We start from the raw sequence: 288358 nt of genomic DNA on the forward strand, positions 1-288358 counted from the left end.
AAGTGAAATGATCAGATTCTCAGAGCCTTAACCTAATCACATTAATTCACTTGAGTGGATTAATTAGCTGGTAACTCTAAGACAGAAGGGTGTGGTTGGAGTAAGCAGATCACTGGGGACATGCCATTGGGATTCATATTTTGTGGGTGTCGAAGTGAATTCTCCTTCTGCTTTCTTGTTGCTATATGCTGAGCTGCTTTTTTTGCCACACGATTTCACCATATATTCTATCTCGCCTTGGGTCCAGTGCTATGGAGTTGGCCATTGATGCACTGGGTCCTGTGAAATCATGACTCCACATAAACTTTACCTTCACTAAAATTGTTCATTTTTGATCTTTTGATCCAAGTGGCAAGAAAGCTGACTATAAAGACATGTTATATTTTTGTTGTTGTGCCAAAAAAATAATAATACCTGGCAAGAATAACTTAGAGGAGGAAAAGTTTATTTTGGCATCATGATTTTAGAGGTTCAGTTCCTAGTTGGTCACCTCCATAAAATATCCCAAGCTGAGGAAGGACATCATGGAGGAAGGGTGTGGTAGAAGAGGGTCGCTTGCTCATGCCAGCCAGGAAGCAAAGAGAGAGTTCAGGATGCTACAGACAGAATAGAAAAAGCAAAGGAGAGCCAGGGGGACAAGATATTCCCCAAAGTACAACTCCAGTGATCAACTTTCTCCAGCAACTCCCCAACTTCCTGAAGTTACCACAAAGTTAGTTCATTCAAGTTATTAATCCATCAATTCTTTAACCTCTGAACATTCCTGCAATAACAGAGGATCTCTCTGTGGATACCTCATACCCAAACCATAGCAGTTTATAAAGATTATTCTCCTCCCTTGGAATCCAGTCTTGTCTGAAATACAAACTTGCTTTTTTGCTAACTGTAAGCATGATAGAATTTGTAAGTCCAGGAACGAATACACATGGCTTGCCCAATATGTTGCTTGAATTGTTTTCTTCGTGGTTCTGTTTGCTACATTTGCTCTACATTGTTAGTCACTTTATTCAGTGAAATGAGACAGTCTTTCTTTGATGATGAAGAATAATTTTAAGCTTGATGAAGAAAATGAAAATCAATTCCTATATGAGGCTATTTTAGCCTTTACATAACATATCCCTGGCTGGGGCAGCTAGTTGTTTTCTTAAATAGAATAAAATGAGGTGACTTATCTTTATATGAAGAAACCAGAGATGTGACAAGACACAGAGGATAACAATTGGTTTTTCCCTTCACATGCATCTCTGGGAATTCCATTCCCACCATTCCCATGTGTGTACATGCACTTTATGATGCCTTTGGAACTTGCATAATTTTGTGATTCTGTGTTCCACTCATTGTTCATTAATCCAGAGGCATGACTTTGACCTTAAGTAGCCAGTATGAATATCTAGCTGAAAGTTTTGAAAATGGGTTCTGAACAACTCAAGTGTCTCCTTCAGTCACTGGTTTATAGGATGAGAATTAAGGGAGCTGTCATATGTCAGTGTCACTGGATAAAGAAATGAATTAAAGGTGTTTGTGATGAAAAGGAAAAACGAAGCACAACAAGTTAAAGTCATTGAAATTGTGTCTGGAATATTTCAAACATCAAACCCATTCTTCTCTCTAAATTTGGAGACACTCCAATGCTCTCTTTCTTTCCTTTGCTTTTTTTCCTCTACTGTGAGTTGATCTAATATTACTAGCACACAAAAGAGTGCCAAGTAAAACACTAGAATATACCTCAATAGATTTAAAAGGGTAGATGTCTGGCTTTGGCGCCAATACTTTCCCCAGGCAAAGTATTGGACTCTGATGACCCTAGAACTCCTTCTTTGTAACTGGGATATGCAGTTGATTTCTAATGAGCAGAGAAATGGATATACTATAGCATCTGGACAGATGTCATCACTTAGGGCAGAATTATTCTGCCCACCCAACAGGTCATGCAGATGTTTAATTGTCCCATGAAATTATATTGACAGTGCTTAAAATATTTTACAGTTCTGATAAAGGTAGCCCAAGCCAAGCATTTATGTACAGTCTCAAAATAATTCTCATGTATTCAGAGGAAGGCTGATAGGAAATGTTCTAATCAATTTCATAAAGAGGTATAATATGGAAAGCAGTGAACATGCAAACACTGAAGAATGCTTTCTAATTTCTTAATATCAAATATTGTATTGATAACACATGGATTTGTTAAAAGTCTCTCTTTTTGTTGTTGTTTTCTTACTAGATACTAGGTTGTCTTCAGTGCTATTCTATAAATTGTTCTACTCTGAGTAGTTTAAGATGAATTGTTTTATAGGCAGACCCACAACAAAATCCACTCATCCTATGACACAGGCAAATGAAAATCAATTCAGTGTGAACTTAGGACACATGCCCTAAGGGGCAGCATTGGCTTGCACATCCCAAAAAATGCATAAATGATTTGGTTTTAGGTTGTGAAAACAATCCTGATATCTTCCCCAAATATCTTCCTCATCTGTTGATTTATGTAGAAATCCCTTCGTTTTCTTAAAGTATTAATCCATTACACACGAAAATTACCAAGAACTTATTATAGAGTATTTTCTATAGTATATGCATTTATTTCCTTAAGGGAAAAATAAATGATCTGATCAAGTTTATTGAGAAACAAAGGCAAGGAATAGGGGAGGAGCATTTTGCCAGATACCAGGCCTGGCTGGGAAGGAGAAAAACAGTACTGAACAGGGAGAGAGATTTAAAGCAAATTAACTTGATGATTTTTTACTTTTTTTGCCTTGCTATGAGGACTTACATGACATTTGTGATTGTTTTTAAAGACACAATGTAGATTATAAATAAGATTATTTTTATAATAAATATTATGTCAGAAGTTCAAGTAAAATAATATCAAGATATCTTGATATTACTTGTCATGACTTGTCACCATTGTTACCGATGTGACAATTTTTATGTAGATATGACTAAATGAGCAATTATTCTCATAAATGTTATAAATTATACTTTTATTGATAATTTTAATAATATAAAAACACAACTATCTGATGTGTGAGGGGTAAGAATTTGCTCCCAGGATGTAGGCTTCCTGTTCACCTCACAGATTATTTTTTTTTTTGCTGAGAAAAAAAAAAAACTTTTTTTTAATCCATCCCATTTGTTGATTCTTGATTTTAAATCTTGTGCCAAAGGAGTTTTATCAAGGAAGTTGGGGCCTAATCCCCCATGATGGGGATTAGGGCCTACTTTTTCTTCTATTAGGCGCAGGGTCTCTGGTTTAATTCCTAGGTGCTTGATCCATTTTGAGTTAACTTTTGTGCAAGGTGAGAGATAGGGGTTCAATTTCATTTTGTTGCATATGGATTTCCAGTTTTCCCAGCACCATTAGTTGAAGGTGCTATCTTTTCTCCAGAGCATGTTTTTGGCACCTTGTCTAATATAAGATAATTTTAATTTTGTGGGTTAGTCTCTGTATGAAGATTTGAATTTGGGACCAACATACCTTATATACAAAGATATGAAAAATTTGGTATACATGTGTATTATTATACTGTGTATTAATTGTAATGCAACAAAAAGAGTACATAGGTAATGTTATAAGTTGGCATGAACATACTTTGTATACAAAGATATGAAAAATTGTGCTTTATATGTGTAATAAGATTGTAATGCATTGCACTGTTGTGTATTTAAAAAATAAAAAAAAAACACACTAACTTACTAAAGTATACTAATACTTTCAGGGAAGAAAGTAAACAACAGTTCATTTGTGTATTTCCTACAATGCCTAAAATAGAATCTGGGAAACAGAAACACTAAACAATTCAATTACTCAATATTATTTAAAACAAGATAGGAAGAAACCAAAAAGTCTAGGTTCAAGTATTTATATTTATTTAGTTGTAGTTCTTTTTCAATAATTATATTAAATTTTCTTTTTCACAAGTCTTTTATTTTTTAACCTTTTAAACTGGTAAAATATGAATAGCACAAAATTTACCACTTTAACCATTTTAAGTGTACAGTGTATTTGTCTTAAATGAATTCATAATGTGCAAACATCACCACCATCCATCACAGAACTTGTTCCAACTTGCAAAACCAAACTCTATACCCATTCTAGTATAATGCCCATGTTCCCTCTCCTCTAGTAGCTGACAACTACCAGTCCTACTTTCTATCTCTGTTTCTGACCTCTTTAATTCTCACAGAGTGGAATTATACAGTATCTGTCTCTTAGGGACGATTCTTTTCACTTTCCATAATGTCCTCAAGCTTCATTTCTATAATAGCATATGTCAGAATTTTGTTTCTTTTTAAGGTGGAATAAAATTCCATTCATTATACTATCCTTCCTATTCCCATACCCCTCCTCTCCTTTCACTCACCTCTGTCTACTCCAAAGTACTTCTATTGTTCCCCAGGCACCCCCTGCCATTGTGAATTAAAATCCACCTAGCAGAAAAAACATGTGGACTTTGTTTCTTTGGGATTGACTTATTTCACTTTGTATTATATTCCCAGCTCCATCCATTTACCCACACATAGCATAATTTCATTCTTCCTTAAAACTGAGTAATATTTCATTGTGTATATATACTACAGTTTCTTTATCTATTCATCTGTTGAAGTACATCTAGGTTGGTTTCACAATCTGGCTACTATGAAATGAGGTTCTATAAACATTGATGTGGTTGCATCACTGTAGTATGTTGATTTTAACTCCTATGGGTATAATTCAAGGAGTGGGATAGCTGAGTCAAATAGTGGTCCCATTCCAAGTTTTCTGGAAAATCTCCATACTGTTTCCTATAATGGTTGCACCAGTTTGCAGTCCTACCAGCAATGTATGAGTGTACCTTTCCCCTATATCCTCACCAACATTTATTGGTGCTTGTATTCTTGATAACTGCCATATTGACTAGAGCAAGATGAAATGTTAGAGTAATTTTGATTTGCATTTCTCTAATTGCTGGAGATATTAAACTTTTTTACATATATTTGTTGATAGATTATATTTTTTCTTCTATAAGGTATCCAGTTCCTTAGCCTATTTATTAATTGGGTTATTTGTTTGTTTGTTTGTTTTGATGTTGAGTTTTTGAGTTCTTTATATATCCTAGAGATTAATGCTCTCTCTGAGGTACATTGTGATAAAGATTTTCTCCTATTTTTAGGCTCTCTCTTCACATTTTGCTTTTTAGTTTGACTTTTTAATTGGGTTTTGTTTAGTTTGAATTGTTATTGCTGTTTTTGTTTCTTAATATACAAGCTTTCTATATAATATAGATATTACTCTCTTACCATATATGATTTGCAAATATTTTCTCACATCATGTGGCTTATCTTTTCATTCTGTCAATCTTGTTTTTTTTTTTTTTTATTTACGTTTATTTCTTAATTACTCTGGATAAAACTTTTCAGACTGTGTTGAACAGAGGTGGTGAAAGTGCCTTGTTCTTGATCTGGGAGGAAAGATTTCAATCTTTCACCATAAACTATAATGCTTTCTGTGAGTTTCCATGTATGGCTTTTATTATGTTGAGGTACTTTCTATTTATTCCTACTTGATTAAATATTTTTATCATGAAAGTATGTTGAATTTTGTCAAATGTTTTTTTCCCACATCTATTGAGACTATCATATGTGTTTTTTTTTTTCCTTTCGTTTTGTTAATATGATGATATTGATGTTTTGTTTGACAAAATCCACAGCTCGGGTCACTGCAAGAGTGATGGCAGGGAATTTCCAAGAAGAGATTGTCACTACAAGCAGGATGTTTACTCAGTTTCCCAAACCAGACTCATCAGGGGATTAGAAAAGACAACAAACACAAAAGTAGAGAATAGCAGGACCCAGTGGTTCAGGTGACCTCTGATGGAGGACTAACAATGAGCAGGCTCTGCACTTTTATTATAGAGGGTTTTACATTAAAACAGAACTGAGGTCAAAAGTTTGAACAGCCCAATTACACACTCATTAGCTTGTCCCCACAGTTCTCCACCACAGCGTGCTGGTGCCTGAACCGATAAACTCCCTGAACTGATAAACTTCATGGGAACCGGGGAATTTCTCTTTGAACAGGTGTGTCACTGTACACGGTTTTCTTGATGCCTTTGTATGAAGAGATTCCCAAGGGAGTTTTCAGCCTCTGTCTCTGGGCAGTTCAAAGACCCATAATTCATTCGCCACTCCCAACAACAGACTGTCCCAAAACTTAGATGAGATAGGGCCAATAAAGACTAAAAATAAGGAGCCACTAAATGCCACAGTACTCAGTCCAAAGCATTTCTTAAGGCAACTTTCACACAGAAGTGTCACAGTGATCTTCATGATGAGCAGTGAGAAAAGAGATGGTCTATCTAGCTATGTCCACAATAAAAGGTGTCAAGTTATGGAATTGATATGAGAATTGAACATATTGAGCAACATAGTGAATCTTCCAGTGTTTTTGTGGCAAAAACCTAAGCAGTGTCATTAGTGCTTGGGGATGTTCAAGTTTCCAAATTGTATCTAAAATTTCAGGGGAAAACATGAGGCTGTTTGAGTCACAGATAGTCATGGTACTTCAGGTTTCTTGGTTTGGACAAATAAAAAAAAGCAGAGGCAGAAGAACAACCCTAAAATTACACTGGCTAATTTTTATAAATTGAACCGTCCTTGCCTTCCAGAAATAAGTCATAGATGGTCATGGTGTATCATTATTTTAATATGCTACTAAATTTAGTTGGCCAGTGTTTAATGGAGAAGTTTTGCATCATTATGCCTAAGGGACATGAGTCTATAGTTTTCCTTCCTCACAGTGTCTGTCTGGTGTGCATATCAGTGTAATTGAAGACTCATAGAATTAACTAGAAAGTGGCTCCTTCTCTTGAATTTCTTGGAAAAGTTTGAGGATCAGCATTAGTTACTATTTAAATATTTCATAGGATCCAGTAATGAAGTCATCAGTTGTGGGGTTTTTCTTTGTTGGGAAACTTTTAATTGATTTTTTAACTACTTAACCAAGTATAGATCTATTTGGATTTTCTATTTAGTGTTGTAATTTAATATTGGTAATTTTATATTTTTACTAACTTATCCATTTTATCCAATTTGTTGGTGTATATTTTTATAATGTTCTCTCATAAAACTTATTTTTAATTGTGTTGTAACTTGTTTAAGAAATTTTAATACATTAAATTTATCATTGAGAAAAGTTAGTATTCTGAATACTGTTCACTCAATATGTATAAAAAATTAAGCTCAGTTGTGTTTCTTTTCCCTATAGAAAAGTCCTTTGAGTGTTAAAATGTCTATGAGTGGTTAAAATGCCTTAATACACCTTCATATTTAAAGCTTTCTTCCTTAGTACTACATTCCAGCCACTAAAGTGATAAGGCATTCTCGTGGATGCTTCAGCATTTTCAAATATTTTATCTCACTTTATCTGCCAAAGGACCTGATGATTTTTTGCTCACTTATATATTTTATGTGTATATATACACATAAAAAGTAGCAATATATATTCGAATCGAAATTCTTCATGGGATATATATATATATATATATATCATATATATATCATCCACAGATCCAAAAATATTCATTTTATTGAACATGGTTTTATGTATAATGTTGTTCAACTAGGAAGCTCACCCATAGGTTGAATTTTCAGTTCCATCAGCGTTTAGGGGGAGGGATCCCTTCTCACAATTTGTATCTGCCAAAGACAGCGACCTCACAAGAATGTCTGTGTGATACCAGGTAGGATTCTATATATGCATATAAAAATACAAGTGCTGAATATTTCAGTATAGGGATGATGTATTATTAGCACACAAAGATAAAAACACATTGCTAGAATGTATGCCACACTTACAAACATATTAAAAATTATAATCTAGAGATAACAATAGATAAAGTACAATTAAATTTTCCAATTAATTACCTAGGAGTTCTATTATCCTCGACCATGGTCGGTCCACCAAAAATTCAAATATGAGTAAATCAACTCAAATCACTTAATGACTTTCAAAAGTTATTAGGAGACATAAATTGGATAAGGCCTTATCTAGGCATACCAAAAAGAGAGTTAGGTTACCTTTATTTCATATCCTAAAAGTTCCATCAGATCCAAATTCACCCCGAATGTTAACGCCTGAAGCAAGAAAGGCATTAAAAATCATTGAAACACATATGGAAAATATGCATTTGGATAGAATTGATATAAGCTTACCTTTATTATTTATTGCACAGCCAACAAAAAATATTCCTACACGAGTATTTTGGCATGAAGGTCTATTATTGTGGATACATTTATCTTATTCTCCTAACACTATTCTTACTAGGTATGCTGAGGCTATAGGGCAATTAATACTAAAAGGGATAAAAGCAGCATAGGGAGTGCTTGGAATTTCTCCCAATAAAATTATTACTCCATATACAATGGATCAAATAGATGAGTCAGCTAATGAGTTAAATACTTGGGCAATAATCATGTGTAAATATAATGTTTCATTTGAAACCACTTACCATCTAGTCCTTTATTGTCATTTTGGTCTTTGCATCCTGTAGTTTTTCCAAAAATGACAAGAAAAACACCTATCATGAATGCTCCAAATACATTCACTGATGGGACAAATAATGGTATAGCAGCAGAAGTTACCCCTGATCCAAGTTTTATATTTTTAGTACCCAAACAATCAGCTCAAAAGGTAGAGCTTAATGCAGTATTACAAGCTTTTGTGATGTTTAAAAATTCTGTATTTAATTTATTTTCTGATAGTTAGTATATAGTTAATGCTATAGTATCCTTTGAAGATGCTGTTAGGATTTCTCCTTCCTCTACTGTTTTCTCTTTGTTTTGTACTATACAAAGTCTAATCTGGGACAGAAAATATCCATTCTTTATAGGACATATCATGGCACATATAGGATTGCCTGGAGCCCTTAGTTTGGGAAATGATTTAGCAGATAAAACTACACATGATATACATATTTTCTCTACACTAGAAGAAGCTACAAATTTTCATAAAAAGGTTCCATGTCAATGCTAATACTTTACAAAAGTATTTTAAAATAACTAAGGAACAAGCTAGACAAATAATTAAACAATGTCAAAATTGTGTGACCTTTCTACCACAAGTTAATCTGGAGTGAATCCTAGAGGACTGATACCTAACTATATTTGGCAGATGGACATCACACACTTATCAGAATTTGGAAAATTAAAATATTTGCATGTTAGAGTTGATACTTCTTCCAGATTTTTGATAGGCTCCCTTCATGCCAAAGAAAAAACTAAAAATATTATAGCTCATTGCTTACAAAATTTGCCACTGTGGGCATTCCAAAACAGTTAAAACAAGTAATGCTCCCAGTTATACTTCTACCTCTTTTAAAAAATTTTGCTCATCATTTGGCATTACTCATATAACAGGAATCCCACACAATCCACAGGGACAAGGCATAGTTGAAAGAGCTCCTCAAACTATTAAAATGTACTTATTAAAGCAAAAAGAGGGAATTGGAAAGGGGAATACATCCCCCAAAGATAAACTTAAAATAACCCTTTTTACTCTAAACTTTTAAAATTTGGATTCATCAGGAATTACTGCTGTGGAAAGGCACATGTGTCCAAAAATGTACATAAGCCCAAGGTACTTTGGAAGGATATTCTAACAGGACAATGGAAAGGTCCTGACCCAGTGATTGCCTGGAGTCAGGGTTCAGTTTGTGTGTTTCCACAGGGAGAACAGCAGCCAATTTGGAATCCAGATAGATTAACTAAATCGATTTCTACAGACCAAAAAGAAGATGATTTGGCTCAAATCCATAACAGCTGTTATTCAGAACTCCAGTTTGGCTATTCTTACATCTGTGACTGTGAATCTCCCACACCTGGAGGCTAATGAATAATGAACACCATTAAGGCCTATTTCAAATGTAAGAAACCTTGGGGCTTACTTGTGGGAATACCTTCAGACCCATATGCAAGTTGCAGGAAGAAGGATGAGATATCAATAAAAGAGTCAAACCCAGGTGGTAACCAGGATGCTTTTTTCAATATCTATTTTATTATTGCCTTTTCCCACATCATGAAGTTTTATTTTATTTTTTGAGCTCATACAGACCTAGGTTAATGATTTTCTGATCAGTTCTATTTTTTGACAGTGGAGTTTTTAAACATTGCAATGGAGATTTCACCTGTGTAAAGCTACAAGACCTTTACTATTGTCTTATGTGTGTATGTTATGTGTGCACACTAGTGTTTTGTGTTGTATGTCTGTATGTGCATAAGTGCATATATATGAGGAGCACTCATGAAAAAATAGATCCAAATATTTTTTTTTATTCACGTGATTTAAATTGTGTAATTTAAATTGGGTAAAGAGCTGTTGAGGATTGTTTTAATATGTGAACAAAAAAGGAGGTTAACAGATCTGTTTGTTTACGTTTACCTTTCCTTTTCATTATATTTAATAATTCCGTTCAGGATAATGTAAATTTTTTTAGAAAATTGCTTTTTTTTAGTGCCTGCTGGAATGTTACATAATTTTTTTTTAGCCATCATTGCCAGAATTTTTATCTTCATCCCAGTGCCCGTGAAGACAAAGATTGGGGGAAGCTGGTAGTGGCAGTTGCGCTCTGAGGGTTTTTCCTGAGGAGCTGTTTTGTTTGGCGTGTGTGGTTCTAAAAATAAAGTTCGTTTCTTTTGACAAGTGGCTCCTGAATTGTGCCCAGCCAGAGTGCGGCATTTGGTGGCTCGCACGGGGAGCGACTGAGGGTAGGGCGAGAGGATGGGTAGCCATTTTAAGATTCCTCTTTTGTTTTTCTTCCCTTTTGTTTTAAGTTGCCTGTCCCTGGAGATGAGTGAGACAGAAGAAAAACTGCTCACATCTGAGGAAAAACTATTTATGTCTGAGGAACAGATAGGGAGAAAGGACGGATGCACATTTCAGGAGGATAGAAAGGCTATAATGATTTTTTATTGTTCCATTTTTATTTCATTCTGTCTTGGTTTTGTTTGGCGTCATCTTGTTGGGTTGTATTATAGTAGAAATATGGGATCAGAAATTAGTAAAAAAAAAAAAAAAACGAAAGAGTGTTAAGTAAATTGTTAGAGGAAGGAGGCATTTCAGTAAAATCAATAACAGTCAGGGCATATGTTGATACAATACAAAAATGTAGCCCATGGCTTTTTAAGGAGGAGTTGTTAAATATATCACAATGGAACCATCATGGTGAAGATTTAAAAAGAAAAGCCCAGGAACTCTGCCAGTTGGAACATTGACATTGTGGGCATTGGTATCTGGTTTGCTTAGTCCAAAGCCTTCAGTTCAGACAAAGATAGAGGAAGAAAGCTTAGAGCAGAAAAAGCCATCAGGGGGAAAGTTACAAAAGGAGACTGCTACTAACAACTTTCTATCACCAGAGGGCGTAAGTGTCCAACCAACAGCGCCACCTCTACAGGAGACTGCTACTAACACCTTTCTATCACCAGAGGACATAAATGTCCAACTAACAAGGCCACCTCCATATGCTGGGGCCCCCAACCCCCGCAGTTGATAGTTGGGACCCTGAGACAGGATCTCAAGTGTTAACATGCACTGTATTTGAGGTAGGAGGGCAGCGAATTCACCATGCTTTAAATTTCAAAATAGTGAAGCAGCTAAAAGAGGCTGTAACAACTTATGGTCCTCAAGCACCCTTCACTGTAAGCTTGGTCGAATCCATTAACAACTTAAACATGACGCCAGCAGATTGGGCTAATATGTGTAAAGCTGTGCTAAATGGTGGTCAATACCTGTTATGGAAGGTTGCCAATGAGGAATTTTACAAGGAGACAGCTAGGCGAAATGCAGCAGCTGGTTATCCTCAGAGAAATCTAGATATGTTGTTAGGAAAGGGACCTTATGAGGATCAGCAGCAACAAATTGGATATGATCCTGGCGTATACACACAAATTGCTGTAGAGGTGGTTAGGGCATGGAAGACTTTACAAGGACATGGAGGTTTACAAGGTCAATTATCTAAGATAATACAAGGAGCTAATGAATCTTACCCTGAATTTGTAGATAGTCTTATTCAAACAGCTACTAGAGTTTTTGGGAATACAGAACAAGCAATGCCATTAATAAAACAACTGGCTTATGACCAAGTGAATCGTTGGTGCAGAGAAATCATTAGACCATGGACACATGAAGATTTAAACACATATATTAAATTATGTAGAGACATTAATGAACAAGAGCAAGTCGTGGCAGCTGCAGGAAAACAGGCTTTAGATGCCAGAGACATTAATGAACAAGGGCAAATTGTGGCAGCTGCAGTAAAACAGGGTTTAGATGCCAGGCAAAGAACATGCTACAATTGTGAACAAACAGGACATTTTAAAAGGAATTGCCCCATAGTAGGCGGGTTTAACAAAACTAGGTATCAAAGGAGTAGAATACTGGGTATTTGCCCACGATGCTGTAGAGGGAGACATTGGACTAATGAATGCCATTCTCAAACCACCATAGAGGGTACTCCATTATCAAAAAACGAACAAGGACCAGGTGTTTACCCATGATATCATTGAGAAAGGCATCGGGCTCCATTGCCAAAAAATGGACAGGGGGACCCAATGCTCTGGGGCCCAAAACCACAAATATACAGAGCACTGGAGGAACCCAGCAACCCCACCAGGGTAGTGCCCAGGACACATTGTCCATCAGATCCCTCATCAGACAAATGAGAGGGAGTGCAGGGTTGGACATCTGTGCCTCCACCAGATCAGTGCTAACTCCAGAGATGGGAGTTCAAATCATTCCCACACGGGTAAAAACCTCTTCCAAAAGGAACAGTAGGCTGATTGTTAGATCACAGTTCTTCTACTCAAAAAGGACTTATGATAAGTCCTGGGGTAATTGATCCCGATTATGAAGGTGAAATAAAAATTATAGCCAGTTCTCCAAAGGGTATATCAGTAATTTCAACAGGAGATAGAATAGCACAATTACTAATAATACCCAGCCTACATGATAAATTTTCCAGTCATACTGTAGAAAGAGGTTCCAGGGGATTAGGCTCCACAGGTGTAGATTGGACTATTCTTTCTTTAAATTTAGATTCTCGCCCCATGCTAAAACTAAATATTCAAGGACATGAATTGAATGAGCTACTGGACAGAGGTGCAGACCTTAGCATCATCTCTTATCAAGAATGGCCAAAACATTGGCCATTACAACAAGCCACTCAAACTCTTCAAGGCCTATGAGTGGCAACTAATCCCCATTGAAGTGTGATATTATTAGATTGGAAGGATCCTGAAGGATGTGAAGGAACTATACAGCCATATGCATTGGATCATCTTCCTGTAAATTTATGGGGACGAGATGTCCTAGATCAATTAGTTTTGACTTTAACAAATAACATCAATCAAAATGCACCCACTATTATGGCTAGACAAGGTTTTAAGAAAGGAAAAAGATTAGAAAAACAAGAACAAGATATAGCAGCACCAATACAAATAGATCAAGGAATGGACAGACATGGGTTGGATTTTCAGAAGGGCCACTGAGACAATCAAAATTACTTGGAAATCAGAAAGACCAGTATGGGTTCCTCAGTGGCCACTGACTAAAGAAAAGATACAAGCAGCCCATGATCTGGTCAAACAACAATTAGCAGAAGGACATATACAACCTTCTGTATCTCCCCATAATACTCTCATTTTTGGCATCAAAAAGAAATCTGGTAAATGGAGATTATTGCAAGATTTAAGAGCCATTAATAATGAGATGGTTATTATGGGACCTGCTCAATCGGGGATTCCTCAATTGTCTGCTTTGCCAAAAACTTGGTATGTTTTAGTTATAGATATTAAAGATTGTTTTTTTTTTTTAATTCCAATTCATCCTGAGGATAGTCCACGTTTTGCATTTACTATCCCTGCTCTGAATCATGAAGGTCCTGATCAGAGATATGAATGGAAAGTACTCCCTCAAGGGATGGCTAATCAACTATATGTCAAATTTATGTTAACAAAGTAATCCAGCCACTTAGAAATCCAAATCCTGAACTACAAATATTTCACTATATGGATGATGTATTATTAGCACACAAAGATAAAAACACATTGCTAGAATGTTATGCCACACTTACAAACTTATTAAAAAATTATAATCTAAAAATAGCAATAGATAAAGTACAATTAAATTTTCCAATTAATTATTTAGGAGTTCTATTATCCTCAACCATGGTCCGTCCACCAAAAATTCAAATACGAGTAGATCAACTCAAATCACTTAATGACTTTCAAAAGTTATTAGGAGACATAAATTGGATAAGGCCTTATCTATGTATACCAACAGGAGAGTTGGGACCTTTATTTGATATCCTAAAAGGTCCATCAGACCCAAATTCACCCCCAATGTTAACGCCTGAAGCACGTAAGACATTAAAAATCATTGAAACATATATGGAAAATATGCATTTGGATAAAATTGATATAAGTTTGCCTTTATTATTTATTGTACTACCAACAAAAAATATTCCTACTGGAGTATTTTGGCAAGAAGGTCCATTATTATGGATACATTTATCTTATTCTCCTAACACTGTTCTTACTAGGTATCCTGAGGCTGTAGGACAATTAATACTCAAAGGAATAAAAGCAGCATAGGGAGTGTTTGGAATTTCTCCCAATAAAATTATTACTCCATATACTATGAATCAAATTGATGAATTAGCTAATGAGTTAAATACTTGGGCAATAATCATGTGCAAATCTAATGTTTCATTTGATAACCACTTACCATCTAATCCTTTATTGTTTTTTTGGTCATCGCATCCTGTAATTTTTCCAAAAATGACAAGAAAAGCACCTATCATGAATGCTCCAAATATATTCACTGATGGGTCAAATAATGGTACAGCAGCAATAGTTACACCTGATCAAACTTTTACATTTTTAGTACCCAAACAATCAGCTCAAAAGGTAGAGTTTAATGCAGTATTACAAGCTTTTGTGATGTTTAAAGATTCTGTATTTAATTTATTTTCCAATAGTCAGTATATAGTTAGTGCTATAATATCCCTTGAAGCTGCTGGTAGGATTTTCCCTTCCTCTACTGTTTTCTCTTTGCTTTCCACTATACAAAGTCTAATCTGGGACAGGAAAGATCCATTCTTTATAGGACATATCAGGGCACATACAGGATTGCCTGGAGCCCTTAGTTTGGGCAATGATTTAGCAGATAAAACTACACATGACATACATATTTTCTCTACACTAGAAGAAGCTATAAATTTTCATAAAAAGTTCCATGTCAATGCTAATACTTTACAAAAGCATTTTAAAATAACTAAGGAACAAGCTAGACAAATAATAAAACAATGTCAACATTGTGTGACCTTTTTACCACAAGTTAATCTTGGAGTCAATCCTAGAGTATTGATACCTAACCATATTTGGCAGATGGACGTCACAAACTTGCCAGAATTTGGAAAATTAAAATATTTGCATGTTACAGTTGATACTTCTTCTGCATTTTTGATGGGCTCCCTTTCATGCTGGAGAAAAAACTAAAGATGTTATAGCTCATTGCTTATAAAATTTTGCCACTGTGGGCATTCCAAAACAGTTAAAAATAGATAATGCCCCTGGTTATACTTCTACCTCTTTTAAACAATTTTGCTCATCATTTGGCATTACTCATATGACAGGAATCCCATACAATCCACAGGGACAAGGCACAGTTGAAAGAGCTCATCAAACTATTAAAATGTACTTATTAAAGCAAAAAGACAGACTTGGGAAGGGGTATATATTCCCCAAAGATAAACTTAAAATAACCCTTTTTCTCTAAACTTTTTAAATTTGGATTCATCAGGACTTAGTGCTGCGGAAAGGCATATATGTCCAAAAAATGTACATAAGCCCAAGGTACGTTGGAAAGATATTCTAACAGGACAATGGAAAGGTCCTGACCCAGTAATTGTCTGGAGTCAGGGGTCTGTTTGTGTGTTTCCACAGGAAGAACATCAGCCGATTTGGATTCCGGAGAGATTAACTAAAGTCCTGACCCAGTGATTGTCTGGAGTCGTGGGTCTGTTTGTGTGTTTCCACAGGGAGAACAGCAGCCGATTTGGATTCCAGAAAGATTAAGTAAAGTGATTTCTACAGACCAAAAAGAAGATGATTTGGCTCAAATCCATAACAGCTGATATCCAGAACTCCAGTTTGGCTACCCTTACATCTGCGACAGAACCAGGATGCTTTTTTCAATATCTATTTTATTATTGCCCTTTCCCACATCATGAAGTTCTATTTTGTTTTTTGAGCTCATACAGACCTAGGTTAATGTTTTGCTGATCAGTTCTATTTTTGACTATAGAGTTTTTAAACATTGCAATGGAGATTTCACCTGTAAAATGTTATAAGGCCTTTACTATTATGTTATGTGTTGTATGTATTATATTATGTGTGCACACTTGTGTTTTGTGTTATATGTTTGAATGTATATATGTCCATATATCATATATGATGAGTGCTCTTGAAAAAATGGATCCAAATATTTTTTTTTATTCACGTGATTTAAATGGTTTAATTTAAATTGGGTAAACATGTGTTGAGGATTGTTTTAATATGTGAACAAAAAAGGAGTTTAACTGATCTGTTTGTTTACTTTCACCTTTCCTTTTCATTATATTTAATAATTCTCTTCAAGATAATGTAAATTGTTAAGAAAATTGTTTTCTTTTAGTGCCTTCTGGAATGTTACATAATTTTTTCTTTAGCCATTATTGCCAGAATTCCTATCTTCATCCCAGTGCCAGTGAAGACAAAGATAAAACCAATCTACAGCTTCTGCAATAGCCATCACTGAACTGCTTGCAGAACTTGCCTGGACTATGTATCACTTATATGCATTGTGAACTATCTGTTGGTACAGCGACTTGTGGTAGTGTTGGGGTATTTTTGCTGATGATGTCATCAATATGAACTGCCTGTACTTCTTTTCTGTTACGTTTATTTTTCTCCATCATGTTAAGATTAGTAGTCAGAGTCTAGTAGGGTATGGGTTAGTGTCAGGGATTCAGTATTTCAAATGGAAAATAGGAAAATGAATCCAATGTGTTTGTAAACATGTGGTACACAAAAATCTTCCCACTCTCATCCAGAACAATGCCTTGACATTACCATCACCCCAAGTAAGACACAATTAGAGAAGAGGAAGAAAATCTGAGAATAAATATATCTGGAATGGAAAATTCTCAGGAGTTCACAACCTTGGAGGTGGTATAGGAGATTCCAAAAGTAAGGGACAGGGTAAACACTCCACAAATGTTGAGCTCTGCTGGCTGAATGACTGCTTGAGAGACTGCCTCTGAGGTTGGGCACCTGAAATATATGATGTTGTCAGGAGCTTTAGCTTCCTTTGTAGTGAGACCATCAATGCTGTGTATGGATCTATGTGACCTGGAGGACATGGTTTCTTATTTTCCAATGAACGTGAGGCAGCAGTGCTGAATCCTCTCTTTGTGGTAAACTGTGGCCACTGGGTGCTTAGTGTCTCCCATGTGGACTCTGAAGGCATTTGGTTGTCCTCCACTTTTCATGGTGTTTCTTCAGCTGCACTGAAAGTTTGGTATTTATTGAAAGAATTCCCCACTCAAAGACACTTCGCCGGGAGAATTCCAATTTTATTGCAAAAAGCAGTGTGCTTATATAGAACTAAGGGGGAGATGGTAGGGTTTAGATAAATGGCAGGCAACCCGTTTATTGGCAAGTTCTTTCAGATATCAGCTCCGGAGCCCAGGAATTAGTTCTCATTGGGGCTAAGGTTCCCCGCCAGCGAGATTTGAAATTGGCGCCGGCGGGAGAGTTCACACGGGCGGGAACTTTTCACGCCACTGCAGAAAAGAAGGTAGGAAGAAGAGGTGCTTAGGCGCCATGTTGGGTTTTTTTTCTCTGGGGTATGGCTGCCGTTTATACTTTTCCCAACATTTATTTCATGAAATACAAGGAGTTCAACTGGAACACAGTGCTGGAGGGAGTTCTGTCACATGTGGTGGATCAGGGTCTGCAGGAGAATACACCAACTGGGCTGCGATTCCATACAGCTTGCCCCTTGACCATAGAAACCTGATTCTGAACATTGCCTTGAAACCTCTCCATATAACAAGATGCCTTTACATATAAGGGTCTGCTGGCTGCACCATATCACTCATGACTCATTTGGAAGCCAATGCCAGATCCACATGGCTCCACCACAGATGTTATATCACACACCTGCACTCCACTGCTCAAGGCCCACTTCTCAGCAGGCTCCAACTTACTGGCATCTCTGTTCTACACCATTTTCATGAAATACAGTCAATAAAGGCACTGTCTGGTACAGTCATGATCAGCAACAGGACATCCAAAGGTTCTCCAGTGCCACAAGGTCATGGTAATTTCAAAAATTTCATGGTATTTATCTAGCCATACTTCAAGGATGAAGTAGGAGGCACTGTGGGTTTCAATTCATTCAGGAACCATTAAATGGTGAGGAAACTCCTTTCAATGAAAGCTCTGGAGAACTCTCACAGGCAAGGCTTCCCAAAGACTGGCCAAAAGGTCAAATGAAGCCAGGCCCATTGAGGTCTACCATGTAAGGGCCATGTGTGTTTTGACTCCCAACTATGGCTGCCAAATCTTTAAGAATAAAATCATGTGATATCCTGGCCGAGATTCCCAGTACTGTGTGGAAAGCCACCCTGGGCCTAGATCTCAGTTTCCAAGGGTGACTCTCATGTGTGGCCTCCTAAAATCCCAACACAATTCATGGCAATAGTTCTCTGAGGTCAGTTCCAAAACTCAGTCTCTAAGGGGAATCACACCAGAGTTCAAGCTGATGTTGACCCAGTCATCTCTTCCAACTGCCACACAAATGACCATAATTCAAACCAAAACACTCCCACATGGCCCTCATATTCCTCCATATAGACACTTATCATCACCTCTGGCTGGAGGTTTCCATGAGGGGTGCAGCCCAAGACAGTGTCCAAAATAAGCTCTCATGCCCCTCATTTGCCTAAAGTCAGGGTGGCCTGGACACCCTTCCTGAGAACCAGGAGAGATCAAATAGGCCTGCCATTAATACTGCTCTGCTTCTCAAATTTGAGGCCTACTGACTGTCGGTTATAGATTCTTTATGTGAATTGGAGGCATGAGAAAACCCAAGCACCTATGGGCTAACCTCTGCAAGGCTTTGAAGAACTCATTTGTCCCAAAAGATCCCTATTCTCACTTCACGAAGGTCAGGAACCTTAGAGAGGAAGGCGAGAGACTGCATCCTCAATGATTGCTCTTTTTGCCTTTTTTGTTTTGGATACACACATGGGATCTTTATTTCATTTCATCAGGTGCTGAGAATCTAAGCCACAGCCTCACACAGGGCCAAGAGGCTGATTCAGACACATCCCTTTACAAAGCAATTAACCAAAGAGCCACAGGTGATGGCCCTTCATTTCCATTTGGAAACTGATTTATTCAGGCTTCACAAACGGGTAGCCTGAGGCAAAGACCTTCCTGACATTCAGTGCAACAGAACAATAGGTAAGAAAAAGGGCAAAGCAGGGTTTCTCCACTGAGACTTTACTGGTCACACTGATATCTGAGTTTTCTTAGATGCTTAGCATTCCCTTCAGTTATCCAGTACATGGGCATGCCACAGAGTTTGGAGGTGGTACATATCTTGGACACAAAACCATGAGCCTGTCCTGGAGAGTGGCCAGAATTCAGTAAGAATACAGGAACTTAGGAAGATACTAGGTGTTGCCCACTGATAAGGCAAGCTGCAGTCCATTCATAAATTGGGCAGGATGAATGCTGGGAAGCTTTCCACTGGCCAGGACACATCCATTGATACATTCTGTTTTCTAATGTCTGCAACCACAGACACAGTGAGATACATAGACATAGAAACACTCGCCTTGTGCAAACGACTCACTAGAAACAGTCCACTCCAAACCAAACCAATTGCCTTTCCTACATATTCTCAGAACATGAGACAAAACCTCAAATTCAAATACACACCCACAAAGGCACCTCCTTTCCCCAAGTAGGTCTGCGACTATCCGGAGTGTCCTCTGACTGGTGGGCCATACTATGTTCCCCAGCAATGGCGTGTCCTTTCTCAGATCTGGTCTCCTTGGCCAACTCTGTGAGGTTGTCAGGAGCCAGCTATGAGCCACTACCATCTTTCTCAGGAAAGGCCCCTCTTCAGAGCTTTCCTGGCATTTGGCTATCCTCACATCAGTAGGTACCAAGAAAGACTGACTCTGTCCTTTGTAAATCCAAACAAGCGAGCCCACTGGGCCTGGGACTGGGACTGGCTCTGGGTGCTCGCTACCTGGTTCCCAAGTTCAGAGAGTTCCATCACCAAGGAAGTGATGTGAGGTCACTTCCTTCAAGAAAATGAATGAGGTCACTGCCTTGGCAACCCCAATGTCCTAACAGTTGCTTCCAAGGGTCCCATGAGATGTAGGTTTCCCGATCTTCCTGAGACACTTTCACAAGTTAGAATGTTATATAAACGATAGGCACCCAGGAACAGCTATCCACACAGGCCTGGTTTGGTCCTTCTTCCCTGCATTGAGAAGAGAGAGGCTGATTCAGACACATCCTTTCATCCTGACAGGGTTGTTTGCCATGGAACATGACTTTTGCTGTCTCAGGTCCTACGTAGCTGCCTACATCTTCTCCAGGGATCATTTCTGCATCTACCTTTGAGGTTCTCAGCAGGTGTAGGATCCCCTACATTCCTGTATTTTAAGATCAACTCTGTACCTCCTCTTCTTTAAAGTTAGATTGAGAGAACACTGTATTGTTAGGGTTAATAACATGTTCTTAGAATTCTTTTAACTTCAGTGCAATAGAGGGATGTGTGTTCAAGAGTTTTTTTGTTGTTGTTGTTGTTGTTGTTGTTGTTTGGGGGGAGGTTTAGGTACCAGGGATTGAACTCTGGGACCCTTGACCACTGAGCCCCATCCCCAGCCCTATTTTGCATTTTATTTAGAGACAGGGTCTCCCTGAGTTGCTTAGGGCCTCACTTTGGATGAAGCTGGCTTTGAACTTGAGATCCTCCTGCATCAGCCTCCTGAGCTGCTGGGATTGTCGACATGTACCATTATGCCTGGCTCTTTTTCTTTCTTTCCTTCTTTTTCTTTTTCATTCATATGAGTGCAGAAATGAAAGGGTGATTATTTCTGCCATATGCAGATTCTCAGAATGTGACCACCCTCGCCCTATCAAGTTTTTAAAAGAATCATGCTTTTAACTCATTTGTGCTTAAATGTGAGCCTGAGTTTCCTCAATTCACCTTTTGCAATAACGGGAAGAGTCTGGCCTCTCCCGCCTCCTGAATACCTCCACATGGAGCTAAAAGCTCCTGATGACACTTGTGGTCACTACAGATGGAGCCCCCTGAAGTATAAATGAGAACACTCTCCTTTGCTCTTTAACAGGCGGAACTGAGAGAAGCCACTCGCTGCCATTCAGTTCCTTATTGTGCCCAAGGGGTCACAAGCTTGGAGCTTGTTATTGCAGAAATCAACGAGGAAGGGAAGGAGGGTGATTGATGTTTTATTGAGCACTACATCAATTGGAGTCAGCTTTGATTAAAAGTGTGAAATGATCATTTGCACTGGTAGATTGCAGAAATCCTAATTGGTCCTATGTCCCTGGGACACTCCTCATATGTACTAGAAATACTAAATCAATGGCAATCGTATCAGAGAAGATTGTGAATTATTGAGTAGTGTTGGCAGTTTTTGCAAAGATATTTGCATATTTGTGGTTTTCTCGTGGGTTTCCGTGAAATGCAATTGAAGATATGGATATCGGAACACAGGAGATCATCAAGAAAACATTCTAATGCTGTTTGAGATCTGAAAGAGTCTGTCACCGTGTTTTACAACATGGAAATTCAGAATTTGCACCTGCTGATCTTCAAATGTTGCCCATTTGGGGTGATCACAATGCACTCAATATTCAGGGGCGATCTCAAATAATTTATTTGTCAGAAACCCAATCTGCAGGGTAGATTTCAACACATCAAATATCTTGCAAAATGTTGTATTAATAATACCAATAAAGTTTACCATTTTGTATTTTTATTTATTTAGTTTTGGGTACTGGGGATGAACTGACGGGTGTCCTACCACTGAGCAGCACATTCTTTTTATTTTATTTTTACATTTTAACGCAGGGTCTTGTTAAGTGTCCGAGGCTGGCTCTAACATGCGATCCTCCTGCCTCAGCCTCCACGTCCCTAGGATTACAGCGGTGTACCTCCAGTTCTGGCCTCCAATTTTTAAAAGCCACTAGAAATACAGACATAAATGTAGAAATGCAAGTATGAAAATACAAAGTGTTACAACAAAATGAGACATACTATCTCCCAATTTACAAGTCTTGGGGGAAAAATTTTTGTTCTTCTCAGGAGAGAGCTCTACTGAAAAATTTCCTACTTCTTTTTTTGTAAGAATCAAACCAGCCATCCCAATTCTGAGAGCATGTGAGTTCAGTTAAAATTAGAGCAAATCCTCTGCTCACATCTTGGTTTTATCATTATTCTCTCGACCCCATTTTAAAATTCATTCTATCAGAATGAGTGTTCATTCTTGTAATTACTCTAAATTGCCTGTTGGTGATGACCATGTGACATCCCTAAAAGCTACGTCCATGTTCCTGTATAATTAATACAAACATAATTCCATCTGGGTCCTGTACAGTTCGGCAGAATCTAGTTAAATGTCAAACTTTTAACATTTCTGTGGAGAAGGGTGTATTTCTACTAAATCATAAACTTAAGAGAGCCTCTAAGATTGGGGTAAGAAGACAGTGGGCACCATCTTGTATTTCTCTGCACAAGGAAAAGGGAATAGTTTTGAACTTATTTCTAAGAGATTGTCACTGGGTTAATAATCGGCTCCAAATGGTCCAGTTCATTGGGATTTTTATATTATTTCGATCATTGGCCCCTTCAGGATAAACTTCTCTGATGGTGTACAATCTCAATCCTACATGGCCACCACCCATGTGGAAGGAGAGGGCAGTAGGAGAAATGGGAACTTTCTTTCTAATATCCTGAGTAAGGACAGAAATGGACACTTCCTGTTCATGGTGGTCACCAAAGAGTGTCAGTTGACATGAATGCTTCTATGGACCAGCCTCACAGCATCATGGGTGAAAGTAGAACCCTCCAAATCCTTGAATTCTTTCACATGCCAAAAAAACTGTGTCACATGATGCTAAATATTTGTCTTTCGATTCCACATATCCATCACAGTATGTTGTGAAATCAAAATGAGGTCATTATTGCAGTTTTATTTCAATAATAAGAAAAGTTTTTAATAAGTTCCTATTATGTGCCTGAAAGTTTACTACCACATCATCCATGTATATGGGCATGATGGAGCTGTCCGTAGATCTCAGATGAGACATTCAGAGAGAAGATATTTGATCTGAAGGTCTAGAGCTCATCAATAGCTATCATAAGATCAAAATCCACCTCTGATTGACTGATTGATTGATTTTTAAATTTATTTATGGTCTTGGGAAATCAACCCTCTGCCTTCCAAGCAAGCCATCTACCTACAAGCTACACCTTTAACCCAGTGTTCACCTCTACAGTGACCCAAGGTCCTTCATATTGACTATGGTAATCTGTTCCCTAATGACCAAGGCACCATCTTGTATTTCACGCCAAGGTGTAAAGAAGAGGAAGGAGCTTAATCAATATATCTTGAGCCACATCGTAGCTATGACAACCAAGTCCACCATGAATACTAACTCAGATACCAAAAATGTAGAACCTTCATTTCTCCCAATCATCCAATTCAGCCCTAGCAATTTGTATGCATGGACAGAGGCCGACCTGAAATTTAGAAGCGAGAACTCTTCATTGGCTTTAATGTTGTCTTCTGTGCCTTAAGAGCCAGATTGAAGGTATGGCTAATTTGAAAAATTCTAGAATTATATTTATAAATCCAATAGAAGCAAAAAACATACCTATCCCAATACCCTTCAAAGGAAGTGATGAATTATGCCAAATTCAGTTCAGGCAGGATGAGTCTCTGAGTTTCACCCAAACCTATTCCCAGATGTGTGGCTCCATATCAAGCCTCTGTGGCAAATGTGCTCAATGATTCTTATTTCTCAAGTCCACTTCCCAGTGGCAAATCCAACGCTAAAGGGATAAGATTATCTCCCAAACTCTGCATGTATTAGAAATGGTGGAACTAGCTAATTTCTCCAAGTTCTCTGGGATTTTTTTTACGAGAGACATCAGGTGAGATTCCCTACTTCAGATGAAGAGTTTGCACTGAAAACCATGTAAATATGCTCAGCACAGAGGTCTTGGGATTTGCATGCGGCCTTTCAAAAGCCGCCACCTTGGGAATATAAGCAACACCAGAAAAATAAAAGAATAAAGAAGCCCAAAACTAGAAGAAGAGACACACTAACCAGCCAGTCAATGTCACCACTGGCTGGTCTACTGTCCTCTTGGTGGCAATACCAAAGATTGTGAGATCCATTCTGTTTTATTCTATTCTTTTTTTCTCCCCCAAATTCTTGCTATTCCTTTTATCTCTGCTTCTAATTTATATTGGGAAATCATTCTCATCCCATCATCAGTACGGTCAACATCACCCATGTCATCATCACCAACATCACCACCACCATCTTCCTTCTCTCATCTCCCACATTGTGGAGGTCCTCACTGTTATCATCACTATCATCAGCATGGTCCACACCATTCACTAGCAACATGATTATCACCATTGACATTGCCTTCTGAGAGCTGCAGCTGAAGGGGCCCCAGCAACCAGCTGATTGGCTCCTCTGCAGTGATGCTCATTGGGCTGTTTCCCCGCCCTTTCAGACCATGGAGCTGTTCATTGGGGGACTCTTTTGCCTTCACCCACGTGACCCAGCCAATCAGCCTGAAGCGCAGGAGGAGTGGGGGTTGAGAGGCTCGCCAGAAGCCGGTGGTGGCAGTTGGGCTCTGAGGGAATTTCTGAAGAGCTCCTGTGGTGCAGCGTGTGTGTTCTAAAAATAAAGTTCGTTCCTGCTTGATAAGTGGCTGGTGAATTGTGCCCAGCCAGACTGCAGCATTTGGTGGCCCACAAGGGGAAAAACTGAGGGTAAGTGATAAGGTAAACTGCTCACCCATGAGGGAAGGGCGAGAGAATGGGTAGCCATTTTAAGATTCTTCTTTTGTTTTGTTTCGCTTTTGTTTCAAGCTGCCTGTCCCTAGAACTTTCTCAGGCAAACTGGGGAAAATGGTTGGCTCAAGGTTTGAAGTTGTTCGGCCCTGAGGAGGAGATAGAGATAGACCATGAAAATACATTTCAAGAAAATAGGTAAATTGATACAATGATTTTTTGTTCCGTTTTTGTTTCATTCTGTTACGGTTTTGTTTTGTGTTATCTTGTTGGGTTGCATTATCTTTATAGTGATTAGAAATTAGTAAAAAACAAAGTGAAAGAGTGTTAAGTAAATTGTTAGAGGTTCAGACTATGGTAGAAAAGTCAGAGGAAGAAAATTGAAAGGAGGAAGGACTATCAGGAAAAAGTCACAACAGGAGGCTGCTACTAACACCTTTCTATCACCAGAGGGCGAAAGTGTCCAACCAACAGCTCCATCTATAGAGACAACATATGCTGGGGGGACTCCAACCCCCGTAGTTGATAAATGGGACCCTTAGACAGGACCTCAAAGATTTGCATGCCCTTTACTTGAGCAGGCAGGAGAGCAGCGAATTCACCGTGCTTTAGAATTCAAAACAGTGAAGCAGTTAAAAGAGGCTGTAACAACATGTGGTCCCCAAGCACCCTTCATTGTAGGCATAGTGGAATCCATTACAAACTTGGACATGACGCCAGCAGATTGGGCTAGTATGTGTAAAGCTGTGTTAAATGGAGGGCAATATTTGTTATGGAAGGTTGCCAATAAGGAATTTTGCATGGAGATGGCTAGGTGAAATGCAGCAGCCAGTTATCCTCAGAGAAATCTAGATATGTTGTTAGGACCTTATGAGGGTCAGCAGCAACAAATTGCATATGATTCTGCCATATACTCACAAATTGCTGCAGATGTGGTTAGGGCATGGAAGACTTTACAAGGACATGGAGATTTACAAGGTCAATTATCTAAAGTAATACAAGGAGCTAATGAACCTTACGCTGAATTTGTAGATAGGCTTATTCAAACAGCTAACAGAGTTTTTGGGAATACAGAACAAGCAATTCCATTAATAAAACAACTGGCTTATGAGCAAGCAAATCATTGGTGCAGAGAGGTCATTAGACCATGGAAACATGAAGATTTCAACACATATATTAAATTATGTAGAGACATTAATGAACAAGGGCAAGTCTTGGCAGCTGCAGTACAACAGGCTTTAGATGCCAGGCCAAAAATATGCTACAATTGTAAACAAACAGGACATTTTAAAATAAATTGTCCCATAGGAGGAGGGTTTAACAAATCTAGGTATCAAAGGAGTAGAATACCAGGTATTTGTCCACAATGCCATAGAGGGAGACATTGGGCTAATGAATGCCATTCTCAAACTACCATAGAGGGTACTCCATTATCAAAAAATGGACAAGAACCAGGTGTTTAACCACAATATTGTGGAGAAAGGCATCAGGCTCCATTGCCAAAAAATGGACAGGGGGGCCCAATACTTTGGGGCCCACAACCACAAATATACGGGGCAATGGAGGAACCAAGCAACACCATGGAGGAACCCAGCAACACCATCAGGGTAGTGCCCAGGACACATTATCCATCAGATATCTCATCAGACAAACCAGAGGGAGTGCAGGGTTGGACATCTGCACCTCTGCCAGAGCAGTACTAACTGAGATGGGAGTTCAAATCATTCCCACAGGAGTAAAAGAACCTCTTACCCAAGGAACAGTAAGCTTATTGTTAGGACACAGTTCTTCTACTCAAAAAGGACTTATGATAAGTCCTGGGGTAATTGATCCCAATTATGAAGGTGAAATAAAAATTATAGCCAGTTCTCCAAAGGGTATATCAGTAATTTCAACAGGAGATAGAATAGCACAATTACTAATAATACCCAGCCTACATGATAAATTTTCCAGTCATACTGTAGAAAGAGGTTCCAGGGGATTAGTCTCCACAGGTGTAGATTGGACTATTCTTTCTTTAAATTTAGATTCTTGGCCCATGCTAAAACTAAATATTCGAGGATGTGAATTGAATGGGCTACTGGATACAGGTGCAGACCTTAGCATCATCTCTTATCAAGAATGGCCAAAACATTGGCCATTACAACAAGCCACTCAAACTCTTCAAGGCCTACGAGTGGCAACTAATCCCCATAGAAGTGTGATATTATTAGATTGGAAGAATCCTGAAGGATGTAAAGGAACTATACAGCCATATGTATTGGATCATCTTCCCGTAAATTTATGGGGACGAGATGTCCTAGATCAATTAGGTTTGACATTAACAAATAACATCAATTCAAATGCATCCACTATTATGGCTAGACAAGGTTTTAGGAAAGGAAAAAGATTAGGAGAACAAGAACAAGGTATAGCAGCACCAATACAAATAGATCAAGGAACAGACAGACATGGATTGGATTTTCAGGAAGGGTCACTGAGACAACAAAAATTACTTGGAAATCAGAAAGACCAGTATGGGTTCCTCAGTGGCCCCTAACTAAAGAAAGGATACAAGCAGCCCTTGACCTGGTCAAACAACAATTAGCAGAGGGACATATGCAACCTTCCATATCTCCCTATAATACTCCCATTTTTGTCATCAAAAAGAAATCTGGTAAATGGAGATTATTGCAAGATTTAAGAGCCATTAATAATGAGATGGTTATTATGGGACCTGCTCAATCGGGGATTCCTCAATTGTCTGCTTTGCCAAAAACCTGGTATGTTTTAGCTATAGATATTAAAGATTGTTTTTTTTTTTCAATTCCAATTCATCCTGAGGATAGTTCAGGTTTTGAATTCACTATCCCTGCACTGAAAATGAAGGTCCTGATCAGAGATATGAATGGAAATTACTCCCTCAAGGGATGGCTAATCAACTATATGTCAAATTTATGTTAACAAAGTAATCCAGCCACTTAGAAATCCAAATCCTGAACTACAAATATTTCACTATATGAATGATGTATTGTTAGCACACAAAGATAAAAACACATTTCTAGAATATTATGCCACACTTACAAACTTATTAAAAAATTATAATCTAAAAATAGCAATAGATAAAGTACAATTAAATTTTCCAATTAACTATTTAGGAGTTCTATTTTCCTCAACCATGGTCCATCCACCAAAAATTCAAATACGAGTAGATCAACTCAAATCACTTAACGACTTTCAAAAGTTATTAGGAGACATAAATTGGATAAGGCCTTATCTAGGTATACCAACGGGAGAATTGGGACCTTTGTTTGATATCCTAAAAAGTCCATCAGATCCAAATTCACTCCAAATGTTAATGCCTGAAGCACATAAGTCATTAAAAATCATTGAAACATATAGGGAAAATATGCATTTGGATAGAATTGATATAAGTTTGCCTTTATTATTTATTGTACTACCAACAAAAAATATTTCTACAGGAATATTTTGGCAAGAAGGCCCATTGTTATTGATACATTTATCTTATTCTCCTAACGCTATTCTTACTAGGTATGCTGAAGCTGTAGGACACTTAATACTCAAAGGAATAGTAGCAGCAAAGGGAGTGTTTGGAATTTCTCCCAATAAAATTATTACTCCATATACTATGGATCAAATTGATGAGTTAGTTAATGAGTTAAATACTTGGGCAATAATCATGTGCAAATCTAATGTTTCATTTGATAACCACTTACCATCTAACCCTTTGTTGTCTTTTTGGTCTTCGCATCCTGTAGTTTTTCCAAAAATGACAAGAAAAACACCTATCATGAATGCTCCAAATATATTCACTGATGGGTCAAATAGTGGTATAGAAGCTGTAGTTATGCCTGATCAAACTTTTACATTTTTAGTACCCAAACAATCAGCTCAAAAGGTAGAGCTTAATGCAGTATTACAAGCTTTTGTGATGTGTTTAATCTATTTTCTGATAGTCAGTATATTGTTCATGCTATATTATCACTTGAAGATGCTGGTAGGATTTCCCCTTCCTCTACTGTTTTCTGTTTGTTTTCCACTATACAAAGTCTAACCTGGGACAGAAATATCCATTCTTTAAAGGACATATCATGGCACATACAGCATTGCCTGGAGCCCTTAGTTTGGGCAATGATTTAGCAGATAAAACTACACATGACACACATATTTTCTTTACACTAGACGAAGCTACAAATTTTCATAAATCCTTCCATGTCAATGCAAATACTTTTAAAAAGCATTTAAAATAAATAAAGAACAAGCTAGACAAATAATAAAACAATGTCAAAATTGTGTGACCTTTTTACCACAAATTAATCTTGGAGTCAACCCTAGAGGACTGATACCTAACCATATTTGGCAGATGGACATCACACACTTGCCAGAATTTGAACAATTAAAATATTTGCATGTTACAGTTGATACTTCTTCCGGATTTTTTATTTGCTCCCTTCATGCCAGAGAAAAAATTAAAGATATTATAGCTCATTGCTTACAAAATTTTGCCACTGTGGGCATTCCAAAACAGTTAAAAACAGATATTGCCCCTGGTTATACTTCTACCTCTTTTAAACAATTTTGCTCATCATTTGGCATTACTCATATAACAGGAATCCCACACAATCCACAGGGACAAGGCATAGTTGAAAGAGCTCATCAAACTATTAAAATGTACTTATTAAAGGAAAAAGAGGGAATTGGGAAGTGGTATATATCCCCCAAAGATAAACTTAAAATAACCCTTTTTACTCTAAACTTTTTAATTTTGGATTCATCAGGGCTTAGTGCTGCAGAAAGGCACATATGTCCAAAAAATGTACATAAGCCCAAGGTACTTTGGAAGGATATTCTAACAGGACAATGGAAAGGTCCTGACCCAGTGATTGTCTGGATTCGGGGGTCTGTTTGTGTGTTTCTACAGGGAGAACAGCAGCCAATTTGGATTCCAGAGAGATTAACTAAAGTGATTTCTACAGACCAAAAAGAAGATGATTTGGCTCAAATCCATAACAGCTGATATCCAGAACTCCAGTTTGGCTATCATTACATCTGTGACAGTGATTCTCCCACACCTGGAGACTAATGAAACCAGGATGCTTTTTTCAATATCTATTTTATTATTGCTCTTTCCCACATCATAAAGTTCTATTTTGTTTTTTTGAGCTCATACAGACCTGGGTTAATGTTTTACTGATCAGTTCTATTTTTTGTTTTTGACTATGGAGTTTTTAAACATTGCAATGGACATTTCACCTGTAAAAATTTACAAGACCTTTACTATTATGTTATGTGTTGTATGTATTATATTATGTGTGCACACTTGTGTTTTGTGTTGTATGCTTGTATGTGTGTATGTCCATATATCATATATGACGAGCGCTCATGAAAAAATGGATATAAATTTTTTTCTTATTCACATGATTTGAATGGTTTAATTTAAATTGGGTAAATAGCTGTTGAGGATTGTTTTAATATGTGAACAAAAAAGGAGTTTAACAGATCTGTTTATTTACTTTAAGCTTTCCTTTTCATTATATTTAATAATTCTCTTCAGGATAATGTAAATTGTTCAGAAAATTGCTTTCTTTTAGTGCCTGCTGTAATGTTACATAATTTTTTCTTTAGCCATCATTGCCAGAATTCCTATCATCATCCCAGTGCCGATGAAGACAAAGATAAAACCAAACTACAGCTTCTACAATAGCCATCACTGAATTTCTTGCAGAACTTGCCTGGACTAGTATCACAACTGCTTGCAGAACTTGCCTGGACTATGTATCACTTGTACACATTGTGAACTATCTGTTGGTGCAGCGACTTGTGGTAGTGCCGGGGTATTTTTGCTGATGGTGTCATAGGTGGTGCAATTTTCCCAAAAGGAGCCATCAATTGGCTTGTTGTATCCTCCTCCCTTCTGCTTGTGATGGTTGTTTAGCTAAAATTTAAGGGCCAAAAGAAGTGAAGCAAAGAACCTCACCCCCCACTGGTACAAAGGTCTATCCACAGGTATGGCTGTATGCTGGCCAGGTAGTCAATGACAGGTAAGATCCAATTGCAATGGTACCAACCTAAGACAGGAGGCTGACGCATTGAGGTTAGCTCATCTGATGATGGGTAATAACCATATGCATATTGGACAATCTAAGACAGGCACAGTCCCTAAGCCACATGCTTGTTGTTTAACTAAACAGAGAGGGGGAGATGTTGAGAGGCGCAGCTGAAGCAGCCCCAGCAACCAGCTGATTGGCTCACCACGGCCCTAGCACCTGCTGATTGTCTCCTCTTCGGTGATGCTCATTGGGCTGTTTTCCTGCCCTTTCAGACCACGGAGCTGCTCACTGGGGGACTCTTTTGGCTCTGCCCACATGACCCAGCCAATTGGCCTCAAGAGTGGTTGAGAGACTGGCTGGGAGAGAGCCGGTGGTGGCAGTTGGGCTATGAGGGAATTCCTGAAGAGCTCGCGTGGTGCGTGTGCATCCAAAAAATAAAGTTCATTCCTGCTTAATAAGTGGCTCATGAATTGTGCCTAGACAGACTGTGGCAATTGCCAACGCCTTCAGTGACTATCTCACTGTCGACATCCTTATCATCACCGTCACCACCTCCATCACCACCACCATCATCACTGTGACCACATTCACCACCATCACCATCACCATCACTACCTCACCACCATCATCATCACCACCACCACCATCAAAATCATCATCCTCATATCTCCATAATCAATACCTGTATCATCATCTTCTTCTCCACCACCATCATCATCATCACCACCTTCACCACCATCAGTACCACCATCACCACCATCATCACCATCATCATTCTCATATCTCCATAATTGTTGCCAGCTTCATCATCATTTTCTTCACCATCACCATCTTCATCACCCCCATCATCTTCACCAGGCCTTTTCATTTCCTATTTTAAAACAAGGTGTCACCAAGTTGCCCAGGCTGGCCTCAAACTTGTGATCCTCTTATCTCAGCTTCCTGAACATCTGGGATTACAGGTATACAGAAAAAAAGTACACTCCTTGTGTTATGATTGTCAGTTATCTACTCTCTATGTTCTTTCTTAGGAATAACTTACCTGTTAATCCATCATTGTAAACATCAGCTATAATCATAATTTTCTCCTCCTCCTCAACGTCCTCACAGGGATCATCACGGTCCATGTTAACACTGACATCCTAATTATCATCATCAACATGGCTGATGCCTTCAGTAATGATTTCATGCTCAATATCTTTACTCTCACCATCATCACCATTATTATCATCATCATGATCACCATCATCACCATCACCATCACCATCACCACCATTATCACCATCACCATCACCACTATCACTACCATCAGCACCATCATCAACTGCTTTTCAATGGTTTTATTGTTTCATCTCAGTAATTCTCAGCTTAGGTGGGATTTGTCAAATTTCTTTCCACAGTTGAATGAATTTTTAAACTATATAACATGAGTGAAGTTCATTTGTAGACTAATAAAGATATTAACTTCCCAAACATCAAACTGAAATTATTATTCACTAATAATTTATACTGTTTATTTTCCCCTATACAACTTAAGTGGAAATTCTAATGTACTTGAATCATTCCAAATTAAGGTATAATTTCTTCAACAATCCTAGTGATTCTCAAAATTTAGAATACATAAAGGCTCCATTCCAGTTTTTTTTAAAATAAAGATTTCTGGGCTCAACCAATAATACAGATTCTTGTATTAGAGTATAAATTCAAAGTTGAAATTCAAAATCCTACATTTTTAAACAATACCAAGGCAATACAGATGCAGGTGAGTTGTAAGAAAGACTTTTAGAATCATCAATATATACGAATATATTGATTAGATTTGAAAAATAATTTAGTTGCCATAACATAATAGTTTGCTTTTCCAACTTACTGTTTATTGATCCTAATTGTAATATACTAGAAAAATAAATTAAAGACTTTAAAACTTGTTCAACTTTTTAATACTGAGAAATTAGGAACAATGTAAAGGGCGATATTTTGGTTGCTGAGTCACTAATTCAAATATTTGCACATATTCCATTTTTCTGCACTAAAACATTTAAAAAAATAAACAAAAAAGTTGATTCTGTTCAGTAGGCCTTTACAATCTAAAAAGGGAGGGGAGATACAACCATACAGAAGTTAAGTCATGTTACTTAGAGTAAATGATTAAATGGTAAGTAATGAGAAATCAGAGGGGGTACTAGGAATATGGGGGCAGAGAGGGGGAGGTAAGGCAGACCTTAAGACCAGGTTACAAAAAAGCTGGAGGAGTCATTATGTATTTGAGTGATTATACTTTTGGACTGCCAGAAAGACATGACATCTCAGCAATGCATATTTTGTCTCAGAATCCAGAGATGCCAACTATAATCAAACCCAGACATATATACAGTCACTGATTAGTATAAAGGGGACAAAGCTCTATCTCTAGTTTTAGATCTGAAACTGTACAACTTTTTAAATTCAAAAATTTAAACAAATCTCATCTGTTCTCAGTATTTATCAGAAAATTACCACTTCTAAGGAGGAAAAAAAACAAATCTATTGTAGAGTTAAAATAAAGTTATTGTAAATTTAAGTAAAAACTTTTATTAAGTTTTATACTGAACAAAATTGCAGGAATTGAAGGGAAACAGTTATGCCCATTCCCATTATGTAGGTGTGTTTGTCAGCTTTTCATCCCCAAGATCAAAATACCTGACAAGAACAACTTGGAGGAGGAAAGATTGATTTGGGCTCATGGTTTCTGGGGTTCAGTCCATGGTCCACAGCTCCAAGGCAGAAACATCAGGTGGAAGAGTAAAGGTGGAGAAAAACTGCTTGGCTCAAGGAGATGGCAGGAGTGGAGAAGTGGGGGAGGAGGAAGGGGCCAGGGCCAGATACAGTTTTTTAATCTTTTTTTTTTTTTTTTTTGCTTATAAAACCCTTCCCCTGAACCTTGTTGCATGGGGGATCATGCTTTTACCACAAAAGCTTTTGTGGTACATTTCAGATCCAAACCATAACAGCATATCAGATAATGTAAATTCACAAGCTTATAGGGGCAGGATGATAAAGTAATTATCACTGCCTGGATGGGAGGCAACAGGCAGTGTTAAGAACTGTGTGTCTGTGTTTGTGTTGGGGGCTAGGGATGGAACCTCTGGCCTTGTGCACTTTAGGCCAGCACTCTACCAATGAACTATGTCACCAGCCCTGTGTTTTTAAAATAGAAGATACCATGACATAAAAAATAGGCTGTTTTTTCCCCCACTGACACCATGAAATTACAATTTCTTTTCATGTATTTAATGTGAAATCATGCATTGTTCTCTGTGAATAATATTCTATTGGAAATATTTCAGACACTAGTTCTGTTTGGCAAAAGCATTATGCTGGATGAAACATAGTCACCCATGCACATTCATAACCTGTGTTAGCCTTGATAAATTATTCAGTTTGGTTTTAGTTCTATTTAAGACCTAAAAATAAAGTTCTTTCTTTAAATAAATTCCATTTATATCTATGTTTAAATAGTCTTCTACCAAATGACAACTTATCATATTAAAGTAGAAGAATACCAAAATATCCAGTATTTACTAGAATCAACAAAGCCTAACTTTTAAATTTATAGATTTTGAGGCAGCACTTTTTAACTTTTTATATGAAAATAAATTTGGTCTTACAACAGTTGAGCACATACTATTATTGAGTGTTTCCCTGCACCTTTCACCCATATTCCTCTTATTTATAACCATGGTGCATTAACACATAACCATGTATAAACATTTATATAACCAAGGCACATTTATCAAAACTAAGAAACTAACATGGCACAACACTATTAACTCAACTTTACAAACTTCATTTGAATTTCTGCAGTCTTTCCATCGATGGCCTATATTATCCTGGGCTACTATACTGCCTTTATCTTCCTCCTAAGTCTCCTTTGATCTGTGATGGTTTCTTAGTCTTTCCTTCTGGATCCTTTGTACTATCTAGATGAAACATTGTTTCCCAAAGTTATTTAGGTTAAGTCTTTTCTTCCATGTCCCTTCCAGAAAGGTTATTTTTGAAATACAGTTAGAACTATTTGTTAGTCTGCTTTCCATCCTGGTTAATTTTTAAAATTTGCATCCAAGAAAAATTACTTTTGGGGTATACAGTTCTATGTGTTTTGAAAAATGCAGAGTCATGTAATTCAACAGCATGGCACCAGACTAGCCCATCACCCCCAAACCCCCTTATAAAATGGGGCAGGGTTTTTATGCAAACAATTTATCTCTTTAAAAATCAAATATAAAATTGAGTATAATAATTATTTCTAGACTAATATTCTTTCACATTTACTATATTTAGTTTTTTTCACAAAATATCATATTCTACTTAAAGGAATCTCCATTTATCAAATTCTAAAATTCTCTCTTGAAGAGATATCAAGACTTAATCACTAATGACACATATAGATCAAATAAACACACTTAGAATCCCAAAACAATTTCCCAACACATCTGATTTCACTCTTGAAACAGTTATTGCAAAAATATTTTTGTACTAATTCAGAGAAAATAAAGTCAGAAAATACATACAAAAACAACTTCATAATATAAATCACAGTCAAAGATAATATTTTTTATTGTCCAGTTCTCTGAATTTCCCACATCACTGTTCTTTCCTTGAGCTAAGATTGACAAAAGTTGATTATGACTCAGTTCCCCTTTCCTTTAAAAATTTAAACAATTATTTTTCTATTTCTGGAAGCCAGAATGTTTTCATTGCTTTCCTAAATTCTTTAATTCAAAAAGGGAATAAATGAAGGTGAGTCATTTAAAAGAAGGGGTGTCAAAAGACAGACATGCATGAGGTAAATTGTTTGCTGGTTAAAATTCTAAAGGAGACCTCTTAGGAAGCCAAGGTTTGCAGAACCACAGTAGCTAGAAGCCTAAGTTAGTGATTTGGTTAGTCAATAGGTAGAAATCCAGAAAATGCTCAATTGGCAGGCTGGAAAGACTAGCAGGCACCAAGGGATACTTCTTCTCTGTCCATTGCTCCTTAGAATGGTAAGGCAAAAGAGGATTTCTCCTAAGGCCTCCATGAGTTTAAACTTACTAAAGGTTGAACAGAGATAATAATTCTTAATCCTCAATCATATGACCTGTCCTCAGAACCCAAGCATTGTTTGTCATCTGATGGTGTAACCATACTTGTAATGTGGAAGTCCATTTAAAAGCTTGAGTGGGGATGGTTTAGGGGTAGTGGTAGAGTGAACCATGGGAAATTATAAGTGAAATTGCATATGTATGTGTACCCAAGTGTATTTTCCTAAGGATAGATAGTCATTAGATTTCATGAGATTTTTCAAAAAGTTGTGTGTGTCTCAAAAATGCCAAGAACTACTTGGGTTTAGATTATGGCTAAAGGGATTGGAGCCTCCATAAATTTATCCAGTTTGATTCCTGGAGATTGTGGTTCCTGCTCTGTGGATGCTGCTTCCCAGTGTAGGTGTCACCAGAGAGAAACTTCACAAGACCCCTTGCCACCTGGAATACTAGTTCCATCACATCTCTGCTTCTCAAAACACTCCTTTTTCTGGTTTTTATACATTATGCTGACTCTCCTTCTACAAATCTTTTGTCTACTTAATTCCTTAATCTCTGCTTTTTAAAGGCATATGTTGCCCTAATGATTTTTGGTCTTCAGTCCTTTGTTCTTCCTATACATACTTTATTTTTGGAGTTTCACCTACCTTTTTTATTAAGTTCTCCAGCATGTAGTGTAATTTCATATTTTTAAAACATGTTGCAATGTTTCCATTTGGATATATGGCACCCTCTTCAAATTCAGCAAGTATAAAACACACTTTTGTGATTGAACAAAATGAATTACTTTTGTTTTACGTCTGTCCAACCTAAAACAGCTAGTCTCATAGAAATTGATAGTAGGATGGTGGTTACCAGAGGCCAGGGAGAGTAGGGGAGAGAAAAGGATGGGGAAAGTTTCAGATATTAAGTGCCATTTGATAAGAGAAAGACATTCTCATGTGCTATTGTATAGTAGTGTGACTATACAATAATGTACTATACATTTTAAAAAGATAGAAGATTTAAAAATTTTCACCATAAAGGAATAGTAAATGTTTGAAGAAATAGATATGTTTACCTCCATTTGAACATGACTCAAAGTGTGTGTGTGTGTGTGAGTGTGTGTGTGTGTGTATGAAATCATCACATGGTACACCATAAATATATATATCATTTTATGTAGCAGTTATAATTTCTTTAAAAATATATAAAATTATTTTCAATATTGATGTATTTTGATGTTAGCTTCTGTTAAGAATAATTCTCTGAATTTCTTGAAGTCAAAAGACTAAATTAAATCAAAGTATTATAAAATTTTCAAATCTAGAGGACATAGGTAACAATTATAGACATATTAAAACAATTAATTATAGTATAACACAGCAAGCTTAGTAAGAAAAATACATAGAAACCTTGATAATAAAAGAAGAGTCCCAACCCAGCACAGTAAGGAGTCAGAGAAATCTCCAAAGAGAATTGCTTATAGCTTTCAAAACTTCAAGGTTTTTGTTTGTTTGTTTGTTTGTTTGTTTTGTTTTGTTTTTTTTAGAGCACTGGAGTGGGCTGGGTTGTGGCTCAGTGGTAGAGCACTAGCCTAGCATGTGTGAGAACTTGGGTTCAATTCTCAGCACCACATATAAATAAAATAAAAGGTCCATTTACAACAAAGAGAGAGAGAGAGAGAGAGAGAGAGAGAGAGAGAGAGAGAGAGAGAGAACGAGCACTGGAGAAGCTAAAATGGTGAGGCATTCTAAAAAGACAGGAGAGAACTAAGCATAGGCACACAATATAGGAATAATTGGTCTCTTCTGGAAATTTTCAGAAGTTTGGAGTATGAGAAGTTAAAGTAACAAAATAGAGCTTGGTGAAAGTTGAGATTAGAGAAACAGGGCTACTTCATAAAGTGGCTTTGTATTCCATATTAAGGGTCAAGCCCTTTGGTAGAAGAATATGTCTCAGAATGGAGGAAAGGGGACAGGGCAAAAAAGAAATGGTGGAGAGAACAAAGAGTTTCTTTCCCAAGATTCTAAACACTGTACCAAAGGGTATATATCCAAGTAGGCTGAAAATCACCATGTACAATACTCATGGAAAACCTGCCTATGTTATACTGGTAAATGTTGTGGAGCCAGGAGGTAAAAAAGGATTTAAGATGTTGGAAAAGATAAAGGCAGAAGCATTTGACATGGTCATATTTGTATTGCTGGGAGATCACCAGGTTGCTGTGGGGAGGATAACTATGAGGGGTGATTAGAAGCACAATGACTGAACAGGAAGTAATTCAAGTGACCTGTGACTAGTGTCATAGTAGTGGGTATGGAGAGAAGTCATATTTGAAAAATTTTAAGACAGTAGTTTCTAAACTTGTCTGCACATACTACTCAAACTGGCATTCAAAAATCTTAACTTTCTGATTCCAACTTACTTTTCTAGTCCTACTTTCTATTCATGCCCAGTATGACACCAATTTTTTTGATGATTTCCCAAATATATTTTATACTTCCTTATCCTCTGAGCCCTGAATACTCTACCTATACCCTGCAAGCCTACCATGTGACTTTTTCTGCCAAGCCAAAATCTACCATCTTTCAAAATCTAGGCCTGGCGCCTGAGGGCTTCCTTGGCCACTCTTTAAGAAAGTCTTGGGGTTGTGGTTGTGGCTCAGCGATAAAAGCCCTCACCTACCTGGGTTTGATTCTCAGCACCACATAAAAATAAACAAACAAACAAACAAATAAATAATTAAAGGTATTGTGTCTAACTACAACAATAAATAAATAAATAAATAAATAAATAAATAAAATAATGTCTTCACTTTTTGAAACCATATAGTAATACAACATTAAAGCCCTTCAGTATCTAGCATTCCCAAAGATGCTCTTAAGTACATTCCTCTCAGGAATCTGGAGAGAAAAACTGTACAACTTTTTTTGGCACACTTTCATGGCTGGAAAGAAAAAGAAGAGAAAAATGAAGCCTGGCAGTGATATTAAAGGTTGAAGGTGTGATGGCTGGAGTTGTCTGTCCTGATGGGGTGAAGTATTTATCAGTGACATCACTTAGAATTGCCAGCACATGGTGATAATAAAAAGACCAGAATATTTTAGTCAGATTTATTATTTTCAAATGTTTTACACAGAAATTGCCCCTTTATTTCCTGATCCCAGAGTGGACCCAGCCTCAGTTTGCAATCACAAGTGCTTTTGAAATACTGTCAAGTATCTCAATAATTTTGTGAACCAATAGCTAAGAAAATATTCATTACATGGAACATAAGACTGTATCATAGGCTATGGCCAGAAGGTGCCATGAGAAATGAAGCAGGATGCTCCACACTCTCATATAAGGTTCCTGGAGCCCTCCAGTTGAGGGATACCTGAGTTTGGGCAATGTTTTGAATATGAGAAGACTCTGTTGGTCTCTGTTTTTGCTCACGTTGTATGAAGGTGAACAGCTTAGGCACAAATAGTTTTCCAGAGTAAGCAGACAGCACCAGAGGGTTATCCTGAGAGATGGGTGCAATCACACTTGCACCAGGAACAGCTCCCAGAACAGCTGGTTGTTTGCAAAGGGGTAGATAAAGAAAGGGAGACATAGGGGCACCAGGATTGAAATTCTTGCCTGGTCTCTTTAATGCCAATGTTGTGGAGGCAAAGCAAAAAGGAGAATGCAGAAGAGGGAAAATGGCAGCAAGAAGGAGGCTCCCCAGTTCCTTGGTCATGGGAAATCTGATGGAGAACAATAGATAAGGGGCCTGTGGGCAGAAAAATTGTACAGTTTGCAAATATCTCTGAGTAAACTTCATGGTATGCTCATCTAGACAAAAGTTATACACAGAGAAGAGTCATTCCTAGTATACAAAAATTCCCTGAACACTATCTGTTGACTGTGACACCTCAGCTTTACTTGACTCTGAGTGACTGCTTATTCATTCTTTTCAGAAATTTTATTGGCCTCCTGGGTGACTCTCTAGAAATGGATCAATTTGACTCTGCTTAGTAGTACCATCCCTCTCCTCAGGTTTAACAATAGGAAAGGAAGGTTCTCCAGAGCACTTCCACATACTTCAAGATCTCTTGTGAAGGTGACAGTTCCCAGAGAATATTGCCCCATCACCTCCTCAGTTTCCTTTTGCTGATGTTATTTATAAATCTTTCTGTTTCTTTCCTAGGCTTGCACAACTAAACTTGAATGAAATCTCTCCCTGGCTGGAGCCAGACAAACCCGGAAAGTCAATCAGGAACACATCCTGCCTAGCATGTGGGTACTTCTCCCAGCATTTCTGACCACAAAAACAGTGGGGGCACTGATTCGGGCCAGCCCTGTCCCCAGTGTTCAGTGGTCCCTACTTGACACAGCAAGCTCTGTTCCCAAGGAAGAGGTCTGTATGACAGATTTCAGTTCCCTGAGATCTTCTCCTTGAATGAACAACAAAGGCCACTAAGGTATATGAAAGGTGATGGGATGATGAGTGTGGCTTTCCAGACATTTTCACAGCCATTGGTCTTGCTATTGAGCCTGGGAATTGAGCCATTCTGAGGTTCTTTTCCATTGAGCTCTCAATAATGGGAAGGAAAGTGTCATAGAGAACCAGGCCTATGCCAGATGCCAAATATAGCAAGGTTGTCTAGAGCACATCCCTGTTCACCAGGACATCTGGCAGAATGTAGTCAAAAAATGCAAGGTCCACCACCTTCAACACTTGCACATATTAATTGGGACCCCTGCCTAACTTCAAGTGACAATATGAGTAGGGCCCCTTCATAGTTGTGGGCTATTCTCCTTCCTCTCAAAAAGAACCCAATTGTCTTTAAACCTGATCCTAGAAAACAGTACTTCCCCGCACCCCATGTATGCAGTTACAATGGAATACCAAGGAAGAAAAATGAGCAAAATCTTCCTGCCAACATAAAATGAAGGGGCATGGCTACACCACAAAAAGCTGTCAACACCAAAAAGGTCTAAAAGATTTTTTTCCAAGAAAGCACTAAACATTCAGAAGACCTCACAGAGACTCAAATCTATGTTGGTTGAGGTTTCCTAAGTTCCTTGCCCTTCAGGAATTGAGAATACTTCCTGCCTGGACTGAAGAAAAAGTTTTCCAGGGCAGTGGGTCAGTGAGGAGCTCTGGACTGTGGTAGTTAGAGCACCTGCAGCTTTCCTCACAGAGAGGATAGTGCACTGAAGATGTGGTTATTGAGAAACCGACCAGGGCAATTTTCTAACTAAAACAATTTTTTTTTCCACTGCCCACTTATGATATGAGACCCTCCTGTCAGTCCCCTCAGAATGATATCACAGTCAGCTTCTAGATGTCTGAAGAATGGAAACAGTTTTCAGGCTCTCCGCTCCAGCAATCAATCCCTCCCCACACTATGGTACCTTCTCCCACTGCCTAAATCCCTGTGTTCTTTCTATAAGGAATCAAACCTTTGCCCTCTCTTCTTTCTGCTCACCCAGTGTACTTTCCCTGAGATTTCTAGACCTGTAACCTAGGAGCCCTCTTCTTCATGAGCAGTTTCAGTTTTCCCTGGACTTCCTGACCCATGTCAAGCGCATTGTATAAGGCTCTTTCCTTCCTCTACTTCTGCTAAATTGATCACAGGGGAAGTATTCCATTTAACTTCCCCAGGTATTACGGGGCAACTGGCAGTATGATGACAAGCTCCTGACCCTCTGGACTCACCTCATTCAAAAGATCAGGACACTAGACAAAGAGTCTTCCAGTTTCCAGAGTGGAAAACATCAATAGAGGACCCAGAACATGAACTGGCTGTAGCAGTTCCTTCAGGTCCTACTACAGCTATGCAAAGTTTGAATGTAAACACCAGTTAAATGAGGGATCAAAACATTCTGCGGTGAGTGGGGACAAGTGCAGCAGGCCTGGGTGGGGCTGAGAAGACATTCCATGAAGAGCTCTGGCAGGTATGGGAGAACTTAAAGTTCCCTTCACAGAATATAGTGGGGTCACAAGTGGTGTGTGCCTCTGGGCCATTTTGAAATACTTTCTCAGATTCACAGGACAGTGGTTTGACAGATGCAATGCTGTTTCAACACCTCATTAATTATCTTTGTTTGCTTCCCCTCCTGGTCATGATCATTTATCCATGGATCTCATCAGACACAAAATCATGGGTATAAACAGCTAATAAACTGTACAGTATGGCTTTTATTTTATGGATATAGTGTTTCTTTCATCTAGTCAAATCTGCAAAACACACACTGTGGTGTTCATGAGATATTCAACACCAGCCTTTTTAAAGGAATAGGGCAAAACAGAATAGCCAGACACTGAAAACAGGCTTCTTTGGCTCATATTTTACTTGTTAATATGCTCATTATTTTCCATAGTTTTCATGCATGTCACTGATATTAGATCTAGTGTGTTTCTTTGTTCTGTTTTTTTTTAATACTCATATAAAGGACAGTGTGGTAAAACTGTCTTTTTCTCTTAATTCTACAATTTTTTTTAAAAAAATAATGGTTTACTATAATGAATGATGGAGATGAGATTTTCAAAGCAAGTTTTATTTGCTAGATCAAAATGAATTCAGGGCCCTTGTATACTCTTAGGCAGTACTTTTCCACTGAACTTCAGCCCTAACCCTATGCAATCTGTTTTCCACTACTTCAAAATGCTAGACTCTAGATGGACATATAATCCAACTAGCTCAAATTCAATTTGTGCAGACTGGCATGGAAAGGAGCAGTCAAATGTCCTTCTGCCCTACCATCTGACATTATTATTGTAAATCCCCAGGCTAACAATGATTGCTGAGCAAAGAAAACACACAAAAAAAACATGTCTGAATTTGTGTGACGAGCTTCAGAAAACAGAAGTTTTCCACCCAATCAGGAAACTTTGGAGTAATGGCAAAGACCTAGTCTGCTTCCTTTAGAACTTTTCTGTCTTCAACCAGGGTGGCCCTTGGCAGTGTCACACCTAACCGGTCTGCCACATTGTTTTTTGGAGGGAAGTGATACTAATTGCCGGAATTTCCAGAAAGAGCATCAAGTAAATGGATTTTTTTTCTCAATGTTACAAGGCTAAGTTTATCCATGGTACACATTTTTAAAGTGTACCAACTGAAAGTATGCTGTATATTACAAACAGGGAAAGGGTAAAATTGTTCTGTCTGATGAAATTGATGGACAATGTCAAGCCTTGATTAAGGTTATAACAAACACACTCAAAGAAAACATCTGTTCTTTCACTCATATATATTGGGAGAGCTCTCCATATCTAAAAATATGGCTCAGTACAGTAAATTCTGTAGGACAAAGTCAAGGAATATAGTGGCCATGAAAGGCAGCAGTGAAATATTCTTCCATCCTACCATCTGACCATTGCTGTCTTAAAGTCCTGAACTAACATCTGTTGCTGAAGGGAAAAAAAAAATATTCTGAACATGGATGTACACCTAATCAGGAAACTTGGAGGTATGACAAAGGCCCTGCCTGCCTTGTGCAGAGATTTTAGGTCTGTGAACCAGGAGACACTTGGCAGTGCCACATTTGACATGTCTTCCCCATTATCCTCTGGAGGGAAGTGATATTAATTACCCAAATTCCCAGAAAGAGCATCAAGGGAGTGAATTATTTTTCAATGTATTACCAGATCTGCTGAGGGCCATTGTCAAGTAGGTATGACGCATGGCATAACCCAGGTCATTTGCAGTCACATTGCATGTAAGGTGACCTTGCTCAAGGACCAGGGCGGATCCAGGTTTAGGGTGTATCCTGCTGGGATTAGGGAGTATCCCGCTCCTTGGGTTTAGGGCAGTTCCAGGTTTAAGGTGTACCCTGTTGGGAATAGGGAGTATCCTGCTGCCTCAGGCACACTCCTTGAGTTCCCTTTGAGTTCTTGTGGGATTCAGAGAGTATTTGGGATTTTGCCCAGAACGTGGATTCCCCCAGAACGTGTGTGTAAAGTGCTGGTGACAGTTCAAGAATAAAGAGTTGCTGTTTGAATCTACAAGGTGTGTGGTGGCTCATGATTTTGTGCCCAGCCAGACTGCGGCACAGATCAAGTGACTCCGTGGTAAAAATTTGAAAAAGTTCCAGCTAAAAGGATGTGGAGGATTAAATTTCTGTCTACTGAAATTGGTTAATATTGTCAAGTCTTCATTAAGCATATAAGAAAAATATTCAAAGAAAAGAATTAAGCATCCATATATATTGGGAGAGCTCTCCGTATGCTATAATATGCCGAGTTCAGTAAATGTAGAAGTAGGCAAAATAAAGGAATGGGGGTTTCAGAGTGTTACCCAGACCTATAATTCTTTTCCAGACCTGTTCTTTAATGGAACCTACAGATGGACTAGGAAGAAAGCATACACTGATGTTTGGACTAGTGAACACGAATTAAACGTATATAGTGTAAAAGTGGTAAAAACACTGGGCCCAAATGATGACACTATGCTTCAGAGTAGACTGCTTCCAAGTGCTGCAGCAGTGGTCTCTAATATAGGCATGGCCGGTTAGTAATAGTGAAAATCACTAGCGGTGATTCAGATGCACTCTCTGAAAGAAGAGCCAGCCCAGAGGCTCTGCAACAAGAAGCCGCCTTGACAGAGACATCTCGCAGACATCCCGACCCTCTTAAGCGCGCTGGGCTTCCCTCTGGCACCCCTCGCGCATGCGCATGCTCTTAGCTAGAGGCGCTCTGGCGCTCTCGGGCTGCCATTCTACAGCTGGCTCTAGCGTCCCTTGCAGCTCCAGTGTGGGAAGGAATAGGCAGGAGCACTGACAGCGGGTTCCCAATGTCTGGCTGTGGCTCCCACGGTGCGTCCAGAGTCAGTCCCATAGGTCTCGAGTGTGTCTGTCCAGTCTTCCGTCCGTGGGGCCGTCGGCCTCCGTGTGCTTGTGAGTAGTCACCTGCTTCGCTGCACAGGCCCCTTTGCCTCGCCAGGTAGCCCGGGGTGCTGGCCTTTCCTCACCTTGGATATGGGCCGTGCCCCGACTAGTCCAGCTATGCCAGGGCCCACCTGGTCTGGAAGTGAGGGGCACGTTGGCCAGGGCGGTACGAACGTCGAGGCCTTGTCCATGTCCCTTGCAGCCTGAGTGACGCCCATGCTCCAGGGAACCTCTGCAGTTCTTGAGAAGTATGGTACCGGTCAGCAGGTCAGCGCTCCTGTCAGTGTAAGACGAAGTTGTGACTGTCATTTTCTTGTTCCCCGTCCAAAGCTGTGAATGTTAGAGACACTGTCAGCCGGTATCCGGGTTGTTAGGCAGAAGGACGCTCATTTTTCATGATGTTAGTGACTTTGTAAAACGGAATACTGAGTCACTTTTGCTGAGGCTGATGTGGTCACATCACGATTGACATGCCCTCATAGATTGACTGTTGGTGGAAGAGTCTGGACAAAGCAACATGATTACAGGAGAAACATTTGACCACAAGTCGTTTTGCAATGAAGAGATTCTTAATTTATTATTAAATTTTATGGTATTCATCTATTGTACATGTTAAATTGATTTTGCGCTCTCTTGTGTGTGTTGATGGGTTACTTGGGAGTCCAGGTGTGTATTTGTAGACACAAGGTAATTTTCGTTTGGATAATAGGGACATAAAAATTATGCGGGGTAATTTATATGAGAAAATTAGATGTTGAGCTTGTCATTTTAGTGATGGTAGAAATTCAGAGAGCATGAGTGGTTTTCATTCTTCCTTTTGTCGGGTGGTAGTGTCCCTAATGTATTGATATGCATTCAGAGTGTTGGGGTTGTTTTGTTTCAACTGACTCATGAGAATCTGCTACATATTCAGAAGTCTGGGTGGTGGTGTATGGGTGTAATTTAAGATGAAAGGAACATTGTGAGTTTTTCTGTGAGACTGTGTAGGGATGAGTGGATTTGGAGGGTGTGAGAAGTGATGGGCATAAACTCAGGGAGTTGAGGTTAGGTGTTTATAATTTGAGTTTCATAATATTTAACCTTTTTTTGTGTCCATGAATACTGGGATGTGTGCATGCACGGTGGTAATTTTGGAAATAAATATATGTTTGTGCATATGGGCAATGTAAAGGATTGCATTTGGGTGTATTTCTCTGGGTTTGCAAAGTGATTGACATAATATGGAAATATAGGAATATTTTTATATTCAGGACATGCTATTTAGTTATGTGGGTTTGTTTTTATTTTTGGTATTCATATTTATGTTTATGTATTTGAGTGTCTGATGGCCAGTCTGTGAGTACTTTTTGGAATAGTAGGATGGAAATATATATTGATTGTGGTGTGGTGTTAGTAGGACTCTGCATTTTGGATGTGGAGTTATTTCTTTTTATTGGCAGTTTTTGATTTTATATATGATGGCAGCATTAGATATCATGTATGTTTGGGAATATTTCCATATTTGTATGTGCTGGGTAATTGTGTAAGAATGTGATGCTTTTAGATAGGTACATGTATATACAGATTGTATTAACTAGCACACCCTATAGGTACTCATTTGTGTGTGTCAGTGTTTGTTGCATGAATGAGCAATGGTTGTGAAAAGGAAAAATATTTAGGCATATGTGTATTTAAGGGATATGGAAGTTTTGATGCAATTTCTGGGGCTATGTGTGTATTGAGTAGAAACTTATATTTATACATCTGGGAAATAGGGATTTATTTATGTTATGGAGAGGCAACATTGCACATTTACACAGGGGAGTGTGGAAATTGTGTTTATATGTATTAGAGATGATTGATAGCTATTTCTTAGTATTCAGGTTGAGAGGAAATTCATTCTTCTAGCCAGTGATAATATGGGATTTGTAAGTGGTTTTATGTGTTTTTCTTTATGATATGATGGAGATTTTCCTGTGCATTGGGCATACAAATTGGTTTTTTGGACTCATCAGTGGTTGGTTGTATTCTGTAACTTTCTTCATTAAGAATGAGGTTTGTAGGAATATTCAAAGTGTATTTCTTTGATGAATGCTGTGATGTTTGTAGGCGTATATAGACATGTTTGTCTAACACAGGTTGCTTTCTGGAGATGTAGAATACTATATAAGTGTTTTAAGGAATCTATATGAGATGTTTTGGAAATATTTGTGTGTCTGTCTCCCCATTTTTGTGTGGGAGCTGAGTATTATTTGATCAGTGAATAAAGATTAGTGAATGTTTGATTTTGTGTGTTTGTTGGTATTGACGTCTACCTGATGCATGCCAGATTAATGTTTTTGTGTTTTGTGTCTATGCACCTGAGTGTTTAGGTCTCTGTTCATAGATGTGTGGATGTGTGTATTTAGAGTCTGCATATAAAGATGCTCAGTTGTGTTTGTGTGTATGGTGAAATGTAATCCTTGAAGATTTGTGTGATGTTTCCTGAATGAATGGTCCTGGTGTTTGTGTTTAGTCCCATGTGTTTGAGGTGTATAGATTTTGGGTGGCTGAGTGTTTCTTTGAATTTTTGGGTCTCTTGAGGTGTGTGTTCTTGCAGACGTGGAGGTTTATTATGTGCTTGAAAATAGGCTGTGTACATTGTGCATTTAGGTGTTGTGGAGAAATGTATTATAGAAATGTGGGATTATATGTATGTCTATTTGGTAGTGCGTGAGACAAGTGTTTGTGTATTTGTTGGTTTTCTAGAGTCTGTGCCATGTAGGGTATTAATTAATTGTGTGTATAGTGGCAGTGTGATGGTTTAACGGGATGTCTCCAGCTCATGTTGTATTTATATGTGTAATTGTAGGAATGACACATTTGAACATTTAGAATGAATAGGGTGGTTTCCTGTAAAAGTTCACATAGTAACAGACATTTTATCTGTTTAGGGTGCAGATAGCAGGTATACATATGTTCAGAAGCTATAAGGTGTATTGATTGCTAGAGATATTTATATAGTTTTTTGTGTGCATTTGGGGTTGAAGTTGAAGTTCATATTTCAGGGAGAAATGAATTGCTTGCACAAATTCCTTTGTATGCCAGAGCTGGCTGGAACTAGTTGTGGTAACAGAAGGGGCTCATGGCTTTTGAAGTTTGTATTTAGTTCTACTTGATTGAAATTAGTTTGGGTTGGATAGATATAACTTGTAAACTAAGTGACAAGACTTTCTTACATCCCCCTGGATAACTTCTTATTAAGCATTTACTAGCACACCTCTGGTGTGTGTGTGTGTGTGTTTTCAGGATGTATGACCATTCATCTATGTTAATTAAACACATACTCAAGCAACTGTGAGTTCAAATATTGGCAATTCTACATGTATTGTAAGTGGGGCATCAGGAATCTTTGTATATATGCATTGTCCTGTCATTCTGATCCATATATTACTCCTAACTGGGTTAGTTCATTCTTCAGGGACAAAGAACACTCATGTTTGTTGATTCCTTGCTCTTCCTCATGTGAATGGATTCAGCAATGTTTGTTTCTTAGGCAGGTAAATTCCTTCTCAGAATTTATGTAGTCAAGGCATCTCAGTTGAAAGATGGCTGGACTTGGTGGACAAAACAGAAACTTCTTATTAGATTTCTTGTTTGTTATGGGCAGCAGGCATAAAACTGTGGGGTTTTCTGGACAGGAGGTGAGATGGAAGAAGACCTCTCTCATGCCAATGCCCCGATAATTAGCTGGGCAGCCAAAGATGCAGTTGGCTTCTCTGAGACTAAGGTAGTGGATGTAGACTCCAGCCTCCAGGGTATGAGGCTGCCAACAGCATACAGAACCTCTACCCTAGTACCACCTGTACCCTGGGTGGTGTTTGCTGATACATGTCAGGCACTCCTTCCCTGTGGAATCCTAAAGCTTCAGAGCTGGTCAGAACATCCAAAAGTCCCCAATGCTCACTGAGATTTTGATTTCTGTTTGGTAGACATATTCTATTGGGTCAAGTTTTGAAATGTTCTTCATCCTTTCCTCAAGGATCAAGATTGTCTTTTTGTGGGAAGTACCTCCTTCTTTGTGCTTGTCTGATAGGGTGTTGCAGCCTTCTTCATTTCTTCAATTTGCATTGAGTAGCTGATGTATCATCAAGTTGTATGATCCAGGTGGCCAGCAGGAGACACACATATGCCTTCTTCCTTCCTGGAACCCAACTTTGACTTTTTGTGCCTGCCTCCTTGGCTGAGTTTCCACTGGGCTGTGACACAGGGAAAGAAACTGAGAAGATTTGCCTTTTTTGTGAGTAGTAGAAGAAGTAATTAAGGGGATCTGAGTTCCATCTTGGGGGTTTTGTCTTTGCCATACAGGAAAGGATCATGAGGTCAGAGCTTGATCTCCAGTGGATGGTGCTATTGAGAGAAAGTAGAATCTTATAGGAGGTGGGATGTGACGGAAGTTAATCATATCAATGGAAACAGGATATTAGGACATTTGCCTTTCTTTCCCCCTCCCTCTCCTTCTCATTCTCTTTTGCTTCCTGACCACCTTGAGGTGAGCACTATTCCTCCACCAAAATATTCTACCTAGCCACAGGCCCAAAGGCAACAGGGCCAAACAATTATGAACTATAACCTCTAAACAATGATTCCAAATTAATTTTTCCTTATTTCAAAATATTGACCTCAGAGATATTTGTACTGTTACAGATATCAGACTATCCCAGAAAATTAGTGCCAAGAGTGTGGACATTATGTGACTGTACCTGATCATGTGGTTCAGAAGGCTTTTGCAGGAGTGGTTTGGAAGAGCTTGGAGAAGCAGGATAGAGAAAACCAAGAATGCTAAAAGAGAGCTTTCTGGATGCTGATGTGAGGTCAGACCAGAATGTGGGGAGGCATTAATGCAGACAGTAGAGGCTGTGTCCATGAGAGTTTGAGATTGAAATAAGGACCTTAGTGGGAATTGGATTAGAGTCCACTCATATTACTTCTGGCCTGTATTGGTCTACATTTTGCCTGAATTCTACATACCCAGATAATTTATGGAATGCTTATTTAAAGGTGACAGATAGTTATGCTTTAGATGCAAGATGTCTCCCAAATTCTCATGTATAAGACAGTGCAAAAACCTTTAGAGGTCAAATGATTGGGTTTTGACAGCTTTAACCTAATAAGTGCATTCAACCATTGATATGGATTCACTGGATTATAAGTGTAGGCATCCATGTGTGCTTGGAAGAAGTCAGTCATATTTTGTACCTGATGATCCTTTGCACTGGGTACCATCCCTTCCTAGGTTACAAAAAAATCCAAATTAAACGGTATTAGCAAAGGTGTAGAGTATAAAGTGACTTGGATGGAAATCAGAAGCCCATACCTTCAAAATGCAAGCTTCTAAACAATCATGTTATCTTAGATTTACATTCCCAGATGATTCAGTGACCAGTGGACTCAGATTAGACCCTCAAAATTCACATTCCATAAAAGGACATTTGTCCAGACTAGTGAACTACCCTGGTGCCCATGTGCCCAAGACTGAGGGAATAATCCCACATAATATGCTGTATAACTTTTCACTCAGCAGTGCTAGGCAAGAAGAAACCTTCCCCCTCCACTTCCATACCCTCTTTATTTCTCTATTCTTCCTGAATACTGTGTTCTGAGATGCTTTTCTGCACTACATTGTTGTTCCACTCTAATGTTCTGCCTCACTTTGGGCCCAGAGCCTTGGAGTTTGTGTCAGTGGACACTGAGATCTCTCAGAAAATGAACCAAATACAGCTTTTCTACTCTGTTATTTTCAGATCTATGTCAACATAGGGAAAATGGTAAATAAAACACAGACTAATTAATCTGATCAAGGAAATTTCAAGGCAGCATATCATTTAGGATGTGGCCTGGCTATTTCTACCTTTTCAGCCAGATTTATATTTGACTCAGGAGCAAAAGACTGGGTGGAAAGATTTGAAATACTTGGAGACTTTCCAGAAAAGGGGGCTAGTAAAGTTGGAGCCAAGGAAGGTGTGATTAGTAAAGAGATTAGCTCCATTAAAAGGAAGCTAAGTCTTTGCACTAATACACTAGAAATGTACCTTAGGGATAAGACTTGTTTGAGAGGAGAATGTCAGGGTACCCTGCTTTCCCAGGGAAACTTAGGAAGATCCATTTCCTGTTTAACTAACACCATTCAGGCATGAAGAGTCCATGGTATGGAATGTCCTGGCTACTGATTCTATTGATAGCACACTATTGCTTTGTCCATGTGATTCTGGTTATCAGGCATGCTGAATGCAAGTGTTGTGGGGTCTGGAGGCTTGTACTGATATTTGAGAGGAAAGCTTGGTGTAGCAATGAAGTATGTGTAACAGTCAGAGTCCCATCCAGCAGGCCCCCAAAAGGGTGATTTGTCAAACTATGAGAGTGAAGCCAGTGTTGTATTGAAAACTCAAGGTAGTTAGCAAAGTCAGCAACATAAAACATTTGCCATGGGAAGTCACAGGGAGTGAGCTCACCTTGCTCCATAGAGTGGCCCTGCAATAGACAAAGTGTGGAGGGCTGAGGATGTCCAAGTCCTCTGGTACATATATTGCACAATCATGTGCCCCAGTTCCATACATGGAACACAAAACTTAATGTTTATCCTAGTATGCTTTGTTCAGATTCCAACTTGCAAGTTTTCATTCTTCCTTTTTGGGATGGTTGTGTTTCTCCTTCATCATTGTATCTTTCAAGTATTTTAAGTTCTTTATCATTTTACAGAGGATTATAGCTAATATAAATATGAAAGTTTTGATTCTGCTGCTTTTCTTTCCTTTGAAAGAGCCAATGACTTGAAGCATCAGTGTGTTGGGAAAAGAAAAGACATTATTTTGCAACATGCCCACAGGTAAGAAAATGAATGGCTAGCTCCTTGTTTTATCTTGCTTAGTGCTGCCAAGGGAATGTTTATATAGCATGTTATATGGGATTCTTTCCTCAATCTTGGGCAGGTGGGCAACAGGGTAGTTCACTAATCTGGATAAATTTCCTTTTCTGGAATGTGGGTTGTGAGGGTCTTATCTGGGTCTAGTGGTCACTGAGTCATCTGGGACCTGTGAATCTAAGAAGACATGATTGTTGAGAAGCTTGAATTTTGAAGGTATGGGCTTCTGGTTTTCATCTCAGTCAATCTCTATGCTCTAGAACTTTGCTAATGCCTTTTAATTTGTACTTTTCCTATAACCTAGGTTGTTGCCCTGTGCAAAGGTTAGTGATTTTTAACTAACTCTAAAACTAGTAAATAAAATAAGGATTAGGGTATGGGAGGAAAATAAAACTATGCTCATTAATTAAAAGAAAATGTGTGGAGTATAAATCTTTTACCTCACAGTACCACTTCACTGAGTTACCTTGAGTCTCAGAGGAGACTTTGGATAAGGACTTTTGAGCAATACAGGAACTATTGAGACCATTTGGACCTTTGGAGATGTACTGAATGCTGTGAGATGGATTGAGTTTATTGGGACAAGGGATAGAACCTGATGAGGATCTTTAATGTCTCTCATAGGTTCATATATTAAACATTTCTTTCCCACCTGATAACCCATTGGGAGGTAGTGGCACATTTTAGGAGGTGGGACCCAGTTGGTGGAAATGAGGTCATTGGGGATGTGCCCCTGAAAAGGTACTCAGACACATGTTCCTTCTCTCTTTGCTTCCCAGCCACTATAAAGTGAACAGTTTTCCTCTTCTATCCACCCTCCATCAGACATACTGCCTTACTACAGGTCCAAATGCAAGAGGGCCAAGTGTGCATGGACTGTAAACCATTCACAATTTGGGGCAGATGTGACTGCAGGGAGCCAAGGTAGACAAGCTCAAGCCCAGCATGGGAATATACGTTGCACAACAATGTGTCTTCCCAGCTAGGAGACATCTGTATAGGCTGAGATGGATACTCAAATGGGTTTATTTGGTGTGATCCTCCCCTTGAATTACCTCAGTGTCTCCAGAAGGGGTATCTGAAAGAGGTATCTTCCTATTTTAAGTTTTTTCTCTGTATTAAATATTTATTGAGTGACTGGCAAGTACTTCTCAGTTTTATAAGAGGGAGTATAGCCTCTGCTTTTCACTTTTATATTCTCTTATTAAATTTTCAACATTAATGTGTGTGCCTGAAATATGCATTTGTACCCTTCCACTTCTATCTGCAGAGCCCACAAAACTAATAGACTAAAACAAATTGCTGGCTGTAGGTGTCAAATATTAGACTATGTATGTGGTGTACTGCTTGTGTGATCTTGTGCCTTAGTACCAGGACTTGGTGATCCTTTGTATTTCATGTGAAGAGTCAGGAAAAGAACATGAACCAAAATACCATGAATCATCATTTGAGTGCATGTTTGATTGTCATGTATGCAAGGATTGTGTCTGAGTGATTTCTTTCGCCTGTGTTGTGTGAGTACCTTTGTAGTAGTGCATGTGTTTGAGCTACTGGTGCTGGTTCCATGATTTTTATTTTTGGTACTATGGACTGTTGTGAACATGTGTCCATGCCTTTCAGAAGATCTAGGACTGTGTGTCATCTTTTTTATGGATCTGTGTATTTCTTTTTTTAAGCTTTAAAAGGCTATTTATTAATCTTAAATATTTACAACTCATACAATAAAATATGTACCAGTTTACTCCTGATGGGTTATGTTGTTTGGTAGAGGCTTCACCTCTTATCTTTATCACTTTTATTTCTGATGGTTTATAATTGTGGGTTATCTTTTAACTGCTTACATTATTCTTTGTAGATATTTTAAATGACAGTCATCTGGCTTTCCTAGGAAACTTCTCTGACAGCCCAATTACAGGCTTTCTTTAAAGTTTCCCATCTCTGGCTGAGGGAGGTGATGCCTGTAATCTCAGTTGCTCAGGAAGCTGAGACAACAGGATCACAAATGTTGAGGCCAGCCTGGGCAACTCAGCAAGACCCTGTCTCAAAACAAAAAAGAAAATGGGTTGGGGATGTAGGTCAGTGGTAAAGTACATTTGCACTCAATCCCCAGTACCAAAAACAAACAAACAACAACAACAAAAATACAAAACAAAACAAAACAGCCTTCAAATCTCTGAAAAGAATGTCCCCTTGACTTTCTTAGCCACAGTGACATAATAATTCCCAAATCATCATGGTGAAAAGCACATTCCAACACAAATGATGATGATGTAAGGGTCAGGCGAAGCGTCAGAGAAAGAGACCACCAAGTGACCACTCATGCAATTAGCAGAAGGGGATTTATTGAACCAGCATGCTGGGGCTCCGTGCCCACTCAAGAAGGGAAAACAGCCCAGAGCCCCGAGCAGGGGCTGAGCACTGCTTAAATACACTTTTTGGGGAGGGCGGAGGGCTTTGTATACATCAGAACAAATCATCATGAGGCACGGGAAAATTGAACAGCAACTCCTAAACATGATTAGTTCATTCATTGGCGGGAACAGGTCAGGCTGGAGTGATAGGTGATTTCTAAATGGGGTACACATTTAAACTGATTGGTTTTAGGGCCTAGAGGACTACATGACCAGTTACACATAGCCTTTCAGTTATTAAATAACCAAATAGTCAGGGGAAATGTTTACTGGGCAATTCCAGTATTGTCCTAACAGCTACAGGGATTTCAGGTTTTGCAGGTAACATAGAAACCTAACAATACCTCCTTTACATTTTAACTCAGACCTTGCAGCTTAGAAACTTTACAACACCCGGTCTTTTACCCTTTAACTTTTACGCTTTAACTTCAATTTCTTTTACCCTTACAATGATACTAACTTTCAAATGTATATCACTATTATCCCAATGGAAAAAGGACAATACATAGCAGTGATTAAATAATGGCAAACTAACTGGAATGTCTTCAAGAAACACAATGGGAAACATGGAGGCAGAGAGAACAGTATTGGTGAAAAGAGCTTCAGTTCCTATACTCAGACTTAAATAACATCCCCTCCAGGCTGTACAGCTGCTCTGTACACATTGTAGGCCACCAGAAGGAAACATTTTAAAGCTTGAAGAAAATTACTCTAAGTAACTTTATAACTTGTGTCTTGCACGGTTCTAAAAGGTTCATGATGCCATAATTTAGTTTTACCTGAAGATATAAAAATAATAATAATTATTGCCATGCATATCCTGTTGACATTTGAAAAACTCACAAATAAATAACTTGAAATACAGTCTAGTGAAATTTTCCTACATACTGAATGTTAGCGATGGAATAGGGAAGCAAGCCAGCAAGTTTTCAAAGCATCTACAAACTGAAAGAGCTGCAAAGGGAGCCCAGCTGAATGCTTTTAAATGACAGAGCAAAAGGGAATGCTCAGAGAGAGAGAATACAAAAAGCCGGAAACTGGAGTGCAAACAAACAGCTTTTCTGCTACAATTTGCATTGAAAAGTTCCTGAACTAACAGGATCTTTCCCAAGGGCATGCTAGAAAGGCAGGAAAGGATGCAGAAACTGTGGACCCTCCTCAGGCAATTTCCTATCCTTTTTCAGTTTCCTGAATATCCCTGTTTTAAGTTTCCTGTGATTAAAATGGCCAGATCAGCTTTTATAGAAGTCTGTTGGGTTCCTCATTAAAGCTGAAGTCACAAACTAGAGAGAGGTGGTCAGAGGGGTAGTTGAAGGAGGGAAACCCCATCTGCTTCTGTGTAAGCAGGTCAAGCACCAAGCCACTGCTCAGTGGCCTGTCTGGAGTACCTGATATAATCCAGGGTGTGTCTGCATGTCCCCGAGGTCTGGATCTTCCTGGTCATGTACAAGGGCTCCAATTGCCTGTTGTTGCTCAGCAGCTTGTAGGCTCTATTCAGGTTGAGGCCAGAGGAAGCGAAGAGCTTATAGACCTCTTCAGTGGGCTCTGCCTTGAAGTCCCTGCAATGATCAGGGGGATCTTGGCCACTTGGGTGATGTTCTGCAGGTTCTGGAGAAGGTCACATCCCTGGGCCAACTGAAACTGCTCCCAGGCAGTGCGAACTTTCAAGTGGGTGACCGTGATGCAGAACTGTAGTGTTGATTCTTTGCACAACAGGGTCTGAGCAATGGCCACCTGGTTGGTTTTCAGCATTATGGACATTAGCCTGATATTGGCACTGTTGACCAGCTTGAATCGGTTCTGGAGAAAACAATAAGGCACAACCATCTGGTCCATTGTTGTGTTCAATATCTAGACAAGGTGACCGGGGCTTTGGGAAGAAGGTGCCTTGATAGTCCAGTCTACTGAGGAGAAGATGGAAGGTGTCAAAATAGTGGTCCACCTCTTGCAGGCACAGTATGCCCTGCTAGTGGGCGAGGATTTCCTCCAGAATGAGACACTTCCTCTCTTCCCACTTGAGAGCTTCAACAGGGCATTGTACATAGCTGTCCTTGCCCTCTCCAAGAGCTTGGGCGAAGGTGTTCCAGTGCATGGCCCTAATGGGTGGGTGGGTACTGGGGCAATCTGTCCTCAGATCCACAAAGTCCCTTTGGAACTGGGGAGGTTGAGTATGCAGGACAGCCCTCTACTCCTCCAGAAGCTCTTTAGGATCAATGAGCTCCAGATGTTCTGGATCAGGTGACACCAAATACTCTGGGTGCGGAGAGGCAGCGCTGCTCTTCAGAGTTTTGGGGAGAGAACTATAAAGTCTTCTTGTGCCCTTTCCCACGGGACAGGCTGTCCGGGAACACAACCTCATGGTGCCTGAATTCTCTGAGACCGCCGCCAGGAGCCTGGGGACGAAGTCCGGTGGATCGCGGGGGGGGGGGGGGGGGGGGGGGGGCGGACGAGTGGCAGTGCATCCTGAGCACTGGCAGGCGGTGCAGGTGGGGGCGTCCTTCTGCAGCAGGGCGAAGCAGAGCAGCTCTGATACATGTGGGATGCCCCCACCACAAGCACCAAGGCAGCTTAGCGAGTTGATCAGACCGCCAGGCCTCTTAGGGCAGATGCTATGAGCTGCTTCTCACTTAGCTGGGGCCCGCTGGAAGATGTGACAGCAACAGTGGGGTGGTGGTGGCTCAGTCTGCCGCAGGCTGGCGAGAGCTCGGTTCTGTGTATTTCCAGATCTTAGAGTTTATATGTATAAACATGGTTTCAAGGTAAGAATTTAGGACTGAGAGTTTTTCCTGTACTTATGTTCAAATTCTGAGACATTGAATGTATGTGCATGTTTGTGACATACATGTGGTCATATAAGATACATTTGGGAATGGAGACTGATGTCATATGTTAAGATGTATTTGAATATGTTCTGAATATATTCAGTTATTGATAGAACATTTGTGTAATTGCATTTTGCATTATATTGGCTGGTCAATATTTTTCTGTGATATGGGGATATGTGTATCTATTTAACTGTTTCTCTGAAGGTAACCAGAATTATGAGGTTTTATATGATAGGGTACAGATTGTGTACTCTTAATTGGTTTTTGTGGTGTATGTGTTTTATATTTGGGTATGAGGAACTCTGGGTGTATGATCAGGCATCTGACAGGAAGTTTATATAATTGAGAATTTTCAGATTTTCATGCGGTTGTGTGCTTGTGACTGTGTACATCAGGAGGTATGAGGAGTCCTGTATATACCTGTTTATAATGACAGACTGGCACCATGTGCTTCTCAGTCTGTGTCTGTTCTATGGAATGTGTATATTCAGACAGACACCTGTGTTCTCAATCACATGTAATCTAGGGCTCTGAATGTATTCAGGTAATGTGTTGACTGTATATTCTTTTTCAAGCTGTAAATGGATGGTGTGTGCTTTCTGAGGGAATGCAAGTGGTATATGTATATGGGAATACATGTTAGGTGTTTGGTTAGTGACAGTGTATATGCACTGTTCATGGTATGGTGAGGTTTATGGGTATTTATTAAGAGAAGTGCTTGAAGGGAGAGTTTTTGAGAATGTGTATGTATACTTTTGGGCTTAGTTAGGGTATGAGCATAGAGAATGCAGTGGTAGGTATATTTTGTACTGGGGCTACGAGTGGATTATGTATCTGGAAAATAATGACAAATGAATTGTAGTTGATGTCATTATTATGTACATTTAGAGGGGATTGGGAGTCTTTATGTGTATTTGGGAGTTTTTTTGCATATCAAATATTTCTGAGAATAGAGTCATGTTTATGTGTGTATGTTTTGGGTTGTGCCCATATCCTTCATTGTCATGCATGTTACATTTTTATAACCATGGTGTATCTGGTTGCTAAATCTTTAGGAAGTTCTAAGAGTTTTTGTTTGTTGAGGATGAGGTAATATTACTAATGTTTATGAAGTATTATTTCTTTTGAGAGTATCAGATCTGCGTGATTTTCTAGAGAGTTTAGGATTCTGTTTTTATGCATTCTGGAAAAAAGTAGGGTTGTATGCATATATGTTTGTGTGTGTGTGTATGTGTGTGTGTATTTTCAATGTTTGGTGGTATAATGTGCACTTGCTTTCAGGGAGTGTATTTTATGTATGAATGTATAAGCATGTAATTTGGAAAGTATAGTTCACTGATGCATGTATTGGCATGTGCATTTTGGAGTAGGGGTTGAATATGTGGTTTTGAAGGGAAGATGTTTTGTATGTATTCAGGGAATGCAAGAATGGTGTCAATTTGTGCATCTGTGTGTTTGGTGGATGGCAGTGACCTGATGGTTGTACATCTGTTTTCAAATGTGAGCTTTTTTTATGGTATATTTAACAGAAGGGGTTGTCACGTTTGTACATACATGAGAAAGGGAAATGTGCACATGTCTATGTGGCTGGGTGGTGTGTGTGTGTGTGTGTGTGTGTGTGTGTGTTGGGTGTTGAATGTGGTCCCAGGAGCACATTAATGATGGCAAGCCCTTCCCATATGCCCTTGTTTCTGTTGATCTGATGTGTTGCTCACACTCTGCCTGTGCACAGTGGAGGCCAGTGATTGTGGCAGAAGTGAGATTCTAGTTTCTGGTTCTTATCCAGTGGGTCTGAGTACATTAGTTGTGCTGGTAGGTGGTTGTGCCTCTTGTGCTTGAGTGTTGCTAGCCTCTAGGATTCTGTGCTGGTGGATGTACGTAGATCAGTGATGACTCCTCAGGGGGACAGAGTTTCTCCAAGATGGCCATTTTTCTCCTGAATGGTTCATAGAGATTCACTCAGAAAGGAAACTGCTGGAAGATTCACAGATTCAGGAACAATTCCTGAGACAGATATTTATGTTTTTCCACCTGTTGTTTCCTCCCTTGGATTTTTTTCACTGCCAAGACAAAGGCCAAGACCCTAAGTGTGTTCCCCACAGGACCCTCCCAACCTGGCTGTGGTAGTGGCCCATGGGTTCACATACCTGAGCTCACAGTGTGCATGCTCTAGAAATACTACTAACTCTACAATTATCATATAATTGTGTCTTCAGTCACATTGGAAGAGGAATTGCAAGCTGAAAATCCAATGATGTTGGCTTTTAATTTTTTTCCTGAGAGCTATGCTCATTATTGTTCTTTATTTTTTGGCATGGGAATTAGTGATCCTTCCTTTCAGCCAACATGGTCCTTCAACATTTCTTATTCAAATGATATCCCAGTGGAGAATTCACATATGTACTAGGATGGTTTGGTCAAATTCATTCTACTATTCCTGCTTTTCCTGTCTCAAGTAGAAATGTTTTAAATGTGGCATACACATATAATAGGGTATTATGTGTTCTGAATAAAGAAGGAAGTTCTTTTTAGTTTTTATTTATTTGGAAATAAACAAAATGTGATTAACTTATCTATAAGTGATCAAATACAAATAAAGTTTTACCATCTTAACAAAGTTTTACCATCTTAACCATTTAGGAATGCAGGACAGTGGTTTTCAGTATATTTGTATTGCCACACTTCTGACACCATCATGCAGCCACAGAACTTTTTCATTTTGCAAATTTGAAACTTGCTCATTTCTTGAGACTTATTCTTTGAGTCTCAATTTTCTTGCCTCCTAAGGGCTTAGAAACCACTATTCTCTTTTTTTCTATTATTTTGACTACTCTGTGTACCTCATATAAGTAGTCATAAAAAATGTATCCCTTTACTTAGAATAATGTTCAAAAGGTCTGTTCATGTTCTAGTATTGGACAGAACTTCCTTCTTTATTCAGAACACATAATATCCTATTATATATGCATGCCACATTTACAACATTTCTCCTTGAGAAATAAAAAGCAGGAGTATTGGAATGAATTTGACCAAACTATTATAGTACATATTTGAATAGAACACAGGGTATTTCACCCTTAATTATTCCTAAAGAAGTGTTTTAAGCACTACTTTAGAAAGATATAAATATGTAGAAGGAAGAATGGTACAGTAAAGGGAACAGGGCCAGGGAAGATGGAAGAAGAAGGGCAAGTATTGAGGACTGAATTGGAACAAATTATTTTCCCTGCTTGTAAGGTTATGTTAAAATGAACCCCACTGTTATGTATAATTGCAGTACACTAATGAAAAATGAAAAAAAAATCCCTCCTCAATTGACCTTTGAGTATAATGAATAATCCTGGTGTGATTCTGTGGGTAAAAATATCTGTTCAAGTCCTTTTCTGTAATGTTTAGAGGTGTATGGTGAGAACTGGAATTACACCTCACCTGGGGTGGTAAATTGAGTGAGGGGATATGAATATTACTTCATGAGAATAGAGAATGTTGACAGAAATTCATTTGATAATTTGAGGAACCAGCATACATTTTTCTATAAAGTTTGTACCACTTTGCATTTTAACACACAGTACACTAGGGTTCCAGTTTCTACACATTCTTAGCAGTACTGGTGTTTTCTGTTTCTTTTAAAGTAGCCATCACCATGAGTGTAAAGATATATCTTATTGTGGCTTTTATTTTCATTTCTCCACAGATTATTAATGTTGACCATCTTCCCGTGTGCTTCTCAGACATTTGTGTCTCTTTTCTGGAGAAATCTCTATGCAAATCCTTTGCCCATTTTACTATTTGGTTGTTGTTGTCATATTGTTGAGATAAAAAAACTCTTTACATCATGGATATTATCTCCTTATCAGATACATGATTTTCAAATGTTTTATTGCATTCAGTGGGTTGCCTTTACACTGTAAAGATTGTGTCCCTGTATGAATAAAGTTTTCAATCTTTATGTAGTCTAGTTTCTTGCCGCAGTCTGGCTGGGCACAAAATCACGAGCCACTCAAGCAGGAACAAACTTTAGTTTTTGAAACTGCCGCCAATGTCCGGTACAGGCCCGGGAAGATTTTTGATCCACACATACGGCCTCCTCCCAGAACCGCCAGAGAGAGCTCCTCCCCCGGAACTCCCTCCTACTGTACTTCCCCAACCAATGGGAACTCTCCAGGAGTCCCATAGCAGGCTGAGGTGAACAGCAGGAGTCCAATATCCATATGAATGCAAATCTTAACATAATCATATCATCTCAATGGCTAGCTGGCGTCACCTTTCAACCAAAAATGCCATGCATCATATACTTGGCTCTTAGCATCTCCCCCCTTCTGTTTAAGTAACAAGCAATCTGGCTAGGGACCATGCCTGTTAGGTTTGTCCAATTCAACATATGGTTCTTACCGTCATCGGAAAACTGACTTTTAGGCGTCAGCCTCCTGTCTTAGGTTGATACCACTGCAATTGGATCATACCCATCACTGACTACCGGTCCAGCATATAGACATACTTGTGGATAGGCCTATGCATCCGTGGGGGGCTGAGGTTCTTTGCCTCACCTCTGTTGGCCCCCAAATTTGGCCTTGGTGCCGGTGGGGGGGTGAGGTTCTTTGCCTCACCTCTGTTGGCCCCCAAAATTAGACCATCACTAGTAGAAGGGAGGAGGATACAGAAATGTCAGGACACCAAGTCAATTGATAGCTCCTAGGAAAAATCGCATCACTGGTGACACATCAGCAAAGATACGCTAGCACTACCATAATTTGCTGCATCAACAGATAGATCACAAAGCATACAACTGATACATAGTCCAGGCAAGTTCTGTAAGCAGTTCAAAGCAGAGGAATCTATCAATATGTCCATATCCTCCCAAAATAAAGCATACAAGTGATACATAGTCCAGGCAAGTTCTGTAAGCAGTTCAAAGCAGAGGAATCTATCAATATGTCCATATCCTTCCAAAATAAATCAACTCATTGATTGAGCATTACTTGTTGAGTTATAAATCATTGATGTATCAGTTTATACGGTTTATTGTGATAACTCTCAAAGAAGTTGTAGTTTGGTTTTATCTTTGTCTTCACTGGCACTGGGATGAAAATAGGAATTTTGACAATGATGCTAAAAAAAATATGTAACATTTCAACAGGTACTAAGAAAACAATTTTTAGAACAATTTACATTATCCTGAACAGAATTATTAAATATAATGAAAAGGAAAGGTGAAAGTAAACAAACAGATCTGTTAACCTTCTATTTGTTCATATATTAAAACAATCCTCAACAGCTGTTTACCCAAATTAAATTAAACTATTAAAATCACGTGAATAAAAAAAAAATTTTGGATCCATGTGCATGAGTGCTCCTCATATATGATATATGGACATACGCACATACAGACATACAACACAAAACAGAAGTGTGCTCACGTAACATACAACACATAAGACAATAGTAAAGGCCTTGTAGCTTTACCTAGGTGAAATCTCCATTGCAATGTTCAAAAACTCCACAGTCAAAAAATAAAACTGATCAGAAAAAACATTAACCTAGGTCTGTATGAGCTCAAAAATAAAATAGAACTTTATGATGTGGGAAAAAGCAATAATAAAATAGATATTGAAAAAAGCATCCTGGTTAATCACTGTCGCAGATGTAAGAATAGCCAAGCTGGAGTTCTGGATATCAGCTGTTATGGATTTGAGTCAAATCATCTTCCTTTTGGTCTGTAGAAATTGTTTTAGTTAGTCTCTCTGGAATCCAAATCGGCTGCTGTTCTTCCTGTAGAAAAACACAAACAGAGCCCCAACTCCAGACTATCACTGGGTCAGGACCTTTCCATTGTCCTGTTAGAATATCTTTCCAAAGTACCTTAGGCTTATGTACATTTTTTGGATACAAATGTCTTTCCGCAGCACTAAGCCCTGATGAATCCAAATTTAAAAAGTTTAGAGTAAAAAGGGTTATTTTAAGTTTATCTTTGGGGGATATATACCCCTTTCCAATTCCCTCCTTTTGTTTTAATAAGTACATTTTAATAGTTTGATGAGCTCTTTCAACTATGCCTTGTCCTTGTGGATTGTATGGAATTCCTGTTATGTGAGTAATGCCAAATGATGAGCAAAATTGTTTAAAAGAGGTGGACGCATAACCAGGACCATTATCAGTTTTTAACTGTTTTGGAACGCCCACAGTGGCAAAATTTTGTAAGCAATGAGCTATAACATCTTTAGTTTTTTCTCCGGCATGAAGGGAGCCCATTAGAAATCCGGAAGAAGTATCAACTGTAACATGTAAATATTTTAATTTTCCAAATTCTGGCAAGTGTGTGACGTCCATCTGCCAAATATGGTTAGGTATCAGTCCTCTAGGATTGACTCCAAGATTAACTTGTGGTAAAAATGTCACACAATTTTGACATTGTTTTATTATATGTCGGGCTTGTTCTTTAGTTATTTTAAAACGCTTTTGTAAAGTATTAGCATTGACATGGAACCTTTTATGAAAATTTATAGCTTCTTCTATTGTGGAGAAAATATGTATGTCATGTGTAGATTTATCTGCTAATTCATTGCCCAAACTAAGGGCTCCAGGCAATCATGTATGTGCCCTGATATGTCCTATAAAGAATAGATCTTTTCTGTCCCAGATTAGACTTTGTATAGTGGAAAGCAAAGAGAAAACAGTAGAAGAAGGGGAAATCCTACCAGCATCTTCAAGGGATACTATAGCATTAACTACATACTGACTATCAGAAAATAAATTAAATACAGAATCTTTAAACATCATAAAAGCTTGTAATACTGCATTAAGCTCTACATTTTGAGCTGATTGTTTGGGTACTAAAAATGTAAAAGTTTGATCAGGGGTAACTACTGCTGCTGTACCATTATTTGACCCATCAGTGAATATATTTGGAGCATTCATGATAGGGGTTTTTCTTGTCATCTTTGGAAAAACTACAGGATGCTTACACCAAAAAGACAACAAAGGATTAGATGGTAAGTGATTATCAAATGAAACATTAGATTTACACATGATTATTGCACAAGTATTAAACTCATTAGCTAACTCATCAATTTGATCCATAGTATATGGAGTAATAATTTTATTGGGAGAAATCCCAAACACTCCCTTTGCTGCTTTTATTCCTTTGAGTATTAATTGTCCTACAGCCTCAGGATATCTAGTAAGAATAGTGTTAGGAGAATAAGATAAATGTATCCACAATAATGGACCTTCTTGCCAGAATATTCCTGTAGGAATATTTTTTGTTGGCAGTACAATAAATAATAAAGGCAAACTTATATCAATTCTATCCAAATGCATATTTTCCATATATGTTTCAATGATTTTTAATGCCTTTCTTGCTTCAGGCGTCAACATGCGGGGTGAATTTGGATCTGATGGACCTTTAAGAATATCAAATAAAGGTCCTAACTCTCCTGTTGGTATGCCTAGATAAGGCCTTATCCAATTTATGTCTCCTAATAACTTTTGAAAGTCGTTAAGTGATTTGAGTTGATCTACTCGTATTTGAATTTTGGGTGGACGGACCATGGTTGAGGATAATAAAACCCCTAAATAATTAATTGGAAGATTTAATTGTACTTTATCTATTGCTATCTCTAGATTATAATTTTTTAATAAATTTGTAAGTGTGGCATAACATTCTAGCAATGTGTTTTTATCTTTATGTGCCAATAACACATCATCCATATAGTGAAATATTTGTAGTTCAGGATTTTGATTTCTAAGTGGCTGGATTGCTTTGTTAACATAAATTTGACACATAGTTGGACTATTAGCCATCCCTTGAGGGAGTACTTTCCATTCATATCTCTGATCAGGACCTTCATGATTTAGTGCAGGGATAGTAAATGCAAAATGTGGACTATCCTCAGGATGAATTGGAATTGAAAAAAAAAAATCTTTAATATCTATAGCTAAAACATACCAGGTTTTTGGTAAAGCAGACAATTTGGGAATCCCTGATTGAGCAGGTCCCATAATAACCATCTCATTATTAATGGCTCTTAAATCTTGCAATAATCTCCATTTACCAGATTTCTTTTTAATGACAAAAATGGGAGTATTATGGGGAGATACGGAAGGTTGTATATGTCCCTCTGCTAATTGTTGTTTGACCAGGTCATGGGCTATTTGTATCTTTTTTTTAGTCAGGGGCCACTGAGGAACCCACACTGGTCTTTCTGATTTCCAAGTAATTTTGATTGTCTCAGTGGCCCTTTCTGAAAACCCAATCCATGTCTATTTGTTTCTTGATCTATTTGAATTGGTGCTGTCATACCTTGTTCTTGTTCTCTTAATCTTTCTTCTTTTCTAAAGCCTTGTCTAGCCCTAGTAGTGGGTGCATTAGTATTGATGTTATTTGTTAATGTCAAACCTAATTGATCTAGGACATCTCGTCCCCATAAATTTATAGGAAGATGATCCAATACATAGGGCTGTATAGTTCCTTCACATCCTTCAGGATCCTTCCAATCTAATACCATTGCACTTCTATGGGGATTAGTTGCCACTCCTAGGCCTCGAAGCGTTTGAGTGGCTTGTTGTAATGGCCAGTGTTTTGGCCATTCTTGACGAGATATGATGCTAAGGTCAGCCCCTGTGTCTAGTAGCCCATTAAAGTCATGTCCTTGAATATTTAGTTTTAGCATGGGCGAGAATCTAGATTTAAAGACAGCATAGCCCAATCTACACCTCTGGAGCCTAATCCCTTGGAACCTCTTTCTACAGTACGACTGGAAAATTTATCATGCAGGCTGGGTATTATTAATAACTGTGCTATTCTATCTCCTGGTGAAATTACTGATATACCTCTTGGAGAACTAGCTATAATTTTTATTTCACCCTCATAATCGGGATCAATTACCCCAGGACTTATCATAAGTCCTTTTAGTGTTGAAGAACTGCATCCCAATAATAAGCCTACTGTTCCTTGGGGAAGAGGTCCTTTTACTCCTGTGGGAATGATTTGAACTCCCATCTCTGGAGTTAGTACTGCTCTGGCAGATGCGCAGATGTCCAACCCTACGCTCCCTCTAGTTTGTCTGATGAGGGATTCAATGGATAATGCGTCCTGGGCACTACCTTGATGGTGCTGCTGGGTTCCTCCATTGCCCCGTATATTTGTGGTTTTGGGCCCCGGAGCATTGGGCCCTCCAGTCCGTTTTTTGGCAATGGAGCCTGATGTCTTTCTCCACGATATCGTGGGTAAACACTTGGTCCTTGTCTGTTTTTTGATAATGGAATACCCTCTATGGTGGTTTGAGAACGGCATTCATTAGCCCAATGTTTCCCTCTACGGCATCGTGGGCAAATACCCGGTATTCTATTCCTTTGATACCTAGCCTTGTTAAACCCTCCTCCTATGGGGCAACTCCTTTTAAAATGTCCTGTTTGATCACAATTATAGCATGTTTTTGGCCTGGCATCTAAAGCCTGTTGTACTGCTGCTAAGACTTGTCCTTGTTCATTAATGTCTCTACATAATTTAATATATGTGTTTAAATCTTCATGTTTCCATGGTCTGATGACCTCTCTGCAGCAACAATTTGCTTGGTCATAAGCCAGTTGCTTTATAAATGGCATTGCCTGTTCTGTATCTCCAAATACTCTAGAGGCTGTCTGAATAAGCCTATCTACAAATTCAGCATAAGGTTCATTAGTTCCTTGTATTACCTTAGATAAGTGTCCTTGTAAATTTCCATGCCCCTGTAAAGTTTTTCCATGCCCTAACTGCATCTACAGCAATTTGTGCATATACGCCAGGATCATATTCAATTTGTTGCCGTTGACCCTCATAAGGTCCTTTTCCTAATAACATATCTAGATTTCTTTGAGGGTAACCAGCTGCTGCATTTAGCCTAGCTGTCTCCATGCAAAATTCCTCATTGGCAACCTTCCATAACAAATATTGTCCTCCATTTAGCACAGATCGACACATGTTAGCCCAATCTGCTGGCGTCATGTCTAAGTTGGTAATGGATTCGACCATGCTCACAGTGAAGGGTGCTTGTGGCCCGTAGGTTGTTACAGCCTCCTTTAATTGCTTCACTGTTTTGAAATCTAAAGCATGGTGAATTTGTTGCCCTCCTGCCTGCTCAAGTACAGGGCATGCTAATCTTTGGGGTCCTGCCTCAGGATTCCATCCATCAACTATGGGAGTTGAGGGCCGCTCAGCTGTAGATGGAGCTGTTGGTTGAATTATGTCCTCTGGTGATAGAACGGGGTTAGTAGCAGCCTCCTGTTGTAATTCCCCGCCTGATGGTTGTTTTTCCTCTAAGCTTTCTTTCTTCAAATCTTCCTCTGTCTGACTAGCTCGAGAGACCTTCTCTTTTGCTTGACCTAACATGTTTTCTACCATAGTCTGGACCTCTAACAATTTACTTAACAGTCTTTCAGTTTGTTTGTTACTAGTTTCTAATCTACTATAAAGGTAACGCAACCCAATAAGATAGCATAAAACAAAACCAAAACAGAATGAAACAAAAACCGAACAAAGAATAGTTGTATCAATTTTCTCTTTCTCAGGGCGGAACAACTTCAAACCTTGAGCCAACCATTTTTCCCAGTTTGCCTGAGAAAATTCTAGGGATAGGCAGCTTGAAACAAAAACAAGATTAATCAAAATGAGAACACATTGTTTTTTAAAATGGTCACCCATTTTGTTGCCTTCCCTCAGGAGCGAGCAATTTTACTCACCTCCAAGCTTCAGGCGTTCCCCGTATGGGCCACCAGTTGCCGCAGTCTGGCTGGGCACAAAATCACGAGCCACTCAAGCAGGAACAAACTTTATTTTTTGAAACTGCCGCCAATGTCCGTGCCCGGGAAGATTTTTGATCCACCCACGCAGCCTCCTCCCAGAACTGCCAGAGAGAGCTCCTCCCCCGGAACTCCCTCCTACTGTACTTCCCCAACCAATGGGAACTCTTCAGGAGTCCCGTAGCAGGCCGAGGTGAACAGCAGGAGTCCAATATCCATATGAATGCAAATCTTAACATAATCATATCATCTCAATGGCTAGCTGGCATCACCTTTCAACCAAAAATGCCATGCATCATATACTTGGCTCTTAGCAGTTTCTGTCTTTTTTTTGGTATCTGTGTTTTTGGTGTCCTATCCAAGAAATAACTTACAAATCCAATGTCATGAAATTGTTCCTTTGTGTTTTTAGAGCCTTATAGTTGTAGGTCTGACATTTGGTCATCCATCTATGTTAATTTTTGCATCTGGTGTCAGACAAGTATCCAAATTCATTGTTTTTTTTGTGGCTATCTAGTTTTTTTTCAACAGCATTTGTTGAAATGTTTATTCATTTCCATTGAATGGTGTTGTCAGATGTCATTTGAAGACATATCTAAGTGTTTTTTTTTTTTTCTGGATTTTCTATTCTGTTTTATTAATCTGTATTTCTCTCTTTCATTTTTACACTGTTTTGATGACTAGATTTTTAGTAGGACATCTTGAAATCAAGGTGTGTCAGACCTCCAACTTTGTTCTTTTTCAGCATTGCTTTGGTAGTTGGTAGCTTTAAGATTTCATATTAATTTTACAATGATATTTTAAATTTTTGCAATGACAAATTAGTCTTTTGTTAGGGATTGCATTGAATCTGTGGATTGCTTTGGGCAGAATTGATAAGTTAACAAATTTAAGCCCATGATCATTTGCTGTCTTTCACTTTTTTGTGTCTTTGTAAATTTCCTTCATAGTTTTATAGCTTTCAGTTTACAAGTCATTTATATTCTTGATTAAATATTAAAAATGGTACAGTAAAGGGAACAGACCCAGGGAGGAGGGGAGTGGAAGGGCAAATACTGAGGCCTGAATTGGAACAAATTACTTTCCCTGCTTATAAGGTTATGTTAAAATCAATCCCACTGTTATGTATAATTGTAATATAATAATGAAAAATGAAAAAAACAAATCCTCCCTGATTTACCATTGAGTATAATGAAAATTTTGGTGTAATTCTGTGGGTAAAACTATCTGTTCAAGTCCTTTCCTGTAATGTTTTGGAGGTGTCATTTGAGAACATTTCTAAGTGTTCCTTTTTTTTCTGGATTTTCTATTCTATTTTATTAATCTATATTTCTCTCTTTCATTTTCACACTGTTTTGATGACTAGCTTTTATTCTCTTTGAGATGATAGATGAAATTGTTGTTGTTTTTTTTTTTTTTTTTTTTTTGCTTTTCTTGCCATATTTTTATTGTTAATTTTTGTGTGTGTGTGTGTTGTGTATTAGCACCTTTGCTGAATTTATTCATTCTGGATTTTCATGCTGAATTTATTTATTTATTTACCAAATATGTAAAATAAATTTATTTATACTGAATATTCATGCTGAATTTATTCATTTTCATGGAAATTTAAGATTATATACACATGAAAGTATGTCTTCTATGGACAGATATAGTCATACTTTTTCCTTCCAATAACTATGCCCTTTGTGTCTATTTTTTGCCAAATAGATCTGGCAAGGACTTCTGGTATGTTACAAAGAACTAGGGAAATCATGCATTCTTAAAATCTCATTTTGGGGAAAATATTTTATTTTCTGATTACTTAATTTAGTAGCTTTGTTTTTTCCAGTGTGTTGCTATTCATTTTGTTGTTGTATTATTCTGTGTCTTTTTCTTATCTCAGTAGTAAGGATTGCACTTAGGGCCTCACACGTACTAAACATACACTCCACCAACCATGAAACTATATCCTAGCCTTTTTAAAAAATTTTTTGAGGCAGAGCCTGGTTAAGGTGTGTAGGGTGACCTTGACCTTCTAATTTTCCTGCCTCAGCTCAAAGGCTGTGTTTACAGGTATGCATCAACATATTCAGCTGTATTTCTCCCTTCTATTTCTAGTTCTTTTTTTCTTTTAGTCATAATAGATGTTGATGTGGGATTGGTGCATTCTCTGTATTTCCAGGTTCTTGTCAATAACAAAGAGTAGGAGGATAAACCCACTAGACAGAGCAAGATGATTTATTTAAGTGAGAGTATACTTCTGTAGAAAGAGGCAGCAGGCTCCCCAAAGGAGAATGGAAGGCCTATAAATATATCTAGAGACCAAGAGGATCCAAGAATCTCTCTTTGAGAAATTACAAAGACCTGACCTGGGGTGGTAAATTGAGTGAAGGGTTATGGATATTGCTTCATGAGAATAGAGAATGTTGAGAGAAATTCATTTGGAATCTTGGCTAACTTAAGGTGGGGAAGTGTAAGAGCTTGTTTTCATATTGGTATCTACAGAGGTGGTAAAACTACACCTGTACAGATCAAGTCCCTTTGTGAAAAATGAAGAACCCTATTTTATGAGCAGCACAAAACTAGCCACATTGAAACTGGTAGCAAAACCCATGAAACCCTAACAACATAAGTCCTTCCCAGCACAGTGTCAGAGTATCACTAGGAAATTGCAGCACCAGCTTCTTACTGAGGAGGGAAGGGTGGGTCTGAACTGTACATCCAAATCCAATTTTCTGACTTCCCTGAGGGCTACCTAAGGGTAACCCTTGGGTACTTTACTTCTTGCATGAATCTGAGTCCTAACAGGAAGGGACCCTGGGTGAGAGTCCCTGAGAACAAAAAGAACAATGTGGAGGATATCTATTAAGCAAGTATGGTCTGTAGCCCTTCCCAAGGCTCATCTCAGAGTTCACTGCTGAAACCCCCAAATCCCAGGTTCCTAATGGGAGGGAAAGAGATGGACTGCGTGTCCAACATTCTAAATTTTCCAGGGACTGAATTCTACCCAAGGGTCTGGTTCCTTCTCACCTATCTGGAAGCAAGTGAGAAGCTGGCATGCTGTGGACATCTAGGAGACACTGAGAACAAAGATGGTAGTTTAGACTAGCAAGTATGCACCTGCCACAGCCCTTCAACTTCATAGAACTGAAAAGTAAGCAGATGGAAACCACCAAATTCCAGTTCCTGAGGAGGAAAAGGATTAGACTGTAAGTATAAGTTTCCAACTTTTTCAGGAGCTGCCAGAGAGACTGGCTTCTGTCTTGTTTGCCTTAAAGCACTGATGGTATCCCCCAGGTACCTGAGACACTGGGAGAAAAGGTGGCAGTTTGGACTATCAAGTAAGTACTTATCATACATATCCTGTCTTTGTTGTTCAATAAAGCGGGTAAAGAAGTCACTAAATCTCAGTTTTTCCCTGCAAGGGAATAGCTGAATCAAGCATGCAATGTTCCAGAATTTTCAGAGGTTGTCTGAGGGACTGACTTTATCTCATCTATCTAAGAGCACTGATGGGACCAGGCATATTCTAGATACACAAGGGTAACTGAGAATAAAGGCAAAGTTTGAACTACTATGCAGTCATCTTCTACCCTCTCCTGGCTCAGCACGAAATAATCAATGAGAATCTCAGAGCCTGGCTAATCTCTGCAATGAAGAGAGAAGAAAAAAAAGTATACTAAACATTCAGAATTGGCTTCAGTCTCACTGTTTTCAGAGCATGAATGAGACCTGGTATAATCTAGATGTCTGTGTGCCTCTGAGACCTCAAAAGAGTCCAGGTGTGCTGCTGCACCAGAAAACTAGTGATACCACAGTCAGAAACCAGAAGCAGCAGAAGATTGTGAATTCATGAAGGAAAGAAATAAAGAAATGCAAACAAAGATAAAAAGAACTTCCCTAACTGGGAATTTACACAAATAAATCCAGCAAAGACACATACACAGAGAGTTTGAAAGTTCCCTGGCAGGGCTTCCTACTGAGTCTCTTGTTCTATAACACTCCTATTTATGAAGACTGGAAAAGATGGTTGCTTTTTCTAATGTGCAGGTATTAACACTAAGAGACAAGGAAAATGAACAAATAAGAAGACATGCCTCCCCAAAAGGAACAAGATGAAACTTCAAGACCCCAATTATACTGACACATAATATATGAATTACCTGGCAAAGTATTCAAAATTAACTTGGAAAAAAATGAATAAAGAAAATGAAAATTTTAGCAAAGGTATATGTGAGCTAAAAGAAGTCAAGCCCTTAAAGAAAACAGTAACTACATTGAAAAATTCACCAAAGAAATTCAGTCTGCATCAAAACATCATACTAGATGAAGCTGAAGAATCACTGAATTTGAAGACAGGTCATTTGAAATTACCCAGTTAATTGGATAAAAAGAAAAAAAAAACATGAAAAAGAATGAAGGAAGCTTGGTGAATACACCATTGAGTAGACCAATATATACAATGAATGTCCAAGAAGGAAAAGACAGACCCAAAAACTTACTCAAAGAAATAATGGGGAAAATTTTTTTGATTTTTTTTAAAAAGGAACAACTAGACTTATGAAATCCAAAGAAATGTAAATAAGATGAACCCAAAGAATTCTACATTGAGAGAAATTATAATTGAAATCTGAAAAGTCAGACACAAAGAGAATTGTGAAAGCAGCCAGTGAAAAGTGACATATCACATACAGGGAAATTTCCCCGAGACAGTCAATGGCTGTCTCAGCAGAAACATTGCAGACAAAAGGCAGTGGAACATTTTCAAAATGCAGAAAGGTAAAAAGCAACAACCAAGAATATAAAATCTGACAAAATTGTCCTTTAAAGTTGAAGAAGACATAAAGATATTCCCAAACAAAGCTGAAGAAGTCTATCATTACAAGACCAGTCTTACAAGAAATGTTAAAGAGATTTCTTCAAGTTGAAACAAACCAAAGCTAAGTAGCACCATCAATGCATAGGTAGGTATAAAACTTTCTATTGAAGGTAAATGCATAGATAAATGCAGAATAATATATCATTGCAACAGTACTGTGGCAATTGCTGTTCAATCCTAGTATAAAAGTTAAAGACATAAGTCTTAAAAACAATAGTATAAAATATGTTCATGGCTACACAAAACAAAATGATATTAATTGTGTTGTTAATAATATAAAGTCCATGGAAAGGATTAATAATGTGGTTTTTATATGCAATTTAGTTTTTATTAGTTTGAAGAAGACTGTTATAACTATACAATATTTTAAGTAAGTCTGAGTGTAATCACATTAAATATATGGAAAAGAAAGAGAAATCAAAGCATATCACTATAAAAAATCAATAAAATATAAAGGAAGACAGTATAAAAGGAAAACAGGGACAAAAGATGTATGGTAGGCAGCAAACCTTTAAAAAATGCTAGCAATGTCTTTTTGTGGTACAATAAAAATTAAACATTTGGTATTTCTACATGGTTCTTGACATATTGGTCCTACAATCTTTGAAATCTCCAGTGGTCTAAATGCCTTCTATATGCTCATAAGGACTGGTGACTGAGTGCTACCTCTACATGCCTACAAGATGGAAGCTGGTTGCCAGAAAGATCAAGAAATCATTAAAGGCATGGAAATTTCCTCTGCATTACTTGAAGTCTGAGAAGGCAAGAAAGGATAAAGGTTGAACTTAATTTCCAAAGGCTCATGTCTTACTCTATCTACCTATGTCACAAAACATCCATAATGTAGGTTGAAGAATAGTTTGTAGAATTATGAAATTTCTTAATTCCTGTAAAGAACATAAGATACTAAGAAATTATATTTGTACATTAACTATGTTAGCATATTCAAATAATAGTCATTTAAGGTTGTTGTTTGAGGAAAATTCCAAGCATCACCTGGCAATCCGTGCCTAGTCCGATATAAATAATGTTTGAACTTAATAACTAAATCTGATGTAATCACTCTAGCAAAGCAGCTCTTTCCTCTTTTATATATGTGTGTGTGAGTGTGTGTGTGTGTGTGTGTGTGTGTTTGCATATATATACATGTATATGTGTGTGACAGGTATTCAATTTGCTACAAGAACATGTACCTGCTTACTAAAAAGACACTGCAAATGAGGATCAACATTGCAGCATTAACAACCACAAAACTTAATAAACTCACCTAAGTTGTGTGTTGCAAATACCAAATAATTACAGCCATTAGGGACTGATATCAGAAGCATATACACAGGCTCTGTGTTGCCTGAGCTAAATAACTACAGTGTATTTTAGTGTAGTATGTATTATGTGAAATCCAAACAAAGAGATCTGATTATAAGAGACTGATTTGGGGTGAGGGAGGATGATATGATATTCATCTCTGTACAGCCTCTTAAAACTGATTTACTGCAATGGCTTGTAGAAGTAACAGATGTTTATTTGAATGAATATTCATTTGTTCACATCAAGTCCCAGTAGACAACTCTTTCCTTTAAAGAGGTCAATTTTTCCTCTTATGAAGTGTTTACTATTGTGGTTTCCAATTGTCTATTTAGAGGATATATCATTAAGAAGATATGTAAAGTGGAGTCTTGAAGGATAATGATGTAGAATCTGAAGCAGAGATAAATATGCTAATTAGAAACAACAAAAATTACAGATATAAACATCATAGTGACTTACCTTATATTTTCTGACAGCATGGTGATTATTTCTCATCAACCAATCATGAATTCTCTCTAAAATTACCTTATTATCACACTGTTTGAGCTATAAAAAATTATTTAAGAAAGAGTATTAGGCTTGTGATGTGCATCAGTGGTACAGCACTTACCTAGCATGCCTGAGGCCCTGGAATTGAGTCCTCAGCATTGAAAAAAAAAAGAAAAAGAAAAAGAAAAAAAAGAAATAACACTACCAAAAAGTGAAATGACTTCTTTAAATAACCATAGAAACCAAATAAAAAATTTTCTTGTGAAGAATCTTTAGAAGAAGAGGAGCAGCGGCCTGCTGAGAGGCAGAGCCACCCCCTCCCCCTGTGCCGGCAAGGTAGAGGGAACTGTGACCACCCACAGAGCAGGCACAGCGGCCTGCTGAGGGGAAGAGCCACCCCCCAACCCCCGCACCTGCCAGGTAGGCAGAACTGTGACCACCGACAGAAAAGGCCCAGTGGCCCGCGGAGGGGCAGAGCGTCCAATCACTCCTGCAAGGTAAGCGGGCCTGCGACCCACCAGCAGAAGAGGAGCAACGGGCTGCTGAGAGGCAGAGCCGCCCCCTCCCCCCGCGCCTGCAATGTAGACGGAACTGTGACCACCATCAGAACAGGCCAGACCTGCAACCGACAGACAGAACAGGCCCAGTGGGCTGAGGAAGGGTAGAGCCTCCCCCCCACCGTGCCTGCAAGGTAGGCGGACCTGCGACCCAATGGCAGAACAGCCCGAGAGGCCTGCAGAGGGGCAGTGCCGCTGCCTGCACCTGCAAAGTAGGCAGAACTGCGACCACAGACAGAACAAGCCTAGCGGCCCGCAGAGGGACAGAGCCGCCGCCCGCACCTGCAAGGTAGGCGGACCTGCTACCGACCGGCAGAGCAGGCCCAGCGGCCTGCTGGCATGGTAGGCACATTGCCCCAATTGGAGGAGGGGCAGAGCTGCCGCCTGCGCATGCGAGGGAGACTTTGCAACTATACAAGACCAATATAAATATATAGGGGGAAAATTAAATAGCACAACAGTTTCACCAAGTAGAAAGGAACGCGAACAGTATGAAGAGACAAGGAAAGAAAGGACCACAAGCAATGCAGGTCAACGCAACTTTAGAAGAGGTAATAGCTGCAGCAGATGGAATGTCAGATAAAGAATTCAGGATATACATGCTTCAGATGATCTGGAGTCTCAAGGAAGACATCAGACAGCAAAATCAGACAATGAAAGATCACTTCAACAATGAATTACATAAACAAATCCAAGAAGGAAAAGATCAACTATACAGGGAGATAGAGGCTATAAAAAACAAACAGAAATCCTAGAAATGCAGGAAGCAATAAACCAACTTAAAAACTCAAATGAGAATACTACCAGCAGAGTAGAACACTTAGAAGATAGAACATCAGACAATGAAGATAAAGTATTTCAACTTGAAAAGAACATAGACAGCTCAGCAAGACTGTTAAGAAACCATGAGCAGAACATCCAAGAAATATGGGATAACATCAAGAGACCAAATTTAAGAGTCATTGGGATACAGGAAGGGACAGAGTTTCAAACCAAAGGAATGAGCAATCTATTCAATGAAATAATACGAGAAAACTTCCCAGACTTGAAGAATGAGACAGAATCCCAAATCCTAGAAGCCTACAGGACGCCGAATGTGCAAAATAATAAGAGACCCACACCTAGACACATTATAATGAAGATGCCCAACATACAGAATAAGGAGAGAATTTTAAAAGCTACAAGAGAAAGGAAGCAGATCACATTTAGGGGTAAGCCAATCAGGATAACAGCTGATCTTTCAACACAGACTCTGAAAGCTAGAAGATCCTGGAACAACATATTTCAAACACTGAAAGAAAATGGGTTCCAACCAAGAATTGTGTTTCCAGCGAAATTAAGCTTCAGGATGGAAGATGAAATTAAAACCTTCCACGATAAACAAAAGTTTAAAGAATTCGCAGCTAGAAAACCATCTCTTCAAAACATCCTTGGCAAAACATTACAGGAAGAGGAAATGGAAAATAACAATGAAAACCAACAGTGAGAGGTAGGACAGTAAAGGGGGGGGGGAATAATCAAAGAGGAAAACAAACCATGTTTAGTAACATAAATAAACAAATATGGCTGGAAGAACAACCCATATCTCAATAATAACCCTAAATGTTAATGGCTTAAACTCACCAATCAAGAGACACAGGCTAGTAGAATGGATCACAAAACAAGACCCAACAATATGCTGCCTACAGGAGACGCATTTGATAGCAAAAACATACATAGGCTGAAGGTGAAAGGTTGGGAAAAACCATATCACTCATATGGACTTTGGAAACAAGCAGGAGGGTCCATATTCATATCAAATAAAATAGATTTCAAGCCAAAGTTAATCAAAAGGGATAAAGAGGGACACTACATACTGCTCAAGGGAACCATACACCAACAAGACATAACAATCATAAATATATATGCCCCAAACAATGGTGCAGCTATGTTCATCAAACAAACTCTTCTCAAGTTCAAGAGTCTAATAGACCACCATACAATAATCATGGGAGACTTCAACACACCTCTCTCACCACTGGACAGATCTTCCAAACAAAAGTTGAATAAGGAAACTATAGAACTCAATAACACAATTAATAACCTAGACTTAATTGACATATATAGAATATACCACCCAACATCAAGCAGTTACACTTTTTTCTCAGCAGCACATGGATCCTTCTCAAAAATAGATCATATATTATGTCACAGGGCAACTCTTAGACAATATAAAGGAGTAGAGATAATACCATGCATCTTATCTGATCATAATGGAATGGAACTGAAAATCAACGATAAAAGAAGGAAGGAAAAAGAATACATCACTTGGAGAATGAACAATAGGTTACTGAATGATCAATGGGTTATAGAAGACATCAAGGAGGAAATTAAAAAATTCTTAGAGATAAATGAAAACACAGACACAACATATCGGAATCTATGGGACACATTGAAAGCAGTTCTAAGAGGAAAATTCATTGCTTGGAGTTCATTCCTTAAAAAAAGAAAAAACCAACAAATAAATGATCTCATACTTCATCTCAAAATCCTAGAAAAAGAAGAGCAAAACAACAGCAAAAGAAGTAGAAGGCAAGAAATAATTAAAATCAGAGCTGAAATTAATGAAATCGAAACAAAAGAAACAATTGAAAAAATTGACAAATCTAAAAGTTGGTTCTTTGAAAAAATAAACAAAATCGACAGACCCTTAGCCATGCTAGCGAAGAGAAGAAGAGAGAGAACTCAAATTACTAGCATACGGGATGAAAAAGGCAATATCACAACAGACACTTCAGATATACAGAAGATAATCAAAAATTATTTTGAATCCTTATACTCCAATAAATTAGAAGATAGTGAAGGCATCAATAAATTTCTTAAGTCATATGATCTGCCCAGATTGAGTCAGGAGGATATAGACAACCTAAACAGACCAATATCAATTGAGGAAATAGAAGAAACCATCAAAAGACTACCAACTAAGAAAAGCCCAGGACCAGATGGGTATACAGCAGAGTTTTACAAAACCTTTAAAGAGGAACTAATACCAATACTTTTCAAGCTACTTCAGGAAATAGAAAAAGAGGGAGAACTTCCAAAATCATTCTACGAGGCCAACATCACCCTGATACCTAAACCAGACAAAGACACTTCAAAGAAAGAAAACTACAGACCAATATCTCTAATGAACCTAGATGCAAAAATCCTCAATAAAATTCTGGCGAATCGGATACAAAAACATATCAAAAAAAATTGTGCACCATGATCAAGTAGGATTCATCCCTGGGATGCAAGCCTGGTTCAATATACGGAAATCAATAAATGTTATTCACCACATCAATAGACTTAAAAATAAGAACCATATGATCATCTCGATAGATGCGGAAAAAGCATTCGACAAAGTACAGCATCCCTTTATGTTCAAAACTCTAGAAAAACTAGGGATAACAGGAACATACCTCAATATTGTAAAATCAATCTATGCTAAGCCTCAGGCTAGCATCATTCTGAATGGAGAAAAATTGAAGGCATTCCCTCTAAAATCTGGGACAAGACAGGGATGCCCTCTCTCACCACTTCTGTTCAGCATAGTTCTCGAAACACTGGCCAGAGCAATTAGACAGACGAAAGAAATTAAAGGCATAAAAATAGGAAAAGAAGAACTTAAATTATCACTATGTGCAGATGACATGATTCTATACCTAGCAGACCCAAAAGGGTCTACAAAGAAACTATTAGAGCTAATAAATTAATTCAGCAAAGTGGCAGGATATAAAATCAACATGCATAAATCAAAGGCATTCCTGTATATCAGCGACAAATCCTCTGAAATGGAAATGAGGACAACCACTCCATTCACAATATCTTCAAAAAAAAATAAAATACTTGGGAATCAACCTAACAAAAGAGGTGAAAGACTTATACAATGAAAACTACAGAACCCTAAAGAGAGAAATAGAAGAAGATCTTAGAAGATGGAAAAATATACCCTGTTCATGGATAGGCAGAACTAACATCATCAAAATGGCGATATTACCAAAAGTTCTCTATAGGTTTAATGCAATGCCAATCAAAATCCCAACGGCATTTCTTGTAGAAATAGAAAAAGCAATCATGAAATTCATATGGAAAAATAAAAGACCCAGAATAGCAAAAACAATGCTAAGCAGGAAGTGTGAATCAGGTGGTATAGCGATACCAGACTTCAAACTATACTACAGAGCAATAGTAACAAAAACAGCATGGTACTGGTACCAAAACAGGCGGGTGGACCAATGGTACAGAATAGAGGACACAGAAACCAATCCACAAAACTACAACTATCTTATATTTGATAAAGGGGCTAAAAGCATGCAATGGAGGAAGGATAGCATCTTCAACAAATGGTGCTGGGAAAACTGGAAATCCATATGCAACAAAATGAAACTGAATCCCTTTCTCTCGCCATGCACAAAAGTTAATTCAAAATGGATCAAGGAGCTTGATATCAAATCAGAGACACGCCGACTGATAGAAGAAAAAGTTGGCTACGATCTACATACTGTGGGGTCGGGCTCCAAATTCCTCAATAGGACACCCATAGCACAAAAGTTAATAACTAGAATCAACAAATGGGACTTACTCAAACTAAAAAGTTTTTTCTCAGCAAAAGAAACAATAAGAGAGGTAAATAGAGAGCCTACATCCTGGGAACAAATCTTTACTCCTCACACTTCAGATAGAGCCCTAATATCCAGAGTATACAAAGAACTCAAAAAATTAGACAATAAGAGAACAAACAACCCAATCATCAAATGGGCCAAGGACCTGAACAGACACTTCTCAGAGGAGGACATACAATCAATCAACAAGTACATGAAAAAATGCTCACCATCTCTAGCAGTCAGAGAAATGCAAATCAAAACCACCCTAAGATACCATCTCACTCCAGTTAGATTGGCAGCCATTATGAAGTCAAACAACAACAAGTGCTGGTGAGGATGTGGGGAAAAGGGTACACTTGTACATTGCTGGTGGGACTGCAAATTGGTGCAGCCAATTTGGAAAGCAGTATGGAGATTTCTTGGAAAGCTGGGAATGGAACCACCATTTGACCCAGCTATTCCCCTTCTCGGTCTATTCCCTAAAGACCTAAAAAGAGCATGCTACAGGGACACTGCTACATCGATGTTCATAGCAGCACAATTCACAATAGCAAGACTGTGGAACCAACCTAGATGCCCTTCAATAGATGAATGGATAAAAAAAAATGTGGCATTTATACACAATGGAGTATTACTCTGCATTAAAAAATGACAAAATCATAGAATTTACAGGGAAATGGATGGCATTAGAGCAGATTATGCTAAGTGAAGCTAGCCAATCCCTAAAAAACAAATGCCAAATGTCTTCTTTGATATAAAGAGAGTAACTAAGAACAGAGTAGGGACGAAGAGCATGAGAAGAAGATTAACATTAAACAGGGATGAGAGGTGGGAGGGAAAGGGAGAGAGAAGGGAAATTGCATGGAAATGGAAGGAGACCCTCAGAGTTATACAAAAGTACATACAAGAGGAAGTGAGGGGAAAGGGAAAAATAATAAAAGGGGGACAAATGAATGTCAATAGAGGGGGCAGAGAGAGAAGAGGGGAGGGGCGGGGAGGGGAGGGGGGATAGTAGAGGATAGGAAAGGCAGCAGAACACAACAGACACTAGTATGGCAATATGTAAATCAATGGATGTGTAACTGATGTGATTCTGCAATCTGTATATGGGGTAAAAATGGGAGCTCATAACCCACTTGAATCAAAGTGTGAAATATGATATATCAAGAACTATGTAATGTTTTGAACAGCCAACAATAAAAAATTTTAAAAAAAGAATCTTTAGAAATTATACAATTCTATATGAATAGAAATTATTATCATTTGGAAGCCTGTCTGCATTTCTGCCACTTGCTATACAAAATATTGCTTTCTCCCATGTATACTTTTCAAGCAAACAGCAATATCAGAACTACAGATAGCCTGTTTGTTTCATAAGTTCATGTATTAGGGCCAGTTTATCATACCTAAAGTTATTTTGGCTCTGCAACAGATTATTTTGGCAGAAGTTTTATTATTGTCTCAAATTGACTTTTAAGAAACTTGGCTAGGTTTATTGCCTAACATGGCAAGTTATAAATTTCACACCTTATTACTGCATACTCCCAATCCCCTTCCCCAAGTCACTAGTACTATGAGATTTTCAGGTGCAATGAGTCAACATAAATTTGTTACAGAATTCCATAAACTAATAGTATAATTTTAGGAGCAGAGTTATAATGAGATAATGGTTTGGCTTTATTTTTTAGTGCATGAAATGCCTAATATATTTGGCAGCATAACTTAATCTCCATTATCTATGGAATTATTAGAAGAACAGATATAACATGTACACTAAAATATGAAGCTAGTTCAAAAGCTATTTGAGTCAGCCTTCTTTCTCAAACTCTCAGACATCTATGTATTCATGGGAAAAGGTACATAATTCTATGTACTACTACATTAACAAACCTAGCCTTAATAGCAACAGGGACAAAGTGCCTTAATTTTTATTATTTCCTTAGGATGAGGGGGTTTTTGTTGTAGCTCAGTGGTAAAGCCTAGCATGTGTGAGACACTAGGTTCGATTCTCAGCACTACATATAGTTTCTAGGATGAATTATGAGCATTGGAATTGCAGAGCCAACATGTTTGCTTACTGTACAGGTTTGAAACATATTGTTAAATTTACAAAAACCATACAGTATATTCATTGAGTGTCTACTCAAATTTTGCTTCTTTTAGCCTTCCTTTCTCCCTGAGGCAAAAATGAAAACAATTCAGTGCTATGCACTAGGTCAGCAGCTGATCATACAACAATGAGCCAACAAAGTCCCTGCCTCTTGATGAGCTTATAGACTTATTAATAAGACAGACATTTATTAGATAAGGATACACAAATATGTTGTGACAAACAAACTTACATTATCCTTCTCCTGCACATCTCTTGAACTTTGTATCTAACTCCATTATGACATTACCCTTAAACTTAATTGGTATATTTTTTCTTCTGTTAGACTTAGTTGCTTAAGGGCAGGGACAAACATTTGTGACTATAGTGTGTAAGTGGATCAGAGTTTCTGCAGTCAATCTTAATGTACATCCTGTTCTCCACACTTATTATGTATCTTTGGATAATTATTTGGCCTCTTGTGCCTCGGTTTCTTAATATATAAAATGAATGAGGATAGTTATAATATTAACCCTATAGTGCTGCAAAAGGATTAAGTCCTAGGACATGTACATAACTGAGAATAGTGCTTGACATATGGTAAGTGCTTAAGAACTATTAGCTATAATCATCTTTCCAGATCTAGTATAAACATTGTAATGTCTACTGCCTAGCTTAATAGATAAATGCATTTAACTATATCAATAATTCTGAGTTCTTTAACATAGTCAACAATTTGATAAATGACTAGTCTTAAAAATTAGTATGTGCTTTTGCCATGACATGAAATTGAAAGTTTGATTATAAAATAATCATTATTTTGCCTCTAAAAAAATTGTTGTCAGCTAAACAATGGCATAAATTATAATATCAAGTTAGAGTTAATTCAAAGATGCAACATTTTATGTGCCATTATAAAAGAAAAATCATTACCAATTAAACTGTAATAATATTTTTTGTTACTTAGAATTTTTATTTTATGTTTATTGAAATAATTTTTTTAAACTTATTTGGTCTTGGATTTTTATCGTACATCACAATATAAAGAGCAATGGACAAATTCATGCAGTCCCAAGCAATGATAATTGCATCACAATTGCTGCCTGTCTAAGAGTGATTGAAAACATCATTTATTGGATGGTACATTTTGATTTTAGAGATGATAAAAGGCACATGTTAGAATTAATGATATCACATATATATTTATATGTTACATATGATAGGGAGACCCTTAGAATATAAAGATTCCTGATTCCCTCACTTTCTCAGAAGTTGGGGTAGTCTGTGATGGGTGATGGTTTTAGCTTTGCTAAGATACATATTGCACATATTTTCTGTCAGGTGCACAGGACATGGTTCTGCAGTCAGTGAATGAATGTGGTGGGTTAAGCACTCAATTCACATAGGTATGAGTGCACCCATGCAGAAACTCACACTTTCCTTGTCATTGTATTCCTAAATATAGGAACAGGCAAAGATTTCCTGTAGCCCTCTTAAATGACAAAAGTCTATTGTGGGGTAGTTATACACAAACAAGCAAAACTACTCATGCAGCGAGGTAAGGAAGCAGGCTGGGTTACGCTTAGAGAGCAGCTGGAGAGGCTATGGCAAAGGTGGCAGCAGCTGCGTAGTTCACGTGGCAAGGTAAGGCGGAAGGCTGAGGTCCGCCTGAGTGGCAGCCTGGGCAGCGGTGGCAGCCTCCTTCAAGTGGAGAGGTAAGGTAGCGAGGCTGGGGTCCCCATGGGGGGCAGCAGGCGCAGGGGGGGCCGGCGGCGCCGCCGCGGCTGTGGCAGTTTCCTTCTGCTGCGAGGTAAGGGGCGGGGGGAGAGAGGAGAAGCCTGGGGTCCGATTGGTGGTCAGCCAGGGCAGCGGCAGCGGAACCTTCGTTCCCACAGCGAAGTAAGGCCTCGGGCTGGGGTCCGCGTGGGGGGCGTGGCGGAGGCAGCTTCCTTCCCACCGCAATGTAAGGCAGCGAGGCTGGAGTCCCCGTGGGGGCAGTGGAGGGGGGCGGCGGTGGCTCCCTTCAGGTAAGGCATGAGGCTGAGGTCTGCATGGGCGACAGCCGGGCAGCTGCAGCAGCAGCTTCCTTCCTGCCTGGAGGTAAGGCAGAGGGTCTGGGCTCCTGTGGGTGTCAGCCTGGGTGGCGGCGGCTGCTTCCTTCTTGCCCTGAGGTAAGGCAGGGTGTGTGTGGGGGGGGGGTCGGCATGGGGGGGGGGCAGCCAGGGTGGCAGCGGCGGCGACTGTGGCGGCCTCCTTCCTGCCGCGAGGTAAGGTAGCAGGGCTGAGGTCGGCTTTGGGAGCAGCTGGGGCTGCGGTAGCCGTGGCGGCAGCTTTGTTCCCGCCAGGAAGTAGGGCAGCTGGGATGGTGTCCGCGTGGGCGGCAGCTTCATTCCCGCCACAGAGTAAGGCAGCGGGGCTGGGGTCCCTGTGGGGGGCAGTAGGGGCGGCGGCAGCTTCCTTCAGGCGGCAAGGTAAGGCAGCGGGCCGGGGGTCCTGGGGGGTGGGCAGTTTGGGCGGCGGCAGTGGCAGCGGCAGCTACATTCAGGCTGGGCGTCCCACGCCACCAGTGTCTGCGAGCTGCGGGGCCTTTTGGCTGCTCCCATTACTTGGTGGCTAGGGCGGCGAGCTGTCTGTGGGCGGCCATCCCCACAAAGGGCTGCAGAGCTGCGTGGACCCCGCCAGCAGCCGCGACAGTAACAGCGGCTCGCCTATGTGGGCACAGAATTTTTTTGCAGTTCTTGGGGCATTGTTGTTTTCTTGGGCTTTTACCCCTCTTTACGTTAATTTTGGATAAAATGTCCCCCGTGATGTAAAGATTGAGCAAGGAACCTTGGTGATGTGGGGAGCTTTGCAGAAAGTGCAGTTTGGATTCTGCTTTTCCTATGGTGGCAGCTGGGTCTTGGCTGGATGAATCTTCACTGCTGGCCTTCGAAAAGGCTAGGGCAGCTTGTTAGTTGAGTTTTAAATTGCCCAGTGTTGTGTTTAAAGGTTTTACGTGCATAGAAGAGGAATGTTCACCTTAAATAAGCATATGAGCGATTAACAGGGTATGTTTTCCTCTGGGAAAGGGAATTTGGTAGCTGTGACCCATGTTAGTCTGGGAATATTTAGACGTGTAGTGAATTTTAACATTTTTCATAAAAATCTGTTATTTACAGTGTGTCATATGTTGTTAATACTCCTTGCCTTAAATTCCCCAGCAAATATTTTTCATGCCTTCTGAGAAAGTAGACAATTGATAGATTATCCAAGGAATGGAAAAAAATGTGAGTGGGTGATTTCGGACAATCCCTGAGAGCTGGCATTGTAAGACTCATCCTATCCCCAGTAACATTTTCATACAATAAATGTGAACACTTTTGAAGCCTTTTTATAAAGATACAATTTGGGAATGATATTAAGATAAGGAAAAGCTGTTGATTGATTTCTTATATTAACATTTCTTCCCTCTTCTCTTTTCTCTTTAAAAAATTTTTCCAAGTGATAACTTCATCAAGATGGCCAGTGATAAGCAAATGTCCTATGATGAAAGCCCCAGCACCAGTAGTGGCAGTTCAGATGCGGACCAGCAAGACCCTGCTGCTCCAGAGCCTGAAGATCAAGAAGAAAGAACCTTCTGCCACCCAGCGGAAGAAGAGCACCAAACTCTCTAGCAAAACCACTGCTAAGTTATCCACTAGTGCTAAAAGGTAACATTGTCAGGTTGTCTTCCAAGCAATTGGATGGTTTTATTTTTACATCAAGAACAATACTCCAGAAATACTTCATGACCAATTTTATTTGTACTTGAATGAATTGTCATCCTTTAGGGAGCATGAAAACGTCCTCACTAAAATTATGCTTCTAAGCAAACTTATTCTGTACTTTGGTAATTTCAGGAAGAGTCCTAGAGACTGAATTCTCATCCTGACAGTTTAAGGAGTTGGCAAGGAAAATATGTGAAACTGAATTAGATGGTACATTGGGGATGTGTCCTTTTGTGAGTTATACTCTTGAGTGAAATTAGCACGTGTTCACGTGGGTGTCAGTCCAGGCATCTGTGGTGGCAGCTTCATGAAAGGAAATGTGTCACTTTTCATGAAAGGAAATGATCAAAAAAGTTTATATTTGCTAAAAAATGTTGAATGTCAGGCCTTGGCTTTTTTTGAAAGCAGATTTTAAATTTCCTAATTTTTCAAACAAGTCTTTAAATCCTGCATAATAGGCATAAATTTTGTAGTTATAGTTATCCCTCCTTGTTCTTGTGAGACCAAGTAAAACAGAAAAATAGCCATTAACAATCTCAGGTGTCACTTGGCTGTTAAAACTTTGCACATCTTTAAAACTCGTGGATGTTCTTGACATAGTAGTGAAAATCAACAGCAGGAAAAAAACATTTTGTTGGTTGTAAGTGAAAGATTATTTGTTTCCTGCTGACTTTTATTTTCTATGATGGCAAAAAAAAAAAAATCCATCAATGGGACTCCATCAGTGATAGTTGATGTATTGAGTAGAACTCTTGTATCAAACATAAAATGTACCTATAGCATTACCTAATGTTGATGTTTTGTTGTTTTTCATTGATCACAACTAAAAGAAAAAGAAAATATAAAAACTGATCAATTATTGCCTTTTATAGTGATTCATGTTCTTATTTTTCTATACATTTTACTGTCATTGCGCAATTAATCAAACACTAATGAACTTGAGAATATTATATTGAATAGCAGCAGTCCTTGAAATAATTTAAAATTCTTCTCAGTGTGTTGTAATCTTGTGGAGAGAACATTAAAAAACTTTTGAAAACATTTTAAATTTCAAGAAAATCAGAGAAATGCTCTTTTTCCCCTTACCTCAAGGCCCTCTTTCCTCCAAGAGTATGAAATTTAAATTTACATGCTGTATCTAAGATCAGAGAAAAGAAATGGTTAAATAAGATTGCTAAAGTAGTCTTTGGAAGTTTTTCATTGGTAAAGGTATTTGTAAATTTTAAACTTTTTTTAAAAACAGATAAAATATTGACAAAACTATTAATGTGCTCTTGCAATAGCTTTCTAATTTTTACCACAGTAAAAGTGGATTGAAGTCATTGTCAAAAATATTCTAGTCTTTTCCTCCTTCCGTTTTGTCTCATTTGCATATAAGCTTGAGAAGAGAATTTCTTTGGTAAAAAGAGTTTTAAAATAGACTTTATATCCTTTTGTTGAGTAGTAGTGGAGGACTTTCTCAAATCAGGTGTAAATGACTTACCTATTTACAGTAGCAAGTGAGAAAAAAGCTGCAATTTTCTGTTAAGGAGTTTGGGTTATGCCTCTGAGAACAAAGAGGAAGCAGCCATGTTAGCATTACTGAAGGCAAAACCAGCCTTGAATTTACCTGCATGATGGTAGAGGGCAGTCTGATTTTTTGGTTATTCTGTAGACTGTCTCAAATCCTTTTTGTCTGTTCCTATTTCACTAACAGAATTCAGAAGGAGCTAGCTGAAATAACCCTTAATCCTCCTCCTAACTGCAGGTAAGAAACAAATTTTGTTGTTTTGATTTCTAAATTGTGGAACGATATCATGAGATTAATGTATTATCTTTGTATGTATGTGCAGCACAGAAGAGGCTAGATAGCTATATTTGCTTCCTTAAAGCTTTGCAAGTGCTTTAAACAAAAATTGCTTAGGTGAATTAAATTAAATTAGGAGAAAAATACTCTTTAGCATGTATCATATATTCTGTACTTATGAATATACTGATCTTGTGCTTCTTGCTGAGATTTGTTTGAGTGGTGTTGATTTTTATGTTATTTTTCTGTGGAATATATTTAGTCACAAGTATTTTGTAGAAACCTGTAAGGTTTTAAGTTTTAAAGTTATTGCTTGTGTGCAATCTGAACTGATTTTCCAAATTTAGAAATTGTTGAATATGGTGTTACAAAATGTAAAAGCATTAAACAGGAGTATAGTTGTTTCTGTTTGATTTATTCAGTAACTTGCCTAAAGGACAAATTTTATGTGCTAAGCTATGGTTGTACTTGTTATTTTCTAGAAAACACATAGTTGGAATTATTTACATTTTAAGCAAATATCCTAATGACTTGGGAAAATTCTTAGCAGTAAATTAATTGGAATTGTGAGAAGAATCAAATTCAGTGGAACTCAGAATTTAAGATTGGTTGACAAATTGTATTAAAAGTAGCTGGTTGATTTTTTTTTTTCATTTGTGTCTTATATAGTATTCTGTTTATTTTTGAATGGTGACTGTATGGTTGACAAAATTTATCAACTTTAGAGAGCAATATTATAAATAAATTGCATAGAAGTATGTGCTCAAGAATGAGAGGGGAAGGGATGCTAGAATTAAGGCAGTGTTATGATGTGATATAAAAATTTTTTGGTGTTTAACCTGTGTTTTTGCTACAAATTGTGTTTGCTCATGTTGATCAGCACCATCTCTGAAGTCTACTTGAGACATAATAAGGAATAATCCATTTGCTACTTATTGTGTGTGTTAACCAGATCCCCAGAGAAGGGGGATCTGATCCTGATTTATCCAGTGAATTAACAGTTTTGCTTATATTTGTAGTTGCAGCCATTTCAGTTCAAAAAGGAGACATGAATGTGAACTAATTATAAACAGAGTGGTATGTCAGATCTCAAAATATTACTTAAAAAGTATACTGCTCAATAGTATAGCCACTAGCCACATTCTGACTATGGACCAGGTTGTTGTGGTTAGTTGAAAGTGTGATATGCTGTAAGTGTGAAATGCATACTGGATTTTGAAAACTTAGTACAAGTTGTAAAAGAATAAATATTTTAAAGATATTTATTACATGTTGAAATAATATTTGGCATGTTTAATAAGTGTTTTAAAAATTGTATTTTTTATCATTTTAGCATAGTTATTAGAAAATTCAAAATTACGTGTGTAACTTGCATTATAATTCTGTTGAACAGTATTGCTTTAGAGAAGAAGTAAATCAGTATTTCTTTTAGCCTTCTAAATGGTGTGTCAAATCTGTACCATTTAGGAGGTCAAGTTAAATTTGCTCTGTGGAAGAATCACTTAACTTTCAGAGTATATTCTGATAATTTCCATTACGAAAGATGTAAAGATCTGTCAATTTAAAACTCACATGTCTTAAAGTTGCATGTCAGGTCAAACGTTTTTAAGGGTCTCTGTTGATTTTCTGCAAATGGCTTAAACCAGTGTATGAATATACATCTAGAGAACATAGTAGACATATTGAATGCTTTCAGAGCAGTAATGTACTGGTGCATTTGGTAAAGGAATGTGCTTTAAGTGTTTAACCAAGGACTGGTTCCACAAGGTCACAGGATTATTTTAGATGGAGTAAAATCTTTCTGTGAAATAGAAAGTAAGTTTCACTTATAACATATTTTTTTCTCTTTATATACCAGATTTCATTTAAGTTCATGAAATAATACTTAACATTTAGTGATTTAACTAGTGAAGCAGTAAAACTTTGGCTTGCTTGTGTACAGTAACATGGAATACTTATATCTATTTTCTTTTGTCACAGTCTTTGGTGACTGTTGGCTATTGAAAAGGACATCTTTTAACTTCTCTACTTCTTTAATATCTGAGTTTCTTTGTGGCTGTGTAAGTGATTCAGAAAAAAAAAACAAATGTAAAATACAAGTTTCTTAGGAAATTAGAAGATGTTTCTTACTACTTTGGGGAGAGTCTTTTTTCCATATACCTCATATGTAAAATAATGCAGATGCTTTTGTGTGTCTTTGGATTCTTCTGGGTAGAAGGTTAGTTCTTGTAATTTTGATAGAAAAGCCTAAATTTGTATTGTGTTTTTGCTTTCATGCCAGAAACTGCAATAGATTGTGGTATTATATTTCTTTTAACTCATAGCTGCATAAATGAGAATTTTAGCTTTATGGTAGTTGTATTATTTAGATTTGTTAATTTATGTTGTAATTAAAAATGGGATTCCACAATCATAAGTACATTTAGAATTTGTGGGTTAATATTGCATGAGACCTTTGAAAACTTATGCTTGCTACTTCCAGGTGCAAGTGCAATTATTTAATTATGGCTTTTGGTATGGTGTGTGTGTGTGTGTGTGTGTGTGTGTGTGTATAAACTTGTCAAAGTATGTGACATTGTTAATTATCCCTCAGGGAAGAAATGTTAAATATATCTGGGTACATTCAGGAAAATGTTGAATGAGATATAGGAAAACCAGAATTATTTGTACTAGGGAGATTTGTCTTAAATCCCATCTTTTGATTTAATTAATAAGTTATTCTTTAGTTACATAATTAGGTCTAATATACACATCCAGGATGGACTTTGGGTAGATATCATTGTCAAATTAAATGCATGACTTTGAAAGTGTTTGATTATATGTCAATAGGAATACTTCTTTTTCTTTTAGTAAAAAAAAAGGTTGATAAAGATGTAATTTCTAATGATTTGATGGTATTTTAGGTTTTAAGTATTGAAGGCCTGTGGGCCAATGCATTTTAAACACAGAGAAATAATATATGTTTTTTGGTTTACGTTTATACTTTTTACATTCTACATTTTAGATTAGGGTATAAAAATCAATTCACCAGTGAGTGTGAAGGGAAATTATTATGAACATCCCTTTGTTTTACAGAAAGTTATGGACAAGAGTTGTTTAGTAATATGTTGACATTTATGTTCTATTTATCAAAGGATATGCTTCCTTTTCCACTTACAGTCAGCACTTGTGTAAACAGCAAAAGTTTAGAAAGGTGCTGGATTTCTAAGTTAACCTTGAATTTCTTTTCCTGTATAGAGGGTACAAACATGTACTCCTAAATATTAATGGGTTTGGACTGAATCTATGTTAAAGAAGATATTCAGGAGTAATTGTAAATCATTTTTCGATCCAATAAGGATCCAATTTAACCACATAAATTGGATCCTTATTGGGGGGTAGATATTACAGTTTCAAGTTTATATTAATCATATGTTGACTAGCAAAACCTGAAATCAGCTACTATAATACTTGTAAATACTATAATACTTGCAAATTTTGTTAACTTCCCTTCTTAAAAGAAAGAAAAAGAAGTAGCATAAGTTCTAAATCAGAAGTTGGCAATTTGCACATAAGAGTAATTTTCTGAGGATAAACTGTGTTTCTGATGGTTGCCATATCTCTCACTATTGTCCAATGTAGATTAGAACTTTGCTAATTAAAGGGTGATCTTCAGACTAGCAACATCTCTATCACAGGTGTGATTGTTAAAACTCAGAATGTTGTTTTCCCCTAACCAGAAGTACTGAGTCGGAATCTGAATTTAATAAGATTGCTAACTGAATTGTGTGTCTATTGAGGTTGGAAAAATCCTGCTACTGAAGCAAGACTGTTCAGATCCATGTTGTGCCACTATTGGCATGCACTTTATATAAGTTATAGGATTTTTTTTCTTCAGTTTTCCAAGTTGTAAAATGAAGATTAAGTTGATCTCCCCATTGTAGAATTGTTGTGAGGATGAAATGAATTTGTTGAAAGTTTTGTTAATCACATAAATTGGATCCCTAAAGTGGATACAGCATGATAAAAGTAGGTGAGACAGTTTAGCAGCATGCCCTCACTCTTGCTGGTGTTTGCTCCAGTGCATCCACATCCTACTTATAGGAATAATTACATCTTAATTCATCATCTAATTATTGAGTACATATCAAGCAGTTTGTTTTTAAAGTGAATAAAAGCAGGTTTTTTAAAACTTGAGTTAAAACAGAAAATTAACCTAAAAGTGTTGATCACAGATGAACAAATACTCAATCCCTTCCAAAAAAAAATGTGTAAACTTAATAATACTTAAAAAGAATGCCTTGGGGCTGGGGCTGTAGCTTAGTGGCAGAATGCTTGCCTAGCATGTGTGAGGCACTGGGTTTGATCCTGAGCACCACATAAAAAAATAAAATAAAATATATGCATTCTGTCCTTCTACAACTACAAAAATGTTTTAAAAAGTATTTATAAGAATACTATGACTATGACTGCCCAGTAAAGTATAATAAATTTTTTTAGATAGTTGTATTAGTTAATGTTTTCCCCTCTTTAAATATCCCATTTTAAGAGTTTGTGATTTTATTCAGAATGCAGTAATTTCAATATTTGTAAAATTTACATTCATAATAGTATAGTTTACCAATTACTTCAATATAATGTAGTGTAATTCCAGGCAAAACAGTGAGTTGGAATTCAAAAAAAATATTAAATAATTCATATTCTTTACTTTTTTCATAATTGTGATATTTAATATTATTCACTTAAAGATTATTTAGCTATCATTTCTATTTGCTTATAGGAAGTAGTTGATAATTACAGTAATCCTAATTGTGTCTCCCATATATGCCAATGGAGCAGAAGGACTCAGTTACCATTGAATGACTCAAAACATTTATCCAAAGGAGTGATTGATTGAAAATAATATCTCCCCCACATAGGGTCACATTTTTATTAGCTGTCTATTATGTTCAATGAAGATAATGTAAGGAGAAAGTGGGTGAAAACCTTGGGTACTTTTTAAAAACCTAAATGGTTATTTCAAAGCAACATGCAGCAAATTGTTAATTTTCTTTTTGCAAGTAAATGATTGGTACCTTATTCTCTCCTTGAATGTGTTGCTGTAACAGAATGTAAATTATGTTTAATTATGAGGAAAATCAACATGTCTTGCTTAGAGTACAAGAGCATTCAGATTGAGAAAACTGAATGGGAAAACTTTATCTTCCATTCTACTCTTTTCTACAAATATGATATAACAAAACCACTTGTGGATCTATTAGATCTACAGGCATATAAAGTGATGATTTTTTCTTTCCATATTTATTTAGACAATAATTGTATTTGGGGGTGCTGGGCATGTGGCTCAGTGATACAGTGTTTGCATAGCATGTGCAACACCCTGCGTTCAATCCTAAGCACCACATAAAAATAAATAAATAAAATAAAGGTATGTGTCCAACTACGACTAAAAATTAAATTTAAAAAAGAATTGTGTTTATGCATTTCAATAGAATTTAAAAGATGAAATATCTTTAAACATTTAATGTTTCTTTTGCATCTGGATCACAGAAGTTTTTGCCTCTTCCCCCATATTCATAGTCAAGAGATAGTTGACAATACCTGGAGACATTTTGCTTTTCGAAACTTGGGGAAAAACGCTCTAGTATACAACAAAGAATTGTCTCCCTTCAGTAGATCTTAATGAAATAAAACATATATATGTTTCTGTTATGTTTTACTAGGAATATTGAAGTAACTTGTGACTACAGAATGCAAGTCACCTTTGTATTGTCTTAGTGATGAAAATAAAAACCAAATGAAGAGCATGGCTTTCTCACCAGTGTGTAATTTAGTGTCAAAATCTAATATAATGTAATCATCACTTTCTGCAATCATAGAAAATAATGTAATTGCCTCTTCAGAAAAAGGTGAGAAGAGAGTATCAATATCAAATTTGGAGAAATGGTAAGAGTAAGGGAAGCATCTGGAAGAGATGGGAAGGATCAGTCTCTAACCACAAATTCTGCACCACCTCCTACCACATATCAGGCTTTCTAAAACTTTACTTTTTATTTCTTGCCTTAGATAACTTAGCTAAAATTATTCCAAAATTATGGAAAATAAATGTAATTTTCCATAATTAAACTTTTGTTTTCCATAACACATTAAAAGGAAAATTAATAAAAACATACATAATAAATTCTTGTTTGATATAATCATTTAAATACCTTTTTTAGACAGCAGTAATTCAAACAAAAAATACTTCCCTTACTTAAAATGTAACATTTTATATTAATGAATCAGGAGGCTAAAACACTGAAATTGTCAGACTCAGTAAATCCTTCCAATATTTCATCTATAGAGGCACAGCAAACACTTAGTGTAAATTATAAAAGGTTTTTTTTAATATATAAATTCCAGGTCAAAATATATCAAATCAAACATATATCAACTTTACTTCTCAATTTACTTTTCAATTTACTTCTCAATGTAATCATATTTTGTTGACTCTAAATAACATCATCTGGTAACTGATAATGACATTAAAATTTGTATCATCTTTCTGCTAAAATATAGTAAGCTCTACTCTGAGCCCCTCATTCATGGGTCTTACATCATGTTATCCCATCGTCAGCAATAAAGCCAATGAGATTATTCTAAAATGTAAATGTCCCCATGTTATTCCTGTCTTTGCTTAAGAATAAAATCTGAGTTTATTAAAGGACCAAGCAATGTACTCTCTAATTTCTCTTTTGCCTGTTTTCCCTTTGTTATAGAAATATATTGTGCATTTCAATCAAATTAAAGTCTTTCAGTTCCCTTAACTGTCTAATATATTTCTAGTTAGGCAGATGATGATGCACCTCCTGAAATCCTATTTTCTTTTCACAGACCTCTCAGTCTCACTCTGCTCCATCTGGAAATAACCAACTCCTCTTTTGTGATCCTTATAAAATCTCCCTTTTGTGAACATACACTTTATACAGTCAACTTGATGACTTGCTACTTCCCGTCAGTTCTATTTTGGAAATATTTGCAAAACTGCATTTATTACCTCATATCACAGTTATTCATTCACATCACTATTTCCATTTGCTGACTATGAAAGACAATCTTTCTGGTTTTGGCATCTGCCTTGGCAGCAGCAGTCCAAGCAGACAGCCTGGAAGACCTCCTATTGGGCTTCTTCTTAGCCTCACATTCTTCAGAGCTGACCTTCCTCTGGAGCTTCCTGGCTGAGAGCACAAGGCTCACGCAGGTGCTGCAGGCAGTGGCTCTCAGGAACCTTCTGAAACTGTGCTGCCTGACCACTGCTGCTGTTCCCACCACATGAGTTGCTGCGACACACCAAGTATTCAATTATTTTAATGCAGTTTTTACCATAATTGAGACATAACTATAGGCAATTTTAAATCTCTAAATTTTGTGATTTTAGCTACAACACACCTTATAAAAATCAAATCCTTACTATAATGTTTTGTTTATTCTGCTTTCTAAGTAAGTTCTCATTTTGTCATTATTGCCAGTGCTTACAACCCTCCTTTCTCTTATCTCTAGCCTAGAGAACAGTGACCTGCCCCTAGTTGCTCTTCCTGTCATGAGCCTCTCTCAAGTGTGCCATTCTCCCCTCTCACAAGCATTAGTTTCTAAAATAAACATTTAACCATGCCATACCCACAAAAGTAAGAAAGTATTCTATTATTTATGCAATAAACTCAATATTTATTCATACGTCCCCCAGCTCTTCCAAGCATGATCACAAATAATCTTCCAAATTCCCTGTAGGAAGAAACTCAGGCCCACTAATACTTGTACACATAATTCCTTTGCTTCACACAATTCCTACCTCTTCTGATTTTTATTGCTTCTCTGTCTCTATTTATGCTCAACATTTGCCAACATAGCCTCCATTGCCTCTAGCTCTTTAAGCTCCACCTTGAATTCTCTTTTTTTCATGCCCCAAAGAATTTCTGTGGTACCATCATTACTTTCCCATCCTAATAGAAGTGAGAGCTTATTAATCTAATTTCCATATACCTTTTCAAAAGCTTTAATCACAACATTAAGTGTGCTTTGTCTCAGTTTTTACAAATAGATATCTTCTCCATTATGATGTAAATTCTTTCAAGATTGGTATCATATTGTATCATTCTTTATATCATCAACATCTAGTATATAAAAGGAAGAATGAAAGAATAATCTAAATATAAAATATATCTAAAGTTTCTAGTTGCTATGTATTATATCTAATATTCAGAGCTATAATATTAATTCTATATTTTGTGATGAGGAACTTTTCTTACAATAATTCTACAGTGCAAGTGGACACAAACTTTAAAGCCCAAATGAAAGCCCCACACCACTTACTTTCCCCAGTAATAAATGCTAATTTTGGATTAGGCTAATAAAATCTAACCCTCCATTAGATAGATGATTTCTGAATATTCTTGAATAAATTACCTCTTAAACAGAATAAAATTAGAATGGCATTCACTTTTTTAATTAGCAATTTTTAAGACAGGCAGAGATACAATTTACATACTTAAATACACCCGTCTATTATACATATATATTATATATTATACATATCATACATATATTTTTGTCAGACCTACTATTTCTCTATCCTCTAATAGATAATGAAACAAAGGTACTTGAGTTTCTCAAGTGGAAAATAATGCTTCTATGGATGTGGGGCATAGTTTTTAATTGCCTGCTATTACCTATGGAATAAATTTAAAAGAAGAGTTAAGTCTGATCACTTAGAAATGCTTGGTTTTAATGCTTATAAAAATTGAACTTACACATATTCTGAAAAACACATTTTTTAAATCAAACTTAAGCTCATTTCACTTTCTCTCTTTAATATGTCATCAACACAAAAGCTTTTATCTCTTCCACTCTAAAAAAGAATATGTTATTGTGGATAAGTGAAGGAAACAGCAAAATTATAAAAATTAAATATTCTGTGTCACAAGTCTTTTATGAGGAATAACATTTGTTTGATTTTTATTTTTTGAAAACTAAACATGTAAATACTAATACTTTAAAAATTGGGATGGAACTTTTTGATGTCTGTTACCAGTATCCTTATTTTAACTGTGTCACAAAGGGCAAATTGTGCCCATCAGGCCAAGAAACTACTCCTACATATTACACAAGAGAACTTAAAAATAATCTAAGAGAAATTGGACAGTGGCATTTGCAAAATCAAGCAGCATGATACAAAAATTTGAGATCTATCTGTGTAAGTCAGTAGGATGATTTTATTCAAAGAGAAAAAAATCTCCACTATCTCTCAGATTGGCAAAATCAGTTTCCTTTGTCATAAAATTGCTTAAAATTCCAAAAGGTAACATTGATACATCAGTGACTTGTTCAGATGGCTATCCCCTACCTTACCTAAGCCAATTAACATCACTAGAAATTTTGTTCATATTGATTTGCCTTTCTTAAAGTATAAGCAGGAAGAATTCCTCACTGTCTCAAAACCTGCTATTTTTTTCCTCAATTATTTTTTGACTTCCTGGCTTTTAAGTAGATGGAATAATATTTAATGCTCACACAACTGGGGCATCTGAAAATGAAGGGAAGTCCATCTTCCTTAGCCACTCTGTCCTGGTGGATGACTCCAGGTTCCAGTGCCAAAACACATCAGGAGAAAAACTTTGTCTCAGAAGTATCTTATTGTGTGTTAAAATGGCAAAAATATCAAACTGAGGTGGGTATTTGTTTTTTAGAATGCAACATAATTACAAAATGTACTAAATTAATTTCCCAAAATAGTCTAATAAGCGCTCTCAGAAATTCCAGTGATGCAGTGGTTATTTGCATTTTCCTGATTTTATTCTATTTTTTCCTCAGAGGGAGACCTATGTCCAAAGGGAACAAGCCCTATCAATTGAGTGTCATAGCAATCAGGCAGAAGCTTCAACATATCAAAATGCCAGAAATCAGACAACAGAGAGAGAAGATGAACGTTTAAATAATAGAAAACTCTTCAGTAGCACTGAAGTTTAGTATAGAAAGAAAAAGGGAGGTGAGAAGAAACTAAATAGTTAATCAGGAAATAATTTATGAAGAATTTTATAATGCCTTCCATCCCTTGTACTAAGTAATTAAAGTTTTAAGTATAAAATACAGGCTATTTTTACATTTTGGACAGACTGGCTCTGCTGCAGTGTGGAAATTTGTCTTGGATGGGAGCCAGAGCAACAGACAGAGATCATTCATTCATCCTGTTGTTTCAGGTATCTACTTACCAGTTAATGGTGTCTTGATCTCAGGCAGTTTCTGGACCTCAGCATTATGACAGTTCTATATTGCAGAATTCTGTGCTGTTGGGGGTTTTGCTGTAAAATGTAGTAGTTTATCAGTAACCATGGCTTCTACTCACTAGATGTCAGTAATATTTCCCTCACCTCCAGTATAACAACATCTCAATATCTTTAGGCATTTTCAGATGTTCCCAGGGGAGTCTCCCACCCCAGAACACTGATTTGTGGTAATAACAAAGAGGATAGGAGAAGAAGGAGAATTGGTTTAACTTGTAAACAATAAAATGATGATGTATTGAAAGTAATATTTGAGGGAAAGGGGTAAATTGTAGATGCAAAATTTTAAGTGTGTCTGCTTTTACTTTCTACTGGGAACAGTTATGGTGCTTTAATATAGGCAGTTGCTGATATCAGACATATGAGCTTGAAAAGTAAATTGAAAAATACACACACACACACACACACACACACACGAGAGTCAGGATATTATTATAGAAATTCCAACATAAAATAAAGGGGAACTCAACTAAAAAATGATAATTAAAGTAGAAGAAATGAAGGCGAACAATTTTCAACCCCCTAGTGTCAAGCTGTACTCAATCTCTCCAGTTTGAACACCTATGCCCACCATATTAGCTATTTTAGAATATAAGAATATAAAGAAGTGCCAGTAGCTATTTTAGAATATGAGAATATGAAGAAGTACCAGATTTTAACATTCAGAGTTCAGAAAGTATTTATCTTAGCTACTTGCTATTTGGAATATTCATAAAACACAATGTAATGTCTTTTTGAAGTGTCTGTGATTTTAGGGTTATAATATGGAAAATCAAAGACAACAATGTTCTATTACAAAAATGTGTTTCATATTTGATGTTAGAACACAACACATTTGTTTTCTAAGTTAGATTCAATAAAGATAAGGAGCTTAAAGTTATCTGGACAGAAGAAGAGAAAGGACTCAATCATCAGTTAGAATCAAAGAAAGCACATAATTGCACTTGAAAGGGTGTTAGCAGAAGCTGTCCAATAAATTCACAGAAAATGCCTCTGCTTTAATAAATTGTTATTCTATCAGCCAGGCATGGTGGTACACAACTGTAATCCCAGTGGCTTAGAGGCTCAGGAGTTCAAAGCCAGCCTCAGCAACAGCAAGGTGCTAAGCAACTCAGTGAGACCATCTCTAAATAAGAATACAAAATATGAGGGCTGGGGTTGTGGCTCGTAATATAGTGTTTGCCTAGCATGTGTGAGGCACTGTGTTTTATTCTCAGCACCACATATAAATAAATAATAAATAAAGGTCCATCAACAACTAAAAAATATCTAAAAAATACAAAATAGGGCTGGGATGTGGCTCAGTAGTCCAGAGACTCTGAGTTCAATCACTGGTACCAAAACAAACAAACAAACAAACTGTTGTATTATCAAATCCTTTTGCAGCACTTGAGTTTCACTTTCTCTACTTGTACTGACAGATCAAGATTTTGTTTGTCCCAAATCTATAATTTGGTGCCAATTGTCTGTTTATCTTCTGAGCATGAAAGGGAAATCTCAGCCTTGAAATTTTTTTTTATTATTATTAGTCTTATTATTCTTGGCCTGGTAAGAACCACAATGGTGCTTTTATGAAGCATAAGAAAATTTGGGGTTCTAAGACTTTATTCTAAAAAAAAGTAATTTTATAAGTATTATTTCATGTTCAAAGTATATTCATATACAGCCTTACATTTTCAAATGACCAAACAATGATGAAAACTTAAAAATAATGTGTTTCATTATTCACATAGGTGGTAATAAAGTTGTAGCTTAAATTTTAGCATTAGTACTCATTCTCTAATTTTGTGTTATTTCTACCTATTATCAAACATCTAACAATATTTTAGGAATAGGATGTCAATATTTTATGTTCATAAAGTTCAATGTAAAATAAAAAAAGAATTATACTCTTGATTATGGCTAATATTTTCTGTATAATCTTATGAATCATTACTACTGGATTAGCATTTTTCAAAACCAGGACCAAACATGTTTTTATTCAACTTTATTACCTTTTTATACCTATTATTAGAGTAAATAAATTGGCATCATAATTTTAAGTTAATATTTTTTTTCACATAATGGATATGCTAAAATTAAATCCATTCCTTTGTATAGACTTGTAGAAGCTACACCCAATTTTCAGATGCTATAAACAATGTCACAGTAATCTTCATATATAAATAGTGTTTGGTTTTCAAACATGTTATATTTTGGAAGAATATTCATGAGCTAAAAGGTGTTCATATTTTTAAGTATTTTTTAAAATCAGAAAATACATGAATTTGCTCTTTGATTAGTCCAAATGCAGCTTAAACTTTTCCCATTGTCCTCCATTTTTTACAACACAGTTGTTTTCAGTTATTAAATTGTGGAAACAATAAAGACATTACTCTGAAACAATTCTTAGTAGGAATAAAAATTAAAAAAAAAAATGTTATCACAAAGAGATAATCTATAAATCTTTGTGACACGTGGTTTAATTCTCATCTCTAAACTCAATAAAATTCCAGGCATTTGCATAAGTTGTTAATTATCTAATAAAGTAACACTATTCTTCATTTTTTTCTAGTCTAAGCTAACATTATATTACATTTGTATTATATGGTGGTAATAAATTTATCTTTTTTCACCATAAGTAGTGGACTTTAAATCTAGTAAATTTGATCATTCTGTTGTGCATTGGTGTTTTTTTTGTTTTGTTTTTTGTTTTTGTTTTTCATTACATTGACTGATTTGAGTGATTTTCATATTGATTACACTTCCTTTTTCTATTTTTTCTCTCTTCCTTCCAACATATTTAAAACCTGGAATTCTCTTTTCTTTCTTTCAAAGCAATTTTTTCTTTTACAAATATTTTTAGATTTTTTTCATAAATATTGCCCATCTCTAAATTCTAAAATGATTGATTTTTTCACCTAAAAATTTTTACCTATTAGTTAGTATGTATTTCTGCATTCTTATATGTTAATGCTGCCTCTGTATTTCTTATTTAGTAAGGTATGTGCCCTGTCTCTTCCTAATTGTACAAACATTATTTTTTTTTCAATTGATAATATCACTTTTTCATGTAAATTTTTACTATTTGATAGATATAATACTAATTTTATCTGCAATTTATGGATTCTTTTTTGTGAAGTCATTTAAAATAATTTTGCAGTCAAATCTCTCATTACCTTTTCTTACATTAGCCTTTTCTACATAAAGCCAGTTCAATGTAAAATTAAAAATTGGCTCATTAAATTTTTCACACAGTTATGATTTTGTATTTAATATTTTAAACAATAATTCATATGATTTTCAGCCTGAGAAGAACTGAGTTAAAATGCCCATTTTATCCATTAATATTTCAAAACTTGGAAAAGTCAGTGATCTTTGAGCATCTTTAAATGGAGCCTATTAGGAACCATAGGAGTTAAATTAGATAATGTGTGTAAACTGTTAACAGATGTCTTACTGGTAGTAAATAATAAATAATGCATAAAGTTATTTATGGCTTTATATATGATGAGGTGTTTTAATTTATTATTTACCAAAGACATATTTATCATAGAAGGTTATGCTAAATATGTCTTTGGTAAATAATAAATTATTTTTATTAGTTTTGACTTATCTCTTGAAGTTGGGACATTCAAGAGATAAGTCAAAACTTACATGAATATAGACCTGAAAGTAATATGAGAGTTTTTCCAATTATAGTTGAAATATAATGAAAAATTAAAAAGTAGTCATGGATACAGGACACATAGAGAAACTTCCTGTTCAGGGACATCACTTTGGTCTTTGGAGATTTATGTCTTCATTCCTTGATTCTTTAAATGGAATAGTACAATAAATAATTAATGTCTTAAGAGTGATTGCAGATCAACAAGCAAAGATAAATACAAAAATGGAACACGACACAGTGTTCCTATTCAATATCCTTGAAGTAGTTTCAGATTTAGATTGCTTCTAGGCACCCAGGCCTCTTAGACATCATCAGGAACATCTAAATTGCTTTCTCACAACTTCTACAATGTTTCGGACCACAAATCAAGTCAAGATGGCACCTGGCAGTTTGCCAGAAGGAGTGGTTTGTGAGGCAAGGCCACGGAGCCATTAAGATGGTAAGGACTCCTTATTGGCTGACTGCTGTATCTAGATAATGCTAATTGAGTCAAGCTGTGTGTAATCAGTTAGGTATATATACCTCTGCTGTTCCGCAATAAAGTGGTGCCTGCTACCTTGGGTGCCCGCTGCCTTGAGTTCCTGCTCAGTTCCCACTGAGTTCCTCCTCAATAAAGCAGTTCCTGCTTCAACCTTCAAGTTGCTTATCACCTCCTGGTTATTTTGCTCAGCCAGACTGCGACACTACAAAGCCTTCTCTTTTCTCATATCACCTCAATTTAGAAGGTACCTCATTAAATTGCTTTTAGCCAATTCACTTTCTAAAAAGCTCACATTTCACACACAACAAATAAATTTCTTTAGCTCTACTCTTTTAACTTGCACTTGATAGCATAAAGGCATTCAGTAAGTTTCACTGTCAGCAGAACAGCACAAATTTAACAGTTTTGTGATCCATTTTTACTAAATAACAGAAGAGAAAGTGTTATGTCAAGGGCAGTGTGAGTTTAATTTTCTGTATCACTTAAAATTACTTGAGTGCATCCCTAAAGAAAACTAATATATTGATCAGATATAATTAGCTTCAATGTAAATAAAACCTTAGCATTAATTGTTTGCATATACTAGCAAAAGAGATATAAGTGAAAATAATCTACGAAAGTTCATAATGCTTATCTAGCACACAAGAAATCTATGGGATAAAAATAACAAGAGATAAAATTTGATGTGTTTCAGAAGAAATATATTTTATTAAAAAGTTTGAAATTTAATTGTGGCTTTAAAATACTCTTCTGTATTAGATTATGTAAATACACATATTTAATTTTATTGTAGTTAGCAAAAGAGAAATATTGCATCCTGGTCACTCTCCAGAAATCTGCCCATGTCACAGACAGGTGGACGGACAGCACTCTGACTCACCCTGTGCAGGCAAGCAAGGAGCTTACTGTCCCAGCCGCATCAGAGGAAGATAGAAGACAAGCACCAGTTCACCTGCCATGGTATGAGGGAGGATCTAGGGACCAATGCCCAGAGACATTATTTTTAACAAATGCAACACTCACTTCCTCAGCCACTGGAAGTGGAGCATGGGTCTACTGGGGGAGTGGCAAATCTGACCTATGGCCTCTCACCCACCTACCAGCACCACTCACCAGGGTTGCTAGGAGGTGCAGTCATTGGCTGACTGCACCAGGCATGCTGGGTCACAGTGACTACTGCATCCTTCTGTCAGCACTCAGGGACCCCTCAGTTCCACTGGACCTGGGAGGGACTGGAGGGGGATGGGAGGATTTGAGGATATACTTTAATATGTGTATATATAAGTATTTACTTATTATATCTTTATATGTGTGTATATATGTATATATTTTACATATATATCATGTCTTTATATGTGTGTATATATTTTATGTGTGTATATACATACATGCTTATGAACTTTATACTTCCATGTGTATATTGATACTTAATTGAGAGTAGAGCTTCTATTTATCATCTTTATTTTTTGAATACTGTTTCTTCCATATTGATAACTCTGGTTTGGAAGCATAGAGGGAATAATTTAATTTTCATGTCTCATAAATGCTCATTTCTTTTGTCCCATAATATATATCAGTCAAAGAATAAAATTGCAATACTTCCACAATATGATTACTGGAAGCATTCTGGGGTTTTATTGTTAGTTTTGGTTTTGGTTTTTAGCATATACTCTCTCATTTCTTTCTTTCTTTCTTTCTTTTTTATTTTTTGCATTTTCTTTTTATTTTTTGCCAGTGTTTTTTTTAAATTGATTTAAAAAAATAAATGACAGAAGAATGCATTATAATTCTTATGACACATATACAGCACATTTTTTCATATCTCTGGTTGTATATAAAGTATGTTGACACCAATTGGTGTCTTCATATATTTACTTTGTATAATGATGTCTATCATATTCCAACATCCTTGCTAGTCCCCTGAGCCTTCTTTTCCCTCCCACCCCTCTGCCCTATCTAGATTTCATCTATTCCTCCCATGTTTCCCATCCCAACCCCTCTATCAGTTAGCCTCCTTATATCAGAGAGAACATTCAGCATTTGTTGTTTTGGGGTTTGCTAACTTCACTTAGCATTATGTTCTCCAGTGCCATCCATTTACCTGCAATCGCCATGATTTTATTCTCTTTTATTGATGAGTAAAATTCCATTGTGTATACATGACACATTTCTTTTATCCACTCATCCACTGAAGAGCATCTAGATTGGCTCTGTAGTTCAGATATTGTGAATTGTGCTGCTATAAACACTGTTGTGCCTGTGTCCCTGTAGGATGCTGTTTTTAAGTCCTTTGAGTATAGACCGAGAAGAGGAATAGCTGGGTCAAATGGTGGTTCCATTTCCAGATTTCCAAGGAATCTCCATACTGCTTTCCATATTGGCTGCACCAATTTGCAGTCCCTCCAGTAATGTATGAGTGTGCCTTTTTCCCCTACATCCTCGCCAACACTGTTGTTGTTTTTCTTCATAATAGCTACCATTCGGAATGGAGTGAGATGATATCTTAGACAAGTTTTGATTTACATTTCTCTAATTGCTAGAGATGATGAGAATTTTTCAAATATTTGTTGAGTGATTCTATATCCTCTTCTAGAAGTGTCTTTTCAGGTCCTTGGCCCATTTGTTGATTTTTTTTTTTTTTGAGGCTTTTTGAGTTCTTTATATACCCCAGAGATTAGTGCTCTATCTTATGTGTGAGGGGATAAAAATTTGATCTCAGTATGTAGGTTCTCTGATCACCTCACAGATTGTTTCTTTTGCTGAGAAGAAACTTTTTAGTTTGATTCCATCCGATTTATTGATTCTTTATTTTAATTCTTGTGCTATAGGTGTCTTATTAAGGAAGTTGGGGCTTAATACCACATGATGAAGATTAGGGCCTTCTTTTTCTTCTATTAGACACTGAGTCTCTGGTTTAATTTCTAGGTCCTTCATCCACTTTGAGTTGACTTTTGTGTAAGGTGAGAGATAGGGATTTAATTTCATTTTGTTGCATATGGATTTCCAGTTTTCCTAGCACCATTTGCTGCTGTCTTTTCTCCAGTGCATGTTTTTGGCACCTTTGTCTAATATAAGATAATTGTAATTTGGGGGGTTAGTCTCTGTGTCCTCTATTCTGTATCATTGGTCTACCAGTCTGTTTTGGTGCTGATACCATGCTGTTTTTGTTACTAGTGCTCTGTAGTATAGTTTAATGTCTGGTATAGTGATGTTTCACTTTTCTTGCTAAGGATTGCTTTAGCTTTTTTGGGGTCCCTTATTTTTCCAGATTAATTTCACGATTACTTTTTCTGTTTCTATGAGGAATGCCATTGGGATTTTGATTGGAATTGCATTGAATCTGTATAGTGCTTTTGGTAGTATAGTCATTTGATAATATTAATTCTTCCTATACAAGAGCAAGGTAGGGTCTTTCCATCTTCTAAGGTCTTCTTTTATTTCTTTCTTTAGGGATCTGTAGTTTTCATTGTATAGATCTTTCACCTCTTTTGTTGTTAAGTTGATTCCGAAGTATCTTATTTTTTGAAGTTATTGTAAATGGGGTAGTTTCCTCATTTCTTTCTCAGAGGATTTTTCACTGTTATACAGAAATCCCTTTGATTTATGAGTGTTGATTTTGAATTCTGCTACTTAGCTGAATTCATTTAGTATTTCTAGAAGTTTTCTGGTGGAGATTTTTGGATCTTCTAGGTATAGAATTATATCATGAACAAATAGTGCCAGTTTGAGTTGTTCCTTTCCTGTGTGTATCCTTTTAATTCTTTCATCTGTGTAATTGCTCTGGCCAGTGTTTCAAGAACTATGTTGAATAGAAGTATTGAAAGAGGGCATCCCTGTCTTGTTCCAGTTTTTAGAGAAAATGCCTTTAATTTTTCTCTATTTAAAATGATGTTGGCCTGAGGCTTAGCATAGATAGCTTTTACGATGTCGAGATATGTTCCTGTTATTCCTAGTTTTCCTAGTGTTTTGAACATGTAAAGGTGCTGTATTTTGTCAGATGCTTTTTCTGCATCTATTGAGGTGATCATATGATTCTTTTCTTTGAGTCTATTGATGTGATGAATTACATTTATTGATTTTTGTATGTTTAATCAACCTTTCATCCATGGGCTGCATCCCATTTGATCATGGTGCACAATCTTTTTGATATGTTTTTGTATTTGATTTGCCAGAATTTTATTGAGAATTTTTGCATCTATGTTCATTAGAGATATTGGTCTGAAATTTTCTTTCTTTAATGTGTCTTTGCCTGGTTTTGGGATCAGGGTCATATTGGCTTCATAGAATGAGTTTGGAAGTTGCTGCCTCATTTTCTATTTCCTGAAATAAATTGCAGACCTTCTTTAAAGGTCTTGTAGAACTTGGCTGAGTATACATCTGATCCTAGGCTTTTCTTGACTGGTAAGCTTCTGATGGTGTGTTCTTTTTTATCACTTTATATTGGTCTGTTTAAGTTGTGTATGTCTTCCTGATTAAATCTGGGTAAATTGTATGAGTGAAGAAATTTGCCCATGCCTTCAATGTCTTCTATTTTATTGGAGTATAAGTTTTCAAAATAATTTCTAATTATCCTCTGTATTTCTGTAGTGTCTGTTGTGATATTATCTTTTTCATCATGTGTGCTAGTAATTTGAGTTTTCTCTCTTCTTCTCTTTATTAGCATAGCTAAGGGTATTTCAATTTTATTTATTTTTTAAAAAAAACTAACTTTTTGTCAATTTTTCAATTGCTTCTTTTGTTTTGATTTCATTGATTTCAGCTCTAATTTTAATTATTTCTTGCCTTCTACTGCTTTTGCTGCTGATTTGTTTTTCTTTTTCTAGGGATTTAGATGTAGTGTGAGGTCATTTATTTGTTGACTTTTTTTAAGGAATTAACTTCATGCAATTAATTTTCCTCTTAGTATTGATTTCATAGTGTCCAAGTGATTTCAATATGTTTTGTCTATGTTCTCATTTATCCCCAAGAATTTTTTAATCTCTTTCTTGATGTCTTCTGTAACCCATTGTTCTTTCAGTAGCATATTGTTTAGTCTCCAAGTGATGGTGAAAATTTTATTTTTTATTTTGTAGTTCATTTCCAATTTCACTCCATTATAATCTGATAAAATGCATGGTAGTATCTCTACTTTTTTGTATTTGCTAAGAGTTGCTTTGTGGAATATTATATGGTCTATTTTAGAGAAGGATCTATGTGCTGCTGAGAAAAAAGGTGTATCCGCTTGATGCAGGTTGAAATATTCTATATATGTCAGTTAAGTCTAAGTTATTGATTTTATTATTGAGTTCTATAGTTTTTTTTATTCAAATTTTGCTTTGAAGATCTGTCCAGTGGTGAGAGAGGTCTGTTAAAATCACCCAAGATTATTGTGCTGTGGTCAATTTGACTCTTGAACTTGAGAAGAATTTGTTTGATAAACATAGCTGCACCGTTGTTTGGGGCATATAATATACATTTATGATTGTTATGTCTTATTGGTATATGGTTCCCTTGAGCAGTATGTAATGTCCATATTTATTCCTTTTGATTAACTTTTGTTTGAAGTCTACTTTATTTGATACAAGGATGGAAACCCCTGCTTGCTTCCACAGTCGATGTGCATATTACGATTTTTTCTATCCTTTCACCTTCAGTCTGTGTATGTCTTTTCTTATGAGATGAGTCTCCTATAGGGAGAATATTGTTGGATCTTTGTTTTTTAATCCAGTCTGCTAGCCTATGTCTTTTAATTGGTGAGTTTAAGCCATTAACATTTAAGATCATTATTGAGACATGGTTTGTATTTCCAGCCATATTTATTTATTTTTATTTAACATATTTGGAGTTTCAGGTAAACAGAAATTCAAACTTGATTTGCCTTAATTGAATAGATAGTGTATTAGCTTATAATTCATTACCAGAGACATTTTGGGATCTTAGGAAAGGCAATAAGCTGTGAAAGCACAATTTCCCAAATTTGCCTTCCTTGTTTCCTTACTACCATACAGTAGGTATGGAGTGTGCTCCCAAGGTTGATATGTGGGTTTCTTTATGGAATCAGGCAGCAATTTGATAACATCAATGACCCAGATTTTTAAAATTCCTTCAATCCTGCAGTTGTTTTGTCCTCAATTTTATGTGTATAACAGATTGGCTTCTCTTATAGAAAAAAAATTACATACATATTTAAGATTATTTATTGGTTCAATAAAATAGAATATCCAGTGATAGGCAAAGTCTATAAAAGTTTGGTAGATTCTGTTGCTTAATAAGGTCACTAGTGACACAGTTTCTCTGTACACAAACATGAAGGGAGCCAGCTTTACACTAAAATGAGCTTTCTGGATGGAATTGGATGGCTTCCAGCACAATGAGCACTAAGGGCTGCCTCATTTACATTCAGCTCAAGAGAGATTGCTGGAACAACATGGACAAGTTGTCATGAGCTTTATTCTTAGAGAACTAGCTGAACAAAAAGTTTCACAAATGCACAGAAAGGTTCTATGAACTCTCTGCTTTCCTTCTTTTGCAACTGGGTTTCAATAGTCTATTTCTTACAACACTTGGCATTCATTGCAAATTTCCAGTACAAGGATTTCAGTTTTCGCTAACAGTGAAAAAGCATTCCATTTCTCATTTGACAGATGGAATTTGCATTACATTTCCTTAAGTCATAAAGGAAAAGAGGTGAATGATAACTCTAACTCCTAACAATAAGTGCCCACCAATGCTGCATTAATTTAGTGTGCATGATAATGCCAGAGGTAATTCATTATATCTGAAAATTCATACTATTTATCATTACCAATCTACTAAAATTTGCTTAAAATTTGTGAAAGATGATTGATAAAGCTAACATTATTTTAACCACTTGTGGAGAAAAATAGTTTTAAAGGAGAACATTATTGAGAACTGAAATAACCATATTTTATGACTGATAGTACTTGTTTGATCCCACTAGTTATAGCACAAATGCATGCTTCAAACTTATATTTTAATATTTTTAGTTAATTATACTGAGCATTATCATCTAAGGGCAAAGCACTTTTAACATGTGGAATAAATTTGGTATGTTAATACAGCATCAGTTTCTATTCTAGAAGGTATTGAAATTCAAGAAAAGCTATGTCAATGTATTGAAAATAAATAAGCTGAAGGAATTTTTCCTCAATCTTAAAATTCATATTTTTTTGATAAATGTAAATCCACATATATTATCACAGCCTTCCCCTAAACTATTTCACTGCAAATATTTATGTAGTGTTTTGTTGTTGTTGTTGTTGTTGTTGTTGTTCAGCTAATGATGAACATTTTGAAATGCTACATTAAATAGTTTGTAGGGTTAAATGAAATAAAAAATTTCATTCTGATTAGTGTAAATAAATAATTATAAATTAGATTTGAAACAATTGAAAATAATCACATATAACTTCTAAAAACAGAGGAAAGATTATTTTACAGATGTTTTGACTCAGAAGAACATTCTTTTGAATATTTTTCTATTTAATGCCACTGAGATGTATCTTCTCATGTAAGTCACTAATCTTTCCTAAACTTAAAATAAACTCAATAACATCATTTTTAAAGTTTAATTATGTGTTTGGAGACTTACATACAATTTCTTGCAGAATAACCAAGTATTAGTTACTTCTTCAAGCTAAAAATTTACATTAGTAATACTTACTTATCGGAACCATAAAATGTAGTGATTCATATATAACTACATTTACTACTTGATGGGTAACTATTACTTTTGTGAAGCTCTTTGATTAAATGTGATTAGAGCAATTGATTTTTTTCCAACAAATTTATCTCTTGTTTTATAGTTTGACTAATACTTAGTATTATATTAATTCTAAAGCAAAACAAAACTAGTTATTATTGTTAAATAAATAACATCAAAGGTTTTAGAATCAAACATAGTGGTCCAGATACCAGGAAAATTTAGTCATGGTAGGTTCATAATTACAGGAAGAAACTCAAACCAGACCTGGAAATGGAAAAAAAAATGTTTTGATACCGTTTAAGATAAAATAACTTTTCTAATGTATTGCAAAATAGGATTGATGGAGAGAGATCATGTTCAAGAATGAAGTGTTTTGGGTAAAATTAAGTTTCATTTACCCCAGTGTATTGTAAGAAGAGAAAGGAGATCTAAAACCTCCAAGTCCCAAGTGTTCAGTTTGCCTTGTATCATGTATGAGACAAGAAATGAACAAGTCTTGTAAAAGGCTAGGTAAATAATTTACCTTGTATAGTAAAAGAAATTTTACTAAAATTAATATTATCAGGTCTGTTTTGAAGTCTTGAATCTTCTGCTGTCTTAAGAATCATCTTAAGTCTTCTCATTCTGATTTATTTTCTTAGCAATGAATGAGGAATTATATACTTTTCTGAGGATTCATGGAATGATCATTCTAAACATTTGATATGTTTGGTAAACTATGAAGCCCCACTCAAATTTCAGATATGACAATTTTAATTGATAGTAATGCAATATTGAAATGTAGTAGAGACATAAAAAAGACCCCCTAAAAAGTATGGAAAAATTTACCGAGGTGCTGAGGCATACAGACAATTTTGAGTTATTAGATGTAGAAAGTGTCACAACTATTACTTTTGAAGCAATATTAACAAATGTATTAATAAGGGCTAGGACTGTAGTTATTTGGTAGAGTGCGTCACACATGTGACGTGCTGGGTTTAATACTCAGCAACACATAAAATAAATAAAATATGGTTGTGTCAATCTATAATTAAAAATATTTATAAAAATATGTTATCAACAACAGAAACTCCACACGTGGAAACTTTTTAAAATATATATTACATTATTTCTTCTAAAAGCCCCAACATAGGCAAAGTAATTAATCTTTTCTAAAGATTTTAATCTCAAATGCTTTTTATTATATATCCCTTTGAGAGAAATAGTTGAAACAAATGGAATTAACCCAACATATCTCTTCTCATGTCTTATTTGATTTTACTAGGTTGAGTATTCTAAATATTTACTTGCCAAAGAATTTTGAACATTATTATTTCCAGGAATGATAATAGTAAGTAACTTGAGTATAGCAGGATAAATCATTATTGTTATAGAATTAATTCAGATAATCAAACATATTTAGAACTACATACATTATTACAACTAGGAGTTAATTATAATTTCAAACACTAATGTCTATTTTGTGATATATGAATAATGACATAGTTGTGTCATATTAAACTAAATTAGTAATGTCTTACTGTTTCAGTAATTCACGTAATTGCTCTGTAATTTTGAAAATGTTTGTAATAAGTATATGCAAATGAATTAAAGCTCAGTTGTTTTATGTAAACAGAATGATTAATAATCTCAAAGTTACTTCACTATCAAAATGAATATGCTTAAGGAAAAATCCAGGCTTACTTCATTGAACAACTTAGAAAATATTAGGTAACTGGCTTTGAGCACAATAAATACATTCATAAGATTCAAGAAGGCATTATATAAGAAATGTTGGAGGATATGATACTGAGTTTCTCTTTTTTTCTCTGTGATAATGAAGAAGACAAATTATGATAATGTTCATTTGAATAGAAATAAAGGCAATTGATCTTAGTTCAAGAGAATAAAAAATTATGTGGTTGGTCACAATTCCAATCTATTCTTCCTTTGTCTTTGGGGGAAGTGTCATTCTTATATATGCTCATTAAAATTTAATTGGAATAAAAGTGTATTTTCTATACTCTTTCCTGAGAATATTGAAAATATGATGTGTATCTCTAAACAACAAGCTGTAGTCAATTACAAGTCATACTTTTGATCTGTGAACATTTTACTTTGGATATACCCAAGTATCAATATTACTATATTTAGAAAGTAGATTTAAGTCCCAAAGAGAGATTGCCAATGAAAATTTATCTTTGGCTTTATTCTGTTTTCAACCTTTGAGTGGGTCATTTAGTGATCTTTTCCACCATGAAAATTCACATTCTCTTGGCACATTTTATTTATGTCTGTTTTTTGTTAATGTTTTATTTCTGTACATTTTCTCTATTTTCCACTATTTTTTCCTGCCATATTTTTTTTTTTAGGATTGCTATTTTACTTTTGCCTTTTCTGTTACATGGGATGTATACATGAGGTGTTAAAAGGTACAACACATTCTACACGTGAGCCCCACTTTCTGCATCTGAATAGGGAATGAAATTAAACTGAACATCAGAATCTGTTAGTAATTTTTTGAGAAAAAAGTAACTAAGATGAGTTTAAACTTATTAACACTATTAAATCATATCTAATATTTAATACTATATGATTCAATACAGCTATAAAATACAATCATACAAAATGTGTTAACATAAAGAATACAACTAAAATTAAGATAGCAGATAAAAGCTATATAATTTTGTTGGGAGGGATACAGGATAATTCTTTTGAAATAGGCACATAATTGCCCATTCTTTTACAGAGAATCTACTGCAAGCAAAGATATCAACCTCCAGAAAAATCACACATAGCATTACTAAGCATATTTCCAAAATGTGTACAATATGCACAGTTGGAAAGTACAAAATTTTTAAAAATGTTGTCAGCAACAGGTGTGCTAAATATTTACTTATTTTATTTAAAAATTTTTATACTAGAGGGATACAATATCTTTTTTATTTTTTAAGTATGGTAGGCAAGAGCTCTACCAACTGAGCTACAAACCCAAGCTTCATATTTAAAAGAATGTGAAAAATGTGTGTGCATGTGTGTGTGTGTGTGTGTGTGTGTTTATCTCCATTAGATTTCTTGATTTTCTTCTTAACTCCATGCTCTCTTCCTGGTCTAGACTGAAGTCTGAAGCTTTATTGTTTGGAGATGATCCTTCAGATCCTGTGAATTATAGAAAACCAGGTAGATTTGAGGATAACAGTCCAAAATGTAAGCAAGGAAAAATAATAAAAATTTTCACACCAACTATAGACCATTCAAATTTCATTACATAGCCCAAACCAAGAGTGATTATAGACAGTAGAAGAGTATGCATAAACTGAGTTTTCTATTATAATTTGGACCAATCCTTACTCAGAAAGAAATAAAGAAATGGAAAACTGACATAACCATCAACATCTGAATACAAAGACAATAAATAATGGGAAATAATCTGAATACAAAGACAATCAATAATGAGAAATAGGAGGAGGTCCAGTGGGAGGCAGACAGGAGCAGGAGGAGCAGTGGACTAGGGAGGGGGGTCTCCTGCCCTGGGAGGTCTGGCACCCCACTGCAGTGCCTGCTCTCTCTACCTTCCATGGGCTATCATTGTCCTCCCACTGCCTGCCTTCTTCTTGGCCCACCAGCAGCCCTAGAGTCATGGCCTTGTGTGACCCCTTCTGTGTCGCCACAGAGATGCTGGCCTAGATCTTGGAGCTGCAAAACATTGAGGTGGAGATCATGGTGGTGAAGATGACAAGGATGATGGCTGCAGCAGTGGCCACAACTATTGTGTCTGTCTCTGGGTGGCCAGGGGCAGGCCGGCCACCATCACCATCCCCTGTCCATGATCACGCTGCAGTCACTGGTCAGAAAAGGACCAGACAAGAGTAACTTGTAAAGAAATGTTTGACTGTGAATTTGCCATATGAGAGTCACATCCATGAACATGGCGGTGGGCGCAGAGAGATCAAGTCTCTAACCTCTTCAGCTTCGCTGGCATAGGGAGTCTTAAACTGTCTAAATGCTGTTTGCTCAGGATCACTAGGCAATGCTGAGCTGACGTGGATCTGGGGCGACCAGTCTGTGCCTCTCAGAACACACACAGAGCCTGGATAGACTGAATTCAAGCTCCCATTCTCCTGCATCTCACAGACAAACTGCTGTGACTCAGCGCTAAATGATCCTGCTGAAACAACTGGTCGGCCCTTCTGAACCTGCAGAGGTTAATACCAACTGAGCCTTCATAGGCAGTGGCCTCAGGATTGAGATGGGGCTTAGGAGAGCCAGTCAGGACCCACCCCTTGCATTGGTCCACTGGCAAAGGGAACGAACTGTCGCCATTTGCATGGGATACCACCATGGCAGAGAACTGATGTCACCAGAATGCAGCGGAGGAGATAACTTCATTAAAACTGGCGGCGACAGGTGTGTAACCCCCTAGCCTTCCCTCTCCACACAGTGGGGAAACCTTAAGGGCCCCTCCCAGCTCTCCCGTGAGCATGATAGTCACACGGAGGGAATCAGGAGTGGTGCGGGAACCGCAGCGTGGGACCCCTGCTACCGTTCCCACCAGTGCTGACAACTGAGGTCTCTTGCATTAGCTACCGGTGGCGTGGCTACCGGAGGGCAAGCAAAATACGCTGAGGGTTCTCAGCCCCAAACTTCACAAACTTAGGGTCTGAGGGAATGGCAAACAGAGAGACTGTGCCCAGTCGTTCAAGAAAATAGGACTCCCGGGAGCAGCAGACCTGGCATGTAGCCAGTACTGTGGTGAGCATCACCCGTGAACAGGGCCTGGCTTGAGGAAAAGTGGGGAAGTGACTAGACACAAGAAAAGGCCCTAGGCACTCAGGATTGGAGACCCGCCAGTCTGGGAGGAGGAGCTGTTGCAAAGTGATTGGTTCCCGCGTATTGAGAGGAGAAGCTTGGCTCAGTGGGCACAGCTCCACCTACCGGAAGAGAAGTTAATCAAACTCTAAGACTGCATTTATTAATTTTTTTAGTATTATTTGGGTTTTTTCATTTTCATTTCTTTATCATTATATTTTTTAAATTTTTTTTTTATTTTTTTAAGATTTTTTTATTATTTTTTTATTTTTTATTTTTTTTTTTTTGATTATTTTTTAAAATTTTTTTCTTTTCTATTTTTTTCTTTTGTCTTTTCATTTCTTTTCAATTTCCTTATTCCCCCTTCCTTGAATTCTACCTGTTTACTCTCATTCTCTTTAGTGACTTTTTCCCTTCCCTTCTAATACCTTTCCTCCCAAGCATCAAATAAATTTATAGGAGTAAACAGTAACTCAGCAGTCAAACAGAACAAGAAGTAACATGAGCAGCATGAAAAAGCAAGGAAGAAAAAGAGAACAAACAATGCAGGACAGCCTAAATATTCAGGAGGACCTAGAGGAATCAGAAAAATGGTCAAATAAAGAACTCAAGGAATACCTTATACAGATGGAATGGAATCTTAAAGAGGATATGAGACAGCAAATTCAAACAATGAGAGAACACATTGAAAATGAATTACATAAACAGATAAATGAAGCAAATAAGCATCTTTATCAAGAGAGAGAGATTATAAAAAAATCAAACAATAATTCTAGAAATGAAGGAAACTATAAACCAAATTAAAAACTCAAATGAGAGTATCATTAACAGAGTGTAGAAAGTAGAAGCCAGAACGTCAGATAACGGAGACAAAATATATCATCTTTAAAAGAGTCTAGCCAACTCAGAAAGGCTGGTAAAAAAATCACGAGAAAAACATCCAAGAGATATGGGATAACATAAAAAAAACCAAACTTAAGAGTCATCGGGATAGAGGAAGGTATAGAGGTTCAAATCAAGGGAATGAGCAACCTGCTGAATGAAATAATTATAGAAAACTTTCCAGAAATAAAAAAAGGAAATGGATGTACAAATTGTAGATGCATACAGGACACCGAGCATACAAAATCACAGTAGACCAACGCCAAGACACATTGTTATGAAGATATCCAATATACAGACCAAAGAGAAAATATTAAAAGCTACAAGAGAAAGGAGGCAGATTACATTCAGTGGTAAACCAATAAGGTTAACAACGGATTTTTCATCACAGACACTGAAAGCGAGAGGATCCTGGAACAACGTATTTCAAACACTGAAAGACAATGGATACCAACCAAGAATTTTGTATCCAGTAAAATTAAGCTTCAGGTATGACAATGAAATAAAAATCTTTCATGATAAACAAAAGTTAAAAGACTTGACAGCCAGAAAACCAGCATTGCAAAGCACCTTGAGCAAAACACTACATGAGGAATAAATGAAAAACAATAACCAAAACCAACAGTGGGAAGTACCTCAGTAAAGCTAGAGGGCAGGGGAAAAGCTAATCATGCAGAAACAAACCAAATTTAAAAAAAAAGAGAGATAAATAATCAAACATGGCTGGAAGTACAAACCATATATCAATCATAACTCTAAACGTTAATGGCTTAAACTCTCCAATAAAGTGACATAGGCTGATAACATGGATTAAAAAAAACAAATCCAACAGTATGCTGCCTCCAGGAGACACATCTGATTGGAAAAGACATACACAGGCTGAAGGTGAAAGGTTGGGAAAAAATATACCACGCACACGGTCCTTGTAAGCAAGGAGGGGTGGCCATTCTCATATCAAATAAAATCGACTTCAAGTCTAAGTTAATCAAAAGGGATAAGGAAGGACATTATATACTGTTAAAAGGAACCATTCACCAACAAGACATAACAATTATCAATATTTATGAACCAAATAAGGGTGCTGCGATGTTCATAAAACAAACTCTCCTCAAGTTCATAATCAAATAGACCACAACACAATAATTATGGGTGACTTCAACACACCTCTCTCACCATTGGACAGATCCTCCAAACAAAAGTTGAATAAAGAAACTATAGAACTCAATATCACAATCAATAACCTAGACTTAACTGACATATATAGAATATATCAACCAACATCAAGTGGATATAATTTTTTCTCAGTAGCACATGGATCCTTCTCAAAAACAGACCATATATTATGCCATAGGGAAACCCTCAGTAAATATAAAGGGTTGATAATACCATGCATTTTTATCTGATCACAATCGAATGAAACTAGAAATCAATGATAAAAGAAGGAAGGAAAAATCCTACATCACATGGAAAATGAACAATATGTTACTGAATGATCAATGGGTTACAGAAGACATAAAGGAGGAAATCAAAAAATTCTTAGAGATAAATGAAAATACAGACACAACATATCGGAATCTATGGGACACAATGAAAGCAGTTTTAACAGGGAAATTCATCGCCTGGAGGTCATTCCTCAAAAAAAAAAAAAATACCAACAAATAAACGAGCTCACACTTCATCTCAAAGCCCTAGAAAAGGAAGAGCAAAACAACAGCAAATGTAGCAGAAGGCAAGAAATAATTAAAATCAGAGAGGAAATCAATGAAATTGAAACAAAAGAAACTATTGAAAAAATTGACAAAACTAAAATTTGGTTCTTCGAAAAAATAAATAAGATTGACAGACCCTTAGCCATGCTAACGAAGAGAAGAAGAGAGAGAACTCAAATTAATAACATATGGGATGAAAAAGGCAATATCACAACAGATGCTTCAGAAATACAGAAGACAATTAGAAATTATTTTGAAACCCTATATTCCAATAAAATAGATGATAGTGAAGACATCAATAAATTTCTTAAGTCATATGATTTGCCCAGACTGAGTCAGGAGGATACACACAATTCAATATAGTTCTCAAAACACTGGCCAGAGCAATTAGACAGACAAAAGAAATTAAAGGCATAAAAATAGGAAAAGAAGAACTTAAATTATCACTATTTGCAGGTGACATGAATCTATACCTAGAAGACTCAAAAGGGTCTACAAAGAAACTACTAGAACTAATAAATGAATTCAGCAAAGTGGCAGGATATAAAATCAACACACATAAATCAAAAGCATTTCTGTATATCAGCAACAAAACTTCTGAAATGGAAATGAGGAAAAACACCCCATTCACAATATCCTCAAAAAAAAATTGGGAATCAACCTAACAAAAGAGGTGAAAGATTTATACAATGAAAACTACAGAACCCTAAAGAGAGAAATAGAAGAAGATCTTAGAAGATGGAAAAATATACCCTGTTCATGGATAGGCAGAACTACCATCATCAAAATGGCGATATTACCAAAAGTTCTCTATAGGTTTAATGCAATGCCAATCAAAATCCCAATGGCATTTCTTGTGGAAATAGATAAAGCAATTATGAAATTCATATGGAAAAATAAAAGACCCAGAATAGCAGAAGCAACTCTAAGGAGGAAGTGTGAATCGGGCGGCATAGCGATACCAGATTTCAAACCATACTACAGAGCAATAGTAACAAAAACAGCACGGTACAAGAACCAAAACAGTCGGATGGACCAATGGTACAGAATAGAGGACACAGAGACTAATCCACAAGTTACAACTATCTTATATTTGATAAAGGGGCTAAAAGCATGCAATGGAGGAAGGATAGCATCTTCAACAAATGGTGCTGGGAAAACTGGAAATCCATATGCAACAAAATGAAACTGAATCCCCTTCTCTCACCATGCACAAAAGTTAACTCAAAATGGATCAAAGAATTTGATATCAAATCAGAGACTCTGCATATGATAGAAGAAAACGTTGGCTCCTCTCTACATATTGTGGGGTCGGGCTCCAAATTCCTCAATAGGACACCCATAGCACAAGAGTTAATAACAAGAATCAACAAATGGGACTTACTTAAACTAAAAAGTTTTTTCTCAGCAAGAGAAACAATAAGAGAGGTAAATAGGGAGCCTACATCAAGGGAACAAATTTTTCTCCTCACACTTCAGATAGAGCCCTAATATCCAGAGTATACAAAGAACTCGAAAAATTAAACAATAAGATAACAAATAACACAATCAACAAATGGGCCAAGGACCTGAACAGACACTTCTCAGAGGAGGACATACAATCAATCAACAAGTACATGAAAAAATGTTCACCATCTCTAGCAGTAAGAGAAATGCAAATCAAAACCACCCTAAGATACCATCTCACTCCAGTAAGATTGACAGCCATTATGAAGTCAAACAACAACAAGTGCTGTTGAGGATGTGGGTAAAAGGGTACACTTGTACATTGCTGGTGGGACTGCCAATTGGTGTGGCCAATTTGGAAAGCAGTATGAAGATTCCTGGGAAAGGTGGGAATGGAACCACCATTTGATCATCAGACTATTCCCTGAAGACCTTAAAAGAGCATACTATAGGGATACTGCTACATCGATGTTCATAGCAGCACAATTCACAATAGCTAGACTGTGGAACCAACGTAGATGCTCTTCAATAGATGAATGTATAAAAAAATTGTGGCATTTATACACAATGGAGTATTACTCTGCACTAAAAAATGACAAAATCATGGACTTTGCAGGGAAATGGATGGCACTAGATTAGATTATGCTAAGTGAAGCTAGCCAATCCCTAAAAAACAAATGCCAAATGTCATCTTTGATATAAGGAGAGCAACTAAGAACAGAATAGGGAGGAAGAGCATGAGAAGAAGATAACCATTAAACAGGGTCGAGAGGGGGGAGCGAAAAAGAGAGAGAAGGGAAATTGCATGGTAAAGGAAGGAGACCCTCATTGTTATACAAAATTACATATAAGAGGACATGAGGGGAAAGGGGAAAAAAACAAGAGAGGGAAATGAATTACAGTAGATGGGGTAGAGAGAGAAGATGGGAGGGGAGGGGAGGAGGGATAGTAGAGGATAGGAAGGGCAGCAGAATACAACAGACACTAGTATGTCAATATGTAAAACAGTGGATGTGGAACTGATGTGAATCTGCAATATGTATATGGGGTAAAAATGGGAGTTCATAATCTGCTTGAATCAAATATATGAAATATGATATGCAAGAGCTTGGTAAGGTTTTGAACAACTAATAATAAAAAAATAAGCAAAAAAAAAAGAGAGAGAGTCACACCCATAAACACCAAGTGGCAAACAGATGAAACTACCTAATCACATTAGCCAATGTGCCCTGAACATTCTCCAGTACTTTTTTCCTCTTGTATCACCTTAGTGCTTCAAAGCTGTACTCCACTTTATTTTAGAGCAGTTATGTTCAATCTATTTCAATAGTCTTGAAAAGTGTGTCCCTGACTATTTAATTCCATTCAGGATAATTTTATTTTGATACCTTAAAAATAGTCAAAGCAATATGAAGTACATGTTCATAAGAATAATATTTAAATCATTTTTGTTTCCTGCCATCTAGATCTAGTCATAAAGTATATGATTAAGTCAAATAAAAACTGATTTGAATGTTTTTTGGAAATTAGAATTTAGGTGTTTTTTTCTGTAAATTGTCTTAAATTATCCTTTACCTAAGTATCAGAGTCTGTTTTCTCACCAAACAGTTAACTCCTTGAACTTTTTTACATATTACTAGGTTATTTTGAGCAAATTGCCTTTAAAAAGTGACTTACCTATCCTCTTCTGAGAAGTTTCTGTTCAAGTCCTTGGCCCATTTGTTGATTTGGGTTATTTATTTTTTTGTTGTTTAATTTTTTGAGTTCTTTGTATACTCTAGAGATTACAGCTCTATCTGATGTTTGAGGGGTAAAAATTTGTTCCCAGAATTTAGGCTCCCTATTCATCTCACATATTATTTCTCTTGCTGAGAAAAAAACATTTTAGTTTGAATTCATCCCATTTGTTGATTCTTGGTTTTAACTCTTGTGCTATAGGTGTCTTATTAAGAAATTTGGGGCCTGCCCCCATATGATGAAGATTAGGACCAACTTTATCTTCTATTAGATGCAGAGTCTCTGGTCTGATTCCTAGCTCCTTGATCAATTTTGAGTTGACTTTTGTGACTTGAACAGAAACTTCTCAGAAGAGGATATATAATCAATCAACAAATACATGAAAAAATTCTCACCATTTCTAGCAATCAGAGAAATGCAAATTAAAACTACTCTAAGATACCATCTCACTCCAATAAGATTGGCAGCCATTATGAAGTCAAACAACAATAAGTGCTGGCGAGGATGCAGGGAAAAAGGTACACTCATACATTGCTGGTGGGACTGCAAATTGGTGCAGCCAATTTGGAAAGCAGTATGGAGATTTCTTGGAAAGCTGGGAATGGAACCACCATTTGACCCAGCTATTCCCCTTCTTGGACTATACCCAAAAGACCTAAGAGCATACAACAGGGGCACAGCCACATCAATGTTTATAGCAGCACAATTCACAGTAGCTAGAATGTGGAACCAACCTAGATGCCCTTCAATAGATGAATGAATTTAAAAAAATGTGGCATTTATACACAATGGAATATTACTCAGCACTAAAAAAAAATAATAAAATCATGGCATTTGACGGCAAATGGATGGCATTAGAGCAGATTATGCTAAGTTAAGTTAGCCAATCCCTAAAAAAAATGCCGAATGTCTTCTCTGATATAGGGGGGTGACTCAAAATGGGATAGGGAGGAAGAGCAAGAGAAGAAGACTACCACTAAATAGGGAAGAGAGGTGGGAGGGAAAAAGGGAGAAGGGGAGTTGCACATAAGATGGAAGGAGAACCTCATTGTTATGCAGAATACATATATGATGTTGTAATGAGAAAAAGAAAAAAAAACTGTGTCACATTAGATTGGATAGAGAGAAAGGATGGGAGTGGAGGGGAGAAGCAGGGAGGATAGGAAGGGCAGCAGAATAGAATAGACAATATGATTAATGTATGTACATTCCATGTGTGTATTATATATCAAAACACATTCTACTGCCATGTATGACTAAAAAGAATAAATAAAAATTTTAAAAAAGTGACTTACCTAAAAATAATTTTTGTTATTAATACTTTTTTTAAACACATTGTCTATAACTGTATTTTCCTTTGTTTTTAATGCTTCTTTCTCTGAAACCCCTTGATTTTGTTTTGCTAAAACTCATTTACTAAATCCTAACTATCTTTGGGTTTGCTGTAGTGGCCTTGACTAAAACCATATTATCGGGTGCCCCTAATGACTGGCACTGACTTTGTGGCCCAAGTCTGTTGGTTGCTATTTACTAATTCAGCAGTATTTAGTTATCTCTGTAAAGTGATAATCATTTTTCACCTTCTGTCTCAGGTGAGTGAGAGAGAACAAGGTGAAGAACAGTGGAGAGAAATGTTAGGATTTCCTTAGATAATTTAATTTGTAAAAGGAAAAAAAATAGCATCTTTCGGAATTCAAAAAACTGATCTACCAAGTAGAATTTTTGGAACGTGTACTTCTTCTCCCATATGCTTTTTAAATGTTTTATCATAGGCAAGAAACTAAGCAGATTATGTCATGCCACAGTTTAGAGAATATATGAGCTATGGACATAAGTAAGACTTACAAACTCATTGACAGAGATGTTCATGAAGTTGGATAAGCAGTATTTCAAACAAAGCTATTGTACACATAATACTGTCACTTAAGGTAAAATATATGATGTGTTAGGAGAAGAAAATTTTATTTACCGTCCTGTAGACATTTTTATATAGAATATTAATAAAAATTTTAGAATAAAAACTATAAAATTAAGTATTTTTTTAAGAATTCTCAACTTGCCCTTGTGGGTATTTTCATTGATGGATGGAATATGTTCTTGTATTTTATTTAAACTCTCTTTGCTTCTGCCTTACAAATGAAATGTAAGTGTATATTGAAGTGGCCAAACAGGGATTTCAGGAGAACTCAATATTTCAATCCTATTAGAGAATTCAGCTACCGATGTTCCCGGAAAAAAAAAATAGAAAACCAGCACAGATTTTGAGAAACTGCCTTCAAAAACACATAAAGCTGACCATAAATAAATCATTTTGATACAGAACTTTTAAATCCACAATCTGAAAAGTATTTCCTAAACCTGTGTTAAAAGTATCTACTAAAGAGACAGAATTGCATGAGACCTTACTTAGTTGAAATGATGTTTAAATTTTTGTAGAGCTAATTACAAAGGGTTGTGGCTGTATAATAAAGCTAAGAACAGAAGACAACCTTCTATGGTAGATCTAGGAACACAGCACTTACTTAGTCTCTGTGCCAATTATATACAGAATTGTAATGCCAGGGATGTTTTCCAGATAAGGTGACATTCAAGATGAGACCTGAGGGATAAGTATGGAATGTCAAGGAACCATTCCAAGTAGGGAGACACGATTGTTGCAAAAGTTATTTTTTATTATTTGCTAGCCATTCATTCAACAAGTATGTATTGAATAACGGCCATTTTGCTCCAGGTGCCCCCTAGCAGGGGAAGCCCAGAAGGGTGGCTGATGTCTGCTTGTGCCCTAGTGTCCCCTGCTTGCTCTCAGGAGGACATGCTTGTGACTGTGGCAGAGAGGGAGTTTCTAATTGCCTTGGCGAGCCGGCCAGCCAAGCAATTGCCCCGCATGAACAGGAGCGAATGGAGGCGGCGAGGGCTGCCACCAGTGCGGGAACACTGGGAAAGCCGACGCCAGTGCTGGGCCATAGTGTGCCCCTGGTGACCATGCCCCAGTGGCCACTGGCACTGCCCCTGGCACACAAGGCACACAGGTCAGGGCCCCTTGGACCGGGAGCTGCCAACATTTGGCGGCTCAGCAAGGGAACCATGGTTAAGCAATAAGTTACACTTTTTATATTATGGCAGACACAGGAAACTAATAAGACTAAAAAATTTATTTCATGTTTAATTGCATATCAGGACTATTTCTCTAAGGGTCTGGACTAGAACAACTGAGAAAGATTGGTCAGTTTGAAAAAAATGCCATTTACATTTAAAAATAATCTAAGTTGATACAGTGTTTACTTTTTTTAAAAAATTTCAAATATGTTGCTACAAGTAACAGAATATGTGTTAACAGCTTAATGGAAGTTATCCAGCAGCACATGACAAGGACTCACATTATGGACTGGAAGGTTGTGACCTTATAAGGCAGTGACAAAATATGACAAAACTTTTTTTTCTGTTTTTCCTCATAAGGCAGATCAGATACGATTGACGTTGTAAACTAAGATGTAATAATACATAGCCTTGAGTTGAAGTGTTTCTCAAAAATCATAAGTTGAAATCTTAAACCTGAGTTCTTCAGAGTATGGTTGCTGTTAGAGATAATATGCTTAAAGAGGTAACTGAATTAAGTGTTTGGGCTGTAGCTCAGTGGCAGAGCACTTGCCTAGCACATATGAGGCACTGGGTTCAATGTTTAGCACCCCATTAAAAGAAATAAATAAAAGTTCTGAAACAATTTTTTAAAGAGGTAACTGAGTTAAAATGTGATCATTATGATGATCCCTAATTCAATTTGGCCAGTGTCCTTATAAGAAGAGCACTTTAGAACACAGACATGCATAGAAGGAAGACCATAGGAGGACAGCAGAAATGGCTATCTACAAGCCCAGGAAGAAAGACCTCAGATGAAATAAAACCTGGTGACACCTTAATCCTGGAATTCTAGGTTCCATACTTAAGAAAATGATATTATATTGTATATTAATACTCTTGCCTCTATTAGTAAAATTTTATAAAGAAAGATAATAACATGTAGATAACCATATGCTGAGAGAGAAGGGACAGATACTTTATGTTGAGAAAGCCCTTCTCCAAGGGCAGCAAAGGCTGGCCTTGGGTCTTTCTGAGACCTCCAACTCAGCAGCCCACACCTGCATAGCACCTTATCTTGGCAGGCAGGCACCACCTCAGGAAGCTGTCCTCATCCTACAGGTTGCTCAAGAGGGGTGAATCTGGGACGCAAACTTCTCTAGTCCCCCTGAACTTGGTGTAGGTCCCTGGTCACTCCTGGGTCCTGAGGCATCACAAAGTTGGTGCATGTTCCTCAAGCCCTGGAGCAGAATGTGAGTCCTTGGAAGGGCAGGAGAGACTGGACCTGGCTGCTGGAGGGTTCCGACTGGAAGCCTGCACTGGAACCAGGCTGTGAGGTGTCCAGGCATGGTAGGGGAGCAATTACTTGCCACTCACCCCTGCTTTGCATATTCACAAGGCTGAGCTCCACCTCCTGCTCCTGAAAGCAGCTGAGAGAAATTACATTATTCATAATAAGCATTCCACTCCCAGGAAGGCCTAGATGGTTATGCATGAGGAAGCATGGCCCCTAGATGATTATGCATGAGGAAGTGTTGCCCCACCCAGAAAGGCCTAGATGATTATTCATAAGCCTGAGGGAGGCGGTTTGGGCTGGCAAAGGCTTCTGGAGCCCAGGTGAGAGGGAGGCATCTACCCTCTGAGGTGAGCATCATCCAGAGCCCAGGTCTCCGGAAAAAGGGTGTTTGGGTATTGTTAGGCCCAAGCTCTTCATTTTAACAGTTTTGCCACTCTTACTTGAGACTTTAATTTTAAAGATTTCTTTGGGGTCCAACATTTTCTGAGGATAAGTGGAAATGACAGGCTGAGGAGGGGGCAAAAGGGAGGCTATAGGTGATACCCTGGCTTTCCAGGAGAAAAAGTTCCACACATTACAAGAAGGATATGGAGCAGGAAATAGAAATGCAGTGCGACATCCACATCCCACTATCTAGAATCATTAAGATTCATTTTTGAGAAGCTGCAGGAATGGGCCTGGGTTAGGACTCAGCAGCCATAATCAGCTGTGAGGCAGCCAGGGGCTTTGCACTGGGAGGAGGCACCTGTAGAATTTTATGAGTTTTCCTTGGAAGACCAAGAGATGAGCCACCAGTGTCACCCTAGGATGACCTGCCTCAGGAGCCCAGGTGAGAGGGCTTTCACTTTATGGAGGATTTGACTTTTTATCTCTGTAGACTTCAGTCTTCCAAACAGGCCAGATTAGCCAGTGTGGTGGAACTAAAGATTGGCCAATCACCAAAATGTGGCAGGTGTGCAGAGCACACTGGCTGTGCTCACCTGGTGAAAAATTAGGAAAAGCTTTGTTGTTGTACCTAAAGGGTTTTTAAATCTCATTAGAAAGAGAATCCGCTCTTTCTCCTGTTAACTCTGAATCCCTCAGCTTCTAATCCTGCAGGATGCCTAGCACATGGCAGTTGCCTAGTGAATGCTGAATGAGTAATTGAAGTAGCATGAAAAAGATCTTTCAAGACCAAAGAGCAGGGAATAAATATGCAGCTACTATAGTGGAAACCATTTATTCTGAATGAGCATGGAGTACCAGAATTATTAGGGCCAAATGGAATTTGTTAAACTAGTGAATAATAATTTATTGAAACAAGCTCTGTGACAAATCTAAGTCACAGAGTGAACTTTGGCAAACAAGTTTCCCTTGCTGAGCGTCACTTTCCTTTTTCTTTGTAGCTTTATGTTTTACTTACAAATCCATGATTTTTTTTTGGTACTGTGGATTGAATTCAGGGGCAGTCAACCACTGAATCACATCCCGAGCCCTATTTTTGAATTTTTTATTTAGAAAGAGGGTCTCACTTAGTTGCTTAGTGCCTTGCTTTTGCTAAAGCTGGCTTTTAACTCATGATCATCCTGTTAATCTCTCAAACTGCAGGGATTACAGGTGTGTGCCATCATGCCAAGATCAATTTTGAATTAATATTTGTGCATGCTGTGAGTTACAGATGAGGTCAGTTTCTTCCCTCCTTCCTTATTTCTTTCCCCACCTCATTTATGCCTGGGATGTCTTCTTGTTCTTACGCTATTTCATGAAAGGACTTTCTTTTCTTCACTAAGTTCACTTTTCCCTTTAAAATTAAGGAGTCAAATTAATATTAGAGGAAATCTCTCTTCCTTTCTGGCTTTACGAATCTTTCCAACCCATTTCTTCTTACATGCATTCCCTTTGAGCAAAGTTATCTTTCATATGATGTGTATGTTAAGATGGTCATCTAGTTGAAATTCAAATTTCATGTGTTGGATATTTTTCAGTTGATGGGGTTTTCCCATTAAAACTATGGGGAAAATGTGAAAAAAATTCTTAGTATAAAAAAGAAGAAATTTTTAGTGTATCAAGTATGACTTTTTTGGACAAACGTAATAAACTGAGTTTTGCTTCACTTGGGAAAAAAATGTGGCTTAGGTCTCAGTTAACAAAACAACAGCTGGTCAATCTTTGCTTTGGACTCACACAGAGAAGGCATAAAATATTAATTGTGCCACCATTTAAAATAGAGTATTTGAGATTTAAGTCAAGAGGTAAATCTGAAGTCATTTTTTTCCCAAAGGAACACAGAAATATTGACTGTCAATAAGATTATTAATGCTTGTCACAGAGACAATATATCAAACAAGAATGAATGATATGGATACCCTGTGAAATTTCAGATGTTTGTGGATCCAGAATGCAAAAAAAATTTCTTAAGCAAAAGACATTTGAAAGAGCTGAAATTCTTAAAGTCCAGAGTTGGAAAATCATTTTTTTCAGTTTTTAGGTAATGAATTAGAACAAGGTGATACAATGCACATAGACCTATTCTCTGAGAATGTGTGACTCTAGGGTCACACTTCCTGGGGCTATCAGCTTGTGACATTTCAAAATTAAGCAGGGCTTGTAGTTTAGTAAGAGACCTCCACAAAACCTTTTCTCAAAGGGAGAAGCAACAGTAGTAACAAAATATAAGAGGTTGAAAGGGGCCTGGTTATTTTGCGAAAATTATTTGGGCATTTTTCTTGAAGCAAGCTAATTCTAAAATGATAGAAAAAAAAAAAAACCAACCATGTTTAGACACAAGCAAATAAGGAAGCCCAACACCTAGGGAGATACTGGTCACTGCATCATATTAGATGAAGTGAAAGCAAAGAGGACCATTACTTTGGGGAGTCAGTCAAGAAAAACTCCTACATTGTGAATCAAAATTTTTGTATTTTTAAGTCTCACTTCTGTCACTAAATAATCTGACTGTCCCTGTGTTAGTCAAATATTTTTCTGGATCTAGATTTTCTCACCTAGAAAATTAAATATTTGGACTAGATGACTAGATGACATTAAAAATCCCTCCTACTGCTAAAATTTTGTGAGCTTTTCCTAGACTATAAATTCTTTCTATAGTGTTTCTCCATAGATTCTGCAAATATTTATTGAGTCCCTATTTTTTCCTGCACAGTGACACAAAGGGTCACATGTTATATATTTTATTTATGTGAACTCTTTACAGTAGTCAAATTTATAGAGATGAAGGTTGATTAGAAGTTGCTAGGGACTGAGCGTAGAAGGTATTGAGAGAGATAAATAATGGGCCAGACATTTCTTTTAGGAGTGATATAAATATTCTGAAATGATTGTGGTGGTGGTTGAGTAGTAAATAATGAAGAATGAAAATATATATATTATGTAACTTTGCCCTTACTTTACCTCACAGAATTTTGTCAATAAATAAAGGTAGCTGTGATAGAGTAAATTTTGTAATGGGCACATAATTTGGACTTTATTGTGTTGATATGGGAATCAGGAAATCACATTATTTGAGAAAATTATACTAAGCCATCTCCAGGATATGAGTAGCAACTGGGAATGCAGGAGTAATATCAGATGAAGGAAATATTGCCAAAGCCTGAAAGCCAGAGGTAATATAGTAACTTAGTGTAATTAAACAAGATAAGGATAGCTGGTATATGAAAGTGTAAGGGGAAATATTTAGAAGTCAGCCTAGGGAAATATGAGCAAATCTTGAAGTCATAGTTTGAAATTTAAATTTTATTCTGAGGGCAGTGGGGGTCACTTTATTTTGGGAACTAATACATTCATGTTTGTTACTTAAAAGAAAAACTCTGGCTGCAATATAAAGAATAGAATGAAGAAGAGCAAGGCTAGCAACAGGAAAATCTTTTTGCAGATAGTTCAGGCAAAAGAAAAGTCTGTTCTTCTCTAAAGTAGAAATGACATCAACATGCATAAAGTGAGAAGTGAATACATTTTGGAACTATTAAGGTGATTGGACAGGGGAGAAATGAAGGGATTAGAGTTGAGTCCTATATTTAAGGCTTGGGGGATTTGATATCTAATGGTATTTTTCACTTAGCTACAGAAAAGATGTAGATTTTTAGAAAAAAAAAGAATTTACATTTGGTTGTGCTGAATACATCAATTGTAATTGACTAATGAACTGATAGAGGTACTGGTTAGCAAATGGCCAAACAACCTGGGCTGGGAATTTACATATAAAATTGTTAAAATAGGAAGTATACTTAAATATGAGAGTATATTTGTTCATCCATAAAATGTGTTTACAAGAAAAAAAAAACTCCTACACATACCTGGAGGAACACCAAAATCACAGGGGAAAAATGGGCCTGGAATAGATTCTGCACTGGACAGTGAGAAAGAACAATTGGGAGATTAGAGGAAAATTGGGAGATTGAACACTAATTGTTTAAAGCAAACATGATTTGTTACACAAAATGAAATGTGTATCAGAGTCTACAAGTACTTTACAAATAATGACAATTCAATCCTTGAAATAACAGTTTGGAATTAGTTTTGTTATATCTTTTTGTAAATTAGAAAACTGAGAAAGACAGCTTGCTTGTGGTCATACATGAGTACATTATGAACTGAGATGTGACTTTAAGCAGTCCAGCTCCATCACTGTACAAGTGCTTAACTGCTATGATATGCTACATCTCCTGATAAATAGATGCTCACATAAGAGCCATGGAAAGTTGGATCAATTGTCTCCATTTTACAAAAAGGGCACTTGTCCTAGAGAAATTAAGTAATTTAGCAAGAGTCTTATAACTGCTAGGTATTTGAGTCAAAATTTGAACCCTTAACTCCAAAGCCTCTTTTTACTAGATTGTACTGCTGGTTATTTCTCTCAATATAGACACATTTGAGTGTGTAAAATTTAATTTTACTCATAAATAATAATTCTAAATAATTAAATGTATAGTAAAAGAGCCTAAATTGAATCTTTTCTCAAAATCAAGTGTTCTCAATAACTCAAAGTTTTCAGTAATAATGTAAGTTTAATCCAGGCTCTCTGTACACTCTAAAAACACAGGTGTAATAGTGCAATGTGTTTTAATTGACTGATGCTATTTTCAAGGCTAATTATACTGGACATGCCACCATAATATTTCATGATCATAGAGAAATAAAAAAGAACCCCACCAGTACAGAAAGTTAGTCAAAAGCCCTTATTCATCTTATTTATTTTCTATAAAACTAATAACTACCCCAGCGGATTGTCATGGTTTAATGGGCTAAAACTAGATATGAAACTTTTATTGCTATTACCCCTTGCTCTTCATTTTAATTCACAAAATTTAAGGGTGTCAACAGATATGTTGATTCAGATTTAATAGTTCAATGCTGAAGTCAAAGAGATAACTTGGAAGTTTTAAAAACTACCTAGATTTCAGCCTCATAAAAATATTGTAATAATGTCTCCTAGTGCTGCTCTGAAGAAGCAATTAGAAAGAAATTAAATATTATCTGATGTTTGTAATTTCTATCACCAATTTGTGGCAGTGTTCTGAAATAAAATGAACACAAACTCTGAATGATTCACGTCTTCCATCCTGGAACAAAAAGGCTTTGACCTATACTACATCTTGTAGTGACCTGGACATTGACCCCATCAGGAAGTTTGAGGGCATGTCTTCAGACCTAGGTATGTTGTCCCATGGCCCCTTGGGTCGAATTACACTTACCTGCCCTTTGTACCCCTGCCCCTTCTGGCCTTTTTTGGATGGAACTTTCTAAGAAAAAGGATTCCCCCAATAAGAGCCACTTCTGGAACATGCTCATTCTGTCTCACCAGCCTCTTCTGACTTTCTCTTGCTCTCCCATTTGGGGAGCCTGAGGTCAAGAGAAGAGAAGCTGTCCTGAAGCTCCTTTAAAGGTAAAGTGTGTGTGTCTGTGTTTTATTTGCTGTGCCTGGAAATTCACAGGAACAAACTTAAGTTCAACTACCAGCAGGGGGGGGAGAGAAAGGTGGATACAATACCTTTATTTATTTTTATGTAGTATTTAAGATAAAAATGCAGTGCCTTACACATGCGAGTTGAGTGCTCTACCCCTGAGACAGAAACCCCAGCCCTCTGCCCTCATTTATTGACAAATATCTTCTAATATCTTGAATCAATTATTAATGCAATAAGTAATGGCCTATCCGAAACATTTTTTTCTTCAAATGGGTTGCTTTACAAATATTTTATTCAGAATCAAATAAAACAGTGAAAAAAAGCCTCAGTGGAAATTAAATTAAGACCTTTGAAAAGAAAAGGGCAGTTTTACCTTAGTGTGTTTCAGTATGTGTAAAGCAAAAAGCATAAAAACTAGATGTTTTAAACATTAACTTTTTAAAAATTTCTGGTATACTATACACAAAAACCATACCTCACATATTCTCATTTGTACAATTTACTGCAACCAAGGACCTTAACTATGTTCTGTAACTGTCACTACTTTATGCTTCCAAACATTTTTTTAATCACCTCTGAAAGAAAATTTACCCATTAAAATCCCAATTCTTGACACCTTCTTGACCCAGGTAACATCTATTTTATGTTTTATTTTTTCTATTTGTATGAATTTGACTGGTATGGTTACTTCCTCCTTGAAATCATTTAGTATTTGTACAATAGTTTTAGGCTTTCTTCATATGACATAATGTTTACAAGGTTTACTTCCATTGTATAATGCATAAGAATTTTGTTATTTTATGAAAGATAGAATAATATTTCCTGATAGCCCACATTTTTTTGTAAATCCATGCATCTAAATATTTTGGGGTACTAAATATTTAAACCAAAAGCAATATGCCACTAAGCCACACCCAAGCCTCTTTTATTTTTTATTTAAAGACAGGGTCTCATTAAGACACTGAGGTTCCAAAAATACTAATTTGTAATTTGTCTAAAAATTTTCATATGTATGGTAGAATAAACACTTAGATTAATTAATATACATATTTATTTTTAACAGTAACATTACAATCACAGAATTAGTAACTAAGCCTGAACTCATGTTTAAACCAACTTAATTTTAAATAAAACGATGTACTAGTATGAAAAGACATGCACATGATTACAAAAAACTTCAATTTCAAGGATATTGATGTGTATATATATATATATATATATATATATATATATATATATATATATATATTCTGTCTTCATAATATTATGTATACTGCCAAACCCAATTAAAAACGTTCCTAAATATATACCTCACATGATAATTTTCCTTAATTCAGAACTTTTATATATTAACATCTATATTCATACATATTTCGCCAAATACATACTTGTGACTCTTCATGTATGCAGACATTCTCATTCACTCTCTAACACAAACCCTATTACATAAGAACTATTAGTCCAAATCCTAAACTCATTCTTATTCCTAAATGACACTGCAAACATACCTACTGTCCCTGTTTCACTGGATGTTGTTTTCTACATTGAAGTATCTGAGGTACGGGATCCTCTGCCATGGTGTATTGATGTCTATAGTACTTCTGTGCAGAACCTATTCAACACTTTTATGTATCCAAATCAGAGGCCCAGTGCCCTTCTATATTTCAGATCTTACCTAGTTTTCAATTTTCACGTGTACACTTCACCTATACATTCTTATAAATTCCCCAATTTTGCAAAACCAATATTCACCCACCAGAATGACTCCTAACCCAAATCGACCATGATATTAACCCTAACCATACTCTGCTCCCTCAATCTAATTTCACACAAGAGCAGAATCCCTGGAGAAGATGTAAGCAGCTATGTAAAACCTGAGAGACATAATGTCATCTTCCACGGCAAATAACCTGGGATGTGTCTGAATAAGCCTCTCTCATCTCAATGCAGGGAAAATCGATGCAACCAGGCCTGTGTGGATAGCTGATACCGGGCTCCTATGATATGTATATATTTATAAATTGTGAAAATGTCACAGGAAGATGGGGAAGCCTCCATCTCATGGGACCCTTGGAAACAACTGTTAGGACCAAGTGGTTGCCAAGGCAGAGACCTCATTCACTTCCCTGAAGGAAGTGACGTCACCTCACTTCCTTAGTGATGGAACTCTCTGAACGTGGGATTCAGGTAGTGGGGCTCCCAGAGCCGATTCCAGTCACAGTGGGTTCACTTGTTTGGATGTACTAAGGCCAGAGTCATTCTTTCTTGGCACTTTGTGACGTGTGGATAGCCAAATAACTGGAAAGGTCTGAAGACGGGCCTTTCCTGAGAAAAAAAGGTATTGGCTCATTGCTGGCTCCTGACAGCTATACAGAGATGAACAAGGAGACCAGATCTGAGAAAGAACAGGCACTTGTGGGGAATATAGTTTCACCCAACAGACAGAGGACACTTTGGATAGACAAAGACCAACTCCAGAGGGAGTTTGTGTGTCTTAGTGTATGTGTGTTTCAATTTGTGGTTTTGTCTCATGTTCAGAGAACATAGAGGGAAAACGGTTTCTTGGGTTTGAAATGGACTGTTTACTTGTGAGTCCTTTTGCTATTGGTGAATGTTTTTATGTCAATGGATCCCACTGGATTTGTGATTAAAGAGAGTAGAGAGAAGAATGCATCAGTGAATGTGTCCTGTCTACTGGAATGCTTTCCAGCACTCCTCGTGGACAATTTATGAATGGACTGCTGCTTGCCTTGCAGATGGGCAACACCTACCATGATCTTAAGTTCCTGTATTCTTCCTGAATTTTGGCCACACTCTGAAGGGGCTCGTGGTTTTGTGTCCAAGATGTGTAACACCGTGAAGCTCTGTGACATGGCCATGGACTGGATTGCTGAAGGGAATGCCAAAAATCTCAGAAAACTCAGAAATTAGTGTGACCCGTAAGGCTCTCTCTGGAAAATCCCTGCTTGGATAGATAGCAAACCAAGTAGCATTACCAGGAGCTGTCAGTGGCACAGTGTTCATCATGTGGAAAAGTCAGCCCCAGGCTTTTTTCTTATCTATTGCTCTGTTCCCCTGAATTTCAGGAAAGTCTTTGCCTTAGGCCACCCCTTTGTGAAATCTCAAGAAAACTGTTTCAAATGGAAATGAAGAGGCCTAATCTGTGCCTTTTAGGTAAAGTGCTTTGTAAAAGATGTGTCTGAATCACACTCTTGGCCCTGTGTGAGGCTGTGGATTAGATTCTGAGCACCCAAGGAAACTAAATAAAGATCCCATATGTCCATTCAAAACTAAAGGATAAAAAAGAAGAGTAATTTTTATGAAGTCTCTTGCCTTCCTCTGGTCAGACTCCTGACACCTATGAAGAAACAACAGGAATCCCTTGGGTGAAATGAATTGTTGCAAGCCCTGTAGTAACTAGCACAGAGGGAGTTGGGTTTTTTCATGACTCCAGTACAGATAAAGAATCTAGCCCTGGCAGGAAGTAGGTCTCAAATTTGAGAAGCAGATCAGTATTTACTACAGGTGCATTTTATGTATCCTGTTTTTCAGGAAGGGTGTCCAGGCCACCATGACTTTTGGCAAATGAGGGGCATGAGAGCTTACTTTGGACACCATCTTAGACTGCTCCCCCTATGGAAACCCCCAGCCAGAATATTATGATGAGTGTCTATATGGAAGAAGATGAGGGCCATGTGGGAATGTTTTGTTTCAGTAGTGGTGTTTTGTGTGGTTGTTGGAAAAGATCACTGGGTCCATCTCATGATTTTCCTGCTAAAGCCTTTTCAACTATAGTTTGGAGCCAAAATACACATGAACCTCATACCTTAGACCCTAATGGGCCAGGATTCTTGTGACCTTTTGCCACTGCTTGGGGAGCCTTGCCTGCATGAGATCTCCAGAGCTTTCACTGAAAGGAGATCCCTCAACACTCACTGGCTCCTGAATGAATCAAAACCCACAGTGCCAAATTCTTCATTCTTGAAATATGGCTAGGACAATAACATGAAGTTTTTGAGAATCCCATGACCAGAAATCCCTGGAGAACTTTCAGATCTCCTGTTGCTCATCATGACTGAACCAGCGAGTGCCATTTTTGACTGAGTGGAATTCATGACCATGGTGAAGAACAGAGATGCTAGTGAGTAGGAGCTAGCAGGGAACTGGGCCTGGAGCAATGGAGTGCAGGTGTGTGATCAAACATCTGTGGTGGGCCCCTGTGGTTCTGTCATTGGCTTCCAAATGACATGTGACTGAACAGATGCAGCCAGCAGACCCTAAAATATAAAGGCATGTTGTTGTGGGGAGAGGATTTGGTGCAATGCTCAGAAAAAAGTTGCTACACTCAAGTGGGAAAGATATATGGGATAGCAGCACAGTTTGTGTTTTTTCCTTCAGACCCTGATTCACCCCAAGTGACAGAGCTCACTCCAGCACTATGTCCTGGTTGACCTTCTTGTATTTCATAAACAAACACCACTTTCCCAGGGAAGCTTCAAGAAATGCCATTAAAACTGAAGGGTGAGCCAATGGCTTCACAATCCACCCAGGGAGACATGGCCACAGATACGTACAAAGAGGATTCAACTCTGCTGCCTCCTGTTCGTATTGGAAAATATGAAACCATGTCCTCCGGTCCAAATAGAAGCAGACCAAGCTTTGATGGTCTCACTACAAAGGAAGCTAAAGCACAAAGCTACATTTCTAGTGCTCAAAGGTCAGAGGCAGGTTACCAAGAAGTCACCAGGGCAGCACAGCTCCAAGTTTGTGGAATGTTTACCCTGTCTCCTACTTTTGAGATCTCTTCTGCCACACCCAAGGTTGTGAGCTCCTCCGAATTTTTCATTCCAGATATGTATTCACAGATTTTCTTTCTCTTCTCCTCTCATTGTGTCTTATTTTGGATGATAGTAATGTGAAGGCATTGTTGTGGATGACAGTGAAAGATTTTTATGTGGCACATGTTCGCATACATATTAGACTCATTTTCTGTTTTGTTATTCAAAATATTGAATCTCTGACACTAACCCATAACCTACTAGACTCTGACTACTCATCCTAACATAGATAAAAATAACCCTAAAAGAATAGAAGAAGAGGCATTTGATAGGAGGCATGGTGTATACTTGGATGTGCCTTTTGCTTCATCAGGGATACATATTATAAAAACTGTCACACATTTTTCTCGTTTTATTTCTCCATGAATTTTCAAAGTTAACAAATATGTAACTTCCTGACGCCCTGTCTCTGTCGCCTGGGTCACAATGTATATTTTTATATACATATATATAATCCTACTGCCATCACAGGTATATTCTTGAGAGTACTCTGACTTGGAAAATATGAATTTCATGAAGAGATCACTCCCACCATACAGTGAGGGAACTGAAAATTCAAACTATGGAGAGCTTTATACTTCAACAAGTTTATACATGAAACACTGTAGAGGAAAAATGAATATTTGGGGTACATATGTGAAGGATATATATCCCCTTATGAATTTCGATTGGCATATGTACTATTAAATTTTAATGTTTTAAATATATATATATATACACACACACACAGAGAGAGAGAAGTAGAGAACGGATTTGCAAACATGAAATATATGTGTCATATACATATACTACCTTGATTCTTTCATTCCATCTGTGTGGATTTATAATCAACTTTTCACAAGATATTTCTCAGAAATAGTAATTTTCTTGACATACATATTCATTTCTGAATACTCAAAATGAACATCAGTGAATATTGAGTACTAACCCTGATATTTCTGCAGTACGTGACCCAGTTTAACATCAATGAAAGTATATTCATATGGGACATGATGTGTATTTTGAAATTAATTTTCATTCAAAATTGTTATATTCCTATTTCTTCAGTATATATACATCATAGGATGTATCATTTCATTCACAATTCACAAATTGATATGCATATGATTCACTTTCATTCACACCCTGTATCAAAACCCATATATTTCTCCATGTTGCTTTTCTTGCTTTTTCATGAGATTTCTTTTATAACACATTACTTTTGATCTCCATCATCATTTTCGAAGCAAAACTCAAACACAGTTTGTTATAATTAGTAACCCTAATATAACCACTAGATGTATAACTACTTGGATTGAATGTTTGTATGTGAATACCAGATTTCATGTATTTTTAAAAATATCAATTCAATTCATTATTTAAAATAGTAACCTGTTATATTTTTTATTCTCCGTATGGTCTATTCATGCATTATCTCCATATACGTAGACCCAGGGTACACCTATTTGTATCCCCAAACACTAAATGATAGGGTTTCAAAACATGCTCCCAGAAATGGTGGAAGAAATACGCATGTCACCTGCTCCATGTATTCCTTTCATCACATCATGTTCTGGACACAAAATGCAAAACTCACACTTATCTTATGATTCTACCAAAGCCTAATTTTAATGAGAGCATGGATTACTAAAATCATCTATGTCTGTGTTGCCTATTGTTTTCAAATTTCAATCCTATGGTGAGTATACACTGGTTTCTTCCTAGGATAATGTATTCAACCACCCCTCTGTTGAAAATATCCCTGATCTTATCACTCATTTTGTACTTTGCCTGATCTCCTAACATCCATATTAATATCTACTTCCCCAAATGCCTTGTTGTGACTGAGTCTTCATGTGTGCTGACATTCCCATTTACACTCTAATAGAAATTCGATTGCAAAAAGGGCCTTTTGTCCAAATCCTAAACTCACTCTTCTTCCTTACCATACACTGGAATCCTGCCTACTATCTCTATTTCACTGGAAGTTCTCTTTTACATTCAGTAGTCCCACGTACAAGATCTTATGCCATTGTATATGGATTTAGAGGATTCATCCCTGCAACACATAATTCAAAACTATGTAACCAAATCAACAGCCCAACACCCTTATGTGCTTCAGATCTTACCTAGTTTTCTATTTTCATACTTACATTTCACCTTACATTCTTATAAAATCTCAGTTGCCCAATACCCGTATTCATCCAGCAGAATGACTCCTAACCCAAATCAAACATGATATGACCCTTAACCATACTCTGTTCCCTCAATCAATTTTCACATAACAGCAGGTCCTGAGTTGATCTTGCCATACAGGTATGTAGGGAATCCTACAGCTACTGAGAAGCTCAAAGGTAGATGCAGAAATGATCCCTGGAGCAAATGTATGCAGCTAGGTGGGACCTGTGAGGTCTAAAGTCATCTTCCATGGCCAAAAACCCGGTCAGGATGAAGGGATGTGGCTGAATCAGCCTCTCTCTTCTCAATGGAGGGAAGATGGACAGAATCAGGCCTGGGTGGATAGCTGATACCGGGCTCCTAGGGTATATAGACCTTTTAGTCTTGTGAAAATGTCACAGGAAGGTGGGGCAGCCTCCATCTCATGGGACCCTTGGAAACAACTGTTAGGACAAAGTGGTTGCCAAGGCAGTGACCTCATTCACTTCCCTGAAGGAAGTGACCTCACGTCACTTCCTTGGTGATGGAACTCTCTGAACTTGGGATCCAGGAGGCGAGGCACCCAGAGGCAGTTCCAGTCCCAGTGGACTCACTTGTTTGTCTGTACCAAGGCCAGAGACATTCTTTCTTGGCACCTAGTGATGTGTGGATAGCCAAATGCCTTGAATGGTCTGAACAGGGGCCTTTCCTGAGAAAGAAGTGTTGGCTCATTGCTGGCTCCTGACAACTACACAGAGATGGCCAAGGAGACCAGAGCTGAGAGAGGACAGGCCGCTGCTGGTGAACATATTTTCACCCACCAGTCAGAAGACAGAGTGGAAAGATGCAGACCAAATACAGGGGTGGTTTGTGTGTCTTAGTGGGTGTGTGTTTCCATTTGTCGTTTTGTCTCATGTTCTGAGAACATGAAGGAAAAACGTTTTTTTGTTGTCTTTGTTGGTTTGAAATGGACTGTTAACTAGTGAGTCTTTCTATGTCAGTGGATCCCACTGGGTTTGTGGTTAAAGAGAGTAGAGAGAAGAATGAAGCCGTGAATGTGTCCTGTCTAGTGGAAATCTTTGCAGGACTCCTCATGGCCAATTTATGAATGGACTTCTGCTTGTCGTGCAGAAAGGCAACACCTACCATCATCCTAAGTTCCTGTATTCTTCCTGAATTTTGGACACTCTCTGAAGGGGTTCGTGGTTTTGTGTCCAAGATGTGTACCATCTCCAAACTCTGTGACATGGCCATGGACTGGATCGCTGAAGGGAATGCCAGGCAAATCAGAAAACTCAAAAATTAGTGTGACTGGTAAGGATCTCTCTGGAGAATCCCTGCTTGTTTAGATAGCAACCCAAGTTGCTTGATTAGGAGCTGTCAGTGCCACAGTGTTCATCTTGAAGAAAAGTGTTTCCCCAGGCTTGTTTCTTACCCATTGTTCTATTCCCCTGAATGTCAGGGAGGTCTTTGCCTTGGGGTACTCCTTTGGGAATCCTCAAGAAAACAGTTTTAAATGGAAATGAAGAGGCCTAATCTGTGCCTTTTAGGTAAAGTGCTTTGTAAAAGATGTGTCTGAATCAGACTCTTGGCACTATGTGTGGCTGTGAATTACAATCTCAGCACCCCAGGAAACTAAAGAAAAATCCCATGTGTCCATGAAAATGTAAAAGCATGAAAAGGAAGTGTAATATTGGATGAAGTCTCTTGCCTTCCTCTGGTCAGGCTCCTGACCCCTGTGAAGTAAGAACAGGGATCCTCTGGGTCAAATGAGTTATTGCAAGCCCTCCAGTAACTAGCACACAGGTGTTTGGGTTTTTTCATGACTCCAGTACACATAAAGAATCTACCCCTGGCAGGCAGGAGGCCTCTAATTTGATAAGCAGAGCAGTATTAACTACAGGCCCATTTTATCTATCCTGTTTCTCAGGAAGGGTGTCCAGGCCACCATGACATTTGGCATATGATGGGCATGAGAGCTTACTTTGCACACCATCTTAGACTGCTCCCCCTATGGAAATCCTCAGCCAGAATATTATGATGAATGTCTATATGGAAGAACTTGAGGGCCATGTTGGAGTGTTTTTGTTAGAATAGTGGTCTTTTGTGTAGTGGTTGGAAAAGATGACTGGGTCCACCTCAGCTTGAACTCTGGTGTGATGCCATTAGAGACTGAGTTCTGGAACTGATCTCAGAAAACTATTGCCATGAATTGTGTTGGTATTTTAGAAGGCCAGGCATTAGAGGAGCCTTTGGAACCTGAGATCTAGGCCGAGGGTGGCTATCTCCACAGCACTGGGAATCTCAGCCAGGATTCCACATGATTTTCCTGTTAAAGCCTTTTCAACTATAGTTGAGAGCCAAAACTCACATGAACCTCATAATTTAGACCCCAATGGGCATGGATTCCAGTGACATTTTGCCTCTCCTTGGGAAGCCTTGCCTGCATTAGATCTCCAGAGCTTTCACTGAAAGGAGATTCCTGAACACTTAATGGCTCCTGAATGAATCAAAACCCACAGTGCCAACTTCTTCATTCTTGAAATATGGCTAGGCCAAAACCAGGAAGTGTTTGAGAATCCCATGACCAGAAATCCCTGGGGAACCTTTAGATCTCCTGTTGCCCATCATGACTGAACAAGCGAGTGCCGTTTTTGACTGAGTGTAATTCATGACCATGGTGAAGAACAGAGATGCCAGTGAGTAGGAGCCAGCAGGGAACTGGGCCTGGAGAAATGGAGTGCAGGTGTGTGATCAAACATCTGTGGTGGGCCCCTGTGGTTCTGTCATTGGCTTCCAAATGACATGTGACTGAAAAGATGCAGCCAGCAGACCCTAAAATAAAAAGGCATGTTGTTGTGGGGAGAGGATTTGTTGCGATGCTCAGAATCAAGTTGCTACACTCAAGTGGGAAAGATATATGGGATAGAAGCCCAGTTTGTGTTTTTTCCTTCAGACCCTGACTCACCCCAGGTGACATAGCTCCCTCCAGCACTGTGTCCCGGTTGACCTTTTTGTATTTCAAAAACAAACACCAATTTTCCAGGGAAGCTGCAAGAAATGCTATTAAAATTGGAGGGTGAGCCAAAGGCTTCACAATCCACCCAGGGAGACATTCATACCCCGATGGCCACAGTTACCTACAAAGAGAGGATTCAGCTCTGCTGCCTCCTGTTCGTATTGGAAAATATGAAACCATGTCCTCCTGTTCACATAGACTCAGACCAAGCTTTTATGGTCTCACTACAAAGGAAGCTAAATCACAAAGCTATATTTCTAGTGCACAAATGTCAGAGGCAAATAGTCAAGAAGTAATCAGGGCAGCAAAGCTCCATGTTTGTGGAATGTGTACCCTGTCCCCTACTTTTGGGATCTCTTCTGCCACACCCCAGTTTGTGAGCTCCTCAGAATTTCCAATTCCAGATATGTATTCACAGAATTTTTTCCTCTTCTCCTCTCATTGTGTCTTATTTGGGGTGATAGTAATGTCAAGGCATTGTGGTGGATGACAGTGGAAGATTTTTATGTGGCACATGTTCGCATACATATTAGACACATTTGACGTTTTGCCATTCGAAACATTGAATCTCTGACACTAACCCATAACCTACTAGACTCTGACCACTTATCCTAACATCAACAAAAATAATCCAAAAGGAATAGAAGTAGAGGCATTTGATAGGAGGCATGGTGTATACTTGGACGTGCCTTTTGCTTCATCAGGGATACATATTATAAAACATGTCACACATTTTTCTCGTTTTACTTCTCCATGAATTTTCAAAGTTAACAAATATGTAACTTCCTGACTCCCTGTCTCTGTCACCTGGGTCACAATATATATTTTTATATACATATATATAATCCTACTGCCATCACAGGTATATTCTTGAGAGGAGTCTGACTTTGGAAAATACAAATTTCATGAAGAGATCACTCCCCCCATACACTGAGGGAACTGAAAATTCAAACTATGGTGAGCTTTATACTTCAACAAGTTTATACATGAAATTATTATTGTACTGGGATTGAACTCAGGGCACTTCACCACTAAGCCACACCCCAGCCTGTTTTATTTTTTATTTTGAGACAGGGTCCTGCTGAATTGCTAGACCCTTGATATGTTGCTGAGGCTTCCTTGAAATTGCAATCCTCCTAACTCAGCCTCCCAAGCCTCTGGGATTACAGGTGTGCACCACCATGCCCGGCTGGGATTTTCCATTTGTTGCATGGAGTTAGAGACCATCAGGGTTTGGAGTTTGGATGTTTAGAGTACAGGTGCTCAACCTGTTCTTGTCTTCCCCAGGCCACTCCCCCCCTCCCCGTGCCTCAGTTTGATCTTTTGTAAAGCAGGGGCATGCCAAGGGTGCCTTGTGGGCGTGAAGCTCACAGAGGATGGAGAATCCAAATGACAGGAACTCTGCAGCCCATAGAGGAGCGGGGAGCCTTGGGCAAGTTCCCATCTTGGGTGACAAGACGCTCTTTCTAGGACACTGCACAGGGTCTGACAAGAGCAAGAGCTTCGGTCAGCAGTGGCCACAGAGGAACCAGAGCCACCAGAAGTGGTATTGGACCCTCATAAATACACCTCAGGTTGCTGAGCCTTGAGTGACAGGGCTGCTGCAGGCCCTCAATATGGTACCAGGACTAGGGTCCATCAGATGTGAGATTCACTGTTCATGCCACTAAGAGAAATAAGGCCAGGGAGGGAGGAGTTCTTACTACAGATACGGCTGTTTTGTTTTTTTTTTTTTTTTCCTTTTTCTTCCTGAGGCAGAGACTGCACTGCTGCAGATCCTCAGCACTGTGTCACCACACGGCTATCATGTCAAGGCCATGGGAACCCTTTGTCTGTCTCTACAGGTTGGTCACGCTTTGACCAGGAGAGAGCAGAAGTACCCTGATTCTCCTGGGTGTAAGGGACCTCTCCCCATGCCTGGGGAAGGGACGGCAGAGTTAGGGGCATCGAATTCTCCTCCACAAAACTCCCAACGGGGCCTCATTTCCCTTGCACCGTCCAGGCCCCTCGTTGCTGGCTGGGGGGGGGGGGGTAACTCGATCCGGGTCAGATGGTACAGTATGAGGTAGTGTCTAGCTGAGCGTCATGGTATTTTATGAAGCCTGAAATGTGATCGGTACTGTTGTCACACTTTAGCGCCCCCAACAATCCCCTTGCAAATGAGTAAAACAGAGCCTCCCAAAATGCCTTCCCCCTGACATCAAGGAAAGCCTGTGGAACCTAGCCTGGGCCGAGCCATTCAACCCCTGAAGGGCTGTGGAGCCTGGGGAAGGACGGGAGGTGCTTTTCCAGTGCACTGGGGAATGTGCTGTTGATCTTTTGTTCTCTGTGGCCTGTCTGTAAAGTCAGCACTCTTCTAAAAGGCAAACTCACCAGCACGTGGGGCCTGCTGGGCCTAAGGACCTTCTAGTTACACGAAGGCTGTGAGTCAGAGATCTCCAATCAGATGCCCAGGGGCCAGGTAACAGGTGAATCAAGCCCAGCAGAGACTGTGGGGACCTGCAAGTAGATGCCCCACAGCTCAGCTCCAAAGGACAGTGCAGATACAGGAATATGGGAGAGAGCGGGACAGACAGAGCTCCCCCAAGCTGACCTATTGCCCATCATTCCAAAAACATGTTTTGCAACCCAGGGCAGGCTAAATGAGGAGGTCTCTGCTCCTCCCCGACTGAACTTACCACCAGGGTAAGTATCCCTCTAGAGCTGCGCTGCCCATAGAATTTTCTTTGGTGGTAGAAATGAATGTGTGCAGAATCCAGTACAGAACTCCCTGGGTACAGGTGGCCACTGAGTACTCAAAGAGGACTAAGGAAAGACAGGAGGCCATGGGGCCCGTGGGTGGTGGAAAGAGCAGGCCTGGGACCCAGTGTTCAGTCGCTGATGGTCACAGACTTTGGGACCCAGAGGGTGGCCTCCAGAAGCTAATACTGGGAGAACACGGGGTTCTTGGAGGCAAAGGCAGTAGAGCATCCAAGCAGAGGGGACAGTGAGGCAAAGGCCTCCACCTCATCATGGCCAGGGCTGCCATTTTTCCTGGAGGCTGGGAGGCTGGGGAGGCTAGGTTTGCACTTACAACCCCCAGTGTCACACACATCACCCGCAGTCCCCTCTTCCTTGCAAAACTGTCCCAATTTGGGTGATAAATTTTCTGCTCGACCTCCCTCAGGGCCAACCAGCTGCCTAATAGGAAACTAGAGAGAAAGAGAGAGGAGACCCCACAGGAGCACCTCTTACCCCCAGTGGCAAAGCCCAGCCTCGGACTCCAGCAGGGGCTCCCGGCCCAGCTCACCCACCCCAGTGGACAGAGGAGCCAGCTCTGCAAGCTGCCATCACATCAATCAGGCCTGTTTCTTATTTCTCTTCTCCAAATTCCCCATAGGATTGTGACCAGATCCACGTTGATTACGTCTCATCAGATGACAATGGGCAAGATTTAAGGTGGGAATCTGGGGAGTCAGAAATGTCTATCAGTTGATTCTCAGGAGGGGAGGGCTAGTCACCTGGACCATATGCGCCTGTCACTAGCCAGATCTGGACCCTGAGCCCCTCTGAACTCAAAGCACAACCCTGCCCCCCTCTGCAGCATATTCTGTCACCTCTGACCTCAGGCTCTGCTGCATCGCTCACTCTCCATCCCAGTTTACTGGAGTTGTGGGTGCATACCATAAAAACTCACCCCCGTCCCCCCACCCCAAATCATTGCCATCAAGAGTTTGATCCACGTCCCTTGGAGTCTTCATGACATTCATTAGCCGGCATGTATTTTTAATACAAAAAAAAAAAAATTGATTCAGTCAATACTCAAGAAACACTTCCTGAACAAATAAGTGGTGAGTCTGGTTTTCAGGGGAAAACACTCCTAAGACGGTTTCTGGAAATCCGGTAACCAGCTGCCTGATTAAAACGAGGCAGCTTTCAGAGGAGTGAGATAGAAATGTCCCAAGCCTGCCCCTGGGGATACGTGACCAAAACAGAACCACAGCTCCTCTGTGTCAACCCCAAATCATCACAGCTCAGCACCTCCAAGCCGTCCTGGATACGGTGAGCAGGTTCTGGTTACAGGTGTGGGCGTGTCCCCACCCACGCCTGAACCAGAACGGAGTCCCTGCCGCGCGCTCTGCCAGTCTCTCCAAAGCCCAGCACAATCAGAAATAATCTCATCAGCCATCCAGAACATCCATCTGTCCCCAGGCTGGTGAGGAGCAGCGCCATTCCACGGCCGGATTCCTGGTGTAAATAAGGCTAGATCAGAGTTAATTGGTCATTTCTGTGAAGTCATCTCTGGGAGCCAGGCTCCCTCTCAAGGCATCGAGACACCAGGGTCCGGGGTTAGTGCTTCCCCTGCAGCTGCTGGGAGCCCACCTCGGGCTGCACTGTCTGGTATCTTGTGCCGGGAATCCATCGTCTGAGGGTGTTTCCCCAAGTCAAATTCCCCATTTAGTCATTCAGGAAATATTCACTATATTGAGCCTACTATAGGCTCAGCACCAAGCATCAAATGTCTCTTTTTTTTTGATGGGTACAGGGGTTCGGTTGGCAGTGAGACTCAACCTCAGGGCCCTTGTTGAGCGCCTGCCCTGCTTTCAATGCTTCCTATGGGTTAACCCCTGGCATCTTTGAGGCAGCCCTAAGAGACTCTCCTGTCACCCCCTGTCATAGTTGAGGAACTTGAGGCACAGAGAGATCAAGACACCTGCCCAAGCTCACATAGCTGGTGAAAGGCAGGATCCAAACCCGAGCAGCCCAGCTCCAGAGCCCCACTCTTACTGACCCCTCAGTCCCCCTGGGCATCCCACCCCACCCTCCTTAAGGAGACTCTATCTCTGGGCATCTACTCAGGGCATCCTCCAAATTGATAGGCAGTGTTAGTTCTTTAAGAATAAGTCCTGGCAGGATGGGAGCCTCGCTGGACAGGGAGGGTGGCAGGGTGGTCAGGAGTTGGAGTCTGGACTCAGGGGGCTGTGATGGCTAGAAGTCCTGCCCCTTCCTCAACGGATAGAGAATGATCTGGAAAAGTGCCCAGTGCGGTCCCAGAGGATGGCTTCTGCCCCCTTTTATGTGGGATGTGTTCCTTGGCCTTTGGAAATGCCATTTCTTGTGTCACTTCTAAAGTTTCCTGGCCACACAGAGAATTCCTTAGCCCAACATGCTTCTCTGGAGGTCGAGGTTCATATCTGCAAAGCACCAACCGGGCAGCAGAGTGCGCCTCCTTTGACAAAAGTTGGGAGAAAGGCGGTGGGAGGGAGGAGAGGTGGGGCCAGGCCTTCCCAGGGGGACTTGGGGATCCCCGTAGTGGGGATTAACTGGACTCTTCCGTCAGGATGATGCAATCACAGCTGTTTATTGTAGAATTTCCTTGGAGCTCAGAATTCCAAAGGGAGAGGACAGAGGCTTTCCTGGGTTGGCCACTGCCTTCAGGGGCAGCCATTGTGTCCCAAAGAAGCTAGAGGCTCTGTTGATACAGAAGAAAGGGGTGTGGGCTGCTTAGAGAGGAGCAGGAGACACGGCCTTCTTGGGGTGCCAGTGCTGCTCCTCTCAGGTGCTCATGTGGTACCCTGAGCTCATCCAGGGGTGCACAGGTACCCCAGGTCCACCCTTGGGTCCTCAGGCCCTGTGTCTCCCAGTGCAAGGACACTAATCCCGCTGTGCCCTCACCTGTCTCCCCAGCACCTACAACTTCTCCACCAACGGCTTCCACAGTGCAGCCCCGGGGGGCCGGCCTGTGCCTGGGCACTGGGGTGTATGGCGGTGTGGACTGGATGGACAACGTGGGCGGTGAGTGCGGGGACTTCCACAGGACGGACTGGGCAGTGGGAGAGCAGCAACAGTCCCCAGGACCAGCCGGTAGCATTTGATTCCCTGACTTTGATGGGGAGGAAGCCCGGGACAGAGGGCACCTCCTGTCCCTGAACATTGGGCCCCCAGAGCATAAGCTGGGCGTGGTTGAGTGCCCCTAGCTGGACCTGAGGCTCGCCAAGGTGCTCCCCATGGCAGCGTCACCGAACCAGGAGTCGGCTGGGTTTTTTCTCATGAATTCAAAGAATGAGACTCGCAGAGTCCGAGGTGAAAGGCAGCTGTAGGAACTTACCAAGGCCAAGTGAAGTAAGCTCCAGAGGCGGGAGGGGACCCCAGAGGACTGGCTGGGCATTTTCCCTTCCTTGGAAAGGCTGCGGACTCCAGGTCATGTTTTTCCCGATTTAAAAAAAAAACATTCCCCAAGTTTCTAAGCAAATCCCTACTGCTCAGGTGGCCTCCCCACATGGCCAGTCTGCTCCTCCTGACCTCACCAGCGGCCTCCACCTGAGGACTCATGAGAAATTCAGGGTCTCTGGCCCCCTCACACCTGCTGATCCAAAACTCAAGAGCTGGGCCAGGGTCTGTGCTTCAGCAGGCATCCAGGCAATTCTGGGGCCCTGCGGCCTGATGGCCAGGGCTTGGTCCAGAGCAGTGCACAGCTGGACAGAGATGCACAACCCCAGGCCCTGTCCCAGGCCACTAACTCAGAATCTGTGTCTTTAATACGATTCCCTCAGTAACAATGGGGCACCAGGAGCCACTGGTTCCCAAACAAGTTTCCCTGTCTCCCCTCACTCAAGAATGTCCACAGCCAATTCTCTGGGTTGGCTGATTCTCTGGGCCTGGCTGCACCGCCTGAGGCTCAGGGTCTCTGGCTTGTCACATGCAGCCTTTCCTTGCCACCTGAAGGAGGCGTCAGAAGGGGGCTGGAGGTGGGTTGCTGGGCAATGGCCAGGTCCTGGGTCAGTTGTTCAAGGATTCTCCAGGCCAGTGGTTCTCAATGGAAGAACCTCAAGAGGTCATAGGGTCTCCAGATGGCCTGGCACCTGGAGGTGAACGAGGGTCTAAGACAGCAGGACCGAGCCTGCCATATCCTGGGCCCTCTATTCCCAGAACCAGGAAAGTCAGTTTTCATCCCAGACAGGACCAGTCTCTGCCCCATGCTGACACATCCTAGCTGCAGGGCCTTTGACAGGAGGGAGCCATGTGCTTGGGTAGGGAGACAGTGGAGGCCCTCTGCTCCCCCGCCACATCAAGGCCCAGGAAATTCCCTGGGCTTCGTCAGTCTGCTGACACTCAGTACCCTGGTGTCAACAGGGCACCACCGCTGGCAGGAGCCAGCCCTGCCCCCCAGCTACTTCAGCACCAGAGAACGAGCCAGGTGCAGGACCGCGGCCTCTAGCCAGAGGCCAGCACAGACCCTAGGGTGCCTGGGGGGGTGCTCAGAGGGGGTGACTGCAGGACACAGGCTGGACAGGAGGCACTCGGGGAGTCGCATCTCAGAAGCCAAGGGTGGACTTGGAGCCTGTGCCTGACATTGTCCTCTCTTTGACAATTCCAAGAAGCCACACAGCACTTCCACTGCTCACCTGCCAAAACTTCCATCACATGAGCACACATAGCTGAGCGGAAGTTGGCAATGGAGACTTTTAGCCCAGAGAGCACCAGCCCCTTAAAAACCAAGGGTTTATTACAAATGAAGATTTTTAAAATTTTTAATATTTACTAAAAAGAAGGATGTATGGTGGGAGGCCAATCACTGTTTCCTCCACAAACAGCAAATGAAAAATCCCTGAGAACATCGATTCTTCTGCTTTTCAGGAAGATAAAGAGGCGGGGGCAGCTGGAGGGGCTCCAGGTGGGGGATGGGAGGAGAGTGTCTAGATCCTGCTGGGCCTTGTGGGGTGGTGGGTCACCCAGTGGAGAAGGTGATGGCAGATAGCACAGGCTCAGGGCAGGATTGTGTCACAGTGAGGTCATTGTCCCTGCACACACAGCCCTGCCGAGTGGATGGATGGATGGATGGATAAGTGGATGGATGGATGGATAGATGATGGATGGATGGATGAGTGGATGAGTGGATGGATGGAAGATGGAGAGATGGATGGATGATGGATGGATAAGTAGATGGATGGATGGATGGATGAGTGGATGGATGGATAGATGAGTGGTAGATGGATGAGTGGATGGATGGATGGATGGATGGTGAATGGATGGCTGAGTAGATAAATGGGTGGATGGATGGCCCGATGGAGGGTGAAAGTATCGGTCAGTGGATGGATTCATCAACCCATCAGGTGACCCCAGGAGAGGTTAGGAGGGGCTGCTGGGTTGAAGTTGGCACTGGGTGCCATCTGATTGAGTCCTCCGGGTACAGTAGCTCACTCCCCTTCCCCAACTCTGTCCCTCTACCATTTTTAATATAACCACGGCACCTCTATTTCCTTTCTCTGCAGGATTGATAGGGGCTTCCAAAAGAGAGACCTGGCTACAGCTCCGAGCGGAGCTGGAGGCGCTGACAGACCTCTGGCTCATGCACTCCCTGAAGGCGCTAAAACTCATCAACTCCTGGCAAGTAGGAGCACTGTTTCACTCTGCACCTCTGAGCTTTCCAGGAGACAGAGGTGGCTCCACCTCCCACACTTAGGAGAGCTGGATGCCTCCAGCAGCCATTCCTAAGCTTCCTGTGGGAGGCACAGTGGCTGCCTTGCCCCGATAGCATAGCCCAGCAAGTAGAGGCAGAGACTTCTTGGGGTCCAGCAGGCCTCAGGGTTCTGGATTCTCTCCAAAGATCAGAAGGGGCTGGGCACAGTGGCCCACACCTGTAGTCCCAGTGACTCAGGAGGCTGAGGCAGGAAGACTGCAAGTTCAAGGCCAGCCTCAGCACCTAGCAAGGAAGGCTCTGTCTCAAAATAAAATAAAAAGGCCTAGAATGGAGCTCAGAACTGGCACTTGGTCTCCAGTTTGCCCCTGCCCCCACCCTCCCTATGGTCCTACATTCAGTCCCTGTGACCCAATTACATCACCTAGACACTTGCAGCTAATTAAACAAACACATGGATCTTGCAATAAACATTTGCTATTAAATAAGCAAGGTTGTGGCTAACTGGTAGAGCACTTGCCTAGCATGTGTGAGGCCCTGGGTTCCATCCTCAGCACCACATAAAAGTAAATACATAAATGTATTGTGTCCATCTGCAACTAAAAATGTTTTTAAAAATAAGCAAAGAACTACATCCATGTTGCATGTTAACATCAACCATCTGGAGGCCTGAAGACAGGAAGAGCTGGGGAATCCCTGGGCTTCACCCACACCTGACTATGGCCCCAGAGTCATCTACGACTCCAGGCTCCTGCTGCAGGGTGGGGAGGCCTGGCCTGGGTACCTTTGAGTTCTAATCCCCAGTCTCCTTCCTCAGGCCCAACTGTGTCAACGTGCTGGTCACCACCACCCAACTGATCCCTCCCTGGCCAAAGTCCTGCTGTACCGACTAGGCTCCATGTTCCTCATCAAGAACACAGATCGGCAGCCTGCTCCTCCTGGCCATCGCTGGCTAGTCCATTCCCATTTGCAAATCGCAGAAGCATCCTGAGTAATTTCCTTCTGCAAATCCCCCTTGTGCCTCTGGCTGCACCCGTGGTAGCCCTGGACTGTTTCTGGGCTCTGCGGGGATCCCAGAGGCACTCGGCAGGGGCTGGCCGGCAGGGCTAATGCACGTGTGTGCTTTTTATTGAATGCTCTGCCTATGCGTGTTCCAGGAGTACTTCCCAGTTAATAAAGACAGCATTAAGCTAATGAAAAAGAAAATCCCGCATCTGTGATCTTGGGCATGAGGAGAGGGCGGGGGTTCTGTGGCCACTATTCATGGACCTAGTGTGTGCACATGGGATGGATCTCCTGATTCTTCAATCATCTAACAAACAACTTAGTCAACCTCTCTGAGTGTCAAATCCACCCTCCAGATCAATTTATTTTAAAAGAAATATGCCTTTAAAAAGAAGTATATAAGCCACACATGGTGCCTGTGGAAGGGGGGCCTTGGGGAGATGGGGCACCAAGGACTTTCCCTCCCTGGATCTGGGCAGCTTTGCTCCATCTCCTTCTCCACTCCAGCCAGGAACGAGTCCATCCAGTAAAATCCTCTGTTCATCCCGGAAGAAGCCTGAGCTTGCAGCCCATAGGAGCCCTAGGCAGGTGCTCTAGGCAGCGTTAGAGAGCGTCACCTCCTGGGCCCTCCATTCACAGGCACCCACCCTGCCACCGCACCACTTGTCCATTCACTGACCTTGGTGGCCATCTGTCCCTCCTTCCAGCCATGCCCTCATGCACCATGCAACTGTCTGATTGTCCCTGCGATTTTCCATCCCACAGTCCACCCAACTACCCTCGAGACATCGTTATCCATCATCCTCTACCCGCCCAGATGTTCTGCCATCTCTTAGTTGGCCAGCCGTCTAGTCACCTCGCTCTTGTCACCCCTATGGCGAGGACTGGGAGTGCAGCTCGGTGTGGGCACCCCTGGGTTCATCCCCAATGGTGGGGTAGGGGCAGGAAGGAGGAAAAGAGGAAGGAAGGAGGGAAGGAAGGAAGGAGGAGTTCAGAGCAGCTGTGCTCCTTCCAGTGGAGCCAGCCCCATCCCAGCGAGCCCAACTCCCTGGGGGAGCAGGACTGGGGACCCTCTACACCACAGCGGGTGAGTTCTGCAGCGCAGGTCCATTGGTCAGTGGTCCTGGGACTGCAGGCCTGCATCTGGTGTCCTTTGCGTCTTGCAGAATTCAGGACTCCAAGCAGCCTCCGCCCCTACGCCACCGTCCCTCTGCTTTCGGGGTCCCCCTGGACGGTTTCTGCGACGGCCACTGGACAGTCCTCGGGGTGCAGCGCTCTGCCTGGGGTCTGGTGTCCGGGCCTTTGGGGCTCTTGGAGGGGAGGCTGGGCATCCAGCGGCCCTGTGGGTGTGGCGACGGCAGGTGTCAGGTGTTGCTATAGGTACTGGAGCTCCAGCGCATGCCTGAGCGCCTCCAGGTCGGCGCGGCAGGAAATCCGCCAGAAAGGCATGTTGTGCTGGGACACAGTGCAGGTTAGCATGGCTGCCAGCTGGGCACCCACCGACCCTCCCGTCTTCCACCAGGGTGCAGGCCACAGGGCCACAAGGCCATGTCACACATTGAGGGAGAGGTTCCTGTCCAGACTCTGCTCTCGCTACGTCGTGAGGCCCCTCCAGGCTCTCGCTGGAATTCGATCCCCATCATGAGGCCTTGGGGGCCAGAGATCCTCAGGAGTTGACCAGGTTGTGACAGCAGTGGCTGATCAGGCCTTATGCTGCCATCTTGTTTCCTGGGGAGAGGAGTACACTGGGGAGGGAGCAGTACTTTGTGATGGATAAAAGGCATTAAATAAAACCACGTTTACATTTTGCAGTGGGGCAGGCGGGGCCTGCGCTGGCCTCAGGGTCCCCCATGCCCTGGGCTGGGCCTTCTGGCACCTAGATCCCGGCCGTGCCCTCGAAAGCACAGCCCAGGGCCGCTCCCACTCGGCCTGCTCTGAGGGGCGCCTGTGCTGTCCACAGCCATCTTTAAAAACAAAGGTGAGCCACAGTCTTCCCAATAGCCTGATACCTCCCTCACAGATGCTAGAGGATGATTGTCCCCCCAGAGCACGACTTGAGCAGAGAGCCCTGAAACCAGAGCTGCCCCCGAGCCCCCATGCCATGTTCAGCTGCCAGACCAGCCACCAAGGAACAAGCACAGGTGCCAGAGCACAGCCAGAGTGCAGGCCAGGCTATAAATTAACAACGGGACAAAACGAAGCCACCTGCCCTCCCCCGATCACCAGTTCCCCCTGCCTAGAGCACCTTGCTCAGGCTCCTATGGGCTGCAAGCTCAGGCTTCTTCCGGGATGAACAGAGGATTTTAATGAATGGACTGGTTCCTGGCTGGAGTGGAGAAGGAGATGGAGCAGAGCTGCCCAGATACAGGAAGGGAAACTCCTGGGTGCCCCATCTCCCCACGGCCCCCCTTCCACAGGCACCATGTGTGGTGACAATCTTTCCACTTCCCCTTCTGCTAGCACCAAAGCTTACTACCTGGGAAAATAAAATCAATTACTTATTTAAAAGACTTTTTCACTTAACAGGTGCCCATTAGAAACACTAATGGAATTTCAGTCGAGCACACAGGAAAATTTTGAGCAAAACAGATGGACCTTCCCCTTAACGTTGAAGTTAATGGGTGTGGACTGCTTTTCTGCTGTGATGACCAAGGGTTGAAGAGGTGGCAGTCCAGTCTTGACGCATCTGAGCTGGGATTCTGGATGATCCAGAGCTGCTGGAAGAGAAGGACGGCATCTTTCTCTTCTCTGTATTCTCAGTCCCCACCATAAAGCAGAACTTTGTGCATGTTGGGTGGACAGGTGTGGGTGGCACATGGATGGACGCATCCCTGGTGAAAGACCAATGGTTGGCTGAATGGACCAACAGGCAAATCACCAAGTCCATTGTCCCGACCTACCTGTCTTTCCTGTGTCCCTTGTGGCTCTCCAGAACATTCTAGAAGTAGATGAGGTCGACTCTTCTGGACTTGCCTCTCAGAGGTTCCGAATGACTCCAGATCTTTCAGAGAAGCCCAGCAGGATGGAGACCCCACAGATGTCCCCAGATTGGCCTCTGGAGAGGAAGCAGGGATTTGCCTGGCCGAGGGATTTAGAATTCAGAGAGCTGTCTTTGGGCTTTGTTTTTTGTCCCATTTAAAATGACAGAAACAAAGTGGCTTTAAACAAAACAGACTTCCTTGGCTTGTTGGACTGAAAGTTTCAGGAATGGGTGACCTCAGATAACACGCCCCATACAGAATTCAAGACATGTCCCTCAAATCCACCATCTTGCCCTCCATCCTAAATTCTGTTCCTCTCCTTTGGTTTCATCTGTGGGTCACATGGACACACTTAGAGATGAAGCTGTGAGGCTGTTACCCAACCAAGATTTTCAGTGGTAAAGCACTGTCTGTCCTTGCTTGGGCTGGCCTTGAACTTGCAGTCCTCCAGCCTCAGCCTCCTGAATCACTGGGATCACAGGCATGCACCACCACACCAGGCCCTCTCACGCTGTCTTCGAGGTACATCCGTGTTGCTGGGGCCAAAGTTCGTTCTGGGTAAGGGTTTAAAGCACTGGACAGTGTTCCTGGTGCTTTGAGCCTAGGTTGAGGCAATGGTTGCTAAAGCTGTACTTACCAGTGACCACCAGGGGGCAGTGCAAGCCCACAGCTGGCTGGTGCTGCCCTTAGATGCCCTGACGTGGGACCAAGACACACACACCCCCACCAAGTGTGTGCACATGTGCTGGGGGACTGCAGGTCACACACCCCCAATGTGTGTGTGCATGTGCTGGGGGACTTCAGGTCCTCTCTTGAACAGATTCCCAAAGCATCTCCTTCAGGCTGTGCTCACTGCCGGGATCACTCTGATGCGATGGCAGCTCCATCTACGGCCTTTTCAGGCCCAGGAGTTCCCGTGAGGTCCCTTCTGCACTGACCGGATCTCAGCAGACACAATGTGAGGGGGCTGGTGGCTTCAAGCACTATCAGGCAGCCTGCAGGGATGGGGAAGGCAGGTCCTGCCCTCTGCCCAGCTCTGAACCTGGGCGCCCCACGTGTGTGCATGTGCTGGGGACTGAGCCCAGGGTGCTCTAGCCCAGAGCTGTGGCCCCGTCCTTCATGTTTTTTTTTATCTTGAAACAAAGGCTCACTGGATGTCAACCCTCCCACCGGCCTCCAGGGTGTAACAGTAGATCAAGTGAAAAAAATGCGGGGGCTTACTTTGACATCCAGAAGTTTGTCAAGGACGGCACTAATCTGACGATGGACAGACACTGAGTTTAAAAGTCATCATGAACTATGTGGCGATCTGTTTATGGAGAGGGCACCTCTTTGCCCTGCCTGCTCCCACCTGCTGGTATCTGGGCCCACAGAACCCCAGGTAAGGGAGCCTCCTGGCCACCTGTGTGGCCAATGAGAGCACAATCTCAAGCCCACTTCTAACCCTGCCACATACCAGGCCCTGGGCAAAGCCCTTGCCCACCTTATCCCCATCCTGGAGAGGAAGAGCTGAGATTCGGGGCCCAGGTGGTGACCCAGCCCTACCTTTCCAACCGCAGGAGCTTCCCTTCTCCAAACCTGTTTTATCAGCCATAAAATGAGATGATAGCAGAATGGCCTTCCAGCATCACTGCCAGCCCTGAGTGCCCTCAGACACGGCACTTAAAACAGTGGCTTTCAAACCTTTAGGCTGCATAAGACAGGCACAGTGGCCACCCTGCAGTGCCAGCTGCTCAGGAGGCTGAGGCAGAATAAGCACTTGAGCCCAGGGTTCAAGGCCACCTGGACAACATAATGAGACCTGAACTCTTAAAGGAAAAAAAAAGAATATATTCTGAATATAGCAATAAACCAGAAGCAAAGATTGCATTAAGACCCAGTGTAACGTGTGTGTGTAGATAAGCACCAGCGTATACATGTTTAAGTATTTCACAAAGCCATGCCCACTGTACCACTATACACATCCTGCCACTCCACCCTTGAGTTTTTAATGATGCAGGTCACAATCTTTTACATCAGTTTCACAGACCAGGATTTGGAAAACACCAGTTTCAAACAGACGTGGCAAACGAGCTCATCCAAGGACTCATTGATCTTATAAGCCCTGTTTTACAGAGGGGGAAACTGAGGCTCAGAGGAGCTGGGGCCTCGCAGCTGGAAGGGAGACGGGCAGTCTGGTCACAGCTTGCCCCTAGTCCCAGAAGGCATCGAGCCAAGACTCTTTCGGGATGAGGCTCTTGGCGCTGGAGCCGGGGTCGAGCTTGGAGCGGGCCAACCCTCGCTTCTCTTCACCATTGCCCCAGCAACTGGACTTGCTACTCTGGGAATGGTCTGCAGAGGGAAGGCACCAGTCAGCACCCCTGCCTGCTCCACCGGCCATGCGCTCTCTTAGCTGGGAAGCCATCTTCTCCTCCCCACCCTGTATGCCATGGACGGTCCAAATCCCTCCACGTCTATCTCCCCAAATCTGTGGCTCTCTAGAATACAGAGGTGAAACTTAGGACCTCTAGCTTAGGATTTTTAGGACTTAACAGAACTGGCTGCAAAATCAGTAGGGTGTCAAGGACGAAGATTACTGGAACAGGAGCTCAGTTGCCCAGGAAGGATTTCCTAAGCCAGACCTGTACCCTCACTACATCCCGGGCACTCCCTGCATCCAGGCTCAGCCAGGGAGGCAGGCCCTGGAGACTGGCAGGCAGTGTGCTTCCACCCACCATGGTCCTCGAACCAATCTAGAGGCAACTTGAAAAATAAAACCTATGACCAAATCACAAGTGTCCACCCAAGGGGGAGGATCATAAAAAAAGGACAACTGTGGACCAGAGGGCTAAGCCCACCTGGGTGCACAGGCCCAGTGGCTCCCAGGAAGGACACACGTAGGGGTCAAAAAAGGATGCAGAACCAGAGCAATACCTAGGATGGCTTCAAGGACACATAGACACAGCACTAGGAAGGAAGCTGAGTGACAAGTGAGGTGACAGAAGAGTCAGAGAGGAGCCAATGATGGCCCTCCTCCAGCAGTCCAGCTCTGCAGGCTCCACGGCCAGCAGCCAGATCCCGCCGCCTCGGGTCACTTACCAAGTTACTATTTCAGACAGATTATTTTTTTAAGCATTCTTGAGGTGAGGGGAGGACACTGGGCTGGAAAGGGTCATGGATCAAACTTAGAGGCAGAATCGGGGTGGCTGAGGAAGGGACCCTACTATTACCTAACGGAGCTGCAATTCTTATTGCCTAGCAAGAGGCATGTGAGGTAAGTCGGGAGCTCTGTATCTGGGAGACAAGGGGCAGGAGGTTCGGATGGCAGCCAGGTGTCACCAGGAGAGAACTTTTTGGCAACTTGTGTGGCTGGCCAGAAGGGGGCAGTGTTGTGGCAGGCAGAAACGGGGCTAGGGGTGGAGCCTTGATCTTCTGGCCCCTCCCCACTAGGCATCCCTGCACTTGGAGCTCTTCTGGAGAGTCCCTAGGGGGTGAAGCTGCTGGTCATCACTACACATGAGAAAAATCCCACAAGGCAGTCACCCTTGCGGCTCTGGTGACAACTGGGACCAGCTGGGGTCCTGGAAGACCCGGGGAAGCGGGCCAGGTGCAGCATGGCCACACAGCCTGGCGGAGGGGGTGGAGGGAGCTGGGGGCCCGGTGGATTCGTCCCACGGTCGGCGGAGAGCTAGTGTCTTGGGATCAGATGGAGGCTGACCCTCCAGAAGCCCAGCCCAGCCGGCTCTCACCCTGAAGCGGCGGGCAGTGGCCTCGAGAGGCACCATGAAGAAGAAAGTTGCAGAGCAAGGGGAGCCCACGCGACAGGACAGGAGGACACGGCCACAGAGAAACAGGAACACACGCAGGATGAGGCTTGGTGAGCCGAGCTGGCTGCGGCTGGACAGGGTCATACTTACACTTCTGGGCGTGGTAGTTGGGGTGCGGCTGGTGGTCTGTGGTGGTTGGGGTAGAGGCAGGCTGCTTGTCAAACCTTTTGCTAACTGAAGAGATACCAAGGCAGCTCAGAGTTGGTCACGGGCAGGTTCCGCACAACCCCGAGGGCGCTAGCTCCAGAACCCACTGGCTCCTGCGCTGGCACCCTGCGCTCCCACCCGGGGCACTGAGGACCACTGCAGCCTTCAAACACGTGATCAAACCCTAACAGGACCACTGCACACAGCACACGCCACAGGCGGGGGACAAGGCGCACGATAACGGGAAAGCCACCGGCACTTGATAAGCCCCAGGGTGTCAGGATTTTTGAAAGCAAAATCCTCAAAACCACTTGATCTGCTAACAGCCTAATCCAACAAGAAGACAGGCAGGCGCTGGACGCCATGGTGAGGAAGGCAGCACCCGGGTCAATGAAGACAGTGGTGACCTGGCCAGGCACAGGGAGGGACAGAGGATGCTGGAGAAGCTGGGGGGGGGGACAGGGCTACAGAGGAGCGAGGGCCACTCCTTGCCCACAAATCAAACCTGCAGCTGAAAGAGGCGAAAAGTGGAAGAAAGGGGTCTTGATGAAATAATTGGAGTGGTCAGGAGTTTGGTGGAAAAAACTAAAAATAAGATTCCGGGATGGGGGACTCCAGGGGCAAGGAAGCCTGAGAAGGAAATGGACCTCAGCAGACCAGGGACTCCAGGATGACCCCATTACCCCAGTCCTGCAGGTGGCCACTGTCCCTTCACCTTTGCAGACTCAGACGGACAAAAGGAGACTTGACCATGGTTACAGAGCAGATGCTCCTGTCCCCAAAAGTGTACAGGAGGAAGGAGATGGGGGTCAAGTGGGGTCAGTGGACCGTGCCTCCAGCAGCAGCACAAGGAGAGGGGGTGTTGAGTACTCGGCCTGCAAGATAGCCCCCAAGTAGTAGCCTAAGTGTCATTGAAGGAGGAAGTCACAAGAGGACCTCATGCTCGCCTTTTGTCTAAAACTCAAATCAGGAAATGGAGGTACAGGAGAGGATGCCAATAAGAATCAGAACCAGCAGGAGACTGTTGGGGAGAGACCCCTGTTCTAGTTCCTATTCTCCTCTGTTATCCTGAGCAGCTGCTTTAGGCAAAATCTTTATTTTTGGGGGGTGCTGGGGGTCCTAGGGACTAAACCAGGGTGCTTTACCACTGAGCTGCATCCTCAACCCTTTTTGTATTGAGAGACATGGTCTCACTAAGTTGCTGAGGCTATCCTTAAACTTGTGATCCTCCTGCCTCATCCTCCCAAGTCACTGGGATTACAGGCATACACCACAGCACAGGCTCAGGTGAAGTCTTAAAAGATGGACAAGTAGAGGGGCTGGGGTCGTGGCTTAGCGGTACAGTGCTTGCCTAGCATGTGTGAGGCACTGGGTTCAATCCTCAGCATATATATGAACAGGGGAGGCCTATGCCACCTACCAAGGGAGCTCACACGCCCCTACTTAAACCTCTCCTTCCACACAGACTCCTCAGTCCCCCCCTGGCACAGGTACTGGAGACAGCTCAGGTGCCCCCTGTACGGTCCACCACCTGCACATCTCCCATGCACTGACCAGCTAGCCAGATCGGTAAGGGGACTGGAGATGAGAGTCTTGCTGCTCTGATACGACCCCTCACGTGGCTTTGGGAAGAAATAAGAACACTCAGGTCTGCAATCCCATGGGTCCACAGCCCATGGCCCTGTCCACACAGCCTGCTGCTCAACACGCAGATGTCACCAGTGCCCTGGAGCCAAGTACTCCTGTCCTTCCATTTTGACGATGACCCTCTGGTTGGTACTCCTCCTCTGCCAAAATACTTTTTTAAAAATTTTTAATTATTTGGGGGTGCGGGTGTTGGTGGGGCTGGGGATGGAACCCAGGACCTCATGCATGCAGGGCAAGTGCTCCACAGTAGAGCCACACCCCAGCCCTGCTGCCCTTGCCCAGCCTCTTTCCAAGCCCTAAAACGGGGGACCACGTCTCCTTCAGTGTAGTACCAATCTTCACAAAAAACACCTCGGGGAAGGCCCCTTTAGACATGGAAGTCCTGTGAATCACACCACCCTCAAGTGTCTGAGACACATCCCCAGCCCTTTTCTATTTTGAGACTGGGTTTCACTAAGTTGCTTAGGGCCTTGCTAAGTTTTAAGGCTGGCCTTGAATTTGTGACCCTCCTGCCTCAGCCTCCTGAGTAGCAGGGATTACAGGTGTGGATCACTGCACCTGGCAGAGCTACTGTTTAGTCAACTAAAATAAAATATAAAACTCCACTCCTAGTCACAGCTTGAGGGTTCCACAGCCACAGGTGGTTAGTGGCCACCAGTGTGCACAGTGCAGATATAAGACACGGCCTTCAGGGTACAACATTCCATTGGCAACATGGGCAGTGGAGGAGGGAGCACAGAGAGAGAGAAGCATATTAAACACCTAGGGAAGGAGGCAGCTGAGCGGAGAATCTGGTTATGACAAAGGACAGGAAGCAAGAAGCGGTCAGATGCTGAAGGTGGCCAGGAGGGAAAGGCAGAGCGCGTCACCCATGTCACACAGAGGGCAGCGGGAAGGACAGGTGGAGTCTGAGAGCAGGGAACGACATCATCTCTGCAGGGCGGGATGGGGGCTGGTGAAAGGGGTTTGGAGGAAGGAAGGATAAGGAGGATGAGGAGCTGTGCTTCTGAGGTCATTGATCAAGATTAAATGAGACATGGGACAGATCTGTGGTCCTGGGGAACTTCCTCCAGCTGCACCGAGGCTCGGGTGCAGGTGAGGAGTCAGACTGCCACGCTGAAAAATCAGGAAGGCTGGGGTGCCCGGGGCCTGTGAGCCAGACTGCGGCCCAGGACTGGGCTCGGACACCAGGCCACCTAGGCCACGCAGGCCACACAGGAGGAAGGAGTGGGGGAGCGGGAGGAGGCGTACACCAAGACCAGGACCACGTCTGCGGCCCCTGTGATTGAGCCCCATGTGCCACGACACAACCACTTCTGATTTCCAACAACAGTGCTTTGTTCTGAGTCCCATGGGTGAAGCTCGGGTCTGGGGTCACCTACGTCCTGGCTTGGCAAACACTCTCCAAGTGACTCGGGCCTCTGAGTCAGCTTCTCTGGGCCTTGCAGGACATAGTGACTTCTCCCCCAGGCACTGGGCATGACCAGGAGTGCAAGTGCCTCTTGTCCTTCAGGAAGCACCAGTGAGCACTCCTCTGCCACCCTCGACACTCCAGAGAAGGGGCTTTACCTGCCTGGCTCAGGTCCCCCACTGGCAGCAGCCATAGGCTCCCAAGTGACTTTCCTTTCACGTCCCCAGATACCATGATGCTTCAGGCCCCACACAGCCCAACACCTGTTTCTGCACTTCCAAACTCATTAGCACACACCCACCCATACACCCACACTCACACCCACACACACACTCCCACATTTGGTTCTGTGTCATCTTAGGCCTGCTTTCCTGCTACCATGGCTGAGCGAAGCAAATGGACAGAGACCAAGGAGCCTGCAATGCTTCATTTACTCTCTGGCCACCTACAAAAAGGCCCTCCAGCCCTGACCACTCTCTCCTGGCCACCATGCCACATGCAATCCTTATCCTGGCAGATCCCACACACACAGCATCACGAGTCTTCCCGGGCCACCTCTGTCCAGCACCTCGCAGCTGCAGAACCTCTGAACGGCACCAGCTGTGGGCAGCAGCACTCTCCAGCCTGGCCCTCCTCATGCCCCCCCCTCGCTCTGACACACCCACAGTCCCCTCCACAGGCTGCTCAACCTGTTTTAAGCTCATTTTTTTTTCAACTTTGATTCCAAAAGAAGCTTTTATCATTGCAACTCATTCAAATTACCATCATGAAAGCCAAACTGCAGGGTGATATTCTGGGGCTACCACACCACTAGACCTGAAGTCGCTTTGGCTCTGTTCTAAAACGAACTGAGATGCCGTGGCATATTAGTGCCACGCTGTGCCATGACTGGAGGTTCTATCTGGGGACTATAAGGGAAGCATGAAGGATGGTGCTTTTTTAAAAATATTTTTTAGTTGTTGATGGGCCTTTATTTTATTTATACGTGGTGCTGAGATTCGAACCCAGGGCCTCACAAATGCCAGGCAAGCATTCTACCACTGAGCCACGATCCAAGCCCCAGGGTGGTGCTTTTTTGACAGGCACTTCAATCAAATCCAAGGCCAAGTTCACATCCTCCCTAGACTCACTCCTGCCACTCCACCATCTCCACCAACCAGTTCCCACTGGCCCTTCCAGGCCTGGCCTCTGGGGAACCTTCCCCACCTGACCACAGACACTACTTCCTCTAAGCACTCAGTGTGCACAAGTGACATTAAGTTTTTGGTCTCCAACTGAAGAGAACCAGCAGGCAAAAAGACCCTGGAGGAAAGGTTATAGGCAAAAACCCTGTATTCAGCAAGACAGTCCTCAACAAGCAAGGCCTGGGTATGAACCCTCCTGCAGTGGACAGAACTGGTTTAGGAAAGAGTGGGGGTGGGGAGAGGGGAGACCATGGGGCTGAGAGAGAAGGGTGGCCCGAACCCCAGGAAAGAAATCCACATGTCTCAGAAAAGACCCCAAACAGCCTGCCAGAGGGAAGGATGGTCCAGAAACACCGCCCACATCCACACTGTCTTTACCTCTCTGAAGGCCTAAAGACCCTCAGGAGCTGACTTTATGGGGCTTTGCTTACCCTGGCATTTTCCAGGGCAGGACCCTGTGTCCAAATAGTGTCACATGGGCCCTGCTAAACAAAAACACAGGTAAATCCTGACCAGTGCATAGAAGTGTGGGGAAACTGCCTCGTCCAGCCACACCCTCACCCCACAAGCCCACCCAGCTGAGGCACCCCAAAGATCCCTAACAGCTTGAAAACCACTGCCCTAAACCCTGGGCTCCCTGACAAGATGGCTCCCAACCTGCCCAAATAAAATGAAAGTGCCATTAGCCCACCAGGGGGCGACATACCAGAGCATTGGTTGGAGCCTAAGAGAACGGAGGAGGGCATCTCTCTGGAGCCAGAAAGGTCGAGGGTCTAGAAATACAAAGAAAGATGGACTCAGGGCACTGGGGCCAACGGAGACCCCCAGGGAAACCCAGGGAGTCCTGGGAGTGCTCAACGCTCTCCCAGAGCATCTAGGTGCCCTCCACCTGGCGTGGTCCGCGGGGCCGAGCTGGACATGTGTACACACACCTGTGCTCTGGCTCCCAGACTCCTCCGGCGTGGGGGTGGCCCCTCCCTAGCACTCCAGTCTGAGCTTGAGTACCTTCCCTGTGGCCTGCACCCACTGGCTGACTTACCCAACACCAACACAGTCTGCTGCATCACAGAAGGAGAAATGGATCCATTCACTTTGGAAGCCTCTTGTGGGGCAGTACCAACCCTGAGACCAGGGTCTCGACTGATAATCTGATGATGATGTCCGAAGTCCACAATGACTACAAACATAAAAGATGATCCGTGTGCCCTCTAAGATCGATGTCACATGCACAGCCCAACAGGAGATGATCAGGTGTGACCTTCATGGTCCAATATGTCAGCACCAGCGAGATGTGGCTACTTGCATCTAAGTGAAATAAAGTCAAATTTTAAAATCTGATGCTTGGTCTCATTTGCCATCCTGAGTACTCCACAGCCACAGGGTCTACTGGCAGCCACAGTGGGTGGTACCCTCCCCATCACAGAGTTCTCCTGGATGTGCTGGACTAAACTGGGAGGGTCCTGAAAGCAGCTGCCAGGTCCTGCACAGTCCAACTCAGCCTTCTAGCCCGTCCATGGGGCTCACTGGTGAGGAAGAGCCCGGGGGCATGCCCTCGACCCCTGTCTTCTGACTGTTCCAGACAAACTGAGACACCATGGGACTTTGGTGGGTGGGACACAAAAGGGCAAGGGTCCTTGACACAAAGGGTGGGTGGCACTGACCAAGGCACAGGGGGGTCCTCACCGAGCCACTGTCCTTGCTCTTCTCAGCTGATGGCTCCTTCTCTTTGGAGGCACTGGTTGTGTCCAAGGTGCTGGGTGCTGAAGGAGCCCCCTTGGGAGGGCTTGTTCCCAATCTCTGTGTTCACCTTGGTGTCTGCTTCCTGCTTAGGGGTGGTAACTTGGGAAAAAGGGGAGAGAGGGAAGCCATGGGAAGCCAATCACAATGGTTTCAGGCCCTGCGTGGAGCCCACTCCGTGCCCCATGGCGCCAGTGGCCAGGCCCCACCCAGGGTCCAGGTGCAGACCCAGGGAGGCCAGGCACCCAGAGGTCTCCGAGTCGTGTTCTGTGAGAGCGTCTTGGCTTTCTAATACTCAGCGATTCAATAAGTCATTCTGGAAGGGAAAGTGTGTTCTTGGAGCTAATGACACCTGTCCACAAGAGCCCGCCATGACTTAGAGGCTTAGGTCCACCACAGCCCTGGACACTTGTTTTTGTCTGAGGCAGGTGGGAAAGACCCGTCAGAGAGCACAGAGCTTCTGGAGACTTTTTGGGAACAGTGGGCGTTGGACTCATATATACAGTGACTCATATAAACCAGGCTCACCACACTCAGAGAGCTGCAGGGCAGTGTGACCAAGCTGCAGGGCCCGCATGGGGCACCTCACACACTCCAGACAAAAGCGGAGTGCCACGTCATGGCAGCAGGACTCTAAAGACTATAAGAAGACACCTCCCGTGGACGGCGACAGAAAGTGAGTCTGCAACTGGTTCTTATGAATGACATCTTGTTGGCACACAGCCGGATTCTGGCTACAAAACCTCAAATATTCACTAGGGCCCTTCCCAGGTCTGCCAGCCCTGGACTGCCGTTTCTCAAGTTTGAATCATTCGCACGCCAGCTCTGCAAATTTTGCTACAGACATACAACCTTGTGTTTTTTATAATATTTTCAGTGAATTCTTTTAAATGGAGAATTTTGGGGGAGGGGGAAGTGCTCTGCATGGCACCCAGGGTGCTCTACCACAAGCTGCACCCCAGCCCAAAACTTTCAATTCCAACCCCATAAAACTAGAGTCCTTTGCCACAAACACTAGCTCTAAAGATTAACTTTTGAAGTGTTATTGATAAACCCCAACGGGGTAGTCCTCTCTGCTGAGGACTCTCAGCTGAAGCCTGCTTGCTCCAGCTGGGGAGGGGGTCATAGCTGCTGCTGCGGCCTCATTAACACAGGCCACACACCTACACCTGGGCCTCCACATAAGAATCCCCGTTATTTAGAGCTGTGGGTCTATTCTCACCCCCAAAACAGGATCCACCAGAGTACTGCTGACATGGGGGCCGGCCCGCTGTCTTGGGGCTGCCTTGTGCCCCACGGATGCTGAGGACCATCCCCGCACTAAGAGAAGATAAAAAGCCCTGCACACTAGTCAGCAGCCAGGCACCCATGATCAGCTCGGTCTGTGCACCACACTCATGCTTGCTAATCAGCCAGCTGCCCTCAGCGGGGGTCCCTGGGAGCCCAGGCCCCAGCCCTGCCACCCAGGGTGTGCACTACCTGACTGGGTGCAGGACTTCATGTGCTTGGGCTAGTGGGCCTGCTGGCAGGGGTAGTTGCAATAGCTGGTGTTCCAGCAGCAGTAGAAGATGACCTCCTTCTTGCAGTGGGCACACCACTGCTTCTTCTTGGTCTCGTCCACCGCCTGCTGCTTCTCCAGCTCCAGCTGCTTCTTCACCTTGGCAATGAGCTTGTCCCACTCCCACTCCAGGCTCTGCTGCATCTCAGCCATGGTCAGTTCTGGGGGAGGGGCAGGGGCGCAGGCTGCATCACTGACCCCAGCTGAGCACAGGGTGGCTGCACCCCCACATTCAGAAAGGCAGGGGTGTAAACCCTGACTTGGAAAGACCCCCACCAGCTGTGTGTCTCTGGGCCCATAACACAGCCTCCCTGAGCCAAATCATCATCTGTAAACAGGGAATCCGCCATTCAGGCCTACAGAGCCACACGTGACAGTGTCCATGAGGTCCCCAGTATGGAGACAAGAGGACACCAATGGTGATTCTCAACCCCACAAGACGTCCCAGGATTTCCTCAAACAAACCTTTCAAGTAATCATTAGCATACACTTTGTTTCCCTATCAAATACTTACACAGCTTCTACTATCTGCAGGTGTGGCTTGAAGCTCTTAATTAATTTGTGGAACCCTTCTAATAATTCTGAGGGGTAAGGACTACCATTCCGCTCCTCTCCCAGAGGAGGAAATGGGGTAAAGCAGGGCCTGGGACTCAGGGGTGTGTCTTGTGGCCCTAGATCCAAAGCATCAGAGGAACTCTGGGGCTGATCACTGTGCTAAGGACAAGTGTCAGGTCACCCAGTAATGAGAGTTCTCTAGGTTTACATCAGGCAGTCCAGTTACTTCAGAAAATAAGTCCACTTGCAAATCATTTGCAAGTGACCTGGTTAGAAATAAATGAAAATGAATCATTGTTCAATTCCTGAAATACTCTTTCTGAAATTTTAAAAAAAATTCAGAAAATTAATCCCTTATAAGGAACACAAACACAGTGGGGAGCTGGGATGCAAGCCTGTTGTCCCAGAGACTGGGGAGGCTGAGACAGGAGGATCCAAGTTTGAGGTTAGCCTCCAGAATGTAGCAAGGCCCTCTTCAATTTAAAAAGACCCTGTATCAAAAATTAAAAAATAAAATAAAAGGACGAGGCTGTAGCTCAGTGGTTGAGTTTAATCTCTAGTACTCCAATAAGGGGCAGGGACAAAGAAAACCACCACATGGTAGCAGATATGAGCCTCCCAGCCACCCAACTGACACAGGGATTCAGGATAGAGAGGAATGCAGACTCTTAAAGGAGACACCACAAGCCATTGAGATTCAGAAAGCACAGTTGCAAACCCTGGCCCACGCCCCTGTGAAATGAGGGAAATATGCAAACCCAGGAAAACTTGGGGGAAACTGTGTAGCCCCACCCGGGCTCCATCTCCAGCCCAGCTCAGACGAAGTCCCTCTGTAAATATCAGCCCCAGCCCAGGCCACGGCTGCTCCCACACTTGGGCAGCCTGAGCTCGCCTGTCCTGAATCACTCTGTCTCTGCCTCTGTCTGGCTTGTGCTGAAAGTCTTTTTGGCCATGTACCACGTGGTCCCCGTCTCCTCTGGGAACCCCACAGACCCTTCTCAGGAGACATCTCTTCGGATTTAATCATTTTTCTATGCACTGGCTAATGCAATTCCTAAAGAAACCCTATGTGGAGGGTTTGTATTATGTATCCAGATTTCAAGTGAAGAAACTGAGGCACCAGCAAGTTATGGAGGAGTTGGAAGGTGAACCACTGTAAGTCAGTGACCATCGTCGGTAGCCTCAAATGAAAGCAGGGTTCCTACCAGTGACCTCTATGGGTGAGCCTCCCCAGGGTTCCGTGTGCCCACCCCCCTCAACCCACACAAATGGCGTCCCACTGGCCCAGTGTTGACTCTGTCCACTTCTGGGCCCAACTTCAGAGGCGCGAAGTTCCCCCCAGCCCTGCCCAGTGCAGGCCCAGCAGCCAGGACCTACCCAGGTTGTGCTTCATCTCGGAGAGCTCCTGCTGGTGCAGCCATTGCAGCTTCTTGATCTCGATCCTCAGCCTGCGGATCTGGAAGGAGAAAAGCAGGTTCTGACGAGGCCCTGAGCGGGTCCAGCTGCTCCCCAGCAGGCCCCAAGAGCTCAGCCTCTCCTGATCAGAAAGGTCACAGGTGCCACATGGCTGACTCAGGCAGCCAGGCTGGGCGCTGACCTTCCCCCAGCACCTGTCTGGGGATGGGAGTCCCAGGTGGACCCAAATTCATGAGAAATGCTGGCTCTGAAGACCAGCGGAGAGTACCATCTACCATGGAAAGACCCGTCACTTGAAAAAGCCACTTAGAGTGAAGGACCAAGTCCCCCAAACAATACATCAAAAGTCTGGATAGAGGCGGGCACAGTGGCACAGCCTGTGATCCCAGAGGCTCAGGAAGCTGAGGCAGGACGATGGCAAGTTCAAGGCCAGCCTTGACAACTAAGCAAGACCCTGTCTCAAAATAAACAGAAAGGGCTGGGGTGAAGCTCAGTGTCAGAGCACCACTGGGTTCAATCCCCAGCACCCCAAAAGTAAAAAAAAAATGTTTGCATTTTTGTCTAAGAAAATTAAATAAAGGTAGCTGTGACTTTTCACCTAATAAAACATCCAGGTGGATCATTCATCTGAAATTCCAAATCCCATTTCTTTGAAATGAAAGGGTATCTTGGGAGGAGGAGGATAACCCCAATTTGGACCATATTGATTTAAAGGGAAAAGTAAGCTTAGACTGAATTGACCTGAGGGTTTTAATTATCAAGTGGCTTGGTCACACATGACAATGACAATATGGAGTCACTTTGGTTGTCACAACTGAGGATTACTACTGACATCTAGTGGGTAGAGGCCAGTGGTGCTGCTAAGGATAGTCCCCAGCACAAACGTCACAGGGGCTGAGGTTGAAAACTTCTGATTTACCCTCTGAGGGTGAAGAACCTCAGTTCAGTGCCAAAATCTCATGTCTAGTGGTTGGAGGAGGGAGCTGGATATCACCCTCAAAATGGGAAAACAAGTGCGGCCCACATCTGACCAGGGCTTCAGGTGAGACACTAGGAACCCGCTCACCCTCAATCACAGGCAGGTTCTTAAAATGAATTCTTAAATCCATTCCTCCTGACCCTTCATATTCACACAGTTTTCCTTCAGAAACTGCCAGGTCTGAGCAAAACAAAGAACAATGTCAGAGGCTGTGCATGGGACTCCCCACTTCTGTCCTCACCTCTCAGGACTCCAGAAACCCTGCCACCTGCACTTCACCTGGTGACCTGCGAGCACCTGACCCATGCTGTCCCGGCCACACAGCCAGCAGCGCATTCTCCAGGTCTATCAGCCAGAGAGAGAATTCTGCAAACTGCACTAGAAAGTTGCTTTCCCAAGGGAGACTTTATGAGTCTGAGGCTTCTCTGGGCCACCTGAGAATTTCTGTATGCAAATGCTTGGATCATGACTGCAGAGAGGCGCAGGCCTATGGAAAGACCATGGCGCTGATTCGACATGAAGCGGAAGGATGGGTCTCCCGTCTCACCCACGGACTAACTCTGGTTCAGACGGGGCTATTTATCACACCAGGCCAAGTGGAACAGCTGCTGGCTGGGCATCGGGGAGGAAGTAGCTCACCCACCCCTCAGACAGCAGGGGCAGTAGCGGGGGGCCCGGGCAGCTCATGCACCATGCCACCCTTCTAGCAGCCTCTAAGGTCCAGAGCAAGTAAGGAGTCCTGTCACCTCTAACCTCAGCGATTGTGCTTCCAGTAGTGTTCTTGGAAAGATTGTTGTATATTTCTGTCATCATTCCTTTTATGGCATCCATCATCTGAAAGATAAACACAAACAATCCAGTCAACATCGGCGGCTTTTCCAGGCAACAGAACTAACATCAACATGGAGAAGGCAGCAGTGACCATGTCCCTCCCAAGACACTTGTCCCCCTGCCCTGAAGACTAGTTCACAACTCTGATGCTAGTTTCTACACCCACAGACTGAACTGGAAAGGCCCAACCGGTCCACAGATGTGTCCTGTCTAACACAGTAGGCTTGAGGGAGACAGTCTTGTTACTGTTGTTGAATCCTCTCCCTCCCCCCCCCCCCCTCTCTCTCTCTCTCTCTCTCTCTCTCTCTCTCGGCTGCGAATGAAATCCAGGGGCTCATGCATAGTAGGCAAGTGCTCTACCACTGACTTACACCCCAGCCCTAATTAATTATCTTTTAAAAACACGTTTACTAGGGAAGCTGAGGCAGGAGGATCACAGGTTAAAGGCCAGTGAGTGAGACCCTGTCTGAAAGAGGCTCATTAGTAAAGTGCCACTGTATTCAATTCAAATCCTAGAGAGAGAGAGAGAGAGAGAGAGAGAGAGAGAGAGAGAGAGAGAGAGAATCCACAACATACCATGTAAACTGTATATTGCAATTTTATTAAAATGTAAATTTATTTATTTTTAACTTTTTTAAGTTGTTGGTAGACCTTTATTTGGTTTATTTATTTGCAGTACTGAGAATCAAACCCAGTGCCTCACACATGCCAGGCCACTGCATTACCTCTGAGCCACATCCCCAGCCCCTAATGCAGCGGTTTTTAGGGACTAAGTGGCCAGGGTCATAGCTCAGTGACAGGATAGGTCCACAGCATGTTTAACAGGCACAAAGGCCTGGGTTCAGTCCCCAGTGCATGCTCAAACATGCTCACAAAACACCAATGGCTTTTAAATATTTGAAGTGACTCATTCATCATTATAAATCAATTCCAGAACATTTTCATTACGCCCCAAAGAACGCCCGCTCCCTATTAGTCTCCACCCCTCCAATGTCCCCATCCTGCATCTCCCAGGTCTCTGAGAACCCTGGCCCTTTTCTGGTACTAGAGGCTGAACCCAGTCAGGGGCACTTTCCCTCTGAGCTCACCCCCATTCCACTTTATTTTTTATATTGAGGCAGGGTCTCGCTAAGTAGCCCCCGTTGGCCTCAAACCTGTGCTCCTCCCACCTTGGCCTCACACTGCTAGGATCACAGGCATGCCCAGCTGTCCATCAAACCTCAACCTGCTCTCTACCCCTACAGGTTTGCTTATTCCAATCATTTCCTGTAAATGAACTTGTGCAACACGCAGGCCCTGGTGGTAGCTCGAGGCCTGCCCACCTGCAACATCTCATTCCTTTGCAGCCTGCCAGGTGGAATTGGCTATTTGCCATTGTAATGCCCTCAGTCCAGGCACTGCCTGCCTACTTCATTCCCATCTTCTTTCCCTTTAAAGAGTCTCTCAAGGCATCGGTGAGCCTGTGAAACCAGCCAGGGCAGTGTGGCAGCCACCCAGAGACGTGCTGACCAAATGTGTTTGTGGGAAGACATTTTCTCCGCCTTCCCCTGCCACAGGGGCCAGCAGCGTTCAGGAGAGAGGTCTGTCAGGCCTGCTCTGACCCTGGCCAGTCTCTCCTGGGCTTTCCTAAGCTCCAGCTCAGAGGGAAGGTGGGACAAAGGAAACCCTGAATCCAATGCCTCTGTCCGGCCATAGTTTCTCACCTTCCCTAAGCTGTGGTTTCCCCATGGAATAAAGCCAGGTGCCAACAGAGCACCTGGTGGGGTGTGCACAAGGGACTGGGAAAACCAGGCCAAGGCCACTCCAGGCCTGCCCACCAGTGGGGAGGTGGCCATAAAGGAATGCCTGTTCGCATTCTGTTATGCACAAAAACAAATCCGTGTGAGCACGCAACTGCATGACAGCTGGTGTGCCCCAAGAGAGGAACCCCAATTTACCCTAAAATTGGAGTCAAATGAGTGAAATATCTGTTGTGAGAACAGCCCTCCGCAGGCTGCTGCCAGGGTACGCACTTTCTGCTGTGCGTACCTCTGAGCCTCATCCCCAGCCCCCGGACTCATCCCCCAAAGTGACCTGTTCGTTCTTTTAAATGGTGAAGAAAACGTCCCTGGAAATAGGTCCTGCCTCAGAGGAAAGGGGACTGCAGGGGGCAGTGGAAGGCACATGGCCACAGGAACCGGGAACATGGGCTTAGTGTCAGTGATAAGCCTGACCACCCAGCCAGCCTCAGTTTACCTATCTGTAAATTAACAGCTGGGACCAGATCAAAGGAGGGGGACAGCAGGGACAAATGCACATTGAAAAACAGACAGAAAATACCAGATACCACCTTACATCGATAATGAAAACACATCCCCATCAACCCTCTTCCAACCCCACAGAGCCGTCAGCAAGAAAGGCTCCCCGGGGTGGGGGCCATGACACCCCGGTCAGTGGTCAGTCTCCCTCCAGTCCAAGCCTTGACACAAACAGTATCTGGTGAGATTAAGCTTCATTTATTTAGGTTTTTAAACTGAATGGATTTAAACAACAGGAATTAAGTTTAAATAAAAATATTAACTCAAAACTGGCTCAGGTGATGAACAGGCCAGAAAACCATCGTGAGTGGCATATCACTGACCCTGGAATCCTCCCTGTTCAGAACCTCGGGGACCCTGAACCCCTGGGTCAGCTGTCCTTTGCTCTAGCACTCAAAGAAATCCTGTCCTTCATGAGCAGCCTGAATTCCAAAGGGGACTCCAGCGCCTTTTGGATTTTATGGGCTGGTTTTAGGATCTAAGCCTTCCTGGTGTGAGATTGAGTCCGCCCTACAATACCCTTTGAGAATAGACTTCAGAGCCAGTGTGGATCTGGGCTGGGAGCAACAGGGTCCTCTGCCCAGGTGCCCTGCAGCAGCCAACCAGGCGCCTGCCACTCACTTTGCTCACGTACTTGGCGATGTCGGCGGCGACGTCGGCCGAGGCGGTGGCAATGGGCAGGTCGGCGCTGACTGATGACGTGAGGGTGCTTGTGCAGCCAGAGCTGCTGATCAGGGGGGATGGCTGTGTGCTGGTTACCAGGGTGATGGTGGACATGGATGGGCTCTGTGTGACCTCCTTCTGCTGGACAGCTAGGAGAACAAAGGGTCCTGGTCACCCAGAAACATAGGAAGGGCTGTCCCAGCACAACGCTGTGGTGACAAGTGCAGCCCAGCCCTTGACGCACCCTGTGGGATTTTTTTACTCTAAAGTGACCAAAGGAGCCAGGCTAGGTCCCAACCCCAGTAGAAAAACTTGAGGAAACATGAACCATCTCTGAGAGCTCAAGGTTGTGAGGCAGCCCTGGTGCCCCGAGTGCCTGGGGCAGACTCCAGGCTGCCCAAGGAACCCCAGCTGGTTCCAACCTGCAACAGGGCAACAGAAGAGGGGGCTCTGTCTTCCAGCCCCATGGGAGGGGAGATGCCTCACCACCCTGGATGGCCCAGCCCTTCTGCCCCCATATTGTCCAACTTTCCTGACTCTCCTGAGCCCTCACTGCACCCTCCCTGCTCCCTCAACCTACCCACAGGCCCAAAACCTCCACACAGGTCAAAGCAGAAGTCAGTTCACCTGGACTCCCTGTCTAGTGCACCAGTGTATGACTGATTACACCTTAACTAGTGGTGCGGGAGTGCCCAGCTGATTCAGGTGTGTCTTATCACCTTAACTAGTGCTGCAAACATGCCATCGGTCCTCATCACTTTATTTTGACAGAGACAATTGGAAAGCTGAGGACCATAATGTCCACAAGTCTTTCTGGAAACACCAAACCTCCCCTGGGAAAAGAGCATCTGCTCACGGGATAGTAAGACAAGACATACTCATCCTCATTTCCAGCAACCTAGATCTGTCCCAACAACTGTTCTTTTTGTTCCAGGGATTGAACTCAGGGACACTCAGCCACTAAACCACATCCCCAGAATTATTTGGTATTTTATTTAGGGACAGGGTCTCACTGAGTTGCTTAATGCCTTGCCTTTGCTGAGGCTGGCTTGGAACTCTCGATCCTCCTGCCTCAGCCTTCCGAACTGCTGGGATTGCAGGCGTGGGCCACTGTGCCCAGCTCCAAACACATTTTAAGCACTAGGTCACTTCAACTGTCTTCCAACTTGACCTCTCCAGTTTTCCACTCCTTCCTCTCCCATTCGCCAATCTTTGGAGGGTTACATGGGGTTCCTCTGAGGTGACCTTTTTACCTTGCATCCTGCTGCTAATCAGAAGGCCTGCTCACCAGGGTGCACTCACTAGGAGACTTTCAATCAGGGGCCCCACTTTCCAGGATCTAGAGGAGGTTCCCCGAGGAACAAAATGTACCCCAGCCTCACAAACCTGGGAAAACTGACCCTGGGCAGATCAGCCAGCCCTCTGTGTGCCCTGACGTCAGCTGCAGATGGAGCATCCTGCTTTCTGGTGGGAGTTTCAATTCTGCAACTTCAGCAAGCAGTTCCTGCCACTTGCATATCTCATGGGTGTGGCAAATCCCTGTTTTTTAGAGTAAGCTTTGCTGTCAACCTCTTTCACTGTACTCTTCCCCAAACAAGGCCTAGGGCTTTGCTCATGTGCCCTTGGAAACATTATACAAAGGTACAACTTTCTTTGCAGCACTGCTTATGGTAGGAAAAAAAATGGAAGTTACCTAAGCCCACCGGGAAGGAAATGCTTTACATAAACTAGGGAATACTACGCAGCAGTCCAAAAGAAGAAGGCAGGGCCATATGCTGGGACACAGGCAGACCTCGAAACATGCTGATGGGTGAAAAAAAAAAAAAAAAGCAAGTATGGTACCATTTTTATGTCTTAAAAAAGAAAAAAAAAGGGGGAAATAAGTACTTTTATGGTGTGTGGGTGTGTGGGGGTCGGTGTGTGTACATACTTGTGCGTGCATGCATAGGAAAGGGTTTTAGGTGACTGATCATGGCTACCGAGGAAGGAAGGACAATTAAATGGAAGGTGAACCGGACAACACTCAACAAAATTATCATATAAACATCCTGTCCCATTTCTAAGGAGAAGAGAGGCATGTATCACCTTAAAAAAGAAAAATTAAGTGAAAAAGTGAGTTGCAAGCCAACTTTAAAAAAAAATAATGCCAAATGGAACGTGTGAGGCCCTCAGGACACGATGGCCGGAACACAAACAGAGGGGAAAAATAAAACGGCAATGTTTTTTGTCCTGTCGATGTGGCAATGGGAGTGGGTGCCACACAGAGCAGAAGGGGGCTATACCTTTCACAGCCTGTCTGGTCTGATATCTCGTCCCCTGGGAAGACTGAGGCTGCTGCTGCTGGCTGTGCTGCTGCTGATGATGCTGCATCTTCTGCATGTGCCACTTTTGGAAGGAAGTTTGAAATTTACTTGATGAGTTCCACACGACCGGATGCACGGCCAGGGCAGTCTCCTTTGGTAAGAGCGGCCTCTGCTTTTTCACCAGGCTTCCTGTGACAGTGGACATTGTGCTGGTGTTGGCCGGGATGCCGGCCACGGGGTTTTGGGAGGAGGAGCGGGTGAGCACCGGCATCTCGGGGGGAGACCGGCTGCCCGAAGTCATGGACAGTGGCGCTTTACCGATGACTACAGCCAGGGTGTGGAGACAGACAGACAAACAGAGCAGGTTGGACTTGGTTCCCGGCAGGAACCTGCCTGTGAGTTCTGGGCAAAACCAACCAAAGCCAAGGGTGACCAGGGAGGTCCGCACCAGGCGCCCACCGAGGAGCAGCAGTTCCACCTTCCATCTCACCTCCACTGAGCCCGGCTGGCATCGAGACCCAAGCCAAGAACCCTGGGGGACAGGAGGTGAACACGACCCCCCACTAGGGAAGGAAGCAGTGGGTGACAGAATCCCTGCAAGTGCTTGTCTAAGAAAGGACTCACTCCAGAGGGCCAGGGGAAGCCCTTCAGGTAGGGATCCTCTAACACCCGCACCCCAAGAACCAGATGGCCTCTCCTCTGGCAAGGACTGAGCAGCATGGAGCCACCCGCCCAGAAAGAAAAGCCCCCTCTGTCTCTTCAATTCCCTCCAGGACAACGTCCCAGGGAGGTGCTGACACTAAAAGGAACTCTGCCCCACGCACAGCCAGAACCTCCCCCTAACACTAGTCGAGGCAGAAGAGCCAGAAGCACTGAGAGAGCAGGGGGCACATTCAGAAAGGGGGTTGTTCATGGCCACCGAAGTCCCAATCGTGGATTAGACGGACTTGTCCCCAAGAGGACATCAGGGAACACACTGCAAACACAGGTGCGGGTTAACCACCCCTGACCTCAGACTCCGTGCTGCCTGGACATCAAACTCCTCAAATAAAACATGAGAGCGTGATGAAGGGAGGATGGTCAGGATGCTGTGGGGTTTAGGAGGCCGGGAGAAAGAAGCTGAGGGACAGCAGCTGGCCGACTCTGGGCCAGCCTGGGGCAGCCCTCCTGCTTTCCTGGAGGGGAGCATTCAGCCGGCTACTGGGCATCAGCCCAAGTGGAGCTGGGCAGGGTTCTCTTCCTGCAATGAGGGGTCCCGATCTTTCCTAGGTGACCTGCAAGTACTGAACACAGCCCCTGCTCCTTCAAGGTACACAGGAGGCATTCATCTGGGCTCTACTGAGAGCTGGGCAGAGGCCTGGCACCAGCCGGTCTCCCACCTGCAGAAGCACATTCAACGCCTCCCTCTCTGCCAATGAGAAAATGTGTGTATCGCTGGGCAATGTGGCCTGCGTGCCCCTGCCAAGGGCAATGCCAAAGGGTCACTCCCTTCTGATTTATAAGAGCAAACACGCAGCTGTGCAGTGGGGCAGCTGCTCTGCAAGGGTCATGCTGGCTCTTCCTTCAGGAAAAGGGGTGGGGGGCCCGAAAAGACTCCCGCCTCCAGCTCCCCACGTTATCATTTAGGCAAATTTTAATTTCTAGGGTATTCTGATGATTGGTGGGGAGGAATCTCAAGGAAATTTCACTGGTTAGAAATCTGGAGTATATAATCACCCAAAATTCATCCCAAAAGGGTGAAGCCTTTAAAGGGCTGGCACCCTGGAAGCTGCCCAATCAAATTCCCTGACATATTCCAGAACTTGCCACCCTGAATTAGCATCCCAGTGGGGAAGGGTGGCAGGACTCCTGGGTGCAGCAGGTAGCAGGGTCTCTAGGGGCTCCCTTTGCTTCTGATCGGAGCGGTTCTGCTCTGAAAGTACCTACTCCACCACATGCCACACTCCACGCTGAGGGTGAGTGGGAGTCCCTACGGCACAGTCCCAAATGCCCTCCCCTTCAACTGAGCAAAAGCGAAGGCACTTGGTAGGGACCCTGCTCCACTGCAGAGTCCAAGACTGAGCCTTTGAGACCCAAACCACCAAGCGACTCTGGATTTAAGATCATTTGTTTTTTCCTAATCACTAAGAAGCTGCTAACTGAACTGGGTTCTAGAATCTTCTGCTCAATCATCCAGCATCTACTCAGGGGCTCCAGGAGAAGTTTCCTGGAGACATCAGCATGAGGAAAATCTCTATTTTTTCTCAACAACTGGATTAATTTTGAGTTTTTGGAGAGTGTGAGATCTTTTAAGGATCTCTTCCTTTTTTGCTTTCATGGCCAGGAAGCTCAGAGCCCAACTCTAAACGCTGATAGCACGTACTTTTGCATAAAAGTGTTGCCCAGTTATTCTCCTTCATTTCCCTTTTACACTGACTTCTTTATTTTCTTTCTGTTTAATGATTATGTATTCTTGTCAATCTGATGAAAAACCTGTCTGGAAGGGGAAGGGGCATTAAATGAATCAATCAATCAAAAGGCCTGTTCCAGAAAGAACAGAACAGTATAAATGTGCCTCAGGAGTCCTGTACCACCTACACCCAAATCACACTTCCACAATCCTCACAGAACAAATGCTACTGCCCATTTTTTCTGCAATAATAAAGAGCAGCCTCTCAGAACTCAATGCATGATGTCACTGTATTTTTCCAAAGCATTTATGAATCTAAGAGATGGCCAGAGACAGTCAGCCTGCCTTCTCTGTGCTGTGTCTCCTTTCCCTCTCCACTCCTGCACGCTTCAGAGACATCCTGTTCTCTCTTCCTGAGCGGCGGGATACCCTCTCTCCTCACTAACAACTGAGACTCCACAGCAGCAAGATTCTACACACACACTGAGCCCTTGCTTTAAGCCACCAGACTGGGGAAATTCAAAGAACACAGACTCACATCTTACTCAATGGTTTGGATAAGAAGCTAGCAGCTGTCAGAAGTAAGGCATAAAAAAAAAAACATAAAAAAAAAAAGAAGTAAGGCATAGTCAAAAACTAAACCTGGCTATGCTTTAAGTTACCCACAAAGTACATAAGGCTTTATGGTTATGATCTCTAATCTGTCCTCAGGCAACATTTCTCCAGGGACCCTTAATTAATTCTTCAGTACCTTCCGTGGGCATGCTGGGCTCCACCCATCACCCATTTGCCAAGCCAGCTGGAAAATATGCTGATGGCTTTGTCAGGGCAAGAACACCCTCCGACTCATTCCCAAGCTCCCGCTAGTGGGTTTTCCTGCAGAGAAAGGGTGCTCTATGAAGTGTCATAGAGCCCTCCAGGGATACCTAACAGCCAACACCAGGAAGGTCCTGCTGTCACCTAGTGGTAGAGGCCAGGATGCTCCTAGAGACCCTCCAGCGCACAGGACAGAGAACTCTCTAGGGCAAAGTGTCCCTAGTGCCAGGATGAGCAGCCCTCGGCTCGAGTCAGCTAAATGAACAGGACGGACATCAAATCAGGTGGCATGTCACCAGACACTGCCCCTTCGGTTTCTAGGTCCTCAAAGGTTCTCAGGCACTCAGGTACCAATTACCAAACAGTTTCACATTCTTGTAAGAAAATTTACCTGGTAATGCCTGAGTAGCATTATGGACAGACAGGAAGCTGGACTAAGGAGGACCTCTGACTGAATGCTCATAGGCACCTGAGCCTGGTCAGAGGTCGACATGTCAAGAAACACTTCAGGGACATGAGTGAGCCTGTTGGAAAAGCAGTGGCTTAGGCTAAAGAGGACTAAAATCAACTACCATTTTCTAAGTGCTTCCTTGTCTGGGCTCCCAATCAATCATGGTGGGCACTGAGCAGGCCAAGGTCAGGGGGCCTACACCTAAGCCCTGGTCCTGTTCTGTCCTCAGCCTGGGAACGTAAGGCCATCGAAGCTTTCCTGGCTGAATGGTGCTGGGGGCCCCATGGCTTCTGCCAACCCAAGGGCCGGGGGCATTCCAGTGAGAACCTGCAGACGGACATAAGGACTTACCGTCCTGCTTGGGAAGTGGCTCTTTGGGTTCCTTCTTATTTTTCCGGCCCTCCCGCCCAGGATGGTCGTCTCCCAAATCTATGACAACTTCACTCTCTGAATCCAAGTCCAGGCCCAAGTGCACCATCGAAAATCCATCTCATTTTTGCCCTTCAGTTTGTCCTTGGCAGGATGCAGGGATGGCTTTGCTCTCTTGGCAGGGTCCCTCTTGGGCTCCGGGTTGGCCTTCGCGGCTGTGGGCTCTTCCTTCTCACTGACTGGAGACCGCTTTTCAGCTCCTCAGGGACCTCCATGGGGTTGGCGGGCTTGGGCTTTTTTTTGGCAGCGGGTGGCTCCTTGTCCAGCGTGCTTCCATCCTTGTCCTCCGCGTCTTCTGGCTCATTCTTGGACTTCTGCTCTCGTTGTCACTGGGGTACTTACTGTCTCTACTCTCCGACATCTTGGAATGCTCCCAGTCGCTGTGCTCCATGGCCGTGTACACGTCCTCCGAGATTTTATTGATGCCTAAATTCAAAAGAGAAAACCCAGCCTGTTGCGCAGTCATCGAACCAAAATCAGGACTAGGAAGTGCAGATGGTTCCCATGCCAAAGGCTGGAGTGAGAAAAACACACTCAAATCACATCACACTGGCGCAAGGGATGGGAGTAAATGGAAGCAGCAGCTGGATACAAGTGACCAGCGGGAGCCGTGTCTGCAGGGGCTTCGGGCCTTAGCCTTCAGAGGTGACCTGGGACCTCCCTACGTATGATTAAACAGGAGCAAGCTAAATCCGCATCGCTGATAAGAGAGGGAGAGGGTAGAGGAACAAAGGGACAAGCCACTCAAACCAGCCAACCTACAGGTTAAAAAATAGAGGCTCAGGGCTGGGGTCACAGCTCAGTGCTAGAGCGCTCGCCTCACCAATGCAAGGCCCTGGGTTCAATCTTCAGCACCACATAAAAATAAATAAATAAAATAAAATGTACTGTGTCCATCTGCAACTAAAAAAAAAATATTAAAAAAAAAAATAGAGGCTCAGAGAATCACCTGTCCTAGGACAGGAAGACAACCAGGAGACAAAAGGAGAAGGTGGATCTCAGGCTCAGACTCATCACCAGCCTCCTCCCGTGTGCTTCCAAAGCCTCTGTGCCCTTCACACCCTTTGTCCAGGCCTCCAGAAGTAGGCCAAGGCCCTCAATCCCACCCAGCCACAGGCACCTTCATTAGGGAATGCTGTGCAGGCGGGGGCACCCATTTATGTCTGTGTTTTGCTTTTTCTAACTTAGGATATGGTGCCCAACTCACCAAGGTGGCGGGCAGAGTCAGCAAAGAACAGAGGACTTGCCTACTTTCGGACACAGGCCTGTGGCCAAGCAGCCATGGGAGAGGGGCGGGGGTTCTTCAGGTGACAGAGTAACCAGCAGGCCCCAGGACAGAGTGGACTGTTCGCTGTTCTTCCACTCACAGGGGCCAAGATGGACTTGCATGTGCCCATGTCCACCGAAAGGGAAGAACAGGAACTGGGGATGTGGCTCAGTGGGTACAGTGCTCACCTTGCATGCACAAAGCTGGGATTCAATCCCCAGCCCCGCCAAAAAAAAAGAGGGGGGAGGGGGCACAAAACAGCAGGTGCTCCAAACAGGGGAGAAGCCCCTCCCAGGAGCAGTTCTGCTCAGCCCCACTGTGCTTCCGGCAATGGCCGAGTGTGGCCAGGCCACAGGTAAACAATACTATGCCCAAAAATTAAAATCAGAAAGAAAACCCAATCGACTCTTTGGATTTCTTCCCTCAGGAGCAATGGCCTCTTGAATCATCTGTCTTGACCTGGACACACAAAGAGAGACCCACAAGAGGACAAGAGCCATGAGGAGCTCAGGACCCGGGAGGTTGGCAGATCTGTAGGAAACACTCCTGCCTCCACCAGGGCCCGGTCAAAATCACAGGAGAAACACAGAACACCCAGGCATGGTATGGTTTTTAGATCTCATGTTTGTGCTAGTGTAGCTAATGGCTGGACCCAAGAAAGACAAGTTGGACCAAACGTGTAGTAAGTACTAGGTACCAGAATCAAAATGGTGACATTTTAAATCCTGCTCCTGGTGTCACTGGCTGTGTGACCTTGAACAAATGATGCACCTCTCTGAGCCTCAGATTCTTCATCTGAAAAATGAGACTGAGAATAGTAGCAATCTCCCAGAATGATGGATGCACTGTGCTGAGCACAGGGCAGGATGTACCACAGGCATTCAGTAAACAGGAATGGGGGGCTTTACAAAGCTGTGTGGGAGGACCCAAGAGGGATTAAGTGACCGGCCCACCTGCGGGGACAGGTTCCTATAGACCCATTCAGGACAGATGTGAGACACTGGTGAGGCAGGGGCAGAGGAGCACTCAGCACCCTGAGTCCTCAAGGCTGTCTTCACCAAGGATCAACTAAATAATTAACTAGCAGGTCCAGGACACTTTGCCATGAGTGGAAATACATTTTAGTTCCACCGGTGGTTCAAGGTCAGAACAGCTGCTAAGAGCAGCCAGGACTGGACCCTCACTGGTCCAGGTGGATGTCATCGTTACAAACAATTAGAAACATTATTAGGAACAGCAAGTCACCAGAAGCCATACCTAACTGTGCTTTGCAGCTCTCTATGGTCTTGTCGAGATTCAGTTGGAACCTGCTGCGGATTTGCCGCTTGGGGGAGATGAGGGGTGCCGGGGTGGACTGCTGCTGCATGGACTCACTCAGATCCTTCAGGTCCATCTCGGCATTGCTACCATCTGGAAGACACCACCACACCCTCCTAAGCCCAGGCGCGGGGCCCGAGTGGTACTCACCACTGAGCTCTCCCCAGCAACATGGGAGGCTGGGGTGACGGCCAGTGAGCTCCCGCAGCAGGTGGATTCCCACTGGCGACTTTCAGGTGTAAGCTGGAGGGTGCCAGGCAGAGAGTCTGTAGGACCCGAGACCCTCCAAAGCCAGAGGAGCTCAGTCTCACAATCAGCAGGGAGAGAACACCCAGCATTCAACACCTGCTCCAAACTCCCCAGACCAGTGATTGGGGCTTCCACCCAAATGAGGCTCAGGGCCCCTGGAGACACCTGGGGCTGGGGACCCTGGCTGCCTACCATTCACTGAGGCTTCCTTGGTCATTCCTGGTCTACCCAATCTGGGGATCAAACTAGAAAAGGAAAACAGGGGAGAGGAAGTCTTCCTGGCTGTGCCTCCCTTCACCTGACAGCCTCCGCAGAGGCCAGGTAAGTAGATTCCTCCTGGACACTAACCTGTGACCAACAGGTCTCTCAGGTAAGAACCAAAGTTCTTCATCATGACTCCCAGGCAAAGCCCTCTGCGATGACATCCCCTAACCCAAGTCCCCTGCGTCACTCCACCAAGGGCTCTTGTATAACCAAATGGGCCAATTAGCCCATGTTGATGAACTTGCTCTCCCATCCCAAAGCAAGGTAAGATCATGGGGGAGGGGAGCCTGTCTTTCCCTTGACCTTATTCTGTGGCATCCCCTCCAACCCAACCCAGCCAACCCCAGAACACAGGTCAGAAAGCAGGTGAAATCTGATCACCCACCAGAGAGGAGAAGCCACCTCTGAGCCTGCTCTTAGCCACTGTGGGCTCATCTCCTGGACTTCCCTTCACTCCCTGCTGACCCCGCACCCAAGGCAACCTATTCACTGGCCTGTTAAAGAAGCCCCAGGAGATCATCCCAGAGCTTGCAAAACTTTCACTTGCTTTTCTCCTTCTGTTTTGGCATGAGCCAAAGCCCTTCACCTTCAACCAGTTAGGGCATGCTCCAGCACTGCATTTGGAGAAACCAGTTCCTTTAGTGACCAAAAGGAGTGAGGTCCCCAAAACCCCCACCCAACAGAAGCAACAAACTGCCCCAATGACCTTCCTTCCCACCCAGGTTAACTGGGTAGGGCTCTTTCCTCAAAACGTGCAAGATTCTGGAAGTAAGTGCTCAAAGCTAGCAAAGATGCTACCGCTATGATTCCAGAAAAGCACCCTCAAAAGTCCAGGTGTGCATGTGTTCCCGCATGTGTGTGTGCACTGTGTGTTCACAGGCCCATCGGAAGGCTGTTCAGAGAGGCCCTCAAGGGAGGGAGGAAGCCTGGGTGGGAAGAACTTTCATTCAAATTTCCTTGAGGAAGAACTAGAAACTCACCTGCACCTGCCTGGATCTGCAGCTTACAAAGAGCATTGATAGTGAAACAGCAGCACAGCGCGCCAACCCTGTGGCCAACTGAGGCTCACGTGGAGTGCAAAACACCCCGTGCCTCTGCCTTGGGCACTTTAATGTTAACGGGGTTAAAAACAAATACGAAGAAACCAACCCCAAAATAAAAAATATACATGTGCTGACATACGGCATCCATCAGGCCCTCAGAAACCCTGACTTACAGTCTGGGAGACCTGGAGAAACCCCCCAGGTGACTCTTAGGAGCAGCTGGGGTTGAGACCCTGGTGTAAGACCACTTCTGTGAGTAAAGAAATCCAGCACGGCCTTCACCGTGGTAGCTGCATTGCCTCATGGGGCTCATCAAGAGACAGCCCTCACCTGAGCCCTCGACCTATGTTGCACTTTTGTGCACATGCATGCCTGTGATAGATGCGGCCCTTCAAGTTTACTCTAGGAAGACTCACCTGTTGCACATTCACAGGAAGAACACAACCAAAGGAAAGCACCCTCTTTTACAAAATAAGTGTTCTCGCCTCGATCAATGGCTACTATGTCCGTTCTTGTTAAGAATAAGCTACCAGGGGCTGCGACTGAAGCACAGGAGCAGAGCACTTGCCCAGCACATATGAGGCCCTGGGTTCAAGCCTCAGCACCACATAGAAAAAATTTAAAACATAAAATAAAATAAAGATAATGGGTCCATCGGCAATTAGAAAGAAAGAAAGAAGAAAGAAAGAAAGAAAGAAAGGAAAGAAAAGAAAGAAGAAGAAAGAAAGAAAGAAAGAAAGAAAGAAGAAAGAAAGAAAAAAATTAACCACCAGCCAGGCATGGTGGTACACACCTATAATTCCAGTAACTCATGAGGCTCAGGCAGGAAGCTCAAGTGTTCCACCCCAACCCCGGGCTGCTTCCATCACTATGATTTTGCCTTTTCCAGTGTTCTGTCTGTCTATCCATTTGTCTGTTTGTTTTTGTTGTGGGGTTTTTTAATGGAATTCTGTTTTGTGACTGTTACTGTCCGTCTGTCTCTGGCACTCTGTATCACTCCTATCTGGCGAAGGGTGTCACAGGGACAGACGTGACTAAGCCCACGAAGCTCACGCTCAGCCCCAGGCAGCGGGACTCGGCTTGCTGGACTTCAGGACCCAGTGGATCCTTGCCCATGAGGGACCTGAGATCCTACCCACAGCACCACCCAGCTCACATGCCTTCATCCCTGCTGGGAAGGAAGCAAAACTGCCCAGTGTGTCGGGGGCTGTGGGCCTCCCGAGAGGCGGCAGGAGCCGCAGCCAGCACCACTGCCCATGGCCACTCCCCACCCACCAGAGACGCCCCAGTAAGGGTCCTGCACTTCCACATATGTGAGTCAAGCCACACTGAGAGACCCACAGTGTCACCAGGATGCCTGCCGGTCACCCCATTTACGGAAGGAGCTATTCTGGCCACACGTGACTGGCAGAGAGGAATGCAGGGAGCAGGCCTCCGTACAGCCTGGCTGCTCGGGTGTGCAGGAGGGAGGAGGCTGTGGGAAAGGAGGCCACCATTCTGGGAATGGTAGGAAACAGTCAATGTTCCCAAGGCAGCAAGTGGGTTCCTTTTTGTTCTAGTCACTCTGAATCCCATCCCCAAGCTCCACCCTGAGTGCCCTGTTCCACCTGGGCTGCGGGAACAGGCAACCCAGCACGCAGGAGACCCTGGATCCAAGGACAGACAGCTGGGCTTCAGCAGGGCTGCTGGGCTCTGCTGGGCACCCAGGGTGCTGTCCAGACCTGGTGTCTCCCAGCTCCAGAGGCACTGCACACCCCCAGACCTGCCTGTCCGTCTAGATGGCTGGCACTCACCTCCTGCAGAGCTGGCCTCAGAGCACCTGCCACCAAGTGCCCTCTGCCCTCCCCACCGGGGGTCTGACAAGCATCTTAAACTGATTCCAAGGGGAGCTCTTGGCCCATAGCTCTGCCGCTGGCCAGGGAGTCGGCCCAGTTACCACGTGGTCCAGGAGTTCCACACCATGAGGGTCCTGGGCACCACAGGAGACTCAGCGGCACTGGGGACAAGAAAATGTCCCAGACATGGTCACATGTGGGGTGGAGACACAACTGACCAGAAAAATGACTGATCAACAGAGAGTTGTCCTTCTGACACCTCAGGTGGGCACAGGTCCCTCCACCTCAGGGTCTGCAAGCCCTCAATTTACTCACCTCCTGCCCCTGCCCACAGGATGCAGTCACCTAGGCCTCCTGGCCACTCCTACAGCACAGCAAGTGGGTCCTCACCCACCACCTCTAGGACCTCTTCTTTCCCCTAGAATGTTCTTCCTCCTGTTGGCATGGCTGATTCTTCCTCCTACGTGTTTACGGAGGCGTGAACCCTCTTGCCCACCTACTTTGAGTACACTCTCTGGACCTGAAGCTTTGAAAGAGCCGGGTCCCTAGCTGACTGGCTAACCTCTCTCCCAGGCCTACAATACTACCCAATACTAGGTGCTCAACAAAAGCAAGAGTCATGACAGAATGGCTCAAAATGACTCCGTACTTGGCTGTTTGGCATTACTCGTGCATGTTTGTAAAACTTTGGCCTAACAGGTTTTTTTTTCTCCTAACACAGTATTTTCTAAATAACCACCTAAACCCAATTGATTAAAAAATACTAATTCAAGGGATGAAAATCGATATCAGAAAATTAAAGGGAACAGTGTATCAGAGTACACTGGGCACAGGAAAGTTGGTTCATGGAACTTCTTTCCACTACATGTATGTATTCACATATCAGTGATCTGGTTTATAGGCTTAAGGAAAAACAAGCTTCTGAACACTGCCCTAAGGCCCTTCAAGACAAGAACAGCTGCAAATGGGTGTGGTGTCGCATGTCTGTTATTCCAGTGACTCAGGAGGCTGAGGCCCCAGGACTGCAAGTTCAAGGCCAGCCTCAGTAACTCCGTGAGGCCATGCTAAAAACAAAACAAAGTTAAGGAGGGCTGGGGGAATGATTCACCTCACCTTCACCCACTGCACCTTTTTAATTATCTGCACAGAGAAAAGAGTTCAAAGGTTCAAGAACTACACATAGAAAAGGACATTACAATTGCCAAGTCACAGTTGTCACAGAAAGACTCTGCCAGAATTGCCAACTGACCCAGGTTAAGGTTCAGGAGGCTTCCGGTGGTGGATGTCTTGTCCATTTTCATCATGATGTGCGCAGACGCTTGCGGGGAGAAAGGCTTTGGGCTGCCGGACAGACTCCCTGCCTGTCCCATCTTCATGGAGGCTGGTGAGGCTGAAAATGTATGGCACTGTTAGAAGTCAGACTTACACACCGACAGGAGTGCTCGCAGGCACAGGTGGGGTGGGGGGATAGATGGGCGCATGTACCATTCTGGCTGGGACACAGGCATGTGGAAGGAGAGGGCGGGGCTGGCTGGTGGCTGATTTCCAGTGTCACCCGACGCTAAACCCTTAAAGCCACCAGGAAGGCGGCCTCCCAGCCCTCTATTAAACACAAAGCTCTAAGACAAATTGGCCATGCTGCCCACGAAATTGGTTTGGCCCATCCACGGGTGTAAATCTCAAAATAAACATCAGTGAACTGCATCAGCCCCCACGAGGTCCAGATGTGGAGATCAGGAGCCAGGCTGGAAAATGGCATGGCCTTCACGGGCATGGGGACAGGGGCTGTTCACACAGCCCACACCTGCTGGGGAGCAGCCAGGCCAGGGCAGCAGCCAGGCCCAGGGAGATCTGCAGTGACTGGTCCAGAGGTTCCCAGGCTGCAGATAACCCCACTCAGAACCAGACAGAGGGAGGGAGCCTTTGGTGATTATCCTCTCCTTCTGTGTTTGGTACTTCAACAGGGAGACGAAGGTGGTCCTGCAGCCTGCGGCTTTGAACCTCAAACTACCTACCACCCACCTGCTGCCCCTGCGCCTCCCTTTGCTGGGGGAGAGAGAAGGAAGACAGAATCCAAAGTGCTTCTTTTAATAAAACAAAGAGCCAACCAGAGCCCCCCAGACCCTGCCCGCTGGCCCTGGCCACTCAACTGCATTGGGACTGTACCATGGGGCCTGCTGGGCTCCTCTAAACCAGCTGGGTCTAAAGCCATGACCCATGACAAATGGCCAGTTCTCCTCAGACAGGCAAGAAACCTCAACTCTGAGGTGACCTGGTCTTGAGAGACAGCTACAGATGGCAAAGGGAGCAGGAATGAGACTCCCCAGGGACTTCAAAAGCGGCTTGTCCACTGGGGCAGGGGCGGGCCTCCGCCCCCTCACTTTCTCAACACAGATGTGCAGAAAAGGGACCCCACAGGCTCGCTCTGCACACCAGCTCCAAGGCTTGGTGTCCATCAGCCAAGCTCAGCCCAGCACCTGTCAACTTTATCTTCATATAATTTGGTGGGAAAGACTGTGGGGGCCTGGAGTAAGCAGGGGTCAGGAGGCAGACACTGCAGTTCAAATCCCAGCCCAGCTGCTAGCCTGCTGGGTGGCCTTGGGCAGGCAGCCCCGCAGCCCCCAACCTGGCAGCAGAAGAGGGGGATGCTCAGAGCTTGATCCGAGGGGAGGAGGAAAGCTACACCTCCTGTGGCCACTGTGGGGAGTGAATCCAGCAACTGTCCATCATCCGAGCCTCACCTGGAACCTACCAAGTGCTTGACCCTTGCTTGCTGTTGGGCACTTGTTTTCTATGTCCTCACTGACCTCAAAGGCTTCAGTTTCATCATTGAACCTGTGACTCTCAGCCAGAAGCAAATGCACCCCCGACCCCCCATCACCCCCCCCCCAGGACAGGACTGGCAATGTGCATGGGCAATTTTGGTGGCCAGCACAAGGGGAGCAGGGCTGCTGCTGGTAATTAGTAGGGAGAGACACAGGACACGGCTAAATGTCCTGTGACACCCCACAGCCAAGAACTACTTGGCCCACAATGACACATGGAAATCCTCTTCTCCCGAGAAGCGGGGGCAGGGGTGAGGGCTAGATGGGCCCATCCACTCGTGCTTAACCAAGCGCTCAATTAATGGGAGAAATCATCTTGAGAATTAGGTTTTAAAATATTCAATTATGTCCATTCTACTGCGAGGACTGGCGGACTGGCAGACTGGCCCAGCCGTGGCACAGAGAAGTCCTTCATCCTGGGGCGTTGCTGCCACTATCACCTTCATTACCATGGGACACAAAGCAACAAGATGAACACAAGGCATTTTAAGGAAATATGAGCAATAAAATCTTTACTATGGACTTTTAAATAATTTATTCGTGTATGTCGTACCTCCTTGCAGATGAGATTTGTGGTAGCTAAAAAGATCCAAATAATGAATTCCCTGTGCAGATGGAGGACCAGAGCTTCTCTAATTCCTATAAACTAGCAAGTAAGGAACTGCTTGGGAACTGACAAGGAGACCTAATCCTGAGGGACAGCAGAGCCACTGAGCACACAGAACCCAATATAGAGAGCCCCCTGCTTACGGGGTCAAGTTCAAGTGAAGAGCAGGTGAGCGCAGCCAACAGGGGCTCTAGCAGGACAGTCCTACCTGAGATCCTGCTGTGGGTTTTAGCAACACACAGGGTGAAGTCAATTTTTTTAACTGTTATATACATGCATGTGTATTAAAAATAATAATTGGAAGCTTTTAATTCTATGGATGCTTCCTTTGTTGATAACCTTTAAATACTAGGATTGAAGAAACGGTCATACCACATGGCTGTGGCAAGAATGAGGTAGTCTCCACTGGTTTCCAGCAGAGATGGGTCTGGACAAGAGAGGGCCCACTCATCCCCCGGGGGTCTAGGACTGCAAAGCTTCACAGACTCGGGAAGGAACACAGCTTTAGGGTCATCTGGCAACCCACAGATCCCATTTGGGCAGAACTCTATCTCCTTAAAAAAGAGACCTCCATGCCACCTCCAAATGCACCCTGTCCCAACTCCCCAGCCTGTGTAATGTCCTGTACCTGACCTGTCCTCCTCCTAGCAGTTAATGCCATGACCATCCCCTGTTAGTTCAAGGTCTAACACCCTCCACCAATGCAATTCCTTGAGCGCCCTCGGGCCTCCAACGACCTGACTCTTCACCAGGGTCTGTGCACCCCACTTCACCCCACCTCTCCGTGACCTCCACTCCTGCTGCCCTGTCTCCACACATGCTGCACAGGGTGCTTGAGGCCGTGAGTGTCTGGCTCCCCTTCTGTGTCAGGCACAGGGGCACAAGCATTACGAAATACACGTCCAACACAAGCCCCTGATCTGAAAACCCAAAATGCTCCAGAACTTGACCTTTCTTTCTTGGTGCCAGGATGGGATCCAGAACTTTGTGCTCTACCACTGAGCCTCCCCTGCCAGCCCCGGCTCAGAGCTCTGCGAGCACCCACGATAGCTGGAGTGCAGAATTCCACACCCGACCTCAGGAAGCCGCGCAAGCGACACAGTGGCACCAAAAATATTAATCAATTATGTCCAGTCCTTGACCCCAGGGGGCTCCAGCCACACCTGGGAGGGGCAGCCAGATCCCACCTACAGCCTTCACACCTGCCTACACACTGGCTGCTGGTCCCCCAACGTCACCTCCTCAGAGCTCTCCCTTGCTGGCCCATCTAAGGTGACATTGGTTTATGGCTCCCTGTGGCTGTGAGAATGTCAGATAGCAGTTCCTCCAGGCTACCAGACCCCCAGGTCACAGCCCAACACATCCTGAGCACCTATTACGTTCACCGAAGAACAAGGACTCCGCTTCTCCTCTCCTTAGGGTGGTCATGACAAGCAACAAAGACACAATAAAGACAACCAAATACGACGGTTTCATATAGAAACATCAGTGGAGTCCATCTTCATATGGTGCCCTACTACAAATAAGGCTGGGTGATCAGTGACACAAAAATATAGGGCCAGGGATGCAGCCACGTGGGAGGGCACTTGTCGGGCATGCACAAGGCCCTGGGTTCCAGGAAAGGGAAGAGGAGGAGAGGGAAAGGGAGGGGAGGGAAGGACACAGCATATTGCATCATGACACAGGAAGATGTCAAGTTGAAGGAAGTTGAAGGAAGCACTTGGGTCTCTTCCAAAGTATGCGGAATATTGTGTACTCAGGAAAAAGGCACAAAATTAAACGTTAAAATTAAAATATTGAAGAATTTCAAACAATCATATTACCAATGCTAAAGTCCAAAAGACTGACATATGACGTATATTAAATCCAAGGTTCTTAAGAGGGACTAGAGGGGTAATTTTGCCCCCAGGGACATCTGGCAATAAATGTGCAGAGGCATTTTTGCCTGTTGCAATCCTGTGACGTAGGTGCTCCTGGCATCTCCAGGGAAGAGGCCAAGGAAACTGCTGGACATTGTGCAGTGCACAGGAGAGACCCCACAACAGACTTGTCCAGCCCAAATGTCAAGAGAGCTGCGGTTGAGAAACACTGCTTTAAAACATTTCCAAATGTCCTTTTGCTTTCGCAAAATTGAAAAATGAAATGTTCATTTCAATTAAACTTTGAAACAGACGCCAATCCTTTTATAAAGCCATAAATCTTGCCCAAAGGAAGAACTAATTGCCTTTGAAGTCACAAATAATTTAATCAGATTTTACACTTTGATGTACAATTCACGAGTGTGGGCTAAAACACATCATCTATTATCTCCATTTACAAAACCCTGGCCTGAGCTAAGTGCTATTCTGACTCCATGAAACATATGAGTCTTAATATTAAATTAGAAAAATGTGCCCCTCATTCTCTCCCACACACCCGGCACTGGGGTGGGTGGGAGTGGGTGGAGGACTTAATGATTCATACTAAATGTGCAGAATTCACAAAACTTGAAAACAACTTATATGTTCAAAGGGCTGCACCTTGCACATGCTCAGGTGCCTCGGGACAGGTGAGCTGAGCGTCAGACTGACACCTGATGGTCTAGGGTGGCCTACGAGGTGTTGGGCAAGTGCTGTTTTTAAGGGTTATTTACTAACAGAGAAACACACCTGGGGGCTGGGGATGTGGTTCAAGGGGTAGCACACTCGCCTGGCATGTGTGCGGCCCGGGTTTGATCCTCAGCACCACATACAAACAAAGATGTTGTGTCTGCTGAAAACTAAAAAAATAAATATTGAAATTCTCTCTCTCTATCTTTCTCTCTAAAAAAAATGCCTTCTTTAAAAAAATAAATAAAAACGTTTAAAAAAAAGAAACACATCTGGAGGGGTAAAATGTCAGGTGTAATAGCATGTACCTGTGTCACGGCTACTTGGGAGGCTGAGGTAGGAAGATCCCTTGTATTCAGAAGTCCAAGGCCAGCCTGGTTAACACAGCAAGATCCCATCTCAATAATGAAAGAAAGTGAGGCTCCAAATTAAAACAACAACAACAAAAATCCTACACTGTTTACACCAGACATGGAAACCAGGGGATCCACGAACTAAAGCAGTTCACAAATACATTTGATTCAGGATAGAGAGATTTTTTTATAAAATTTGAAACAGTGGGTAAAAATTGGGGTAGTTTGCAATTGAAAAACCATTTGCAGATGCTCTTGAAATATCACCAATCTGGCAATATGAAGCCTGCTTAGCTCCGTTAGCCAGAACCAGCTGCAAGACAAGGCCCCAGTAGCTCGCTCCACATTTTGAGAGCTACAGGTCAATCAAGATCCATTAGTGAGCTATAAGCATCTCCTTTACGATGAAACAAACAAACAAAACAAAAAAAACACAGACATTAGAAATGCATCCTGTTATCAGAAGAATGAGCATGTGTGGCACTGTTGCCCAAATGTGCACACAGGCAGACGTGTGTGACAGGTCAGGACAGCTGTGTCTTGCTGCTTTCCTCACCACAGTCTCCACCACATCTGACCTATTATGCATCTCCATAGCAGCCTGGTCCTTGGGGGACTATTTCAAGTTTTCAGTTTAATAGTGTGACCTATAAACCTACCCCCAAAAGGCCCTAAAATAACATTGGAGGGCTGACTATGGGAGGTGGACTCATTAGTGACTTTAGTTCTTGTAATTAACAATTATCTTCCAACAAAGAAGTATCGATGACACCATGAGATGGAAAACATAGAACCACGTTCCCTGCTCCCTGACTGGTATCCCACAGTGGAGCTATGACACTGAAGGACCATTAGCCCCTAGAGGGTCGAGAGCAGGCCCCAGGGTGCTCCCTTAATACATTTTAATGTCTTGCATGGGGATCCTGAAAGCCAATATTGGTGAAGGCATCAATTCTGGCCAGGAGGCCTATAGAAATGAGAAACCAGAAAAACCACTGAGAACGAGAACCACTTTGGCCATCAAGCCTGAGGGATTCCAGGAACCTGTGAGCTAACGGCTTCCCGCTGACCAAAGAGCTTCTCAGAGAGCAAATCCAGCCCGGAGAAGGAGGGTCCATGTCTGTGCCTCTAATCCTCCAAACAAAAGGGAGATTTCCAAAGTCTCTTAGAAATTTTATAGAATAACTTATTCCAATTTGTGGCTTTGTGCTGTGACTTGCGTATTTTGTCACTGTCATAAACTATTTATATGGTTTTCCTATCCTATGACATGACAGGTCTTCTCTTTAAAGCAGGATTTTGGATAAGCCACAACTTTGTCTCCACTGTGTCGCGTGGGGGCCATTAATAGCTCCTGCTCCCTGTTAAAAAAAATGCTCCTGTCACTGGGACAGCAGAGGGCAGCAGGCTGCCATGGGAGGAAGCAGGCTCTGTGCCTCCCCTGCGCTCTGCAGGGCCCTCAATGGCACCCATGAGAGTTGCCCCTAACTCTCTCAGTCTGTAGAAGTGGTTGTCAAAGTTGTGCCATGGAATCTGACATGCCACCTGTTCCATGTAGCCTGCAAACTATGAGGATTTGACATTTTTAGGTGGCTGGGAGGGAAGAAGGAATTAAAAGTTCATATAAAGCATGCAAGTCACACGAAATTCAAATTCCAGTGTCCACCAACAAAGTTTTATTAGAACTCGCCCACCTCATGTCTACAGCTGCAAAATACACTTTAAGACCTAAAATAATTACTATTTGACCCCTTATAGAAACAGGGGCAATTTGTAAGATTAAAATGACTCTGGCTGGGTGGGGTGGAGCATGCCTATAATCCCAGCTACCCTGGAGGCTGAGGCAGGAGGATTGCAAAATCAAGGATTGCTCTGGGGTGCAACTCCTGCCTGGCATGGGTAAGGCCCTGCATTCGATCCCAGTGCCACCAAAACAACAACAACATTCTAAGTGTCATCCCTGTTTCCTACACATTGGGCTCAGGATTAGCCAAGTCCCAAGCACATATTGAGCAAGAGAGTTATAATTTAGGAAAGAATCTCTGTAGTTTAAAGGGAATCTACTGCTCTCACCTAAAACCCCAAATGATGAGGAATTCTGTCACAAAGTCTAAGGCCATTTATCCCTCTCCTTTGCCACTCCAGAAGGAAGAGAGAGGCTAAATTAAACACATTAGATGTGTTCTAATAGTACAAACTGTATTTTCTTGACAGGTGGCCCAGGAGAACTAGTGGCAGTTTACACATCAACATTTTTTATTTTACTGTAGCAACTTATGTATTAACATCAGTGAACTCCATAGCATTAAGGGAAAAAAAAACCAAGAAGCCATTTAAAAACAGGAGCTTACACATTTCACTTTGCATAGGCCAAAGCTGAGTTGCAGATCCAACACTCAACAATGGAACAAAGCTCCACAGAAAGTGATGGGGACTCACAGCATAGCCACCAGAACTGAAATCCCACCTTCTCAAGCTCTCTATGAAAAGTAACAGTCCGAGGGTCCAGGGGATCCAGACCATGCATGTTCTGTGAACTTTGCTTCAACAGAACCATGCATGGAATTAAAGTATGATTTTAAGGACTCTGGTCAGAAACAAGGGGACAAAAGGAAAGACCTTCTGACACTGTACACACAAGCTATGTGGCTCCAGGGACAAGACCCTACAGCTGCACTGCGAGTATGGGGGACCCCAGGGTACATGGCAGAGCTGCAGTCTGTTATAACAAAGACCCTACAGCCACCCAGCACCAATGCTCTGCCTCCCTGCGGCCATCCAGGGACAGTGAAGCAGAATTGGTGCACCTCTGAGTGCACAGCCACCAAGTCCCCATCATTATTTTACCTTTAGGGTCATTAGCAGTCTCCTGAAGAGTGGATGGCTGATCCTTCAGGACTCTCTTATCTTTAATGTTTCCACAGTCGTCATATGCTACTAAGTTCTATTGCTAGGCTCTAGTCTCCCATTGCTTATTACGATAAAAAAAACATGAAGTGAAAATCATTTTATGGTGCAAGTGGGAAGGCGGGGCATTGACTGAAGGTGAGCACTTCAGCTCCAAGTCTAAAGCTGCTGCTCCAACTGCACATGTGCTACCCCAGAAAACACCCCAAGACATCTCAGCCTGACATTTAATAAGTGGAGATTTTACTTAAAAATCCACATTTTCCATTTCTCTGGAAGAATATCAAGATCTGAAAGCCCCAAGGCCACATAGTTGCATGGTGGCCACGGGTGAAGTCCCTGAGATGAGGCACATGCCCTAGGTGTCCACGTCTCCACCATTCTCAACAGCTGGCTAACCAGGAACCATCATGCTGGGTACAGAAGGTTCTCTGTGCCCATATCTCAAAGGCAGAGTAACAAAAAATGAGAATACCACAATTCAAGAAAAGTAGCAAAACCACTTCCTCATGAAGGCAATGACGTTCATAGAATATTCAACACATTACCAAATTCTTTTGTGGAAGAAAGAATTTTTTCAAGTCACCATTACTTTTCTCCCTCTCACCCATTGGCCATCCCTGCTGGCATCAGTTCCCTGATCCACGTTGACAGCAGCATCAGGAGAAGTAGCAGCCAGCACTTGTGCAGCGTAGGTGTCTGGGGCACTGTCCTAAGTGCACTCCAATTCCTCTTACTTACAAGAACCTCCCAGGCACACCGTTAAGATCCTCACGTTACAGAGGGGAAAACCGAATGCTAGGAGCCCGTCCAGCCCCGCCTCTGGTCTGGGCCTCGGTTCTGCGTTCAAGGCCCTTATTTCGCTGCCAGCCCCTCCCCCAACGGGAGCCCTTTCCCTCGCCCACGTAGCCTTGGGTCCCCTGTCCCGCCCGTCCCCCGCCCGGGACTGACCGGTGCTCTTGTCCAGGAAGTCCACGGACTCCTCGCTGGCGCTGAAGTGGCTGGAGGTGGCCTTCTTGTGGGCATCCTGCTCCACGTCGGAGCCCGTGTGCACCGAAGAGTTGGTGCTCATGGGCGAGCATGGCATGTCCAGCAAAGAGATGAGGCAGCCCGAGCCGGCGCCCAACAGGGGCTTGCTCATGAGGATCTTGGGCGAGGCCGTTGTGTAGAAATTGAGCTTGACCTTCTCCTGCTTGTCCGTCTTGGCCTGCCCTCACCGGCGTTGGCGGGATCCAGCAGCATCTGGTACTGGCTTTTGGGCATGTAGGTTGTCCTGAAGGGAGAGTAATTAAAGACCCCGAACTTCCTGCGGATGTTCTCTACGTAGACCTCCATCTCCTGCATGGCGCTGTTGAAGATGCTTTTAGTCTTTTTCACAGAAAAGGGAATTTCTTTAGACATGAGGTAGCAATTATTTATTGGAACCCAGGCCCTGGGAAGGCAAAAGAGAAAGAAAGTTCAAGTCAAATTTAGTGATTTGCAAGGCTTTTTTTCTTTTTTCTTTCTGAATACAAACCAAATTAGCCTAGCATGTTTGCCAAGATTCTTAAGTGCTTATTCTCTTTTTAAATAAATGACTTGGTTTCAATGTTTAATTAATGATCCAATTAACAGGCATGTTCTGCCACAAGGACAGAACACAGAACAGCATAACTCAGCAAAGATAGTAAAAGGCTCGACAGTCTTAGACATTTTAATCCATTAAACACACACACACACACACACACACACACACTAAATCCCCCGTGGTTTTTACCTGGTAGAGAATTAAAAATAAAAGTTACTGCATTCCTCCAATGTACCACCAAAAAGGGTATTCCCCAGGTCTCCCTCAACTGTACACATGGACTCAAACAGCTTTCTTATTGCTATTCTAAAAGGGACTAGGACTTCAGAAACCCATATTCCTCGGTTCTGCGTTCAAGGCCCTTATTTCGCTGCCAGCCCCTCCCCCAACCTCCTAGAAGGAGGTTCATGTTTGCGAATTTGAGATAATTCACAAGGGAAAATCACTGCAAAGCAGCCCTCCAAGCCTTCAGGTCTGCAACCTCCAGTCCCATCTTCCCAGCATCCATGCCCCACGGCCCAGCACACTCTGCACAGACCCCTGATAGCAAGGGGGAAAAAAGAAAAAAAACTGTGGCTGCTTCACAGAACCAGCGAGCCGCGTGGCTGCAGGAGGGGGTTGGCACACCTGAATAGACACTGTGGGTGATGGCACACGGGGACCTCAGAACACAGCCTGCAGCACTTTTGATGACCCAGCTCAAGAGGTTATAACTGCTAAGTGGTGGGAATAAGGTCTTCTAGGGCATCCTTCTGGGTTTCACACACAGGAGCTCAATCCAGGTATAAACCAAGGAGAAGCCAAGTGGGTGCTGGGAGCAGATGCCTGCACCTGCTGCCAGGGAGAATCGGACACCTACTATCTGCCAGACACCTACTCTCTGCAGTGCAGAGCATCAGGAGCAGGACCTGGACCAAGAGTCCCCACCTTCTCATGCTTTGAAAAGAAGCAAATCTGTGGGCTTCTAACATTACCTCTCCCACTCGTCCACAGTCCACCCTGAAGTCCTGTTCTTTAAGAGGAAGTAAAGCCATCAGTGGGGGTGGGATGGAGCACACAGGTGCCTTATTGCCACTCTTGGCTTCTGACAATAGCGACTTGTGACAGAAACCAAAAGTGAAAAACCCTAAAATGTCCATCTGTCTCTGAGTGTCAGAAATGACCAGCCACCTTCCTGCTGAGGCCTGAAGACTTACCTCCCTCAGGATCGGGGAGGGCTAGGAGGAGACCATGGCCTCTCTCCAGTTGTGCTCTGGCTGGACAGGGCGGATCTGATAGGAGGTGAAGTCCCCAAGGCCTCTCCAGTGGAGCAGACACAGTGGACCTGAGCCAAGGGCCAGGCACTACCAGGGACTCCTGAGCCTGCAGCCACATCTTGTGACCCTGTTTCTGCCCAGACTTTTGCTTGCTTCGAGTACATAACTGTCTCCTCCCAAGTTCCTAGGTGTCTTCAAAGGGGCCTTGGGAAACTGCTTCTTTCCTTCAAAACAAGCCTAGAAAATATTTAAAGAGAAATTAGATCTGCTTTACTATATAAAGTCTCTGGGAGAGGACGTGTCATGAGAGGTCCCGAGCAGCACCCTACAGAGCCCAAGGGCTAGAGTTAAACTCTCATGGTTCTAGCCAGTCTGGTTACATGCTAGCTGAGTCACCTGGGCAAAGCATTGACCTAGCTGGGCCCCATGTTCTTATCAGTAGAACAGATAAAAGCAACTTACAAAAATATAACCCCCCAAAAAATAACTTAAAATAATGCCTAGTGCACAGGCAGTACTCAATTAATGTTAGCTTAAAAAGAAATTCTGAGCCAGGTGCACACCTTTAATGCCAGCTGGGCTGGGGAGGCTGAGGCAGGAGGATCACAAGTTCAAAACCAGCCTCAGCAATTTAGAGAGGTGCTAAGCAACTCAGTGAGACCCTGTCTCTAATAAAATACGAAATAGGACTAGGGATGTGGCTCAGTGTTAAGTGCCCCTAAATTTAATCCCTAGTAACTCCCCAAAAAAATAAAAAAAATCTGAAAGTATTTAATAAAATAGTTCTTTGTTCATTGTTGTTGTTGTTGTCACTAGTCTTTTTTTTTTTAAAACAGATCCTGATATATTACCCAGGCTGACCTTGAACTCTTAGGTTCAAGACAGCCTCCAGCTTTAGCCAAGTAGCTGGTATGACAGGCCAGCGTCACCACTCCCAACCCAGTTCCTAAGTTTTTAACTTGGCTGTGCATGTGTAGGTCTATCATAAAACTTAAAACACACACACACACACACAAGAAAATTCTTCTAAAAGACAAAAGGCACACATGGGACTCGAGGAACATTCCTGGAGTCGGGCAGGAGGCCCCCAGTCCCATGCCAGCACTCACTAAGCTGACAGGAGCTGCGCGCTGAGTTCTCCCTCCCCTGACCTACTTCACTTGGACATGTTCAGGCTTATGTTTTGGCTCCTCCACCCCAACATGAGCTCCCCGAGCAAAGGACAGTATGTTGGCCTCTGGTGCACCTCTTAACTCTCTGAGAAAGGGACAGTGCATTGGTCTCTGGTGCACCTCTGAGCTCCCAAAGCAGGGGACAGTGTATTGGCCTTTGTGCCAATGAGCCTGGTCCCACCAGAGCAGCTGTCCGTGAGCCTGCCCCCCTGTGCCTGCCTCTAGGGAGGCAGCAACTCTTCCTGGAAAGAGGGACTCCCCTGGGGAGAACCTCCCTAGCAGGCATGAAAGGTGGCTGTCAGGACACAGGACACAGGATGCTGGTCATTTCTGACACTCGGAGAACAGCTGGACATGTTAGGGTTTTTCTGTCACTGCAGCACTGTGGACGGTCTTTACCAAACCCCCTGCTTGGGCCCCCCTCACCCAAGTTAAAACCAACAGGGCAACACAGTCACTCTACAGGGGTAGAGGGCACTAAAGATGCTCAAAGGGGCAGGGAAGTTTCACCACCTAACACAAAGTGCTTGGCTCTCCGATGGCTCCCACCTAGAACCAAAGACTGAACCTGCAAGCTCTGGGGACAGCCTCTGCCCACTGGGGAGCAAAGCCCACACTCTTCCTTCTAGCAACCTAAGCCACTCTCAGCGGATGACTGGCAAGGGAAGGACCAAGAGGTCTCTGCAGGATGGTCCCAGAAGAGGGAGCTGGATGATTGACTCAGTTCCTGGTGCACTTGCTATGTGGGGCAAGCACTGCTATCCCTGTCACCTACATTCCAGTGCAGGTCCCCACACTGTGCCAGCCTACAGAATAGGAATCCTAAATCACCAAGACCGCTCACTTTCCCATGCTCTGATCAGGACGTGGGATCAACAGGCTGCCACGGATTCTTCCAGCTCTTCAAATAAGAACAAGTCCTGCCCAACCCTGGGACCCGGTCTCCCACCATCCTCTCCTCCCTACTCCCTGTTCTAATCACACACCAGGTCCACCCTTCCCTACCTGAGCCTCTGCTCTTGCTGCTCACTCTACCCAAACCTTTGCACCAGGCCCACCACCACCTCCTGATGGAGATGGCTAGCCCAACAGACTCCTGGGTGTGACCCATCTTCCCAGCGATGATGTCTGCCTGCCTGTTCACTCCCGTGTCCCCAGCACCCAGCACCCAGGCTGAGCAGGCTCCAAATGTATACTTCTTTGAATGAAAATTTAATAAAAGAATTTCCAGCAGATTTCCAACAAGAGCCATTAAAATCCAAATATTATACCTCCTATCAAACCCAGTACCCTATCAAAGAATTTCCATCTGGTCTCCTGACAAAGCACTGTTGGGATTCCTAATAAGAAAGTGAGTTACTTTGGAATTCACACTGTTCTTTGATCTGCAAGACCTCAAGCAAAATTTCAAAATTCAAACTGCATTTTCTGTGTATCCCATGTGGGGTATAATATGTGCTGTGTGTATTTAAGCAGACTCCCCTATGCACTCTCCAAACTGCAGGGGCAGGGGCAGTCTGGCATGTGCCTCATTTAACCCTAAGGGAACTTGCCAGGAGAGGACTGCAATATAAACCTGCCCATCCCTGTCTACCTGTTGTTCTGAGTGCAGGGGCTCTGCCCTGAAGGGAACTGCTATTAGCTGAAAGGCACTTCCCGGTGTGTGGTGGAAATGGGGAGGGAGAGATGCTGGGAGGGGAGGCTCACACCTGTCAAAACAGAAGCCCCTGGTAATTTCCAGAGAAAAGGGAACAGGAGGGAACTACCCAGCAGGATGATAAGAGATTCATTTACCAGCAATCTGGGAAAATACATCTGATTCCTGAAAGCATTATTTTGAAAAGCAATTTGCACAGAGATTTAATTTACGATGGAAAAAATAAAAAAAATTGAAAAGGACGGCAGCACTTAAAATAGCCCGGGAATTCATTCCGATGCCAGTTAGATCAACAAATCCACTAAAGTAAGATTATTTTCTAATGTACCTGGAAAAAAACTGAAGCCCACACATTATCAGGCTTAACACAGCACAGGAAATCCTTTTCTACTACGAGATCAAGGGTTGGTATCACGACAGTAAGCAAATCACAGCCATACCAGTGAACAACAAGAGGAAAAATCAGCTTTTAAAAATGGTAATAATAATAAAAATAATAGTGATACCCCCCACCTCTTTTCTTATCCAATGACAGTGTCAAAGGTTTGGTGAAGCTACATATTCAAAGCCTGTTTTTAACGCCCACCTGTTGTGTTATCCAAAGAAATGGGCATCGACCTGCCTGTCCTTATCCCTCAGGGCTTTTGCAGGCCAAAATGGAAACCCCTTCAGTTTTGCCCAGACCAATGGATGTGGATTGCTCTAGAAGAAAAACAGAACCCAGAGTTGGCACACATTTGGCAGTGAGACACACTTCCCGGCTGGGGAGGGCGAGACAGCCGGGAGAAGGCAGCCACAGAGGCCCCGGTGGGGTTCCCTAGAGAGGGGGGCCATGGTGCCTGCACAGAACTGGGGAGGGCTCCAATGGGGAGGGGACAGAATCCGAGGACAACAAAACCAGGCTGGAGTCCTGGCTCTGCTGTCACCTGGACGGTTCTGAGCAAGGCACTCCCCTTCCTGCACCACACAGAGCCCTGATGCCCGCTCCCCCCCCCCCCAAAGTGTGGGCTGATGTGCCCTGTGCCAGCACAGAGGGCAGCAGAGGCTGTTTATTCTTTTCATTTTTTAAATATTTTTATTTGTAGATGGACATAATACCTTTATTTTGTTTATTTAGTTTTTTTATGTGGTGCTGGGGATAGAATCCAGGGCCTCACAGGTGCTAGGCAAGTGCTCTACCACTGAGCCCCAGCTATCAGGTGTTTATCTCCAAAGGCCCGAAGGGACATAGGCACATTTTGATTCTCCCTTCACTTGCCTGGTCATGCCCTTCCAGCCCTCCATCCCCACCCCCTCTATCCACCTCACACCACTTCTCTCTGCAAAATACCATCTGACATGCACAAGGCCCTGGCTTTCACCTCCAGCATCACAGAGGGAAAAAATAAACACCACTTTGGAAATTCAGATCCACAGTGAGAAACCAAGGTGTCTTTAGATCCTGCAAGAACCATGATTTGTTCTCTCCTCAGATGCCACCAAGGTACTCGGTTCTTCCAAGGAAACTAAGGCCACTTGTGCTGAAGATCTCACTTCACCTTGCAGCCTGCCATGGCCTCTTTCCCTGAGATGGCATCTACTCTGCCCTCATCCTTCACGAGGACAAGGTGACTATCACAGAGGATAAGATCAATACCCTTGTTGAGGCAGGTGGTGTAAATGTTGAATCTTTTTGGCCTGGTTTGTCTGCAAAGGTCCTGGCCAATGTCCACACTGGAGAGCTGCATTTGCAACGTCAGGGCTGGTGGGTGCGCTGTAGCAGCAGGTGCTGTGTCAGCAGGAGGTCCCTCCCCTCCATCCCTCTGCCCCAGAGAAGAAAATGGATACCAAGAATCCAAGGTTCAAGCATAGGCTTTGGTTTTTTTGACAGCTCTTAACATTTCCAATAAAAAGCTGAACTTTGGTCTTTGCTAATTAAAAAAAAAAAGGAAAGAAAGAAAAAAATACCACCATGGACTAGAGAGTCTATAACATTAATCCATGAGAGATTTGTAACATTCTTAAAACAGGCCCAAGAAGATTTGTGGATGACACACTCATCAACATTCACAAAACTCTCAGCATTATTCATGCACCCTGTGACCCACATCATGCATGTCCTGTCCCCCCACATCCCACATTCCACACCTCCCCCTGCCTGTATCCCATATTCCTTCTGAATTCCCTTTGACTCTGGGTTCTGCAATTCTCCTGGATTAACTAGTTCTCGCACACGAACAGCCTAGGAGGCTTATTCTATCTAGGTTATTTTATCAGTAAAAACACATATTAAAACTTCATCCAAAGTTTCGTCTCCTAAGCCTCCTGGAGAAGGCTGAGCCATCAAAGACAGAGTTCAGAAAATGAAATAAGGAAAGTAACTCCAACTTACACAAGGCTCGAAAAACCAGTTATCTCATTTTTGGCAAGCAGCTAGATAACATTCTGGACATACTTCAATTTCATTCATCTGTAAAACAAAAATACATTAGAATATGTCAACCAGGAGCCTCACATCTGGGACGCCTTCATAAATGCTTGATGGTTTCTTTTTAAAGTGTTTATGCTTTTATTTGAATGTCCAGGGATTTTTTTTTTTTGGTGATTTGGCTGTTTGCTGGATTTGGTTTTTAAGACAGGGTTCTTGCTGTGTTGCCCAGGCTGTCCCTGATCCCTGGGCTCAAGGGATCCTCCCACCCCTGAGGAGCTGGGACTATAGGCTCACACACATAGTTTGCTTAATGATTTTAATGATTTGGGCCACAGTGGGAACACCTTGGAAATAGATCCAATCTTGGCACCACCATCACATTATGGACCAAGGACACCCCAGGTATCCAGCCTGGACTCTCGCCCCACAACAGCGCATTCCCCATGTGGGACCCAGAGCCGCAGAAATCTGAACTTGCTTCAAAAGCTTCCACAGACTTCCCTGCACTGGGTCTGCAGGCAGGTTCCTCACCCCTCTCCCACCCCAGGAACTTGGCAAGGTCTGAGGCATTTTGGATTGTCACACCTGGGGGGTGCTGTTCCCTGGACCAAGAGTTCCCAGTCCCCAAATACCAGTCATGCCAATTTGAGAAACTAACAATGAAACTTAAATGCCTGAAGCACCTCAAGGTCACATGCACCCTGGACTCAGCTCCCCTGGTACCAGCGCCGCTCTCCAAGCCCTTCCGGCTGCTCTGTCCCCCAACACACCATGCTCCACTTCCATTTCTAATCATGCCATCCTTACTTTATTTCCAGTGACAACAACCCCAAAATCAAACTCCTTTCCTGTCCCTTTCCTGCAGAATACAGCACACTTCTCGAGTAACTTCCGGACTCAGAATATACAGCCAGGAAGTTCCTTGATCCAACTTCACTGCCACCATTTCCTAGCTCCATATTCCCTGATTCTCCCCTCTTCTTTGGAAGGAAAAGGGTGCCATTGGTATCCAATCCCAGGGTTAATAAAAAACACGGAATGAGCCAGATGACACAGTATCCACACAAGTGAACAGCTGTCGAAGACTTGAGGACTGGTGGCCTTCTGAGTGCTCGCTGAGGATCGACTCAACAATGCCCAACGAGGGGAGATTTTTGTTATCACCATTTTTCAGGAGGAGAAAATGAGGCCCAGAGAAGTTGAGGAACCTGTCCAAGGGCCCAGCACCAACGTGGCTGGGTCAGGAAGTAAACCCAGGCAACCAGGCTCCAAAGCCCTGAAGCTCCCCCACTGCATGGTGAGCTGCTGCTACTCTCTTCCATGTCAGCAGCCCCGATTTTCTCTATCACCTATCACCATGCCAGGGGCCACTTACTGTAAACCGATTGACTTAACAGGTGACCAAAGACATGAGTAATGAAGGGAGGGGTCATCTCCTCCCACTCCACTCAGCTGCTGGGCTCTTCCAGAGGCACACTACACACAGCCACGTGTCATCCAACAAAGGCAAACTGGTGACCACAGTGAGGGAAGACCACCTCCCCGCTGTCAGCTCCTGAGCTGCTGTGTGAGGTGTAACAGCTCTTCTGGAAGACAACCAGGAAGCATCTACCTAGCCCTCTGCCCTGTTCACATCCTCCAACCTGGTCACTGTGTATCTAAACATTGTGCAAAGTGACCATCAGAAGCAGATGGGACACCCCAAGCCGGAGGGGCAACGGCATGCATTGTCACCTTAGGTAAAGTGCTGTCACAAGTAGGTTCCACTCAAATGACAAAAAAAATGTCCGTGGATACTACACAGCCATGAAAAATTTAGTTCTTCCCATTGTTCAGTTACCCAGAAAATAGATAGTACTTGAACTTCAAGTGAAAAGGCAGTTTAGAAAATCTTACTTTCTCTCTCTGTGGACACGCACAGAAGCACGTGCCTCATGGATGCTCCCCAGCCATCCCAGGCAGTTCCGCTTAGGAAGGAAGGGACAGATGCACAAAGGCGGGTCTTGGCTTCTATTCTTACAAAGGGATCTGGTAAAGAACGTCACTCCCTGTCACTCTGGTTGCCATCTTGTCCCACCACACCAAGTCTCACAGCTCACAGACCCAAGAGGTCCAGCACAGCCTGTGGGGGTCTGTAGGACAGCTTCTCCAGGACACCCTGGCCACCCTATGGAACCTTTCACCCAAACCTCATCTTTAGGAGGACAGAAAGGACACTGACTCCAAGCCACAGGCTTGGAGTTTTGATCTTCTACAGGCTCAAAAGTCCTGGAGAGGAGCCTTACTGTACCCGTCATCCCAGACTGCAGCAACCCAAGAAGGCAGTGGGGACGTCACCACGTGGCTGGGCCAGGGGTTTCCAAAGAGTCCTCCAGGAGCCACAACAGCAAGCAGGGAAGAGTGTTCAAGCTCAATTATCAACTAAGGCAAGGTCAGGTTCTTCCACCAGGACACTCATAACAAAGCAGAGACCTGGACAGGTCTAACCCAATTCCTTACCTTTCCTCTAAAGCAGGGGATGAGGTGGTTAAAAAATCATGTTTTCTTTGACCCTTAGAATGTTTTCAGAAGTTTTACATTTGTTGACAAAGAGATTTCTCTCTCTCTCTCTCTCTCTCTCTCTCTCTCTCTCACACACACACACACACACATACACACACGCGACCTAGATATCCAACTCCTTAAGTCTGATGACCCTGTAATCAACAAGCCCCGGGAGCTACCAACAGCAGCCTCTCCAAACAACCAGGAGTCCCTTCTCCCCTCACCCCACTGGCCATCCCTGTGGCTGCTGGTCTTCTCCTTCACCCTGACCCCACTCACTCTCTCACATGCTCGATGGGCCACTCTGTGCTCACTGCCCAGTGCCTCCCCTTTCTCCCGGCCCTGCGGCTGAGGAGTTGACAATGCAGTATGCAGACTCCTGCTCAGGGAGCTCCCCTGGAATGCTGGCTGAGGGTCTGCACTTGGCCACTCATTCGCAGGGAACAAGAGGCAGACCCACCCTTGGAGGAGTCACCTCTGGGTGCAGAGATCAAGCACATACAAACAGCACCACTTGGGAATTGTGGTGATGCAGCCAGGCCAGTAGAGAGCCCAGGACAGAGACCTCCAATGGCCTGGGGCCTCAGGGAAGGAGTCTTAGAGGCCGAAAGGCCGAGTCACAGGGAAGGCCAGGGAGGCAGAGACAGGTGGAAGGTCAGCAGCAGGTACCACCCAGCACAAGCACAAGCTGATCTGCAGACCAAGGCACCAGGTGGGCTGGACAGGGAGACCTGCCCAGCCAGAGGCAGACAGAAAAGAACCTTAAGGAAGGTGCCCAGAGGAAAATCAGTGGAAATTCTCCTCTGTTCTGGCCAGAAGGCTCCATCCTCCAAATCCACGAACACAACGGTTAGCACTAGATCCAGCACATCAAGGATGCCGGCAGTGAGCCACAGAGCGCAACAGCCCAGCTTCTGAGTGAACAGTCGGGGGGTTTCACCCCAACACACAAATCACTGTGAAGTTCATGAAATGATGACTCAGTTCCTGGCCATGGCAAAAAGGCAAATTAAAACCCCTGGTGACATAGGAGACATTTCAAGTCACCCAAGAATGGCCAGGTCAAAAAGCTAGGCAGGGCCAGGATGTGGGGTGGCTGGACAGCACATGCCCACCCGTGGAGCACACTGACATGAGCCCTATGCACACACACTGGGACAAGAGTGCTGTTGAATCTAAGATGACCCACTCGATGGTCCAGCACCAGACAGCCAAGAGCCACAGGCACACCTGCCCAGACCAAGGGCACCACAGGAGTCCCCTGCAGCTTCCTCCACAACAACCCAAAGACGGAACCCAAAGATGGAGACCACAGGATCATCCATCATTAACCAGGGGAAGAGACCAACTTAAGAGTGCTGACCACGCAAAAGATCACCTGGCAACAACAAAGGCACAATCCTCGGTCACCCCAAATCCCATTGCAGGGTATGCGCCCTGACACCGAGACCACCCCCAACCCATCCATCTGGAACTCTAGGCCACCGAGGGAGAGTGGAGCTCCAGCAGAAACAGGAGGTGAACTGGAAAGCCTCCACCTGACCTGAGGTGTGGCCCTGCGCCTGTCCAAGTCACTGAACGTGCTCATGAACCTGTGCATTTCCCTGACATTTCTACCTCCATTCAATTATGGAGTTTGGAGATGACCATCAGAGCACAAACCATGCATCACTGAGCCGTGGACGTCGGCTCATGCCTTACCATGCAGGTCGCACTGGCCCCGTTCACACGCCACGGCCATGCGCACACAGTGTCCTCGGTCCCCCGAAGCCTGATGCTCGACTCTGCAGCCCAGTTTTTTGCGAGGGGCAGCAGAGCGTGCACCAGGAGCAGGGTGCCATCTCCAGGCGCCACGCGGCCACTCACCCCCGTTATAAATGATGCAGTTGTGCAAGATCCACTTGGTGTCAGCTAGGAAGACCTCCGTGCAGCCGTACATTTTCTTTTCAGCGTTCTGGGAAGAGAAGCCATGGGGAACAGTAAGCAGTGCCTCCACACCCAGCAGAACCACCTGCCCCTCACACCATCCTCTCACCACCACTTGGCAAATTGATTAAGGCTCGTCCACTCATTTTCCATGATCCTGGGAGATCTATGACCCTATATTTTAAAATGCACCACTGAATTCATCACAGGAACTTGAATTTTCTCATCTTAACGCTGCTGTGATTTGTTAAGAGGTTCCTTCCAAGAAGAGGTCGATTTCTCTATTTTTATTTATTATTAAGACAGGTCTCACATGAGCCTCCTGAAAACTCAAGGAAGCACACATCACCATCCCCACTTCACACAACACTATGCCAACAGTATGAAAGATGTATTCCTTTCTACTAGGGAAGAACCCAGGGGCACCCTACCACTCAGCCACATCCCCAGTCCTTCTTTTCATTTTTTATATCATTTTGAGTCTGGGTCTCACTAAGTTGCTGAGGCTGGCCTTGAATTTGCAATCCTCCTGCCTCAGCCTCCTGAGTCACTGGGATATCGAGCATGCACCAACACACCCAGTAATGTGTCCTCTTCATAGATACTTTTCATTACCCATATTGAGATAAGCACCATGGTGGTGTGCACAATCTAAAGTGTTACAAATATAATTTTCACCATGGAATTTTAGCATGAACTTGGAAAAACACCTTCAGGCATTAACAAAATAGCCTTATTGGCTGAGAAGTCGATTCTAAGAAACCACGTCCTTATTGCTAATCTGGAGGTTTTCCAGCTACTTAAATGTTCTCTTCTTCCTTTCTGTTGCTCTCATTAGCACCTCCGAAAGAAAGAGAAGACAACGTAAGGCGCGAATCGATCAAATCGCTAATTCCTAGAAGTATGGCTCTTTCAGGTAGAAGCTGGAATCACTCCCAGAAGAGCAGTGAGCACATCTCCCAGGACCCACTCATCCCCTGGAAGGACATCACAGAGGAAATGAAGTGATAGGACCAAGAGTTCTTCTCTCCAAATAAAACTGATCTAACTTGGATGTGAGGGGCTGCCTTGGCATCTCCACACCCGGGGCCAACACGGCAGGCTCTGAGACAGAGGCCAACCTTTTCCAGTGTACAAAGGTCCATGGGGTGGATAATATATTCTGCGTAGCCCGGATACTGTTCCAAGGGAACGGGCTTCTGGAATGCATCTATCTGTAAGAGAAAAGGTACACATGCACAGGCCAGGAAGACCACGCTTCAACTAACCCGGGACTGAGAAGCTGAAGAGAACCTCTCTGAAACTGCCAGGAAGGAGGCCGTAGGCAGCTCCACTGGCCACCATCCCAGGCTGCCTGGATGTTGATAATCCTGGGCCCAGATGAACTGGTTGGGGTTTTGTTATTTGCTTTACTATCAACATACACCCAAGTAGCAGGTTCTGTCCCCTTCCAGTGAGGCTGAGAGTCCCAATACACCAGGGGTCACTTTAGAGCTAGGCCACACCCTAGAGGGACTCATCACCAAAACTGACTTGAGGGGAAAATGTGTTCACACCTAAAGATCACACATCAGACAAAGTCTCTTGGGTGCCAACAGATGTTTCTGATACGATGGGAAATCTAGACAGTGAGATTTTGTTCCTGTTTTCAGAGGTCAAATTGCCTTCAGTACAAGAAGTGTGCAAAAAGTCTTTACCTTCACCCATTTGCTTAAGCTCTAACTTGACTCAGCTCAAGATGTTTGGGTGGTATTTACTTAACAATTTTTTTTCTTTTTAAATCCAAAGATTTAATTAAATACCAAATTATACCTAAGCAAAGAATCGGGACAGATTTCCTTTTGCAATCACCTGTGTTCACTTCAATCCAGAATGAAAGTTTGACCACTGTAAATTTAAAAAATTCTCCAGAACAGGGGTATGGCTCATGGGAAAGGCACTTGCCTAGCGTGTGCCAGGCCCCGAGTTCCAGAATGGAGGTTACAACAAAATCAGCGACTTTACATCAAACAGAGTTAGAAAGTAAAGCTTTCTTCTATTTGTCCTTTGGTTTAAAACTTGACAGAGCTGACAAATCTACACACTCTGCTCTTTTTGTAAATAGTCATCATGTTCAATCACTCCACAGTAAAAAAAAAAAAAAAAAAAAAAAAAAAAAGATTTTTTCTTTTTTTATGGTTCCAAGGATTGAACCCAGGGCCTTACACATATTAGTCAAGCTCCTTCCCTGGCCCAAGATTTTTGTTTTTTAACTAAACTAAAGCTACTAGCACAGTTTTGCTTCCATCAAATAAGATTTAATTCAAGAGATAAATAGGTAACTAATTCAATATCTAATTGGCACATCTTAAATTTCTTCATCATAACAAATTTCAGAATATCTCAAAGCAAAACTTTTATTTGTTTAAAGAAACAAAACCACAGTGGTAACTAAAAGCAGTGAGATACTCGGCTACTGCATATGCACTTGACTTAGAAAGCAAATCAGAAAGGAGGGACCCATCCTTAAGCTTCTTTAGATTTATCTGGAGGGAGACAGAGTCATAATATGTCCATAGTATCATCATATTATTTTTGACAGAAGGTATTCCTCTGCCATTTTCCTGAAAACTATCATAATAATAACAGATATACCTATGGTATGGTGGGCACTCCCAGCAGGGTGCCATGTGAGGGCACAGCCAAGCCTGGCAGCCTTGCTGTCATACAGTTTCCAAAAGTAGAAAAGGCTGTGCAGCAGGACTCATTTCACAATTGATGGAACTAACCAGCTTCTCACCCATTATGGAAATCTCCCTGGTTCCACACCAGACCTCAGTTATAAATAAACTGGGATGCCCTCCTCTCCCTGAAGTGGAATTCCATCCATGCTGAGGGAAGGAGAAGACAGCCCTCAGGGCCAAGGGGCTGTGAAGTTCTACTTCTCAACCCATCAGGACTTTAAGGCCCCACTGACTACTGGACCTCGTGTTATTTCCTGACTAAGCTTCTTGGGGACATGGAGAGCTCACTACAGAGAACTCACTGAATGTCACTGTACCTGATGTTTACTTGACAGATTTAAAGTGGGGACACACAAGACAAGTCCAAAGAGCCTGGAGAGGGATCTGAAAAGCAAAGATGACAAGCAATGTGGAAAGCTGCTAACAGAACTAAATGGAGTCTTATCTTCATTTACGTTTATACTGGTGGACCGATCCTCTTACCCCTGGCTGTTTCATTTTCTGAATGGCAAACTTGAGCAGGTAGGAGAGCTGTTCAATGGTGAGCATTGTCATGGCTTTGCTCTGGGTCTCAATGCACTCTGCTACTGCAATCTTCTACGAGTCAAAAATCATACACACACATCCAGTTAGAAAAAAGAAAATCACAGAGCCACGGGTTTGTTCTCCTTCTACTTTTTCTTTTCTTTTTTTTTAACATACACATAAAAAGAGATTCCCATCTAAATGTGAATAGCTGTTTCCCTTGGCAAGGACTCCAAACTACCAGACCAAAATATACTGGATCTGTGGGTAGACATTAGAAAGCAACCAGCCCACTGACTACCTTACAAGCAAGTGTCTCCAGCTCAGAGAGACAACAGGATCTGGGGGAGGTTGGGGGAGATGGGAATCTGGAAAAGCATCCTTATCCCAACCTTGGTTCTCAAGAAGGGGATGTGAATGGGAAGGTCACCGATGCATTCGGGGGAGGGATCTCCTCCCAAGATGAACTTTCATCAGCTGCTTATCTCAAGCCTCTTGAGACTCAGAGTTATCGTGCAGGAACGTGGCCCAGCACTGTCTGATGGCAAGAGACAGGGCTCCCTGCAGGAAGAACACAGGGGTGGGAGTGGACTAATAATTAATAGGACTCCATTGTTCATCAGCACTGATGTGAACTCACTTGGGATTCATGGGCACATTTCCAAAGGGCAGAATCTACCTGTCTGTCCACACAGGCAAGAGATGTCATTTCACAAAGGAAAGTCCCATCAAAGAGGAGACAGAGAGAAATGAAGGAAAGTGGATTCTGCCATGGGACTGTGATACCATATCTCGGGGATTCAGAAGGCCCATGTCCCAGCAACAACAAAAATAGCATCTGCTCCTAAGTCATGCAATGTTCCTCAGCCATCTGTGAAAGGAGCGTGGATAAGTTTTCTTGGATAATTTGGACTGTTTCCACTCTTCACTTCTCTGTGAATTCTCAGATGTTTCTGGTTGGTTGTTGAGGAGAAGGACCACCCACGAGTCACTAGGAAGTTAGAAAGGCTGCATGATACATGCATTTCATCCCTGGGCTACCAGAGCCAGAAGAGCTAGTCTTGCCAGCAGCCTACCTTACCAGGCGACCCTGGAAGAAAATCAGGCTGTGGATCGTGCACGCAGAACTCCTGATTGTTTGAATTGCAGTTTGTTGCTGGGCTCCATCCAAGGAGAACACTCGAGTTACATGCCCAACTGTCCCTCACTCCCTCGCCCCCTGCTCCTACCTCCTGGCTGGCACTGCCTGGAAGTGCTACATGAAGCCCTTAGGAAGCCTTTGTTGCATAGGAACTGAGGATCGGAAGCTCACCCTGAGGCCAGGATAAATCAGCTGGAGAATGAGGATAAAATCCTTCTGCTTGACAAAGAGATGCCAGAAGTGTCTTTCTCTTAGAGGACTCTTGTCTATGCACACATGCCACTGGAGCCCACCTAGGGGCCTTGAGGGGGACACATGGTCTCAGAATGAGATGGAAAGGGCCTGACTGGGCACCAGCTGGGACTGGCCCCGTCTCTGGGCCCTTCCGACACATGCTGATAATAAACCCCACTGTTTCAGGCACAGTTTGAAGGAGCTCTCCCTGCAGAGGAAGCGTCCCAGGGGAACCACTACCTGTTCTGCAATGGGATGAAATGGGAACAGTCGCTTAGGACCAAAGGACACTGGTGGAGGTTCCAGGTCTCACTCTAGGTGTAGCAGAACAAGATCTGGCTCCAAACACAGGCAGGCATGGGTGGGCGATGCCCAGCCCGTCTCAGTCTCCATGGAAGAGTGACCAAGGCAACCAGCAGCCACCTTCCAGCCATTTCAGAGGCAGAGTGCCATCCCAGGGTCTTCACCAGACCGACTCGATGCCTGATTTCTTTTCACCTATTTTCTATTTTCATTCTTTCCCTGCACAGAAGTGGCTGCAGGGACACTACCTGTGACTTGTTTTCTTTTCCACAGAAAACATCTGGGCAGCCCCTCCAGGGCTCCCCAGACGCGTCTTCATGTGCAATCTGAGGCCAACGTGCCTTGGGATCCAAGAGACATTCTACACCAAATGACTTTCAGATGACTCTCTTCTTTTTAGCATTCAAAAGAGCCTCCTAGTCCAGAGTGGCCAAGAACAGACACCGCCTCAGAACCCTGCAAGTCCAGGAACTGGTTAGCTTCAAGCAGCTCTTGGCTACCCACAAAACCTATGCTGCCTTCACTGTCCCCCTGCTCTGCCCAGGCCGCACCCCTGCCCAGAAGATTCCCCCAGAGGGTGGCAGGGCCCACCTCCATCAGGTCCTTCTCAAATCTCAGGGGGACCTTCCAGGCCTGGACACTTTAAATGGAACACCCTGTGGCTCCTGAACTCCCTACTCCCCATCTTCAATTTGCACCTTTCTTCAAACTCATTATTTCTAACTTTATTTTCACTTATGTCCTTTTCTGTTAAAAGGAAAGTGATCCATGCCTACTTTTCTGAGCACTATCCTATCTCCATTAGAAATACTTGTTGCATGAAAGAAAGACTCAGATGGCACGGCCATCACCCAGAACACAGGACCCAAACTGGGCATCCCAGGTTGGTGGCGGCTGCTGACCCCATGACACAGCAGGGCACACCCAAGAGAAGCTGCGCGAGAGTGTTTCAGACCGTGTGAACTGTTAACAGTTCAAAAGTTATCATGTAAGACGTACATTCCAGAAAAAGAAAGGTAGCAGCAGATGTCAAAGTGATTCAAAGACTGAAGAAGAACCCAGACAATATTCCATGTGATCATTTCTCCAAGAGCTGCAGGACAGCAGCCAGGGGCAGATGCTGGACCAAAAGGGGGGTGGCCAGGACAAAGCAGGTGAGATACAAGAAATGTCTCTTTTCTCCTTATCTGGATCATTGGAAAGTTTGTAAGTCAAGGAAGAGAAGAGATAGGAAACAAAGCAGGTAATGTATTCATTCCTTGGGAACTAACCTCACATTCAGGACAAAACCAGTCCCCCTCTAGTTCCAATGTCAGTCTCAGACACTTAGTGTGATAAACCCGGGGACAGAGCTCACAGCAAGGGACTTGGCCTTCCCAGTGACAAACCCAGCAGTAGAAATCATTCCGTCCATCCTGTGGTGCAACATCATCAGGGTCTGTGGTGAGTGGCTTCTTCATATAGTAAAACGGACCATGTCTTAGTTCTGACTGAAATGTAGGCAAGAAAGACAGGTTTGGTTTCAAAACAAATGTGCATTCTCAAGAGGAATTTGAACAAGTACATCAATAACAGCACAAGAAAATCACAGCATTTCACATCTGCTAAACAGTCGAGCTAGCTGCGGTTCCTCTACTGTCCACAACATTAGCAGGTCTTTGGATAACTATGAGGGTCTTTCCTCCCTCCCATTTTAAAAGGCCACAGACTGAACACTAGTGTCTCAGAGTCACCAGGTGGCCCTGGCCTATGTAGGTACAAATATTAACTACCGCTAAATAGCCGCATGACCTTGGAGGGGTCTCCCCACCTCTGAGCCTCAGTTTTCTCATTTGTAAAATGAGGGTAAGGTACCTAACGTCACGGGATTATGGGGCTGTGTTCAAATGAGAGGATAGAATGTATGGAATTAACACGGTGCCACCATCACCAATGTTGTCCCCATGGTTAAGAGCCCAACGTACACAAGTTCATGTTTACAAAGCTAACAGAAGTGTGCGATCTGCCCTGGGAGTCTTCGTACTGTAGGCACTTAGAGAATATAGCAATTGGATTTGAGTGACCAAAAAATGATCTTTCATTTTTAAGGCCATCCCTAAGGCACAAAGTCGTGAACCAACCAGAACCTTCCTCAAGTCACATCTCTTGAACACTTTAGGCCCCTGGAGCTGCCAGAGAGCCTCAGCCTTCATTACAAACCACACAGGAAGATGAGATTGTGGCAGGTCCAGGGACACCAGAAATACAGGGAAGCCATCCTCCAAACACATAAAATCACTCAAAAGAAACTCATTAGGAAAACCACCATTACACTCCAATATGGAATCCTATTTAAATCTATGATCAAGTCCATGGGAAGCATCAAACATCCTGGTAACTAGTGGTGTGATTGAAAAAGCTTGGCTCACAACTGTAATTCCATCTCAGGAGGCTGAGGCAGGAGGATCTCAAGTTCGAGGAAAGCCTGGGCAACATAGTGAGACCCTGTCTCAAAAAACTTTCTTTAAAAAGGTCTGGGGCCAGGTGTGGTGGTGCACACTATAATCCCAGAGTCTCAGGAGGCTGAGGCAGGACGATCACAAGTTCAAAGTCAGGCCAGCAACATAGCAAGGCCCTCTGCGACTCCTGAGACCCTGTCTCAAAATAAAACGTAAAAAGGGGGCTGGGATACAGCTCAGTGGGTATAGTATTTGCCTTGCATGCACAAGGCCCTGAGTTCAATCCCCAGCACCATAAATGAATGAATGAATGAATCAATGAATGAATAAATCATAAAAAGGGATAGAGATATGGCTCACTGCTTTGGTATCATCATCAATGCTTTTTATTTCCCCAAGTAGTTTTTTCCAAGTGCCCCTGAAAACACACGTGGGATCCCCCAGTTGCTCCTCCTCCGATGGGATCTCTAACTGATGAGGCAGCTACCAGCCACAGGCAGCCACGTGACTTTAAACAGAATGAAAAAAACCAAGTTGCTCCCTGACACTGGTTGATTTCGAGGGCTCACGAGCCACACGTGACTGGGTCGACACCAGACATCAGGGTCTAGGACACTGCCACAGAAACAGCCTGCCTCCAAGGTCAAATCTCAGATCATACTCTGGCAACGGAGCCTGGCTGTGCTCTTCGTTTCTGCTCTTGCCCTGTCCTTTAGCTCCATGAGTCTCCATGACAGCCCCAGGGCCTGAACAGCAGCGCCAGGACACCCAGTTCCGTGAACAAGGAAACCAGAGCCATGGAGGTCCACGTGCCCACAGTCACAGGGCCAAGGCCAGAGCTGGCAGTTCACTCTATAATTTTGAGAATGAAAATAGATTTACGCTGGACACACGCCTCTCCCAGGCCGGGGCACTTAACATGGCTAGGGCTCCTCCTGTGAAGGCATCAATCTCATCTAATTCAACCTTCCATCCCCAGGGCCCACTCCAGTGCGTGATAATGCACAGAACAGATGAGCAGGTCACCAGGAACTGCTGCTCAAGAACCACTCAAGACCCCCTGACCTCGCAGTCCACACAGGGGTGGACACTTCTGCCAGTGAGTCCACAGTGCTCTCACGTTCCCTATTTGGAATGTATAAGCTGCACCAGAGAATTTTATAGCCAGAAGGTTCCCTAGATGAGACCCAGGATGGTGAGGAGGTTTTCCCGAGCCTCTGACAATCCTGTCAGCCAAGGGGATGGGGAGCCTGTGCTCAAGAGAAGGGGAGGTGACCCTTGGGCCATGCCTCTACTAGGGGCCCACACCCTTCATTTTACAGATGAGAAAACGAGACCGGCAGGGAGCTGTGTCGCCCAGCACTGGTCAGCAGGGGAAATCCTCAGGCCACCCAGGAAAACCATCCTAAGAGTACGGAGACATGAAGCCAAAGAGAAGCCCCAGTCCCTCAAGAAGAATATCCTCATCTCCTCTGGGTCACTGCTCTGCCCCAAGCAGATCTGAGAACCCGCTGGAAACCTCACACAGGCCCCTCTGAGCTGCCCTTTCTACACATGCAAATGACAGGCAGCGCCAGGGCAGCCTGCTGAACAGATGCCAAACCCGGCTCCAAGGAACGGAGCATTGCTGCCCGCTGGTGTGCCCACTGCCATGCCACACCCAGCCGCGGCCTTACCTGCTTCTTGCTGTTGCTGCTCAGTAAGCTGGGCTTCTTTTTATTTTTAATGGGGCTTGTAGAGGTGTCCTGCAGCAAGTGGCCATTGGAAGAATGTGGGGGGCTGGGGAACTTTCTTTTCTGGGCTGTTCTGTCTGCAGAGCCAGGATCTGAAAGAGACACGCAGGACCACACATTTTAAAGCACCAGGGTGGCCAGGGTCCCACAGGAGGGTGAATGTGATGTGGTACATTTTTCCCCAAACTCAAGGTCATTTGCAAGTATACTCCTCCTCCTAGAATATACTTGCCCCCCTTTTTATTTTCCAATGTCAAGGATGTGCATGACTTTTTTTTTTTGGGGGGGGGGTACTATGGATTTAACCCAGGATCAGTCTGCCACTGAGCTACATCCCCAACCCTTTTTAAAAAATTTTATCTTGAGACAGGGTCTTGCCCAGACTGATCTTGACCTTGTGATCCTCCTGCCTCAGCCTCTCAATGAGCTGGGATTACAGGCATGAACCACCACACTCCACTCCTACGTGATATTTTTATGAAATCTTGGTTGGTTGCCAAAACAAAAAAAGTTCAGGGCCCACAGGCCGTGATGACACCAGATAAAGTTGAGCAACAATCCCACGTTGGGGTGAGAATGAGTCTCCACCTTGCACACTCATCACCGTTCCTGACTGTGTCCCTGTTGACAAGGCTGCAACCAAGCTCCTGGGAGGCATCACATAGGCACCAGCGCTGTTGGCATGCCCACGAACTACTTTTCCACACCCACAAAAATGGCCAATCAGGAAACAATGAAAGGCAGGTCACCAAGGCCACACACCAGGGCAACGACAGCACCTTGCTCTGTGCAGAAAAGGAGAGCTGCTGTGTATGCTCACAGCTGACAAAACAGAACGGGTAAAAAGAATGACCCTGCCCACCGGAAAGTTCTCCCAGCTGTCAGCAGTGGGCACCCTGAGACCTTCCTCCCAAGAAATCAATACAAATTACATTCTTATTGATTCTTGCCTGAAAAGTACCAGCTCCCCTCTTACCAGACCCCCCTCATTTCCAGCCTCCCTCCCAGTCAGAATCTCAGTGTATCCTTCTACCACCATCCATTCAGTCTTCACCTGCAAGGACCAGAGTCCGTCCCATGCCCCAAGGTGGCCTCCTCGCCTCATGGACAATAGTGGCACAGCTTAGGACAGCTGGCATCCTGAAGAGCAAAAGCTACAGACACAGGAGAGTGGAGAGCGCACCCTGCACACTGGGGCTGGCATGGGATGTGAGATATGAGAAGATGACAATCCCCAAAAATGTTCCTCCTGCAACACAGCATCGGGCAAGTCTCAGCACGCACATCACCGTGCACCACATCTCCCGCCTTCAGGGTCCAACAAAACTGTTTGCAAGGCCTCCAAGCAGCTCCCTTTGTTTTGGGAGGGCAGGCAGCCTCTAGCAAGTGCACAAGGCCTGACAATGAGTGGACACTCCTGCCTCACCACCAGGCTTCCAGAAAGTTCTGAACCAATGATCGGTAGAGGAAATTCAATGCTAACCACAGGTGTCCTGAGTGTGAAGAGCCCAGGGTCTGGGGAAGCATCCCACAGACACCAAGTGGAGGCCCAGAAAGCCCAAAGGGTTGCCCCCAAGGCACAGGAGCTAGTTAGTGAGAAAGCTAAAAGACAGCACCCGGGATAGGCTCCGGGAATAGGGACCGTCCCCCAGGGAAAACGGCTTTTCCAGAAGGGTCCACTCCACTATCTGACGGGAAAACTCACTTTGTCCACACTGCCTGGCTCCACAGACCCCTCCTGGAGCAGAGCAGGAACAAGAGGATCCCACTCAGCCACCGTGTGTTGTGCCCAGAACTGGACAACTTATGTGTCCACGAAGAGCCAGTCCTCAGACACAATGGAATGTTCCAGCCCTTTAGAAAAACAGGCAGCCAGGTGCCGTGACCCACACCTGTCATCCCCAGTGACTCAGGAGGCTGAGGCAGGAGGAAGGCAAGTTCAATACCAGCCTCCGCAACTTAGTGAGACCCTGTCTCCAAGTAAAAATTTTAAAAGGCCGGGGATGTGTGAGGCCCTGGCATGTTCCCTAGCACTGCAAAATAGAAAGGATCCAAAGGGCACCTCCCCATGAACTGACATTGCCAAGCTTCGGTGCCACTTTGTAAAAGCAACAGGTATCCAGCACATTAAGGGACCCATAAGGATGTGACTGTACATTGGTGCTTGTGCATCCTCAGAAGACTCCCACATGAACACAAAAATACAGCAGGGCTCTACATGGGGACAGGTGGCCGCCTTGGAAGGAGACCTGTAGGGAGCAGAGAGAGATTATTTTTCATTGTATACCTCTGTGTATTGTATTCACTATGTGCCTGAATGACTTTATCAAAATAAGGGAAATTAAAAGTATTTATAAAGTTCAGTTACACATTTAAAAAAAAGAAAGAAAGAAAGAAAGCAGCAGGTGCGAACCAAAGTCCCTGATGAACGAAGGAGGAGGCCCAATTCAGGATAAAAATGTCCCAGGTGGATAAATTTGGGACTGGATTGAGAACCACAGAAGGCACTTGGGATTTGCACTACGTGACTCTAGTACACCCCCATATTCTGCTCAAGTGTCAGAGTATAAATGTTTAAGAAAGGTGTTCTGAGCCAGGAGTGGTGGCACACACCTGTTATCCCATTGACTCAGGAGGCTGAGGCAGGAGGATCACAAGTTCAAAGTTAGCCTCCAAACTTTGCAAGATCTTGTCTCAAAAAATAAAAAGGAGCTGGGCCTGGTTTCACATGCCTGTAATCTTAGCGGCTCAGGAGGCTGAGACAGGAGAATTGAGAGATCAAAGCCAGCCTCAGCAACGGTGAGATGAGGTGCTAAGCAACTCAGTGAGACCCTGTCTCTAAATAAAACAGGGCTGAGCATGAGGCTCAGTGGTCAAGTGCCCCGCCCCCCCCCAGTTCAATCCCCGGAACCAAAAAAAAAAAAAAAAACAAATAAAAAGATTAAAAAGGGCTGGGGTATAGCTCAGTGGCAAAGCACCCCTGGGTTCCATCCCAGCCACACAAAACACATACATAGAGAGCAATCAGGCAAAGCTTTGGTTGGTGTGTTTTCAAGTGTATTGTGAGAGAAGAAAAGCTCACCAGTGGGAGAGGGAGTGAAAGTTTTCAGTGTTTCTCAAGAGGATTTTGGAAGGGAAGGCTCATCCTCACTGCAAGGACCACCTCAACACTCTGCCTCTCATTTCCATCAGTCCCCAGAAACACAGGGTCTGGTGATTGGACCAGCCCAGCCAGTGCTCAGATGGCCGCTGGGGCTGGAGCATCGCCAGCTCCCCTCGGCACCCTGTTATCTCTGTGACTGAGATCCCCTGGGGTGATGGTAACCAGCAGCAGTAGCAGCAGCAGCAGCACCCGAGAATACACTAGAAATGACAATTTTGGGGCCCTGCTCTGGATCTACAGGATTAGAAACACTGGGGCAGGGCCCAGCCACTCTCTTCAATGGCCTTCCAGGACTAAGATGCGCCCAGTTTGAGATGATCTGGGTGGTGTGTGTCTGGGGGGACTGTGAGGTCTCGGGCCTGGGGAGGCATCTCCTCCACCTCCCATCAAACCTGTGGGGGCTGGTCTGGGGCTCCACAAACAGAGCCAGACAATGTGACCAGGCCGGAAAATGAGGCTACATCAAAAAGAACCCTAGGAAGTGTCTTTCCCTCTCAGGGCCTCAGCGCCTAGTCTCTAAAGTGGGAAAGGAAGAAAGAAAGGGACCCAAGTAGAAGCTCTTCCCTGGAGTCCACCACCAACACAAGGCATGTCCTACACACAGACACAACTCCCTGGGCTGAGCAGCCACAGCCTACTCAGGCTTCTCAGAGGTGTCCTAGAGATCAAGACCACAGGGCCAGAAGATTTCAAAGTCCCTCTGGGACTTCAAAATCCTTTAATTCCATGGGAAAGATTCAGAACAACACTAGAAATTAATATTCCCGTCAACCATTTAGAGCGCCCAACCAGGTTTGCCCAAGTCCACCAGGACACCAAGAGGAAACTGGGGTCCTGAACTGTGGAAGGACGGGTCTGGCCGAGGGTCACCACACTGAAGAGTATCCCAAACTTTCCAGTCTCAGCAGAACATATAAACTCCAATTGTGGGCTGGGGTTGTAGCTCAAGTGTTAGAGCGCTTGCCTAGCATATGCGAGGCCCTGGGTTCGATCCCCTGCACCACATAAAACTAAACCAACAAAATAAAGGTATTGTATTCATGGACAACTAAACATAGTTTTTAAAACATAAATAAATAATTTTAAAAAAATTGTCTGAGGTTACAAAGGCCCCGATTCCCCCCAGAGTTAATGAGAGTTGAATGACTGTATCCAAGGGGCAGAAATTTAATAGCCTCCAATCAGCAGACACATCTGGCAAGAGCAGGACCTTCCGTGAAGGCTCCAAGGCAGAAACCTCAGGAAACATCCGCCGGACCCCCCACCATTCAGAGGTCGGAGATGGCGGTCAGCTCTGATGCAAGCCCTTGGCTGAGATCAGACCTCTGGTGGCGACAAGATGGTGGTAGAAATCTGGCTGTCATCACGGTAACAAAGCCACCACGGGGAGCTTTTCCAAAAGGGTAATTCATTTTTTTTCTCCTTTAATGATTTAATTCTGACTAGGCCTTATTGCTAAGCACATTTCATCCACGAACTTGGAAGGATGACAAACAGCCACTTGGACTGCGGTGAGGGGAAGGGTTCACCTTTGATCTGAAGGGTTTCTTGGTTCTGTTTTGGTCTGGGTTTTTCTGGCCACTTTCTCTGGGTTAGGGAGACTGGTGACTCTATGGGGCTGACCCACCAGCAACCCTGGGCCCCCACCCGCCCTCCATGTAGGTCTGACCTGTGAGGGATCATCCTGGTGAACTGGGCCAGGGAGGGGCAGGGTAATGACTCTGGGAAACAGCTTGGCCTTCAACAGGAAGCAGCACAAGTTTCCCGGCTGGTGACACTTCCCTGAGATCTTCAGAATATGGGAAGTCTCCTGGGTACCAAGAGCCAGCATGTGATGAGTTCCTCCCCAGACCTAACTGGGAGCCACCAGAAATAACCCTGCTCACCCCTGCCCAGCCACGACGGGACTTGAGGGAATCCATCTTCCAAGCAGGCCTGGCCTCGGAGCCTTCCTGAGCCATAGGTACTAACAGCCAAGACTGTCCTTTGTCACATACAATAAGTACAAGGCACCATTTAAAATGCTTCCCTGAGGTTCCCTCCAGGTCACTTGTCCAAGATGGCAAAGCTGCTGAGTGGCAGGCTGGGAATTGAACCCAGGCAGTTGTGCTGGCTCTGAGGCCCACACTGCCAACCCTAGCACCACAGGACCTTGCCCCAGCAGGGCCTCATCCTTGGCTCCAAGCGTGAGGACTTCTCAAGTTAGGGCCCAGCGTTGAACAGGTGGCTCTGATTTTGCTTTTGTTTTTGTTTTTTTCCCTAACAGCTGTGGGGGCAGGGAAGGTCCCACAAGGAGTTGCGGGAACTGGGCAAAGGTGGCACACCATTCTCTCCAACGACAGTCGCCCAGGAGCACATTCACCTTCGAATATTCCAATGGTGGCATCAGAACCTGCTGGGTGCTACAAAAGAGGCTGGGGGCTCCAGGGTCACCTCCCCTCCCTTCCCTGTCTCCACTGAGGCCTCCCACACAGGCCACACCAGGCACCTCATCCCCACCCATGCCCAGGGCCTGACTCAGCACTGGATGCTCTCCTGGGTCTCAGAAATGACACATATTACAGGGAATCATCGTCCCTCCAGGGGAAGGGCTGAAGCGCCAAGGCCCAGGCCTCCTGTTTCTGTGGGTGTTAATGTCTGCACAAGCCTGCTGGGGCCTGCATGCAAGATAAGTGGGACATGCATGTCCACCACTGCAGCAGGGTACCCTGGGCAAACTGGAACAACTGGTCATCCTACAGAGTAGAGGCACCAGATCGTAGATGACAAAGACAGGCAGTCGGGAAACTGCTCTCTGGCATTAACAGCCTCCAGAATATAGTTCTGCTCTCCCCAGCAGTGTGACCGTGAGGAAGCGACTCAGCCTCTCTGGGCTGTTCTGAAAGATGGAGATAAGTGGCAGAGTCACCAAAGGAGGAGATGAGATGATTTTGCTCAGCTTTCAGGAGAAGACTGGGCACAAAGTGAGCTCAATCAAGGAACTATCTCAATCATTGCTTCTTCTCTTCCTCCTCTTCCTCCTCCTCCCCACCACCACCCTGCCCCTAAAGCAGAGCATGCCTTCTCCAAAATGCATATTAAATCAACCCCACAAACAGTTCACAGTTATCAAATACACCAGTCCATGTGGAACTCGGAATGAGCCAGGATGGATTTCTGCATTTCAATCAGACTATAAAAATGCAGGATTCGCAGGTAATAGCAGCAGAAGAGGTCAGAGGAGGCCACAGCAAGGCTCAGACAGCTCTCAGTGACCACAGCCCTCGCACAGCCCACCTCAAACTGGACCACCCACAGCTGCCCTCCCAGAAGCAGCAAGGTAGAGCAGGGCTGATCACTTCCAAAGCAGCTGCCCTCCTGGGACACAGAGCAGGGACCCAAGCAGCCTCCCACTGCAGGAATCTTGGGGCCTCTGCTAGGAACAACTACTAAAAAAAAAAAAAAAAAAAAGGCCCGGAATTTCCTCCTTGCAGAGAGCAGGAATCAGGGAAATGGATCGGGGCAGGGAGTGAAACTGTCCTTAGAGCAAAGAATCTTGAGCCCCGAGGAGCATGTGAGTCCCCACAGCCCTTGGGCAGACGTGGCCTCAGAGCTACAGGAACCCATGGGGAACACGGCGCCTGCCTGCCTGGGCCTGCCAGGTCAGAGGACAGCGGCCTCCTCCACAGCCCTGGTGGCTCCTCCAGGATGCCCTCAGTGACGGGAGAATTCCCACCCAGAACCAGGAGACGTGGTGAAAGGGAAAACAAGGCAGTGGGATAAGAGGGTCACTTCCCTGGCAACTTGGACACTGTGACCTAAAGCAAGCACAGGAATCAGGGAGGGCATGCTTACTGGCCATGGAGGAAGCCTGGCTTCTCTGAGGGCCTGGCCTGTCCTTTTCCAAAGACACAGAGGCTTGCTTTGCAGACATTTCTGCTTCCGGCTCCTCAGCAGCCTCTCCCAGGGGGAGGAGGAAGAAGCAGAGGACAGGCTAAGAGTCACCACTTACCAGGCCAGCCCTGGTTCTGGACACATTAGGTCACCTGGTGGGGGAAGCACACCATCACCTTTCTGCAACCAGGCCATCTGTGGCAGAGGCTTGCATTCATGTCTGTGAGCCTTCGCCTCTGATTTATCACCCTCGACAGCAGCACAGCCACGTTGCAAGTCCTCAGTGCACTGCACCAAAGAGCCATTTATTCAGGTGAAGGTGAATAAACACAAGGAGTCTGAGTTGTTCTGCAGACCAGGAGTGAGGAGGGGAAGGGGACTGAAGGCTGTGCCTTGTATTTTCAATGTGCTTTCAATTGTCTTAATAATTGCTTCAAATTGTCTTTGAGTTCTGATGCGCTTCCTGGAAGGGAGAAGCCTGTCCTGGTGCGGGAGGAATGACCCTGCCCCTGTACAGCCTCCCCCACCCCACACTCTACAGGGCAAAATGGGATCAAAGGGGAGTATGAATGCAAGAGGTGGACCTGCTTCTACCCAGGGAAGGGGGCTGGTTTCCAAATGGCTTCTCTTTTCAGCTCAGCAGCCTGAGCAACCTCACTTCTCCTTGGAGTTGGATTGAGGCCCTGGGGGAGGAAGAGGTGAGAGCACCGGCCAGGCATCTCCTGCTGAAGAACCAACTCAGTGCAATTTACCAAGAGACAGAGCCCAACTCACTCCAGGAAAGCACTGACCCCCCACCCACAGAGGCCAGGCCTCGAGGCCACTCCAACATGGCACATAGAGGGCGGCCAGCCACTTCGGCTAGACCACACAGGGAATGTGGATGAACCAGTTGCCTCAGGCCATCCCAAGGCCGCTGGCTCTGCTGGCAGAGACCCATCTGCATGATTCTCGTGGCTGCAGGACTCCATGCCCACCCCCACTGTGCAGCTGGGCTTCTGGGAAGCCAGGTGCCCCACGCTTTCAAACAGGGCAGTGCGAGCCGTGGCGGCACAAGGGCCTGTTCAGAAACAAAAAGGTGATTCTGTGGCAGCTGCAGCTGAAGCCCGGATTGGGTCTGCGAGAAGATAGGGGAAGAAAGGTGCCTCAGAAAGGAGGAGATGAAGGCCAACCAGGCAGTGCTCCATAGACCTCTGGAAAGTCCCCTTAATGAAAACAAGAGCATGCTGACCAGGAAGAAGAGACAGCCCTCCACAGTGAATGCAGGGCACCCCTCTGGGGAAGGGAGGATTTCAGATGCAGAACATCGCCCACATTCCATAGAGCCAAGGGAGGGAGGGAAGGAGGGAGGCTTCCTGTCCCCAGGACACCAGTGGAGCGATGCTGAGATGCCCTTCCTACCGCCTACAGGCAAGGCACGCCTAGAGTGGGCACCAGGGCAGCCACTGCAGCTTGGCCATGGGAGCCCAAGATAGGATGCACAGCAGTGCCTACCCACGGGGGAGTGGGATGCAGAGCATCACGTGTTGGCCACATGGTGGGATGCAGAGATGCATCTGTGTGCTATCAGGGCACAAAGGCCTCAGAAACCAGGCAGCCACAAGACCTAGGTGCAGGAAGGGCCAGGCACACATTGGGTTTGCCAAGACATAGGACACTCAGTAAGTGCTGGGCCCCTGAATGCTCCAACACTTTAAGTGGGGGATGGGGACAACAGATTGATGGAACACTCAGGACATGCCAGGTGCTCCTACCCTGTATCCTGAGGATCCAGTATACAGCAGGAGCTCAGGGCAGCCCTCCCCCAACCGCACATCCATCCAGGGCCACCTTTAAGGGACTCAGATGTTTAAAACAGTGTGGAACAGAGGTCATCAACTGGGTCCCCCCAGAGGACACCCAGCAGAAACATCTGGAGATAATTTTAGTAATTGCCAAACCCCTCAGAAACCCCATTTTATTGATACGGTAGACAAAGAGAGGGGCTGCTACTGGCCTGTCGTGGACAGAGACCAGGGACTCTGCCAAATACCTCACAGGATGGTCCCAGGACAGACTGATCAGGTCCATAATGTCCACTGTGCTGAGAAGCTCGGTATCAAGGACCTTCCAGTGAGCCTGCAGGAGGCCTAACCCTGAGTAAACATGCCACCCGCTGTTGCAACCTGCCTGGGCTGAGGACACCCAGTGTTTCACCTGCATTTCAAAGGGAAGAAAACAATGGCAATAGTCACTCACAGATAGTCACTGAGCAACTTCCAGATATCCAGGCCACCAGCATCAGTGGAGGGCCTGCCCTTCAGGGAGGACACCAGAAACAAACAGTTGCCTCCTGCTGAACACTTACTGGTGTGTGGGGCGGATTTTCTAAATAAGAATCAACTTATTTCCAGCTCACCACAATTTTGCAAGACAGTAGGTTCTGAGAAACCCCATTTTATTGATACAGTAACTGAGACCCAGAGGAAAAGAGCCCCGTGGTAATATGGTTAGTAAATTCAAAACAACTGATTGCATTCTAGACAAAAAAAAAGTTTAAAAAGAAACATCAGGAATATGTGATTATGTATGGGAGGAAGGTATAGCAAGGGAAGTACTTCTCTATTTTCTTTTTATACAGGGCTCATACATTTCTCAGCTATTGCTTGATGAGAAGTTACTTTAAGAATCCTCCACCTCCCAGGGTGCAAGGAGTGTGGTGGCTCAGGCCTGAACCCAGGAAAACAGGAGGCTCGGGCAGAAGGACTGCAAGTTGGAGGCCAGCCCAGGCAACTTAGCAGCCCAGGCAACCTTCAAAATAAGAAGGGCAGGGCTAGAGGGCTTGCCTGAAACATGCAAGACCCTGGGTTTGATCCCCAGGGCTGGGAAGGAAGGCAGAGAGTGAGGGAGGCAGTTTAGGATGACAGGTCGGGTGCCTGGAACCTAAAAGGTGCTCAGCAAAGGGTGCTCCTGCCCCACCATCACTTCTTCCCATTCATTCCAACCTTCTTGGCTGCCACTTTTCAATCCCATGACTATCCAACCACCGGCTGGTCTGCTTGCCTCAACAAGACCAGGCACTGAACCAGGAAGGGCACATCCTGCTCCAGCCCTCCTCTGAGACCCTCTTATCAAGACCTACAGCACCCCCAGTGAGCAGCCCTGTGCCCCTCTGTTCTTCATTCACTCAACTACAACCTCAGTGGCCCCCTTTCTGCTGCTCAGACAAGCCATTTGCACATGGATGCACCTCCATCTAGAATGTTCTCTGCAATCTTTTCCATACTGGCCAACTTTGGCTTTGGGCTCAAATATCAGCTCCCCAAAGAGGCCTTCCCTGACCACCCTGGCCTCAGCCTCCTCTTCACAATATCCAGAAGTTGTGGTGTATTCCCTGGGTCACCATCCCTCACTGAGGACTATCAAGTTATTTTCTGCCATGTGCTCAGGAGGCCGAGGCAGGAGAATTATAAATTCAAAGCCAGTCTCAGCAATTTAGCGAGGCCCAGAGCAACTCAGTGAGACCCCGTATCTAAGAAAAATACTACAAAGGGCTGGGAATGGGGCTCAGTGGTTCAACACCCCGAGGTCCAATCTCTGGGACCAAAAATAAAATAAATAAGTAAAATAAGTGATTCTCCTCCTTTGCCAGTTCACTGGCTGAATGTGTCTCCTCCTGACTGTGACTTCCATCTTGGCATGTTTGTCCTTTCTGCAGTCCACAGCTAGGCACACAACCTGGCCAGGTGCCCCCAAACACATCTGGATGAGGAGGTTAGGACCAGAGGGGTGCCAGCCACCTGGACACTCCAGGTTGTCTTCCCCAGCATACAGGAATGTCTTCAGCAAATCCAGCAGAGCAGGAATGTGGAGTCAACAGCCCAAAGGGGACCTGGAAACAGGAAATTCCCCTCTCCACAGACACAGGGCCATTCGGGCCCATTTCCCCCTAAAAGAAAGGGATTAAGTGAGGATTTATACCCTGAATGTGTCAGGGCTGTGCTCAGACACAGCACTGGAAGACCAAAGTGGGGGAATTGGGAGGCTTCCTGGTCCCCACTTCCCACTCATCCCACTCTTGGGGAGAGCTATTGTTCTGGAGAATCAGGGGCAGTAAAAAAGAGAAGTGACTTTCCCTGGGGAAAACACACTCCCTGCCAGGAGATCGCAGGCACCTGAGGCCCCAGCCTCTCTGCCCTTTGTCTTAGGGGCCTTTTACATCTGAAGCTCTCTTTGGGGACACCTCCCCAGGTCCTCAGCCAATGGGATTCTCAGTTCTGCACCTGCACGGTGAAGCCTCCTGCAGCCAGGACAAGGCCAAAGCTGCCTTTCAAGCCTGTCAACCCATCCCAGCCCCAGGGCAGGAATGAGAGGAGTCAACCTTCTTCCTGCCTCTGCTCAGCCTCCTCAGCCTCTGCTGGGCCTCCTCAGCCTGGCAAAGCTTCTGTGGCCCCAGACTTGGTCCAGATTTCACAGATGCCCACCTACCCTACCACACAGTCCCTCGCTCTTCATAGCCTACTATTTCTGGCCCCACAAAAATAGCCATGGGTTTGAAAGATGGTCCCCAAAGACTAAAGTGCCACAAAGGGGAGGAGGAGGTGACAAACCAGGTCAGCCTGGTCAGGAAGGAGAGCCCCACTAGGGTAACAAGGGAACCAGTGATCCAGGATAGCCACCACTGGCACTCAGGCCATGGGAACCCCCAGCAAGGCCTGGGCCAGAGGTGGCCAACAGAAGCCCCCACAGCTGGACATCACTATTCTAAAAATTTTAAATTGGCAGCTGGGCACAGTGGCACAGGCCTGTGATCCCAGAGACTCAGGCGGCTGATGGAGGCTGGCCTCAGCATCTTGGCAAGACTCTCAGCAACTTATTGAGACAAAAAGGGTTGGGGACCTGGCTCAGCAGTCAGGCACCCCTGGGTTAGACCCCCAGTACCCCAGATAAATAATTGGTTTGATTTTTAAAAATTGGCAGAAACTAGGGCTAGTGGTGCTGTTCAGTGATACAACACCAGCCTAGCACGTGTAAGACCCTGGGGTTCAATCTTCAGCACCACAAAAGAAAATGAGAAAGAAAGAAAAGCAGAAACTAAATTTTAAAAACCAGATGTGAAGTCACCAAATCAGGCCCTGCAGGGCTCCCATTCCACACAGACCACTCTCCATGGCTGCCCGTCAGGTGACACTGCAGACTCCCTGGTGGCCAGTCTCCACTGTTAACCACTCACAGGGCAGGGAGAAGATGCAGCCAAGAGGGCAATGAGAAAAAGTGAAGGCCACAGAAGCGGGACTGGGGGACATGGAGTGGGGGGTTCAGGTTCAGCCTCCTAGGATCTGAACAGGTTTGTCTATACATGGGGCGGGGAGTCCAGATACAAGCACACCACTGTTAACAATGGTCACCTGCCAAAAGAGGGGTCTTCACTTTTTCTCTGAGTGGTTTGACTTGTTGCAAGGAGATCTACATTGATTTTATTGTAATTGGTAAAGGAATAATCCAACAAAACATTTTTTCCCTTAAAATTAATTTTAATTGTAGGAAGACACCCTTCATTGAAAAAGGCATGTACTCAGCAGCTACTATGAAGTGACTGCCCCACAGTCAAGAGATGCAAGGGCTGGACACCGGGGTGCAGGGACAGGAAGCAGGCCTAGCCCCCTGGGTTCAGGGACAGGAAACACACCCAAAGCAGGAAAGGAGGCCAGGAGAGGGAAGCTGGCTCTCTCCACACCCCCTGAGGAACCTCGGTGCCAGGATCTGGCAAAAGGCAGTTGCTCAGGACCTGGGCAAGAAATGCCAACTTGGGAAGATGGGAAGAGAGATCTCATCAAGCAAAATGTCAACTCAACACAAGGCAGAGTATCCACCCGGCACTGGGCCCGGCTGTGTGTGACCCCTCCAAGCCCAGCTCAGTTCACAATGAGCCCATTCACTTCTGGAGCCACAGAGGAGGGTGGCCAGATAGTGCTTGCTATAATGGCGGCCCTGTTCTGTGTCTCTTCTGCATCTGTGCTGTCCACTATGGCAGCCTCCAGCCCCTCCGGGCTGCTGTGCACATGAAGCAGGGCTAGAACCGCTCAGGAAAGAGGTCTGGTTTTGCAAACTGTGAATCAAACACACAATGCCATCCTGTGGCTGCCATATTGGGCAGTAGGAGCTTGATACGAAGACCCAGAACAGGCCACAGGCCGGCAGGCAGGCCCCTCCCCATCGGCCTGGAGGGTTTGGAAGGTGAACTCAAGGCCTAGAGAGGTGGACATGGCCTTGCCTTTCAATCCTCCTTTAGTCTAGCTCTAAACTTCTCAGACCTTCAGTGAGCCTAAGAATTTCTGATCAAAACGGATTACCTTCCTGGGCCATTTGATCACTTTCAAGAGTTATATTGTGTGAATCAAGGGCTCAGGAGGGAGGGCCTGGGTCTCCAGGGATATGGAAGACCAGGGTAAGGTGTCCTCAGAGAGAGTCAGTTGGAAGGAGCTGAAGGGCGGCTCAGTAAGGGCGCATCACAGGACCACAGGCAGCCAATCTTCAGAGCCCCGCGGGGCATCCCCAACCCAACAAGGAGTCTGCCTCTGCACCGCCCAATCTGCAGCAGCCCTCAGACACAAAGCAGGACACACACCTGGATTTGTGTGTTAGAAAGAGCCCAGCAGAAACAGTATGTCAAGAAGGAAAGCAATCAGGGAAGGGGCCATGTCCAACAGTTCCATGTCCCTGGAGGGAAAAGATAAGCCACAAGGTGTAGCACACAGAACAGACACCTGAGCCAGGGAAGTATTTCCAGGCACTGGATTATGCTAGAAACCAAGCCAAAAGGATCAAAGTTCCATCCATCAGATAGACAAAGTTCAGTCATTCATTCAAAATAAAGATTCATTGTGCACCACCTACGAAAGGCACAGTACTAGTTAAGAGGATGAACCAAAACAACAGGCAGTACTCTTCCTCTCCTAGAGCTTTAAATGGTGGAGTGGGGAGGGGCATCAAGGAGAGAAAGGGGAGGAGAGAACTTCCAGGTATGAGCAAAAGCCCTGTGGCCAGAAGTGACTCTTTCAAGGATCTGTAAGGTCGAGTATGAATGAAGAAGAGAGAAATACAAGGAGTAAGGAGGCCAGTGAGGTGGCCAGGAAGATGGGCAGGGGCAGTGCATGAGGATTTGAGGACGGAGATCTTCACCCTAAAAACAAAGGAGATCAGGGGGTGTAGGTCAGTGGTATAGAACAAGGGGTGGGATTTGCTTTTCTTGACCTAGAACTGCATGGTCCTCAAAGTCCTGTGATAAGGCATGTTCAGGATGGAATCAAGGCACACACCAGACAGCACAGGCGGGGATCAATAAAAGTGTTTCTTCAAGTCTGTGAAGGAACCTAGAGGTTCCTAGGAGTGCAGGGGGAGGCAGGGGTTCCCAGGAGGTTGAAGGGGACCTTGGGGACCTTACAGCATTGCACTCACTCCCACCACTAGCTATGGCCTTCCCAAACGTGCTCTGTATGTCACTGGTAAAGAATCCACTATATGAGCCAGCTCCCAAGGTGCAGACCTGTGGTTCCAACTACTCAGGGGGTCGAGGCAGGAGAATGGCTTTAGCCCCAAGTTCAAGACCATCCTCAGCAACACAGCAAGATCCCATGTCAAAAAAAAAGAAAAAAAATCCACTGTAGCCAAATGAAGTAGAGGTTGAGCATCTCAAATCCAACAACACGAAACCCAAGATGCTCTAAAATCTGACACTTTTCATGCTGATGTGACATCACAAGTGGAAAATTCCACACCCGGTCTCATGTGACAGGTCAGTCGCAAGAGAGGCCCACTAAAGATACTGCCCAAGATGAGCTACAGGCCACTTGTGGAAGATGCGTATGAAACAGTGATGAACTCGTGTTAGACTCTGTCTAGACTCGAGTCCCGTCCAAGATACCACAGTATGCACACGCAAATATTGCAAAATCTGAAGGGAAAAAAAAAATCCCAACTCTAAAACGCTTCTGGTCCCAAATATTTCAGACAAAGGACACTCAACCTGTAACATTATCCAAAACTTCAAGTGAAAAAGTGTCAGGGTCTCTAAAAGCTCTTGGGGGCCCTTGGGGTTTACTCAAGGCATTGGGAGGAAGAAAGAGATGGGGCTCCTTTTTAAGGCTGAAAAGGGTCTATTTCTGACCATAGTCCCTCAGAATAGTAATAGTCCCACAAACAAGTCCCAGGGTCAGGCTTCAAATGTGGAGCAGGTGCAGGGTTTCTGCAAGTGAACCCCAAAGCTAAATTAAGTCACCCAGGCGTCACCAACGGGGCTCCGTGCAGGGAGGGTGGGCCACGTCCCAGCTTCTAGTCAGGCATCTTCCAAGTTCCAGGATATTTCAAATCTTGTTGGGAGAGGAACAATCTGGTGGTTATCTAACTCACAAATACACTCTAGTGCACGGTCCATGGACGGTGCTACTTGGAGAAGTAAAAAAAGGCAAAATAGACTTGAAATTACTGATGCTCATTTCTTCAAAGAACAAAATTCTCAGCACTTCTACACAAAGTGTTTATGGTTTCATTTTCTTAAAAGAGTTTCCTTGAAAAATGACAGAAGGTCTCTATCTCGGAGCCATCCTCATAAACAATCCCTTTGTGAGAATCTTAATTTACATACAACAATGAAAATGACGGTCCTGTACTAATTAAGGTCTGGGGCTGGTTAGCAAATTGCTATAATTGTATATTCTGTAGCATCCTGTCTCTGAAAACATCTCCTACCCAGGCAGATCTCATCAACAATGGTACCGTGCAGGATTTTAATATCTCGGGCTTCCGCTGCATCTGTGCCTGGTTTCCAAGTGGCTCATTCCCTTGTTCTGGTGACATTACACAGACTTTTTTTTAAAATGTTTTCAGCTTTGTCAGCCTGGCAAATGCATACCACAATCAGTGCTGTGAATGCATGCATGGCAGGATGGTGCATAGCAGGACTGTGCCTCCTGTACAGAGATAGGACTCAACCCACGCCCATCACTCTTCAAGCTTCTAGAGCCAGACCTTCCAGGGGCTTGTCCTGACTCACACATAGGATGCCCAAAGTCCTGCAAGAACTCTGCTGTGACCAACCCAACACAGAGAATGCAAACTGACAGTCCTCGGCCACTTCCGTCTCAAGATGTTTCGTTAAATTCATCCACAGTCTTTGAAAAGCTGGTGTACCTAGATTACATCACTCCTCTCTCTTTTACCACATTTTTAAACCAGGTAGGCCATATCCCTAGGGGTCAACAATGAAATGGATGCACCCACATTCACAGAAGTCCCCAGAATCCCACATGCCACTGACCTACTTGCTGGGCCCTACACGTATTTAACTCAGAATTCTTGGATATGGTCCATGGTTAAGTGAAAGGCTTAAAGCCAAAGATAAAGTCTGACCACAGTGCTCTTGTCAGCTCATAGGAGCCTCGATTTCCTTCACTACAAAACAGGGACAGCATACCTACACCAAAGCCTTTATCATAGAACCAAATGTGGTCATCAGCAAATTTTTTGTGAGCCCAGTAAGTACTCACAAAACATGAGCCCTGCAAACGCCCCTGGCATCTAGATGACATTTCCTTGGACATGAATGTCCAGTGTCATCTTGAAAACCTGAAAGCTTTGTATTCTGAGAAGTTAACACTCTGAAAAATGCCAAGGCTGGCATAATGGAAAGGGTGACTTGGGACTTGATTAACAGGTGAGCTCGCTGGGCAGAGAACACAGAAGGAAATCCAGTCAGATAACCTGGAAGGTTGTAAGGAGCAGACATCGGAGAAAGAGGAAAGAATTCTGGGCCAATCACCAGTGTCCAAGATTCCCAAGTAGAGCACGGCCCAGGACTGTTTTCTAACTGCCAGCAGAGTACCGCTGCCAGCTTCCCCACATGCCAAGGTGGTCTCTTCCACTCCTTTTGAGAACTCTCTCTTCCCTGGAGGGGATGGTGTTGGTGGGCCCCTTCCCTAACCAAAGGACAGACACATGACACATAGACGCAGTTTGTTCCTGAGAGGCACAGAGTGATTCCACTCCCCAGAGCCACCTGGACCACTGGCCTTCCTGGGAGCCCGCTGACCATCTTCCTATCCGAATAAATGAGAGCTGGCTTCCATGGCTCATAACCAAAGAACACAGATGGGAAGTTTCATGTGGGACCAAAGAACTGACTTTCCCAAACAGAAAAGCAGGCTGGAGGAGTAGCCAGCATTCACTGAGTCATGAGCCCTGTGCCACAAACTCGGAGGTAACTGGAGCTAAAGAGAGATCAGACTCCATAGCCGTCCTGTCCACTTTTACACATGTCCCACTGGCTAAGCACAGTGGTGCACACCTGAAGTCCCCGCTGCTCAGGAAGCTGAAGGATGGGATCCCAAGTTTAAAGCCAGCCTCAACCACTTAGTGTAGTACAGCTCTAAGCAGCTCAGTGAGACCCTATCTCTAAATAAAATACCAAGAGCTGGCGGTGAGGCTCGGTGGGTAAGCGCCCCTGGGTTCAATCTCTGGTACAGAAAAAACAAATGACACCTTTGTGCATACAGACTTGGGATCTTGAAGTCTCAGCAACCCAGTCAAGCCCAGGTCACTACATGTGTCACTACCTCACCTGGTGTCAGTGGTTTTGTGAGAAAGGTGTCCTGGACACAAAAGCCACCACCACAGCCACCCTCCCCAGGAAAGAGCACTCAGCTCTGCCCAGGGACAGCCTCCATGAAACGCCCAGTAAAGAGGAAGGTCGCCCTCAAAACAAGGTGAGCCCCTCCAGGGACTCCCAACCCAAGAAAAGTACAGAGCACCTGGGAGCTCATCCCAAAACAATGGCAGAGCAGCTCTCTCCCACTGCCGTGGGGGCCACAGGACAGGCAGGTGCAGGGCGGTGCCCGGGGTCGGGTTCTAGACAGAGGTTCCAAGCCCTTTGTGAGGCCACCCTATATGATCCTTCCCTATTGAGCAGGGGTCAGTCTGGATACCATTTTCCCATCTCCCTGCACACCCTCTTCCCAGAGGCTGAAGATGCGGGGAGAGCAGAACAGTGAGGAGAACCTGCCCTGGCAGCCACCTGGACATACCCGCCTCTGCAAGCCTGTTCCAATAGTGGCCAGCCCCTCAGCCCTCACCACGGCCCAGCTTCACTCTGAGCACTCTACAGGTGGGCAACTTCACCTCAGCACTAACCCTATATCCTTGTCATCCCCAGGTGGGGAAACCGAGCCACAAAGAATAAATACTGAACTAGGGAGGAGGCAACCCAGAACCAGGGAATCTGGCTGGAGGAGTTTGGCTTTTGAAACTGCAGTTCCTGACCCCCGAAGGGAGAGGAGGAGTGAGCATGGAGGCCCAGGCCCTTCTAAAAAAGGCATCCGCATTCTGGCACAAAAACCAACAAATACAGTATGAAAGCAATATCAGAGCGATCAAGGAACCTTCTGGATGCTGAGGATGCTTGATTATCTTGACCTGAGTCATAGCCCCAAGTGTTCGCTCGGTCATTTATCAAGCTGTACGTCACAGATCAGGTTAACTGTGCACCAGGACATGGTACACCAAGGACAGACAGCAGGAGCCACATTTCTCACTGCTGAAGGGGGAGATTTCAACTAAGGGGATGAGGCTAGAGCTGATCTGTGCAGGAATAGGAAAGTATGGAGTCAAGTGCAGGATCTCATGATCTTACATTTAGCTAACACAGATGGGTACATGCAGGAATATGGACAGACAGGTGCCTATGCCCTGGTGACCACACAGGTAAATGTTTCCCTGCTGTCAATCAGAGAACCTAGAAGCACAGACACCCAGGAACCATGAGCATGCCCAGCACACAGATCTTGATTTCTTTTTCTTTTTGGTGCTGAGATTGAACCCAGGGCCTTGTGCATGTGAAGCAAGCACTCTACCAACTGAGCTATGCCCCCAGCCCCAGATCTTGATTTCTAATACCATTCTCCAATTAAGAAAAAAAAGAAAAAGAGAAAAACAGATGTAGGTGAGGTGGCATATGCTGTAACTCCAGCTACTCAGGCAGCTGAGGCAGGGGGATCTCAAGTTCAAGGCCAGCCTCCACTACTTAGTGAGACCCTCTCTCAAAATAAAAAATAAAAAGGGATATGGATGTAGCTCAGTGGTAGAGGGGTCCTGGGTTCAATCCCCAATTATGGGGAAGGGGGATTCAACTTCCAAAATGGGAACAATGTGCAATAAAATAGATAATTAGCATTGTATTACAACCCAAAGTATAAACCAATTATCCTTAAATTCACACTCACATAAAGGATTAAATAAACAAATAAACAGGGCAGAAGAAAAAAAACCTCCCACACAGAAAAGCTCCAAATAATTTCCTGAGATCCTCCACCCTCAGTAGGTGGAGTGGGCCTCCCACTCTAAGTGTGGCTGGGGCCTTGCAACCTCCTTCCAAAGGACACCATATGAACAGCAAAGGAACTGTCACCAAGGCCAGGTGGCCAAGGTCAACATCAGCACTGATGTAAGTCACTGATAACAGGCACCCTAAATGTGATGGAAATGGCACTGTACATGGGGGGTTCTTCTCCCCAAAACTCATCACGTCAATCCTGAGGTTATCAACTCACCATCCATCCTGAGACGCGCCACATGAACCCAGGCAAGGGGAAACCTACCAAATGCCTGGCCCATGCCTCGAAACTGTAAAGGTCATCGAAAACAAGGCTGAAAATCTGTCACAGCCAGGAGCCTGAGGAGATAAGACAACCAAGTATGGCGGATGGGAGCCTGGAACAGAAAGGGGCCTCAGTGGCTAAACTAAGAAATCTGAACACAGCAAAGGCTTTGTTGGTAATGACATGCCACCCCGACTCGGATTCTGACAAATGCTTCGCACTCAGGATGATAGGAGCAGGGTGGGGTGGGCTCGCAAGCCGGGTGACGTGGGAATTCTCAGCACTGTCTTTACAACTTTTCTGGAAATCTAAAGTGACTCTAAAACACAAAAAGTTTATTTCAAAAAACAACAGAAAATGAAGGAATGACTCCTTCAGACCAGGCGGCCGAGAAAAGTCACCCTCGGGGAGGAATCCAAGCAACAAGACACAGGCAGCCAGGTCCTAGGGCAGCGTGTTCCAGAAAGAGGGCACACAAGCCCCAAGGAGGGCACAGAAGGAGGCCAGAGAGGGAGAGTGGAGTCAGGAGAAATGGCCCAAGGAGAATAGGATGTCACAAGAGGAAGGGAGCAAGGCTGTCCCTGGAGGCAGGGCACAGGGACTTCAGACTGGAACGGAGGGTGCTGGCAGGTCGGTGGAGGGGCCAGCAAAAAAGAGACACTTTTTAACATCCTTCTAGCTCCAGCAGGGAGAGGCCATGGTCACCTAAAGCAGTCACTCAGGCAGCAGAGGGGCTGCCACCTGATGACGAGTCAGGAGAACCCAGGTGTGAGATGAAGAGAAGAGGTCCCCATGCTTATACGACCAGAAGAGGCATCTCCACAGGTAGATGGGGCCTGGATGTGCCCAAATGTGCCACAATTTGCCCTAAATGCAAACACTGCCCCCAGCATTCCAGAAAGCCCAGATCTTCCTTCTCATCTCTGACCCAAGACCACCATTTCCCAAGGCACCAGGCCAACTTCATCCCACTTCTGAGATCCCAAAGAGGCTTGTTGCTAAAATCAGGAATCCAGCAGCAGCTGCCTATCTCCAGGCCCAACACATGCCCAAAACCTAAATGTCAGGACAATTCCTGACAAGTAGATACACCTAAGCATACATGCAGGGGGAAGATAATCCAAAGATTTCTCCAGAAGTTAGGTTCAGTCATTAAAGGGTCCACATCTCACAATTCACAGACTGTTGCAATGCCAGCTCAGAGGGCCACACTTCACGGCCCCCCAACAATAAAAAGAAACCCCCATTCCTTCCTTTGTGCAGAAATAGATAATGCAAGAATTTTACTCACCTTTGAAGCGAATAGAAATATCCATGCCCTTTACCACCTCCTGTTCTTATTTATTTCCTCTTCAGCCAAGCTGAAATAAAGCAAATTATGTTCATGTTTAGGAGGGATAGAACCTGCCTTGGGGCAGCCACTGAGAAGCCTAGCCACAGCCCATTGGTAAGACATGCCCCCATCCTTCTCCACCGTAGGGGAAAGAACAACCCTGATTTCACAGTGTTAAGATTCCTAAAGGACTCCTTTAAAACACTAGATGGTTTTTTAAGTCAAATTACTATTCCAATTGTCATGCTATTGGGTATGCAAAGAAGCAAATCTTTTTGGATACACAATTACAACCTACTCCTTTGGGCTCATGAGAACTCAGCCTTCAAATGAACAAGCTTCTCACTGCCAGCACTGGGTTCAAAGTCAGGCAGCAGGAAGGGTTCCCAGAGTTCCCAGAGTTTCATCTCTAAACTCTGCAGTGAGTATTTCCCAAACCGCTAAAATCTTACAATTCTCTGATGAGGCAGGAACACAAGGAGGGGGAAAAAAAGATACAGGTTAAATTACAAAGTAGTAAAATATGCTCAGACTGACTAGAAGAAGAAAGAGCTGGTTGCAAAACAATTCCAACAATCAGCATCGACTCCACAAATTAGGGGTATATGCACCCCCCAGCCCCCCATGGTGTGTCCTTGTAGAGAAGGCTTGGCTCCCTCTGGAGCTGTGACTAATTATCCTCCCCCACAAAAGTGGAATGAGGAAAGACCCTGCCAAGAGTCAGGGATGGGGAGAGAAGGAAGGTAAGCAAGCACCCTTAGCTGGAAAGTCTTCCAGAACCTTCTTCCTCTCTGCTGGAACTTGGGCCATTCCAGATCTTCCCCCCATACCACCTCCCAAGCCAAGCCCAGGGAAGAAGTGAAGTCGTGAGTTTATAGGTGTGAAGAAGGGCTTGAGGTGCTAGAACTTTCCACTCAGCCACCACTCAGAATGCGATTCCATCAGACCACAGTTCCACAATGAGCAAGAGGTGCATTGCCAACCGACAGGGCTGGAGTTTTCCTTTGGGAAGACTCAAGCCAGGGCAGGAAGAAGGCTAGAGAAGAACATCCTGTCTCTGTCGGGCTGTCTAAGACAGTGACAAGGCAAAAGATTCCAGAAAGGCAGCCTGGGCCTGGAACCCCAGTGTAGGATGGAGACGTGTTTAGAAGTGCCCCAGGTTTGCTGGGAGAAGAGTTCAGGATGAGCGGCAGGCAGAAAGGAAAAGATGATAGCTCAGGATTAAATTACAGGAGCTCTAGGCCTCCACTAACTAGTCCCAGCAGAGGAGGAGGAGGAGGCTGGTCTGGGTTTAAATCAGGATATTAACACATTTAGCATTCCAATATTGGACCCCATTAACAATTTAATTTACACAGCATCTGTAGAGAAGCCAGTGACACAAATCACCAAAGAAACAACTGACATGTTGTCACAAATGTTTTTCGTCAGAAGAGAGCAGCCTGCTAAATTTAAACACCTCACTAACATACAATAACACAACAGTCATCGGTGGCTAAGCTATTTATGCAGGATTCTTAAAATGGCATCTGGCAACACTGCCTCATTCCTGGATTGAAGCTAAAATGGTAGCAGTTTGTTCAATAGCTGAGCCTGTGTCTAAGCAGCCCTGCTAGTTTCAAAGCCACCTTCCTAAATATCAGAACCAGGAAAAGCTTGACCAAAGGACACCAACAACCCAACGCTTAGAAGCTTAAAAAAAAAAAGAACCTGCAATGACAGAGAGAGAGTTTGTGAAGTTGCATGTTCCTGAGGAAAAGCCTTCCCTTTCACATTCTGAGCCTTCAACAGGAGGCTCTGGGATGGGGCCTTCTTGCCCTGGAACTAGGTGGGTGGAAGGTTAGGAATCACACTGGCAGACAGACAGGTGTCTGTGCAAACAGGAAATGTTCCCAGGGAGCAGGCTGGAGGTGGGGGCGAGGTGGGGGTGGGTAGAAGCCCACTCCCCCTTCTCAGTGCAGGGGGGGCAGCTCTGCATCCATCCTGCAAATTAGGTAAAATGAAAGTGCTTCTGGAACAGCAGGCATCTGCAGAGCTAGGCTGGAGGGCTGCACCCCAGGCTGAGGCCAAGGTAAAATTAAAAGGCTGTTTATAAGCCTGAAAATGGCCACCATCCACCCAGCCCTCTGCAGAGCCACCCCAAAGACGTTAACATCAAGGAAAGACAACCCCAGTCTGCAAAAGAGAAAACTTAAGTCCCAAGTTCCCCTCTCCAAGGAAGAGGATATTCACAAATTAGGTTTTTGTCCGCCCCCAACGGGGCCCTGAGAATGAGCAATAGGTTTTTCAAAACGCATTTTCAGAGGCCAAACTAATAGCCTCATGGTGGATAATGTCATTTACTGTTAAGGTCTGAGAATTGGCCTCAGGATTCCTCCAGAGCTGGGAATGAGGAGTTTCAAGGTGACTGCTTTTTTGCTCCAGGGGAGAAAGAGGGCACAGAGCCCAGGGCCAAGCCAGGGCGAGGATGAGGATGGGCACTGGCTCAGTGCCGGCCGATAGGTAGGTAGGTGACCGTGATGGGGAGGGCCAGCCTGGCACGCTCAGGCTGCAGAGCTGGCATGGCCACTGCCTGCTTGTTTGTCTGTAAGGAGAGTAGGGGGTGGGGGGAAGGGCAGCCCCAGTGCAGCAACCTGAGGCCAAGGGTGAATACTTACTTGTTTGTGCATTTTAAGAACAACTTGGGGCCTCCAAACAGGCCGGCTTTCAGGTCCCTGCTGCAGGGTGGGGAAGGCCCCCTTGAATGTATCTTTCTTTTCAGAGTCAACCAGAGGCAAAACAAGATCCAGGGCTGACTAATGTTTGGCTGCCTCTGCCAGAGGACAGAAGGGGAGAGAAGGCCGAAGAAACAAAGAAGGTCACCCATTGGAAGTGGCTGGTCCTTCCAAAACCCACCCCTTACTGTAGGTTTTGCTAGGTTATTGTCACCCAGCTTTCTAAAGAGTGACTCAGTCTTCTACTTCTAAGATCCCTACTGGCTCTTTCAGGGAAAGAAAAGGGGGATGTTTTGTTTAAAAGAAAAGTGGTTACAAGAAAGAAAGGAAAATGACTATTGTGTTCATCCCTAATTTATAACCAAGAGGCCCTCATTGTTTCTTTCTTTCTGACTCAAATCTTTGAGCTCTTAATTACAAAAGTAGCTGGACTTGGCTCCAACGGCCTCACTCTGTTCATGCTCAGCAATTAGAAAAACTCTGAAGAAAGTTTACTGAGTGATTATATGTAATTAATTCCTAGTTACAGACTGAACACTGACCATTTTCTGGAGCTAATAAAAGCCGATGCTTCCTCCTCCCCTTCCCGACGTGAATACCACTTAATTTCCCAAAGCAGAAAGTGCATCCATCCTGGAGGGTATTGGAGGGGAAAAAAAAAGGAATCAAAAGCTCCAGTGTGTCTGTGTTTGTTCCGTGCAGCTGTCATTCTCTTTGGGGACGGAGGAGGCAGAAGAAAAAAGGAAAACAGCCCATCATTATGTTCCTCCCTCTGCAATTTACCAATGTGGCAGAAGAACATTCTACCTTGATGAGAGAAGCAAGGGGGGAGGAAGGAGGATGCCCAAGGAATGAAATGTAGGACTCTTCAGCCTGAGGAGCTGCTTTTCCTGAAAGGAACAAAGATGGTAGTAGAAATTTCCAGAACACCCCTTCTCAGTCCGGCACTTCAATTGTCAATCTTTAACCTTTCCTCCCAGTCTATTGGTTCAAGAGCGAGAGAGAGGAAGCCCATTGGGATGCTCCGTGGGCCCACAATGCTGTCTCTACCTCGTCCTGCTGCAATGCAGACATTCCTTCCCTTTAGGAACTGGGAAATAAGGGCTACTTTTAAAAGCAATTAACTTTTTACTGAAATGTGCTTGGTGATGGCCACAGTACCAGAGGAAAAGTGACCAGCTTTATCCAAGGGCTGGGAAGGTGCTGGGGCAGCACACTTGAAAACAGGTCTTAGCTTTCCAAACCTGTGGGAGCCATTTTAATGCAAGCTTTTAGAGGACAAAGGCTCTGTTCTTAAGTCTCCTTGAAGCCCAACAAACACAGTATTATGCAAACACTGAAGGCACCAAACCAGGTGTCTTGTGATTAGATATTGCTTCTAGGGAGACCATGAGAAGCTCTATATGAAATTTCCATTTAGAGCAAGGAGATAAGAACAAAGAAAATAGCTAAGTGTCTGCACTTAAGTTGGGGGCGGGCTGTTCCATATAAAATATCACCACCCTCTGCACTTTGACTCTAAGATGCTGGCCCACCTTAGACTTCAAATTAGAATCTGGTGCATTTCTCCTTATTCAATGCACCTTCATCCAACTGGTGTCAAAAGTTGGGTGGCTGGACACTACTTTAAAAAGAAAAAAAGATTAACTGACTTCATCAAGTTGGCATAACACAGATACTGAATATATTTCTAGCACTTAAAATCCTGCTGAATTGGTCTCCCAGCTGGAAATGTATGGAATGAATTTCCAAGGGAATTCTAAAGGTAACGGTAAGCAAAAGTGGACATTTTTTTACTTTTAAATTCTAGCTACAGCATCCAGAGATCAGGGGAAAAGTAGAAAAAGACAGATAAAGCCAAGTCAGGCCAGCATGCTTACAGATGTGTGGGTCAGGTGTGGAAAAAGGCCAACTCTGTTGATCAGTTGAGTCCTGAATGAAATCAAGTTTGGTGGTGGATGGGATTTTGCACTACGTTTAAGTAACCCTAAAACTAATTACTGACACCCCCATGCCCACACACACACCAACAGTTAGCTCCCTGCCCCCCATGTTTGTAGGGCTCTGTGACTCTAAGAACAAGCAGTTGCATTAACTTACAAGAAGCAGACCTCCTACCCAGAGTCCTAAGATCCAAACAAACCCAGTTAAAGGTGTAGAAGCAAGTGACAATGCCCTGAACATTTCTTCCCTGGTTGAGGGTAAACAGGAAGTGAAATATTCCCTCCTAGCTGCAGGTTATCAGGAAAAACAGTGGATTCAGTCACCTGAACTCCAGACTCTTTTTAAAAGCTTTGTTCCTGCTAATGAAGCCCCCAGCTGCTGTAGCCAAGACCCCCTCTTCCAAACAGACCCCAAATATTCACAAAAACTCTGGCTACATGGTCACAGAGGAAATGGATTGCTTTACTTACCAAATAAATGTTCAAGTAACTGTCTCATTTTTCCACAGTTAGGAAGAGAGAACAGCCTGGCAGATTTGGACTTGATCAAAAATGAAATTGTTTTTAAAGAGTTACATGGTATTATTAAAAACACACACCAGCACCACAAATATACAACCCAACAACTGGATAGGGAATGCTGTCAGGAGCCATAAACATGATTTTATTTCCTCTGCACTCTATCACACAGGAGCACAGAGGATGATACAATGTTTAAAACAATAGCCATTTGAAGGAAGATAAAATTAGATCCATATCTTACATCAACCATAAAAATAAGTTTCAAATGAATTAGGGAGCTGAATTTAAAAAAATAAAACATTACAAATACAAGAAGCAGCCATGGAGTAAATTCTACTTTAAACTTTGTGTAGGAAAAGCTTTCTAAGGATTATTCAAAATCTAGAATCAACAAAAAGCAAGATTGATAAATTTCATTATATAAATGTCTTTGAATGCTTTGTATAAAAAAACCACTATAATGAAAAATCAAAAAGCAACTGACAGAGACAAAAGATTCACAACATATATGGCACAAAGGGATAATAATGCTAATATATTAAGAACTAATCTAAGTAAGTATGAAAGATAATGTCGTGATAGGCAACTTGGAGGCTAAAGAAAAATAACTTTGTATACATGCTTTTAATCCAAAGAATAAAATAAATATCCATATGTTCATAATGATATAATAAATAATCAAATAAATAAATGAGGGAAAAGCAAGAGCTCTTTCACACAAGTTCCAATTGATAAACTTAGAAGGAAAAAAAATACAGAATTACCATTAGATAAACATCACAGTAATAATTGTTGAAGGCAAGATCCACCAATGGATACTAAAATTACTGGCAATATTTTGAAGAGAAATAGTGTTTGCATAGTCTGGAAGTATGTCACCCAAGATACTTATCAATTGCAATAATTTTATAGGGGAGAAAATGGTCAGACACCAACTTAATCAACTGAGAAAGGTAAACATGACCAGCAATAAGACATGTCAATATCATGAACTCAGTATGACCCATTGAGAAAGTTATAATATCATTTTTGTAGTATTGTCACCCAAAACAAACAGCCTCAATCTAATCATGAGAAAATATCAGACACATCCCAATAGAATGGCATTCTACAAAGTAAGGGAGCAGTATTAATCAAAAGTGTGAATATCACAAAAGATGAGGAAAGACTGAGAAACTATTACAGGCTGGACTAGAATAAGGAGAAATAAAACTAAATGTTATATGGAATTGTCCTGGGCCTCTACTATTTAAAAAAGAACATTAATGGAAAAATTGGTGAAATTCATAGAAGGCATGTAGTTTAGTTTCCAAAGTTACCAATGTTAACATAGTGTTCTTAATCATTATATTATGGCTAAGACATTAGTCTTAAGGGACATACGGTAAGGAATAGAAGGTAATTCTGTAATATTTTTCATCTATTTTACAGCTCTAAAGCTGGTTTAAAAGAAAAAAATATTTTTTAAAAAATCCTAATAGGAAGTAGAGAAGACTGTTAGGTCTTATGATGTTAGGAATACCCAGCAGGGGAGGTTTCCCAGTCCTTAAAACTCTGGGGCCTTTTTTGCCTATGTTTATATAAAAAGCTTCAGTCTGGGTCTGCCAGGAAGTTGAGGAACATAGCCTCTACTCTAGTGATGAGGATGACATAATTACTGAGTTACAGGGCTCCCTTTACCATCCTGCCTCCTCACTGACCTTGAATAATAATGAGAACCTAATAATCAGTTAATAAATCATAATGAATGACCATCTGACCTGAGCTGAAATTTCACTGTACAAAAATTTTCTAAGAAAATGTAAAAAATAAGGCACTCTTAGCTTGTTGTTTTTTAAGAAAAAAAGGTGTACATTACAGAATTACTTATCATAGCCAATGGGTGAAAAATTAATATCTCAAACCAGGGAATTGGTTAATAACTTTTAGTATATCCATATTTTGGAATGCCAACAAATAATTAAAATATTGTTGTAGACTAAGTATATTCTAGATCATGTTCCCAAAAATTAAATAAGTGATATAAATAAATATCACCTATTTTATATATATATATATATATATATATATATATATATATATATATCCTATTATATATATATGTTACACATATATAAGTATTTCATATCACTCTACTTAGATAACAAGATTGAGAGAAAATGAGAAAATTTGGTGAAAAAAACATTCTTTAAAATGTTAACAGTAGACAGTATTGGGCTGGGATTGTGGCTCAGTGGTAGAGTGCTTGCCTAGCATGATACTGAGTTCGATCCTCAGCACCACATAAAGAAATAAAGATATTTTTAAAAAGAGAGTAGTCACTATTGATTAATGAGCATATATCCTGTTCTATTTTAAATATTATTATTTTTAAAACAAACTAAGGAGACTTCTGGTTTTAAAATGGTGGAGGAAATACATCTATCTGTACCCCTTTTCTTCTCCAAAGTCACCTTGCTACAACAGGCAGAAAACAAATAGAAATGGAAACTATGTCTTTGACAATACTAGGAAAACTAAATCTGAACCAATATATATGAGGAGGGAATTGCCCAATATAGAGACCAGTAGAGAGGCCCACAAGAAGATAAAGCCAAGACCCACCTGAAAACACAGAGCTCAGACAAAGCCTGAAGAGCACCTAGTCTCCTAAGATGTGGGAGAACCCAAGAAGAGCAGCTGATGATTCCTTGTCTAAACAATGGTGTTGGAACATGCAAGCTTGTAGTTGAAACTTCTTTGGTCCTCATTTGGCACTCAGAGAAGTAAGGAATCTGGGGCTGCAGAAAGAACCACACAGACATCTCAACAGAAAACAACCTGTTGGTGAGATGGGGCACAATAGAGAAAGATTCAAGCTGACCCCTTTGGTTAAAGTGAAAAAGTAAAGTCCAATCAATTATCTTGTATACAAACCCACACTCACACAATCCTGTTATAAATCTTATTACCATATTAGCTAAGATAAGGTTTACCTATATAACAACCAAAAGAAGACTTAGAATGATAGATGACTATTTTCTGTCCTTGAAAAATTTCAAGAAAAGGATTTGTCTGATGATTGAGTTTGTCATCAAAGAAACAGCTCCTAACTTTCTGCGCTGATATTCACGTGGTTTCCATGTTCCTGATCACCACACAGTCACCTAATAACTTTTGGAGCACTTTTGGATAGTTGAGAAAGAAGACACCATTCCCTTCCTACTCTGAAGGTGCTTACTTTGAAGCCACAATCAACACTCATGTATTTTTGGATAGAGTTTAGTCACATGGCCAAAACCAGAAGTAAGGAAAGCTGGGAATTTTAGAGTTTTATCTGGGCACAATGACAATGAGTAGAATTGGTATCTGTTGTTATAGAAGGGAGAAATGGATGTTAAAGAATGTAATTAATAATTTCTGCCATGATTGCAAACCAGATAAAAAGCTTCACAGCTCAGAAGCACAACCTTGTCTTGTCTCCTGCAAACAGGTGTCCGAAAGAACATATTCAGAAATAAGTAGTTATTACAAAGGAACCAGTACACAAAATACATGAAGATGTCCCAAGCAAACAAAGGAAATATATAGACAAAACAATTTCCACATAAAAAACTGAATTTTGACAGAGCAAAAATGTTGCCATAAAGCAGATGAAATTATGATTAGGCATATTTCCATATAATCAAAGAACTTAATAAAAACTTTTAACAATCTTGAAGCAAAGATACAAGAGCCAGGGAAAGGATGAATATATGTTACTAAAAATACTATAAAAAGTGCTACAAAAGTAAGCAAAATAATATAAAAATAAAATAAATGCAAAAAAAGAACATTAGATGCTCACCAAAGTTAAATAAAATGGGGATAATTAACATCTTTGGATTATAGGTGTCCAATTCTATATTCAATCAAGATATCATTAAAAATAAACAAAAATAAAAAATCAAATGTATGGTATGCCAAGAAAAGATGATGTGGGATAGTTGCAACTGAGAAGATATTAGGTTCCAGAGTTGAAGGATCTGTTGGGTGCCCGCATGAAAAAAGACCAGGTCTTGAATGTGGGCAATAAAATAAAAGTGTCAATGGGAATCTAGTTGAAAACTCCACAGCTTTTAACTTTATATGATAGAGGAGCAACGGCTACAAATATCTTGGAGTCCAAAGATTTTTTTAAACTAGCTAAACCAGAGGTCAGAGAACATTTTTAGTAAAGAATCAGATGGTAAATGTTTTCAACTTTGTGGCTCATACTGTCTGTGAGTCACAACTACTCAATTCTGTGGTTGTAAAGCAGCCATAGACATTAGTTAAATAAAAAAGTCATGGTTGAATTCCAATAAAACTTTATTTGTAAAAACAGTGTGCTGGATTTGGCCCATGGGTTTTAATTTGCTGACATCTAAGGTAAATAATCACTCAAGACAAAAGAGAAATATTTTTGAGGCTGCAGGCTCTTTCTTTAGTGGTACAATCCTCATAATCTAAAATATTAGAGGATAAACTTCAGTGGACAAAAGATAAATGAAGAAACTCAAGCAAACATACTGGCAAGAAATAAAAAGCTAAAATATGCTCTACTACTTGGAGAACAGAAAAAGAGACATATCTTCCGGCTTCTTTGGCAAGTGCTTTAGAAGCCCCATGATGTGAAAGGATAATTCAGGAAACTAAGACATCTGTTGGAACCATAAAAACTATGATCAGTTCTAAATAAAGAAGGTGATGTCACTTTCACAGAGCCCTTTTAAAAGCATCTAGAGATTTACAGGGATATTTGGATTGTTAACCCACAGTGACAGCTGAAGTAAGAGGACCTCTATATTCTCACATGTAAAACGAAGGGTTGAATTTAATCAGATCCTCAGTGCTGGCGGCTCATTAGAATCACCTGAGGGTTTTTTTAAGTGCCTCTTCCTGGATCCCATCCAAGACCACTTAAATTAGAATTCTGATATGCCACAAAGGGAAAGAACCAAGGGATGAGATGGTTTTTGAGGTAATTTAATTATTAATTCAGGCATTTAATATACATATGTGTATACATATGTAAATATATATTACAAATATATGTAGATATATATGTGTACATATATAAAATTATCCAAAACTACATAGTAGATGCTAAATAAATATTTGTTGAGTTAAAAAAATGTTATTATTCACTTTTAGAGCATTGTCACGCATTCCTTCTTGGATATGAAAGAGATGTGAGAGTGACATCTGCCCCTCCATTGACTGATTGTGCACATCAAGATTGCCCTGGGTGGGACTGACTTGATACTTTTTCTTTGTGCTTTCTGCAGACTGTAATTTTCCACCTAATGCATGAAAATCTTAGACGATCAAATAACATGAGTACAGGACAATGACCTTCTGATTAGTGTTCTTTGAAAACCAAGCTGCCTGATTTGGAAAGAATTTTTTAGAAAAATAATTGAAGACTTCAAATTAATTAAAGGTTTGAATTAAGGAAATCTTATAGTAGATAATAATATTAAAGAAATAATAATAATAATAATAATATTAAAGAAATTGGTAATTTTTTATGAATAAAGAAAAAAGTGGGTAAGTCCTTCTGACAATGTAATTCATTTCTTACTTTAAAAATAAAAGTATCCCTAGCACACAAGCATAAAATATCAAAGTGTTTTGAAAGTTAAGGTTCTTAGGATGTTTGTTTGATTTTAAAGACCATCTCTGTTGAGAGCCACAGCCGAAGGGGCCCCAGCAAACTTCCAGCTGCCAGCAAACTTCCAGCTGCCGGCTGATGAGATGGTTGTTATGGGACCTGCTCAATCAGGGATTCCTCAGTTGTCTGCTTTGCCAAAAACCTGGTATGTTTTAGTTATAGATATTAAAGATTGTTTTTTTTTTTCAATTCCAATTCATCCTGAGGATAGTCCACGTTTTGCATTTACTATTCCTGCACTGAATCATGAAGGTCCTGATCAGAGATGTGAATGGAAAGTACTCCCTCAAGGGATGGCTAACAGCCCAACTATGTGTCAAATTTATGTTAACAAAGTAATCCAGCCACTTAGAAATCAAAATCCTGAACTACAAATATTTCACTATATGGATGATGTATTATTAGCACACAAAGATAAAAACACATTGCTAGAATGTTATGCCACACTTTCAAACTTATTAAAAAATTATAATCTAGAGATAGCAATAGATAAAGTACAATTAAATTTTCCAATTAATTATTTAGGAGTTCTATTATCCTCAACCATGGTCCGTCCACCAAAAATTCAAATACGAGTAGATCAACTCAAATCACTTAATGACTTTCAAAAGTTATTAGGAGACATAAATTGGATAAGGCCTTATTTAGGTATACCAACAGGAGAGTTGGGACCTTTATTTGATATCCTAAAAGGTCCATCAGATCCAAATTCACCCCGAATGTTAACGCCTGAAGCAAGAAAGGCATTAAAAATCATTGAAACATATATGGAAAATATGCATTTGGATAGAATTGATATAAGTTTGCCTTTATTATTTATTGTACTACCAACAAAAAATATTCCTACAGGAGTATTTTGGCAAGAAGGTCCATTATTATGGATACATTTATCTTATTCTCCTAACACTATTCTTACTAGGTATCCTGAGGCTGTAGGACAATTAATACTCAAAGGAATAAAAGCAGCAAAGGTAGTGTTTGGAATTTCTCCCAATAAAATTATTACTCCATATACTATGAATCAAATTGATGAGTTAGCTAATGAGTTAAATACTTGGGCAATAATCATGTGCAAATCTAATGTTTCATTTGATAACCACCTACCATCTAATCCTTTATTGTCTTTTTGGTCATTGCATCCTGTAATTTTTCCAAAAATGACAAGAAAAACACCTATCATGAATGCTCCAAATATATTCACTGATGGGTCAAATAATGGTACAGCAGCAGTAGTTACCCCTGATCAAACTTTTACGTTTTTAGTACCCAAACAATCAGCTCAAAAGGTAGAGATTAATGCAGTTTTACAAGCTTTTGTGATGTTTAAAGATTCTGTATTTAATTTATTTTCTGATAGTCAGTATGTAGTTAATGCTATAGTATCTCTTGAAGATGCTGGTAGGATTTCCCCTTCTTCTACTGTTTTCTCTTTGCTTTCCACTATACAAAGTCTAATCTGGGACAGAAAAGATCCATTCTTCATAGGACATATCAGGGCACATACAGGATTTCCTGGAGCCCTTAGTTTGGGCAATGATTTAGCAGATAAAACTACACATGACATACATATTTTCTCTACACTAGAAGAAGCTATAAATTTTCATAAAAAGTTCCATGTCAATGCTAATACTTTACAAAAGCGTTTTAAAATAACTAAGGAACAAGCTAGACAAATAATAAAACAATGTCAAAATTGTGTGACCTTTTTACCACAAGTTAATCTTGGAGTCAATCCTAGAGGATTGATACCTAACCATATTTGGCAGATGGACTTCACACACTTGCCAGAATTTGGAAAATTAAAATATTTGCATGTTACAGTTGATACTTCTTCTGGATTTTTGATGGGCTCCCTTCATGCTGGAGAAAAAACTAAAGATGTTATAGCTCATTGCTTACAAAATTTTGCCACTGTGGGTGTTCCAAAACAGTTAAAAACAGATAATGCCCCTGGTTATACTTCTACCTCTTTTAAACAATTTTGCTCAACATTTGGCATTACTCATATAACAGGAATCCCATACAATCCACAGGGACAAGGCATAGTTGAAAGAGCTCATCAAACTATTAAAATGTACTTATTAAAGCAAAAAGAAGGAATTGGGAAGGGGTATATATTCCCCAAAGATAAACTTAAAATAACCCTTTTTACTCTAAACTTTTTAAATTTGGATTCATCAGGACTTAGTGCTGCGGAAAGGCATATGTGTCCAAAAAATGTGCATAAGCCCAAGGTACTTTGGAAGGATATTCTAACAGGACAATGGAAAGGTCCTGACCCAGTAATTGTCTGGAGTCGGGGGTCTGTTTGTGTGTTTCCACAGGGAGAACAGCAGCTGATTTGGATTCCAGAAAGATTAACTAAAGCGATTTCAACAGACCAAAAAGAAGATGATTTGGCTCAAATCCATAACAACTGATATCCAAAACTCCAGTTTGGCTATTCTTACATCTGCAACAGAACCAGGATGCTTTTTTCAATATCTATTTTATTATTGCCCTTTGCCATATCATGAAGTTCTATTTTGTTTTTTGAGCTCATACAGACCTAGGTTAATGTTTTGCTGATCAGTTCTATTTTTTGACTATAGAGTTTTTAAACATTGCAATGGAGATTTCACCTGTAAAAAGTTATAAGGCCTTTACTATAATGTTATGTGTTGTATGTATTATATTATGTGTGCACACTTGTGTTTTGTGTTATATGTTTGAATGTATGTATGTCCATATATCATATATGATGAGCGCTCATGATAAAATGGATCCAAATATTTTTTTTTTCACGTGATTTATATGGTTTAATTTAAATTGGGTAAACAACTGTTGAGGATTGTTTTAATATGTAAACAAAAAAGAAGGTTAACAGATCTGTTTGTTTACTTTCACCTTTCCTTTTCATTATATTTAATAATTCTCTTAAAGATAATGTAAATTGTTAAGAAAATTGTTTTCTTTTAGTGCCGGTGAAGACAATGTAAATTGTTAAGAAAATTGTTTTCTTTTAGTGCCTTCTGTAATGTTACATAATTTTTTCTTTAGCCATTATTGCCAGAATTCCTATCTTCATCCCAGTGCTGGTGAAGTCAAAGATAAAACCAATCTACAGCTTCTACAATAGCCATCACTGAACTGCTTGCAGAACTTGCCTGGACACATTGTGAGCTCACCTGTATGCATTGTGAACTATCTGTTGGTACAGCGAATTGTGGTAGTGTTGGGGTATTTTTGCTGATGATGTCACCGGTGGTACAATTTTTCAAAGGAGCCCTCAATTGGCTTAATGTCATGGCATTTTGCATCCTCCTCTACTAGTGATGGTCTAAAATTTAGGGGCCAACAGAGGTGAGGCAAAGAACCTCACCCCCCCACTGGTGCAAAGGCCTATCCACAAGTATAGCTGTATGCTGGACCGGTAGTCAGTGACGGGTATGATCCAATTGCAGTGGTACCAACCTAAGACAGGAGGCTGACGCCTAGAGGTCAGTTCATCCGATGACGGGTAAGGACCATATGTTGAATTGGACTGCCTAACAGACACGGTCCCTAAGCTACATGCTTGTTGTTTAAACAGAGAGGGGGAGATGTTGAGAGCCACAGCCGAAGGGGCCCCAGCAAACTTCCAGCTGCCAGCAAACTTCCAGCTGCCGGCTGATGATTGGCTCACAGCGGCCCCAGCAACATCTAGCTGATTGGCTCCTCAGCCCCAGCAACATCTAGCTGATTGGCTCCTCTGCGGTGATGCTCATTGGGCTGTTTCCCTGCCCTTTCAGACCATGGAGCTGCTCATTGGGGGACTTTTTTGGCTCCGCCCACGTGACCCAGCCAATCGGCCTCAAGAGCAGGAGGATTGTGGGAGGTGGAGAGAAGCTGGTGGGGGAGAGAGAGGCTTGTGGAAAGCCGGTGGTGGCAGTTGAGGCTCTGAGGGTTTTTCCTGAGAGGCTGTTTTGTTTGGCGTGTGTGGTTCTAAAAATAAAGTTAGTTTCTTTTGACAAGTGGCTCCTGATTGTGCCCAGCCAGACTGCGGCACATCTCCATAAAATATATCCCTAATTTATTTTTTAAATGGCTCATTTCCAGAACTTAGCAAAATCAGAGAGAGACTTAAGAATATAAAGGAAAATTAGTAAATCTCAGGAGAGAAATGAGAAAACAGATAATCATAATTATTATGATGACAACAGTTCCAGTTAGCCCAGGGTCTAGTGTGCACCTGTTATTACAGAGCAATTATGAATCATGCTTACTTTTACTCTCAAGCATTTTTCTAGTGTAGGCAAGAAATAATATGGCAACTCTGCCATGGATGATTACAATAACAAATGAGTCATGTCTCTTCATTACATAAGACCCAAGGACCCATGCTAAGAAATATATTGGTGATTAATACTGTACCCTAAGAAAAGCAAACAAGATTTTTACAAGAATATGTGATTGGGAATCAGTCTTAGTGTGTAGCATGAGAGGTGGAGCTAAATCATGTAGCAGAGTCAACAGATAATATTTTCACAAGGGCACACACACAAGAGATATTAATGGACAGATATAGGAAACCAAATTGCATTTGTTGGTAATGGGATTGAAGAAGCTTGGATGGGGATCAGAAAAGACTTCCTAATATGTGGAGAGAAAAGCATATCCAAGTATCGGGGTGCCAAAGACCAAATCTGGTCAGGAACAATAAGGGGAATGAGAAGTCCCAGGCAAGAGCTTAGGAAAGCTTGGTATAGGATGATTTTGCCAAGGAACTTCTGCTGTTTGCTCCAGTGTTTTATTGAACTGATCTCACTACAAAGATATCTTAATGCATTAAGGTTCTGGCACTCAGATAGAATTATAATTTGTATAAAAAGTTTTAAATGAAATCTACTATAATATTTCCTTAATTCAAACCTTTAATTAATTTGAAGTCTTCAATTATTTTTCTAAAAATTTCTTTCCAAATCAGGCAACTTGGTTTTCAAAGAACACTAATCAGAAGGTCATTGTCCTGTACTCATGTTATTTGATCATCTAAGATTTTCATGCATTAGGTGGAAAATTACAGTCTGCAGAAAGCACAAAGAAAAAGTATCAAGTCAGTCCCACCCAGGGCAATCTTGATGTGCACAATCAGTCAATGGAGGGGCAGATGTCACTCTCACATCTCTTTCATATCCAAGAAGGAATGCGTGACAATGCTCTAAAAGTGAAAAATAACATTTTTTTTAACTCAACAAATATTTATTTAGCATCTACTATGTAGATGGCTTTATGCCTGCTTGATAATTTGTGGAAGTGTGTGAAAATGTGAAAAATGAACTACAACAACAAAAAGTATTTATTTAACAGTAATGAACAAACATCCCATGGGATCCTTGATCTCTTCATTCTGAGAATGGTTCATTGCTTAGGCTCCTTTAGAAGGCACAGGTTTAATCTCTAAGTGAGTAGCCTTACTTAGAGAGCAACCTTTCAGCTCATGGCTTCCTGGGTGCTTCCTTTCCAGACACTCCAAAGCCTCAGCTTCTCTTCTTATCCTAAGCATTAATGAGCCAATTCCCTTCCAATAAATTCTGCATTTGCTAAGTTAATTGCAGTTTGTTGCAAATAAACAGAATTTTCTGTTGACTAAGACAGATAACAATTTCTGTATGCTATAAATAAACAGAAATTTCTGGTGACTAAGACAGATAACAAAGGTGAATTTGATATTTTAATATAAGAAAGTAACCAATAACTTTTTCTGACATTTGATAAAATTCATGTCAATAATATAGCAACCAAAGGGAATTTCTTCTTCAAAGAAATAGATTAAATATAAAAGGAAAGAAAAAAGCCCAGTAATAAATAAGGTATAATCTTAGTGAAAATTCTTAAACCTGACACTAGAAGCATAGTAAATCCATTTGGGTGAAAATAAAGTGAGAGGGGAATAATTAATAACTGTGGCAATATGCTAAAGCCTGTTTAATCAAGTGGAAGTTATAATTAACAACTTTCTAAAATACACTAGCAGTCCTGGTTTTCTTAATTACGTATCATTACCCCTGAATTTACATTCATGTGTTGAGTTTAGACACTGTAAATGGTTGAACAAATGTTTCAAACTATCACCACTTGACATTGCCTCTTGCTTAGCCCGAACAGCTTAATTTCAGCAACATAGCCACCTTTCACTTAGTACAGTGTTTATGCAATTATTTGAGTATCCTATTATGCTTCTGTAGTTATTTACTAAAAAATGAATGGGCAATAAAAAGGTAAACATATCAGTGCTACTAATAAGTAATATATTTCTCCCAAGCTTATTATAATGAAAACCAAAAGAGAGATCATTAGTTGTATCAAAAATAGCAGATCTCTTCCCATCAGTTAACATCCTTGCAGTCAAGTTCTCAAATTGAAACTTAGTTTTAAATGAATAAAATGACCTTACATAAAGTGTATTAAAAGGTAGAACTACCATCATGTTTCCTAAAACTTCTGGTATACTTAAGGATTGTTTATTCTTCTGGAAACAGTTATCCATTATAATACCCAAGTCAACAATTCAATGTCTATACATCCGATTTCCCTCACAGTCTCAGGGAACTCTGATGTGCTAAGATAATGGACTGTCTCTAGGATGAAACTTGCACAGAGGCAAATTATGGGGGAAAACTCAGTTCTCTTGATGTCTACTAGAAGTCCTTCACAGCACAAAGTGGTTTCAATTGTTCTTTACTGACAATATTGTCTCTTAAGTAATAAAAGATACAGAAAGGATACTGCTATTTTGGATCATCTTCTAACTGGGAAGAACTGAATGGTTACCATGTCATCCTGGAATTTGTAATGTGTAAAGGAAATACTGAAGCTGATGTGTGCTGAAGATTTTAAGACAGCAAATGTCAAAAACTTCAAAGGTAAGGAGGGAGTTACAGCACAAATGGGAAGAGCTCAGACTACAGAATCAAGAAATGTGTAGGTCTGAGCCTCAGTATGACATTGAGAAAAGTGTTTCACTTCTCTAAGTCTCAGTGTTTTCCTCTGAAAAGTAAGGAGAGCACAGACTGCCTGGGAAAATCACTTAGCCTAATTTTTTTAATGGGCAAAATAATAGTATAGACCACATATTTTTTCTTGGAAGAATTAACTCGTAAAATTCATGTAAAATATTTAGCACTGAGTTTAGTATATATTAAGAATGTTTAAACCTAAACATAATATTATAATCAGCATTTTATGGACTCTAAAATTCTAAGAAATAATTGAAGGATTTATGAAAGAAACTAGTCTTATCTTATAGCTCAGATTTAAAATGAATAGAAGATGGAATAAAAGAAAATATGGCTAAGAATGAGAATCAAAGGCTATCAACAACGTCTAAGAATATAATGTTAAAAGGCAAGTGCTCAGAAAGAAATTAAGTTGTATTTCTGAGGACAAAAGGACTTCTCCACCTACATTTTGAGGAAAGGAGAGGGACAGAATTTACATACTCCTTAGGAATTATTTTGCAAAGTCACCAAAGGAAAAAGAGAAAGCAGAGCTACTTAATTTCAATTTGAGATCTACATTCTCCAGAAGAATGGTTTTCACCTGAGAAGGAAAGACGATGCTAGGTAGAGAGAGTCTGTATCAAACTGTAGGGATAGAAGAGAGGAAGGAAGACATAGAATAATACTTACAAGGATCCAGTCATCCAGATGTATGATCTACGTGATAGCTCACAACAATTTCTAGGATCATAAATGCAATTGCTGGGGTAAAAAGATTTTTTATAACAAGGAAGCTCTGCAATTGATCTGACAAAGAAGCATCTGTGAGCTAGAGATAATGCTCATTTAAATAAATTGGCCATCTAGAGCTTTATAGATTTTGTTGTACCTTATAAAGCATACTTCCTTTGATGCCTTCCCATGTAGAATATTTAATTATTCAAATGAAACAAGATGCTCCTAAAGTCATTCAACCATTTATAGACATCATCCATTATAAAAATTTGCTTTATTCTTCTGAAAACTGACAAGAAGGTCAATAAAACTAATCCTAACCATCCAACAAGGTTTTAAATACTTGTTTGAGTGCTTAGTATTGAGTACTTCTGTGCCAGCTGAATTGGAAATATAAGGATAATCCCATCTTCCTATAAAGTAAGATACATGATCATGTGAGCAGGTTAGTGGTCAAAGCATCATTTAAAATACTAAATACAGTTTTTTAAAAATGGCTGCAGGAGCAGAGATGAAACAATAGTTATGAGTTGAGATATAAAATAAAGAGAAAGTGTGTAGGTGGGATTGCTACAACATAGCAACTTGTATGGCACTACAATCCAGAAGGGGCCTCTGACAAATCACAACAGACTCAAGCTTTTGGCACAGGGATACTTGTGCGTGCCAGCTGGCTCCTAGCCCTAGTTAGACAGGAGGCTCAAAAGGACTGAGCCTCAAAAAGGTTAATGGAATTTTGATAGATGCAGAGCAGGAGGTAAACAAAACAAAGCAAAACAAAACCTCTAAAGGAAAAAAAAAAAAAAAAAAAACAAATGGACAAAAATGGACCCCATAACCAAAGACTTCAATCTCATCAATGTGCTGACATCACTAATTCATAAAATTTACTGAAAGATGTAAAAGATGTGGCTGAAAAACCTATTGAAAATCATAAATAACTTTGAGTATCAGAAAAAGGAGTTTGAATTTAATTCTTAATAGCCACCCTAATAGCTATGATTTACTGAGCACCTGCTCTGTGACATAATGTTGACATGTATTTTCTCATTTGTCACAATTACCCTACAAGGAAGATAAAATTTATGACATTCACTTTATAAACTGAGGCTTGAAGAGGTTTATTAAGCTGTATAAGTTCATAACACTAGTTAAGTGCTAAAAGTTAGATTCACATCTATAGCTCTGTAAGTCCAAAACAACCAGAACAACTAAGTTATACTCCCTTGACTGTGGAAAAAATTGGAAGCAAAGAACATTCTTTAAAGAGAGAGACATGATCAAAACTGCACTTGTGTAAGATAAAACATAGTTGGGGGTCGATTTCCTGCCACTTATTTCTTCAAAGCTAGCAACAGATCCTCTACTGCTTGGGGTCTCTGGACTCAGAAAAGATCAAAGCCATTTTTAAAAGGTTCACCTGATTAGAGCAAGCCCACTGAGGATAATTCCCTTTGGTTAATTCAAAATCAACTGATTAGGGACCTTAATTACATCTGAAAAAAATCCCTTTCACTTTGTCATATGATGTAACCTGGCTACTGGAATGGCATCCACTGTATTCATAGGCCTTACACCACACAAAAAGGAAAGAGATCACACTAGAAATGGTGTTCTAAGGGGTCAGAAATTTTGGGGACCATCATAGAATTCTGCCTACCACATTCAACAACTTATTTGATGCAATGCAGAGACAAAGACCAGTCAAATATTTTAGCCTGGATAATTAAGAAAATATTGATGTCATTAACAGACATGGCCCATCAGGAGAAGAGGTTTAATGAGAAAGATAATGAATCTTGCATGGGGGTATTCATCTTGGAGTACTGGTGCACATCCATTTATCCTAAACCAATTGCATCTGCTCAGTTCAATGGTTCCTAATGTTCACTTAAAAGGTGTGGAGAGGGCTTCTTACATCTGGAACTGATTCTAATATAAAGTACACAATTTTCAAAAATGTAACAAATGGCCATGAACTTGAGAAACAATTAGTAAGTTATGTTGAAGAGTCATGTCTTCTCTTTTTAGTTCAACAACAACCAGTCACAGAAGTTTTTTTTTAATTGAGTTGTATTAATAAATGCTTCTTTCAGGCTCTGTTATTTTTGAGAAATATCCAAGCATTTTTTTCCCTCCAGGAATGTTTATCTTAAAACATATCTAGTAATAGCTGAATGAGTTGCTCAGCAGGTAGATAAAAGAAATACCCAAAATAACAAAGGAAATATTCAGGTTATACTGATATAAATTAGAATAAATAATCTAAACTCTCATTTTAAACCATCTGAATCATCCCATGGCTTTGAGATTCAAGTAGATCATGTATTCCATGGTTTGCACAGTGAAACAGAATATTAGTACAGTATAGAAAAGAAATTCTTACTAGATGTCTTCTTAATGCCAAGCCTTATGCTAGAAATTTCACATGTGCTATCTCATTTCATTCTGATAACTCTGACATAAGATATCATTAGCCTCATTTTTAAAAATAGATAAGGGAGTTGAAACTGAGAAGTTAAACATTTCCCCCAAGCTAGGAAGTAGGAATAACTAGGTTCCAGACCCAAATTTATCTTATTCTTTATATCGTGTTCTTCCACTATTAATCTTTCTTCAGTTCTCAGATAAGCTGTAACTTTGTCTGTGAAGCCTTTCATGTCCACCCCCTGGATCTTCCAAGACTATGTTAGCTGCACATTCCCACCAAATTTTCCCAGAGCAACCAGTTAGTGTCCATGTTCAATAAGTACTGGAGCTGTAGAACACAGATAGGATTCAAATCCAAGCTTTACACTTGCTAAGTTTATAAATTTGCAAAATTGACTAAACCTCAAGACTTTTCAGTAAAATAAGAGTAATACAGCTCAAGGGATACTAGGCTTAATGGATAGTTAAGAGAAAAATCTAGTGAATATGATACCCCTGTATTTATCATCCTAAAATGTTATTCCTTTTATCAGACTTTGAGATTGCCCACTTACTTTTCTGTGTTTCACATTGAATTATAAAATCATCCCTAAAACAGAGGCTATGTCTTCTGAGGTGTAATTTTTCCTTGAACTTAGCACTGTGCCTATCTGTTACATGGGAGGGACTCAACAACTTCTTTTGGGAGAGGGAAGAGAGGAGGGAAGAAAGGAAGGGAAGAGAAGAGGAAGGAAGGAAATAAAGGAAGTGAAGGGGAGGAAAAATGGAAGTAGGGAGGGAGGGATGAGGCTGCCTATTATACAGGTGTTCTTACTTTCCTTGGCACAGCCTCAATATAAGTGAGAATACATGCAGATGAAAATAAACTATTATATCCCTTGAATTATATCTAAGCATCAGAAGCCTTAGAAAGTAGAGTTTGTTAACACATCCTTAATGCCAAATACGGTCTAGAAACCTGATAGTTAACTGGTGCCTAAACAAGGACAGAGCCCAGGCAGTCTTTCAAATGTGAACATTCTCCCTCTTCAAGAAGAATGATTGCCATGCTTAGCCTTACAGCTAAACATGAGTGACATCCCTATAGCCTCAAAACTGCTCAAAGGGACTTCACCACCACTGCACAGAACTCAGTTCTGTTAACCAGTTAAGTGAGTTTACAAGTGGATCCTTCCTTAGTCTCCAGATGAGACTTCATTCAGCCCCTTTGATTTCAACCTCTGAAACCCCAGCAGAAATCCAGCCACACCATGCTTGGACTTCCAGCCTATAGAACTTCAAGCTAATAAATGGTTGTCTGAAGCCACAGCCTTGGTAATGTTACCAAGGAAAACCCTAAATAAACACTACAGCTTAAAAAAATGCCCCCTCCTTGACAACTACTAACACCAGTGCTCTTATGAAAAATGCCCAAGGCTCACATTATTTATTTGATTCATCTCAGCTATGACTATTTCCACTTTGTCACCTTCAGCTTCTAGCAGGCCAGTTCCTGCTTTTATTTTTTCTGATGGAAAGACCACATTTGGATTTGACTACATGTTATTTGTATCTATTTGAAGGCTTGTGTGCCAGAAAGAACAAAGTATCCAAAAGATTGTGCTTCATTAATATAGGGTTAAGTAGTTCAGGCACTAATAGGCCATGACGTTTTCCTATTTCTTATAACAAAGGCCACCTTAAAGGTAAAAATGCAAATTAGGCAGAAGTAACCACAGAGAGGAGAAGGGAATAGATGATCCCTATTCAGTTGTGATGCAAAAATCCATTATTAGGAACAAATCTCAGATAGCCTTGTGGATGCTGCATTATTCACCAAGCCCCACTGCACTCAAGAAGTGATGGTTAAATATTGAAAGTCTGATTGGGAGACGGAAGTGGCTTTCTGCTCTGTCCTGTAATTGCCTTGTCTGATTTTTCTCATGAACAATGTATCACTGGAATTTTTGACTATGATAGAGTGCACCCTCCTGGGAGTTCTGCCCTTAAGGCTAGGACTACAGTTCTGCGGGAGCTACCTGATGGAGTACTTCATACATCTCCTCTGCACCTGTCATCTCCTCTTGCCTTGTCAAGCCCTGGAGTGGAACTTATGAGTCTCTTCCCAGCCTGTCTCCCTCCAACCTACTGCCTCTTGCACATTACAGCAGCCTAATGGGTTGAAGAGACAGAGCCAGCCCCGGCTTCTTATTACAATCACATTCCATTTCCTTCAAATAAACCTTGCTCAGAACAAAAGCAGGGCCTTTTGGGCACAGCCTTTGTTGTGGATGTTTAATCATAACATTTTGGTGGGACCCAGAATATTATGATGATTGCTTTTAAGTAATTTGCAACATACATGCTTAGCAGATGATGTAACTGCAGTTTGGTGCTGTGCTTCTTGCTCCGTAGCTTTATGTGGTGTAGCTTTCTATGATGTTATACTTTAAAAATGCAAAAAGATATATTTCCCTTGACCTTAACCCTGACAAATAGAGTTGTTTTATGTATTTCCCAGTTAAAATTTTTGAGTGTTTCAAAATCTGATATGGTCTCTCAGTACTTGCGTTTTTCACAGTTTTAACTATTTTAGATATTTCAGGAATGTCATAACACTAATGAAATAGTAGGATAACAAGAATAGTTTTAAAAATATAGTCTATGGCTTTTAAGAATTTATTTTGAACATGTTAGTTTCCCTTAAACTTTCCTCTAAACTAAAATGATAGGAAAGAGCTTTTGAAATATAGTATGCTATCAAAAAGAATACCCGAGGAGGGAAAACATGTAGAATAAGGTTTGTCTGAATACAGATGTAAAAATCTAGCAAGGAGAATTCACAATACACTGAGATCACTCCATAACAAATAAGTGAGATTTACCCTAAACAAGCTGATATATAAAGTTTATTTAAACCATCCCATCTCAAATGCCATAAATGTTTCAACTAACCATTTTCTCTTTTGTGAAGTTTTTTCCTCATTCTAAGATCTAAGGAGACAAAAAGGGTTTTGAATAGCTGAGAATGCATCTTATTTATGCATGCTAATAAAGGCATTTTTCCAATGGATCCTTACCAGTGTAATGTAGTGACTAAGAGTACTGGCTTTCAAATCAGATGGGCTTCAGATTAGCACATTGTTTAAAGTTTGTTACATCTGATTTTTAAAATTGCAACTTCTTATTTTGAAATAGTTTTAGGCTTACAAGAATGTCCAGAAATAGTACAGACAGTTCTCATGTACCCATCACCCAGTTTCCCCTAATTATAGCATCTCACTTAGCCACAGGATATTGTAAAACCAGGAAGCTGATGTTGGTACAACACAGTATCAAGTGCAGAGCTTATTTGGATTTCATCAGATTTTGCATTGGCTATTATTTGAGGGGAATGTGTGTGTGCATAGATAGTTCTATGATTGGTATAATCATTGCCACAATGAAGATAAAGAATTACTTTATCAACACAAAGAAACTCCCCTGGAGTATACCCCAATAGTCATATCCTGCCCCCAAACTCAACATCTGGCAACCACAGACCCATTCACCATGAGAGATGTGTCACTTCAATAATCTTATATGAATGGAATCATTCAGTATGTAATCTTTTAAGACTGGATTCTTTCATTCAGCATAACTCCTTTAAGATCCATTCAAGTTGTTATTTGTGTCAATAGTTAATTCTATTGAGTTGAGTAGTATTCAGTATTATAGATATTCCACAGTTTGTTGTCCATCTACCTCCTGTAGGATATTTGGGTATTTACCAGTTTTGTTTGTTTTTGTTTTTGTTTTTTGGTATTGGGGATTGAACCCAGAGATGCTTTACCACTGAGCTACATCCCCAGCCTTTTTTATTGTTTATTTTGACACAGAGTCTTGCTATGTTGCTTAGGGCCTTGCTAAATTGCTAAGGCTGGTCTTGAACTTCAAGTTGTCCTTCCTCAACCTCCTGAGTCTCTGAGATTACAGGTGTGCACCACTGTGCCTTGATTTATCTGCAGTTTTTGACTGTTTCAAGTACAAATGGGTTCAGGGTGTATCTCAGTGGTAAAGCACTTGCCTAGTGTGCATGAGGACTTGGGTTCAATCCCCAGCAGCACAAAAAAGAAGAAAAGAAAAGAAAGGAAACTATTATGAATATTCATATACAGATTTCCTTAGTTTTGTATTAACACATTAATTGTATAAATTAATATGACATTTCCATACACGCACGTATCTATCATGCCTTGATTGTATCCATCATCTCTTGTTCTCCCCTTCTTTCCTCCTCCTTCCAGTTACTAATATCCCCTCTTCTATATATATACACACTCTCTTGTAAATATATACACCCTTCTAAAAGTAGAAATATATTTTATATATTATACTATATATAAAGTATATATATATATATATATATATATATATATATAAAAATAAAGTATATATAATATATAATTGTGTATTATATATATATATATATATATATATAAGTATATAATATATACTGTATATATTCCACATATGAGGAAAAATATGCAATACTTGTTTTTCAGTGTATGACTTATTTTGCTTAACATGATGTCCTTCACCTCCATTCATTTTCCTTTAAATGACATGATTTCATTCTTCTTTATAAGTGAATAATGCTCCACTCTGTTTATATACCAAGTTTTCTTTAACCATTCATCTGAAAGTGAACATGTAGTTTGATTCCATACCTTGGATATTGTGAATAGTGTCACAATAAACATGGGTATGCAAGTATCTCTTTTGTATGCTGATTTCATTTCCTCTGGAGATATACACAAAGGTGGTATAATTGTAGTATATATTAGTTCTATGTTTAGCTTTTTGCATAACTTCCATATTGTTTTCCCTAGTGGCTATACTAATTTACATTTCCACCAATAGGATACAAGTGTTATTTTTCCTGTACATTCTGATCAGCATTATTTAATTTTTGTTTGGTTTTAGATAATAACCGTTCTGACCAGGGTGAGATGCAATTTCATTGTACTTTTGATTAGCATTTCCCAGAGGGCTGAATATATTGAGCCTTTTTTCATATATTTATTGGCCATTTACCTTTCTTTCGAGAAGTGTCTGTTCAGATCATTGCCCATTTTTTGGCTGGATTACTTGTACTTTTATTGTTGGGGGAGGGGATTATTTGTTTATTTTTGGTTCTTTACACATTCTGGATATTACTCCTCTGTCAGGTGAATAGCTGACAAAGATTTTCTCCTGTTAGTTTTCTCTTTACTCTGTTAATGCTTTCTTTGCTGTACAGAAATTTTTAATTTGTAGGCCCATTTGTAGATTTTTGTTTTTGTTTCTTGAGCTCTTTGAATTCTATTCAGGAAATCATTGTCTGTGCCAATATCTTAAAGTGTTTTCTATATGTTTTGCTTTGTTTTCCCTTCTGCTTCCTTCCTTCTATCCTTTTCTCTCAGGACTGAAGATGAAACCAGGGCACTCAACCATTGAGCTACATCCTCAGCTCTTTTTTTTTTTAAATGTTATTATATTTTTTATCCATTTTTTAAAATTTTTATATGGTTCTGAGGATCGAATCCAGTGCCTCACACATGCTAGGCAAGCTCTCTACCACCGATCTACAACTGCAGTCCCTCAGCTTTTTTTTTTTTAATTTATTTGTTCATTTTTTATGTTTACATGACAGTAGAATGTATGTTGACATATTATACATATATGGAGTGCCACCTCCCATTCTTCTGGTTGTACCTAATGTGGAATTACATTGGCCCTGTATTCATATATGAACATAGAAAAGTAATGTCCAATTCATGCTACTGTATTTCCTAACCCCATTCCCACTCCCTTCCCTTTGTTTCTTTTTGTCTATCCAAAGTACTTTTATTTTTCCTTACCCCACCTCTTATTGTGAATTAGCATCTGCATATCAGAGAGAACATTCAGCCTTTGGGTTTGGGGGATTGGCTTATTTTACTTAGCATGAAGTCTCTAGTTCCATCCATTTACCAGCAAATGCCATAATTTCATTTCACTTTATGGCTGAGTAATATTTCATTATGTATATATATTACATTTTCTTTATCCCTTCATCTGTTGAAGGGCATCTGGACTGGTTCCATAGTTTAGCTATTGTGGATTGAGTTGTTATATACATTGATGTGGCAATATCACTATAGTAGGTTGATTTTAAGTTCTTTAAGTACATATCAAGGGATGAGATAACTAGGTCAAATGGTGGTTCCATTCCAAGTTTTTGGAGGAATATCCATACTATTTCCAGAGTGGTTGCACCAATATGCAATCCTACCAGAAATGTATAAATATACATTTCCCCCCATATCCTCACATACATTTACTGTTATTTTATTCTTAATAATTGTCATTCTGACTGGAATGAGGTGAAATCTCAGTGCAGTTTTAATTTGCATTTCTCTAATTGATAGAGATGTTGAACATTTTTTCATATATTTGTTGACTAATTATATTTCTTCTTCTATGAAGTACCTATTTTCCATTCATTGATTGGGTTATTTGGGGTTTTTTTTGGTGTTAAGTTTTTGAGTTCTTTATATGTCCTAAAGATTAATGCTCTATCTAGGTGCAGGTGGCAACAATTTTCTCCCTTTCTGTAGGCTCTCTCTTCACATTATCGATTCTTTCCTAACTGAACAGACACTTCTCAGAAGACGATATACAACCAATCAACAAACATATAAAAAATATTCAACATCTCTAGCAATTAGAGAAATGTAAATCAAAACCACCCTAAGATTTCATCTCACTCCGGTCAGAATGTCCTCTATCAAGAATATAAACAACAATAAGTGTTGATGAGAATGTGGGGGAAAAGACACACTCAGACATTGCTGGTGGGATTGCAAATTGGTGCAGCCAATCTGAAAATCAGTATGGAGATTCCTTGGAAAACTTGGAATGGAACGACCATTTGACCCAGCTATCCCACTCCTTGGTTTATACCCAAAGGACTTAAATACAGCATACTACAAGAACACAGTCACATCAATGTTTATAGCAACACAAATAGCAATAGCTAAATTCTGGAAACAACCTAGAGGCCCTTCAATAGATGAATGGACAGGGAAACTTTGGTATGTATACACAATGGAACATTACTCAGCATTAAAAGAGAATAAAACCATGCATTTGCAGGTAAATGGATGAAGTCAGAGAATATAATGCTAAGTGAAGCAAGCCAATCCCAAAAAAACAAAGGCCAAATGTTTTCTTTGCATGAGGAGGCTGACACATAATGGTGATGGGGAGGGAGCATGGGAGGAATGGAGGAACTTTAGATAGGGCAAAGGGGAAGGAGGGGAAAGGAGAGGGCAAGAAGGGAATAGGAATTATGGTGGAGTGAGACAGACATCATTACCCTAAGTACATGTATGAAGACTCAAATGGTGTGAAAATACTTTGTGTATAGTGATTTGAAAAATTGTGCTCTATATGTGTAATATGAAATGAATTAAATTCTGCCATCATGTATAACAAATTAGAATAAATAATAATTTAATAAAAAAGAAGCTTTTTAGTTCTGATTCCATCCCATTTGTTGGTTCTTGAATTTCAGACTTCTTTCACTTTAGGAGTCTTGCTAAGGAAGTTGGTTCCTAAGCTGACATGATGGAGATTTGGGCATACTTTTTCTTCTTTTAGGCACAGGGTCTCTGGTTTAATGCCTAGATCCACTTTGAGTTGAGTGTTGTGCAGGGTTAGAGACAGGGATCTAATTTCATTTTGCTGCATATGGATTTCCACTTTTCCCAGCATCATTTGTTGAAGAGCCTATCTTTTCTCCAAAGTATATTTTTGGCATCTTTGTCTAGTGTGAGATAACTGTGTTTATGTGGGTTTGTATCTGTGTCTTATATTCTCTACCATTGGTCTACATTCTGTTTTGGTACCAATACCATGCCATTTTTGTTGCTATAACTGTGCAGTATAATATAAAGTCTGGTATTGTGATGCTCCTGCTTCACTTTTCTTACTAAGGATTGCTTTGGCTATTCTGGGTCTCTTATTTTTCCAAATGAATTTCATGAGTGCTTTTTCTATTTCAATGAAAAATGTCATTGAAATTTTAATAGGAATTGCATTGAATTTGTATAGCACTTTTGGTAGTATGGCCATTTAGACAATATTAATTCTGCCTATTCAATAACAAAGTTTTTCCATCTTCTAAGATCTTGTTCAATTCATTTCTTTAGTGTTCTGTAATTTTCATTATAGAGGTCTTTCGCCTGTTTTGTTTTTTTTTTTTTTTTTTTAGATTGATTCCCAAATATTTTTTTAGGCTATTGTGAATGGGGTAGTTTTCCTAATTTCTCTTTCAGCTGATTCATCACTGATATATAGGAACACAACTGATTTATGGGTGTTAATTTTATACCCTGCTATTTGGCTGAATTCATTTATGAGTTCTAGTAGTTTTCTGGTGTAGCTTTTTGGGTCTTCTAAATATATATTCATGTCACCGGCAAAAAGGGATTGAGTTTGAGTTTTTCTCTTTCCTTTCAAACCTCGTTATTTCTTCTGTCTAATTACTCTGGCTAGAGTTTCTAAGATGATGTTCCTCAGCTCTTTTTATTTCTTATTTTGAGACAGGGTCTCTTTAAGTGTCCAGGGTGGGCCTTGAACTTTTGAGCCTCCTACCTCAACCTCTGGAGTCTCTGAAATTATAGTTGTGCACCACCATACCCAGCTTTATCTGTTTTCTTCTAGTAAAAGTTCAATGTTTCAGCTGTTACCTTAAGGTTTTGGGGGGCATTTGACTTGATTTTTGTACAGGGAGAGACATGAAGGTCTAGTTTCAATCTTGTGCAGCAGATATTTGGTTTTCCTAACACCATTAGTTGAAGAGACTGTCTTTTATCCAATTTATATTTTTGGCACCTTTGTCAAGAATCATCTGGTTGTAGATGAGTAGGTTTTTTTCTGGGTCCTCTGTTCTGTTCCATTGATCTGTAGGTCTATTTTTATGCCAATATCATGCTGTCTTTGTTACTGATTCTATAGCATGTTTTAAAATCAGGCATGGTGATGCCTTCAGCATTGCTCTTTTTCTTAGGATTATTTTGGTTCTTGGGGGTCTTTTGTGCTTCCATATAAATTTTAGGATTTTAATTTTTTTTTCTGTGAAGAAAGCCATTTTAATAGAGATTGCATTGAACCTGCAGATCGTTTTCAGAAGTATGGCCATTTTAACAATATTAATTCTTTTCAATCATGAACATGGGAAATAATTTTCACCTTTTAGTATCTTCTTCAATTTCTTTATAGATTGTTTTCTATTTTTCATTGTGTAGGTATTTCACCTTCTTAGCTAAGTTTATGACTAACATTTTTTAAGAATATTGTGTATGGCATTGCTGTTATAACTTTCTCACACTTCATTTATATTTATATATTTATATATACACACACACATATATACACACACATGCACGTACACACATACATACATACATAGAAAAGCTACTGCATGAAGCCAACTTGATCATGGTGTATGATCTTTTTAAGATGCTATTAAATTTAGTTTGTAATTGAAGAATTGTTGTCAGTTCTTCAAAAGTCTGATGAAATTTAGCAGTGAATTCATCTGATCATGGGCTTTTCTTTTTTGGTAAATTTCCTATTGCTACTTCAATTTCATTGATCTATTTAGGCTTTTTTACATTCTGTAGTTTGATTTTGGTAGGTTGTGTCTCAAAAAGTCTGTCTATTTCTTCTAAATTTTCAATTTATTGGCATATAGTTTTTCAAAATATTCCCTAATGATCCTTTACATTTTAGTGATATCTATTGTAATCTCCCTTTTCACCTCAAATTTTATTTAATTGAGTCTTTTCTCTGTCTCTTTTAGTAAGTTTAGTTAGATGTTTGTCAATTTTGTTTCTCTTTCCAAAGAACAAACTCTTTGTTTCATTTATCTTTTACATTGTTCTATTAATTGCTATTCCATTTATTTGTATTCTGACCTTTATTTTGTTTTTCCATCTACTGCTTTGGAGTTTGGTTACTTCTGTTTTTCTAAGACTTTGAGTACTTCATTAGACTATTTAATTGAGATATCTCTCTCTCTCTCTCTCTCTCTCTCTCCCACCTCTCCCACCCCCCACCTCACCTCCCCCCCCATATGGGCACTCATTGCTATAAATTTCCTTCATAGTACTCCTTTCAATCTATCCACAGGTTCTGGTATGTTTTGTTTCCACTTCTGTTTGATTCCAGGATTTTTTAAATTCCACCACCCCTGATTTCTTCAATGGCCCAATGTTCACCCAGAAGGGTATTGTTTAATCTCCATGTGTTTGTGTTATTTCTATAAATTCTCTTGGTGTTGATTTCTACTTTCATTCCATTGTGATCAAATAAAATGCAAGAATTATCACAATGTTTTTGAATTTGTTAAGTACATTTGATCTATTGTGTAATGTAACTCTGATGTTTCTTTGTTGAGTATTTGAATTGATGATTTATATACTGGTGAGAGCCACCCACTATTATTGTATTGGGACTGACTCTACCTTTATGTCTAGTAGTGTTTGTTTTATAAAACTTGGTGCTCTGATATTTGGTACATATATACTTATAATTATTATGTCTTCTTAATTAAAATATAATGATTATAACTATATATGCACCAAATATCAATATTGATATCAATATTGAACACTATGTAGCAACCTTCTGTGGTCTTTTAACTGCTCTTGTCTAAATCTATTTTGTCAGATAAAAGTATATAAGTCAGATATAATCCTTGCTTTTGGATTTCATTTTCCATTCTGACATTTTTAATCTGTGTATGTTTTTGCAAGTGGGGTGAGTCTCTTGCAGGAAGCATATTGTTGGGTTTTGTTCTTTATTCCAATCAGTCAGTCTATCTTTTAATTGGTGAATTCAGACCACTTACATTTCAGGGTTGTTTTCAAAAGGTATGTAGTTGTTTTATTGTTTTTCTGATTTTCTTTAGGTTGTTTTGAATTTTTACATTTATTTCTTCCTCTCTTATTCATCTTAATTGATGGGTTCCTCTCTTTATTCATCTTATGTCTAAAGGAAAGTTACTATAGTATATGTTATATTATATATAGTATAATGAAAACTATATGACAATGTTAAATTCTTTTCTATTTTACATTTGTGGGTCTACATTTGCAGTACCATCTATTCTTTCCCATATTCTCACAATTTTGTTTATCTTTCTTCCTGTTATAGGTGTAGGATTCCCTTAAGTATCTTCTGTAATGCTGGTCTATCCATCATGAATTTCCCTACTTGATGTCTATCTTATGAAGACTATTTCCTCTTTGCTTCGGAAAGATAACCTTGCTGAGTATAATAGTCTTGATTAGCAGTTTTTTTTTTCCTTTAGGACTTGAAATATATTGCAATGCCCTCTTAGCCTATAGAGATTCTTCTGAAAAGTCTATTATAAAGGGTTTGCATTTAAATGTGACTTTATCATTTCTCTCATAATTTTTAATATTCTTTGCTATACATTTTGGCAATTTAGCTATAATAAGTCATAGAGAGATTCTTTTTTGCTCATGTCTATTTGGGGTTCTAAATGCCTCCGGTGCCTGGATATCTGTCTTCCTCAAGAAAGGAAAAAAGAAAGATTAAAACTTAAAAAGAGGTGGGAACAAAGAAGACAAACAACAAAAATGTATTAATAGAAAATAAAGCTGTCCCCCTCACTGAGTTACTCAAATGAAAGGGCAAGAATGAATGTTTGCAACTTAAGCTAATCAAAGCTTCTCTCTGAGTCTTCTTAGGCCATGCACTGCATGGACAAAGCAAAGGCTGGGGGGTACTTGCCCCCCTCTTCTTTCCTTTGTAATGCTCACCTGATAACTAGAAGGAGTGATCTTTAGCTGAAGCTACTTGAAATTCCTCTTAGTTGCCTTGCTCAGTAAAAAGAGCTAATGCAGAAAGCAAAGTTCCCCAGGTAAAATTCCTCTCTGGAGCCTTTTGGTCTGTGCATTCCAAGGGCTGAAAAATGCCAGTGAAGCAGCATGTCAAGGAACTAGAATGCAATGCAAAACTCCAATAAAAGATTTCCTCCAGAGGTTTTATTGTTGTTGGTGGTGGTGGTCTTGTGTATTTGTGTTTGGATTTTGAGTGTGTGTGGATCTAAGGATTTAATTAGGTGGCTTTTTAACCATTGAGCTGTATCTCAGACCATTTTTATTTTTATTTATTTATTTTTTAAAAAAAATTGAGACATGGTCTTGCTAGGTTGCTATGGTTAGACTCAAACACAATTTTCCTGCCTCAGCCTCCTTAATCACTGGAATTACAGGTCTGTGCCACTGTGCCTGACACTCAAGGGCAGGATTAACACTGGTGCTGTGGTTTATCAGAGAGCTAGCATAGAATGCAAACTCCCCAAAGATTCTCTCTGAGCTTTTGGGCAGCGTGTTCTGAGAACAGGCCTGACACCAGCTCTGCAGAGTATATGAGGATGCTCATGTAGCTGGAGAAAGATACTGGAGTCATAAAAGAACTGTAATGGGAAGTGAGAGCAGCAGGACTTGCATACATCTGCTGCCTCTGATGCTGGTGCTCCTGGACTTGGCTCCCACGTGAAATCACACCTGACTGTCACATCCCCAGGATCACCAATTTTAATGGGAAGCCCTTCCACATCATAGTCCAGTTTCTTACTCCATAGAATTTTCAGCAGGTTGGTGTGAATTCTCACTCACAGGCCAAACTGACTCATGAGGCAGCTGTCCTTTGATCTAGTACACTGCCAAGGACACAGGGTCACAAAGAGAGGAAAATCCTGAGGCATTTGATTTTCAGAGTAGTAAGCTCAGACAATAGGGCCTTTCTCAAGATGGCTCCTGGTCACAACACCATGAGAATATGTTGGGAAGTGCAGAGATCTTCTCTAGAGCCAGCTCACTATGTATATTCCATGTCTCTTATCTATTTAGACTACATGGCTGAATCCTGCAGTAGTGGAGCTCACTAGGGCTCTCTCTTTTTTACCTATACACCAGCCAAAGAGATATGCCCCTTTCCCTGCCCTACTGCTTTTGTGCTATTAGTGCTAGGGTGCTCTATTTCTCCCTCTATTTAACTATCCAAAATCTGTGGATTTCTTTGCTCTCCTCCATTGTATTCAGCACTCCCATGGGTCACCCACCTCAAAAAGCAGCTACATTCCTATCCTTTTGATTCTATCTCATGGAAAGCAGGTAGGTTCTGGATGCCTCTGATCTGCCATCTTGGAACTCAAATACAGAATTCATGCACAAAAGAGATTGTTAGGTCATATGGTTTCCTGTATGTTTAAGAGAAGCAACTCATATATTTTCCAAAGTGGTTAAACCCTTTTAAACTCTTTGTCAGTGCTTGGTATTACCAGTATTTTATAATTTGCCTTTTCTAGTAGGTGTTTTGTGGTAACAAATGTAACTTTAATTTGCATTTCCCTAGAAGATGATGCTGAATATATTTTATGTATTTATTTGCCAGTAGTATATCATCTCTAGACAAGCATCTATTCAAGATTTTTGCCCATATTCCAATTGAAGTGCTTATTTTCTTACTACTGAGTTTATAAAATTCTTTATGTATTTTGGATACAAGTTCTTCATTAGATATGTGGTTTACAAATATTTTCTCTCACTCTATAGCTTGTTTTTTCATCCCTTTAGCAGATATTTCACAAAGCAAAATCTTTAAATTTTGATGAAGTCTAATTTATCAATTTTGTTTTCTCGTTAGTGCAGGACAGGGTTAAATATTAGGTGTCTATGCATAGGCTTAACCTGAAAAGACAGGACATTACTGCAGCACAGGGATTCAAGGGTTGTTGTGGACTGAATTGTGTACACTGCCAAATTCACATGTTAAAGCCCTAGTCCCAGTGTAACTGTTATAGTTTAGATATGAGGTGTACCCCAAAGTCTCTCATATGTGAGACAATACAGGAATTTTCAGAGGTGAAATGATGTGACTGTGAGAGCTGTGACCTATCAGTGGGTTAATCTATTTGATAGATTAATAATTTGAGAAGACTAATGGGTGTTAACTGTAGGCTGGTAGGGTGTGGCTAGAGGAAGTGAGTCACTGGGGAGGTGCTCTTGAGGATTTTATTATCCCTACATGAGAACTCCTTGCATTCAAGCTGTCTTTGCTTCCTGGTTGCCCGGTCCTGTGCTGCCATGCCCTTCCACCATGATGTTCTGCCTCATCTTGGATGCAGAGCAATTCAGTCAATCAACCACAGACTGAACCTCTGAAACCATGAGCCAAAATAAAGTCTTCCTCCTCTAAGTAGTTCTTGTCAGCTGAATTGGTTATAGTGATGGAAAACTGACTAACACAGTGACTATATTTGAAGATAAGATCTTTAGGGAGGTGATTAAGCTTAAATGAGATCAGAACGTAGGAACCAAATCTGACAAGGAAGAGACACCAGTTCTTTTTTCAGTCTGTATCTACAATGTAGAGATGAAAGGCCATGTAAAGATACAAAAAGACGGCAGCTGTCTAAAACTAGGAATAGAGGCCTCAACAGAAATTAATTACATCTGCACCTGGATTTTGGTCTTCCATACTCCAGACCTGGGAGAAATTAATTTTTTTTCTTGTTTAAGACACCAACCTCGTGTTATGGCAAACTCCCTCAGTCTGTTTTCTGCTACAATAACATAATGCTATAGACTGAGTAAATTATAAACAAGAGAGTTTTATTTGGCTCTTGGTTCTAAAAACTTGGAAGTCCAAGATCAACGGCCTAGGTCTAGTGAGGGCCTTTGAAGTGTGTTATAACATGGCAGAATACATAACATGTTAAGAGGACACTTGTGAGAGAGAGAAACTCATTCCCAAGATAACTAACCTATTCCCATGATAAAATGACTCTAAACCATTCACCATACTGTGCCCCATGACCAAATTGCCTCTTCAAGATCCAAACTTGCAACACTGTTATAATCACAATTAAATTTCAGCTTGAAGTTTGAGGGAATTTTCAAACCAGAGCACAACCAGAGCAGAATGAACATAGGATGTCAGAATTCAACCAGCAATCTCTATGGGGGAAGGGCATCATCTCCTTTTTTTCAAAGTAATTAGAGGACAGGATTCTGCACATGGATTCTACTAGTCCTCCAGTGCACATCAGGGTGGAGGAATGGAATAACTTGCTCATAGGACTCACCTTGAGAAAAGGCAGGTATGACTAAAACCTTCTGATTCATCGAGCTGGATGTTCCACAAAGAATTTTTCATAGTTCTTTCTTTGGCCAGAGAGCCCAGGTTTCTTTTGTGGTTATTTTGTTTTTTCTGTGCCTGTTTCCAAGTTATCAGTCTTAGCTGTGCCAAGTTCAAGACATACAAGAGACAAGAAAAAAATAAAAATAAAAAACCCAGGGAACTAATTTCTAGGTAATTCCTGAAGATTTTAGGCCTCTAGTCAAACTACTTTTTCTTCTCCATTTTTCAGACCTCCATTCCTGCATATTTTGTTGTGAGAAATAAACTTACATGTTTCCACTCTAGGATGTAAAATATCTTTTAAAAATTAAATTTAAAAGATTTCAGGAGACCAACACCAACATTCTTGGAAATTTTCTAGAAATTACCTTGATTGAGAGATACCTGAGAATCTGACTGTCTAACATAGAAGAGGAAATGCTGGACTTGATAGGTGTGGCTCTTGTTTCATGTTTTTCTTGCTAGTTTTTGTTTTTTGTTTTTGCAGCTCTGGGAATCAAATTCAGGGCCTTTCACATGCTAGGCAAGTATTGTAGCATTAGGCTGTATCCCCAGCTCCTCTGATTCCATTTTTGTGTGGCTTTAGGCAAGTTACTGTGCCTTTCCTAGTCTCAATCTCTTCATCCATTCGAAATAATTGGAGTAGATCTGGATTAATAAGTAGCTTTCATCTCATGCCAACAAAATGAAATAGGAAAGCTTTGCTGAGAGGAGCCCTATTAAGACCATGATTAGGCTTGGTGAGAAGGAGCACTGTATTCAACTAGCAATGTCTGCCTTGTGCATAAGATCATGATAGCATACACGCTTCATTTTATTCTTGTTATAGAAAATCTTTAAAGACTTTCTGGTTCCAAAATTGTAATATTTGAAACACTTTTCTTGAACACTGAGTAAAATAAGGGAAAGTACTTTGGGGGTGTTTCTTCAGAAGTAAAATTCTTAAAAAAATTAATCCTATACAAAACCCAAAAGCATAATATTCAAATGTTATTCAGCGATGACATTCTAGTAGAATTAAGACTGCAGTTCAAGCAAATTTTTAATTTTATTTAAGGTTAAAACTTAGAAACAGATTCATTAGCTCTAAATATCTCTCAAAGATCACTCTTCTCAGCGGAGCCTTTTGATGGGACTGAATACCAGTTGGTCCAAGCCTGAACTTTAAAGAGGATGTGAAGACATTGTGTTGATTGAAGAGATCCATATTACTTTAGGCATATGCTTAGACTGTCAAGGGACAAAGTTGACATTATAAAAATTAAGATAAGACCAGAATTTTCATTTCATAGGGCCTTCCCAGAGAGCCAGAGCAGTTCTTGTAAAAGAGCCAAACTTTTTATTTCAAAAGAGCTTCAAACCACCTTAAAGTCATGATAAAAGCCACATTTGAGGTCTTCCATAGCAGAGGAGAAATTTTCTAGAATTTGAACAGAATATATTGAAAAGAGAAGATCTTAGTTCAGAGTGAGTATCAAAAGGACAAGATAAATATACATATTTCTGATTTTCCTCCTAAAATTAAATACATATCCAACAAGAACATGTTGTTTTTCAATCTCACATTCAGTTCAGAGGAAATTAAAATGATGATCATTTTTATTTTCCAAATGTATGTAAGAAGGGCCAGAGATATAGCTCAGTGTTAGAGTATGTGCTGAGTATGCACAGGACACTGGGTTTAATCCTCATCACTTCATTCCATCGGAGACAAAAAACTGATAGATTGTAGAGTAAGACATAAGAATAATTTACAACTTTGAAATGAGTCCCATGAATTTTGTTTGCACAGCAGGATGATTTGGTGGAAACACTCAGCAAAGAGAATCTGGGAGACAGAGTAGGAAATAAAGAAATAGGGAAAAATTTTAGATTTTGGATAGATTGTACTTCATGTGTTTGGGGCACATACAAAGGAAAAAATCCACTGGATAGTTGGAAAAAATGGTATAAATCAGGATACAAAATATAAAATTGGGAACCACCAGCATATTGGGATATAGAGTAAACAAAGAACCCTAAAGGAGAGCAGAAGAGAGTTATATCTCATTCCATCAAAAAGTTTTCAGTTGAGATGTGTGACTAATAAGCGCAGAAATGACATTTTTAAGTAGAATGAAGATACTGGACATGCACCTCCTCTTTACCTCTATTGTATCATAAAGTTGATTCAAAACATCTTAAACACTGACAAAAGAAACAAATAAGTGAGCTCTGAAAAGTTGAATCTGAAATACACAACAGCTTACAGAAATTCCAGTCTGACAGAGAAAGCAAAAAAATCCCCCAGAGATTTGAGTCTATGATACCAGATGGCAACACAATTCCATGTTAGCAGTATCTTCCATTTGTGCACAAAGAAAAGAGACATGAAATACCGAGGCTGAGATCTTTCAACTTCCCCATAAAAGGTGGTCAGAGGTATCAGAGCCTTAGCAATCTGGCAAAAGTAGGAAGGCAGTTCTGTACTGTTTTAATAGAGGTTAGAAGAAGATGCAGACAGGGTTTCAAGAGTAGAGATTCCAGACACAAGAAGATATCCATTGTCATAATTAAAGTGCTTCAAATTTGGGGGATGAATTTCAGAGAAAAGCATTAAACACCTGATCAACTACCATATTTATTTAGTTTTACCTTCCTGGTATTCTGAAATCCAAGACCTCTGTCCATTTTCACTTCTGATCTTTTGGTTGAGACCACTATCACCTTTTGCCTAAATTCTTGAAACTCCCTCTTACCTGGTCTCTGTCTCCAGTTTTGCTGTTTCACTCTGAATTCACTCTTGTCACTGCAACTGGGGTAACCTTTTAAAAGAATAAATCTGATCATATCACCCACTTTCCATCCTGAAGCTATTCTTCGAATGTTTTACAGACTAGATAATGGATGAGATAGTTCACAAATGTTATTTGTAAAGGTCCAATTTTGGCCATACAACTTTTCAGCTCTGTCACAGTCTTTCAGTTCTGCCACTATGGTATAAAAGTAGTCATAAATAATATGCAAATAAATATGAATCGGTCAATGAAATTTTGTTAAAAAAAGAATAATGTGATAACCCTGTGGACTACAGGAACAAAAGGCTTTCTCTCTTTTTATTAGGCCAGTTGGACAGGAATTATAAGTCTGGAGACCCTCAGAGAGATTCTCCTGCAGGGAGTAAGCTGCAAGCTGCCTATATACTGGGGAAAAAGATGAAATGTGTTGTAAGAGCAAGACTTTGCTTGCCAGAAATGTCTAGGCTGGTGTTTGTTTCACCAGATACAGTGGTGGATGCAAAAGTACAGAAGATAATGGCTAGAGGGGAGATCAATATCAGGGAAGGGGCAGGGCCAACCTCCATCTCAGGATGTTACACCAGAGTTTCATTCCCAGTAGGAAGAAAGCTATTTGAGCTTTGAGTCCAACAGTTGCAGTGCTGATATTACCAGTGCGAATGAATGAAAGTAACAAGGGGGACATAAGTAGTGGGAAGGTAGTGATGGGTTCACAGGAATAGAAGATCATGGATATAGAATTCCAATGAACCATCAGCAGAAAAGATCAGAGAAAATACTATGGAAGGAGCTCAAGCAGAAAGAACCCAAAAGATCTTTTCCATACCCATGAAAACATTCAGAATTAACTGGGTAATACTTCAAGTGGTGACCCTTTTAAGTCATGATGATTTGTAGAGCAAAAAGGAGTTGCATTATATATTTTTTATACTTAGATTTATTTATTTATTTTTATGTGATGCTAAGGCTCAAACCTAGTTTCTCCATGTGCTAGGCAAGTTTTCTACCACTGAGCTACAATCCCAGCCCCAGTTGCAACTGTATTTGTTGTCACAGGCTGATGAGGTGAGAGATCTAGGGTTTATATATGTAATAGCTGAATGCTCCCAGAAATTCAAGAGTAAGTGGGCATGGATTTGAGTTTTATTCATAACAACACTTATATTCATTTGAGCCTCTGAGGTAGCGGGGAGGTGACATGGAATTAAGTGAAAAACAGATTTATGTACTTACACTTAATTCCATGTCACCTTCCACTATCTCAGAGGCTCAAAGTTTGATTATATTTGATGTTAGCAAAAGCCCCAAGAAAGAAGTGTGCTTATCCTATTTTATAAGAGAGACTGCTGATGGATATGCAAGATCTACTTAAAGAAGTAGAAAACTAGCCCTAAGCCCCCTTGCTGATCTAGTCCCTCCTATATGTTTAGCCTCATATCATATCAGTATCCATTTTGCTTTTCTTTTTCAAATGTACTGGTCTGGTTTGGTTCTTAGGAACCACAATTCTCTCTCCTTCTTTCAGGTCTTGCAAGAGCTATTCCCTCTACTTAGAACACTCTCAGGCTGAGGATGTAGTTCAGTTGTAGAGCACTTTCACACCATGTACATGGTCCTGTGTTTAATCCCTAGCACAACAAACAAAAAATCCCACTGTCTTCCCTACTCACATACCCCTCCCTACTTTTGCCTAATGTACTCTAGACATCTTTCCGATCAGGAAATTCTGTTTTAGATTCCAGTGGCATTATAGCATAGTGGAAAAAGTTCTGGTCTTTTCTTAGTCCTACATCAACTTCTCTTTAGCTGTGTATTTTTGATCACTTTACCTTTTCTTAAAATTAATTTACTTATTAGAAAAAAACAGAGATAAAAATATCAACTGTACACAACCCAAAGAGTAGTCAGAGAATTATGCATGATAATAGGAAGGGCTTTGAATAGTACAAGGTGCTGTTTTGAAACCTCCAAGGGTCTCCCTATTGCTCAGCCCAGAGTTCCTCCTCAGGCTGCTCCTGGTATTCCCTTCTGCTCTCTGTAGTAGGCCCAGAGATTCATTTTTCTTTCCTGTATTGTAATAATTTTCACTACTTAATCTCTTGAAATCATGTTGCTCAAGACCGGCTGCTCTCCCTACTCTTGATCATATTTAATGACACAAAGCACACAAGTTGTCTGACTCATAATTACCCCCCAGGAAATAAAACTATCAAACTTGGTGTTGTTAGTTACAGAGTTCTGGAAATATTCTATAGTTTGCTCATTTTTTTCTTTCTTTTTTTAAAGTAACTAAAACTTCCTTTGACTTCTGCCTTCCAGCTTTCTTTTCAAATATGAAGTTCAACAAAATTTTCTTCTGCTTCTGACTCTGTCAGCAAAATTCCTACAAACTCTCTCTCAAGGATGCTCTTCCTAGACTGAGAATGTCATCCATGAAGAAAGGTTGTCTCCTTGTCTTAGATCACTTTGTAACCTGAATTCTCCAGCTGAGTTGATTCCACAGAGCCTCAGCCCCTATGGGTATGATCTGAAAGAGAGGATACACATGATCCAGATACTGTGACTCCCAGTGACACATATACATTACTAAATAGACATAGAGTTCTTTCCAGCTGATCCCAGCCCAAGCTCAAGAGTTCAACTCAGTTCAGCCCTTTAGCTAGTCATCATCAATCAAGAATCAGTGAGGGAGGTAAAGCCAATTAGTTGTAAATACCATTGAGGCAAAACTTTTCTGAAAGTTTACTCAAAGTATTGGTTTAAACCTTTGCATAAAGACTTCATTTTTACCAGACTTGGAAAGTGTCCTAAACTCTGTAATTTATATGATCTCTGGCTTCCTGCAATGATGTTTATTTCAGATTGATACATTGCTCTAAGAAAATATTTATTAAACTGAGCAATTCTGTTTTGGGTAAAAATTTATAGACTAGAATAAGCTTTATGAGGTGATTTATTCCATTTTCCAAAGCATATTTGTACTTCACTTTCTACAATTGCTTTTTAGGTGCTAGGAACCAAGACTTTTGCAGTCACAATTGGTGATCTATATATATACTTTCACATCTTCCTTATTGGTAGAATAAGATTTCATTTGGGTATTCATACAGTTTCCTTTGTTCTGTTTGGGTAGCATGCCCATTTTGACTAGAGGGTATCTATGATTTATCAATTATTCAGTACTTTGAATATTACTTTCTTGTAGTTCAACCTTTGCACAGCCATGTGCTCACGGAAGAGGCTCCTCTTTGCTGCTAGGAATTAATGGAAATTTGTTTAAGCCAAAGTGATCTCATTCCCCTTGCCAGTGATTGTTTTAGGATTTAGTAAATAGCCCATCCTTGCCAGTGATATGGGAGGGTAAGTATCATGGGAAAATTTCTGGGGAAAATGTCTTTAGTCTTAAAAAAAAGTTACCCAAAAGGCTTCACAATAAAATTGGCAGATTAACTTATTAAATTTGTGTATTCACCACCAGTCCCTTGCAAAATCTCACTAAAAAGACAGCAAAGGAATTTCCCAATAGGCATAAATTTCTAACAAGTAAAATAAGAGAGGACAGAAGACTAACAAAAATTTTAAAAGCTAGAAAACCTTTAGATAAGTGGGAACTGACTTGCAGACCCACAAAAGCCAAATGTGATATATATATATATATATATATATATATATATATATATATATATCCCTCTTTTAACAAAGGATTTTGTTAAGTCTCTATAAGAAAGAAAGAAAATAAAGGGAAGGGAAGGGAGGAAAGGAAGAAAAACAGATACCCATGCCACCTCTGCAAATCTATTAATTGCCTCTTCCCACAATGAAGGATTACTCTTTAGAAGGGATCAGAGTATCTCTGGACTAGGGAGCATCAAACAAAATTGAGGATGAGGTGGAGTACCAAGAGCAAGGAAACTAAGTAAAATACTACATACTCAATATCAAGATCTTCAGCTCTCTTCTACAAGTTGTGTTTCCAAAATAATGGCAGCCAGAATTGTACCCTCCAGTCAGAGACTGGAGATTCTTCTCTCAGTAATCTATTCCAGCACAGGAGGAAAAAATTAATGATTATGTTCTTAAAAATTCTTCCAATAGGGCTGGGAATAGTGGTGCATACCTATAATCCCGGCATCTTGGGGGACCAAAGCAGGAGGAACAGGAGTTCAAAGCCAGCCTCAGCAAAAGAGAAGTGCTAAGCAATTCAGTGAGACCATGTCTCTAAATAAAATACAACATAGGGCTGGGAATGTGGCTTAGTGGTGGAGTTTCCCTGGTACCCCTCTCTCACCAAAAAATTTCTTCCAATAAATCTGCCCCACAAGAATATACAACAGCAAAACTCACCATCTGCAGGGCCCAATCACATGCAGTTTCCAAGCTTTTTAGTGGCCCATTATTAAGTAATTAGACTACAAAGGATCATCAGACATTTGAGGAAGGCTCTAAGATTAAGGAAAGCATCCAAAGCAAACTAACAAAGCACTGAGAAGACAGCTATGATACAGAAGAAGAAATCCATGGGTTCAGAAAATCAATGGCTGTAGATACATAAGAGGTATTTTGCATCTATAAGACAAAAATGAGATATTATTTTATAAGAGGGGTGGAAGAGAGACTGAAAGAACAGGAAAGAGTACTTGAAAATTTAAAATTTTAGTGAAAACACTGAAATATAAATCTCAGGATTCTCTGAAAATTGAAGAAAAGGTAGGGAAGGGGGAGAGAATGCAGGAGGGTGAAGAGTAGAGAAAAAATGCTCCTATTTATAAATTAGATAATTTCTATAAAAAGGAGATAAAATCATGTAAGATGATAATTTTTAAATTCCCATGATAGAGGTCATCATTTTCCAGATTGAAGAGGTCTCCTGAGACTGAAACACATTTAATAAAAACACTAGGAAGTGAATTTTTATGTCACCTTCAAAACTCATATATTGAAACCTAATAGCCAAGGTGATAATATTAGAATGTGGGGCCTTCAGACAATGGTTAAGGAGTGAGGGCTTTGGTCTTATAAAAGAGGCTCAAGTTAGCTAGTCTCCCTTTCCACCACATAAGGACACAAGTGCAAAATACTGTCTAAGAACCAGAAAGTCTTTTCCAGAAACTGAGTCTGCTGACATCTTGCTCTTTGTTTTCCCAGCCTCCAGAACTATAAGAAATAAATTCCTATTGTTTTATAAGCCATTCTGCTTATGGTATTTTATTATAGCAGTCTGAACATTCTAAAACAGGCACAAAATCATAAAATTTCTATTGGGGAAAAGAGTAGGGAAAAATTAAAGGTATGGGCAAATTCATATTACATACTACAGATCAAGAATAAAAATGCCAACATCACAGCCTAGAGATCCAAGGGAAAGGCCCACCCCACATTTGCACTGAGAGCGACCCTGTGCTGGGGTTTCCTATTCACCAAAGCGTGGTTCCACAGACCAACATCAGGGTACTTATAGGCTTGAGGCTGCCACCACCACAAAACTTGGATATTGCCACTATTATCAAGGGACAACAATAAGGACCTGGTATGATGTCACCAAGGTCCCTGTGGCCTGGCTGCACCATAAATTTCTGTATTGGGGTGCTAAAAGTTATCCTGCTGCTGAGGTAACAGGGAATTTTGCATGGGGTTGCCTATCTCTTATTTCTCTTACTAACATCCAACTTCTTATTATTATCGTCACTAATCATATAATCTAATACCTCCATATTCTCACATCCTACCTCATAAACATCTCAGCCAACATCTAAGTCCCCCCTTTTACCACTAGAAACTGTAAACCACTATGCAAACCTATTGACTGTATGGTAGAAGATAACCGAATTCATCATTTCTGATTATAGTGACAAATGTGTAAATGTAAAAACAGAAACTAACTGATATATGGCTGCATATTGGATACATTAATTGCTGTAATATTTATCTCTTCCTTAAAAGTGAGGTATTGGTAACTTATAGGGACATTATAAGACAATAGGGCAGAAGCTGTAATACTTTGGATCCACAGTGCGAGAGAGGAAGACACATAGACGCCATGAAATTAACTAAAATGATTTGGAAATTAAAGAACAACGTAAGTGAGCATATATAGGTAAAAATTGATCACTCCAACAAAGAGAGAACAGAACAAATACAGGTTGCAAGAGATTACTTCAAGAAAGAGAAAAAAAAAAAACTAGAAATCCTTGAAATGAAAGAAACAATAATCCCATTAAAAACTCAATAGATAGTATCACCAACAGACTAGATCACTTGGAAGACAGGACCTCGGACAATGAAGACAAAATATACAATCTTGAAAATAAAGTTGACATCACTTGAAGATGGTAAGAAACTATGAATGGAATATCTAAGTATTATGGGATACCATCAAAAGACCAAATTTAAGATTTATTGGTATAGAGGAAGGTTCAGAGACTCAAACCAAAGGAATACACAATCTATTCAATGAAACAGTATCAGAAAATTTCCCAAGCATGAAGAATGAACTAGAAAGTCAAATATAAGAGGCCTATAGGACACCAAATGTACAAAATTATAATAAATATACACCAAGACACAGTATAATGAAAATGCCTAGCATACAGAATAAGGATATAATTTTAAAGGCTGCAAGAGAGGAAAATCAGATTACCTATAAGGGAAGACCAATTCAGATCTCAGAAGATTTTCAACCCAAACACTCAAAGCCAGGAGATTCCTAGAACAACATATACAAAGCTCTAAAAGATAATGGATACCAACCAAGAATCTTATATCCAGCAAAATTGAGCTTCAAATTTGACAATAAAATAAAAACCTTCCATAATAAACAAAAGCTAAAAGAATTTACAGCAAGAAAGCCTGCACTATAGAACATTCTTGGCAAAATATTCCACAAGAACAAAATGAAAAACAACAATTAAAATCTGCAAAGGGAAGAACTACAACAAAGGAAAAGCCAACCAAAGGAGAAATCATGTCAAGCTAAATACCAAAAATAAACAAAAATGGCCAGTAATACATATAATTCATGTCTCTTTTAACCTTTTTTTCCTTTGTGCTGGGGATTGAACCCAGGGACTTGTGCATGCTAGGCAAGCACTCTACCAAATAAGTCATATCCCCAGAACTTTCAACCCTTTTTGATAAATTTTTACACATAAAAATTTTAACTACAATATCATCTAATTTTTTAGGCTTTTGTTTATTTTATATTTTTTGTTTTCCATTTCTCTTCACAATGTTATACAAATATTTTCTTTAAAAGTTTTAGCATTTTATACATTATATTTTAATATATAATTAATCTGGCGTGTATATACATTGCCTGTGATACGAGATGAGGTATATTTTACTTTCTTATAATTAAAAAACCATTATTCAAGATTCAATGATGAAAAATATCAATCAGGGTAAAAATTGTTTAATAAAGTATTTGTAAAGGTAAGGGCAAGGTTGAGGGAAGCCACCACATTTTGTGAAGTACCTTTCCTTCCATAGACTTGGAGAGGTAGGAGGTGAAAGAAGAGAGAGCCATTATTAAAACCTTGTAGGAGAAGGCGACCTAATTGATGTTATTCCCACCAAAAGCATGAAGAAACCAATTCACAGTCTAATAGAGTCTTGTGGGGAGGAATAAAGCATCTTGCTCTACTCTTATATTCCAAGTTCATCTCTTTGGTGTCCCATTCTGACGTAACTCAACAAGAAACCACATAATAAGGAGATTTATCATGCAGCCTACAGCATATATCTCACCAAAAGGTGAAAGATGGAGAAAGGAGCTAATATGGCAGCCATTGGTTACATGAAGCTACTGAGTACTTGAAATGTGTCTAGTCTGAATTGAGGTGTGCTGCATGTTAAATAGACAGTAGATTCCAGAGAATTACTAGGACAAAAAAAGGAACATGAAATAGCTTAACAACAATTATTTTCTTTGCAAATTTTGTTGGTAATCCATGGGTTAAATGAAAATATATTAAAATTAATTTCTCTAGTTGTTTAAAAAAAGAAGTAAAGAAAAACAAGGTAACATATTCTATATCTTGATTGTAGTACTATATGTCCATATATATATATATATATATATATATATATAGCCATTTTTATATTTATGTTGTCAAAAATCATGTAACTATAAAAATAAATAGGGCAAATTGTACCATATGTAAATTATATCTCAATAAACAGGACTCTAAAAGGAAATCTAGCTCATGAAGTGTTTTAACAGTATTTGGCACACACTAACTACCTGATAAATAATGGCTATCATTATGATTCAATAAAACAACCAGCATCAGGTTGATTCACAGTGGAGTAGGAAAGGGGAGCATAGGAGGAATAGATGAACTCTAGATAGGGCAAAGAGGAAAGAGGGGAAGGGAGGAGGCATGGGGTTAGAAACGATGGTGGAATGAAATGGAAATCATTATACGAAATACATGTATGAAGACACAAATGGTGTGAATGTATTTTGTATACAACCAGAGATATGAAAAATTATGCTCTACATGTGTAATATGAATTGTAATACATTCCACTGTCACATATGACAAATCAGCATTTTAAAAATTTCATTAGCAGAGGAAAACCACTTTGAGTTAAGTTAATTGCTATAGAGGATTTTGAGTACTCAATCAGATCAAAGGTAAATGATGTCATCCACCAAAAACTGTAACTGTGGTTTTATGAGAGCAAAACATGGTATTTTCTGGCTATGCAAAAAGGACATAGGTTGTGTAAATAGGACTGACATAAATATAGCATAGTGGTCAGGAGTAAGGGCTCTGGAGAGGGAAGATCTGGGTTCCACTACTTGCTAGCTGGGTGACCTCAGGAAAATTAATTTCCCTTCAGATTCTCACTGTAAGCTTGGGTCATATTCCCTACCTTGTTGCTGGGCAGACTGAATGGAAATTAAAATACACATTCATGTTTTTGGCACAGAGTTCTAAAAGCTGGCAGATACTATTCTGAATTATTTTTATCAAAGGGAATGTGTGTCTTTCTATTTCCTGGAGTAGAGCACATACAGATAGCTTATGCAAAAGTGTGCCAGATCATTAAGGAAATACTACAAAATAAATAAAGAGGAATCAGAACCTGTAAAAAAATCAAAATGCCATCAGACTTGTCTACATTAACACTGGAAGCTAAAACATTACCCAGCAATTCCTTCAGACTTCTGAGTAGAAATTACTTCCAAAGTATAATCTATATCCAGCCAAACTATCAATCAAATATGAGGATAAAATATATCTTCAGCTATTTAAAGTCTCAAAAATTATTTTCCATGTACCCTATTTCAGAGAGCTACTAGAAGATTTACTCTACCCAAACAAGAGAATAAACCATAAAATGAAAAGCAAGAAATCCAGGATTCAGGGGATTCAACTTAAGAAATAGATCCAGGAAACTCTTGAGACAAAGGTAGAGGGACAACCCAGGATGGATAAGTGAGCAACAGCCCAGGGAGAAAATCTATCCATTATACAAAATACATGTATGAAGACACAAATGGTGTGAATAGGTCAGGAGAATATGGGAGATATACTCCCAAGAAAATAAGATTGAAGAGTGGAGCTGTTAAAGGCATCTGGCATCCATGAAGAAAGAAGCTTTAGCTCAAAACCAAAATGTTGACTAAGAAAATAAGAAAGAGAATTAAACTGTGCCCCATATGTCATCACTGAACCACCCTAAAACCATCTAAATCTCCATCTGACACCTTGTGTTATGTGAGATAATAAGTGTTGCTTGTTTAAATTGCTTTCAGTTTTCATTTCTTTTCTTTTTTTATATTCTTTGTAGCCAAAACCATATAATTGATACGGAGACTCAATTACTTCAGAGAAAATGGGGCAAGATGTCTGGTATGTGGTTTGGAAAGCCATCATGATTGAAGGCAGCCTCATTAGTCACCTGAACACTTTCATTTGCTTTTTTTTTCTTGCATCTATTCAATCTCCTTTCTCTAGTCATCACCTATGGTAGGGGAAGAAAAGGAGCACTGGGATTATGTTGATATGAAATTGGTTATGTAGAATCACCTATCACTTCAACAGATTATTGGGAGTAAAAAGTTACCATTTCTTCATAGATTAGGCTGCAGAATAGACTGACTTGCTTTTTAAAAATATCAAAATAAAAAATAAAGAGAGAGAGAGAGAGAGAGAGAGAATGCCAAATTCCTTTAATGGCACATTTCTTCTGCACTACCTCATAGTAAGAGCATTTTAAAGCTCAAACCACAACTTCATGCTGTGATCATTTTCTCTCATGGCCTCATTGGAAAAGAGATATGGCAGTTTCCCATTACCTCTATAGAATCCATTCAGGAAGTAATTCTTGGGTAGCCTCATCTTCAAGCAAAAAATAAAAAAAATCCCATTTCTTTACTATCAGTCGAAGGACTAAGAAAATTATTTAATTCATAACATTTATGGAACTTATCTCTGTCAAATAAATATGTAAATTAGTTTTTGTTCAAAAATAATAAAAAGCATCATGCGAATACCAAAGGTAATATTTTATGCTATAGCATTTTTATTCACAGACTATGTACTGAATACAATTTACAGATGTAAAATCTTTGTCCTGTTTAAATCACAAAGTAAATAGGTTATTTCCTGTAAGGAGCCAGAAATTCATAATGGATGATAAAATAATACATAGATACACTTATAGATATGCAGTACATTTTAGAAAAAATACCTGGCTAGAACTAATGTGCCATTAATTGCATATAAACTTTACAATAACTTAATCCATGCATATTTTTCTAGATAATGCTAATATGCCTTACTTGAGGCTTGAGTGTTAATGTGCACGTACATATGTTGAAAGAAAGAAAAAGAAAGTGATATGACGTTAATGATATATATTAATGTGTTTTTAGATCTGTGTATCTTCAATACATATTTTGATGGGTCTTTAACACTGATTCCATGGCAGCCCAGCAAAAATATAAAATTGGCCTAGGAATGAAATCATATCCAGTTCATTAGGCTTATACAAATAGAGGAACTTTCTCATTAGTAGCCTGATATACTGTCTATAATCAGTAAGTGCTCATGTTTGCTAAGTAATTACCAAATGCTATAAATGATGCTTAGGGCTTTTCATCTCATTTACAGGTGAACAAAAGAAGATGTTTTACATAAAAATGTACTCAAATGTTTCTTTATGTAATTTTCTTATTTGGTCCTTCCTTCCCATCCAAGCAACCATCACCCCAGGCAGACCTGGTCACCATACATCCGAGCTTGGCAATTGCCTTGGTCTTCAATCTGCTCCTCGCCACTTCCTCCTTGACAGTGAATGCTTTATGGGAATTCCTCCCATTGGCTTGTGAGTTTGGGGAAGCAAAAAATATCTTCCTCCATGCAATATTCTCCAGTCTAATCATGGGAAAATAGCATCCTCGGGGGAGGGCCATAGGGAAATCAATGGGTTTAGTAAAGTTTGAAATCCGTCTTTCTCACTCTGTTTTCTTGGATAAACTGGTGTAAGCTTCATCATCTGGGAAATAGTAAAAGTAAGGAGATGATCTCTATAATGGATAATTTTATGTGTCAAATTAACTGTGCTAAAGATACCCAGATAGCTGGCAAAACATTATTTTGGGGAGTGTCTATAAAGATGTTTCCAAAAGAGAATAACAACTGAATTGGTAGGTGAGGTTATCCTTACCTACCATGAGATGGGATGTGTGTGTGTGTGTGTGTGTGTGTGTCCCATTGAGGACAAAAATGGAACTAAAAGGCAGAAGAAGGGTAAATTCTCTCCCTTCTCTTTGGCTGGTATATCCATCTTCTCCTGCTCTTGACATCAGATCTCCTGGTTCTCAGGCCTTCAAACTCCAGAATTAATACAAGCCACTAGCCACCACCCTCCATCTCAGTTCTGCAATCTTTGGGACTCATACTGAGAGTTATACTGTTAGTTCCTCTATTCTCAAGTCTCTTGATTCAGGCTCAATTATACCACTGGCTTTTCCTGGTTCTCCAGTTTACAGATAACAGATGATGGGACTCCATTATTATGTGTGATAACTCCTCCATTATTTTGTGTGTGAGATATATATATATATATATATATATATATATATATATATATATATATCAGTTCTGTTTCTCTGGAGAACTCCAGAAAACACAGATTTTCACATCAAGAGTGGTTCTAGAGGAAAATAATTTTAAGAGCATGCTTTTAAAATTGATTCTGTGGTTTCTGAAATTGGCTTTCTAATATGATTAGATTTAAAGATGATAATGACTCTTATTTCCAGTAGTAAAGAGAGCTCTAATAGTCCATGGCTTGTACTATTTATAGAGATACACAAAATATCATTGAACATTCCTGACCAATCACTTATAAGAATAAAGAAACTCAGTGGCTTTCTATATATTTTTGAACATTTTTGAAAACTAAAAAATGTAATTATGTTGGATGGTTATTTCTAAAGTAACTGGGAAAAGTGGTGGGGAAAAAAAAGATGAGCTCACAGATTCAATTTCCCAGCTCAAATGCTGCACAAATGACATAAGAGCACCTAGGTCCTCACTGAGGGAGAGTTTTATCTCCTGTAGCTACAGGGATGAAATTATTGAAAATCAAATGTAAGATCTTATCCTGTGATGGATGAATTCTGAGGCAAGTTAAACCCCTAGCATCACAGGATGTCTACTGGTAAAGTGAAGTCACTGATCTGAAAAGAATGGGATCCTATAAGTTAAAATGGGGAGACCCTGATTAATATGAACACACTGAGCCCCTGAGTTGTGATTAGCCTTCTTTGCTAGGGCATGTCTTCCCACCTCAGAGAAATTAGTCTCCAACCCCAGCAGATTGACTTCCCTACAACAGTATCCCTTACCCCAGTGGTAGCCACCTCTGTACTCACAGTGGTATAAACTTTTCTGAGAGGACTGGTCTTGTATTGTCTAAGAAAATGGCAATTACTACCTCTAAGGCCATGTAAGACAAAGCTGATTCTCCTCAAGAGCCATCCTCTCTCTGAAGATAATTACTCTCCTTTAGAGGAATAGCTCTTGGGCTGCTATTGGGCTTCAGTAGAAACTGAATGCTTGGTCATCGGCCATCAAGATATCATGTAATCTGAGCTGTCCATAATGAACTAGCTGTTATCTGACCTTCCAAGCTATAAAGTTCAGCATGCACAACAACATTTCATCATCAAATGGAATGATATACATATGATCAGGCCTGAGCAGTTACATAAAGAAATAGACCAAATGCCCATGGTCCTCAATCCTAATACACTACCTTCTTTCTCTGGTTGCACCTGTGTTGCATGGGAGTTCCTTTCAGTCAGTTGACAGAAGAGAGAATTTGGGTCTGGTTTACAGAGTTCTGTGTGATATGCAGACATCCTCATAAATAGACAGCTATTTCATTACAGCTCACCTCTGAGACATATTTGAAGAATAACAGGGAAGCGAAATCTTCCTGGTAGGCAGAGCTTTCAAACAGTGCACCTGGTTGTGCACATTGCTTCAAAGGAGAAATGGCTAGACATAATAAGATACACTGATTTATGAATTATAGCCAGTGGATTGCTAGGTAGTCAGAGACTTGGGAGAAACATGATTGGAAAATTAGGATGAAGACTTTTGAGATGGAGGTGTGTGAATAGACCTCCCTGAATGACAAAAAAAGTGAATATATTTGAATCCCATGTGAATGCCCACCAATGGGTGACTTGAGTTGAGTAGATTTTAATAATCAAAGGGATAGGATCACCCATTTAGTGTATACCAATCAGCTTGTTTTTCCTAGCCACTCCTGTCAATGCCCAGTAGGTTCATGAGCAAAGTGTCATGGAGACAGGAATGGAAGTGATGCATGAAGGCAGTAATATAGACTTCACTCACCAAAGCTAACCTGGTTTCAACCACTGCTGAATGCACAATATGCTAGCAGCCAAAACCAACATAGAAGTCCAATATGGCATCATTCCCCAAGGTGACCAGCCAGCTACCTGGTGGTATATTGCTCACATCAGATCACCTCCATTGTGGGACAATATTTGGTCCCCACTTTCTCTGTATATAAATTTGCTTTCCTGTATGC

The 288358-nt window shown here is 41.7% G+C and overlaps 2 protein-coding genes and 1 pseudogene across 7 annotated transcripts; 1 reads left to right on the plus strand and 2 right to left on the minus strand.

Annotated features, from left to right (window-relative positions):
• Positions 1 to 55635: 55635 nt before the first annotated feature.
• LOC124097380 (nocturnin-like) lies at positions 55636 to 74645 on the minus strand (annotated as a pseudogene).
• Positions 74646 to 83574: 8929 nt separating this feature from the next.
• Positions 83575 to 149991, plus strand: LOC124097413 (eyes absent homolog 2-like). 6 transcript variants are annotated; one of them, XM_058582063.1, is made up of 8 exons: positions 83575 to 83641; positions 85408 to 85615; positions 87369 to 87419; positions 102677 to 102843; positions 143795 to 143853; positions 146083 to 146190; positions 148668 to 148782; positions 149631 to 149991. In XM_058582063.1, exons 4-8 carry the CDS (start codon positions 102841 to 102843, stop codon positions 149802 to 149804), a joined length of 459 nt encoding a protein of 152 aa, XP_058438046.1. In that variant the 5' UTR covers positions 83575 to 83641; positions 85408 to 85615; positions 87369 to 87419; positions 102677 to 102840; the 3' UTR covers positions 149805 to 149991. The 6 variants fall into 6 exon arrangements, 5 of the variants coding, with proteins under 5 accessions (XP_058438046.1, XP_058438049.1, XP_058438051.1 ...); XR_006853199.2 differs by lacking the exon at positions 102677 to 102843 and having other exon boundaries at positions 148668 to 148786; XM_058582066.1 differs by lacking the exons at positions 83575 to 83641; positions 85408 to 85615 and having other exon boundaries at positions 86964 to 87419; positions 148668 to 148786.
• A 4999-nt stretch (positions 149992 to 154990) lies between these two features.
• LOC124097389 (MYND-type zinc finger-containing chromatin reader ZMYND8-like) lies at positions 154991 to 221312 on the minus strand. The gene is given in 27 exon segments (XM_046451854.2): positions 154991 to 155130; positions 156696 to 156779; positions 161701 to 161767; positions 162678 to 162741; positions 162743 to 162833; positions 164211 to 164450; positions 166222 to 166300; positions 167993 to 168073; positions 170989 to 171179; positions 173313 to 173657; positions 177341 to 177472; positions 177475 to 177606; positions 177609 to 177738; positions 177741 to 177844; positions 179943 to 180095; positions 184643 to 184783; positions 193625 to 193888; positions 193891 to 194105; positions 198912 to 199027; positions 200697 to 200774; positions 204981 to 205063; positions 205146 to 205233; positions 206327 to 206419; positions 208412 to 208525; positions 211403 to 211621; positions 214246 to 214394; positions 221300 to 221312. Coding segments are annotated over 27 exon segments (3600 nt in total). The 5' UTR covers positions 221307 to 221312.
• Positions 221313 to 288358: the final 67046 nt, after the last annotated feature.

This window comes from Marmota monax, unplaced genomic scaffold (assembly GCF_021218885.2).
Source record: "Marmota monax isolate L192 unplaced genomic scaffold, Marmota_monax_Labrador192_F-V1.1 WCK01_AAM20220418_F8-fsc00401, whole genome shotgun sequence".
Taxonomy (NCBI): domain Eukaryota; kingdom Metazoa; phylum Chordata; class Mammalia; order Rodentia; family Sciuridae; genus Marmota; species Marmota monax.

Coding starts and splice junctions, on each gene's coding strand:
- LOC124097413 (XM_058582063.1), top strand. Junction 143,854..146,082: donor GACAATGGGCAAGATTTAAG/GTGGGAATCTGG, acceptor CTGTCTCCCCAG/CACCTACAACTTCTCCACCA. Junction 146,191..148,667: donor CTGGATGGACAACGTGGGCG/GTGAGTGCGGGG, acceptor CTTTCTCTGCAG/GATTGATAGGGGCTTCCAAA.